Below are 288,358 nucleotides of genomic sequence, written 5' to 3'. Positions count from 1 at the left end.
GTTGTGGCTGTTTTGTTGACATAATGAATGCTTCTAAGTAAATACAATCTTTTTTATTAAAAAAAAACAGCAATTTTTCCTGCATTTGAGACATGTCAGCCTTAGAAAGGCAAAGAAGGAATCAAAGGTAGGATCTGACCATCGACTTATAAAAGCCAGATTGTGTCCAGAGAAGAGTCTTAGCTGGCATTTGAAATACTTGATTCTCTTTTGGTATAGAAGATGTGGCTGAAAGAGGAAAGAAAAGAGTGAATACTTGGTTCATCATGCACCTTCAAGGTTTTGTTTTTTCTTTTTTTTTCATTACTTTAAAAATTGCAATAATACATGATAAGATAACACATAAGTTTGGAGTCTAGAAGGCTTGGAAAGGTATAGTGCAGCCAGGGCGCTGACAGTAGTTGTTGGACTAGAGTCAAGGTTGTGCTGGGAAGTACCTGAGGGTTTGGGGTCTTGAGCACTGAGCGAAGGGAGTCTGTATTTCATCTCGAAAGCTGTGTGAAGGTTGGAGCATTTGTAGCAGGTGAATGCTGTGATCATATTGCACTTTAGAAACAGCTCCATGGCCATAAGGTGGGCTAGGTAACAAGGAGGGGGGGGAACAAGGTGAGCTGGGAGGCTAGTACCAGAGTGCAGAAATCCTGGCAGGACTGGGTGGTGGAGAGAGGAGAGGCCTGCAGATATTGACCCCACTTCCTGTTCATCTAGGAGAGGGAGTGCACTTTGACTGTTATGGGTCATGGCACCTTTCATTGAGGTAAGCAGTTGTGGGAACCTCAGTTTGGAGAGAGATGGCAAGGAGTAATGAGTTCAGTTGAATCCAAAACTGAACTACAAGCCCTCCAAGAAGAGATGTCCAGCAAAAAGTGGGATTTAGAGGCAGGAGGCGAGGTCTGGAGCTAGAGATGATAGAGGGAGTTCTTTTTACGGTAGTGGCAAGTGTTTGTAGGGAGGCCTCCCTCTCTTGCTTGGCGTGTTGAGGTTTACTAACTGATGCTAGGTGCAAGAGTAATTTGTGTCCTTGTAAGTGAAATTTTCTCTTTCATCCCTTTACCAGGCCTGACTGGCTTGATTGTCCATCAAGCCCTTGACTTTAGCCTCAAATGACCAGGCTTGTACTGATGTTATTTTGCAGACTTGGTGAGTTCTGCTTGTTATTTTAAACTGAGCTAGTTAAGAGGGATGTACCTGGAATGGTTGTGAATGTGTTTGATAGCTAGGATGTGTAACTGACAAAATTGATACCATACACGTGTCTGTTAAGGACTGAATATTTGTGTCCCCCAGATTCATGTATATGTTGAAGCCCTAACCCGCTATGTGATGGTATTTGGAGGCAGGACCTTTGGGAGGTAATTAGGCTTAGATGAGATACTGAGGGTGGGACCTCCATAATAAGATCAGTGTCATTATGAGAAAAGGAAGAGAGACCAGAGCTCACTCTCCAGTGTGTGAGGATGCAGCAAAAAGGCGACTGTCTGTCTGCAAGCCAGGAAGAGGGCCCTCATCAGGAACCAAATCTCCTGGCACCTTAATCTTGGACTTCCCAGCCTTCAGAACTGTGAGAAATAAATGTTTGTCATTTAAGCTACCCAATCTATGGTATTTTATTATAGCAGCTTGAGCATATATGTGTGTGTGTGTGTGTGTGTGTGTGTGTGTGTATACTGTACATTTTCTTAAATACAATAAATATATTTAAGAAAATGTAAGATGAACTTCACTTGCTGAGAATGTAAACTAGTTTTGTGTATGTCTACAAAATATTGAATACGGTTAAAAAGGTGTGTTATCTGCACATTTTCCTAAACTTTAATCAGCTAGATCAGGAGAAACACCCAACTTTGATTTTGACAGTTGGCAGGTCCAGAAAGGAGAACCTCAGTGTATTTGGATTTTTCTTCTGGGTTTGTTCTGACTTTGATTTAATAACATGTTATAATGATTAAGTGGTTTTATGGAGACTATTTTACAAATATTTTTGTCAAACTTTATTTAAGACTTCCAAGGTATTTACTTGGGGGTGAACTTTGGAAGTTCAGTCAAACTAACTTTCACAACTCTTCACCTTAAAAAAAAATAAGCAAGGAAACCTGCACCCAGTTATAGTATTTGAAAGAAGAATATTTCAGCTGGTTAATAATGAACAATGTTTAACGCTGAGGTGACATCAGCAGTAGAAACAATTCTTTCCTTGTGCCTTAAGCACAGAGCATGGTTCAACTAGACGTAACCAGGTTGTCTGGCCTTTGACTGCACAAGGGTAATAGGTGGATGATAGTAGCCCAGGTTGATGTATGGAAACTAGGGTGTTCTGACAGTTTTAAAGCTCTTCCTGTTTGTGGGACTAAGAACATTTCCCTTGTGGGCTGAATCTCTCTGGTCCTAAAAGCACACAGATTCCCAGGAACCCTTGCATTGCTAATGGGCAGCTGCACATGTGTGTGGTTCCCAGGTCTTCATCTCCAACTGCTTTGCACACCCTTCCTCTGAAACATTTCCTTCCCTGCCTTAGAGAGGGTGGCCAGGCTCTCCTACTCTCTGTACTAGGATAACTAACTCTTGTTTTCATGTCCACCAGGGATGAGGTTTATCTACCTTCTTTTTTGAGGTTACCAAATGGCCCTCAAGGGCTACTGGTGTTAATTTGCATTTCATTCATTTGTGGCATAAATGAGAGTGTGCCAAGCAGGCCCCAGTGAATGCTTGTTGAATTGCAGGCACAACCGTTACTCCTCTTACTGCTGTGGATTTAGGGTAAGTCCAGTGGGGATGATTAATCATTGTTAGTCTGTGTAACCAGCAATAACACCTCACCTCATCCTTGCCTGCTTAACAGGGTTGGAAGGACAGAGACTAAAATTTTAACTGGTTATCTTAATGGGGCTATGAGTGACTAATTTTTTTTCTTTATTTTTCTGTTTCTCAGATTTTCTACAAGTAGTATGTTACTTTTTGAAATGAGAACTAAAGAGCTGGGGAAGTATTTTGGTTTTTGTACAAAACTGGATCAGTGGTTTTGGTCACAACATCATACATTGCTTGATATCCATGGTGCATCCTTTGTAAGGCAGTTCCTGTCTTTAAACAGAACTGACGTTCCTACTCATTGTTGATATAGTTATAAATACTGGAAGGCTGCAGGAATGTAACTAGGACTGGGGGTTGCAACCCAAATCCAGAATGGGGCAGCTTCCTCTGAATGATAGGGAAGACCCCACCCCTTATAATGGGTATGTTTGGTATGTTTTCATAAACATTTTAAGTGTGATTTGAGAGGTGTTTCTGTTGTATTGATAAGAAGTACTGAAATAAACCTGATTGATAAGAAATACTGAATTAAATAAGTGCTGTACTGGCATGTTTGATTTTTTTTTTGTTTTTTAATTTCACTGTTCAGTTGAACCTTAACCAGCAGTGAGATCTTAAATATTTCTTTAGCAACAAGCTCCCCACATGCCCGGAAAATTAAGAGGGACTCTTTTTCCTCTCCTGATTCTATTGTTCAGCATTTTCTTTCTTTCCACACTGTGCTGTGTTGTCGGGGCACCTGGAGTTCAAGCTTCCTTTCTCCTGGGGCAGGCTGCAATTGGACTGAATTTCACATGTTTTCTAGTTTTAAGGCATTTAGCCAGTTGTTTAAGGAAGGCTGTAATTGCATTCACAGGAGCCTCATTCAATCTTCAGATAAGTGGTGCATGGCACACACTTATTAAGGGCAAAATAACTTCTTAAAAAATTAACTTTCTCTTGCTCATAGAGAACACATTTTCTGAATTAAAAATAACAGACTGGATAGTCTGGGAATTACAAACTTACCAGTAAGCAGTGTTTTTGTATTTGTAAATGACTAACACTTGTATATTAAATAGATACGTAAGAAAAACATGGCTCACAACTTTAAAAACAATCTAAAATCACATTTGTTTTTTTTTTAAAATGGCCAACTGTCCGTTCTTAGAAGATGATTCTACATTCTAGAGAGGTATGTCTAAACAGATACTCTTTCATTTGCTCCTTCTTACAGTGGGCCTTTCAGGGTTCTTCTGCAGTGAAAACTCATAATTACCGACTTAATTACTGACTCTGCATGGATTCATGCTGTAATTCGTAGCATAGTGTGCCGGCTTAAACTGGTGACTGTAAGTCATTTTTGATCTGAATCCTTTTGGTAAGTGGGTGTGCTTAGGTTGTCTTGACTATTTATGCATTTTGTTTGTTTGTTTGTTTGTTTGTTTTTCCCAGCTTGTGCTTAAGTGTATTGTAAAGAAAGGGCAGCATGAGAGGGAACTAAGCTGATGTGTGAAATGTTTACACTATGTTACCAAGCCAAAAAGAGCTGTAGTCAGGGACAGTATGGGTGAAGAGGCCACACTGAATAATAAGAACCCCAATGGTGGTGGTGGTGGGAAGGTGTGAGAGTTTGTGTGTACACCTGTGTGGACAGGTGGCTGGGGGGCCTCTTAGGATAGTCTGACCAGCCATGTTAGGCAAGAACCACTGCTCCTTTTGGTCTGGAAACTAGACTTCTGGTCCTAAGAGGCTTCTGGCTTTCTTAATATCCATATTGGTCAACAAAACTTGAATGTTTTAAAAAATTTTAAAAACTTAATAACTGCCATCCAATTAGATTTCCTCTAGTTTGGGATGTGTATATTTGATTTTTGAAACCTTGATCATGAGACTTTCATTTCTTCTTGTGAAATTTCAGCTTTCTCAGTTCTGGCATGTTTGGCCTGTCCAGATAGTTTTGAATTCTGACCTGGTCGTCTGTCTTGTCAGCCTTCCCTCTGGGCCACAAGTCATTCTTTGATACATGCAGCCCGTCAGCCACTCAGGTTCTTTGAGTCATTAACTGGTGCTGCTCTGTTAGCCTCCCCTTGTCATTCTCCTCCAGTCCTCTTAGTAACCAAGGGTGCGTCAGCCTTTGCAGGCGGCCGGAGGGCAGAGGGTTGGAGTCTGTGCCAAGATACAGAGGAAGCTAATCATACCCGTGACCTCGACCTCATTAACATTGTGCTGGAACCAAAGAGCCAGCATTCCATGGTATTGTTTGACTTTGGATTGTCTCTGCTGATTTACGATCACGAGGTCTATAGTCCTGCCCTCGAAGGGAGGCAGATGTTAGAGCCAGATGAGAATGTGAGACACAATCAGAACTTACTGCCTCCTTTTTTATGTTTTTTAATTTATTATTTATTATTGTTATTATTATTTGAGACGGTGTCTCGCTCTGTCACCCAGGCTGGAGTGCAGTGGTGCCATCTCGGCTCACTGCAAGCCCCGCCTCCCTGGTTACACCATTCTCCTGCCTCAGCCTCCCGAATAGCTGGGACTACAGGCGCCTGCTACCATGCCTGGCTAATTTTTTTGTATTTTTAGTAGAGGTGGGGTTTCACCATGTTAGCCAGGATGGTCTCAATCTCCTGACCTCGTGATCCACCTGCCTCGGCCTCCCAAAATGCTAGGATTACAGGTGTAAGCCACCACGCCCGGCCCTTATTGCCTCCTTTTAACTTCCTAAAAACTGGGCTTTGGGTTGTCAGCTATTCATTGGGTCCTGCTGATGGTGATCTGGCCCCAAGACAAACCAGCACTGACAAGACTTGAGTGAACAGTGTGAGGGAGGAAGGCCTCTGAGAGGCTGGTGCCCGAGTGGGGAGGCTGATGTTCCAGAGTTGTGGGTAGAAGTCCCTACCCCATCAGGAGGGCTTCTCAAGCTTGACTGTGCCCAAGAATTGGCTGGAATCCTGTTAAAATACAGACTCTGATACAGCAGGGCTGGGTAGGGCCTAGGATTCTGTATCTCTAACAAGCTCTCTCCGTGATGCTTCCCCTGCTACTCCCGTGGAGCTCACTTTGAATAGCAAGGCCTCACATTAAACTGGAGCATGAAAGAGACTATGGAATAGGCATCTGGCGGCTGAGAAATGTCAGGGCTGAACCGTGCATGCCAGGAGGGCCTGTGAGGTCTGACTTGAAGTTGGTCACCTGCTACTTAGGGCTGGCCTCTATCAGGATGAGACTGCGAGCCCTCAGCCCTGGCACTTCCATTTGGGCCTTTAATAGCTGTTGGGAGCCACTGTGCAGGGATGCCTTTAATCCTTTAGGGCAGGGAGGTTATGAGCTCTTCCAGTTGAGATATGGTAAAGGTATAGGGGAAGGCTTCCCCCCCTCCCCCCAAGCTAGTTAAAATGATTTCCTCATTACATGTTGGTTATATTCCATAAGTTTAACTAGATTAGGAAGGCTCTAACTTCCTTCCATTAAACCTGCATTTTCCCACATACCCTATAACTTCAAGGTTATGCGATTACAAAGCTTTTAAAAGGTTGCCTATTGTTTCATTTGGAGCATTATTTCTGAAACTTGCCTGACACTCTGCTAAGGTGCTAGCTAGACATATGTGACCAGACCCTACCCGGGGTTTTGGCTTCATAGGTCTGGAGTGGGTCCTGGGAATCTGTGTCTTTTAAACAAAGCTTCTAGGTGGTTCTTATGATCAGGAAGGCTCTAGAAAAACCAATTTAGAGGAGTATCAGTTTAGAAACCTGTCTGTCTGAGCTTGTGATATTGGCCATGTCTGAGGGACACCCTTGCCTGTTTATTTCTTGGCCTCCTAGATACTTGCTTGTGAAGGGCTGTCTTCTGTCCCATTGGATCCACTTCACTTTTTATCTTAATACATGCTTTTGCTTTTACAGAGAGGCTCTTATCTTGGATGGAGCCAAATCAGAGAGGCCTTTGTTAATGGTGTAAGAAGTCAGTTCTGTGAAGCCTTTATTTTTAGGAAGGTTTTACAGACACTGATTATTAAGTGCTCAAAGATACTGGACTACATAAGCTTTGGGCCTCTGTAGAGAAGTCTTTAAGAATGTCTCGATAGTGATTTTCCCACTCTTTCCTACTTTGGTTCAGACACTGGAGATAATGAGCGTTGTTAAGTAATGGATGACCAGAAATGGATGAAGAAGGGGCCCCATCCTCCACAGACCAGCTTGATTCTGATCCAGGTGAATTGGAAGGTTAAGGAGTTTGCCCTTCCACAATTGTATGAAAATTAACCTCTATTCCTAAAGATGCAGGATCCATCTCAGCCTTACCTTAGGGGCAAAGTCAGCTTATGAAACCAATGAAGTAGGAAATGGTCAGTGTGGGGGGATCAGCTGGATATAGAAGTAGCTCCTTACCCGAAAGGTGGAATTCACTTACTGTTGTACTTACAATTCTACCATTAGAGAAATTGGGTGAAGTGTTTCCCTTTAAGCCTCTTATTAGACGTGTAAGCACACAGAGGACAGGCAATGCATTTGTGATTTATACGTTAACAGGAATAACTTAATAGAATGCTTCTCAGGATCAGAGTATGCAAGAGTGGATTCTGATAGGGTGGAGTGTGGGGCACTCTTCAAGGAGGGCAGAGCAGGAGGCAGGGCCACAGACGGCAGCCTCAGGCACCAGGTGTCCAGGCAGCTCAAGAAGAGCACAGGATGCCTGGGAGGGCACTAGGCAGAACTTGTTCCCATTCATTTAATTGGTGTTTGTGTGCGCGTGTGTGTGTGTGTGTGTGTCTGTGTGTGTGATGGGAACTTTAATATAATTTACGATGCATTTGGCACACTTCTAATGTGGCCATTTCACATACTAGTTGTAATGAAAAGCCAGGTGATCTATATATGAAAACTAAGACTAAACACCATAATTGTACCTAGGATTGTTTTGGTTGGTTGGTTGTTTTTTGTTGTTGTTTGTTTGTTTGTTTGTTTTTGAGACGGAGTCTCGCTCTGTCACCCAGGCTGGAGTGCAGTGGCGCGATCTCGGCTCACTGCAAGCTCTGCCTCCCGGGTTCACACCATTCTCCTGCCTCAGCCTCCCAAGTAGCTGGGACTACAGGCGCCCACCACCACACCCGGCTAATTTTTTGTATTTTTTAGTAGAGACGGGGTTTCACCGTGTTAGCCAGGATGGTCTCGATCTCCTGACCTCGTGGTCCGCCCGCCTGGGCCTCCCAAAGTGCTGGAATTACAGGCGTAAGCCACTGTGCCTGGCCGGTTTTGTTTTTTAAAGTCAGTTTGGTTGTGAGAGAGAAGCTAAATCCAAGACTTGGAAAATGATCCATTTTCTGTACCTGCTTAGCAGGTGAGCTTGGCCAGCGGCAGAAACCATCCCTTTTCCCTGGGGGAAGAGGGGGCGGTGGGAGTGTTGGGGGCGTCTTTCCCAGAGGACTTGAAGAGAAGGGCTTGACTCTCCTGAGATTGCATGCCACCTAGGTAATGTGCATTAGTGCATGCTTTCTCTGTCGTATCTGAAAAGAGTCATTACATTTGCAGAGTTCTCAGCCTCTGGCTGGCAAAAAGAAACTGAACTTGGGCATTCTGCTGCCAAAGCCAAAGCTTGTGTAAGTGGTGGAGTATGTTTTGAGAACAGAGTGGGGATGGGTTGGGAGATTCTCTTGTCTCTGCTGTCGGAGTAAACCAGAACCGACAGAGGACTTACACAGAAGCACTCCCGAGGGACCAGAACTCTGGGAATGTCTGTGAAGAACTGACCCACTCCACGGCTCACAGCCATTTCCCGACTCTTCTTCCCCTGGTGTCCCTAGATTGGGCTTAGTGCCCCACATTCTAAGATTCATAAGATGTTCCTCCATGTTCTTGAAATGAAACACACAAAAAATGATTCCATTCTTATCACAAATAAAATGTCTTTGTCCTCAAGGGGGCATGGTACTCAGGAAAGATGGGAACACAGCCTGTGAAAGGCAGAAATTGATAAGAACTGTCTGTTCTGCCTCCCTGACCTTCCTTTGCTGTTAGCTTGCTCTGCGGCCTTGGGCAAATCATTTTGCCTCTTTGGATTGGAAAGGGTGAGGGGATGGAATGCAGGCCTGAAACTCTTATTCCAGGTGAGTCCATATGGCTATGTATTCAGTCATTTATTCAACACATGCTTATTACACCCCTTGGAAAGCTCACAGTCTAGTGGGGAGAGACAGGTGGAAGAGCCATGATCGTTGAGGGCTAGCAGGTGTGGCGGTGTGTTTGGCCATGGAAGGCCTTTGGAGGCGTGGGACCATAGGCACAGGGGCAGGTGGGGAAGCCAGAGAGCTGCAGCATGCAAACACAGTGTGCTGCCCAAACCTGGGGTGGCAGTTGGGTTTTCTGCAGCACTACTTGAGGTGCACTGAGAATACAGTGTCCTCACTGCCCCCATACCACGCATGACTTCCTGTGAGTTCCTGCAGCACAGCCACCCTCACGGTGGCATTGGTGTTGGGGGCAGGCCCTGGGAACTGAGTGGAGCATCATCTCCCTTCATGACCTGAGTGCTATTTTGATGCTTTGGCCTCCCCACCGCCCCCTAACCCCTTTTGTAAAGAAAGCAAGAGCTATAAAAACACAAACAAGAATGTGAGAACTTGTCTGCTGTTTACAGAAATATGCTTTTTTTGGGGGGAGGGGTAATCTTTTTTCTTTTGGTAAGGAGAAGATAGATATTCAAAGAAAGAGGCAGATAAACTGGGCTCTTCTGAATCCTGAATTACTTTATGGCTCCTGGGCCTTGGTGTCTTTGTAACCACAGAGTTCATTTCACTCTCCAGGAAGAAACTTGACCCTCTAATAAAACCACATGGAGCCTTCCAGGGCGACCTCACTGTTTCATTTATGGAGTGGTCAGATTCTGTATCTAGGTGGGAGGAGAAATGTCTAAAAGGAGAAGCATGCATTCTCTTTCCTTGAAGCTCGAGTTCCCTTTGCCTGTCCTAAAACAGATGAGGGCCCAGGAGAAGAGGAAGGGCCTTGCCTGCACTCCCATCTCCACCTCCCTACCCTGAAGGTGGCTCAGTCCCCTACCCCATTGGTCCACAGGACTAGGAATGGTGCCATGCGTAAAAACCAGCTTTGTGTATTTTTTACAACAGAAATGGGCTTCAAAGCACTATGGAGTGTGAGGCCTTGAGCACAGAATTGCTGCTGGGTTAGCAGGCTGGGCCATCTCTGTACTCTGTCCCCCAGGACTTGCCCTTAGCAAGCATCACCGTCACCCAGAGGACTTGTGAAAACACTGAATGTGGGTCCCACCCCAGAGATTCTGAGTCCCTAGGTCTGGGATGGTGGAGACTTTGTGTTTCTGACACGTTCCCAGGTGATGCTGCTGCACTACACGGTGCCACCCAGGCATTTGGTGGGGGTGTGTTGAGGCAGGCAGACTCTGCCCCTGAGGCAGTGGCACTGAGCTGGTGTCTGCCTGGCAGGAACCACCTCATGCTGGAGGAACCTGGGCTTCAGAAGCAGTGGTTCACTGGAGATGCTGGAGGGAGCTCAGCTTCACTTCTGACCATGAGGGTTGTCTTTCTGTCCTCTCACAACCGACCAGGATGTGGCATTTGGGGCAGCTAAGATGGGGTGTCGTTGCCTCCTTCCAGTTTATTCTCCTCTCTGGTGTTGCTGAAAGCTGTCTGAACCATCACAGTCTCCTCTCCTGTGTCAGAGCTTGCATTAGCCTTAAGGTCCAGTCGAAACTCTCCTAAAGCAGCTGCAAGAAGGCCTCTTGTGACCTGAAATGCTTCAGTGGGCACCAACTTCTTTCTTTTGTGAACTGTGTCCTTGCTTCCAGGACCCCCCCGTCTTGCTGTTCCTTTTGCCTGGCATGCTCTTTGCTTGCCCTCTAGTTTGGCCACCTCCTCATTTTAGCCCTCACTTGCTCTGAGGAGCTTCCTTTGATGCCTCTGAAATCAGCTGGTGCCTCTGCAAAGGCTCATATATACCCTTGTATTTTCCTCCCTTCAGCTCCTATCAGCTGCATCAAAGTCGTGAATGCGACCTATTTATTTTTCTTTGTGGACTGTAAGCTCCCTGAGGGCAGGGAACCCATCACATGTTTATGCAGGCATTTCCAGGCATATAGAAGGTACCTGGCATATAGAAGACCTTCCTAATCATTCTGAGGTAGGTACTGCAGGGGAGGAAACTGAAGCACAGGTAGGTTAGCTACCTGGCTGCAGTTACCCTGTCACTGAGTTGTAAACTAGCATTGTCACCTAGGTCTGTTTGATCCAGCCCCTTGGCCAGGTAACACTAGACTTGTTTTCTGCTCTGAGACCAAAGAGCTTAGCCATAGACTGCAGGTTTCTGTTGGAACCATCGAAAGACTGGCTACTCCCGTTAATAATAAAAATGACTTTTTCCAATTGTTTTTCAGGTGAGTTGGGAATCAGACTCTTGAGTTGACAGCTGGCCTATGGTTTCTGCATTTTGTTAAGAAGCACCTCATGCAAGCGAGGGACCTGGGACTGCTCACAGCCAGGTGGGTTGTCCTTATACCTAGATATGACAATGCACTCTGATAACCACCCGATGTTCTCATTCAATAGAAAGAAAATCCTTAAATGTGGGGCAGCATCTTCTCTAAGAAAGGTGTAAATTGGTCCCTGTGGCTGTTGTGAGTGGCCTGATAAAGATGTTTACCTTGCTGGCTTGCTCCTGGGCATGGCTGGCTTTCTCATTACTCAGCCCTCTTTCCTTTGTTTCAACACCCTTTTCTCTTCTGTTTAGGTCAGTGCTTTAGAATTCCTTTTCCTCCTTTAAGATCCAGCCCAAATTTCTTTTTTTCTTTTTTCTTTTTTTTTTTTTTTGAGATGGAGTCTTGCTCTGTAGGCCAGGCTGGAGTGCAGTGGCGTGATCTTGGCTCACTGCAACCTCCATCTCCCAGGATCAAGCCATTCTCCTGCCTCAGCCTCCTGAGTAGCTGGGACTACATGCATGTGCCACCACACACAGCTAATTTTTGTATCTTTAGTAGAGACAAGGTTTCGCCATATTGGCCAAGCTGGTCTTGAACTCCTGACCTCAAGTGATCCGCCTGCGTTGGCCTCCCAAAGTGCTGGGATTACAGGCATAACCCACCACACCTGGCCCCAAATTTCACCTGTTTATCAACTGTCTGAATGAGAGGCTTTTCAGAGTGTAACCTTTTTTTGCTTCGCAGCAAAATGAATGGCCACTTCTCTGTGCTCACACAACACATTGGACTTGTCATGGTGAGCTTTACGTACTTGTTTGTGCACATCTTTTTCCTCTTGTCTGTGAGTTCCTTTTGGTACCATCTCCCACCTAGCATGGTTTCTGGCATGGAGCAGATTTTCAATAAGTGGAAGAACGTTCATCCCAAGTAGCGTAAGTTATGCTAGGTCACAGAGCAGTAATGCACTAAATGGCAACCTGTGGCCATGAGCAGCCAGACCCCTTGGCTTCCCTTGGAGAGACACAGAGTTGTCAACTAGACCCTGGAAGCCCCAGGCAACCCTGCCATTGGCATGCAGACCACCATAGGATTGAGCATTATCTAAACGTAAAGGCAATAGGGAACAAACAGTAGACTTTCCCAATGGGCAACCTGAAGGAGATTAAAATATGCCTCAGTGGCTTGAGCATTTGTTTTAGAACACAGTTTAGGTTTAAATCATTTTGATACGACACTTTTAAATCAGTGCACTTCAGTTTTCCTTACTCTTCTTAGTAAGTTGGGTGCTTTGAGAGGTACCCGGATTGGCTTGAGTTGATCTCGCATTATCCCGTGGGTTGGGAGTAGAAACCCTCAGGGCAGTGGATCACCTGAATGTTGGAGCCAAAATGAGAGTTGAGTCCTTTCAGGAGCTGCCGGGTGGCTGAATTCTCTGATGCCTGGGGTGGCACTTAAATCTAGCCAGACTACTGTCACTAGGAGAATGTGGTCTTGAGGTTTTGCCCCCGCCTTATTCTGCTTTTGCGTTAACACTACACATTGTTCAGCCTTCCAGTTGCCATCCTGGGTGTTTGCAGCACTAAAGCAAAAGAATTTGTCTTCTGGTTTCTGTGTGTGCTTTCCACAACCTAGTAGAGGTTCCCAGACAGTAAGTGCCATGTAAAAGTAGTCACTTCCCCGTGGTTTCTTCTGCTTGGTGCTGAGTCCCAGCTGTACAGCTTCCTGAAGGAGAATTGAATGAAAGACAAGGCAGTAAAGGAACCTTGACTCCCAGCTGACCCTCTTCATGGTCTTCAAGTTTCCCAGGGGTTCGATAGAAGGAGGATTTCAGCTTTGCCCAAGAATGTCTAGTCTCCATGGAATCAGTTCGTCTATCATACTTGAAAAATAAGCTAAGAAAATACATTGAAATGAAAAAGCCCAGATGTTAAAATATGCATGGGTTTTAGCAGTCTTTGGAACTTGAGATGTTACTGAATGTTTGTGTCACACCATCCCTGAAGAAGCTGCCGCAGGGCATTTGTGGGGAGTCTGGTCTCCACACTGCCCCATGCAGGGAGAGTGCCGGCCACTTCCTAGTGAGCTGCAGTTTACCGAGCTTCTAGGAGATATCTGATCCTCAGACCCCCTCTTGTTTTACAATGCAGTTCTGATCATGTTAGGAAAAGCAGCAACCATGATGAAGTAGGTCAAACCCTCAAGTTATTGAGCTGCCCGGCTCCATGTAGGGGCTCACGAGGTGTGTGTTCAGGCTCACTTCACAGAGGTCGCTAGTTGAATCTTGACTACCCCAAGTAGTCCAAGAAGTGGTTTAGTTCCTGAATCTCCTTAAAGCTTCTGAACTTGTCATACGTGTTTTGGACTTGTTAATAAGGTACTGCGTTTTCATTCAGTGAAATGTTTACTATTTCTGAAGATGGGACTGCTAGAGCCTTATCAGTTGAATTTGTATGTCAGGGTGTGTGTGTATTTTTAATACAGCTGCTTTTATAGATTGGCCTTGATCCAAAGACACTGTCCAACATGGGCCCCTTGTGTCCAGGGTTGACATTTGGGAGAAATCAGAGCAAAGGCAACTAGCAGACACAGCAGCTTGTCTCCTGATCTGGGACTCCAGTGACATTAGCATACTGGGCTCTGCATCGCAGTTTCCTTTATTGCTGAAATGCCTGGGAACCAGGTATTAGTACAAAGATTAATACATGGCACATCCTCCCTCAGCCTTTGTGGATTTTTGTTTTTCAGGTGAAGCCTTTATCTTTAGTTGTAGTTCCTTAAAGAGGAAGCAAAGTCTCTGAAACAGCCTTTCAAGTTTCATTGCAAAGCTGCATGCATATATTGACATCTCTGGGAAGAGTTTGCTCTATTCCATTTCCAGAGCACAATCAATGCATAATTTAGGAACCACCATTTACTTGGACTAGGTAGCTTGTCAGCTGTGATTGGGTGACCAGTTTGTCTTACCTACTGTAGGGGTTTTGTTGTTGATTTCAGGAAAACGTACAGGTACTTGTTTCCAGGAAAAGTTGATTTTAAATTGAATATCTTAGACTTTTTCCCTTACAAAAAGATAGGAGGTATTGTTTTATCATTATCATGTCCCCTTTCAGTTAAGAAATGACTGTTTCCTGTTCCTTAGCATCTTCTTAACACTATGGGCCTTTTTAAGAAGGAAGTCCTTTGGATAAGTAGTTAATAGGAGTAATATTTCCAAATAGGCAAAAGACTGAAAAAAGTCCTCATCCATCTTTTTTAATGTTAAAGAGTAAATATTCTGCGTTCTATGATTCCTTTTCCCCCTTTTCCCTATAAATCATTCTTATATTGAGCAATGTCTCAGGCTTCTGAAATCCTGTTTTCTCAGGTTTCTTCTTCAAATCTGGGGAAGACTTGGTTGGCTCCCTTCAGACCTCCTCCATTGATGCTTATCTTTCCTGACTTTATTTCCTAATGGCCAAGCTTCAGGGCTCACCTCGCCTGCATTTCATCTACTTACTTGACATGACTGCAGAGAAGTCCTTCTTCCCTTTATGGCCACAATTTGAAAAAGAAAACAAACAGCTGAAGCTCTCCTTGCAGCCCAGCAGGCTGGGGAAAATAGTTCTCATTCTCCTTGTTCCCGGGTTCAAAGTGCACTTAACATTTTATGGGGGTGACCAGCCCTCCCAAGGTGCTGGTTTGAGTGGGCCTGTGTTTTAGCCTGGTGGACAGTTAACCATGCTGACCTCCTTCTTTTTGCCATTGCCTTTCTGGCTGAGTTGACGCCAATACTCTGAGTGAGAAGGGGCTGCTGCTCCTTTGAGCGGAGCACCAGGGAGGGGTGGGGAAACATCTGATCTTGTTCAAAGGGGATGTCTCTGAAGCATGAAGATTGAACTGATTGTGACCCCACCCTGGGGGAAGGAGACATTCTCTCTGGAGAACAGGCCAGGAGGAAGAAGCCAGCAATTACTAATCCCATTGGCCTGTGGGTGTTCAGGGTCTCATATCCGTTTAAAAGAGAGAGAATTGGGGTAGAAGGTAATAAAGTAGGCCTTAAATTAGAGGAGCAGGGGGTCATTTTATCTAATTTTGTGGTTGTTACTGAGGAATAAAAGGCAGAGGAGATAATTTCATTAGCCCTTTTGAGGTCTTTATCACAGCAAGATGGCATTTTGGGATCAGCAGAGCCACACAGGGCCTGTCCACGTCTCTCCTGGTAAAACGAGAGCTCGATATCCAGTGTGCCAAGGGAGGGGCCGGGAGGCACAGTAACCCTTCAGGGCACTGTGGTCAGGAACAGATGGTGTCTCCTGCCACAGTGAGAGGTTAGTTGCTATAAGTCCTGATGTAGGACTCAGCCAGCTACTCAGGAACATGGCATTCCATCTGAAAATGAAGAAATCCACCAGAGAAATGAGCTCCTGCAGAGTTGGGACTTAGTCTTTTGCTTCTGAGGAAGGCTTGTGGGTCCTCTGCTGTTGACTTGTTTTATTTGCAGCATAGTGGTCATCGGACAAATTCCTTTGAGTTGAGCATTATTCGGAGTGTCAAAGCACATGGTAGAGTTAGCAGAGAGTCAGTCAGAGCTGTGCCTTCTGTCAGGTGAATGCAGTTCTGTTCAGAGTGGAAGTAGCTATCGAGGGCTTCATAAATGCCCTGCTGAGTAGGCAGGTATTTCTGTTCATGTTTGCAGAGAGGGAGTGAGGCAAAGAGAGGTCCTGTGACTTGCCCGAGGTCTCCTTGTAGGGAAGTGGGGAATCTGGATTCTAACTTTGAAATTAAGCTTTCTGTGATCAAAATTAGTAGAAACAGAGGAAAAAGGATGAGGAGGAGAGCAATAAAGGTTTCTTTAAGAGAAAGGAGAGAGAAGTAGTGGTGAGAAACAGTTCTTTGTACTAGCCACCAGCTGGCACCATTCCCCAAAAGCAGCTTGGTTTCTTTCTGTGGGGAGGGAAGCAAAGTGACCAGGGGAGACAGGGAAAGTGAGGGAGGCTGGAGAGGGGAGGATAGAAAGGGCTTTTAGAGTGTCTGACACAGCCCTAGGCAGTTGCTGGTTAACTTCGAGGGCCTGTGCATATCATCTGAAAGGACAAGGCATCCACTGCCTCGTCAGGAGTCTTGCTGGGGCTCAGCCTTTCCCATGTCCGTCTTCATTCACACCCTTACTGTCTCATGTCTGATGGCTTTCTTGTCCTCAGCTTCTCCCTCTCTACTGCATACATTTCTGCTTACTATATTTGTTTTTTGTTGTTGTTGTTTTTTTGAAATGGAGTTTCGCTCTCGTTGCCCAGGCTGGAGTGCAGTGGTGCGATCTCGGCTCACTGCAACCTCTGCCTCCCGGGTTCAAGCAGTTCTCCTGCCTCGGCCACCTGAGTCGCTGGGATTACAGGCGCGTACCACCATGCCCGGCCAATTTTTGTATTTTTAGTAGAGATGGGGTTTCACCATGTTGGCCAGGCTGGTCTCGAACTCCTGACGTCGGGTGATCTTTCTGTCTCGGCCTCCCAAAGTGCTGAGATTACAGGCGTGAACCACCGCGCCAGGCCTGCTTACTGTATTTCAACTTAGCTCTGAAGAAAAAAAAAACTTCTCTTGAGTTGTGCTCATGAAGACCCTACCCACTGTTAAGTACATTTAATCATAGCTTAGGTTCGTATCGTGCTTATACAAATCTGTTCCCCCCATTGATTCAGGAGCTGGTATTTTCCCCTGCCAGTTGATGATGGAGACTGCGGACACCTCCCTTTCAGTTGGATGCGGTGCCCTCAGAAACTCCCAGAAGGCAAGACTCCAGCCAGGGGTTCTCCTGAAATGTCTGAAGGGAATTGCTGGGGGTGGGGCGTGGAGAGGGAAGAATGTGCACTTGATCGCTTAAGGCTTCTCCGTATCCTGTACGTGAATCTTTGCCCTTCTCTACGCGGATGCAAGAGTCCTCTTGCTTTGGCCACGTGCTGCTCCTTTCCTTCAGGACTGTGGCTAATCAGAAGTTGGCTGCACTTCAGTGCCTCTTAAAAGCTTTTTTCCCTGGCTGTGTTCAGGATGTTGAAGTGCAGTGTCAGAAATGATGTGAGTTGATGAAGAAGAAATAAACAAACCCAGGCAGCATGTGAGGAAGGCTTGGCAGCCCTGCTCCTGTTTTTCTTTAGTTTGGATCTGAAGGAACCAGATTTCCTCATTGGAAGGAATGGGGCTATGAGGGTCCCTGTGCCATGGAGCCTGAGATGTGCATGCCAGTGGGCCTTCTGGACTAGGGCACCGGTTAGTTTAATAACTCTGGGATGAAAATGTGTAGTTTATGGTTGGCAGAATGGAGAGAAGTCACCTGGCCGCAACCCGACCTATATGTCTATATGTAAGTGGAGTTAAAATAGCATCTGTTCAGGGAGGCGGAACATTCCAGAATGCTTCAGTCCCCTCTTGGCGCCAATGCAGAGAGTGGAGAATAGGAAAGCTGGGAGAGACTTCACAGAGCTTCTTGTCTAAGCCCCTTAATTTCAGTTTAGGACACTGAATAACTTGGCTAAAGCCCCGTGAGGCCAGGGGCTCTTGTCTGTCTTGTTTGTTCACCTTCATACCTTTGGTGCCTGCATTGTATTAGGTACTTAAACATGCATTTGTTTGGTGAATGAATGACATAAATGAAGATACGACTTCCGACTCCTAATCCAGTGCTCTCTCTGAGATATTTGTAGGCAGAAAAGTCTGTAGAAGTGTTGCCAAATAACTTGTATGTAGTTGAGGCTATCTTGAGATTATATATAGGTTAGAAAATGGAGATGTAGCAAAATCAAACTGGCTCCTTAAAGTTGGTGGTGAAGACAGGCTTGTTCAGGTTTGGGGGTGGGTAGGAGGCAGGACTGCCACTTTGCTCAGCAGATGGGGCTCCTTTCACATTGGATTGTGTGTGAGTGGTGCCCTCTGAAGTTGGACGATGGCCCCAATAGCTCAGCTTCCCCAGAAGAATCAAGATGACTGTGGAAAAAATAGGCTTGAAGTTGCCCCTTTCCTTACCAGCAGCTAGGAGCCTACCCTCGTTTTGCAGCCCAGTCCCCGCCTTTTCAGAGGGATGTGTGACTTGGAGCTCATCAGACTTACCCTCTGTTTGTAGAGGGGTGTGTGTGTGTGTGTGTGTGTGTGTACGTATAGAATGCTGCAGGTGTGACTGGAAGGTCACGTTTGGTCACTGTAGCAACAGGAGTAGGATGAAGTCCTGCACACAGGGTCTCTGCCACTGTCCAACTCCATTTGGAGAATTGCAACTCTGTTGCCATGGGCCCCAACCAAGGAAACCAGGTCTTACAGTGGGCTGCACTTAGAAAACCAGGGTAGTCCTGGCCAGCATGGTGAAACCCCATCTCTACTAAAAATACAATAATTAGCTGGGCGTGGTGGCAGGCACCTGTAATCCCAGCTACTTGGGAGGCTGAGGCAGGAGAATCGCTTGAACCCAGGAGACGAGGTTGCAGTGAGCCGAGATTGCGCCACTGTACTCCAGCCTGGGTGACGAGCGAAACTCCATCTCAAAAAGAAAAAAAAAAAAAGAAAAGAAAACCAGGATGGTAAGCCACACAGCCACTTCTAGGCTGGTAACTCAAAGCATTGCTGTTTGTTTATCTGTCTTATTTAACTTCTTAGTTAATTCACAAACAAGAAGAGATTTACAATTACAAGGGAGTTTTAAAATTTAGAATAGTTATAGGAGGTTAATTCAAGATTAAAAGTTGCTAAAGAGAATTTGCAAAATCAAGAAATGTTATTTAAATTCGCAAACTCTGATCTGCGGAGACTTTATTGCTTGCTGCTTGCTAGGTTTCATCTGCCCACTCTGGGCCCTCCTCCCAGCCTGGCTGAGGATGTGTCTCTTGAAATTGACCTTCAGGCTTTACCACTTGGCCTGCTATCTAGGGGAGAGTGTGCTTCCTCTGGAATCCTTGACAGCTGACCATTTTTGGGTGGAATTTGTGTGCCTCCTCTGGGACAGAGAACACAGTTCCTCCTGGAAATCCCTTTCACTGGTTTCCCTGACTTCTGCCGGTGCCTGCTTTATACAACCCTTCTCATTTCTCTCCAGGGGATGTGTGGCAGACAGCCCATCTCCCGGTGGGTCAAGAGATAAGCTGGAGTCAAACCCTGATTGATGACTACAGAAAGAATCAGTTGGGTTGTGGCTTCTGTTCTGTATTAAAGATCACAGGACTTATTGATCTAAAGCTGGCAGGCTCTCTGCAGGCCAGCAATGAGTTGAGCCAGTTGCCAAAGCAGCAAGAAGAATGACTGTTGTCTAGGCTATTAGAGCTTGAATGAAAAGAGTGTATTTCATCTTGCACAGTGGCATTAATCGTTACTTTGTTATTCTGGGGAAAACCAGGCCTTTAGGAAGTGATTTGGTGGTAGTGTCCTTATAGTCTGGTGTTTGAACTTCTCATGGGGGCTGTTTTTTGGCACTGATATAGTTATCTATGAGCTTGTCCTGTTGTGTGGTGCTAGCGTAGTGCTTTGGAGCAAATGGTAAATGTTTACTTGAACCCAAAATATACTGTGTGCAAAGCCATGCAAATTAGAAACAAATTAAGAATACATATGTGTTAATAAAAAATGGCTTATTTGGAAAATCTAGTTTCATTCATTCATTTACATGTGGGGAAAACTTGATTATTCTCTTCAGGATTCTTGAAAGTATAAACAAAAGTGAGGTGGGAGTGCCCACCTTCCCCAGCTATGAGCCTTAAGCATTTATGGAGGGTATTTTAGAATGCACACTCTTTAGTGCAGAAGAGTTTCAGCATTGCCTGTGGATGAAGGCACACCTTTTGCTTATTTGTATACTTATTGCATGTGACATAGTTTCAATGCAATAGTTCTCTCTCTCTTTCTTTCTCTTTTTAAAGCAATCTATGGGGGTCTATAACCATAGTGGCAGAAAGAAAGTTAATGGAGACTAAACAATAGTGTTCATGTTTACAAAATTAAATGCTGAAACATGATGGAATTCTGTATTAATGGGGTTTCAACTTGCTATAAAATGAAAATAATGTGATGGAGTTCTGTATTCGTAAGATTCCAATCCGCTATAAAAATTAATGTTAATAAGCAAGAAGATTGGTTCATATTCGTGGTTTTCTTCCTGCAAAGTCAAATAGTATACATGCATTTGTTAATGACTCCCTGAATAAGGTCTAAATCACTTAAGTACAGTTTTATATGGAGTGGAAGTATAAGAATCAAAGTTTGTGGTTATTTTGTAAGAATTTGCTTCCATTTTTACAATGCAAGTCAGAGAAATCTTGATGTGTTCCATCTTTTCTTCCATTTGTATCTTCTCTATTTTCCTCTAGATGATTTCCTCCCCTATTACACATGCTGTTTTCCCACAGCCTAGATAAGATCCCCAATCATCACCCCAGTTTCATCCCCCTTCTTTACAAGGCCTGACCCCGTTAAGGGTCTCCAAGTTCTTCCTCCAGCTAGGCAGGCCTCAGTGGTGTCTCAGTCTGTATCTTCTGGTCTTTTCTGGATCCCAGTTGTACCTCACAAGCAGCCCAGCTCACCCTGAATCTAAAGAGCATGCCTTTTCTGTAGCCTAAAAATGTTAATGATTAAATACACAAGGTTAGATTTTGTTTGGTGATAATGCAGCCCCTTTAAATATTTTACCAGTTAAGAAACATTAGAGAGACTTGTCAGGTTCCTTGGAGGAAGAGAATGCTTGGGAGACAGCCCCTCCCAGCTGCATTTTGCCACAGTAAGGAAGGACTGAATTCTGGGCAGAATGTGTGGTGTGTGGTGGGAAGCCCCAGCCTTAAGAGTCAGGCAGGCTCAGGGTCCAGGCCCTGCTCCCCATTCCCAGGCTCTATGACCTCAGGCAAATTATTCTTCTCTCCAGGGCTTAGTCTTCTCATCTGCAAGATGGGGATAATCATGCCTACTTCATAAAATTGTTGGGAGGATTAAATGAGGGAACCTATGTAAGGCATACCTGGAATTTAGTAAGTAGTCATTGGCGCTGCTATCGTAATAGGAGGGAGTCTGCTTTGAGTAATCCAGTGCCTTCTGAAAGTTTCTCCCTAATTGTTGCCCCTCAGCCAAGGTGCTCAGAGCGTTTAGGTAGCTGATGTTGTTTTAGGCATGTAGTGCATGTAAGTGCTGGTGCCACCCTGTCGCTTTTGAAGCCTGCTCCTGAGTGTCCTGGAGCTCCTGTGTCATGTTTGCTCTTCTCCATAGCAGACAGGTGCTGGAAACTGGCATTTACCGGGGCTTCCTATGCTTTTAGAATCAAGGGACTTCTAGAGTGTGTATTTTGAGATGAGTTAAAATTAATAGTCATTTAAAAAATTAAATGAGCCCTGTGGTCAGATTTCTTAGAGAGTATGTGTTTCTCGGGAGGAACACTGACTAGTGAGGACCATTCTTGGTGGCCAGCTGCTTTGTGGGGCAGTTAGATTCTACTTCCTGGACCAACAGCTTAGGGGGAAAGGGGAAGGCAAAGCCAAAAAATTGTGTAAAATGTATTTATGTTTGTCCTGAGAGAATAGCAATGTATCACACACCATTAACAGGCCTGACCTGCTAACAGTTCTGCACTGCAGTTTGCACCAACCCAGCAATGCAGTAATTTATTTCACTGAGGGAATTGTGGTTTTACTTGCCATGTATTGGTGTCATTGAAACCACGTTTTAAGAGGAAAGTAGCAATTAATGTTTAGAAATGGGAAATAGCTTTACAAATTTGTGGTGGAAGAGACCCAATAAAAATGACTATCAGGAGTTTTCCAAAGGTGAACCCAACAGTTTCTAAATGGTGTTTTCTGTCTGGTAGCTTGACAGCTTTTGATTTGTAAGTGTTAACCAAAGCATGACTGCCACAAACAGAGCAGGGTGTGTGAGAGAGAGTATTACTGCAAGGAAGAAAGTAACTCCACCGAGATGCAGGCAGGCATCTGTGCTGACTTAGGAATGGGTGGAGAGGTCTAGAGTGTGTTTGCTCAGATTACACCCTGTCTGTGTCATTGCTGCTGCTGTTCTCCCTCTGCCAGACGACAGCACTGAAAGAGTGGCTGTTACTCTCTAACTTGGGGTTTGCCTGCATCCATGCATAAACATTTCAGCTCATTATCTTAAGAAACGGAGGACCAGAGCATTTGGGAACCACTGAATACTGAATCCTTTAAGGTTTGTTTTCTGTTTGTTTTTATTATGATTGATGAGATTGGGGATTCTAAATTAAAAGTGACTCCTAAGGATTCAGTTAAAGGATGGTGTCATAATGAGAATGATGGTTTTACCTGGGAGGCAGAGGTTGCAGTGAGCCGAGATCGAGCCACTACACTCCAGCCTGGGTGACAGAGCAAGACTCCATCTCCAAAAAAAAAAAAAAAGGAGTTTGAGAATGATGATTTTCTTTTAGTAGGAGAACTCTTTTTAAAAATGAGATATTTCACTGGAGCCACGGCATATGTGCATTTAACTCATAAAAATTAAACTGTACACACATGGTCCGAAAATAGAGAGAAATCACATTGAGAATAGTTTGGAGCTGCTTGGCAGTCGGCTCCATTAGAGCGGGCGCCCCAGCACAGGGTTTCTCAGCCTCGGTGCTCATAGCGTTCTGCGCTGATCATGTGGCATTGTGGGTGCTCTGTTGTCCTGTGCTTCCTATAGTGGATGCCTAGCGGTGTCCCTGGCCTCTGCTGACTAGATGCCAGTAGAACCTTGCTTCCCCATTCGTGACCATGAAAAGTGTCTCTAGACCTTACCAAATAAATGTGCTCTGGAGGTGTGGAAGAGGGCAGAATTGTCTGGGTTGAGAACCATTGCCTTGGCGTGAGACTGATGGGAGGTGCTTTTCAATCTGTTGCTCCCTTAGATGATCACTGTTTGAGGTCCTTGTTGATCATTGTAGATCATCATTCATAGATCATCGTCGCCTTTCTATGATTGAATAAATTTAAAAAAATAAAAAGAACTCAAACAAATTTACGAGAAAAAAACAAACAACCCCACCAAAAAATGGGCGAAGGACATGAACAGACACTTCTCAAAATAAGACATTTATGCAGCCAAAAAACACATGAAAAAATGCTCACCATCACTGGCCATCAGAGAAATGCAAATCAAAACCACAATGAGATACCATCTCACACCAGTTAGAATGGCAATCATTAAAAAGTCAGGAAACAACAGGTGCTGGAGAGGATGTGGAGAAATAGGAACACTTTTACACTGTTGGTGGGACTGTAAACTAGTTCAACCATTGTGGAAGTCAGTGTGGCGATTCCTCAGGGATCTAGAACTAGAAATACCATTTGACCCAGCCATCCCATTACTGGGTATATACCCAAAGGACTATAAATCATGCTGCTATAAAGACACATGCACACGTATGTTTATTGCGGCACTATTCACAATAGCAAAGACTTGGAACCAACCCAAATGTCCAACAATGATAGACTGGATTAAGAAAATGTGGCACATATACACCATGGAATACTATGCAGCCATAAAAAATGATGAGTTCATGTCCTTTGTAGGGACATGGATGAAATTGGAAATCATCATTCTCAGTAAACTATTGCAAGGACAAAAAACCAAACACCGCATGTTCTCACTCATAGGTGGGAATTGAACAATGAGAACACATGGACGGACACAGGAAGGGGATCATTACACTCTGGGGCCTGTTGTGGGGTGGGGGGAGGGGGGAGGGATAGCATTAGGAGATATACCTAATGCTAAATGACGAGTTAATGGGTGCAGCACACCAGCATGGCACATGTATACATATGTAACAAACCTGCACATTGTGCACATGTACCCTAAAACTTAAAGTATAATAATAATAAAATAAATATATATATATATAAATAAAAACTCTGAGGCATAGCGAGTGTAAACTGTAAACTCTAAAGGATGAGTTGGAGATGATGAAAGCATTAGATTTGCTCCTCAAGAGAGAGCAGCCTCATTGAAATATCTTCTAGAAATTTCTAAGGGCCAAAGCCCTATAAAGAAAAGTGATTGGGGCCAGCACCATGGCTCACTCCTGTAATCCCAGCACTTTGGGAGGCCAAGGTGAGTGAATTCCTTGAGGCCTGGAGTTTTAGACCAGCCTGGGCAACATGGAGAAACCCCATTAATAACAAAAAAATACAAGAATTAGCCAGGTGTGGTGGCACACACTTCTAGTCCCAGCTACTTGGGAGACTGAGGTGGGAGGGTCGTTTGAGCCCAGGAGGCAGAGGTTGCAGTAAGCTGAGATTGCACCACTGCACTCCAACCTGGGTGACAGAGCCAGACCTTGCCTCAAAAAAAAAGAAAAGTGATTGGTCTATTGACACAAATCTTGGCCTTGTCAGTTCAGATATTTTTTTGGTGATAGTGGGGCTCATGGCCTATTTCTAAACTCCAAGTCTGTATAATACCATTCTGCTGTGTCCCGTCTGGTTTTGACCGATTTTCTGAAAGGCAGGCATTCTGGTTCTTTCTTCTCAGGCTCCGAGTCCCGAAGCAGGCCTTTTTCAATGTGTATGTTCAAGTCTCAGTGCATGTTACCTTTAGAGTGTTTGAATTTATATACGGTATGGCTGGAAAAGTTTTGGATTTTAAAACAGGGTCCCTCTCCTTGAATCTGGGTGGACTTGTCAATGCCCTGACCAATAGAGATGACGAAAGTACGTGTCACCGGACTGACTTCTAGGGCCAGTCACAGAAAGCCATGCAGTTCCTGTCTTGTTGGAAGGAACACTGCTCTTCAAGCCCTGAGCTCCGCTTCGTAAGTCCAACTCCCCTAAGGCCATCATGGCAGGAGAGGCCATATCTGGGCGCTTCAGTGGATGTTCTTATCTGGACCCAGCCTTCCAGCTATCCCCACTGACATGCAAACCAAGCCTCTAGACCAGCCCGTCCACCGGCCGAATGCTGCCTGTGACCGACCTCTGCCATTGCCACATGGAACAGAAGCACCTCCCAGCTGCTCCTTGCCCAAATTCTTGACCCACAAAATGTGAGACACCATTAAAACTTGTTTCAGATGACCCCTAAAAAATAAAATCAACCTCTTCATCTGGTGCTCTTATAAAAACTTACTACGGAAGCTTCTTGAGAGACAGTTCGTTGGTCTTCCTGAATAATTTTTTTTTTTCTTTTTTGAGACAATGTCTTGCTCTGACACCCAGGCTGGAGTGCAGTGGTGCGATCTTGGCTCACTGCAACCTCTGCCTCCCGGGTTCAATTGATTCTCCTTCAGCCTCCCAAGTAGCTGGAATTACAGGCGCCTGCCACCAAGCCTGGCTAATTTTTGTATTTTTTAGTAGAGATGGGGTCTCACCATGTTGGCCAGGCTGGTCTCAAACTTCCGAACTCAAATGATCCACCTGTCTTGGCCTCCCAAAGTGCTGGGATTACAGGTGTGAGCCACCGCGCCCAGCCCCTGAATTTTTTTAAGGGTCATGATGCCTGGGAATAAGTTTTGCCCCACTCTGCAGACTTTAATGCCTCTTTGGCATAGTCTATCAAACTATTAACAAATATTTTAATTTTAATAAATATTGCTTATGACAACTATTTTTTAAAAAGTGGAGTTGTTCTGTTTAATCTGGAGAGTAGGGTCAGAGTCCTGCCTTCATCCGGCGCCCTCTCCTAAATTATTGCTCTCATACTCTAAGGCAACTCTGTGGATCCTCCCTGAAGTTCACAGCTTGAAAGAGCTTTGCAGTTATTCTTTCAAGATGAGATCGGCTTGTCCTAAATCCAGCCCTGGGGTTGGAAGCACCTTTTAGGGAAGCACCCTAAAAAGTGTGTCTCCTGGAGGTGAACAGTGTTAAAGTATAGGTTGAAAAATTGCACCCATGGGTGCACAGATGGATGTCTGTGTGCCTACAAGCAGGTAGAACAAACTATCCATTAGGCTGAGCTGGTGAGAGTGGAAAAATAAATAATTATTCAAACTTACCTCTTTCTTAGAGAAAACGAATAGCTTTCACATAAGTGTGGAGTTCCTGTTCCTTTTAAGGAACTCTAGGCTGGGCATGGTGGCTCATGCCTGTAATCCCTGCACTTTGGGAGTCCGAGGTGGGTGGATCACCTAAGGTCAGGAGTTTGAGACCAGCCTGGCCAACATGATGAAACCCCGTCTCTACTAAAAATACAAAAAATTATCTGGGCGTGGTGACACGCACCTGTAATCCCAGCTACTCAGGAGGCTGAGGCAGGAGAATCGCCTGAACCTGGGAGGCGGAGGTTGTAGTGAGCGGAGATTGAGCCACTGCACTCCAGCCTGGGCAACAAGAGTAAAACTCCATCTCAAAAAAAAAGAAAAAAAAAAGAGAAACTCTAGAAGTGTCATAATTACTGTCATTAAAAGGGACTTGTGACACTTCAGATTTTGAGGCCTACCTTATGAGTTCTTCCAGAAGCTAGGGTTTGCTTCAAGAAAGTCAGAATTAACAAACCATATGCAGGGATCTTTCTCCTTAATTAGGGCAGGTGGGCTGGATAAGCTGTCTTTTTGCAGATCTCTGCCGAAATGCAAACCAGTCCAGGTTGTCAGGGCTGTGGACATCAGGCGTGTCACTGTTAATGCTGGGGTCATTGAGAAGAGTCAGACTCATATCAGGAACTGTTGACTGAGGTGTTGCAAGGAGAGCAATAGTTCTCTCCTAGCAAAGGCTCTGAAGGGCTGCCAGTGACAATTGCATGTCCTTAGACTTCCTAAATCCCTTCTAGCATCCTTTTCCTTCTCCTCTGGGACACATCAGCACACTGAGCAAGGATTAGGGGAGGTGAGCATTTATTGGCATAGTATTCTGAAATCTGGATATGACTGCCTTGGAATTCTTACTGTAACCTCTTTCGTGACTTTTATGTAAAATGTCTTCCGAAGCAATCCATAGTCGGGGTGGTCAAGAAGAAAACCTGGGAAGAGGATGGACGCGGTGGTTCATGCCTGTAATCCCAGCACTTTGGGAGGGCGAGGCGGCTGGATCACAAGGTCAGCAGATCGAGATCATCCTGGCTAACACGGTGAAACCCCGTCTCTACTAAAAATACAAAAAAATTAGCCGGGTGAGGTGGCGGGCACCAGTAGTCCCAGCTACTCAGGAGGTTGAGGCAGAAGAATGGCGTGAACCCGAAGGCGGAGCTTGCAGTGAGCCGAGATTGCGCCACTGCACTTCAGCCTGGGTGACAGAGTGAGACTTCATCTCAAAAAAAAACCCCCAAAACAACAACAACAACAAAAACCTGGGAAAAGAGGTTGGATTGCCAAGGGAATGGGAGGATGGGGAGGAGAAGAACAGAGGGCAGAAGGAAGGAGGACAAGAGGGAGGAGTGTGGGTGAGCAAGTTGCAGAAGAGAGTGCAACTGTTAGGTAAGCATTCCTGGTCCTGAGAACCTACCTAGCACCAGCTTTGCAAAGGTAACCTCTCTTCTGTGGAGTCATCTGGGTGAGTCACCTGTGACTGCTTTCCAGAACATTGCCCTTATCAGATGGTCGAAAAGAGAGGACAGGCTGAGGAAGGAGTGTGGGTGTTGTATTTTTTGTGTATCCCTCAGTTTGACCTTCTTAGTCATTTATACTTATGGAGCCAAATGAGTGGCTCCCTTATGATAGTATAGGTTCTTACTAGTCCCAGCATGAGGTTTTGAATCAAATTTTGTTTTGTATTTTGGGACAATCTGAGTTCTTTTAGATTAGGCTGAATAAGGGAAAGGGCTTCTCACGATGCTTCTATCAAGAGGCTAGGTTTGTAGATGTCTGGCAGGTCATAAGTTAATTGGAAATCTTGTGCTTAGAGTTTATGAAAGAGCAGATGAAGAATGCCTACCATATATGGATTTGTTTTTAGAAAACAGTTTTCTGTTAGCTATTGAGCCTTGATGACTTTTTAAAAATTTGGATTGTTTTTAGTCTAATTACCAGTTTAAGATTATGTGATTTGATGTAGGAAGAGGGAAGAAATATGTTATGCTGTTATGTATCTTCCCAGTGTCTCTCCTTCCTTTTTTTCATCTTCCTTTGCTTGATAAACAGGTATTTCTTGCATAAATTTTCTTGCTGCCTTTTGATTTCGTCTTCTGTTTACCGTGATGGTTCTCAACTGGGACAGGACTCTCGCTTCTCCCGTCTCCTCTCTCCCTTCCCCACACTCCACACACCAGAGGCTTTTGGCTGTGGGAGGGGGATTGGTTTGCCCAAAGGCTGTCAGGGAATAGAGACCAGGGATCCTAAATGCTTGTACAGACATCAACTCCTGAAATGTTGATACTGCCCCCATTGTAGGTGGAAGTCAAAGTCTCTTCTGCAGTTTATGGTGGAGAGAGTCTTGAACTTTGATTTTAAAATGTGGCTAAGATAAAACAAGCTAGTAGAGTAGTAAAAAGCCCAGGCTTTGGAGCCAGACTGCCTGGGTTTGGAATCAGCCCTAACAATTACCAGCTAGGTGATCTTTGGGAAGTTACTTGAAGTTTCTTTGCTTCAGTTCCTCATCTGTAAATTGGAGCCAGTGTTATCTCATAGGTTTTTGTGAAGATCAACTGGGTTATAACAGAACCTGCCATGTTTGAAGTGTTCAGTAGTTACTTCTTTTTGGTAAAATATAATTTGAAAGGGTCCGAAGTCACTTTTTTTTCTAAATTTTTTAGTCCTTTTTTCTTTTTCTAAACATGAGCTGTATTGATGCTCTTATTTTTATATTTGCAGAGTCAATATGGGTTCCACCATAAGTTTAAGTTCAAATGTAACAAAATGATTTTAGAATGTTTCCTAAAGACTTAACAATAAAATGGGTAGAGTCTGGCATGTAGTAATAGAAACAGTAGGTTTATGTGCCAGATAACTGTGAGAACCACTTGTATCAGTTTGATTTAACACTGCTTTTCTAATTCCAGAGGTGGAGCTTAGAAGTAGATTATTTTTTCTTAAAATGAGTGAGCTTTACCCAGAGGCTCATTGTACAGGTAAAGAACAAGCTTTCTTGCCATCTCCCACCCTTTGGGGACCTAGTGGAAATAAAAGGAGACTCCCAAGCCAGAGAAGGTGGATAGAGTTGTTCTAGTAGCATTTGTCTGTTGGACCTTGCTTGCTAAGGGGCCAGCTATAAATGCCCAGGCAGATCAGGCCAGGCTGCCCCTGGACGCTGAGGGTGACCACATCAGATTCAGGGCAAAGACTGTCTAGCCATATTTCACCCATGAAGCTTTTTAAAACTTGGAGCTAAACCCTTTCATTAACTCGTGTTTCTCATAGCATCGGCGCCAAATTTAACATCAGTGAGCAGGCATTATTTCTAGGGGCCTGTTCATCAGCTGCCGTAGGGTACTCTGGTGACCAAGACAAGACAGTATTGTGATGAAGTGGCATTTGCTTAGGGTGTCCTAAGCCCCAGGGAGTATGTTGACCAGGGCTCTCTTACAGAGATAGCTGTTTATTCCTCCCCATTATCCTTCATATAATCAGTCCTTTGTTGGAGATATTAACCCCCTTCTCCCTTTTTGTACCTGATGAATCTGAGTCAGAAGTTCAACAACTTTACTAAGATCATACAACCAAGTAAGTGGTAGAGCTGGATTTTGGACTGCAGCTCTGCTTGATTGAAAGCCTGTTTTAAATCATCATCCTGGCTGGCTTTTCTTTTAGTATGAAATAGACATGGATAGTCCATTTCAAATGGATTTAAAAATTTGAACCTGAGAGTAATAAACAGTGAAAGTTACAGATAATAGGAGGAGGTTGACCTCATGCAAACAGGAGAAAGTGATAATTAGCATCTATTTTATTCCAGACACTGCCCATTCATTAATACATTTAATCTTCACAACCACCTTATGGGGTATTAGACCTGTTTTACAGATGAGGCAATAGAAGCTCAGTATAAGTGACTTGTGTAAATGATGCAAAGTGACTTGTGTTAATAATGCACTCTACTAGTCGGTGGCAAAGCAGGGATGTGAATCCTTTTCTCACCATACAATGCTGTGAAAAGGCTGGGACGATCTCCTTGCCTGGTCACTTCTGGTTGCCTCTAAGGTATGTGGGATAAGTCTGGATTTATGAACCAAGAAAAATGAGTGCATGTTCCAAGTTTGCCATGATCTTATAGAACCAGCTGCATTTGTTTCTCATCCAAGAAACTTACCTATGTCTTGAGAGAAGCAAGCCCACAACAGAGGTAGAAAGCTGATAAGGGAAGTTGACCTCTAAGCAGTATATTCTGTGGCCTTGGCCTCATTCCTTGGCCTTGCCCCTGCCCCTCAGGAGGCACCTGGAAAAGGGCTTATTGGCATTCTTTGCACTAGCTTCTGTGTACAGCTGCCTGCTCCATGGAACCACCCATCTTCTTGGTGCTTTGTCTACCAGGAGAACTTCAAGATCACCAGCTATGCACGTGGAAGAGCTGGGTGGGGAGGTGAGGCTGGATGAATCTCTACCTTCAAACTATTAGGGGACCATCATTAATGCATTATGAAGCTTGGCTCAGCCTTAATTCATTAGGAAATCACTGTCTCCCCAGCTCATTTGGTGCCAGCCTTAAGGGCACTTTAAATGCAGGATTAAGTGCTGCTGTAAAAGGGAGTCCAGCTCTTTGAAGACTGCGCCTGGCACCAGGCCTCTGGGTTGTCGCTGTTTACTGGAGCTGGTTTCATAGAAGTGATTCTGGGGATTGGGGCAAGGAAAGGCAGCCTTTATGTAGAGGAAGTGTGCCATGGGTAGGTAGTTGACTGCTTATTAGTTTACTCTTTCAGCCAAATTATTTTTGTTGCTGTTAAAAATTAGTTTTAATAATTGCTTTTGGATCAAGCTGTTGAATAACTGAGCCAAGTTTTCATGCCCAATGAACTTTTATAGCAAACTCTCCTCTCTTTATGGGGTTATTTTGAGGATGATATTTGTAAAGCACTTTAAGTGCCTAGGGAAGGCTGTGGATAAATAGTAGTCATATTTTCAGAGTTCTGGAGGAATGACTATACAATGGCATTCCAGTTCTGAAAGATGCAAATCCTACTCTGCTACTACTGATTTGTTTTAATGGCTATTTTCCTATTTTTAATTTTTAAAGGGAAATTTATGCAAAGATCAGGATGATTTTTATATTTTCATTAAAATTTTCAACTAGATTAAAAAACCCTCTTTAATCGGATGGGAGAAGTCTTCACAAAGTCAGTTTGAATAGTAAGTAGGAGATAGTAGGAAAAATGCTCCATTGTCAGCCAACAGCTAACCAAATTAATGTGTAATGGAATGTCATAATCCTTTTCTATAAAGTAATATTTTGTTTCTCTCTTCCTATTCTCTTTTGTCTTTTGGGAGAAGAAACAAATAAATAAAAATAGTTGTTTCGTTGTTTCGGAGAGAAATACACTGTCTAGAAAGGACTGTCTTAAAATGCACTGTGGCTTTTTAACTCATGAAGCTCCTACCATGTGTGCATGCGTTCTCAGAACTCGTCTGTATCACATGTGGGAAAATGGAATTAGAAAGACTTCTCCCTTTGTGGCCTCCGTATATTCTGAGTTTTAACGATAGATTTTCTGTAAAAAAAGTTTGTGCTCCTACATGATCTGCGATACACACAGCAGCTTTCAGAATTCTTAAAAATGTAAATTAGGTGGCAAATTAGACCACTTTCACTCCCTTGCTTAAAATCTTCAGTCTTCTCCTGTCACAGGTAGGATAAAATCCACATTCCTCCCAGACTCCCTAGGCTGGTGTCATCTGGTCCTGCCTGCTTCACCATCCCCCTTAGTAATTGCCTCTGGGCTCCTTCTGCCCCAGCCCTGAAGCCTTTCTGATCCTCAGCCCTCAGGCTTCTCCGGAGGGACTTCCCAGTCTTTTTCCCCAGGATTCTGGCGGGACTTCCTGGGGCCAGGGGCTGAGCTCAGCATCCTCTCCTTAAGCTCTGGAATGTGAATTACTGAGCAGGGAGCCCAGAAACCTCATAGGCCAGGGTCAGAAGATGACACTGAGCCCTGCTGGAGTGCAGAAGCTGACAATGGACAGAGTTCAAAGCCCAGGTGGAGTTCTCCTTTGAGAGCCTTTCTCCTGCCCCTCAGCCCACACTGGTCTTGCCCTGCCCTGGACTGGCCCTGCAGTTGGGCCACAGTTCACAGCAGCCTGTGCTCTGCCTGGGGACGCGTGCTGCACTGAGCTCAGCCTGCTGTCAGCTCTCCCACAGCAGGGCAAGGACTCTTAGCCCTTGCTTAGTGGACACTTATATCATGTTTTGTTTGGTTTTAAAGACCAAACAAAATTGTCTTAGAAGAAGAATTTATACCTCCTTTGTCTGTCTGCTTATAGCAGTTAATGAACTTTTTTTTTCCCTTCTCAGTAACAAAGCAGTGAAAGCCTAACTGAATCAGAGCTGCACCACTCCCTGTGCCTGTGGCTCCTTGAGGAGGACACTTAAATGTTGTGTTAATGCCCGTGCAATGCTTTTTTTTTTTTGCTTATGGTCTAATGACATCTCCTCTTTGCCACATGATATGTGTCAGAATATTGGTTCAGTCCATGCATGTGGCCATTTTTCAAATGGATCAGCAATGATTCAGTAATGCACAGGAGAGGAAGGTGGAGGGTGTGGGAGGGAGGGAGCAAGCGTGGGAGGGAGAGGGGACAGCAACAGCTAGTGTAACTCTTCTTAGCTGCTTTCATTGTTAGAGGCTGGATTTTGAGGAGAGTCTGTACCAGCGGGACTACTGATGGCACACTTTTCCCTGGAGTTTGTTTGGATTCGTAGGCTTTTTGCTTCATATCGTATGTGCTGGTGTCCTGGGTTTTTGAAGCCCATGAAGAGGGCCTTCTGGCCTCTCCTGCTCACCAGGCCATCCTCCCATGCACACCACAGTTCTGGGTCCCCAGCAGGCCCTTGGCTTCCGAGTGGAATCTTGCCAGTATTTGGCTTACTCATCTCCATGGACCGAGTCTCTCCTGGGGGCCCAGTGGCTCCATCTATGGAAAAGTGGAACAAGCCCAAGGCATCTGGATCTTTTCTCTTCTCCCAGACCTTTTCGTGAAGACGTTTCCGTTTAGTAGCCCTTTCCTTCTCAGACAGGAACATGTGCTGAATGCAGAAGGTCCAGCTGGCGGTTCCTGAATGAGGACCCTGCATTCCTGCCTGCCCTTGGTGGGACCCAGAGTCCACCCAAGGGCTCTTTTCCTACAGTGTGGCGTGGGTGTCAGCATTGCTGACTGGGAGGCTGGTGGTCTGCCTGGGGTGGGGTGACTTGAGTGGGGTCTGACTGGAGCTAGCTATGCCCAGCTCATCTCCTGGCAGGCTAGGTAAGTGACTCTAGTCCCCTGGCAGGCTAGGTAGGTGACTCTGATCCCCCGGCAGGTTTAGGTAGGTGATTCCCATTAATGCTGGGAGCTGCTGCCCAGGGCAGGAGTTTCAGCAGCCTGAAGGTCAGGCTGTTTCCATTCGGAGCTTCTGATGTATGACAGAGAATTTTCATCCTATAAATAAAGGATGGCTATTATTCTGTCCACAAAAAGAATTTTTTTTTTTTTTTAGGTACACCAATGACTTTTTTTCTTTCAAAATAAAAGGAGCTTAATTTTCTGGTTTCTTTTCTGTCCAAAAGAGAAAGTGCTTATTGTAGAAAATTCAAAGAATAGGTAAAAGTACAAGTAATTGCAAACCATGTCAAATACCCATTTTCTAGAAATTGTTGTTGCCCATATTTTGATGATCATCATGTACATATACACCCTCAGAACCTTAGGTATGAGATCATATCAGAAAACACTGTTTTCTTTTCTTCACAATGGATTGTGGTAGTCTTTATGTGGCATGAGTTTAGAGACACCTCATTTTTAATATCTGAAGAATATTCCATTGTATAGATGTGCTGTAATTTACTTAAGCAAGCTCTCTCTCTTTTTTTTTTTTTTTTTTTTTTTTTTGAGACTGAGTCTCGCTCTGTTTCCCAGGCTAAAGTGCAGTGGCTCGATCTCGGCTCACCTTAACCTCTGCCTCCCGGGTTCCAGTGATTCTCCTGCCTCAGCCTCCCAAATAGCTGGGATTACAGGCCTGTGCCACCACACCCAGCTAATTTTTGTATTTTTAGTAGGGACAGGGTTTCACCATGTTGGGCAGGCTGGTCTAGAACTCCTGACCTCAGGTGATCTGCCCAAACTGTTGGGATTATAGGCATGAACCACTGTACCTGGCCACAATCTCTTATAGATGGATTTTTCTCCAGTTGTGAATAATGCTCCATTAAACATCTTTGTACTACACTTGTCTAATTATATGATAGTAAGTGGATTAAAACTCCTGAGTCAGAGTATAAACATTTTGGATATTCATGCAGGTTGACAAACTCTTGCAGAAAGGTCATGCCATTTTTTATTATCCCATAAAGAAGGAAAGTCTCTTGCTGACTTTAATGTTATTCTCTAATGTATTTTTTTTTTTTTTTTGAGATGGAGTCTTGCTCTGTCGCCTAGGCTGGAGTGCAGTGGCTCAGTCTTGGCTCACTGCAAGCTCCACCTCCCGGGTTCATGCTATTCTCCTGCTTCAGCCTCCCGAGTAGCTGGGACCACAGGCGCCCGCCACCGCGCCCGGCTAATTTTTTGTATTTTTTGTAGAGATGGGGTTTCACCATGTTAGCCAGGATGGTCTTGAACTCCTGACCTCATGATCCACCTCCCTCGGCCTCCCAAAGTGCTGGGATTACAGGCGTGAGCCACCGTGCCCAGCCTCTCTAATGTATTTTAAGTCACTAAATACCTGAGAGTTTTTAGGCACTTTTTTTTTTTTTTTGCAAATAGAATTTAGATCGCTAATTAGGGAGAAGTTTAATGATGAATGTTGAAGCTTCAGTAGTTAAAAACCAAAACTGTATAGCCTGATTGTATTTCCCCATATATTATTCTAGAATGCAGTTATGTCTTTGCTTGACTTGTATTTTAAATAATTGTCACATGGAGGTTGTGTAAGTAAAACAGTGCCCTTTATTAGTCTCCATTTTGGGCAATCTGTTATGTTCCATATTTTCATATTGCTCCTAAAACTTTGCTAAAGAGAGCTTTTGTCAGTGAAAGTAGCAAATACTGTTTTGTAATTTGATAAGCATTTTAAAAAATAATTCTTATTTGAAGGTATAATCTTCAGGTGAGTATTCTGGCATTCCTGCTAAGGAAGCACTGCTTTCATGACCATCTCTGGTTCCTTTTAGAATGTTTTCTCTGCTCCTTTCAGTCTGTGAGGGTTTTCCCAGATCCATGTGATTAATGACCTGTTGTTCCACCTCTTTGAACTTTATCTCCTTGATCTCATTTGTCCATCCCCTGGTGTCACCTGAAACTTTTTACCAGTTCATTGTTTAATTGCTTATCTTTCTTTTACACTTTCTTGAGTTCATCTAATGGTAAGGATATCACATATCTTCTTAAAAAGCTTTTTAGTGTGTGTTCTTTTACTGCCTAGAGTGATTTCATATTTAACATTCACTTTGTGCTCCCTTTGGGCATTACATAGATCTACCAAAGATAGACTTTGCATGTTCAGACTATTGCAACAACAAGCAAGATGCATAGGTACCTTCGGCTTAGGGGAAAAAAAACCTACCACTTTTCTTTGTAAACTTACTTGGAAATTGAAGCCGTATTTGAAAGATTTTTCAGTGTCTTGTCTTATCAGGTAAAGCCTTCTAGAGGAGATGGACTTTTCATGCTGACTTTTGATTGGAAAGATTGGGGTCAGTAACTACAGGGAAGAGCCAGCTAGTGAAGAGGCTAGTCTAGGATAAAACAGGAATGAGAGGTGGAACCAACTGGATGGGGGTAACTAAGATGCACAAAAAAGACATTTAGGAGGAGGTTCTCAGAGGAAATATGGCAAATTTTGTTTGTAATTAGATCATAACTTATTTTTAAATGTCTTTTATTCATGTCAGAATGGCGAAATACAAACCTATGGTAGAAGATACACTACATTGGCTGGGCGTGGTGGCTCATGCCTGTAATCCCAGCACTTTGGGAGGCCGAAGGGGGTGGATCACTTGAGGTCAGGAGTTCAAGACCAGCCTGGCCAACATGGTGAAACCCCGTCTCTACTAAGAATACAAAAATTAGCCGGAGGTGGTGGCGGGTGCCTGTAATCCCAGCTACTTGGGAGGCTGAGGCAGGAGAATTGCTTGAACCTGGGAGGCAGAGAGGTTGCAGTGAGCTGAGATCATGCCATTACACTCCAGCCTGGGCAACAGGAGGGAAACTCCATGTGAAAAATAAAAAAAGAAGATACACTACATCTTGGGATGTGATTAGTAAAAGAGACAGACTGTGATGGACCATGTTGGGGATGTTGTCTTGTTACACCCAGCACTTAGGCTGCAAGGCAAATCAGAATGCCAGGGACTTGCAAGGGGGGATGGCTTGCCTGTGTATGGCTCATGCCTGTAATCCTAGTACTTTGGGAGGCCAAGGCGGGTGGATCACTTGAGGTCAGGAGTTCAAGACCAGCCTGGCCAACATGGTGAAACCCCGTCTCTACTAAAAATATTTAAAAAGTAGCTGAGCGTGGTGGTTGGCACATGTAATCCCAGCTACTTGTGAGGCTGAGGCAGGAGAATTGCTTGAACCTGGGAGGTGGAGGTTGCAGTGAACCAAGATCACGCCATTGCACTCCAGCCTGGGCGACAGAGCAAGACTGTCAAAAAAATAAAACAAATACATTCTTGCTCAGCTGTCCAGCCAAATGCCAGGGTTTCTGGCTGGAGTTGGCTACTATGTGATAATTCACATTTCACCCCCGCCCACCCTCGGCAAACAGCTGGATTTCCCCAGAGACTGTCTGATCATGGAGAGTTGTATGGAAATGACCCTTTGAGGACACTAAGGTACTGTTTAATAAACTGTTCCATTAGTGCCTTTTAATAACTCTCAGTCTTAAGTGGTATTTAATTACCGACTTTTTGAGCCACTAGGGAACTGTTTAGTAATTACTACTTCATTGCCATTTAATAAATTTCTGTCTTGTACATTAAATAGCACTGAGCACAGTAACTCACTGCCTAATCCCTGGTGGCATAAAAAAGTGAAGGCTGCTTCTAGAGATGCTCATCTGAAACCAGATGGTCGCTTAGGCATTGGGAAAGTAAAGGTGCAATACAAAATTTCAAATATAGAGGCCCTAGACTTTTGGATTTCATGGACCAGTTTTTAAAAAACAAATGTTTAGGGACTGGCATAAGGTTATTTTGTTAAGTTTTGTTCCCCTCAAGAAACCTGACCCAGGAGCACGTTGCCTAAGGCAGAGTGGGCACTTGGTGAGTATCAGTTGAATCAAATTGAGCTCTGCATAGGAGCACAGAATTTTTGTAGGTGACACCTGTTTAATTTTGTTATTGTTTCATCAGTCCTCATATTAGAGAAGTTAATTTTGTAAAATGTGTTATTGAGTGTGGCTGACGAAAGCAATTTCACTTTATATGGGGATCGTGAGGGTTAAATAGCATGTGTGTGAAAGCTTTGGAAGAACCTCACACCAGATTGTAAATGTAAGATGATTAATATTGTCTGCTGACAGTACTATGAAGAGATGATTCATCTTTGGATTATATTAAATTCTGGGGAATTTTAAGATGGAGAGATGATTAATCCAAAAATAATCTGCAGGTTGTTGTGTCTTCATGCTTGAGTGAAATTTTGTGATAGACCAAAGGAGAAAGTGGCTCAGTAAGAATTATTTAATTAAAATTGACACTTTAAGGTAGAAGTGTAAAGGTACTGCCTTATCTTTGATTTCACTTATCTTAGAAGCCTATGTTGTAAGGTGACCTGTGTACATTCTATCCAGTTCAAGGTGGTAACATGGTCATGGGGTTGGTAATAATGACATAAAAGACCCTAAAAATCCTGATGTGTATTTTGAAAGAGGCTGGAAGGGGTGATTGTCAGCCTATGGTGGCACAGAGGAGTCGCCAATGAAACAGATCCCCTGATGCCCCTGTCAGGGCCATGTATTTCCCAGACACAAGTCACCCTGCTCAGAGTCCAGGCAGTGCATCAGTGCTGGTCTTGATCCTGATGCCCACCAGCTTTTGAAGTTGCGTTGATTGCCTGGGTGTCCTATAGAATGTCTGATTTTAGCCACTCAAAGGAGGTAACAATTAATTGTAACACTTTTCATTAAAATGGCCTCCTTAATAATGTTTGAAATATAACGAAAACCCAAGCCAAGCCATGGCTTCTGCACTTGGCTTTCGAAGCCCAGTAACACACACTCAGTCTGCAGTGGGGCTGGACAGCCTTTTCTTATGGGAAGTAATGGAAATCTCCTGTCATATTTTCTGATAAAACAATTTTGAAAGATGAGTTTTTCAGGCACATTATGTTGTACAGGTTCATTCAGCAAATCACTAAAGTGTGAAACTGTGCAAATACATTGCCCAGACATAAAGTTAAGTACATTCTGTTAGAAAATTCACCACGTCTTTAATCCTAGTGCTTTAGTGCTGTGGTTTAAGTAGAAGGGATTTAGAGAGTTCATAAATGCAGGGAATAGAATAAACAAAAGGATTAAAGGAATGTTTTCTGAGCAGCACTGATGTAGAACTTTGTACCTTGTTACTTTCCCCAGAGATACTGTCAACTTTATTTTAAAGCCAGCCGTCAAGAAGCTACAGTGCAGACAGGTACAGTAATAACAAAAATTAAGAAAATGAATTTCAGTTATCAGGGTTTGCATGTAGTGTTGTCATGAATACAAGTTTCTTGGATCACATAGCAATCTATTATTATTCTCTGTTTGAACTTTTCATACAGTTTGGGCTTCTTTATTAGTTTCACAACTAGAAAAAAGAGACTATAGCAGATTGAATTCTCATTTACATTTCTGATTTTGGTTCTTCTTTTTTTGTTTTTTGAGACGGGATCTTGCTCTGTCACCCAGGCTGGAGCACAGGAGTGCAGTGGCATGATCTCAGCTCGCTGCAACCTCCGCCTCCCGGGTTCAAGCCATTCTCCTGCCTCAGCCTCCCGAGTAGCTGGGATTACAGGCGCCCACCACCACGCCCAGCCAATTTTGTATTTTTAGTAGAGATGGGGTTTCGCCATGTTGGCCAGGCTGGTGTCGAACTTCTGACCTCAGGTGATCCGCCTGCCTCGGCCTCCCAAAGTGCTGGGATTACAGGCATGAGCCACCATGCCCGGCCTGACTTTGCTTCTGATATTATATCTATGTGGGACCATTTTATGGTTTTAAGTGGTGGGTATATAGTATTGCTTTAAAATATTTAGTGTTATTATAATTTTACATTCCATGTATCTGCACTAACTGCATTCTACTCATTTTAAATTAATTAATTTTTTAGAGATAGGATCTTGCTATGTTGCCCAGGCAGGTAGGGTCTTGCCGTGTTGCCCAGGCTGGCCTCAAACTCCTGGCTTCAAGCAATCCTTCTGCCTCAGCCTCCCAAAATGTTGGGATTACAGATGTAAGCCACTGCACCTGGCCCACATTCTGCTTCATTTTGAATAGCTCATTTAGTATTTCATCATTGTATGTGTCATAGTGTACTTAGCTAACCCCAAATTAGGGTATTTGAGGTCTTTCCAGTTTGAAGCTGGCATAAATAATGCTGCAAACATCTGTGTGTTTTTTTAAAAATTTTTTTAACTGAAAAAAATTTTTTAGTAGAATAGGGTCTTGCTTGTTTCCCAAGCTGGTCTTGAACTCTTGGGCTCAAGCCATCCTCTCATCTCAGCCTCTCAAAGTGCTGGGAATATAGGCATGGGCCACCATGCCCGGCCAGCAAACATCTTTAAGTAGATTGCTTTTCCCCCTCTCTTGGGGTCCATTCCTGCGGATATATTTCTCCAAAGAGAAGTTTCTGGTAAAGGGTATGGACTCATTCGTAGCTCTCATTCCATGTTGCTAGTTCCCATTTGTTTCAAGAGCCCTCTGAGGACATATAATGAGAAAGAACAAAACAACTGGAAGGAAAAAAGAATCGACTTGGAGGTTTAAACCCTTTTTACTGATGGGGGATAACAGTTTTCAGATATCTGAATTGAGACTTTGCTTGCTGTAGGCTAATCAATAAATGAGAAAATTCAGTGTAGTGGTTAAGAGCACAGGTTGTGACATCCAAGTCAGTTACTTAACCCTGCGGAGCCTCAGTTTCCATCTTGCTAAAATGCATATAATACCTACCTCGGCTAGGTATGGTGGCTCATGCCTGTAATCCCAGCACTTTGGGAGGCCGAGGCAGGTGGATCACGAGGTCAGCAGATCGAGACCATCCTGGCCAACATGGTGAAACCCCGTTTCAGCTAAAAAAAATACAAAAATTAGCTGGGTGTGGTGGCACGCGCCTGTAGTCCCAGCTATTCAGGAGGCTGAGGCAGGAGAATGGCTTGAACCCAGGAGGCGAAGGTTGCAGTGAGCTGAGATCGCACCACTGCACTCTAGCCTGGTGACAGAGCAAGACTCCGTCTCAAACAAAACAAAACAAAACAAAACAAAACAAAACCCTACCTCATTGTGGGTGGTAGTAAGGTTTAAATAAGATAATTGCTATGAAGTGATTAATTGCATGGGCCCGGCTCATAAGGCTCAATAAATGAGAGCTGCCATGATTGGTTCTGACCAGGGCAAGTGGTGTAGACCTCTGGGCTGGGTTGCAGGCAGCATTGGCAGGTTGTTTCCCCAAGGCCTTGGGCTCTAGGTGTCCTGTTGGGTGTATTCACTGAATTCCAGAACTTATCTGCCCAGGATAAGTTCTCAGATTTCTATACGAATTGATGTTGATGGTGAAGGGTCCCTGTGAGTCAGACTCACTCCCCTATGGGAGGTGTTTGTTCTTAAAGAACAAACAAATGAAGACTAAATCTAAATCAATCATGTCTATGTGGTAACCTTATACCATTCTTTTCTGGTGCCATACTTTTTTGTTCGGGTGAAAGAATGGAAAATTTGAGAAGGATATGTTTCTTTCAATCCTGTATTCCTTAGCTTAATAAAATGCCTTTAGTGAAGCTGGTGGATAAGAATTTTAAGTTGTTTCGGTTTTGCAAATACTGCATCTTTCATGTTTCTGTGACATTAACAGAAATCTTTCTATTTTACAAACAGCTAATTTCAAAAAGTCAAAGAAGTTGTCAACATCATTGGGCCTTATTTTTTTTTCTTTTTTCCTTTCTTCATTGCCATCATCATCTCCTTTAACCTTGTGTACACTTTCAGGTTAATGATTTGTCATTCTCTCTCCAGAGTATACATCAGATAAGTATACTCTGCCTTTTCTGGAAATTTCAGTGGAACTTCTTTTCAAAGTAGTACCATATTTCATGAGTTTTTTTGAGAGGAGTAGGGGGAAGTCTAAAGTTGTGTCTGCGTATTTTTTCCACATTAATACAGTTTTTTAAAAGTCTTTAATTTTTTTATTTTAAGGGAAACTTCCCCACACCCATTGACTCCTTCCTACTGACAGCAGCAGTATTTATGATTGTGGAGCAGTGTTTAACTAGGGATGTGGTGACCACAGCTGTGTTTCCAGTGCAGGATGAACACAGGCTCTGAGGGAAATGACTTTCCCATGAAGAGACTGAAAGTTAGAGCAGGAGCATTCCCCCCAGCCTCTCCACCCTCCAAGTCCTCTGGCTTCTCTTCTTTCTGCAGCACGTTTGCAGATGGCCTAATGAGAATGCAGCCAAGGTAGAGGATTTTATCCTGTGTTCAGCCCACCCTAGAGACAGTGCGTGAGAAGCTGGAATGATTTCTTTCCCTTCTAGTGCTGTTGAATTCACTGGTGGTATAAATTTGCTACACAGACATGGTTTATAGTCTTATTAGATTTACTCGTTATTAGTTTGTTCTTAAAGAATAAAAACAGTTCCTTTTGGGGGAGGCTGCCTAACTTACAGGGACCCTTCACCATCAATATTAATTACATACAAACATGAGAATAATTCACATTGCTAGTGAGAACTTCCCCTGGACAGAGGAATTCAGTGAGTGGGCCATGTCTGTACATTCTTGGTACTGTCTGCTCTGGGACCTGCCTTCTCAACTGTGAACATGGCTGAATCATCTCAGCTTAGTAAATCTCAAGGCACACCAAATCATCCCTTCGAGAAAAGATGTTTGTTCTGTTACTTTATCCTCACAGAGAAGTCAAGGGTCCAAATATTTATCATCCTCAGTGACACCTCATTTCTCCTTTCATCACTAGGCCAAATGGTAGGAATTGTTCTACTTTATTGTGTTTTCACAGTTTTTCCTCTGAGGCTTCCCTGCCTGTTGTTACTTGATCTTTTGGACTTGAGTACCCCCAGGGCCTGCAGGGTCACTCTGATGTGGGGTTGGAGCAAATGGCACACATGCTGGTCAAGTGTTGGGCAGATTTAAATCCGATTTTCTTTTACTTTCTAGTGTTTTTGGAGTTTCAGTTAACTTTTTTTTAAACAGCTAATTTGAGTTCAGACACAGGCCAAAATAAAACATTGTCCTGGTCATCTGCTATTTATGTTCCATTGTGGAAAGTGTTTTCTCAGCCAGAACCTTTGACTTTAGTTACCAACTTCCTTCATACTATTTTGTTAGTAGTATCTCTCTGAGGACGTTAAGTATATTGTCTGCTTGTCATTTATTTCTCTGAAAGCTTTATTTATTTATTTTGAGACGGAGTTTCGCTCTTGTTGCCCAGGCTGCAGTGCAATGGCATGATCTTGGCTCACCGCAGCCTCCACCTCCCGGGTTCAAGTGATTCTCCTGTCTCAACCTCCTGAGTAGCTGGGATTACAGGGATGTGCCACCATGCCTGGCTAATTTTGTATTTTTAGTAGAGACAGGGTTTCTCCATGTTGGTCAGGCTGGTCTTGAACTCCTGACCTCAGGTTATCCACCTGCCTCAGCCTCCCAAAGTGCTGGGATTACAGGTGTGAGCCACTGCACATGGCCTCTTGCTGAAAGTTTTATGATTTGATATTTGAAACTCAGAAAGTGGAGGAATTGTCTTTTGAGCCAGGCTGTAATTTTAATTTTTTTTTTAATCACCTGTAACCCCAAACTGAAGAGCTTACTGATAAACTCTTACTTTGAAACTTTGGTGTGGCCATCTATGGGGAGAATAACATGAAATAACAGAGCTTTTGTTAGAATTGGTATCTAGTTTGCTCGCTTGACAACAATATATTTGTAAATTTTTTACTTGAAAGGCTTATCTTGAAGAACCTCATCCTGAAATTTTTAGAACTATTCAGGAACTTAGTAGGTGGAATGCTATCAACTTTAGTCTTTCAAAATAATTTTCACCATGAATAAGCTGTTGTTTGATCTCCCCGGCTTTCTTGGGAAGTAGCTCTTTCTGAAGGGTATATTGCATGTTCATTATTAATCTGAGTGAGAGGTTAGTTGCTATAAAGTTACAAGATTTTCCTGATCACTTAAAATTTTCTTGTAGTCAGAGATTTGACTCTGAATCGTCACTTCAAAAATTTGTCTTTTCAGGTACTATGTAAAGAGAACTCCAGAAACTACCAATAATTTGGGGAATAGTTTGAAAAATCTCAGATTTTAAGGGATGGGAAGCATTCAGAATGGTTGAAGCAGTTGTACATGCTGAAGGCTGTCTCCCATTGTCTGCCATTATCTGTACTAAGTCACAACTAGACAAGATCTCATGGGCTAGGCAGCAAGCCTTTATGTTTTTTATTCACTTAATTGTTGAACTGGCAAGCAGAATCTGTGTGTAGGCATGATAGTCTCTCCATTAATAATGCTCTACCTGGTAGAAGTAGGGGCTGGGTGTAGTGGCTCATGCCTGTAATCCCAGCACTTTGGGAGGCCGAGGTGGATCACCTGAGGTCAGGAGTTCGAGGCCAGCCTGGCCAACATGGTGAAACCCTGTCTCTACTAAAAAAAAAAAAAAATACAAAAAATTAGCCGGGCATGATGGCGGACACTTGTAATCCCAGCTACTTGAGAGGCTGAGGCAGGAGAACTGCTTGAACTTGGAAGGCAGAGGTTGCAGTGAGCCGAGATTGAGCCACTGCACTCCAGCCTGGGCAACAAGAGCAAAACTCTGTCCGCAACCCCCTGTGCTCCCCGCCCAAAAAAAGGGTTTATTCTTCGCTTTCAATCTTGGGAAGTTTTTATATCTAGTAATCATGGTCGTCTCTAACAAAGTACAATTTACATTAATTGAGAAAATAAAACTTTATCCATAACACTTGGGAGGGTAGGGGAATGACGCAGTGTGATAAAACAGTACGGCTGAGCCAAGCAAGGGCTGGAGATGAGTAGGACTGGCTGGGGACATAGGCAGACCAACAAGTGCAGTGAGCGCAGCACTTCCTGTGACCAGTGCTTGAATGCTAGGGATAACTGGACTTGGATTGTCTAAGAAGGCTGTTACTGAAATTACCGTATGTTCAAATTTTGTGAAGTAAATTTGAAGGTGTTGTACAGGTATAATAATGCTTCCTATGAAAACAAGATAATATATCTATACATTTTTACTTTGGAATGCTATTTGAAATATAACATGGAAGAAAATAATTCATGCAGTTATTGACCAATCAGTGGATAGACATATTCATGATTGTCATTGTTCTCATTTGAGAATACTTTGAAAAGCAGCATTCTGGAATGCCTCTAGAATGCTTTCTCTATCAGAAGGAAACATGAGATCTATTTTGTTGGAGTGAATTAAATTTTTATGCTATAAAAAGAATCCCATTGTAAGGTTGTCTTGACCCAGAAGATCCCAAACTTTCTCTGTTCTTGGTCCTCTAAGTGTCTAGTTAATTTTTTCAAAGTAAGTACTTAACAGTTTTGTTTAAGAGTTACATACAAACCACCTAATAGGTACTTCTGTTCTAACAACTTAATGGCCATTTGAAAAAGTAGTATGTATAAATTGAAAGAAAATATGCTTTTCTTTTTATAAGATTTTAGAACTTACTTTGTTCTTGAATAACCACCTTCATTTACTAGTGAGCTGTGTTTCTTTGTTGGATACCTCATGGCTTCGCAAGCCTAGGAGTCAGATTTGACATTCCCACCTTGGTTTCCTGTTCCACATTGATGTTCAAATGTGCTTGGCTTATTATCATAGTAATTGCAAAAACCAGTTTCACAAAGAGATGATGTCATCAAAAGGAATGTAATGCATTTTGTGAATTAACTTGAACTAGTAGTTTGTATAATTCCCACACTTCACCATGCTTTCCTTAAAAAACTGTAGTATCCCTTCATGCTCCTGTGAGTTTGCTGTGGCTCTCCAGATCATCTTGACACATGGGGTGGGAACCCAGGCCTTAACCTATATTTGCTATCTATGACTAAGTCAGGGTTGCCTTAAGGGGTCTTTGTATTAACTGCATTATTCAAAAGTTGGATTCCATTGTTATTTAGTTTGTGGTTGTCAAGTTTTGGTGAGCAACAAAAACATTTCTGGCTCTGCATCCTGGAAATGGATTTATAATGTTTGGGAAGAGGGGTGTGGACCCAGGTGTCTGTATTTTCTAACAAGCTTGCCCAGTGATACCAATGCATATGAAGATACTAATTCAGTGCATATGATGCACTGAATTCCATCACAAATAGCTTGAGTTCAGGGACCATGTTGTTCTTCACTTAAATTCTTTCTTATTCCTGTAACATACCATCATGCACATTTGGTAAGTGTTCATTGAATACTACTGACTTATTTGTTACTTCATTTCTCTTTCCTCCCAACTTTTCTTTTGTTCTGTATCTTAAAAAGAAAAACAAAGAAGGAAGAATTGAAGAATTGGGTCTTAGAGTTTCCTGACTTTCCAAGCTGCTTGTTCACAGTCTTCCATAATCTGCTACGTCAGTTCACCACTCTCCCACACAAACTCTTACGTCATGTTGAATCATTCTACTCTGAGACACACTTTGGTATATTTGTCTTCATTTTTTCTTGCTTCTGTCCCACACAAAGAGACCTTTAAGTTTCCTAAGTGGAAAAAACACTAGGTTTGGGAAAAAATTAGAAAAACTTGTGTTAGTTTCCTAAGTGGAAAAAACTCTGGGGTTGGGAGAAAATTGAAAAAAACTGGAAGAGACTTAGATTATCTTTTCATACAATGCCCCCATTTTAGAGCTCCCTGTGAGGAAACACAGGGAAGAGATGTGATGTCCCAGAGGCCACACAGGAAGTGCAAAGTCTAGCTGGGATTAGACTGCTGCTCTCTTGGCGCCTCGCTCGTGGGCTGTTTCCACTGCACCCCAGCCCCACCAGACCTTACTCTCCTAGGGTGGTGCTGATCATCAGTGATTTTCCTGAGTCCCACAGGTGACTGTGATATGGAAACAATGGCTGAGAACCAGGTTTAGCAATTTGCTTTGCTTACAAAATTATTGTTTGGTGTGTTAAATATTACTTTGCAGTTTAGTCAATAGTAATTGAATTTCTTTTTATGAGGTTAAATTTTTGTTTCATATGAATGTATAGACTGTGCAACATGGGCAACCTAGATCACTTAATTTTTGTTGTTTAATGGGAAGAAGGCAAAAATTTGGGAGCAGAAGAAACTGTCAATATTATTATCAAAGGAAGATTTGTATTTTCTGGATTTTTGCTTATGACTGACAACCTACCAGCATCAGAATGTGGCTTGCTGGGCTTTGGGCAGCATTTCCTTGGTAGATTGCTTTTCTGGGTTCCTAGCTGGGTTCTGGGACCATGGCGGGGAGGTGTCCTGACTTTTGGATAATTCAGACATGGCTATAGGAGACAATTTCAGACAGGCACGTGACACTTTTATCCCTAAGCAGAGTTGGAATGAATAGGTAAGAGTCACAAAGATTGCCAAGGAAGGTCAATCATTTTTACTAGGTTTCTCTTTATCACATTAGGTATGTCTTAGAAAAGGTAAGACAGACTTATGTTAAAGGAAAACTGGGCACTGTGAGACTCATGAAAAATATTCTTGGAACTTTGTGATCCCAGGGCTATTTCATTCAAATGTTCATTGATTCGTTCATGCCTGCATGCTTTACTCTTTTATCAGAAAGGTCGTCCTCTAGGCAGCTGCTTACCTTCTGTAGGATGATGTGAGCTTGTGTTTCCTGCAAGTCCAATCTTTTGGGATGAGGACCCTTTCTCCTTGCATCTTTCTTGAGAAGTTCTTGTAACTGTATATCTTTTCAATTCAATTTCCAAAATTTGTCGGGCTTTAATTGGAGACATTATAATGATATTGTGAAGGAGGAAAATAAATGTATAATTTAGATGTCATGAGGGTTGCTTATAATTTATTATAAACTTTGTCATCTTCGGTCTAGAACAGCTGCAGAGAGGGCTGCTTTTTTTAACTGATGAAAGAATGTTTTGACTTTCATATTTCATAGAATCAAGAACAAATTTAACTTAAATCCACAAATAATATTTGTAATGCTACTTAATACCATTATTGTTCATTTAAACCTCCTTTCTCTTGGACTCCCCTTTACCAGAATGCTTATAGGAAAAAATGCTGTAAGTTTTTGAGTTTCTTTTTTGTTTTTTCCTCATCAGGAATCCCCTCCAAAGAGAGGCAATTTAAGAAAGAAGGAACAGCTGGGTGCTGCAGTGGCTCACACCTATAATTTCAGCACTTTGGGAGGCAAAGGCAGGAGGATTGCTTGAGGCCAGGAGTTCAAGACAGGCCTGGTCAACATAGTGAGACCCTGCCTTTACAAAAAAAATTTTAAAAAATTAGCCACGTGTAGTGGCTTAAGCCTGTAGTCCCAGCTGTTCCGGAGGCTGAGGCGGGAGAATTGCTTGACCCCAGGAGTTCAAGGCTGCAGTAAGCAGTGGTCACGCTGCTGCACTTACCTTGGGTGACAGAGTGAGACCCTGTCTAAAAAAAGGAAAGGAAGAAAGAAGATTCTCCTAGCCTGGTCCTGAACAGCTAGAAACACTTGTCTTGCCTCCCACACTGAGACATTGTTCACCTAGGTGGAAAGGGCTTATAGATTTCTGGTGGCAGAAATCTGTCCACTCACCACATGAGGGTTGCCTTTAAGCACTGACGTGGCTTAAACTGCATTTGACCTGGTGCTTCGGATTCAAGCCAGTATGACTCATTATTTCAGATGTTTGGTTTGTGCTGTTATAGTTGAAGCAATCTGTAAGGAAAATAGAAAAGCCTGTTGTAAAAATATAGTCTGTCTCCAGGAAGGAGAATCCCCACGTCCTGACTGGAGGCGGGATGTCTGCACATGGCTTGTCTAACTTGTTATTTTACCTTAGTTCCTGGTTTGAAGCAGTCCTGAAAACTGTTCATCAGTGCATGTTGAGATGGCATAGCTGATTATTTTCACATTCTTGAGTGTGAATTCGAAACACACAGGGTACAAAGTTTGCTATCTGGTCCCTGAGAGATAGCTAGGCCAGCCAGGCTGGTCCCCAGACTCTATTCTAAGAGCAAGGAAAGAACACAGTGCTAGCACCCACTCAGAAGGCTAGCCACATCAGATGGTTTCTCTCTGAAGTTGAGATGTGACATGCAATTTATATTCTTTCTTTGGTCGTTGGCGGCTATGTCCATTCTATATGTGATTTAGTAATTAGGGACTGTTTGGCTTTCTAGAATCAAACAAAGACTATTATAAAATGTCAAGTTTTTTTACCTTCAACTTTTGCACTGTGTTTTCAAGTAAAACATTCTGCTAACTTGTAAGTTTGTCCCTTTTCTCTTTCTTGTGTCTTGGTTCTTATCCCAGGGGAACACTTAGGAAAAATTATAGAATCCCTACCCAAACAGTGTAGTGAAGGAACTGTTCATGATTTGTAGGGCTCTGGCTATGAACTGACTGCTGTGTGCCAGTTTAAGCTTATAGCCACTATTACTTTATTACAGGATTTTGATTAATTTGTTAGATGGTGGCTGTGTGTCAGCTGCTTGTTTTTAGAGCTTTCACCTGGGTGAATAATAGCTTCTATCTATTATGTATGTGCTAGAAACTTGATTTAACCCTTACAGATACATTAGACAGCGTATATTACAGATACAGTGAATAGCTAATAGTTAATTAATGTGTCCAAGGCCACACAGTTAGCTGACATCCTGCCCAAGTTGAGTCGGAGGATGTCTATACAAAGCTATGCTGCCTCTCCCCCTAAAAATAGGGGAACAGAGTTAACATGCTACATAGGGCCGAATGTCTTTAAGCCTCTCTTCTTGTCTAGTGTTACAGAAATAGCCATTGTTTTAGAGAAGCAGGATTGCATAAAGGCTAAGAGCCAGGATAACTGTCTGGCCCCCATACTTAACTAGCTCTGAAACCTTGGGCAAGCTCCTTAACCTTTTTCTATCTTGGTTTCTCTGTCAGTGCATAAAATAGTACCTGGGCTGGTGAGGCTTAAATGAGTTCCTATCTACGAGTTATTGGAAGAGTGTTCATAACAAGCAGTATGCAAGAGTTTGCTATTTTTGTGTGTGTTACCTTGAAGACGAATAGGAATGAGATATCCTCTCCATCCCCCCTCCTTCTTGCCTCATCAAGCAGGGTTCCCTGGGTCAGCTTGTGGATAGGTTTCAGAGTAGGGAAGGACTGGGGACAGTCATGCCGTCTGGTTTGTGAGTGAGGCCTTCATAGACAATTGGTCCAGCCTTGCTCCTCTAGGCTGTGTATGGAGCTCTCAGGTTCTTCCACACACACTTGGTCCTTCCAGTCTCTGGTCTGGTTACTTCTCAGGTTGCCTCTTCTCCCAAAGAGTGTATCCTTGACCACTACCAGATGTACTATAAATACATCATTGCTTGTTCAAATATTGATTTAGTACGCTCACCTGTTACCCATATGTTTCAACTAGCATGGTCACAATGGTATATCATAAACCATGACCTTCTGGAGACAGGGACCAGGTCTGTGAGGACCTTATGGAGCATTTTTTAAAAGAGCTTTTTGTCATGAAAATGATACTGTTTTTGGAGTGTGAAGGGAGAGGTGCTCGGGAGAGACAGCTGGGGCCTTTAAGTCCCCAGGCTGTCTTCCTCAATCGAAAACAAGAGGTGGAAAGATGTCACCAGGGATCTCAGGACCTTGCACTCTTGACTTTAGCTCTTCTTTTCCTTAATTCCAGGAACCTAGATGTCTTACTTGAGGGCTGTGAAATCTTTCTCCTGATTCCCATGGGGATGAGAAGTGAATCAGGAGTGTCTGATGCAGATACTGTGTCTGCTCCCCGGGAAAAGCACTCACTGTGAGCAGCAGCTGGCATCTCCTTTCGCCCCCCGTGAATGTCAGCACCCGGTAGTGTCCTGGAACTGCTGTGTAGTGACTGCTTCCAACCAGACACCGGGGACAGAGATTATGCGCGAGTTGCCAAAACCAGGCATGGGAGCACCTGTTGGCTTTTGTTTTTAATTGTGATAAAATACACATAACATAAAATGTACATTTCAAGCATACAGTTCATAGTATTGAATGTTTTCACACTGTTGTGCAACCATCACCACCAGCTCCAGAACTCTTTTATCTTGCAAAACTGAAACTCTGTACCCAAGAAACAATAACTCCTCATTCTGAATAATTTTTAAAATTCAGAAAGAGTAATCTGGATGGCCAGGAGTAATTCAGCTGATTGTGTGTGTGTGTGTGTGTATCTGAATTTTTCACTAAGTTGAAGAGTAATGTGTGTGTGTGTGTGTGTGTGTGTGTATCTGAATTTTTCACTAAGTTGAAGAGTAATGTGTGTGTGTGTGTGTGTGTGTGTGTATCTGAATTTTTCACTAAGTTGAAGAGTAATGTGTGTGTGTGTGTGTGTATCTGAATTTTTCACTAAGTTGAAGAGTAATCAGGCAGAACTTAATGTAGATGAAAGTGGAAGTGAAGAAAGCAAAAGATGCTCAAGAAGGGCCAGTCTCGTACATAATTGTGAAACTTTGGTGGAGAGAGAAGGAAAAAGCACCCTGCTTCCCGCACTGGGCAGAGAATTTATGCAGTTTGCACTGAGAAGTAGAAACCACACAGGAGACAAACCCAAATTAGCTCTTACTTTTTGTTACTCTTAGAGCGTCTTCTAGAGGAAAGAATTCCCTCAGTAGAATTTGCTGTGGATCTGCAGAGGCTACCTCTGAAATCTGAGGCATCCATCCCGCACTCCTTTGAGAGAGGTGCTCTCTGTCCTTCCTGAGCGTTTGGGAGAGAATGCCTTGCCGTGTCTGAGTACTTCTGAAGTCTTCCAGAATTTCCTGGCTGGAGTTCTGTTGCCACGCATTTGACTTCTCTTTGACCCCTCATTGTAGGTCCATGTTGCTTGTTAAAGGACTATTGTACTGCCTGTTAATTGAAGACTGTGCTCTTGAGCACTGGGAAAAGACCATCAAATGAAAATGAGTTGAAGGGAACCACGTCTTTCAGACACTCTCCAGATGGAGCAGATAGTGCCCACTTCCCAGCCCTCCTGCGCCAGCTCTGTCTCTAGGAATCAGTTCTCAGACCTGTCAACCACATGTTCATGCCAGTTGTGTGTGCCCAGAAAGAACAATAAGAAAACCTGGTGATTATATGTGCTGCCCTTTATTTTTCTCCTATCCGTGTTCTACATGTGCCTTGTGTTTGCTCTTGCTGCCTCAACTAGTAAGCTTCCTTTCTGTTTCTGCAGCCCCCATGGCACAAGGTCTCCTGGCTTCTCCTCCCCTCCTTTCCCTTGTACCAGAGTTGGTTTTAACAAAGCTAAGTGTTCCACAAGAATGTCTTATTTAATAATTGTCAGAAAGAAAGTGTTCCATAAAGGCAGGAGGGTAGACGCGACAATGTCAAGGATTACAGGACACAAAGGATCACAAACATTTTCTCAGAGTTGGCCTCGGGATTTGCTTTGAATTTTATGTTGTCATCCTCTCTTCCTACCCCCACTTTCTGCCTTGCTTTTCCCAGATGATTTCATTGAAAAGCAATGGCAAATTATGACTCGTCTTTTCTCCTAGAGTCTTACCAGATAGTTTATTCTCAGAGGTAAACATTTTAGTAAGCCTTTTGTTTAGTGACTCATTAATTTGATGAGGAAAATGTCCTAATAAAGATAAAGAAACTAAACGGTTTCAAAAGCTGCAAAGGGAAAAATGTTGCAGGGCACTTGAGGTCAACTGCTTCCCCCGTTCTTTGAATTTCATTTGTTGTTTGGTCATGGGAACAAACATTGGTCATTAGGGGGTTAGGCCCTCGTCTTCATTTTTTTCTGTAAACTTACATGTACACACCAAGTCATTAGCGTTTTACTTCCTGGGAGTTTCTTTCTGTATAGATAGGGACTAAGCCTGAGGAGATTTTACAAAAGTAGGAAGTCAGATTTCCCTCTTCCACCACAAATTAGTGCATTCATTTTGTCACTAGGTTAAATATTTGGCTAACTTTTTATGGCAAAAAAATAGAAATATTTGGCTCAGAAATATTTGTCTAATTTTTACTGGTAAACAGTTTGATTTTCTCAGAAATGTCACAAACCCCCAGGTATAAAGGGTCAAAGATCCCTAAATAGAATCGGAGGCCTTTGAGAGACTAGGAAACATTCTTAGCTATAAACCAGTGGTAACAAAAAACATGATCTGCATTATCCATTTAGAGAACATCTTCTAGAGACGTATTATGACTTTACGCTGTTCTACATTATTTTGGTAAGACTAAATGTTCCAGCATGGATGATACAACTATTTCTAGGTTTCGTATGACTGTTTAGTGAAATATAAATGTATTCTGGGTAAAAGGCCCTTCGTAGCATGAGTACATTGACTTTTATTAAATCCAAGAGTAACATCATAGATGTTTCAAAAAATAAATTGTCCAACAATTTTACACTTAAATTTTAAGAGAGAATTGTATGCCTCTGTGATTCTTCTCAGGAGGAAGACCCAGTTCTAAACTGGAAAAAAAAATTGAATAACATCCCACCACACTATCTTTGGTACAAACTTTACTTATAGTATTTATTAGTTGTTAAAAAAATATGTGAAATCAGAAGGAAAAATGATTTCAATATAGTTAGAAAAAATGAAGAGGCAAGGTAAAGTGACTTTAAAGTTCTAGGTACAGTATAAAGACCTTGATTTCATTTTGCTTATGTTTGTATCTGCTCTCTTGCCAGATACTTGTCAAGGCGGAAAGATAATGACCTGAAAGTAGCTTTTCATTACAACATACCTCTAACACTGTTGCCCGTTTGTTGTTGTTGTTGTTGTTGTTGTTCCTGGCTAGGTCTTCCTGGACCAAAAGGGATGAAAAAGAGCTATCATGAGGAACGAGCTCTAGTAGAGCCATGTGTGTGAAAGTGTGGGTGTTTGTATAATGATGCAAGAGCATTTCGTAGCAGGCAAGTTTCATAATGATATAAATATATTTTAGTTATATGGATATCTAATTACATAGACTAATGAAATGCCGTTTACAAGAGGTGGTCTTACATGTGACACAGGTCATATTCTGAGATGACCACCTGCAGGGGCTAGGTTTAATTTTGGGCCCCTTTTAACTTACAATAATTGTCAAATGAACCAATCCTTGGTGCATCAGGGACTATCTGGATGGCCACCATTCATGCATTTATTCAGTTAACTGTGTTGTGTCCTGCTCTGGACTGGGCATCAGGCGAGGCCTTGAGCATATGAGGTGAACCAGACATAGTGGCCGTCCTCAAGGAGCCAACCCATGGTCTGCTGGAGGAGGCAGACATGAACCAGCACGTATGCTGCTGGGTGGTGAGTGCTGTAGAGAAGTGCACAAGGCTGGCCCTGTAGCAGACATCTCTGCTCACCTATTCATGCGGGTGCAGGTTGAGGAGGGACAGGGAAAGGCGGGCAAGAGTAGACACCATTTGAACTGTCCTCACAGCTTAAGTCCAAATCTAATGCTGTTTTTTTGCAATGACTTTGAATCACACTTCCTATATAAATTAGATGACTTCTAATTTTTTTTTTTTTTTTGAGATGGAGTTAACCCTGTTGCCAGACTGGAGTGCAGTGGTGCGATCTCGGCTCATTGCAGCCTCTGCCTCCCGGGTTCAAGCGATTCTCCTCCTTAGCCTCCCGAGTAGCTGGAATTACAGGCGCGTGCCACCATGCCCAGCTAATTTGTTTTTATTTTGAGTAGAAATGGGGTTTCACTGTGTTAGCCAGGATGGTCTCGATCTCCTGACCTCGTGATCCACCTGCCTCAGCCTCCCAAAGTGCTGGGATTACAGGCGTGAGCCACTGCGCCTGGCCAACTTCTAATTTTTTTTAGAAATGCCTTTATTATTCTCCCACTTTGTATCTCAATGGCAACTGGATGCAATGGAAAGCACAGTCTGGGTCATCCAGGCCTGACTTTGAATCCTGGCTGCCACCTGACAGCCACTTGACCTTTCTGAACTTCATGGAAAAAGGGGATAATAAAACCTGCCACACATTATGGTTGGCAGGATTAAATGAGATATGTAACAATATATATTAGTCCCTCCCCTTTTCTTAGCACATTGAAACAGAATGGCTTGAAAAAGGTAAGTTATTTTGAAAGGGGCTGATGAAACAAGAACACAGGATTCACTATGAATAAGGAGAGTAACTTACATTAGGTACCATTTATTGAGTCAGGCACTGTTTTAAGTGCTCTCTTTGCAGTTACTTATTCCTTCCTCACACTAACAGTGTCAGGGACTGTTATTTTATCTCCACTTTGCAGATGAGAAAATTGAGGCTAGAGAGGTTAAGTAACTTTTATCAACCCTGCCTGGCTGGCCTCAGAGCTCTTAAACATCAGCATGGAGCTTTTGAAGAGGATAACAGCAGTAATGATATCTTAGATTATTTACAGAGCTTCATCCTTTGAAGAACACTTCTATGTACATTGTTAACTTTGTTTCTCATTAAAAAAAATAGGAGATGGCTAGACATTAGATTAGAAAACTAAGGTACCCAGATGGAGGTGTTATTTGCCCAAGGTTACTAAATCAATATGTGGCCTTGTTGGTACAAGAACTTTTTCCACTTGACTCTTGTGAGTGTTTATAGAATGAAAGATAGAAGAGTTCAGAAATTTTTTTAAAGAAATGTTTGCTGTTAAATTTTTTAAGATATAAGCTGGGTGCTGTGTCATGCACCTGTATTCGTAATCACTCGGGAGGCTGAGGCAGGAAGATCACTTGATCCCAGGAGTTGCAGGCAGCAGTGAGCTATGATTGCACCACTGCACTCCAGCCTAGGCCACAAAGCCAGATGCTGTCTCTTAAACAAATTAAAAAACAATATGGAACAGACACAGGAAGTTAGTTTTGTTGCTTAAGGTCTCTGTCAGGCTGTTGGCCAGCTAGAATTAGAAAAGATAGATCCAGCTTCTGAGTGACTCAAGTGAAAGAACTGGAAAAGTACCAATGCATCTATTTTCTTGGCCACTTGGAACCAGGGTACATCCTCATGTCTCCTGCGATTCTGGAACCACCGGAGGGAGGGGCAGAGAACATGAACTGGCCCTGGGACCTCACTTGCCCTTAGCTCAGATTGCTTCCTCCAGAGCCATAAGGCTTCTTTCTGAAGGTGGGCCAGGGAGGCCACAGCCAGAAGGGAGATGATAAGGATTTGCACTGGCTGTGTGGTAGGGACGATAAAGAGGGCTTGGGCCACCTTCAGACCAATGCTAATCGGCGCTTTCTGTAAATTGAAGGCTTAGTGCAATTTTAAAGACAGCAAAAGACACAAGAAACCAAGTAAGATTTGACTGAAAGCCTCTTAGGATTATGTGGTGTTTTGTCCTGTAGCTGGGGATCCAGTTACAGATGCCTGTGATTATGGCCTTTGCAAACAATTGTCAGAGAAATTCATAAGATTTCCAAAGGCTGCAGAAGAGCAGATGTGGAATTAAGTTTCAAGCACAGTTATCCATAATGGCTTACATGTGGGCATAGAGTATTTAGGATTCAAGCCTAAGTCTCCCACTTTGTCCAGGAGGTGTGGGATGCAGAGTCAAAAAGCAGGGCTCAGAGATGTCAGCATTTTCTGGTGGTCTTTTTCTGCTGTATCATTTCTTCGTGGCCTGCAGACCCTTTAAAGTGGTGAAATTCTTCCATAATGGTTAGCTTGCAGTGTCTACCATTGTCATCATTTGTCCTATTTAGTAAGAAGACTCTATTCGGCATCTTTGCCAACAAGCATCAACCATGCCAGCAGACTGGAAAATGTGAGTCTTTGGGACCAACTTTAATTGGCTTTGCAACAGACATTTTAACTTAATATTGCTAGCAAAGTTCAAGGTATTTAGACTTGCCTCGTTTGGTTTCTGTTTTTCTACAATTCATATGGCAAGGACTTTAGATGACTGACTATAAGAAATACCTTCATTTTATTACTAATAATGAAGGAAGAAAATGGAAGGAATAGAAGTAGTTGTAATAATTTAACAGTTGTATGCTACTGAAGCAGCAGCTGCTGAGTTTCTCCACACCTCAAATAAAGAAGTAGCTTACTGAGTTTAAAAATCCAATAAGTATTCATTAGGCAGCAAAAAGAATTAAAAAGACTATTCCAAGTGTTGGTATATATAAAAAGAATATTCTAGTTTTTGTTGTGTGGAAATGCTCCTTTCTAGAACTTCTCAAATAATAATTGCTAGAAAATATAACTTATACTGTATTAAAAAACAAAGGAGCCAAAGTTGAATAGTGGGGCATAATTTAGGGATTGGCTTTTTTTTCCCCCCTATAAAAACCGGGAAGTTTTTGCTGTTGTTTTATTTGAATGTGGAATCTCCTACCTGAGTGGGTGGAGCAGGATTGTGTGTCAGCCTTGCGTAGAATCACTGTTAGGACACTGAAACCATGCCAAGTGGTGGTCTTCGTTACAGACTCTGTTGCCTGAGAGTGTTGAGGTTTTGTGTGCCTGAGACAAAGGGCAGAGGAAGCCGAGGATAAGAAGCCTGTGGTATACCAGCTGTGTGATGACTCAGTGCGCCTGGGCTTCACTTACTGCAGTTATGAAATGAGGACATGACTGTTCCTATATTCTACCCAGTCTTCTGGAAAGCCAGATGGGATAGCATTCCTCCACAAATGAGACAACATGAAAATCAAATGGGGCAGCATGAAAGAATGGCAACAGGCAGTACGTGTGTCCTGTTTGATCACTGTGAAATCATCTCACGTAATCCTCACAGCAGCCTGGTGAGGTGCATTTTGTTGACTCCCATGTTTCGGATGAGGAAAAAAGTTCTTTGAGGTTTGAGTAACTTGCCCGAGGGAAGAGAGAGGAAAGTGGACAGTTACCACCCATGGGAGCTGGGCTCTGCTAAGCAGTGTCTCTTGATTAGTTCATTACATTTCCAAATGGCACATGATGAAGCTGCTACTTAAACCCAAGAATTTGAACTTCAAGGTTGGTGCTGTTCCTCATCCTCAAGCCCTTTAGAGACGTGAACCATGTATTTAAAAAATGACCTTATTACTCCTTCCACATTAAGCTCTGATGTTCCATGACCTTTTAGGCCACTGGGAGGTAGTACGTGAACGGCTTGTGTTGCTTGTTAGTGGCAGGACCTCGGGCAGGCTCCTTTATGCATCCCATCCCCAACCCCAACCCCAACCCAGTCTCCCCATCTGTAAAATGAGGTTAATAGCCTATCTCATAAAATTGTTGTGAGTTTTTCATGAAGACAAATGCTATTAAGTGCCTAGCACAGTGCCCGGCATATAGCCAGGGCTCATTCAATACGTGATGATGGTGATGATGATGATGAGGAGGAGGAGGAGGTGGAGGTTGTTTTAGTGCTCTCAACTAAAACCTTGAGAGCGGGAGGAGGAGCCAAGATGGCTGAATAGGAACAACTCCAGTATGCAGCTCCCAGCATGAGCGACGCAGAAGACGGGTGATTTCTGCATTTCCATCTGAGGTACCGGGTTCATCTCACTAGGGAGTGCCAGACAGTGGGCGCAGGTCAGTGGGTGCACACACTGTGCGTGAGCCGAAGCAGGGCGAGGCATTGCCTCACTCGGGAAGCTCAAGGAGTCAGGGAGTTCCCTTTCCTAGTCAAAGAAAGGGGTGACAGACGGCACCTGGAAAATCGGGTCACTCCCACCTGAATACTGCGCTTTTCCAACGGGCTTAAAAAACAGCGCACCAGGCCGGGCGCGGTGGCTCACGCCTGTAATCCCAGCACTTTGGGAGGCCGAGGCGGGCGGATCACGAGGTCAGGATATCGAGACCATCCCGGCTAAAAACGGTGAAACCCCGTCTCTACTAAAAATACAAAAAATTAGCCGGGCGTAGTGGCGGGCACCTGTAGTCCCAGCTACTTGGGAGGCTGAGGCAGGAGAATGGCGTGAACCCGGGAGGTGGAGCTTGCAATGAGCCGAGATCCCGCCACTGCACTCCAGCCTGGGCGACAGAGCGAGACTCCGTCTCAAAAAAAAAAAAAAAAAAAAAAAAAAAAACACAGCGCACCAGGAGATTATATCCCGCACCTGGCTCAGAGGTTCCTACGCCCACGGAGTCTCGTTGATTGCTAGCACAGCAGTCAGAGATCAAACTGCAAGGCGGCAGCGAGGCTGGGGGAGGGGTGCCCGCCATTGCCCAGGCTTGCTTAGGTAAACAGAGCAGCCAGGAAGCTCCAACAGGGTGGAGCCCACCACAGCTCAAGGAGGCCTGCCTGTCTTTATAGGCTCCACCTCTGGGGGCAGGGCACAGACAAACAAAAAGACAGCAATAACCTCTGCAGACTTAAATGTCCCTGTCTGACAGCTTTGAAGAGAGCAGTGGTTTTCCCAGCATGCAGCTGGAGATCTGAGAACGGGCAGACTGCCTCCTCAAGTGGGTCCCTGACCCCTGACCCCCGAGCATCCTAACTGGGAGGCACCCCCCCAGCAGGGGCAGACTGACACCTCACACGGCCCGGTACTCCAACAGACCTGCAGCTGAGGGTCCTGTCTGTTAGAAGGAAAACTCACAAACAGAAAGGACATCCACACCAAAAACCCATCTGTACATCACCATCATCAAAGACCAAAAGTAGATAAAACCACAAAGATGGGGAAAAAACAGAGCAGAAAAACTGGAAACTCTAAAAAGCAGGGCGCCTCTCCTCCTCCAAAGGAATGCAGTTCCTCACCAGCAACGGAACAAAGCTGGATGGAGAATGACTTTGACGAGCTGAGAGAAGAAGGCTTCAGATGATCAAATTACTCCGAGCTACGGGAGGACATTCAAACCAAAGGCAAAGAAGTTGAAAACTTTGAAAAAAATTTAGAAGAATGTATAACTAGAATAACCAATACAGAGAAGTGCTTAAAGGAGCTGATGGAGCTGAAAACCAAGGCTCGAGAACTACGTGAAGAATGCAGAAGCCTCAGGAGCCGATGCGATCAACTGGAAGAAAGGGTATCAGCGATGGAAGATGAAATAAATGAAATGAAGTGAGAAGGGAAGTTTAGAGAAAAAAGAATAAAAAGAAATGAACAAAGCCTCCAATAAATATGGGACTATGTGAAAAGACCAAATCTACGTCTGATTGGTGTACCTGAAAGTGATGGGGAGAATGGAACCAAGTTGGAAAACACTCTGCAGGATATTATCCAGGAGAACTTCCCCAATCTAGCAAGGCAGGCCAACATTCAGATTCAGGAAATACAGAGAACGCCACAAAGATACTCCTCGAGAAGAGCAACTCCAAGACACATAATTGTCAGATTCACCAAAGTTGAAATGAAGGAAAAAATGTTAAGGGCAGCCAGAGAGAAAGGTTGGGTTACCCTCAAAGGGAAGCCCATCAGACTAACAGCAGATCTCTTGGCAGAAACCCTACAAGCCAGAAGAGAGTGGGGGCCAATATTCAACATTCTTAAAGAAAAGAATTTTCAACCCAGAATTTCATATCCAGCCAAATTAAGCTTCATAAGTGAAGGAGAAATAAAATACTTTACAGACAAGCAAATGCTGAGAGATTTTGTCACCACCAGGCCTGCCCTAAAAGAGCTCCTGAAGGAAGCGCTAAACATGGAAAGGAACAACCAGTACCAGCCGCTGCAAAATCATGCCAAAATGTAAAGACCATCGAGACTAGGAAGAAACTGCATCAACTAACGAGCAAAATCACCAGCTAGCATCTTAATGACAGGATCAAATTCACACATAACAATATTAACTTTAAATGTAAATGGACTAAATGCTCCAATTAAAAGACACAGACTGGCAAATTGGATAAAGAGTCAAGACCCATCAGTGTGCTGTATTCAGGAAACCCATCTCATGTGCAGAGACACACATAGGCTCAAAATAAAAGGATGGAGGAAGATCTACCAAGCAAATGGAAAACAAAAAAAGGCAGGGGTTGCAATCCTAGTCTCTGATAAAACAGACTTTAAAGCAACAAAGATCAAAAGAGACAAGGCCATTACATAATGCTAAAGGGATAAATTCAACAAGAAGAGCTAACTGTCCTAAATATATATGCACCCAATACAGGAGCACCCAGATTCATAAAGCAAGTCCTGAGTGACCTACAAAGACACTTAGACTCCCACACATTAATAATGGGAGACTTCAACAGCCCACTGTCAACATTGGACAGATCAACGAGACAGAAAGTCAACAAGGATACCCAGGAATTGAACTCAGCTCTGCACCAAGCAGACATAATAGACATCTACAGAGCTCTACACCCCAAATCAACAGAATATACATTTTTTTCAGCACCACACCATACCTATTCCAAAATTGACCACATACTTGGAAGTAAAGCTCTCCTCAGCAACTGTAAAAGAACAGGAATTATAACAAACTGTCTCTCAGACCACAGTGCAATCAAACTAGAACTCAGGATTAAGAATCTCACTCAAAACCGCTCAACTACATGGAAACTGAACAACCTGCTCCTGAATGACTACTGGGTACATAACGAAATGAAGGCACAAATAAAGATGTTCTTTGAAACCAACGAGAACAAAGACACAACATACCAGAATCTCTGGGACGCATTCAAAGCAGTGTGTAGAGGGAAATTTATAGCACTAAATGCCCACAAGAGAAAGCAGGAAAGATCCAAAATTGACACCCTAACATCACAATTAAAAGAACTAGAAAAGCAAGAGCAAACACATTCAAAAGCTAGCAGAAGGCAAGAAATAACTAAAATCAGAGCAGAACTGAAGGAAATAGAGACACAAAAAAACCTTCAAAAAATTAATGAATCCAGGAGCTGGTTTTTTGAAAGGATCAACAAAATTGATAAACTGCTAGCAAGACTAATAAAAAAAGAGAGAAGAATCAAATAGATGCAATAAAAAATGATAAAGGGGTATCACCACTGATCCCACAGAAATACAAACTACCATCAGAGAATACTACAAACATCTCTACGCAAATAAACCAGAAAATCTAGAAGTAATGGATAAATTCCTTGACACATACACTCTCCCAAGACTAAACCATGAAGAAGTTGAATCTCTGAATAGACCAATAACAGGATCTGAAATTGTGGCAATAATCAATAGCTTACCAACCAAAAATAGTACAGGACCAGATGGATTCACAGCCGAATTCTACCAGAGGTACAAGGAGGAACTGGTACCACTCCTTCTGAAACTATTCCAATCAATAGAAAAACAGGGAATCCTCCCTAACTCATTTTATGAGGCCAGCATCATCCTGATACCAAAGCCGGGTAGAGGCACAACCAAAAAAGAGAATTTTAGACCAATATCCTTGATGAACATTGATGCAAAAATCCTCAATAAAATACTGGGAAACCGAATCCAACAGCACATCAAAAAGCTTATCCACCATGATCAAGTGGGCTTCATCCCTGGGATGCAAGGCTGGTTCAATATACGCAAATCAATAAATGTAATCCAGCATATAAACAGAACCAAAGACAAAAACCACATGATTATCTCAGTAGATGCAGAAAAGGCCTTTGACAAAATTCAACAACTTCATGCTAAAAACTCTCAATAAATTAGGTATTGATGGGACGTATCTCAAAATAATAAGAGCTATCTATGACAAACCCACAGCCAATATCATACTGAATGTGTAAGAACTGGAAGCATTCCCTTTGAAAACTGGCACAAGACAGGGATGCCCTCTCTCACCACTCCTATTCAATATAGTGTTGGAAGTTCTGGCCAGGGCAATTAGGCAGGGGAAGGAAATAAAGGGTATTCAATTAGGAAAAGAGGAAGTCAAATTGTCCCTGTTTGCAGATGACATGATTGTATATCTAGAAAACCCCATCGTCAATCAATGTACAAAAATCACAAGCATTCTTATACACCAACAACAGACAAACAGAGAGCCAAATCATGAGTGAACTCCCATTCACAATTGCTTCAAAGAGAATAAAATACCTAGGAATCCAACTTAAAAGGGATGGGAAGGACCTCTTCAAGGAGAACTACAAACCACTGCTCAAGGAAATAAAAGAGGATACAAACAAATGGAAGAACATTCTATGCTCACGGGTAGGAAGAATCAATATCGTGAAAATGGCCATACTGCCCAAGGTAATTTGTAGATTCAATGCCATCCCCATCAAGCTACCAATGACTTTCTTCACAGAATTGGAAAAAACTACTTTAAAGTTCATATGGAACCAAAAAAGAGCCCGCATCGCTAAGTCAATCCTAAGCCAAAAGAACAAAGCTGGAGGCATCACACTACCTGACTTCAAACTATACTACAAGGCTACAGTAACCAAAACAGCATGGTACTGGTACCAAAACAGAGATAATAGACCGATGGAACAGAACAGAGCCCTCAGAAAGAACGCCGCATATCTCCAACTATCTGATCTTTGACAAACCTGAGAAAAACAAGCAATGGGGAAAGGATTCCCTATTTAATAAATGGTGCTGGGAAAACTGGCTAGCCATATGTAGAAAGCTGAAACTGGATCCCTTCCTTACACCTTATACAAAAATCAATTCAAGATGAATTAAAGACTTAAACGTTAGACCTAAAACCGTAAAAACCCTAGAAGAAAACCTAGGCATTACCATTCAGGACATAGGCATGGGCAAGGACTTCATGTCTAAAACACCAAAAGCAATGGCAACAAAAGCCAGAATTGACAAATGGGATCTAATTAAACTAAAGAGCTTCTGCACGGCAAAAGAAATTACCATCAGTGTGAACAGGCAACCTACAAAATGGGAGAAAATTTTTGCAACCTACTCATCTGACAAAGGGCTAATATCCAAAATCTACAATGAACTCAAATTTACAAGAAAAAAACAAACAACCCCATCAAAAAGTGGGTGAAGGACATGAACAGACACTTCTCAAAAGAAGACATTTATGCAGCCAAAAAACACATGAAAAAATGCTCACCATCACTGGCCATCAGAGAAATGCAAATCAAAACCACAATGAGATACCATCTCATACCAGTTAGAATGGCAGTCATTAAAAAGTTAGGAAACAACAGGTGCTGGAGAGGATGTGGAGAAATAGGAACACTTTTACACTGTTGGTGGGACTGTAAACTAGTTCAAACATTGTGGAAGTCAGTGTGGCGATTCCTCAAGGATCTAGAACTAGACTAGAAACACCATTTGACCCAGCCATCCCATTACTGGGTATATACCCAAAAGACTATAAATCATGCTGCTATAAAGACACATGCACACGTATGTTTATTGCGGCATTATTCACAATAGCAAAGACTTGGAACCAACCCAAATGTCCAACAATGATAAGACTGGATTAAGAAAATGTGGCACATATACACCATGGAATACTATGCAGCCATAAAAAATGATGAGTTCATGTCCTTTGTAGGGACATGGATGAAATTGGAAATCATCATTCTCAGTAAACTATCGCAAGAACAAAAAACCAAACACCGCATATTCTCACTCATAGGTGGGAATTGAACAATGAGAACACATGGACACAGGAAGGGGAACATCACACTCTGGGGCCTGTTGTGGGGTCGGGGAAGGGGGGAGGGTTAGCACTGGGAGATGTACCTAATGCTAGATGACGAGTTAGTGGGTGCAGCGCACCAGCATGGCACATGTATACATATGTAACTAACCTGCACATTGTGCACATGTACCCTAAAACTTAAAGTATAATAATAATAAATAAATGAAAAACAACAACAACAACAAAAAAAAAACCTTGCGAGCACTAAGAATCTTAGCAGTAACAGAAAATCCTCCTCCTCCTCCACCCTCTCCTGCTCCCCCTCCCTCTCCACTCCCAGTATAGAGAAATGGCCAGACTTTAACAATAGCAAAATCACTAAACTTGGGTCACCTTATTGTAGGTCATGTGAGGGTGTTTTGCTTTGCTTAAGGACAATTTTCATCTGTTTCTTTTGCAGAGTCAGATTCTAAAAGGTGGAGGAAATAACCTACCCCTTGATACTGGGTTCAAGTTAATAATCCCTGTTAGACGGAATGTACCTCCCCAGAAGGGCCTACCTCAACCACAGCTCTTGGTGAATAGATGCTCTCTCTGCCACTGGATTGTAACTTCTAGGAGCAGGGAGCAAGACTTGGTTGGCGTCTCTGAGCCCCCACATTGCTCACCTACGTTGCTGATAGATCACGTGGCCATTGTACTTTGTTACAAGACAGGTAGCTGGGAACAAACATTCTACTGAGAACCTAGAGTTAGAGATGGAGTAGAGTGGAATGTTGTCAAAAACCTTGTACATAGATGATTCCTGGAAGACATTTCCCAGAGAAAACTGACAGCAAAGTCAAGTCATTCATTTCACCCATTGATTTCTTGGTAAAGTACATGTCTCTAGGCAGAGGCTCTCTTGAGATAAGAAGCCCTTGAAATACATATGACCTGTCTCTGTGTGTGTGTGTGTGTGTGTGTGTGTGTGTGTGTGCACATATGCAAGAAAAACAGCCTAAGCCCTTCCTAAACAGGGGTAAATGTGGCTATTTGAAATGGAATTGCCAAAACCTCTGTACCAGAACCTTCCGTCTTGCAAGAGAAGGAAATTAACTAAACCCTGATTGTAGTTTCCCAATTCCAAAACTCCCCAAAACCCCCCTGTGAGAGAGAGCCTGGACCCAGCCTCATTTAGATCCTTTAACTGGCAAAAAGTGGTTCTCACTCCTCCTCTTCCCAGCCCCTGAGGTTATATTTCTTTCAGCTCCCTCATTGCTTTTGAAAATCCTGTAATACTCCTTTTATTCTTCCTGTGATGAGCATCTTGTTTTTGTCAAAAAGATAATGTGCTGGCATTTCCTATCTTTACATTGATCCTCTAAGCAAGTGAAGTACAGAGGACCATGCCAGAAGAGGGAGCATAATTAATACCTTTGTGATTCTGTCCAAGTTCCTAAGAAATGATTAGAACTCAGTTATCCTGGTGTTTGCCAGTTGAGATCAAGCCAACATCTGTACTTGTCTTTCTTTCCCAGAGGGCATGACAAGGAAAGAGAAAGAGAAGAGTTCAAAGAATTAAAAACAGAGTTTTCATTAGGATAACATTTGGGGTCAGGTAAACATCTCTTTCGAGTTTCATTGAAAAATTCCAGGAGGCCAAGGGCAAAAATCTCTGGAAGACTTGTTTCAAGGAGTGTAGCTCAGTGGAAAGTTCACTTTTAAAAAAATTTAAGAAAACTGAATATGATATTGCTTAGGGGAGTCTAAAAAAAAAAAAGCTCAAAGGACATCAGAAAAACAAAATTGTCTTTTTCTCGTTTAGAAAGTGTGGAAGGCCTGGGAAAGATTTTCTCCAGTGACTAGGAAATATTTCTTCATTGTATGTAAGCTACTCTCCTTTTAGGAGCTGTGGAGTCATTTCTTAAGGCTGTGAGCTTGAGTCTTGAATGGACTCAGCTTGGGGAGAGTGCAGTATGACTGTCCGTAGTGAGCCAGGCAAATGGACCCGTGTACGGCAGATAGCCTAGTTCTTGGTCGTTCACTTTTGTGTTGTTCCAGTTGCCAGTTTCAGCGTTTAAATGGCACCTTTTATGTGAGTTGAGCTCTTATTTAACTTAAAAAAAATGTTGAGAGAAACAGCCCCCTTTGACTCTGAAGGAAATAAAATCACAAGTCAAGATACCAATGGGAGATTGTGGAATTTCTGTCCTGGAGATCCTCAGAAGTAGAACATAAAAATTAGGTCACTTAAGTAAGTCTGCTTGGAGGCTGACCAAGATGGCCTTTTGCAGTGTTCCAAGTTTATGAAACAACTCATGTTGATATTCATATACAGTTAGGGCATCAGGACGATCAGTCCTTTGTTACCTTATCCTGTGACTTCTTAAAATGTTTTGACTTCCCTGTGCCTGGAAGGCCTGCGTCTCTCATTTGCACTGTATGATATTGTTGCTTGTGGAAATTTAGGAATGAGTGGGAGGGAGGAAGTAAGAGGGGTTATCCTTTTAGAAAACATTTGATCTTTTCAGAGGATGGCACTGAGAGGACACTTGGCATAGACAGAGCTGACTGGACTGAACCTATTAACAAAATCTCTAAAGAACTGCACTTAGCTTGTGGGTACTTCCTGTAAAGAACTATTGCATTGCCAATGATCAAGTTTGCTGGCTTTAAATGATCTATAAAATGCTAAAAGATTGCTTGGTTCAATGTCACTGGAAGCTATTTCACTTTAAAAAGTTAAGAAGACTGTTGGTATCTATATAACAAATCTGCCTATGTACCCCTGAACCTAAAGTAAAAGTTAAGAAACAAACAAACAAAAAAAGATTGTCAGAAGATTTTAAATTCATCTGGCTCCAGTGGGAGCCTAGAATGACAAAGAATTGAAAAGTCAAAGAAAAGGTTATTAGTGGAATGTCAAACCACAGTGAACATAGTTCTTGGTGACTTGTTGAATTTCCAGTGTCCCTGGGGCCTTCTCTTCTCCTGCAAATTGTATCCAGTTCAGACGCCTACAGCATAGTGGCAAACCAGTTTCCCTCCCTCCACTGCCCTTAAAGAGACACAGCTCATGGTTCATGAGCACCTGTGGGGAGGACTTGTTTTTTTAGGAATGGGAGAAATTTAAGGCTGATAAAGGTGCTCAGCGGACAGGAGAGCAAAAGGTAAAATTGGGAGACTTACCTTTACGTATTTATTTACTTTTTCGTGGGTAATTTATGAAGACTCTAATTTCTTTCATTCATTCTTTTTTGAGTAAAAATTTATCTTTTTTTTTTTTTTGAGATGGAGTCTCGCTCTGTTGCCCAGGCTGGAGTGCAGTGGCGCGATCTCGGCTCACTGCAAGCTCCGCCTCCCGGGCTCACGCCATTCTCCTGCCTCAGCCTCCGGAGTAGCTGGGACTACAGGCACCCACCACCACGCCCGGAGAATTTTTTGTTTTTTTAGTGGAGACGGGGTTTCACCGTGTTAGCCAGGATGGTCTCGATATCCTGACCTCGTGATCCACCCGCCTCGGCCTCCCAAAGTGCTGGGATTACAGGCGTGAGCCACTGCGCCCGGCCAGATTTATCTTACATATTTTGGCTGGGCACAGTGGCTCATCCCTGTAAGATTGCACCAGGCCACTGCGCTCCAGCATAGGTGACAGAGCAAGACCCTGTCTCCAAAAAGAAAGTTTTACAAATTTAAATTAGAAGATTAAATGACCTCTGCGACTCTACTTCTTGAAATTGTCCAGTCTGTGCAGGATGAAGACTTTTCCAGAGACCTAGAAACTAAATTACACTATCTTCCCTTTGTTTTTCTTCTCTTTGTCTTTTGTAGTGTGTGTGTTATTTTCCTGGTCAGGGAAAAATAAAGGAGAGAACTCTTAAGCTATAACATTTTGTTTTAGTGCTGTTTTCTTTGCTTGTTCCATTTTAAAAAGACACATTCATTAAAATAAAACCTATGTTTTTAGTTATTTCTCTCTTTTGACATTTTGTGGAGTTAGTTTTGCCATGTGGGTTTTTCTTTTTTTCTTTTTTTGAGATGGAGTCTCGCTCTGTCACCAGGCTGGAGTGCAGTGGCGCAATCTTGGCTCACTGCAACCTCCGCCTCCCAGGTTCAAGTGATTCTCCTGCCTCAGCCTCCCGAGTAGCTGGGACTACAGGTGCGTGCCACCACGCCCGGCTAATTTTTTTGTATTTTTAGTAGAGACGGGGTTTCACCATATTAGCCAGGATGGTCTCGATCTCCTGACCTTGTGATCCACGCACCTCGGCCTCCCAAAGTGCTGGGATTACATGGGAGGGCCACTGTGCCTGGCCCTCCATGTGGTGGTTTTCAAGGTGTTTGTTTATTTACAGCAAAACCCTTTCTTTCAAATGAAATCTTGTGTTTAACCCTAATATAGGAAACAGATCAAGAGCTGCTGCCCTGTGGGGGTTGCCTGCAGCCTCCTTCTTGCCACGTGGTCCCTGAGGCACAGCTGAGCAGCCTGTTTTATAATCCACTGGCAAGAACACAGGATTAGGAAGCAGTGTCTGTTTAGCGGTCCCTAGCTCTGCCACCAAGACCTTTGGTCACTTTACGTCTCTCGATTCTTTTATGAAATGATGACTTTGGGCCAGAGTCTCTCTGAGGTCCTTCCTGCTCTGACAGCCAGCAGTTCTGAGTCACACAGAGAGACTGAGGTGGTGAGGTGTTTGGTGACGCTCAGCAAGAACAGGTCTGGAGAGAGGAAGAATCACCCTGCTTTAGCATGAATAGCCTTCACTTCATGTAAGCGAAAGCTCAGGAACCAAAACATGCATCAGCAGAATTGCCTCTGAGGACAGTGTTTTCTGAAGGTTTCAGCGAGCCATCTGCAACCTGTTAGCACAGAAAAATCTTGTGGGGAAAAGGACTTCAATCAATTGTAGGTGGTTGTTTACCACTGATTGTTGAATTTGCTGATCAGCAGTGGTTTGGTTAAAACCGTTTTCCCTTACTAGACAAAATTATGTCCCATCACTTTTTTGTTGTTCTTAGTTGGGAAATGCATCTGAGACATAGTTCAAGAATCTGCAGCCAATTAACACATTTGGTTAGAGAATGGAGATGGTGAGGCCAGGGTCAGGGTTCAGTTGGTATGTGGGCCAGTTAGCTGAGCTGGGCCCTCTGGCCAGACTGTACTTTTAACCCCAACCAACTGGCTCTCACATGTGTGCCATGGGTCACAGGGAAGGGTTAGAGGGCATGGAAGGATATCCCAGCTCAGCCTCTCCTCCTGGGGCCAAGCTGGGCCTTTGCCCTGCTGCTGGAGGGCTGGGCCTGGTGTACAGAGGGCACCCTCCCCACGTCTTTAACAGCTAAAGGGAAATGTGAAATACTCCCCACGGACCAGTATCTTCACGCCCACTGTTAGTGGGCCTCTTCAGTCTGAAGACAAAACTTCCTCCTCTAAGTTAGAACAGACATTATGTAAATAATGCTTCATAGTTCTCATCGTGAGCGTACTCTCCTCCTCTTTGGGAATTGGGAGAAGAGCTGGCATTAAAAGAGAAATTTTCTTCTGTTTTGGGTATTTGCTTCTATTGGATTTAGTTACAATTTGTTTCCTATAAAATATAGGAAACACAAGTAGTTTGAAGTAAACGATCTTAGTTAGGCACTTTTGATGAGACAAGTGTTCATTCCTATTATACAAAATTCAAACATTACAGAATTCTAAAACTTACACACTTCTTAATCTATGCACAAACCTACCCCCATGGTAGCCATCAAGATAATCTTGAATCAATTTAAAAATGGACATAAAAATTAGAATTTTAAAACTTGTGATTTATTTTTCCCCCAGAATTATTTGGGTCCAGGGCAATGGCTTCCAAAGTGTTTGTTTCAACAGTGAGTGCTTTCTTCAAAATTTTAAGTCAAATTCTAACATGGGGGGAAAAAAGATGAAAGCAGAGACAGGCTGTGCAGGAGCTCTGCTCACTTCCTCCTCTGCCTAACCAGTGAAACTTACAGGTCCCTCTGTTGAGAGACCCCCTCTGCAGAGATACCTCCAACATGCCCTTCCCTGCTGTTTCAGCGGTTGAGTGTGTTGGCCTCAACTTCCCTGACCAACTCTTCTAAGTGGGGCAGCTGTAGTGACGCTTGTTTCCCTGCCATTCACTTGGGGTGGTTATTTTTAGCTAAGCTATAGTTAGTTGCAAACTTAAAAGCTAACCACCTAAGCCAACCAGTATTTTTTCCTATCTTAAAATTGGACCTTTACATTTAAGTCATCCTTTCAGTTTAGCTCAAATGCCACATTTGTCACTACTTTTTAGTCTGTGCCAAGAAGTTTTTCTCCTCATGGATTGGGTTTAAGGCTGTCACGATAGTGCTTGCACCCACCATGGTAGACAATTCTGTTCATGGATCTTGTAGAAATGAGTTTTTTCCTTGTACTCCCCGTTCCAGGAAATTGAGTTCCTGCCTGTTTTCTCTTCCCCACTAGATAATGAGAAGCAATGCAGTGTTATTTCACACTGTAGGTCTTGGGTGCCCAAGCCTTTTTGGGACCCAAGCTGCACAGCAGGACCAGGCGAGCGAGCATTACGGCCTGAGCTCCACCTTCTGTCAGCTCAGCAGCAGCATTAGATTCTCATAGGAGCACAAACCCTATTGTGAACCGTGCGTGCGAGGAATCTAAGTTGTATGCTCCTTATGAGAATCTAATGCCTGATGATCTAAGGTGGAACAGTTTCATCCCGAAACCATCTCTCCCTTACCCATTGCCCACAGAAAAATTGTATTCCAGGAAACAGGTCCCTGGTGGCAAAAAGGTTGGGGACTGCTGCTGTAGATAATGCAGGATTATCTATTAAACTCCGTATCTGTTAAATAGTATATCTGTTAAACTCTGAACAACTCTTGAGTAACTCCTAGCCCTAAAAAAGAAAAACACAGCCTGGTGTAAATGTTCAATTTTTAGGTCCATGCTGTACCCAAATACTTGTCATTTGGCACTGAAAGTGGTCTTTCACAGTCTTACAATGTCCTCATATATTTAGTTAGTATATATATATGTGTGTGTATATATATATATGTGTGTGTATATATATATATACACACATATATATACACATATATATACACATGTATATACACATACATATATATACACATACATACATATATATATATGTATATAAAATGTACTTTGTAGAATTATTTGGCTAAGCTTTGAAGAGATAGCTCAGATATTTCACATGCCCTAACTCTTTTAATACATACATACCTCTGAGGTAGATGCTATTTTTTCTTTTTACTGTATAGTAGCCAGCTCTTTCCTTAATTACTTCACATGCTTTTCTGGGGGTAATCTCACTCTTTCATATGACTTCAGTCATAGGAAACTTCATAGGTGACTTCAGTCACCTCCTATATGTTTGCAGTTTTCCAAACTATATTGCCTGTGCTACTGGAATCCCCCCTACCTGGTTGCCCAGCTAGGTACTTCAAACCTTAAAAGCTTCAACAGAGCAAAATGTCCTCCCTATCTCGTCTGATCTCCTTTCCCCCCAGCATTTGGTCAAGACATTATCATCTGCCCACGCGTGTATTCATCAACTGATATTTACTGAGAGAGTGCGTTATTTCTCAGGCACTATTACTGGTGTTAGGGATCTACATATCACAGACCAAAACTGATTAAAAGCCTTGTCTGCAGGGAGCTTACATCCTAGTGGATAGACAACTAACTTAAAAATTCAGATCTATTTCTGTACTTACCTAGCTAGACATTTCTGTCTCTGTATATCCACCTTATCCATCCATATGATGGGCTCCAGGCAGTGGTGAGAGCTGTGGACAGGCAGTGCTGGAGGCACAGAGGGGTGTGTTGCACTTTTAGCAAGGGTGGTCAGGGAAGGAGATAACATTTGCATGGAGATTTGAATGAAGCAAGGGATGAGTATGAATATCTGTGATTTGGGGGGGCCTGCCTCACCCTCTGTTAGTCCTTCCCAGTCAAGGACTGTTTTGGTCATTTTTGGATGTCACCCCAAGCCACAGTTTGTAAATGTGAGCCATGAGATGAGTGGATGGACTTGAAACAGGGAGTTAGACAAGCGAATAATTATTAGTATGGTGGATGTGACCCCTACCACTCTCTGAGCTGCGTGAGCTCAGAGAAGGGTGGCACGGAGAGGGCAGAGGCGAGGGTGGGTTCAGAGAAGGCTGCGTGGAAGATGACACTGAAGTTGGGTCTTGAGCAGAGTTTCATGCATGGAGTTGGGAAGGATATAGAGGCAAAATAGTTACAGAGGCAGATGCCCTGGGCCTCAAATCTGAGGTTTGCAGAATGCAGCATCGAGTTCAGGGTCCACACAGGCCAAAAAAAGGAGAGGAGCACAGCACCATGACCTGTGATGGGCAGTGTGCAGCAAACTCCAGGACAGATGAGCTGGGGGTGGGTGTGTTTTAAGAGGACAATTTCCATTTACCTGATTTTGAGTGCTGCCTTTGGAAAAGGAAAGATGCGAGAAGGAACCGGAGGCTTTTCCACCTTCTCTTTCCAGATGCCTCCATGAGAGTGTTCCTTCCCTACATCTCCCTTACTCTGTGTCTTGTCTTCTAGTTTTAATCTTGGCATCTGCTTTTCAGAAACATTGGTCTGTTATTACTTAAAGCTTATGCCTAGATTTGGAATGCAGACCACTAAGAACTGTCAGGCACAGAAAGCGCTTGTCAGCACTTACAGCCCAAGTTATTCACTGCGGCCACCTGTTTGCCTGGCCTATTCCCCAAGTGTGCTGCACTCACCTGTCTGCCTGTAATGCCCTGTGTCTGTGGATCTTAAATAACCTATTCTGGAACAAGTAGGATATTTGATGAGGTTTGCACATTGCTCGTGCTCAACACTATTCACAGTAGTTTCTGTCTTGCAAAATGATCATACGTATATATATATATACGTATATATATATATACTATATATATACGTATATATATATTCAAGGTTAAAAGCAAGACAGTTGAGTAATTGTCATCTGGAGGAGGGTTTCTCAGAATTGCCTATACACATTTGCTCCCCTGTCACTCTCCTTCATCACTCATAGTCTAGGGCTACCCTACAATAGAAGGAGTTCACAGAGGTGGGTCCAGACACTGGTGTTTTGGAAACACACCCACTGGAGGATCCCCCCTGCCTTGGACAGCATCACTGCTACTCTGTGCTCCATTGCTGCCTGCGATTCCTCCTTGCCTCCTGCGCTTTCTTCTCATGCCGGAATTCCTGCTGTCATGTTTGCCTGATGATTTTCTCCACTCTCGTTAACCCAGTATTTCTTTCTTCTACATAGCCTGACTTTTCTAACTACTATCTGTAGGGAATGTTCATAGGGCAATGATCCTTTTGTTTATTCAGTAAACATTTATGAATTGTCTACTCTATGTCATGCCCTATGTTGAGTGCAAGAGATATTGAGAGGAGTAAGCTAGAATTAGTTTTGTTCTCAAGGACCTTGTTGTCCCATAGATTTATAACTAAATATTGGGGAAGAGGTAAGAATTATGTGAATGAACATGGTCCCAGCAGTGTGGGAATAACAATAGCAGTGTTTTGATATGCACACCTGGCATGTTAAAAAGCAGTATAATTGAATATGACTTGTGGCTGGCACGTTATAGGCTATTCTGTTGTACCTAGATATTTAAAAACATACTCTCTAACAGCTTTACGTTGATGGGATAATGTTTGAATCAAGGAGTTTCTCCTTCCTTAAGAGAAGGAATTTTTCCTGATTAGCAACGTTTGGCTTAGAGTCCGCGAGGTCTTTGGAAACTTGAACCTCAGTCTTTCACCACTGTGGTTGAGTGGCAGGGCCGGCGTTGTTGGGGTTCAGGTTCCCAGCGTCTCACATGCGTTTAACACAGTCCAGCCTTTGGCAAGCTGCCACTTTCTGTGCTTGGTAGACGGTTCATGAAACTCGACACTCTCATGTCTTTCCTTGAAAATCTTGCAAGGTTCAGCAATCCTTCAATGGCTGACCCAGTTCTGTTAAACTCCTGTTGTCAGACACAATTGTGAGGTAGTCCTGGACCTGTTGTCAGAGAATGCATTTCAGACTTTAAAAAAAAAGTTACACCAGCCTAGTTCTGGAGCAACGATTAATGCTTTGGCTGCAGAAATGGGGAGTGCTCTTTGTGCATAGTATGTGGCCACAGACTCCCCTTAAAATGTGGACAGACTTCCTCGAGCATTTGTTGTATCAGTAGAGCACAGTAAAGTAGGATTTGGACAATTATTCCTTTAGTTGACTCATGTAAATAAAGCCTTAGAGAGTGTGTCTACTGAAAATATAATGAGCTCTTCCTAGTCAGGTAGAAGGGATGGTTTTGTGAAAGTAGCAGAGCTCTTACTGTATTTTTGTTTTAGCTAATCTTGCTTTGGTATTTGCCTCGGTGCTTCAAGTCTTTGGGGCCCATCCTTGCCCCTGTTCTTAATATGAGGAGATAATACTTAATAAGAATGATGGTTGCAGGCATCTTACGTTGGTTGTTGCAGTATTGCCTAGCTGGAAATACACTGGCCTGCCTGGGGGGTCAGAAGTCCTAGATTGAAGGCCGTATTCTGTCATTTACTAATGGTGTGATTTAGCTTAAGTGGCTCAAATTCTTGGTTTATAAAATGGGGATAGTAAAGATGTCTCTCCCCACCCACACTCCGGCCCCCTTTTAGTAATAGTGCCTATAAAATGAGAAAATGAATTGCAGAGTGTCCTGTGATACACAGTGCTCTGCCATGAAGCTCCCATTCTTGCTGTGGATGGGCATAGACCTCAGGTCTCAGGGAAGGATTGTGAGAGGACAGTTGCTGAGACTTTCCCCCTCTGTGGCCTCTGTGATCCTGACTTACTGTTTCTTAACCCACCCCAGAGGCAACCTGGACCACCTCGGGTCAACTCTGTTTATTACACAGTTCTTTCTTCATTCAGCTGAAATTCACCCCTGTCATTTCCAAGGTAATTTTCACTCCTTGGTTCTAGTTTTACAGAGTAACATGAAACAATTCAAATCAGTGCACTTCAAGTCTTAGCAATCTGTAACTGATAAAAGGGGTCTTACAACTCTGCTTCCTGTTTTTGGCAATTCAATTCAATAAATAAGTGCTGGTGCCCATCACGTGGGGGCCGTGTTCTCTGTGTGGCACTAAAGGCAGCTATTGTTTCTCCTGACATCCGGAAGTGTAACAGAAGGGCATGCAGCCCAAATGGAGATGAATGGGAAGCGAAGACTTTTTAACTCCTTAATGTGCAAAAACACGGTAGTTTTAATTTTATTTACAATGTTTGTTGGAATAAACAGTGCCTACTTTGATTGCACTGTAAGTGGCCAAGCAGATTAATAATATACATATATACAGATAAAGACCAATATTTACATGAACCCATGTGTTTAACAACCAGTAAGTGAATAAAAACCCATATTTGCATTTAGGAAAATGGAAAAAAGGTGACCTGGCAGCGTGAGAATACCATTGTATGTGCTCTAATTGATGTTCTTGTCATCAGCACATCCCATGAGAGGATCCTGAAGTGTCTTCTCAGTGATTAGAGGAAACACACTCTTTACACTGAGTTTTACACGTTGATTATAGTATCCAAGACAAAAATGAACAAATGAAAAAGCAGTACAGCCTTAGCAGTAGGTGCCCCTAGCAGTTCTTGACCCCTGTTACTGACTAGCTGTGTGCCTTTGAGGAAGCCAGCCCTTATTCCTCAGGAATTTGTTTCCCTCATAGTTAAAATGCGGCCAAAATTTTCTCTCCTGCTTGCATTATATAGTTGTTAGGATAAAATGTGATCATGTATACGGATTTGAATATTAACACCACTTCTTGCAAGCCATGTAACTTTTGGTAAGGTTAAGTTTCTTTTTGCCTGCTTCCTCATCCTTAAAATGGGATAATACTGGTAGCTACCTCAGGGGTTTTGTGAAAGCAAATGAGTTAATTCACAAAAATTGTTTTTCAGAAACATTAGTCTCTTATTACTTCATAAACTTTAAGTAGTAACAGACCAATGTTTCTAAAAAACAGATGCCAAGATGAAAACTAGAAATAAAGACACTGTTCTAATACATAGAACAATGCCTGACAGTCCTGATATATTAACTTTTTAGGTGAATGTTTGAAGGTTCTGTGACTTAGTATATTTTTAGTATACTGTATTTTCGAAATAGCATATTTAAAAAAAAAATGAAAATCACACCCTGTAAACTAACCAAACCCAGAACAGAACTGGCATGTTTTTATCTTCCTGACTACTCTGGTGGTTTCACAAGATATTACTTCTTTGTCAGAAAAGCTTAATCATGATACTAAGAACCTATTCCTAAATGACTGTTATTTTCAAAGCTTTGGGTCAAATTAATTGATTCTAGAAAATGCTTTTTACTGTCAGTGTGAATTTGGAAAGCTTTAGGTGGGAACTGGGATACAATTCTGCCTTTTCCGTTACTGTTAGGGTCTTGACTGTCTTAACTGTCCAGAGCTTTGCTTGGTTTATATGTAAAAAAAGGAGATTTTAAAAAATGTTATCTTTGAATTTTGAACAGTACCAAGGTTGAAGTGACTCATTTTGTTGTGACTCATTTAGCTTTTAGAAATAAGGAAATGTTGATCAAGAACTCCATTTATAACAGACCCATTCATAATAATCCTAGTGGCATATTTCGCAGAAGCCATTTCCAGATAAAAATACTGATCATGACTTCCCCTAAAGGGTAAAATAAAATTGTGGGAAATGTTTAGAATTTAGCAAGTAATTAAGTTAACAAAGAACCATTTTTAAAAAGTCATCGTTTCGCCGGGCGCAGTGGCTCACGCCTGTAATCCCAGCACTTTGGGAGGCCGGGGCGGGTGGATCACTTGAGGTCAGGAGTTCAAGACCAGCCTGGCCAACATGCTGAAACCCTGTCTCTACTAAAAATACAAAAATTAGCTGGAGGTGGTGGCACATGCCTGTAATCCCAGCTACTCAGGAGGCTGAGGCAAGAGAATCGCCCAGGAGGTGGAGGTTGCAGTGAGCCAAGATCGTGCCATTGTACTTCAGCCTGGGTGACAGAGGGAGACTCTGTCTCAAAAAAAAAAAAGTCTTAGTTTCCTTAACTGTTATAACAAAGGACTTTATGAATTCAGAATTCTTTTGTATATTTTTATTAAAGTGAAACCCAATGACTGTTGTCCAGTATCTTCAAGTTTATTACTAAACTAAAATGACGTTTTTAGATAGTGGCCTTTGTGCCACTGTTGGCTTTTCAACCTCAGGTACACTTTGGATTAACACTGGTGCTGCTGATATTAAGCTACTTACCTGCATATAAGTGTGGACATTCGTAGCTTGATATTACAGATTTTGATTGTTAGCCCATGGCTGTATTTGAAAATTTGATTATAGAAAATAAGCATGTGGACTTCTTGTTTTCTTGCTTATCAGTGGAATTGAGGCTGTTGAATATTTTCTGTTTAATTTACCTTATGTGGAATTACATATTTATACACCCCAATTACATTTTTAATATCTCATGAACTCAAAATGCTTTTTTTCTAAATATTTACTCGTATACAGTGTTACCTTATAGTCCTAAATAACATAAGCCTAATCATTTTTAAATGAAGAAATTACTTTTAAATGTGCAAAAAGAAAAAGCTAACTGGCTAGTCATCTGCTAGCCAATTTCTTTTAGAGTTTGCATTAAGGAATATGTGGTTTCTATCAGGGGAGGTGATGAATAGGCTTTGTAGAGTGGAAGAGATTCTTTTAAGAGCAAGATTATCTGATAGGAGGAAAAAGGCGTGTTTGGAAACCCTGGATCCTATGGTATTGAGGAAGGTTCTCTACTTCTTTTAACATCAGTTTCCCCATCTGTTAATGGGTATCTTTGTCTAGAAAGGTTGTAATATATTCCTATAACAGTCCCAGGTGCATGACAGATTTTCAACAAATGGTAATTGTGACATTTTATGTTAGAAATTTGTTCCATTTATGTTTAATATTTCAAAGCAATGCTGAAGAGATATTTGAGGATTCTCTGTTTTGTGAATGTATTAGTAGGCTTATAATTTTCTAAAGGTTCCCTAAAGACTTTGAGACCACCAAAAGGAATCCTTGATTTCTAAATAAACTAATCATTAATAAGTTCTTACTTTTCAACTTTTCTTTTTACTATGTTAGGGTTTTTCTAAAAATGGCCCTTTTTCCACTTTCCCAGTCTTGACATCTTTGTGAATTTAGCTTTAGAACATTAACCAGCGTAACTGAAAAGGATATAAAGTGCTGCTAGGATAGTTTTTTCAGTCACAATTTTGTATTTTATTTCTTAATTTGTTTCTGGATTTTTGAGCCTTTTTATGGTCATTCATAAAGTGTCCTCCCGGACACAAGTTGTATTTTTAAGTTGGTCCCCTTGTGAGGGGAAAGGAAACGATGTAATTAGGTACATGTTCACAAGCTGGACATTCCCCCCTGGCCTTTTACTTTTTCTGGTTCATCAGTGGTTTGGACCCTGTGTTCGTGTGTCGGTGTTCCTGGGGGGAGTGGCCGTGTTCTAATGCAAGTTGAGCTGTGTGCTGCCTGGGGACCAATATTTGAATCGTCACATATTTTAATGAGATATAAAATTGCATGCTAAGTCTTCTTTGTGTGTATGTGTTTTTAAAATCTAACTCTTTGTTCAATTTGTTTTTCCAGGTGGCATTTTTCTGAAGTTGTTCATTAAGACTTCCCAGCATTCCTACAGATATAAATAGGTAAGTAAATGAAATCACATGACCTTATTGTTGGTGATTATTTGGAAACAATTTTCCAGCGAATGGCAACTTCTTGAAAAAGATGCAGTGTTTCAAACTTTTGAACCCTGTGTGGTCAGCACTAATTTTTTAAAGGCTAGAAACATCACTTGGATCAGCATACATAAATGTTATAAACAACCCTGTGAAGTTTCTTAAATGATATTGAATTTAATGCTATAATTGCCACACTTCAATTCTGACATGCTTTGTTTGTCACCATTCATACCCAAGTTTCAGAGCTCTTTATAATAGGCATAGCTGAATTTGTCTTTCCTTTCGAGCTTCTCTGTGGACCATTTCATCATTTTTATCATTTCTCTCAGAGAAAGTAGAGATAGCCGATTAAAAATACCCAATTTTATTACTCAGTGATAGCTCATATGGAAGGCTTGTGGGAATAAAAGTTAAAAACAGTTGACTAATAGGTGATTTATGATTAATTCTACAGGTTCTAATTTATAAAGGTCACTTTTTGAAAATATTAGTGACGATAATAGAGGTTGAGTAATCTTGTACAGTACACATTTAAGAAAATCAAGGCAGTACATAGTCAAATAATTGTCCCAAAAGACTTTGATCCAGCCCTGCTTCTCCCAAGGGAGAAGCCTATTCAGCCAGGTCCTCTCAGGTCTTATTATAAACTGGAGGTTCGGCTCAGCCCAAAGAAGCCAGCTCAAGGTATGGATTTGGGACTGACTGACACCCTTTCCAGGAGGGTCTGCCATGTTGAAGGGATTTGCACACAGCATTTTCACAGATACCGTCTCATTTGTAGAAAAGTCTTTTAGCTTGCAGATTCTAGGGAAGGAAAAATTGCTCTTATGTTATGAAATGAACTGGTGACTCCTCAAATGTTAAGTTGTTCTAACAACTTCTACTGCTTAGGTTAGGAAGCTTGAGGTTTTTGTTGTTGTTGTTAAACAGGAATTGTAAATACTTGTGTGTTACGAAATTATTTGAGCAGAATTCCTTCTCATAGGAATGCCAGGGCTGACCTGAGACAGATGGTGTCCTGAGCAGGCTAATCATTGGCACCTTATCAAACTGATAATCTTTTTTTTTTTTTTTTTGAAGTGGAGTCTGGCTCTATCACCCAGGCTGGAGTGCAGTGGTGTGATCTCAGCTCACTGTAACCTCCACCTCCTGGGTTCAAGCGATTCTCCTGGCTCAGCCTCCTGAGTAGAGTAACTGGGACTACAGACATGCACAACTACACCTGGCTAATTTTTGTATTTTTAGTAGAGACGGGGTTTCACCATGTTGGCCAGGCTGGTCTTGAACTCCTGACCTCAAGTGCTCTGCCCACCTCAGCCTCCCAAAGTGCTAGGATTACAGGCGTGAGTCACCATGGTCGGCCCAAACTGATAATCTTTATCTACTCCGTATTTATTTAGTGGAGGTGGGAGAAATTAATTTTCTATTAATAAAGATTATTAATAAAAATATATACCTTTGCCTGTATGTTGAAATTAAAGAACTTATTACATGTGATTTTCTGAACCAGTTGCTCATAAACCTGTTTAAAGTTTGGCTAATAGTACTGCCATGTGCTGTTCAGATGCAAAATTTCAGATGCTTGTCAGCTAGATGACACTGGGGTTGATAGTGAGGTCTGGTTTGTGCTCATAGAGTTCTACAACTGTAGATATTCTCATTGGAGGCAGGCCTGTGCCGGGGAGGGGCATTTATTTCTACTCCCAGGCACTGTCTGCCTGAGTGGAAGCAGGAGCGATTTTCATTTTACCTGTTATTTAAGGAGCTGCATGTGAAAACCCGAGTGAAGAGGCCCTACACTTCTCATGTGTTTCCCAGTAATGGCTTAGTCCCCCCTTTGTGGGTTGTCACCCTGGTCACTGCCAGACTGGCCTGTTTAATCCTGCTCTGGGGAAAAGCCAATTTCATTCTGCCAAAGCCTTCAGGATCCAGGTGGTGTGTTCCCTTGAAATGCCCCTCTCTGAATACTTAACCTAATAAAACCAGCCTTCTCTGTCTTTTTTTTAAAGTTGTGAATTCATCCCATAGAAATACAGTAACACTTTATCAAGTCAGACAAACACAAGAACAGACATTCTGAGTTAATTGTGTCTGAATTGTAGAGCAATCTGATCCTGCTTTCTTTCTTTTTTTTTTTTTTTTGAGGTGGAATCTCACTCTGTCACTCAGGCTGGAGTGCAGTGACATGATCTTGGCTCACTGCAGCCTCCGCCTCCCCAGTTCAAGTAGTTCTTCTGCCTCAGCCTCCCAAGTAGCTGGGATTACAGGCATCTGCCACCATGCCCAGCTAATTTTTGTATTTTTAGCAGAGACTGGGTTTCGCCATGTTGGTGATCTTGCTTTCTGTTATGTAGTCAGTCGCATTATATGAACTTGGTGGAAGGTTTGTTTTGAGCAAAGAGCACAGTTGCAGTCTGGGGTGAGCCTTCATGTCAGGTGGTCCTTGGCAGAGGTTCCGTCTCTGTGGACACAGACCTGGATTGGGACCCTGGCTGTGGTACCAGCAGGCTCTGTGACCTAGGGCACTTTTCATTACCATGTGGAATTCTCATCTCTACTCATGGATAATCCTTTCTTCCCAAAGTGGTGGGAAGATTGACCAACAAAAAGATGGGAATGCGTGTGATACGTAGTAAACAGCAGGTGTTCCTCTGCCTGTTCCCTGGCACTGGGTATCATGGAAAGAGCACAGCATGTGGAGTCTGAGGGGTTGCTCTGCCAGGCTCTTTCTGTGCCTCTTTGGGGGAATCTCTTACCACCTGTGCCTCACTGGCAAAGTGGCAAGGGTAATACCTGCTCAGTTTTGCCTGTCTATTCCATGAGAATTGTGAGAAGGCTTTGAAAAGTGTGAATTTAGGGTGGGTGATTAGCATAAGGGGCCTCTACTAGGCATGCTTTTTAATAATCCAGACTCTCTGGGATTAAATCCCTGCTCTAACCACTTATAATTAGGTGAATGTCCTCGAGCAAATGACTGTCACCCTGTCTCGTTCTCACCTATCTCACCTGATTTCTCTGAGAGTAAATGATGTACTGTTTGAAGACTGGGGCATACAGAACTAGCACCTAATGAATCTCAGTAAACATGCTCGTAAATTCACTAGGACATAAGAAGGGAAGCCGAGAATCAGACATGAAAAAATATCCACAGTTTTAAAACCCCTCATGTTTGAACCGTGTCTTGTTGAGCTGCGTTTTATCATGTTATGCAAGTTTGGACCAGGGAAGATGATCTGAATAAACTGAGGATGACCCCACAAGGTGGGACTCCCTCATGGGCGAACGCAGCACTGGGAGTTGGTCTTCCTGGGTTCTCTTCACAAGTGAACTGGGGACAGGTCTCTTCCCATCTAGGGGAATTCTAGCCGAAGGGGCAAAGTGAAAGCGCTATACCTGCACCATCCGATACGGTAGTCTCCCCGTTAGCATCTCCCCGTGTGGCTGCTGAGCACTTGACATATGACTAGTGCGACTGAGGTACTGAAGTTTTCTTTCTACTTACTTTAAAATTTAGAACTGAGAGTTAATTCAGTTTTTGGAAAATGTTTAAGTATGTTTGGAACAACTTTCATATGTGATTCTACTTTTTCTACTGTAAATTTTATAAATTTTAAACCAGATCAATTATTCCTGATGGAAATTTTGAGCCTTAATTGAAATGTGCAATGAGTGCAAAATACACAAGATTTTGAAGTGTTAAGTATTAGAAAGAAGAATGTACAAATTCCATTAATAATTTTTATGCTGATCACATGTCAAAATAATGTTTTAGATATTTTGAGTTATATGAAATTTATTAAAATTAGTTTATGCTTTTTAATGTTGCTACTAAAAATTTTAATTAATACACATGGCTTACAGTAATATTTTTATTGCACAGTGCTGTTCTAGAGTACCATAAAATTGGATAGTTTCTAATTTATCAAGTAAAATACTATTTTCCTTATTAGTTTTTGAAGATTATGAAAGTGGGTTTTTTCTTTTTTTAAGGTTTTGTTCATAGTCTGACAATTAACAGGTTTGAGAAATGTTTTAAATATTCAGAATTGGGAGGAAAAAAAGAAAAAATGCATAGCAAACAAGTTACGTAAGCCTTGTGTAATACAGCTTAAGGTCTGTTTTTACTTTCCTTGCAGTCCTTTGGCCTCCACTGCCTCATGAAGCTGTCAAGGGGAGCCCTCAGAGCCTTCCCCTCACAACCACTCCCTAGGATATGAAACCAGTGTTTTCAGCTAAATGATCCCCCTCCTTCATGATTGTTGACTTTGACATTTGTTGCAGGTGCCATGTTCCTGGTGTCACATACTGCTATGCCCCGGGAGATCAGTTTAGGAACAGTCATCTAGGACAAAATGACTTTTAATTACCCATGGTGATTCAGCACTGTCTTCTTACCATGGTACCAGAAATATGGAGATATATTGCCAAGGGCATGATTGCTGGCTAGATGCTTAGTTTTCGGCAGCAGTTGTAGGAAACATGAGAAGGTAATATAAGTAAGGTTATCAGTATGTTTGTTTCACATTGATGCCCTAGTGGCACTTATGTGCATTCTGAGAGGCAGTGGGTAGAGTGTTTGATTCAGAATCATACTTGTCTGGGTTTGAGGATAGGCCACATCCCTTATGAGGTGATGGTGGTGAGGATAGCTATTCTCTGTCATTCTGTTCCTCTGTAGTTGGTGCCAATCGACACTGGCCGCTTTTCTTGTTAAAATTCTTTGATTGTGTGTACTCAGTCTGTGATGCCTGTATTCTTTCGTGTAATAACCACAGCAAATACATCGCCATTGTTGTATTTTTCCAGACTGAGCAGATGGGTGGTACAGTTAAAAGCTCTGTCTAGGAATTAAGCAGGATTGATACTTCTATATTAAATAGAAACCATTATCAAATTTTTTGAAGAATCTTTAGCTGAAGAAAGGTGGCTTTTCCTTGCACAGTTTAATTGTTATGATACTGATCTTCTTAAATTCCAATATTAGAGTATAGGATACATTTATACCATCGATTTGGAAGCAGTCAATAGGTATAGGAAGCATTTATTAAGAGAAAGTGTAACAACCTTCTCCCTTTACTCGATGGTAAATTGGACCAAATATAGGGTCCTGGGAGGGGAAAAATGGTAAAGTAGAAATCGACAGTGATATTCAAGATTTAACAAAACAAATCAGAGTAATTAAATGCAGTGAAGACAAAATGGATGTAGTTCTTTTTGTCATTTTCTAATTTTGTTACTTGCATGTTGACAATGTATCTTTTTTCTGATGAGACTTCTAACTAGTCGTATCCCACAGAAGACTTCTGGGGCTTCTCTCCAGCAGGGGTATTCTCTTTCTATGAAAAGTTGCTTCCCTTGATGGACTATAAACTTCACAAGGGCAGGTGTGAGTTTTGTAGTATATCCTCGATGCCCAGTGCAATGTCTGACATTATAGACTATCCAGCACAGTGCCTGATACATATATTTGCTCAGTAAATGTTGGTCAAATTGAAGAGTGAATGGGGGCTTAACTATAACATCCACTTTGTAAGTATTTGGGAGTATGGCCACAAAATAATATAATTTGGGAAGCCACAAAATTTCTTTTAAGCCAAAAAGTAAAGTTGAACATTAAGAAGGCACCACTGGAGCAGCTGACCAGAGGCCAGGAAAGCAGATAGGAAGGCATCACTGGCAAGAAATGATGAGGACTAAAAGGGAAGTTTGGGAGAGTAGGGTGGGCAGGGCTGCAGCCGACTGATGAAACATAGCCTCATGGAGGCAGGTACCCAGGGAGTTAGCTTTGGACAGGAACAGGGCAGCTCTCTGTGGCACAGGAGGTGCACTGCCATAGGTAAGCTGAAAATACAGGGAATAGGCCTTAAGAGAATTCTTATGTTGTGGCTCAGTTCTTTTGAGCAGTGGGAAAAAAAGTCATCTGCTCTGGGGAGAGGAGGTGAAGCCTGGAGGTTTAAGAAGAATGCATGTTTTCCCTCGGTGGAAAAGATCTCTTCTCAGTGTTGATGTGACCGGAGTGCCCATGTTCCGGTAGATTCTGGCCTTCTGTCTGATGGATTATTGCACAAAGAATTCTGGTCCTCTATCCAATCAGATTAGTCCACAGGGATGTTTTGGATCTCCCGTAATAAATGTATAAGCCTGGCACAGACATGCACCTGTAATCCCAGTATTCAGGAGGCTGAGGTGGGAGGATTGCTTGAGCCCAGGAGTTTGAGACCAGCCTGGGCCACATAGCAAGACCTGTCTCTGAAAAGAAAAATGTATAGTTTTGTTGTGATCAGTGGAAGTCCATGAAAAAGGCTATATGCAAATCTCCCAGCAGGTAGATTTGGTTCCAGTTGGTACTCCTGTTGTCATTCCATCTGCATGAAGAATCCTCCTGATCCTTCCTGAGAAAGCTTTTTTATTTTAACAATCCAGTTTTAAAAATTGCTCCCAGAAAGGAAGGTGGTTTAATTGAACTCAGATGAATGAGCGTACACTGGGATCGTGTAGGGGTGTCCCCTTATCATCCCTGTATAACGAATGTATGCTTTTATATGAAGCTTGTTAACATAGGTAAATAATAGCTGTATATATTTTTATTTAGTATTCTTATTTAAAATAATTTCCCATGCCAAACCACAGCAAACCCTGCTTGCCACTAAAGAAGGCAATAGCGTATCCCTGAAGTTCTGAGATGCTGCCCCTGTAAATACCGTGTCTGCTCTTTGAAACGTCATCATGACTCCCTAACTGAAACTGACCTCTACTGAATTAAATATTGATTTAATCTCTATTCTCTTGGATTAATTCAATTCAAATTGCAATAAAGTTTTTGTAATCTTTGCTTTCTTTCATGCTCTGATGCTGGGTGGAACCGTTAGTCATACAATGGTCCTGTCCTTCTAGACACCCCTCGCACTGGCATCCCCAGAGCCACAGGCCAGCCACTTGGCACATGTTACAGAGCCAAGGTAGCAGGCAGCCTCTAAAAATGGGGTTGGCCTCATCTCTGTACCTTATGTTACCATCCCAGAACAATCTGTGAAAAGCTTTTAAGGCTATTTGGCAAGTCCGAATGAACTTGGAAACGTACCTGATTTTGATCCAAATTGTTCTATAACTGTGGCCAAGTGGTGTTAGGAGGTGGACACTTCCTGTTGTTAATTTACATCTCTTTCACGTAATGAAGGCAACTTTGACTCAGGGTCATGTTAGGAATCTAATGTGACTGGTCTGAAAGAGCTGGTCTCCTCTGGCTGCCTTGCCACCACATTCTGCCTCCTTGCTTCATTCTCAGACTACATCTGTGATTCAGTTGAAGTCCGATCCATTTTTCTCCTAGCATTCATGGAGTGACTGTGGATTGGAAAGATACAGTGCAGGGTGGTGGTCAAGTGCTTTCATGGACTTCTCATTCAAGGTCAGGGTCACCAGTTTTGGGCCATTATGTCCCACATCAGGTATATTAAGTCTATTCATCTGGAAACTGGCAGGCATTTTGGTAAAAGAATGGTTGCAGAGAAAGTCATTGGGGCAAACCCCTAGAAGCTATACCTTTCTTTCAGTGCTGTGGTATTCTGTGTTGTATGCTTGCATATTTACATCATCTGCACATCTTAAAGCAAAGGTGGTTTTTCACCTGCCCAAAGGTCACATTCAGTCTTCTCTGGTGACCTTGAACACTGGTATACTCTTGAAGCCAAGCAACAGCCCTTACATATATATTATTATGGCTGGACTAGGATTGCCAGACACATGTCTACATATGTAACAAACCTGCATGTTGTGCACATGTACCCTAGAACTTAAAGTATAAAAAAAAAAAAGGATTGCCAGAAGCTGTTTATGTGTGACCTGTCCCCCCAGTTATCAAAATCACCCAAGTTCATACAGAAATGTATAAGCATGCAGGGAAAAAATCAGTTCCCTTAGGGGTCACCACTGGTAATCTACTGTCCAAGTTCCTAAGAGTATCCCTTTTTGTACATTCTTTTCTTTACATAACTGAGTTCTTACTCTGTATATAACTTTATTTTGTTACTTTTTTGTTTAATATTATAAATATTTCCTCATGTCATTATAAGTTCCTTTTTTAAAGAAATCTTCAGTATTCTGTCTTATGATGTATATCTTAAACCATTTTAACCTGCTTTCTAATTTTGACATTTGAGTTCTGATTTTTTTAAACCATTAAATATCAACCTTGAATATCCTTTTATGGATATTATTATTTAGTTATAAAAAATATTTCCAGGAAAGTTGGGCCCTCATTGGCAGTATAAGAGAGCACCCATTGTATGTCCCCCTAATCAGGAATGAGTTATCAGTTCTTAAGTCTTTGCTAGTTTGTGAGGTGAGAATGGCATCTCATTTTGTTACTGTTTTTATTATTGACCACATCTAATGTTTTCCTAAATAGAATAGTTGTTTGAAGTTTGTCTTTTCTGAATTGTTTGTTCATGTTTGTCCTTTAGGTGAAACTCTCATTTATGATAATAGTGACATTTATGACCTTGGCCCATTTTCCTAGAAAAGTTTATTGGAATGCATAATTTTACATGTATTGTATGCTCTGTAATTGTTAACTCACACAAAAGTGTCCTACGTTTGAGGGGAAGTCAGGTGTGGAAGTATCAAAGAGAACACAGCTCAAAGTTCTCATGTGGCTTCTTGGTTGTGACTGCCCCCATCTGGAAAGTTAGCCCTGCCCAGTGGGTGCCCCTGTCCCACCTCACCCACACCTCATGAGCCCCTCATTGTCACCCTCATCCTGCCCTGGTACTTTTGATTCCACTCTGCCTGTTCAGGGCAGACAGGGTATAACTTCTATTGTCAGAAGAAGAGGAAGAAACAGAACATGTTGGCTCATGGACCCCATGAAGTGCTTCTCACCTGCTTCTCCTCTCCTGATGTTTCTTCTCAGTCTACCTGGCTGACTTCTTTTGCCTGCCCCTTCATCAAGGTCTCTGGGTCATCTTTGGTCCCCTTTTCTCCCTTACCTTTTCGCATCCTCTGGCTTTTCCAGCCCACTCTGTGGCTTCAGCTGCTACTTGCAGGCCAGACCCTCTCCTCCAGGTGCAGACCCATCCAGCCAGCTGCCTGTTGGGGTCTTCCCCTGGTGTCCCACTGACATTTTTAATTTAGCATGCCCCCAAGTGAAACTCTCCTTCTCTCTTGACTGGCCCTGTGGCCTGGGTCCCCACTTCCAGTAGAAAGACCTTTTACCCCATCTACCAGAAATACCTCTTTCCCCCTCTGCCCACATCCCATTGGTTTTATGAATTCCTGTCTGTCCTCCTTCCTCCTTCCATGTTCCTCCTTTCTTAGTCCAGGCTTCACTTCCAGAATGAGTGAATGTCTGTTTTCCCAATTAGAAATAGTCTTACACAATGGATAAACTAGATTTCTCTAAAACAAATGAAAGTTGATATTTTGCAGAGTATGCTACTTTAATGGAATCTATTTTAAATTCTCTGTATGGAGTGAATTCTCACCTATTAATTTACCATTTATAGAAATTAAGTTTTTACCTCCTTGCTTGGTTTAAATCAAAACATGCCTAGAATACTGTCTAATGTATAGTATTCATGTGAGTCCCTGGACAATACTTTCTAGTTAAAGGGCTTTGATTTGAAGACTTGATGTTTTCTTGGGACCTTAATTATTTCCATATTTCAATATGCATTTTTTTGGTTACATTGGAATTATCCTTTATTAGCTAGTTTTTCAGCTTACCTCCCAGGGAACTCAGGCAAGAAATACAAATATTTTCATAAGATTCTTTAAGGGAGTAAAATTAATATTTTTGAGATGAAAATATGATGATTTGTCTCCTAAGGATTCAAAGACTTTATTAATATAGCAAAATATCCTTCCCCAGGGGTAAGTTTTTTTAGGGCTTATTGGAAATATGGTGCTGGGAAGAATAAAAGGAAATTTAATACCATGGAAGTTGGAAATGGCCCCTGAAATCCAATCCGTTTTTAGAACACATATGACACACAATTCCCCAAGATCTGAGACAGCTCAGTTCACTTCCTGAGGCTGTCAGGCTCCTTATGGCTGTGACACGGAAAGTTTCCTCAGCACGAATAAGCCATGGCAGTGTTTTATTTGCTGAAAATCTTTCCTATACCTGATGATGGGGCTGCCCTTGGGTCTGCCTTCCCTTATCTGTATCAAGTGGCTTTAGTCTGGTACTTTTCTTAGGTTGGGTTCCCCAAAAGCAGATTCTGCAGCAGGGATTCAAGTGCAAGTAGGTGACTTGGGAGGTAAACCTGGAAAACGTTGTTAAGGGAATAGGGGTGTGAAATAGGAGAAGAGAGCCAATAAAGAGATGGCATTGCTGCTGTGGGCACCTGAGGCTCCATCTCTAGTGAATTCTATGAGACTTCCATCAGAATTATCCCAGCTGGGCCAGCAAGATCTGGGATATGTCCTCTCCAACTCCTCTCTGTCGTTAACTAACCACTTCTGAGACCAGCACTTAAGGGCCAACTCCTTGTGGGGCCAAAAGAGAGCCCTCAGGTGGAAGTCCTGGGTGCTCGCTGTAAGCGTGTGCAGGAACGGGGGCTTGAGGTGCAGCAGGCGCGCACAGTGTCTGCCCCTTGCACTGTCGTAAGTTTTCAACACTGATAGACAAGTCTGTCTAAGCGAGACACTTCAGTGGTCAGGAAGGAAGCACATGCAGAGATTTCCAGTGGAATGTACTTAAAATAGATCAGCGCCTGATCAATGCTGGAGTAAATGTAAAAGAGGTAAGAATTTGATACCACTGATCCTGAAATGGGGAACGCAGGGAGAATCTTGGAGAGGTGTCTAAATGTTGCTCCCCAAATGACATATTGTGCCTCAACAACAAACACTGACAAACCATTATAATCACAAATGGGACAACTGAATTGTCAGGGCTCCTTGTAGGGTTGAAATTTCCTCAGAGCTAATCAGCCTACAGAATTATAACTAGGTCCACAAGGAAATTACGGTATTTTTTCCATGTAGTCAGATCTGGAAGAAAACAAAAATCTGACGGAAGTCTGTGGCCAGCCAAGTCTGAGCAGAGCTACCTTCATTACTTGGGGAAATTCCTGGGGAAGGAAAGAAGGTGGAATCAGTGCTGTCAGTGGACCTGAAGAATCCTTCTGCGCTGTGTGTTTTCTATTCCTATTTTATTAATGCGGAATCCTTGTTGATACAACCTGGAAAATATATCCTAATACCCTATCAGCTCTTCCATTCTTGTCATGTAGTGGGTGAGGGGATATGATCTGGACACTACAGATATTTAATCACTTAGAGCTATTGTGTGATGCTAGAGCAACAGTACCAAAGTGTCCTTGTCCTTAAAGGCCCCCAACCCAGCCATGAGAGGACAAGCAGAGAAGTCACTGCTGCTGTGGTCAACCAATTATATTGGGGACAGAGGAGGGAACAATTCTGCCAGCTGGAGAAGGCATGCTGGAGCCATGACTTCTCAATTGGGCCTTGAAAATGACTAGCTTTTGCCAAGGGATGAAAGAGGGGAATGGCAGTCCTGGCAGAGACGAGTGTGGGCAAAGGCAAGGAGATGCGGAAGTGCAGAGTGTGGTCAGGAAGTAGTGAGTGGTTTGGGGTGACAGATATATGAGGTGGCGAAGTTGTGAAGGTAGGCAGGAGAGGTCACCTTGTGAAAGTTCTGAAAGCTTTGTCCCTGCTTTTACCATTTCTTCCACACGAATGTCCAAAGGCATGCACCATTTGTGGCGAACCCATTTCTGTTGACTCACATCCAGATTTCCACCAAACATCCTGCCATCGTAGGAACAACTTAGGTGCAGGATGATTAATGGAGCCTGCAGAACTTCTGTGGGGTTCCAAGTCCCAAAGGTGTGGCGTTTGGATAGCGAAACCAACAATTTGTGCTACATGGCTGGTTGGCGATTCTGTATAGCCCGTGACGCTTTGTTGAAGGAGAAATTGACACGCTTTATGCACTTGGACAATATTATACCTGAAATATTTATTGTTTATTTGCCATATATTTTCTATCATTCCAACAAGTCCCAAATGTGCTACATCCCCTGCATCTAGCTAGATTTAATAGTACACAGAATTGATCATGCTTATTTTTCCCTAATTCTTTCCCCCCTGCAGTAGTTCTCTCATAGCATTAGTGTGCTGGTGCCTTTGGCCGTGCCAGAGGAGCATACCTGCTCTTAGAATCCTTCAGTACATGGATTGAGAAAGGAAACAAAGGAATAAGTTGGCATCAGGTTTCCCCCTTATTACGTTAAGCAGCTAAATCCCTTTAGTTGTCTTTGTCTTGTAGAGGCCGGGGCCCTTGGCCCCCAAAGGTTAGCTAAAAATATCACTGACATGGCCAGGCGCGGTGGCTCACGCCTGCAATCCCAGCACTTTGGGAGGCCGAGGCAGGTGGATCACGAGGTCAGGAGATCGAGGCCATCCTGGTTAACACGGTGAAACCCTGTCTCTACTAAAAATACACAAAATTAGCCGGGCATGGTGGTGGGCACCTGTAGTCCCAGCTACTCAGGAGGCTGAGGCAGGAGAATGGCATGAACCTGGGAGGCGGAGCTTGCAGTGAACCAAGATCGCGCCACTGCACTCCAGCCTGGGCAACAGAGCGAGACTCTGTCTCAAAAAAAAAAAAAAAAATCACTGACATGAGGCAGATTGATTAATAGGAGGAAAGGCATACAAATTTATTAAACACGTATACACGAGTGCCTTCAGAATGAAGACCCAAAGATACAGGGGAAATTGCCCATTTTTGTGCATAGGTTCAACAGAGTATGAACAGGCATGTAGATATATGATTTGACAAGAGGGTATGATCTAATGCTAATAGCTTGAGTGGGGAAACCTAGCCTGTCTAGATTCCTCTTGGCCTCTCTGGGCATGCATTCCTTTCTTCTGGGTGTGGGGCAGTACCCTCTCTGCAATGAGGGTCTTAGGACCTACAGTCAAAAAAGGTAGATCAGAAAATTTCTTTAAGGCCAGTTTTTACATAGAATATTTTTAGGTTTCATGGCTGGCTTTTGGGAAAGGGGGTTCTGGCTTCTATAACCCACCTTGGGGAAGTGGGATTCTAGTTTTTGTGGCCTGCCTCAGGAGACTGGGACTGAGACATAGGAGGACAGGAGAAAGAGAATAACTTCATGTTTCTAAGGCTGCTGCTAGGGCTTCGTTTTGGGGTGTTGTTTTCTGAGCCCCAACAGTCTTTTATTTCTGATTGAATAGCTACCTTGTTAGAGGGAAAGACAGCTCAAGGTGGTGTCCAGGGCCTGGAGCCATTTCTCAGGGTGAATTAGGACCAGGAGCTGAAGTGGCCCCCAGATACAAACCTAGGAACCCCCAGGACAGTAGGCCCAATTACCAACTCACCAAGTCTTGGACTGACTGATCTCTTGGCTCTTTAAATTCAAAATTGCCCATAAGATTTGACGTTCAGCCATTCTCAAAAAGGCTCCCCAAATGACTTTGCTATGGAACTCTTCCAAGAAGTTACCTTGTTTATTTCTTAGACCAATGCACTCACAATTCCTTAGAAATTTCTACTTCCTCTTTTATCATTTATGAGGTGTTTTTTCCCACGGAATTCCCCGTTCCTCTAGATTCACTTTTATTCCATCCTTTGAAATTGCAGTTAGGCTTCCAGGAGATGTTTCCCTGATGATTTTACAATGTAAGAAAAGGGTTTAAAAATATTTGACACCCAAGAAGGAATGGTAGGATGTTTTGAGTCCAAGTTAGTAAATTGGCCACTGACTGCTCTGTCTTTTGGTGAATCACCATTGTTTAGTGAATGAGGTAAGAATCACTAATTCTAAGAAGCTGTTTCAGCAGCAAGATAAAAATAAATTCTCTCTATTCCCTTTGTCAGACATTCTGTCCAATATGAGAATAAATACAGAAGTATGGCTGGGCACGGTGACTGACGCCTGTAATCCCAGCACTTTGGGAGGCTGAGATGGGCAGATCACTTGAGATGAGGAGTTCCAGACCAGCCTGGCCAACATGGCAAAACCTCGTGTCTACCAAAAATACAAAAATTAGCCGAGCCTGGTGGTGGGAACCTGTAATCCCAGCCATTCAGGGGGCTGAGGCAAGAGAATTTCTTGAACCCGGGAGGCGGAGATTGCAGTGAGCCGAGATCATGCCACTGCACTCCAGCTTGGGCAACAGAGTGAGAATCCATCTCAAAATAAATAAATAAATAAATAAAAATAAATAAAACAGAAGTAAAGAGGATCCTTTTTCAGTCTTGTGTTCAGCATCCAGTGTCTCCCTGTGCCTTCACTGCATTCCGGCGCTCTCCCTCTCCATGCATAGGGACTATTTTGGAGTTTGGGCCCTGAATTGAGACTGCTCTTGACTGTTCTTGGTCTTGTGAGAGCTCTCTTCATAACGGCCTGAATCCTTGGTTTGAGTTTGCCCTCCTCTCATGAATCTTCACCCACTATTGGGATCATCATGTTCTCATGACTAGAGTATTAGTTCAATGTCTTCCGTGCCATGGCTGTTGAAAGTGGAGAACCTGGTTGTGAAGATGGATGAGCCTTTTCTTTTCAAAGGAGTAGAAAATTGTATGGGAGGCTCCAGATTGGTGGCCAACAGGCAGGTAAGAAGTAGCGTGGTTTGCTAGTGGTCCAGTAGCCTGTGTGCAAGCTTGGCCTCCTGATCCACTATGGGTTATATTATTTATTGTTATTGAATTTCAAACGTGGAATTTATTCAGAGTGAATTGTAACATTTGTTCTGTAGGAATCAAGACTTCTGTCAATGCTCAGAAATACTGTACCTGAAGAAAACAACCCCCAGTTTTTTGCATATAACTTCTAGGAAAGTTTTTCAAGGATCAAGATGATTTTGAGTGGAAGTTTCTTAATGTCTAATTACTGGAGAGCTGCACTGTGGTGACCTTTAGAGTCATAACCCCCACTCAGGAATTACCATATTGTGTGCTACTTCCACATATTGGAAGGTATTTTAGACATGGATGCAACATTTATGGGACATGTATTAAGGCAGCAAGACAAAATATATTCAACTGGAACTGTTCTAAAAATCCAGAACTCATGACCAGACTTTCCAAAATCGTGTTACAGGAAAGTGGTCTTCCTCCGCCTCTATAAACTTACTCCTGATGAAAGAAAATCGAGCAGAATTTATTGTTATTGGAGGGCTACTCAGAGTCTTCAGCATGCCAATGTGTGTTGTGGCTCTTCAAGGGGATACAGGACTCAGTGTCTGTCCTGGGATTGCTTTGATCTCAGAGTACCTATGGCCCTGCCCCAGAACTCCTATAACTCTGACCCAGTTGGGGAGATGCTGACATGTGGTAGGTTAAAAATGGTTGCACATTCTTTTTCACTCTGCCATTAATAACTGGAGTCTTATTTCCCTGCCCCTTGGGTCTGGGCTGGCCTTCTGACTTCCCTTCATGGCTGAAATGTGGCAGAAGTATTGTGTAAGTTCTAGAGTCTCAGCCTCAAAGGGTCTGACTACTTCCACTTTCACCTTCTTGGAACTCTGCTCTGAGACCTCTGTGTAAGTAAGCCAGTCTCGCCCCAGAAGGATAAGGGGCCTGCAGAGGAGAGCCAAGGTTCCCCTGTTGGCAGGCAGCATTCATGACCAGACACGTGAAGGAAGCCTTTGTGGGCCTTCCTGCGCAGCTGACTAGCTGAAAGCCATCGTGAGCCAGCCCAGGAGAAACCAGCAGAGGAACAGCCAGCCGAACCCTGGGATTGTGAGAAATAATCAGGTATTTTAAGCTATGAAATGTTAAGGCACTTTGTTACTCAACAATAGTTAACAGATACAACCAACATAAGCAGTATCACCCAATAGAAATGCTGATATAAGACAGAAAAATACAATTTTCTTATCTAATCTGATACTTTCTAGGAGGCTTTTCTGGTTTAAATCTAAATTTCTGGATAGGAGTTTTCCAGAAACCTGAATCAGGTGAATAGTTAACAAGCACATAATATGTTTGGCACATGAGGAACAGCACAGAAAATGGCATTTAATCCCAGGGTGCGTGATCCAGCATAAGTCTGCCAGTGCTGCCTAGGAAAGGTGAGGGGAGCTGAGGGAGAAGTTCTAGCCCTCATAGCTGCCCCCAGCAACAGCTTTCCAAGGGCTGACAGCTACCTGTGAGGGTGACCAGTGTCACTTAGGGCTCATTCTGACAGCTGAATAAGATTTACACAGACATGGCTGTAGATACGGCCCTTCTGCTCTGTTTGCTGACCAGCTGTGGGATGGGAGACCTTTCCAGTGTTCCTTTCATAGACCAAGTTTAATTATTACTGGCTCCAGGGGCAAATCTGATTAGCAGATGTCACAGGGGGCCTGTTTTCAGCAGGCCTTTGGTGAGATGCAGAAATGTGAGAGGGCTGCTGGTGGGCGCTCCCCACGGAGGCTGGACAGGCAAGTGCTTGGGACTGGGCCTGGGCCAGCACCAGCTCCTTGGATACAACATCCACTACCTTCTCCATGCCCCAAGGCCGGGTGGAGCTCTTTACGTGGAAGTGCAGACTGTAGCTTATGTACCGTAGCTGGGAGGCCTCTGCATCGCCACATCCAGGCCTTAAAACACTCAGAGCCAAGGATCGTGACAGTCATGCTACAGCCGTGCTGGCCAGAGTGAGTTGGGAAGAACCAGAAGGACCTTGCAGTCATGGGAGCTGGAGCTGGAAAAGACCCACTTGGTCATGAAGGCTCTTCCTCCGTCTCGGCCTGATCATTCCCTCGGGATCCTCCCGAGTGCTTTGTAAATCTGTTTCCGAATGACTCAGGCTGGGAGTCTTCCAGCCATTCCCTGGGGAGATGTAGCGGCCTTTCCTGAGGAGGAAATATTTTCTTCACGATGGGTTGGGATATTTTGTTGGTTGGCTCCAGCCCCAACCCTCCTGGCCAGTCTCCCTCAGACCACCCTGAACAGGCCCCCTGTACCTCTGGGTTCCCACAGTGAGACCTACGTCATGCTTCCGCTGAGCGGCAGTTAAACCGAGGAGGCGGGGCCTGCTTCCTAGTCCTGGTGCTTTCTGAAGCAATGACTTTCTCCAGCTGCTTTGTTATCCTGATCCCCTCCTCTGAATTTCTCAATTTTTTTTTTGTCCCTGTTAATATTTCATACGTGTGGAAACTGTGCTGGTACTTCACAGACATTGGAAGGACTGTGTATTCCACCATGAGAAAGGCATTTTCATTGCAAATTATTTTAAAATTTTGGTGAGGTTTTGATAGATTGGATTGACCTTGGTTTCCATGCCACTGCTCAGTGAGTATAAAGAAGTGTAAATGCACTATGGCTCCTCCAGAAGCCCAGAGTAATGATATCAGACGTCATGTGTGCTGGCTGGCACAGCCATGTAAACACTGTGGTCCTAGGACATTGCTTTTGGGGAGTTGATGTAACTCAATGTGTAGTCAGTAAAACAAAGAAAGGAAGGGTTTGTGTGTCTGCCCAGCCCACAGCCATGTTGGGAACATTTAGGAAGCACAAGATCGTGGTTTGTGGGCTCTGCCTCTGTTGTTACTGATGCAGCCGTGAGATGAGGAGCAGGAGTGCCCCGGTGAGCCTCTTAGGGTTCGGGCTGAGTGGCATTTCTAGGCCATAAGATGGAAATTGGAAGGATGGTTTAGATCAGCGCCCTTCTGAGCCTGTTCCACAGAGTGTTCCACTTTCTAGGGACATTTTAGGAGCTACCTGGAGGTGATGGGGGCCAAGGGGACCCTCCTCAACCCCCTACTTTTTTTTTTTTTTTACCAGTACAGTTCTGCTTTCATCTGTTTCCTATGCAGAACTGGGGTTGTTTGTCAGATTCTGTAAACAGTGTTTCATGCTCAAAAAGAAAGTTTGCAAACCACAGGTTCAGAGGACTGACTTCTAATAAAAACAAACAGAGAGAAACCTCTTTAGCCAGGCAACTAATGATTACATTTCTGGGATCTGCATCGATCAATCCACAGACATTTGGAAGCAGCCAAAAGCAAAGCACTAAACAAATAGATGTTTCTGTGTGACCACTATGTCATCAAGAAACTCGTAGTCAATATACACAGAAGACGCAGACTGTGACCTCTAAGTAGCAAGGAGACAGGAGGCCAGTTCTAGTCATATGTGCAGGTGATTCTGCCAGATTGTGGTGTTCTAAGTAAGCACCAGCAAGTCCTGGAGTCGAGGTTACTGAGAATCATGTGATAAAAAATATCATTTATGGAGAGCTTTCCATTTGTTGATCACTGTTTCTAGGATGCATTGCTCATCCTACAAAATGTAGGTTCTATTATTATCCCTGTTTCATGCATGGGGAAGCTGAGTCTTGAGGTTGAGTGGTTTGCCCAAGGATAAAGTAGTGGGGGTGGGGATAGGCCCTCTTGGCTAGAGCCGATGCCCTTGCATACACTGCTGCCGTGTCCCTCTCATGGTTTTAGTGAGTGGAGTGCCTCAGAACGGCTACTTTGAAAAGTGTCTTTCCTGCCAGAGATGCGGCTTTATGATCAATCCACTCAAAAATTGCCCCATATAAAGTTGAAATTTAATGTTGCATGTAAATGATCTTTATCGTAGAAAAGAGAATATAGAGAAAATAAGCCAGCAGTATAATCTTAACAATGTGTGCAAAAACTACGCAGACATGTACAGCCCTGAAAGTGTGCGTTTGTGCTTGGGTTTAATGGCTCACAGACGGTCACTCCAGAGTTTTTAGTGGTACCGTAGAAATTAGAACTCAGTAAGTAACATGACCAAGGTATAGGAGAGCAACTTTTGCACAGGTTTTAAGTTTTAAAGTTTGGGTATTTTTCTCAGATTGTATCTTAGTTTCTTCATTTCAGCCTCTGTATCATGGCCTTAGCTAAAGACTGAGAAGTAAGGATGAGTCTTTTTGAGGGTCTGCCCTTGACTGACTTCATACCCTTCCAAATGTATATGAACCAGTGTCTTATTCTTTATTCTGGCCAATAAGATTGTTCAGGCGAGTGTCTTAGATTCTGCAGAAAGTTATCTTCGGTCAGTTGACTCTGTTGGAACAAAGTAGGTCTCCTAAAGAGTGAATTTAACAGGCACTTAGGTTTGTTTTGATAGGTGCATTTGGAAAAGCTGGGACTGCTTGAGAAACTATTTCACAGCACATCCAGGTGGCTCGAATGATCGGCCTCCACGCATCACACCAAGTCTTTTTAAACAAGATGAACGCTGTAGTGAGTTCGTCTCATGGAGCAAGTGAGGCCCTCAGGGAGAAACATGAACTTATGTGGGTGCTTGGGAAGTATTGAATAATAACTCTTTCAAGCCATGAGGTCCCCATTTGCCTAGCAGACATTTATGAACAGTACCTTGGTGGCTTAAAAATGTTCATTTTCTTTCCCAAGTGCCTAACTCTCTTCCTGAAAGTAGTGTTTTCATTGAAGGCTTGGACCATGCTGGATCTTCACAGAGAAATCCTACTCTTGATTCTATAGCAGACAATGGTGACTTTGCTGAGATAGAGCCTTCGGTGTTGCCTCCTGATGGGGAATGTGTTGGGTAAGGGGGACATGAAGAAGTGGCTAAGTATCAGCCATCTAATACCCTGCAGATCGTATTGGAGCTGGACGTGAAGAAGCGCTCTCTGCGTGGTTTTGGACCAAATGGCTGTGAAAGTGTATGATCCGCCTCACAGTGACAAGCAGCTTGTCAGTGGTTTCCAAAACATCTGTCTCAAAGTGGCGGTTGAAATTCCTACAAGGGAGTGTTTCCATTCATTGTCCATGAGAAATGAGAGAGAGTGGGAGTGAGTGATGCACGATCCAGAGGAAATGCGTGCACTCTCCACTTGGGATTACAATGCAGATGAATTCCATATTTTGGTTAGGGAATTTTTTCTTTTAAAAAAAGAAAAGACAAGAAAGAAAAGCTTGTCGCTGTCCTGGTTACTGAAAAGCAGACTAAAATGGAGTTAAATGCAGGCTGGAACGTTCATTTCAGCTGGATTTTTTTTTCTGTTTTGGGGTGTGTGTGTGTATACGTGTGTGTGTGTGTGTGTAAGAAGATGGCCTGGGACTTCCTGGCACACTTTTCTGCCTTTGGCCCCAGTTTCCCACCAAGGTGGCCTGACCTTGCTGATGAGTCACTTTAAAACTGCTGCGGTCAGCAAGCTGTGGCTCCGTCACTGCATCCGCACAGATCAGCTACTTGAAGATTCAGACAACTGCTACATATACATCCTATTAACAAAAATCACAACAGAGGTTTTCCCAGCTAAAGTTTTACTGTAAAAATGGTAGCCCTATAAGAAAGCCACTATTAGTTTTCATTTAGAGATTTTTTTTTATGTCTACCCCTGTCCCCTACTATGTCAATTCAGGAGTGCTGAAGCCGATTTGCTTTTGTATATTGTGTTCAAAATGTGCTACCTGTAATGATGCAAAACCAAAGACCTGAGCTCTGCTTTACCCTCTGAGGTGTCGTGCAATAGATATTTATTGCAGACCTGCTCTGTGTGCCAGATGCCTGTGCAAGGATGCAGTGTTGCCTGTGGGAGAGACACATGATCCCCTCTTGGAGTTTACTGTCTACAGCAGCTGGGGTGTTGAAGTTCTCACAGGTTGGGGGCTTCAAGTAAGAGGACAAACTATATCTGGAAGACAGCCACGTGGGAAGCTGCCATAACAAGGGACTCTGAATGGGCAGGTCAAGCCATTGCTGTCCTGGCACTGGTGGGTGGTCAGTGATTGTCCTCAGCACTCCCTCAGTGCCCTTCACTAGAGCCAGGGAAGAGTGCTTGCCAGCCTGCCCCTCTCACCTGGGCATATCTGCCACTGGAGGTAGATTGACTTCCACCATTCTGAGTCTCTGCTATCTCCACCTGGAATTGCAAGAGACAATCAAAGGCAAAGTCAGACTCTCCCCTCCACCTCCCGTCCCAAGTCATCTTCTCTGCCTTTAGTTCACGTGCAGCAATGGCATGATGTCTTGCTCTAATCTTCCTATTTTGTCCTTGTCACTATACACACATCTCACCTGTCTCCCTTAGTCCTCCAGCTGTGTGTTCCTGAAGGTGACTTGACTTGCTGAGGAAAGGGTCGCTCTTCAGCCTCACCTTGGTCCCCTGTATCCTGGGGATTTCTGGGACCTGCAGCCCTAGTGGGGCTGCCCTGGGCTTTGCTGGCTCCTGACCTCATCCCTGCAGCCAGAAGGCCAGGCCTGGGGTCTGAGGATTCTCTCAGGGACAAGGCTGAGGGCTTGGCTCTCCTACTGTGCCGCACTCTCTCAGAGGGGCAGTGAGGGAGAATGGCCAGGTGGAGGCCCACCTGGAGCCCAGAGAGCTCTGTGGATGCATGCTGTGCCCCTGCTTGTAGGGACAGAGCCCCAGGGAGATTCCCACTGAAGCAGCCTCGTTGTCTGGGGTGATACCTGAAGTTCGTTGTCTCACTGAGGAAATCAAGGACGTGGACACACAAGGAATGAGGTTAGGAGGAGAAATTTAAAAGGCAGAAGAAAGAGAATGGCTGTCTCTGTTGCAGAGAGAGGGGTCCCAAACAGGTTGCCGATCTGCGGTGAAATGCAAAGGGTTTTATAGATGCCGGGTGAGGAGGTGGTGTCTGGTTTACATAGGGCACAAAAGATTGGTTGGACCAGGTGTGCCATTTGCATAGGGTGCAAATTTCTGGTAGCCCCCCACCATCTTTTATTATGCAGGTAGGTTCTCTGCCTGGCCTGCACCATGCTGCCTATTCCTTTAACACAGCTGCTGGCATTCCCCCATGCAAGCTTCCAGCTTGCCTGTCTTTGCTTGCAGCTCGATTTTTCAGGCTGCTCTTTGTTAGGAAAAAATAATTTCTTGGGCTGCGTTTTGTTAAAAGAGGACTCTTTTACCCTCACTATCTGCCTAAGTAATTTCTTTCTACCTTCCATATCACCATTGGCACTTAAGGAGCATTCACTGAGTGTGAGGCCCTGTAGGGGATGTGAAGGTGAGTCCTGAGGATTTGGACCTCAGGGTGCATGTGCACTGTCTAGTAAGGGAGCAAAGGTGTCCTCTGAAGTCCACCAGGCTGTAGAGAGTACCTATACCATCAAAGTGGCCCAGATAGAGACCAGACCCCTTTCAGTGGGAGAAGCAGTCTGAAAGGCAAGGCTTCCCTGGAAGAGGTGGCCTTGAGCTGTCTCTTGAAGGGCAGGCGAGAGGTGTGCATGTGGAGATGAGGGTGGAAGAGGTGGCATGAGCACGGCGTGGAGGTGGGCTTCAGCAGGAAATCCATTTGGCTGGAACTGCCCAGATCAGGGGGAAGGCTCAGCTCTGTCAGAGCCTCCCAGCCCCCGGGATGCAAGCAGAGCAGCAGAGCTGGAGAAGCCCACTAGGGTGATTCCTGGAAGTCCCAGGAAGCCATTTACAAGCAGCCTTTGCTTGTGGATTCGACAAAGGGGACAAAGGGACAAGGGCGCTTGGATGTGGCAGCTCTGTAAGAGTGGGCTTCTTTGATTGGCCTACTGGTGTGGTCACAGCAGCATTTCCCATTCAGAAACTGGAGCCTCTCAAGGGACCCCACTGGGGAAAGCCAGCCCTGGGGTGATGTGAGGCCTGCTGGAGATCAGAGCTGGCACATAGTGCTGGAGAATTTATTTTTGAAGGATGTGGAAGGAGTTGGACAAAAGCTTAATGACATTAAAAAAAAAAAAAGCTTAATGACAGTGGTCTTTTAAAACAAATCCAAAGGGTCGCAGAGCTATTAAATTCCTGTAATTTAAGGATTCTACAGTTGCAAATGGCTTCCCTTTTGAAATGGACCCTTGTCATAATTCAAACTCTAGGTATTCTAACATTATTTCCACCATAGAAAGATATTTTTTAAAGTGAGATGCTTTTTATAAAAAAAATGTAACTTAACCACTGTGGTTCTGGCTTCTACCATCTTCAGGCTAGGTGGGCACAAGCTAGCGGCTGCCCTCCTCCTAATCAGGTCGCAGGCACTCCAAGGCTGCTTTACTTATGACCATTTTCCTGCCATGCAAGTCTGAACTGAAAGTTCTCTTTTGTGTGGCTTTTGCAGCACAGTATTTTATGGATTTATGTTTTATGTTCTTCCCCCTCTTGAGTGTTATTGGATCCCCAGTCACCGGAAGGCTGAGATCTGTTTTAGTAACTGATTTATCAGGTGGCAGGCTGGTCACACACCTCACTGCAAGAGTTTATGAAAGGGACCCCCACCTCCTTCCCCAAAATCTTTGTGACCAGCTCAGTCATGAGCTCCTGACAGAGTGAACTGGGCCGGGGACTGACTTTGCGTTTTCCACACCAGAGTAAATGTGAAACGGCTTTAGCAAGTGGGCTGTGCGGTTTGAAATATGAACTCTGTAATCTCTTCAGTGGCTCCCACATCCCAGGGCTGCGCTTTGGGTAATTCAGGAGTGGGCAGGAAACTTCAGAGGAAACACTCCTAAGACCATGGGGCCTTGGTCAGTGAGTTCCTATTTTGCTGTCAGTGACTACTTAGAAGATGCTGTCCCCACCTTCGCCCCCTCCCTCTAGTTGCCCAAATGTCTTACCTCCCCCAGCTTCACTCGGGCTAGTGGAGGTCTTCTTAGACTTCTTTCAAGGCGGAGGATTTAGAGTCTGGGGTGAAGTGGCGGTGATGGATGGCTGGGGACGTGGGGCTGCTGACTCAATGGTGATACATCAAGCAGTTAATTAAGGGACAAGTTATCTTCTAAGTGGGAGGTAAAGGATTTTCTGTTCCTTTGTTCTTAATGCTCATATTAATGCCATTTTCCCTCATGGAGACCTCAGGCTGTGCTTAAAACGCTTCCATAATTCCTTTTGGCACTGCTAGAGGTCAGCATTGTCCACTCGTGAAGGACACAGGTAAGTCACAGACATTGGGGCTTCCTGGTTGTTAAAGGCCAAGAATGTGGGATGAAAACCCCCCGTGTCCCCATAGCAAGTTAGGGGTTGCTCAGCAGGGCTGTTTTCATTCAGACAAGCAGCTCATTCCAAACCAGCCCCAGAGAGCCGCTTCAATAAGCCATTGTCTGCCCCAAGGAGGAGGAGCTGTTGTCCAGGGCTGTGGTTAATGCAGTGACATTGGTAGTTGTTCCAACAAGTCAAAGCTGGTTACAGAGAGGCAGCAGTGACAGGATGCTTGAATAAATGCCTTGGACCACAGGTGCCAGGAATTCTCCCACGCATCTCTCCGGCCTCCCATCTCAGAGACCTACCATCACCAGTGTGGGGCCCCTCTCTGCCAGTTCCTGCTGGTGGCCCTATGTGTTCTGAAGGCCATGAATGGGAGGCTATGGTGGTTCCTAAAAAGGATGGCTGAGGCCAGGATCTGAGGCCTGTTGCAATCAGTGACTGATATTTTGGAACCGAAAGGAGGAACTTGCATGAAACCATTGTTTTTGGAAAGATACATCATGTTTTTTCCATCAGTTTTGCAGCATTGGCAGATAAAATGCTGCAGCCCAGACAGACATCATCTCCAGTCCCTTTTTAAGGAAACAAACAAACAAGACAGTGACCCAATTCAGTCCTTTTTCATTTATTATACCAAAGAAAACTGGAAGAGTTCCATTTCGTAGTTCAGTTAACATAAAACATGTCTCTTAGCGTACAGGCAGTGGGTATTGATGGGCATAGTATGTATTTTGTTGATTACATTGCTTAGCACTTTGCTAGTGCAAAAAAAGTCTGTTTTGCCTGAAAGAAAAATTGTGTACGTGTGTGCACTTCTAAAAACTTCCATTGGTAACACACTCTGCCAGTCACCTCTGGAGGCCATTTAGAATTCTTGTAGAGACTCATACAGCCTATATGAAATATTGAGAGAACATTAAATGCTCGACTGTGTGGTCCTAACCAAGCACAGTGGGAGATCAGAGAAGGGAGAGATTTGTGTGGCCAGAATGGAATTTAAAAATATATCTTAATAACTTTGAAGGGAAGCAAATGAAAATGCTAACTTAAAAAAAAAAAAAAAAAAGCAAAAGTCTTGCCTGGTTCATGTAGAAGTTGTTAGTGGGGCAAGAAAAATGCCCAGTGTGGCTTAGCAGGCTATGTGGTTTTAGGACTGCATCCCACCAACTCAGATGCTGATGTGGGCAGCCTGTCCGGAGACCCCACAGACTGCAGAGCCTCATTCCCATCCCTGGGTGATGGTGTGGGGGGTTTGGAAGTCCTCAGTTTCAGTACAAGGTGGGATAGTCTGAGATGATGGAAAAGTCAGTTAACAAACACCTGTTGAGCACCATGTGTAATAATAGCAGTAACCACCTTAACTGAGTGCATACGATATACCGTATGCTAAGCACTTTACCATCTTTTATTTCTCAGAGTAAGTCAGTGAAATAGTAAGCTAAGTGCCACCTCCGACTTCACAGATAAGGAAACAGGCTTCAAGGGTTGTCTTGAGGGGTTCACTTCGTTCACTTAATTCACTTAGTTCCTGCTATAAAAAAATACCTCAGTCTGGGTAATTTTAAAGAACAGACATTTATTTCTCACAGTTCTGGAGTCTGGGAGGTCCAAGACCAAGGTGCCAGCAGTGGTGTCGGGTGAGGGCTGCTATCCGCTTCCAAGATGGCACCTTGCTGTTGTGTCTTCACGTGGCCGAGGGCAGAAGGGTACACAGGCACTCCCTTCAACCCCAAGCCCTTTTGGAAGGATGCTGATCCCATCCGTGAGGGTGGGACTCTCATGACTTAATTACCTCCCAAAGGCCACACCTCTTAATACCATTTTGTGGGGGATTTCAGCATGAATTTTGGTGGGAATCATCATTCAAACCATAGCAGGTGTCAAGTGCCTTGCCTAGGGTCATTATGTCGCCATTGGAGAGCAGAGCTAGGAATTTGAAGTAGGTTGCAGACTATGGCTCATGCTCTTAAGGATTATGCTTTCTGGTGTGTGGTTGGTGCTAGGTCACTGGACAGTACAAAGGATACGTGGTGTGTGGCTGCAGACCTGAGGCAACCTGTGCATCTCAAAGACAATGGGACTATATGAAGGGGCAGCTTATACTGTGGGTGCTCCTGTCCCCACACAGGGATCATATGGAGAAAGTGAAACTGTGCCCGTGCAGGTGTGGCTTCTCACCTTCAGAGTCAGTGGAAAGAATAAGCAGATGCAGGTGATGGTGTCATGGGCAGGTGTTGTTGTTGTTGATTTTGGACACAACTGTAGTCTCTCCTGTGGTATAGTCACACATTCAGGTAGATAGCAGGAATGAGTAAGACAGGATGGTGTGAGGCAATATGAAGTATTGGAGACTGGGACAAACTAGAATACTGTGTTGTGTCTAACAGAGCAGCCACTTCTTACCTCTAATCACCTGTTGTCACGTTGACATGTGGGCCCAGTATTGATAGATGCACTGAGATTTTTCCCCCTAGAAAAGCAAAGAACCTGGCAATTTTACATTTATTCTCCAATCTTTGAATGTTTGCTATTAATTTAAAAAAATGTTTAATGAGCCACCTGTTGTATATAAGGCTTCAGTTTGAAATCTTTGGAGAAGTAGGAGTAGAAATTGAGACATGAACGTTGGAACCCCCAGAATAACAGACTAGGAGCAGCAAGTGTGTCTCACTTTGTCAATCTACATCAGGTGACTGCAGCCCACATCAGCCTTTCATAAGCTTTCGTGTGCCTGTGAATCACCTGGGGATCTTGTTAAAACATAGATCCTGATTCAGGAGTTGCAGATGGCTGAGATGCCGCAGGACTAGGGGCTCTATTGAGAAGATTCTAAGGCAGCCTCTAGGCTGAGTGGGGGAAAGTACTGTGATGAAGTAGTGCCATCTACTGTGAGCAAAGAAAAGGGAAATGGCCTCACACATTCCCCATCCCTGTAGCGCCCCAAGATAGGTAAATCATGCGTTTATGGCCATTTCCAGGTTTCCCCTAAAAGTCAGAATTTGAGCTAGATGAGAAGCTTTCGCATTTTATATCCTTTTAATGCACACTCTTCCACTTAAGATAAACTTGGATGTATACCTCTATCATCTGGGAAGTTGGGATTAGAATATCAAGCTTTCAACTTGGGTGGGATAAAGGGAGAGTTAACTGATTAGCTCTCCCTTCTTTCCGTTACATTTTGAGGGTGAAAAATATGTCTTGCACATGTTAGTGTTCTGTTACTTCCATGTGGCCTTGGCGCCTCTTTAACGTGGGGTCCGTGTGGGAGGAAAGAGTGGGTGCTGAGGAAATTGCTTTGAGCAGAAATCATCTTGTTTCCATTCACTAAGAGCTGTTCTTGGATCTCTTCTCCAGGTCCCTTGCCTGTGTCCAATGCCCTTGGAATTGTATGCCAGGAAACAATATAATCTTTCTAATTGGGCAAAGCGGGAGGAGAGAGACTGGGTGAGCCAGGATGGGCTGGCAATTGACACCTAAAAATAGATCTTTTTTTTCCCACGAATAACCATTTTTGGGGGGCAAGAAGCCTTGCACATTTCTAACCATCTGGGACAAACATCACCTTGGCAGGTCAAGGGAGGCAGCTGATGGGGCCAGGGTGCAGCCAGGTGGGTGGAATGCCAGCCAGAGTGATGTTGCTATGGCAGCTGGGCCCCTCGGAGAAAGCTTCAGTGGCCTCCAGGGAGCAGAGGTGGATCTCAGATCTGGGGCCAGAGCATGTGTGTAGGGAATGAGTGGGAAGAGGACAGTCGTAGAGCAGCGCTTCTTAAACTTTAATGTGCCTGTGAATGTGAAATGCAGATTCCGATTCAGTGGGTCTGGGTTGGGGTCTGAACTTCCACAGTTCTCACAAGCTCCTAGGTGCCACCAACGCTGCTGGTCCAGGGAGCACACTTAGAGGAGCAAGGGGCTGGAGCGCTTCTGTGATCTTCAGGGCTTTAAGGAAGACTGAAGGCGGACACACAAGGAAGTTACCCTGCTCAATTTTTGTTGAATTTGGCTGAAGCTGGAAAAAAGCCAGTGTTTGACAGCTGTTTCTTGTCATATTGTCATCCTATAACGTTTTTGCTGCATGGTGGTGGTGGCACTTATATAAGGACAAGATTACAAGTGTTGTATATTGTGATTTTACTGGTAAAAATGCATATGGCTGGGTAGAATCTGAACATTGTATAATAGACATAATGACTTAATTCAGAAAAACACAGCCCTGAGCTAGCTGATGAATAACTGAGACTGTCCTAAAATAATGGAATAGGCTTTACGAGAATTCTAAGGGCAGAAGAATGGCCCAGATGTGGAAACTGTGAGGTAAAAATCATTTTGGTCATTTAAAATTTTCATGAGGATGTAGGTAGTTTTTCCCTTTGGGGAAGAATAAAACCATTCCCTGAGAGGCCAGAGTTCTTACTGGGCTCTGTGGTCTCTTGGAGAACAAATTAGACAAGGCCATGTTTGGGAGAGAAAAAGGCCAGAACTTGTGTTGGTTCTATGAGTTGTTGAGATTTATCCCAGAGGCAAAGAGTAAGTGACACTCGCCTATTTTCTTGGAGGGCTTTCCTCTGGATGGGTCTTTTTTCTGGGCGCCCGGCCGACTGCTTGCATCTGGACAGTAGGGGCAACAGCCATTTACAGTGCCACGGCCAAGCCCCACTTGGTACGGCATCCTCCCCTCCCCAGCCCCGAAATGAGTTCTGCATCCCATTAGCTGTTTCTGATCCCCCCACTCTCCATGGGATCACGTTCAGCCACTGGGGCCTTTTTGAGACTCTCTTGCATTGGCCTGTTCTTGATATGGGCTCCTGATAAGCGTTAGTTAGCTTTGGTATGGAAGCTGTGACTGGTGGTCTTCATAGAAGAAAGGCCAGGAATACCTCTGCACAGGTGTCCCACACGCCATGTGACTCCCATGTCCCCATGGAGAATGCCTAGGTCCCCGTAGGGCATAAACAGTTATTCTGATGCTCAGAACTCTGAGACTGGGGGGCTCCCACTTGTGATTTTGATACTAACCTATAGATTGTTATGAGTTCGTGTCAGAGTCCGGCACCTGTTGTCATGTGAAATGTTGAGGTCAGGTCTGGGAGGAGCCACAGCCTGCCCTTCCCCAAGGTGTTCCCCCTGCCGTAAGGAAGCTACAGCCATGCGGCAGTGTCGGGGCTAGATAGGAGCTCCAGAGGCGCCCCCAGCCACAGGCTTGGTGGGGAGTGGGTCTCAGCCTCACCCACCTACTGCAGCATCAGCATTGGGGTGGGAGCTGAGCTAGCAGGTGGAGCAGGCTTGGGAGGAGACAGCGCTGGGGGCTGACGGTGAGGGAGGGGCCTTCTCTCTCCTGGCCCCTTTAGTGTCCCCTGGCTGCTCTGGCTTTGTGTGGCTCTGGTGGGAGAGGGGGTCCTAGGTCGTCTTTGCTCTCCTTTATTCCTCCCCTCACACTAGCCATCGTGGACAATCCCCTCTTCCCTTTGGGAGGCACTGAGAGATGAGGCAGGCAGCAGGGGGTGAGATGGGAAGGGAGGCAGCTCCAGATCTGGGGAATCTGAGGGGGGTCTGTCTGTCAGTGTCTGTGTCTGTCCTCCCTGATTTGCTCAGGGAGGAGGTGGGTGGAAGGCCAGGACCCTGCCTACGTGGGCGCTCAGCGTAGTGCCAGTTCAGGACTGTCCGTGCAGCCCCTCGGCAAATGGCCTGCTCTGGCGACACCACTCCTTGATGTCTGACCCTGTGGCGTGGCTTGGGGTTCAGATGAAGCCTCATTTCCTCTTGTGGGATTCAGAGGAAGAAAATGTAATGGAACCAGTTCTAGAACACTAGAAAATGGGCTTTCTCTCCTCCTAAGAAGTCGTTGGGTTTTTTCCGTACATTCCAACAAACTTGTTCAGCTTATGACAAAATGCCATTAAAGCTTTTAAGTTTTTGCCGTCAACTTACAGTAGAGGGCAAAAAATAATATTCTAAGATCTGCAAAGCTGAAGTTGAGGCGGCCGTGTGACTTTGGCAGTGTTTCTCCCCAGGCCTTGCCCCTGCCTCTACCCGCTCCCACACATGTTGGCAGGTCCGGGGAGTTTTGCCAGGACGGCAAGGTGGCTGGAAGTGGAGGAGCTTGCTGTGATTTCATGGCACCATTTGCTGTTGATGGGGCCTCCTGACAAAACACTGCCTGTTTGGGCTGAGAAGGCCCTGGGCCTTCGGTGACGGACTGGAAGCCAAAGCTAAAGCCATTGCTTCCCTCAAGGACCTGGAGCCGCTTCAGTGACATGGGAAGGAGGGAAGATGGGCCCTACGTCTGGAGTTCCACTGTTCTGTTCCTATTTTGCTTTGAGTCAGGAAAAGAAAACCCAGCAGTCACAAGGCACCAGAGTGAGTCAGCGCTGGGGAGGGCGGTGGAGGCCGCGGAATGGGGGAGTCATAGACACGGGTGCTGTGAGGGTCCTGCAGCCGCTCCCTTGCTCACAGCCCTGTCCTTTGTGGGGGAGCCTGCTACGGCCCTGGAAGAGCAGTGCAGCCTGCTCGAGGACACACGGCTGGAGGCAGAGCAGCTCCCTGGACTCCCGGCCATTTCTCCCTCTCGGCGTCATGGTGATTCCCAGGAGGCCTGTGCTTCCTGTCCTCTCTGTGGAGCACACTGCGGGGCCCAGGCCCAGGGGCCGCCTCTCCTGTTCTCTCGACCTACGGCTCCTGAGAGCCCCCTCTGCTGTCCCTCCAGGAGGGACTCCAGGGGACTGTACAGCCAGGTCTCTGGACCCCTGAGAGCCTCCGACATGTACCCTCCTGGGGCAGTGGGTCCAGCCTTGTTGTTGTCATATCCCTCCTCTCCCTGCCCCAGCATCGGTGATTGGATGTGTCTCCTTGCTGGGCCTTCCTGTGGAGCCCTGCTCTCCTGAGTGGTCCGGGAAGGTCGCACGAAGCTCCTCCCTGGAGCATTTGGCATCTCTGCTGGGCTGCAGGAGGGCTCAGGCCTCCACTCCTCTGTTGTACTAATAGCATCTCTGGCATCTTTTTTCTTTCTTAGAGCAATGGTTTAAAACCCGAGGCAGGGCCTGTAGATTTGGAGGGGAGTGGTGGACCTCAGGTTTAAAAAATTCAATAAAACAGCTTCAGTTCTGGGAATGAAAAGCAACAATTTCAGGTGTTGATAAATGCTTGGCAGAGTTCTTTTTCTCTTTTCAGAGCTGATCCTGCAGATGAGGTTTTGGCACATGGCTTATGACTTAGCCCCTACAAGCAGGCAGAAATGTAAATGATGCTTGCTTTTCTTCTGCTTAAAAGGGTGCTCTGACCAGATTATAAACCTTTAGTTCAAGCACTGACATTGTTCTAGCCATAGAGGGCGTTTTTCCCTCTGTCTTTCATTCAAGGTGATAGAAGAGCTGTGCTTATACTTACCTTTTCCATAGCATCCTACACCGCCCATCCCCTACTCTCACAGCGTGAACAGGACTTTTACAAACTAATACTTGTTTATTACCATTTCTTCTCATATGCATTTGTCATAAGTCTTCTAAGGAATTTCACCAGGCAGCACTTTGTTCATATGGTTGGCATTACTCTCATACCTAATAGATAGAACAGAGCTTCATTTCTTTAAAAACATCTTACGGTGAAGGCTCAATGTTCAGTGCTCCTCAGCCTCTATCTTCATATAGTGATGTTTCTCTTTTATTGGGAGCAGTATCAGGAATGGGGGAGATATCTTCTGGAATCTTGGTTTGTGAAAAGCTGACGGCACTGACCTGGACCTAAGGAATTAGTTTTCACCCCCGTAGAGCAGTAAATCCTTAGCATCCTGAGGAGGCAGAGGGTTTGGTCTACTCGGCCACATCGGTAAGGCTGTGAGTGGACTCAGAGAGGGAGAGGAGAGAGGACAAGAGATGGTCCCTGAAGTCAGTGGCCACCGCCCAGTCTGCAGCACGACAGGGTTGTTGGCACCACGGGCCTCACTCGGTGTGTCCCTTTGTCCACGTGCAGCAGGCCCACGTGCTGTCAGCCTGGCTCACCATTGGGGAAAACATTTCTAATCCCTGCCCCTCCCTGATTTTTGCCTCTGACATTACTTGAAAGGCAAGTGAAATGATCATGGTAATAGTAAACTGACCCTAGAATTGTCAGGGTGAAAAGGCTGGTGTTTTGGTTAATAAGATGGAAAAAGTGGCATCTCGGTGGCATTTCTCTAGAACAGCCCCATTTAAATGACGGTGATGGTTTTATTATTCAGTTTTTTAAAAAAGGATTCATAGTATCTCAGTGAAGAACTGCATGTATCAGTTATTAACTGAAACCTAATGATGGTGCTTTAAACAAATTAAAAGTTTTGTTGTTTCCAGGTAACAGAAGAGATCCCGAAGCAGGTGGACTACGGTGTTAGCTTCATGATGTCATCAGGGCCCCAGGCTCTTTCTGTCTTTCTGCTTCATCATCAATAGCACAGGACTTTCATTCCCTAAGTCCCCCATGGCTGTAGGATGACCACAGGAGGCTTTATGGCCACATCTCTTAGCAGGAGAAAAGCCAAGGTCAAAGCTGAGTCAGGGTTAGGTGCAATGGCTCATGTCTGTAGTCCCAGGACTTTAGGAGGCCAAGGCAGGTGGATCGCTTGAGCCCAGGAGTTCGAGATGAGCTTGGGCAACATGGCAAAACCCCATCTCTACTAAAAATACAAAAATTAGGCTGGGCGCAGTGGCTCACACCTGTAATCCCAGCACTTTGGGAGGCTGAGCCGGGTGGATCATTTGAGGTCAGGAATCCGAGACCAGCCTGGCCAACATGGTGAAACCCCATTTCTACTAAAAATACAAAATTAGCTGGGTGTGGTGGCACGTGCCTGTAATTCCAGTTACTCAGGAGGCTGAGGCAGGAGAATCACTTGAACCTGAGAGGTGGAGGTTGCAGTGAGCCAAGATTGTGCCACTGTACTCCAGCCTGGGTGACAGAGTGAGACTCTGTCTCAAAAAAAAAAAAAAATTAGCCGGGCATGGTGGTGCTGCTTGTACTCCCAGCTACACAGGAGGCTGAGGTAGGAGGATCGCTTGAGCCCAGGAGGCAGAGGTTGCAGTGAGCCGAGATCATACCACTTGTGCTCCAGCTTGAGAGACAGATCGAGACCCTGTCTCAAGAAAGAAGCTGAGTCAGATCCCTTTTAAGAGCTTTCACAGAAGTCCATCCCCATCTCATTGGCCACTGTATCTGCAGAGGAGGTTGAGAAATGTAGGCTTTTGAGCCGGGCCCATTGCTACCCCATCAAGTAGGGTTTTATTCAGGGCCAGGACTGAGGTGGGGTGAGTAAGACATTCACCTTTGGTGCATAATTTAAGGGGGCACCAAGAAACTCAATCGTCAAGGTAAAGAATGTTTTATTTCAGTATAGCAGTGCCATAGTGGAACCTGAGGCAAAAAGAAAGGAATGCTGATGCTATCTTTATTTTAAAAATTGATGTTTTGTTCATTGTGAATTTTTTTTTTTTTTTTTTTTGAGATGGAGTTTTGCTCTTGTTGCCCAGCCTGGAGTGAGTGCAGTGGCACGATCTGTGCTCACCACAACCTCTGCCTCGTGGATTCAAGCGATTCTCCTGCCTCAGCCTCCCCAGTAGCTGGGATTACTGGCATGCACCACCATGCCCGGCTAATTTTGTATTTTAAGTAGAGACGGGGTTTCTCCATGTTGATCAGGCTGGTCTCGAACTCCCGACCTCAGGTGATCCGCCTGCCTCAGCCTCCCAAAGTGCTGGGATTATAGGCGTGAGCCACCATGCCCGGCTCATTGTGAATTTTTAAATTTTGATTTTAAGAATATTGTATAATAAAATATTATTTATCATGATTAAACCATTTTGCACCCCCTTAAATTTTGTGCCTCTGCTGAGTCCTACTCTATGCCAGGCCTGGCCATAGGTTCTGTTAATGAAGAAGGGGAGAATGGGTATTGGGTAGGAACCTAGCAGTCTCTGCCAAAGAAATGTTACCCTCTGCTTACTCAAATCCTTGCATTGCTGGTGATGAAATGAGTAAACTTGTAGTTGAAGGGACACCGTTGTCAAGGCAGGGGCTATGGGGCATTCTTTCTGCCACCCAATACCTGATAAGAAACAATCCTAATCCTTCTAGAATAAATGGGCAGTCATATCTTCATATTTGCATATGGAATTCTCTGGCAGGTACAGGTGTTGTTGGTGACCAAGGATGAGTCTGTGTGGTCAGAGTCTTATGATCAGTTTGGGTTCCATGTTATAAAAGTGATTAATAAGGCCTGACCCAATAGGTACAGAGTCAGCAGCCATGGAGCATGGAACTTCTGGGAAGAACCACTGACTCACAAGGCCTTATCAGTTGCTGTAGAACTCAGGGCAAATGACCTCACTCCATGATGGACGCTTTGAGGAAGGGAATAAATGAATAAATACATCATATCTAGGGAGAACTCACTCCCCAGCACCCTGTTCCGTGTGTAGACAAATCTCTTGGGATGACTGTTTATGGTTCAGCCTGATTTCATGTGAACCTTCTTAGTGGTTATGCTTCTACAAGAAGTATTAGAGAAACAGTAGACTAAAGCCACATGTATATGTGAAACCAAAAATGGTTAATTTTCTGTTTTTAAATACTAATGGTATAATTTGATTATTAGAGACATGGGTTAGAATTTTTTCATTATTTTTAACAGTCACTTGGTATTTCAGAGAAACTCATTTTTTAAATTAAAAAATTAAAAATTTAAAAAAATTATTTGCAATTTTGAAAAAATTTTACTGATGATGTTTAGCTATGAATTGGAATGTCCTTGAGTAATTTACTAAAAATAATGTGCCTGATGGATCTTATGGCTTAACTTGGCATGGGCAAAATGGCATTTGCCCAATCTTCTGTTCTGGGAACTAGTTTATTTTCTCTCCCTTCTTCCAGTTTCCACAAATTTGGTCTTGCAGGTAGATTTTATTGTAATTTTTAAAATAAGTTGTAAATCAGTTAATACCTGAAATAAAAAGACAAGTGCTGTTGGAAGAGTTGGTACATTCATGAGCCTGATTTTTGCAAAGATATTAAAAAACATTTTGTGGGTATGATTCACACCCTGATGCTTTTATAAATTCTTGCATTGCACAAATTTATGATTCAGTCTGTCAGATGATTTCCTTCCTTGAGACTCTCTAATATTGCAAAAATTCAGTGATTTGTTTCACAAATTCTTTCATCTGTCTCGTCATGTAATGCTTTCTGTTCTTAAAGCTGTGAGCATTTTCTTTTTTTTTTTTGAGACGGAGTCTCGCTCTGTCGCCCAGGCCGGACTGCGGACTGCAGTGGCGCAATCTCGGCTCACTGCAAGCTCCGCTTCCCGTATGCTACATGCCAGCCTTGCTGCGTGGCCTGGCTCCATCCTGCACCAACCCCCTGTTACTGCTAGGCTGCAAAATGCTTTCCAGGGGCAATGTGTGGCTTCATGCTTCAGGGAAAAGTGTTATACTTTCTCTCTGCTTTTCAACCTTTCACAGGAATACTGTGACAGTAAAGCGAGGTCATCAGTAAGAGTCCTTTTCAGTTCTTATGAAGGCAGTTGCTACAGGATTCCAGGTGTTGGTCTGCGCAAACTTTTAATTCTTATTATTTATTTAGAAATAGGTCCTCACTCTGTTGCTCAGGCTGGAGTGTAGTGGCACAATCATCGCTCACTGCAGCCTTGAACCCCTGGGCTCAAGTGATCCTCCCACCTCAGCCTCCTGTGTAGCTGGGACTACAGGCGCATGCCACCATGTCTGGCTAATTAAATTTTTCTTTTTTTTTTTTTCAGAGACGTGGTCTTGTTATGTTGCCCAGGCTGTTGAACGCCTGGCCTCAAGCAGTCCTCCCGTCTCAGCCTCTCAAAGTGGTGGGATTACAGGCATGAGCTACCATACCTGGGAAAAGTTTTAAAGTATGAAAATACTTGCCTTTGACAGGGCTCTGCCAATTAACATTTGGCTTTCAAAAAACAAGCTGTTTTTATCTGTTAGCATTAGGCTGGTTAAAATAGACGTATCTTGGTTGTTGGTATTTATTAACATCTTTTGAATGTGGATGCTTGTGACTGTCTTGGGTGTTGAAGGGAATGCTCTATATTTATTGATACACTTAAATGGCCATTGCCTCAGTTTCCTATTTGTGAAACATAATAGCACCTACCTGACAGCTGTGAGGGAGTTAAGGGGTGGTGCATTTAGTGGGTACACATACATAACTGTGCCTGCTGCTTTGGTAGGGCCTCTAAATGGCACCATCATTGTTAGTTATTGCTGCAGAAACACATTCTATAACCAGTGTACAAACATGGTAATGAGTTAACATGAATACAATAGAGCAACGGTCCCCAACCTTTTTGGCACCAGGGACCTGTTTCGTGGAAGACAATTTTTCTATGTATGATGGGGTGGGATGGTTTCAGGATGAAACTATCTCAGATCATCAGGTATTAGATTCTCATAAGGAGCATGCAACCTAGATCCTTTGCACACACAGTTCACAATAGGGTTTGTGCTCCTATGAGAATCTAATGCCACTGTTGATATGACAAGAGGCAGAGCTCAGGTGGTAATTCTGGCTTGCCACCACTCACCTCCTGCTGTGCAGCCCAGTTCCTAACAGGCCACAGACCGGTACTGGTTTGTGGCCTGGGGGTTGGGGACCCCTGCGATAAAGGAGTCTTAGAGCATAAAATGGAGAGTGTGTCAGCAGAGTTGAGTTAGAACAATAGAACTTGGAAGCCCATAGCAGGTACAGTTCTGTGACTAAGTGCCCACAAGAAATGCATTGGTTTAAGCATTTCAGTATTGTTTTATGTTACTGGGAGCACAGTTAAGCCAAAGAGAGATCCAATTTTAGACAGATAGTGGTGGTTCAGAGATGGAAAATAGCTGGCAGCTCCAGGTTCAGAAAATCAAGGAGGGTTATCAGAACTGAGAAACGAGAAATAAACAGTAGAGATCAATGACCATTGGATGTTACTCTTAATCGCTTACACTCCTCAGGATTCAGAACGAGAGGTGTTGCTGACTTCATGTTCTTATCCAGGCAGTTCAGTAAATGCCATGTATCTGAATAAATAAAGCTTGGGGTAGGGTGGGGACCAAGATGGGTAGCTAATTTTCCCAGCTGAATGATGTTGTTTAGTCTGTCTTTTGCTGGGACTAGAAACTGTTGTAATATTACAAGTTGAAAATTTCACAATCTTTTTTTTTTCTTTGTGAAGTAAAATCTGAAATCCTTCGTCCCTTGACTTCATTAGAAGTGCAGTGAAACTGGCCTTCTAGATCTGTTTCCAGTCAGAGGACTTTATATACAAAGTTCGTGAACACAAAAGGGTCTGGTGAAATAACGAGATGGGAGGCTGGTCCAAATTTCTGATCCTTTTGAGTTAAAAGTCATTCTGAGCAGTGGCTGTTGACTGTACCACCCAGGGGGCAATCTGCAAGTGCGGTTGTCATTTATTAGCCTTCTTTACTTCTAGGCTCTCAGTGACTTCTCATTTGAACTTTTGGAAAAAAAAAAAAAAAAAAAAAAACTCCTCATCAGCATTAAGAGCTTTCCCGAAGCTTGATCTTCAGAGTCTTGCTTCCTGATTTCCAGACAGAACTGAGTTAAAAACATAGTAACTGGGTTCGTTTGTTTTCCTGTCTCCAAGGCGTTTGGCCCCATGTTAATCTTCCCAGCTGAGGCAGGAGAGGAACACTTAGTCACTCACACTGCTCACTGACATGAGCCAGCAATGGAAATGGTGACTTGACAAAATGCTGGCCGGGGAACTGGAGTTCTCCTTCAAGCAGGACCAAATATTTCCCAAATTAATTCTGACAAAGCGAATTTAACATTCAACCTTCTGGAGTTTCTCAGAATAGTTTAGGGTATTTTAAGTCAACTCTGTATTTGTTGCCTGTTATTCAAATTTCTAACCTCAACTACCTATTGGGTCCTTCCACATTGGCATCAAATAGTTTTCTTTTCCAAGCTGGGCTATGGATGTTTTTATCTTGTGAAAATTCCCCGGGAAAGCGACGCCATGGTGATGTCTTTGATTGGATGTTGGGGTCACATGGAGGGTGCTGTGTAGCCTTCAGGAAAGAATGGAGGTCTGTCTTGTCTTCTTCATTTGGTTTTTGAAGTGCATTCAATTGACAATAACATAATAATAGCATATCATGGTAAAAAATCACTCGCCTCCACTGGGTTTTTGTGTGGACCCAACTTGGGCTCAGAAGATTACAGATGGTTGGGGCACATTGTTGAATGTTAAAGTGTGCAGCCTTAAGCACTAGGCACAAGCCCACTGCTATTCTGGGTTATTTAATTTACTTTGATGAGGAAGGAACGATCTGGTGCATTTGAATGACAGAATAGATAACTGCATATCACTGGGATGTAAGTATAACATGGGTTCAGAAGAAGACCGCAAAGACAGTATTTCAGTAAATATTGCCAGGCTTTGTCTCACAAAGACTTGGTTGTATTTCTGAGTGGCTAATTAGGAGGTGTTTTCAATTTAATGTTGCATTCGCTATGAGTCAGATAGAAAGTCAAGATGATTGTTTTTAACAGCTTATTTCAGACTTCAGCTACCGGAAAAAGTCACTGACTATTTCTAAACCCAAGGAGATTTGAGTGCTGATTGACTCACAGTATTTGTGTTCCAGTGAGTCCGTCCACACCCAGCCTGTATGTGACACACAAACTTGGAGTGTGGGGAGGAGTGGGGAGGCAAGAAAATGGAGTGCTCTGTAGAGTGGTGGCGGGGGCCAGGGCTACAGAGGCCAGCAGAAGAGGCAGAGAGCGGGGCTTTGTTCAGTTTCCTACTGAGGGGCCGGGGAACAGCTAGTGGGAGAGACCCAGGTTTGAAGCCCCTGGCACTGGACTTGGGGAGGCTGGGGTGGCTCTGCTGCCTTCTTCAGCAGGCTCAGATAGGAAGAAGCTGGAAGGCAGCTCTTGACCAGAGAGGAGGCTCTATCTACCGTGCTCACACTTTCCTACTTCCTTGGTGTTGAGCCATATTACTTTTCTTCTTAGCTCCATCACAACTGTCCTCTGCACCTTGCAGTGGCCATTTTCAGCTATTTAGATACTCACCAGCTCTCACTGTGGTATCCTATTCCCAAACGCAGCATGTTTATTTTAACTTGTGTCTTCAAGCAGTTTTTAGAAGGTGCACACTTTTACCTTTTCCTCTTTGTGTCAGGATATTTCTCCTTAGTCTGTATCCGTTTTCGCATTTCATCTCTTTTCTCTTTATTCTCTTTACTCCCCACTTTATCCTCCAAGGGATGAAAACAACTTGATTTTTATCAAGGTGAGTGTTAATAAGTGGCCGTGTGTTTCTAACACACTAGCCTTTGTGCCCTGTACAGACTGCTTAGATGTGAGCTGTGTGGGCATTCGTTCTTATTAATGACCCCATGAATGACCTGCTCAATTCATTTTTCCAAGGTTATGGATCTGTGACTTTTCTTTAACCATTATCATTGCTACCATTTACTGAATGCTTACTCTGTGCATTACAGTGCTTTATGCAAAGCACTTTACATGTATTCTCTCATTTAGTCTTCATCTCTACCCTATAAGATATCCTCATTTTATAGCTGGGGAAATTGAGGCATAGGGAGATTAGTGATTGCCCTGCTTTATTCTGCCAGTGTGTCCTATAGTCAGCATTTGACGCTCATCTCAGTCCCTGGGTCTAAACCACAGCAGTACCTTCTGGAGCAGGATTGTCCCCTGGGAACATTCAGCAGTGTCTAAAGACATTGTTTTTGGCCACGACTGAGAGCGCGCTACTGGCATATAGTGGGAAGAAGCTAGGAATGCTGCTAACCATCCTTCAATTTATAGGACCAGCCCCTGCAACAAAGAATTATTCAGCCCCAAGTGTTAGAAGTACTGAAGTTGAGAAACCCTGTTATATCTAGAAACATTTACCTTTAATACTCAAGGAGTACCAAGTATTAAATATCCACACAATGTTCTGAAGTTTTAATTATTTCAAGAAATATTTATTGTTTGCATAGTTTCAAACATTTAAAAAATACTCAACAGGGAGAAAAATATGTAACTGTTTCCAAAGAGAAAACATTTCATGAGATTCCTAACTTTTGAGATTCTGAGGATGTCTAACAATTTTTTTTTTTTTTTTTTTTTGAGAACAGGGTCACATTCTGTCCCCCAGACTGGAGTGCAGTGGTGCAATCTTGGCTCACTGCAAACTCTGCCTTCTGGGTTCAAGCGATTCTTGTGCCTCAGCCTCCTGAGCAGCTGGGGCTACAGGCGCCCGCCACCACACCTGGCTAATTTTTGTATTTTTAGTGGAGGTGGGGTTTCACCATTTTGTCCAGGCTGATCTTGAACTCCTGGGCTCAAGTGATCCGCCTGCCCTGGCCTCCCAAAGTGCTAGGTTTACAGGCATGAGCCACTGCGCCTGGCCGGATATCTAACAATTCTTATACCTCCATTGTGATATTATTGTTGGAACAGAGCATGACATTTGAATAATTACGCCAGACATTTTTTCTTTGGTTCCCACTTAGAAGCTGTATACACATAAATTCTCTGCTAGATGTCAGTAGGAAATTCTAAAATTGTGAAACTTGGTGTCTTGGGCTTATTGGGTCCCATGAGTGAGTGTGCCCGAAAACCTCACTGAGCAGCCCAAGGGAAAAGGCTGTGAGGCCGAGGAGCATAACCTGGGCGCAAGGTGAGCAAGGCCCGGGTTTTCCTGAGAAGGAGGCTGGGTGTGGGTTCTGTGTGGAGCGAGTCTTGTAGCCTTAATGACAACCTTCTGTTTCTGTGTTCTAGTCATGTGCTCAGCCCCTCTGCTCATCAGGCAAAACCGAGTGTTCCCAGTTGGAGAAGTTTAAGGTCTTCCTGTTTGTCTGAACTCCTGGCAGCGAAAACATAGACATCTGTGCATTGTCCGGCTCGTTTCCTTCCCTCAGCCCCCTGCCCAGCCCCTCCACAGCATCTACACCATTGTATTGTTCACATTCTTCCTTATCTTGACCTTGTACTAACTGCCTGTTTATTGTAATGACTCCTCAGATAAAGTACTGCTTGGGACTTTTTTCTTTTAATTAAATGTTTGGGGTTGAGAAATTGAGAATCTAGTGAAACTGCAGCGCGCAACATTTTGAAGTGTATCTCGGGCCACGGCAAGACTGACTTCAGTTCCTGCTGGACTCATTACTTCTTTTTAGGGGGAAATGTTTGTTTCTCAGGCTGTGACTGTCAATGACGTCCACTGGCCCCTGTGGGCCATTGCCACCCTCATTCTGTCCTCGCCCTTGCCTTCTAGGACCATCCCCCCTCATTCTTCGCCCTTGGCAGGTTATCTCTGTGGCAGGTTGTCTCTTGTCCTCTGTCTCTTTGGCAGATTTCCCCCCTTTGCCTGTCTCAGGCAGATAGCATCCCCAGGGTACATTCTGGTCCTCCCGCCTTCTTCTACCCCCTCACTGTGGGGGAGCTCCATCCTACCCCAGGCTTTCTGTACACTGAGAGCTCCCAAGTCTCCTGAGTGCCTAACATATTTAAAGTAGTTAAGGGTCATTCTAGTTCCTCGTAAACCATTATAAAAAGTTCACAAATAATCCTGTGAGTTAAAAAGTGAATTCGAATGGGTACGAGGGGCTGTGAGAACATAAGGTGAGTTTTAATTCTTCTGTTTGAAATTCATCATACTATATAGCTAGCAGATATGCCTGGGTTAAAAAATCACTCGCCCCTTCATTTTCCATTTTTACTTGCAGAAATACACACACACACACACACACACACACCACAGACACACACACGTGCACACGCCAGAAAAGGGTTATCAGCCACTTCTGTCTTGCTGAGAACATAAGCAGTGTCAGCATGGTCCACCCTTCTTGACTTCTATTAAGAAGTGTTTTTATGCGACCATCTGGGGTTATACAACAGATGCAGAAAAACGTCAACCTTTTCTCCCCCCTCAGCTACAACTCTCCCATTTGAATTAACCGTCTGTTTACTTCCCAGATATCATATCCCTGATAAAACCTTATCTTGGTTTTCTCAAGATTCTCACCCCTCAGTCCTGCCCTACCCACATCAGGGCACTGAGTTCTCAATGACCTAGTTATGGTCTTCAGTGGCTCAGGTCTTTATTATATCTGTGTATTTCCTGATTCCAGTGTTAATAAGTTTCCGGAGGGCAGTAAGAGTATCTTCAGGTCTCCTTCCCTGCCTTCCCTCTCCACCCCCATTGTCCAGTACTTCAACCTTGGACAATTGGTTGTGAACAAGGGTTGGTTCTAGAGGTGTCTGAATTGCCTTACCACTTTAGAACTTCAGTGCTTGGTTCAATAAAAGTTGGCTGTTAGTAATCACAGTGATAAACAAGTGTCAGCAAACGTATATTAACGTGAATTCTTTGGTTTGGGAGGTCAGCAATGTGAGAGACTCCTTTTTAAAATTTTTTTTTTATTTTGAGACAAGAGTCTCACTCTGTCACCCAGGCTGAAGCGCAATGCGTGATCTCGGCTCACTGCAACCTCAGCCTCCTGGGTTTAAGTGATTCTCATGCCTCAGCCTCCTGAGTAGCTGAGACTACAGGTGCCCGCCACCATGCCTGGCTAAATTTTTGTTTTTTTTAGTAGAGACAGGGTTTTGCCATGTTGGTCAGGCTGGTCTCAAACTCCTGAGCTCAGGTGATCCACCCGCCTGGGCCTCCCTAGATTACAGCTGTGAGCCAACATGCCTGGCCAATGTGACTCCTTTTTAAGTGCTTTAGTTTTAGCTGATGTTTAATGAGTATTATTTTCAAGAAGCATGAGTTTTGGTGAGAAGAGAGGAAAAAGCAAATATTCTGGGTTCTGGGAAAAATTATTTTTGCAGAATTGATGCAGCTTTACCTATTACCTCAGAAATCCATCAGGTCTGTTAAGAGCCTGGGCCCTTGGTTTCCTGGGGTGGGAGTAGGGGTCGTATCTGCACACAGCATAGGGTTATTGCTCTCCTCCGCATAGCCAGCCGTAGAAGGTCTGCATTTTCATTCCTGCCCATATCACAAAGGCCTGAGATGGTTCAGCACTTCCTTTTATGAATGCCCATCTCTGCTAAATGGCAGATTGGAGCAAAAGTCAGGAAATTAGGAGGAGTGAAAGTGGACGTGTTTGGGTCATTCTTGTTGTTGACATAGCTTTATTCTCACAACCCAAGCTTTCAGCCCACCTGTCAATTTAGGATGTGCGTGGCTGACTGCCAAGTAATTTATCTTATCAGAACCTCTCACCCCTGACCTTTGCTATTGGTGATTATCATGCTAATCAGCTCAGTTTTACTGAACCTTATAAAATATTGCCTTTAACAGCATGGGAGGCAAAATTTTTTTAAAAAAATTTAAATCTATCCATGGTGTTGTTGATAATGCCAAATAAAATTGCAAATCACTTTAAATTAATGTCATCTCAGTAGCTTAATCACCAGACTATTGGGTTGGAGTATTAGATTTTAAAACATCATTTGAATCATTTAGTTGATAACAAAACAAGACATTTTATTAGATCATTAATAAAAATACTCATCAGAAATTGCCCCTGGATAGATGTAAATCTGCCTTCTAGGGCCATTTATAACTGATGAGAGAATTGTACTGCTTGATTTTAATAATTTACTGAGGAATGGAGGATAAATAGCACACGTTAATTTTATAGGACTGTTTCATACAGTTTATGTTTTGAAATGAAAGGGATATGACTTCTGACTCTTGCCTGAAGCTAAGTCACTTAAAAAGGAGTCTCCCATAGTGCTGGCTTTTCAGCTTTAGAATTCCAATTGATATGTATGTGTTAATCAGTTGGCACCTTTCTTGACATATATAAGAAAGCAAAATAGAAATCCTTTTAAAAACGGTTAAGACTTTGTATTCTGCCATGTCTTTCGGCATACAGCTATCAAATTGTTCGTGATTCCAAGCATTTTAGTTGTCTGAAACAGGAAGGAAAAGTATATAAGAAAGGAACGGTCAGTGATTTTTCAGAACTGAGTAAGGGTCCTTTAATGGCAGGGTCCATCTCTGCGGCCCGGGGCAGGGGGGCCTCATTTGTAGCAGTTAGCAGTTAGCCGAAAGACCGTAGTGGGAAATGCTCTACCGTTTTCCCAAGAGTAGAAGTCAGAGTTAGGTTCTCCCACCCCAGGAAAAAAAACATATGAGCAGAAGAGGGAGCCAGGCCAGCTCCCACCCTTGGCCAGGGCCATTGTGTAGTGCCCACGGGTGTGCCCTGGCCATGGCTGCTCAGCTCTCCATCAGCCACGGCTGTCCGTTGCCATTCCTGGTAACCTGTGGGGTCTCCCCGTCTCCCTTCCAACCAGAGACCTCCCTCTCCAGAGGAGCAGGTCCTATGGAGCCATCTGCTCTAGAAGGAGCCTCTAGTCTGGGAGAAGGTAGAAGAGGTGGTCATATGCTTGAAGTGACTGACTTTTGGAGCTGAAAGTGACAGTGGTGATCTGCAAGTCCAGCGCCTTCACTTTGGGCCTGAGACATTGAAGCCAGAGTAGGCAGTGGAGCTGTGCGAGGTCACACATCCATTAGCCGAGAGCCTGGGTCGGGACCCGTGTTTTCCTGCCTGCCTGCCTAGTGGGTCTTTTTCCCTTGCCTATGACTTTGCCATTGGACAAATTTCCTTCTACAGAGAGTGAGGATGATAATAGAAGGTGCTTTTGTGGCCTTGGGGAGATAAGCGGCAGAAACATAAATGTTGACCTATATGATGGTAATAGTAATGATTCCTACTATGTCTTGGTACCTACGATTATACCTGGCTCTCCGTGCACAGTTTTTGTGTTCCACCCAAAAAGCGTGGCAGCGACTTTCCTTACCCCCACTTTAGAGATGAGGAAACTGTCCTTAGAGAGGTGACGTTTATTGCCCAAAGACACAGAGCTAGTTAATGCTAGAGCGTGGTTTATAGCATTGAAGCAGTTCCAGCTCTGTGTTACATCCTTTCCACCACACAACTCCTTTTACATGGGGAAATTAGTATTTGAAGGAAAGGCTAATTACCTACATGCCAGATGGGCTCCAGAACCGGAAGATCTAAGTGGCAAAAGGAGTGCCTGAGACACAAAGCCAGAAGTGGTCGCATTTATGCCGGGTCAAGGGACGGGGAGGCTGGATCCTGTTGCAGGGGCATAGTCCACATGGATGGAGTGCTGGCCATGTGCTAAGTGCTGTTCTAAGCTTGATACTTACTTTAACTTAATTGATCCTCACAACATCCCTATGCGGTAGGCTATTACTCCATTTTACGGACACAGGAACTGAGGAACACGGGCCCAATTTCACCTAAGGTCACTACTGAGGACCAGGGTTCAGATTAAGTGTCTGCCTCCAGACTGAATCATTCTTACATGGTGCCTTTCTGGATGAGCTCATTGCCCTGGACGGGTGGAGGTGAGGGGTTTTGTCCTGTGTACCCTTCCTGAAGCCTGACAGATCCCGCCCCAGAGGCAGATTCTGGCTGTTGCCATGTTATACTGGAACCCAGAATTATCAGCCACCCACTTGTAGGGTACAGAGAAAAGGAACTGCTCTGCAGTGATCAGGGCTGTGAGAAATGGTTTACTGTGATGAGGTCTGTCCTAACCACCTCAAAGAAGTATCTGTCAGCACCCCAGGGACATGCTCCTTTTTATCACCTAACCAAAATCCAGTCTAGTTTTTCTTCTGTGGATTCCCCCAGGCTCTCTTGCCTCGCGTCTCTCTCTTACGGAGGGCTGTGTGGGTTCTCAGTGGTCATCTTCTCCAGCCTGGCTCATGTTGGGGAGCAAGGTAGCTGGAGCTCCTGGGAGTCCATAGCACTGGGCATAGAATGGGACAGACTTCCCCTGTCCACGTTGCTTAGCAGCCCATACAGGTGAGCACCTGGGGAACAGGGAGTTGGGAAGCATCTCTTATAGAAATGAACCTAAAGCCATTTCTGCCTCAGCCTTTTGCTTTGTTTTTAAGTGGCCTGGTTTCCTCACTGCTTCTGGGACATCCAGCTGAACTTTATCTCTGTTTACTATGCCTCACTATTGTTAGAAGCTACAATAATAAGTCCCTCTTCCCAGAAAGAGGACACTGGATCATATGAACAAGTACAAGAGTTCAGACTTTTTAAAAAGGGGTTTTTCTGTGACCATCTTGAACTTTGAGCGTGCAGTGACTTCATCTAGGCTGCAGCGAGGAACACTCACTGGGCCACCTCCTCCCAGCTGGCACATTCCTGAGTCATTACACCGGCTCAGTCCTGCAGGCCAGGCTGCTGCCCAGAGTTGAAGGATCGTTCTGTATTCAAAAGTACCTATGGCTACTGGCAGCTGCGCGTGGAGCTCACGTTCCCCTGAGGAGTGTGCATCCCTTTGGAAGCTGCACTGAAGCCCATCTGTTTTCAAAGCGTAATATGAATCCTAAATATTTGGGGATTTCCTCTAGTTAATAAATGGAGAAAGTATAAACCTTTCTACAGTTTTGAATGTGGCATTCTCACTAGGGAAAGTTGGAAAACGCTGCGTACCTTGATCCCTGACCGCAGGTGATCTGCCCGCCTCGGCCTCCCAAAGTGTTGGGATTATAGGTGTGAGCCACTGTACCCAGCCTGTTACTTTTCTTAGTTAAAACTCTCTTATTATCCTGAGAAGACACAAGAGGTTCACTTTAAGACTTATATTTTGCCCAGTATCACAGAATTCATTATAAACTTGAGAAACACCTTTCATTTAAAATTCCTATAAAGCAGTGGCATTAAAAGGCAACTCCTGAAATTCAAGTTTTAATTTCATGTAAAACTGAAAATGCTTTTGACCCTATGGTCTGTACAGGCATAGGCATATGGCCCCGGCTTATGGCATCTGGGCTACATCAGATTTTAATGTCTACCTTAGAGGTTGGTTTATTCAGCCCCTCCTGCCTGTCGGACAGACACACAAAGAAAGACTTGCCCCCTAAAGAGCTTTTAGATGAGGACATTTGTAGAAATAGAGGGAAAACAAACATAAAATACGCAAGTGGGCTTTAGAAGAGAAGGAATCATTTAGAAAATAGGACCAGACAAGTGGACCTTCCGTCTCTGGCTATAGATGCTGGTATGGTTTGGCTGTGTCCCCACCCAAATCTCATTTGAATTGTAGCTCCCATAATCCCCACATGTCATGGGAGGGACCCAATGGGAGGTAATTGAATCATGGGGGCGAGTTTTTCCCATGCTGTTCTCATGATAGTCAGTAGTCTCACGAGATCTGATGGTTTTATAAAGGGCAGTTCCCCTGCACATGCTTCCTTGCCTGCTGCCATGTAAGGTGTACCTTTGCTCCTCATTCACCTTCTTCCATGATTGTGAGGTCTCCCCAGCCATGTGGAACTGTGAGTCCATTAAACCTCTTTCCTTTATAAATTACCCAGTTTCGGGTATGTCTTTATTAGCAGCATGAGAACAGACTAATACAGATGCCTCAGGATGGGAGGGTGAAAATGGCCTCTAGAAATGAGTGGCCAGAGGTAGATTAATTGGATACAGGAGGAGTTGGAGTTGGCATCAAGAAAGAAACCTATGACTGGCCAGGATGGGTGTATTAAACAACAAACTTGGCAGTGAGCATGGGGGTCAAAAGAGCTCAGTGGGGGATCCCATGCCCAGAGAAAAAGAGACTTGTTCAGGTGTGTTTGGAGGGAGGGGCTGCGAGGCAGCTGAGAATGTCAACAGTTTCAAGGGGAAAAGAAGCATGTTTAAGAGGGGTCAGGTAAGAATCAGAATGCCTGAAAATCTTATAGGTCTACCTTGTAGGGTCCTTGAGATTCCCTGAGATTTGGGGTGGCCAAGGCCACCTGAGTACCTCCTGAGTGACCAGCCCAACTCTGGAGGAGAGGAGTTTGAGAGAAGCAGAAGCCTGTGTGGCCAACCATGCAGTTTTCTGAACCCATGTCCAGGCCCCTCAGGTGTAGGTGAAGAAAGGTAACAGTAATGAATGGGGAGCCCCATTTTGCCATTCGCAGAATAGAGATTTATGAAAACAGAAGTTAACTTTAGCGTGTGATGCAGAGACCACCCAGGACCCCAGGAAAGACAGGCTCAAGGGCACAAGGTTCTGAGTCAGTCTGCCCTGGCTTCGGGGGCCCCAGTCCCTATCATCCTGTCATCTTGGACATCCAAACTAGCATGGCCTTTTTTAAAAATGGAGAAAAACAACTAAAAATATATTTAATTTAGTAAATATCATGAATGCGCAGATTATAGACATACGCATCAGAATAGACCTTTTAAAAATAGATCTTAAAAATCATCTCAAGTTGCTCCTATACATTCAAAATTGCCCTCTGTGAGAAGCCCCCAGAGCAGGGTTTCTCAACATTGACGATACTGACATTTGGGGCCAGGTAATTTTTGTTTGACAGCGCCCCTGTCCACCAGATACCAGTAGCACACACCCCTACCCCCACAGCTGTGACAGCCCCAAATGCCTTCAGACATTGCCAAACGTCCCCTGCAAAGTTGGTGTGGGGACAGAATTGCCCCTAATTGGGAACCATAGCTTCAGAGTTTTCCCAGAAGTCAGAGATGGGATGGAGAAGAGGAGTCGATCAGAAGTTGAGCCAAGGAAATTGGCAAAAGCAGGAGGTCTTGAGCATGTTTAGACGTACCCTAAAGAATAATAGAATTGTTAGTGCATTTGGGTCCTCTTAAATATAATCAAGATGTCTGTATTTCTGTAGTGAATGTGTTTTACGGGGTGGCCAGAATGAGAGTTTCAAAACCTCCTTTGGTACATTTTTTTTTAAGTCATGCAAAGTCCTGTACTTTTTGTGCCAACACTATCCTTCCAGTTCTTAAGGCTCCTTTTGTCTTCTGAAGAGAAGGACCTGAATGTTTGGGCAGATCGTTTCATGCTGTACGAGGATTATCAGACAACAGATGAGCTGGGAGAACAGCTGGTTTCCCTACAGTCACTGGGCCCTGTGACCTGGGAGGCATCATGAGCTGTGCAGGGGACAGGTGGTCTGGCTGCTGGGTCTGTCCTGACTGAGCCAGGCCACATTCCTCCTGCCTCTGCCCTTCAGCCTCCCCTCCCCAATACCAAGGAACTGACCTTTTCCACGCTGCCTCACAGTGGCCTTTCTGTGAAAGGCTCTCCTAGGAACTTGTTAGAAATGCAGATTCTGGCACCATCCAAAAAGTTTGATTCAGTGGTTGGTTGGGGACCAGGAATGTACTTTTTAAAACAGGTAGCTGTCATTCTCCTCTGGGAGATGGTCCAGGAACCCACACTTTAAGAAGCAACACTCTGGAGGGTCTTTCCAACTCTTGGAAGGCAAAAGCACATACATTCTAATTCTCTTAATCCTCCCATCCTTGCAGAAGAAACGGGGATGGAGGCCATATTGCTGACCCTTGTGGGATTCATGTGTCTGAGGGAGATTGCAAGAGTGAAAACAGAGATCGGCCAAGCATCTACCAGTCTAGCCTTTAGATGTAACTTCCAGTTTCTCTGAAATAGAGGATAGAGAACAAGTTGAAATGAAATCATGAGGAAATCGACAAATCCAGATTGTCAAGTATTTTGTAGGACAACTAGCCCAGTATCTTCAAATAGTCAATGTCGGGGAAAATAATTGGGATGGGGTGGAATAGGTTGGGTGGGAAGACTATTCTTGACTAAAAGAACCTAATCAAATGCAATGCATGAGCTGTGATTGAGTCATGGTTTTAAGAAAACAGCTATTAAAAACAGGGCAGGGGTAGGGAAATTTGAGTAGGAACTAGGCTTTGGATATAAGGGGATTATTGTCCATTCTCTTGGGTGTGCTAATCTTGTTGTGGTTATATAGGAAAATGTTCTTATTTTTAGGAGGTGTATGCTAAAGTATTTAGGGGTGAAGTGTCAGAACATCTGCAACTCATTTTCAGATAGTTCAGAAAATGTGTGAGTGTGTATGCTATAAATTGATGGAACAAATACGGGAAAATGTTAACAAATGTTGAATCTGGGTGTTGGGTATGTGGGTGATCATTGTCTGTTCTTGCCAACTTTATGTTTGAAAACGTTCATAAAAAAGTTGAAAAACAGAACCAGGGTGAGTAAGCAAGGTAGTGTTCTTCAAAACATTGTTTGTCCTGGCATCATTCTTTGGGTGTGCTGTTCCCATCAGGGTGGGGAGTGAGAGCTTTTTGATGCAACCTTGATTGACATCCTTCAGGTTTCCCTCATTCTTTCCAGGTAGATGTGAACTTTGCTCCTGAGTTTCTGTCCGGGTGATCCAGCCGGCGGGCACTGGGTGGTTCTGGCTTCACATACACTTTCTTCCCTGCTGACAGCAGGAAGCTGCCAAAGACAGATCCGGGATCTAAGTGACAAACCCCGGCTCAGCTCTACTGAGGACCTTCACTCTACCTTTTCAAATTAGGGCTCTGGGAAGAATCTGTACATAGGACTGACTCCCACAGACCAGCCATTTTGAAACTCCTCTTTGCTCCCTATTCTCTGGTATTAATGTAGGTTTCTGCAGGATTCTCATTTGTCTTTTTTTTTTTTTTAAGTGAAGAGGCTTTACTTTGCACACCGTTGTGCCAGTCATCATTTTCTGAACATCAGAGGGCTGTCTAGATGATCCACAATCACCTGGGATGTGATAGTAAGGTCAGGTGTTGTCGAGGGGAAACGTATTTAGTGGCCCGTAGAGAAGAAGTCTTTTAGGTAGAATGGCAGCGAGGGCCTAGTTTATGAAATGGGCTTTGTGGAAGCAGGCATTATGGTTAATAGCAACGGATGCCAGGCCGAAGAGGGCTGTGCCTCGTATCCCTGTGGTTAATAAGGTTCTGTCATGAGGATCTCTTTCCCCTTTGATACAGATGTCTCAGCAGGTACCTGCCTTTCAGTGCACCTAGCCAAACTGGGACAGAGCACAAACCACTGCAGAAGCCCCCTGCTGCACTTCCAGATGGTCCCTTGTCCTGCCACCCTGAGAACTTTGCTTGCAGCCTCTGTTAGTCCGTTTTTACACTGCTGATAAAGACATACGTGAGACTGGGTAATTTATAAAGAAAAAGAGGTTTAATGAACTCACAGTTCTGCATGACTGGGGAGGCCTCACAAACATGGCTGAAGGTGAAAGGCATGTCTTACATGGTGGCAGACAAGAGAGAATGAGAACTAAGTGAAAGAGGTTCCCCTTATAAAACCACCAGATCTTGTGAGACTTATTCACTACCATGAGAACAGTATGGGGGATCCGCCCCCATGATTCAATTATCTTCCACCGGGCCCTTCCCATAACACGTGAGAATTATGGGAGCTACAATTCAAGATGAGATTTGGGTGCGGACACAGCTAAACCATATCACCACCCCCAGGAAGCCTCGATTTTAGTCAGCCTTGCGTATCACCACTGTTCCTCTGATAGTAGCAGTTAGCAAACTTACTAGGGAGAACAGAGCATCTTATCCCCCTATTGAAAACAGAAGAATGAAGCCCTTATCCCAGCCAATCTTGTATGGGTGTGAGAATTTGGTGCAGTGAATGAGGAAATGTTTTAGCATAAAGGAGAGGGAACTATATTATTTTTACTTAAGCATGTGGGTCCTTAAGTAATCCTGCCTTCAAATTGTTCTCAGGCATTTTGCTAAGCCCAGATGTCCCATCTTCTCCTGTCCTGAACTTTTACAGCCTTTTTCTTCAGAAGCTGCAAACTAATTGCATTCCTTACTCTGAGTAGAGCTTGCTGGCCAGGGCAGTGGACACTCGAGTAGTCATTAAGATACAAGTCACCCGAGAGGTTGTAGGAGCCCTGCAGTTCTGCAAGAGGACAAATATGAATGTTCTCATTGAAAAATTACATTCAGGCAGGGGTGGTTGCACACGCCTATAATCCTAGCACTTTGGGAGGCCAAGGTGGGTGATCACCTGAGGTCATGAGTTTGAGACCAGCCTGGCCAACATGCTGAAACCCCATCTCTACTAAAAATACAAAAATTTAGCCAGGCATGGTCGTGTGTGCTTGTAATCCCAGCTGCTCTGGATGCTGAGGCAGGAGAGGGGAGGCAGAGAGGTTGCAGTGAGCCGAGATCATGCCACTGCACTCCAGCCTGGGTGACACAGTGAGACCCCATCTAAAAAAAAAAAAAAAAGAAAAGAAAAATTACATTTAACAGAGAAAAGGGATGGGAAAGAGATTGTGCATAACAGTAAAATGGTTTTCTAATCAAATGGGAAGGCTTTATAGCTCTCAACAGGCTGGGCTTGCCACCTGTGGGCCCAAAGTATTTGTGAGCCTGATGGGTACGTGCAGGCTCTCAGGGCCTCCTGGGAGTCCTTGTGGCTCATTTTCTTGTTCTCTTTTAGAATGATCATTTTCATTACAAACAATCTCCTCTAAAGCCCTTAGTAACTTTTTTCTCAAAAGGCTTTCTGTTTGGTACTATCTGGAGGAGGGAGCTGAGAATGAGTGAGTCGGAGTAGGATATACCTTCTGGCTGAATGCTAATTTATCTCCACCAGTTGGATATAAATTATCCAGCTTGTGGAGATAAATTAGCATTCAGCCAGAAGGTATATCCAATATAAAAACACCAGCTGAGTTAGGTAGTGGGGAAACAGGAAGACCAGGACTCTGCCCTTGAAGGCTGCAAGGTAAGTTTAGACATGAATGACTTCGTCCATCTCTAAGTAGCCTGTGCTTAATGTTTTCTGTGTGCAGTGGCCAGGTTTCTGTAATCTGCTGGGCACCTCAGTTGGATCAATAGTTGTCTGAACGGTGTCATCTATGTTACAGGAAAAGCTTCGGAGGGCAGGGAGTTGATATTTGTTGAGCACTTACTCTGCCAGGCACTGTGCTGGGTGCTTCAGTAGGTTCTTGTTCATTCCTTGCAACAATCTGGTGAGGTAGGCTACCCTTACCGGCTCAGACGAGGGAGCTCTGAGAAGTTAGGCATCCATATGGTCAGTGCTGGAGCTGGCTTTGGAACCCATACCTGATGGACTCCCTTCCCTTACCCAGTGCTTGGCACAGCGCTGTGACACACGCACACACACCCTGACAATTAAGTGCATATGTTCCTAGTAGTGCACTAGCTGTGTCCCCAAAATAGCATCTTGTATAGCAACTACCATGATATGAGGATTTTAAAATACATCATGTTTCAAGGGATGGGTAGAGTCACATGCTCACTAGGAAGTCAGCCAGCAGGCAGACAGCTGGTGCAGGGTGTAGAAACGGGCATTTTAAGCTTTGACACTGGGCTTCCTTATTTCTCCGCTTCTCTTCCTCTTCGATAACTCCCTGCCTCACCCCACTCCCAACATGCCAGGGGGCTCTTTGCAGTTCTCATGGAGTTGATTTGACCTCGGTTAATGAGATCTAATCATTCAGAGCAGGGCCATGTGCCCAGATGTGAGCTATGTGATTGTTCCTGGCCTTGGAATGGGGCAGAAAATGGGGCTGCAAACCAGCCCTGCTGGCCCCCATTTCAGGGTCCAGACTCCTCTGAAGAAGGCTTGAGCCACTGGAGCAATGTCTTCTGGTAATGAAGTCATTCCTCCGTGGAGACAGAATGAGGCCTCTGTGAAATGAGAAACAATGGGCATGTTGAGTTCCCGACCTGGGGTGAATCGAAGCTTAGGCAGAGGCACATGGGATGAATTGGGACAATTCAAGGGATGCATTCTTCATAGACAAGGTTCTGTTGTCAACAAGTCCACTCAGTTGTAATGATGCTTAGTTAACGGTCATTAATGTCTTTTAAAAATAATTTCCCCAAGTAAGTCATGAACTCTTAAGGTTTTTTTTTTTTCCCCTCTGAGTTTTAATTAGTGTAAATTATTTTGTCTAAAAATCACCCTGTGAAAAATGGATAAAGTATAGGTATGGGAGCAATGTTTTGTTTATTCTTTTACATGTGATTCTTTCCTATTTACCTATGAAGCAAACACACTTATGTCTCTGCTAGTAATTTAATTTCGAGGAAATAAAAGCGGGGTGTTGCTACTCTCTACTGTTAAGCAAAAGCGCTTGGTCCAAGTTTCTCAAAACTTAGCTCACCTAGTACCAAAACAGCAGGCAAAAAGTCTTGCAAACTTAAAAACAAAACAAAACATCCACTAATAGAGTTGATTGCCAGTCTTGCCTCCTCCTCTCTGGATCCCTGTGCTGTTTGACTTTTTCCAGTAAAAGATGAGGGAGCGGGAGCCCTGTCCTAAAAGTGCAGCAGCAACCAGGACAGTGCCCCCTGGGTTGGGAGCAGGACCTGGCACTGGCCGCCTCCTTCCATGGTGCTCCCTAGAGATAAGGTTAACTGCCACATAGAGTTCTAAGTGCAGTGAGGTCAGGAAGAACTTGAAACAAACGCAGCCAGTGCAACAACCGCCTGGCATGCTAGCCAGGCCCGGGGCTTGCTGGCAGGGTTCTGCGGGCACGGGCCGGACTTGGACGGTGTCGCTGCGCGGCGGGAAGGCGGGGCGGGGCCTGGCGGCGCTGCTAACCGCCCTCCCTCTCCCCTAGGTGAGGCCGCAGGCGGTGCTCTGGGTCCGGGAGCGCTGTCCCCAGCATGAACGCGGCCGGCGGCGGGAGTGAATGACTGCAGCTGCGACTTCCTTCCCGGGCCGCCCGAGCCTCCTTCCCCACCGACTTTCTTGTTTTGATTAACTCCGTGGACTCCTGACTCTTTCTTCGCCCGGAACATCAATATGTGTCATGTCATTGTCACCTGTCGCTCGATGCTCTGGACCTTGCTGAGTATTGTGGTGGCTTTTGCCGAGCTCATTGCCTTCATGAGTGCAGACTGGCTGATCGGGAAAGCGAGGAGCCGCGGCGGCGTGGAGCCGGCGGGCCCGGGCGGGGGCTCCCCGGAGCCCTACCACCCCACCCTGGGCATCTACGCCCGCTGCATCCGGAACCCAGGGGTGCAGCACTTCCAGCGGGACACGCTGTGCGGGCCCTACGCCGAGAGCTTCGGCGAGATCGCCAGCGGCTTCTGGCAGGCCACAGCTATTTTCCTGGCTGTGGGAATCTTTATTCTCTGCATGGTGGCCTTGGTGTCCGTCTTCACCATGTGTGTACAGAGCATCATGAAGAAAAGCATCTTCAATGTCTGTGGGCTGTTGCAAGGAATTGCAGGTAAGAAGGCAGGACCCCGGGCACGGTGGGATGGAGGGATGGAGAGCTGCCGGTGCAGCGCACTCTGGTACTGGGCATTCGCTTCCTGCTAGTTTTGGAGAAGACCACTTTCTGTCTATTCAGGTTTCCTTTGCCCCTTCCGTTCTAGGCGACGTTTGTGTGCTGCTCGCATGGGTCTCTTTCCCCTGTCTTACCCCACAGGAAGACAGGCTTGTTCTCTGGTCTTACGTGGTCCTCCTCATTGCTTATTTCCTCGGGGTCTAAGCTGTTGGTTTTAGTTTGAGTAACTACTCCTGCTTTTTGTTTTTCCCATTAAATTAAAAGCATGCTCTCCACTTCAGTGCAACTCCCTGAGGAATTATGGAGAGCGTGAGTCCCACCTGCAGCAAGCACTTTATGCTAAGAGGAATGTAAGCGGGGGCGCTCATTAAGAAGCAGCAAGCCTGCTTTCCGCATCCACTCTCAGCTCCAGCCCCCAGATGATTTCAGCTTGGGTGGGAAAGACACGGGCTGGGAAGGAATTAGTATCAGCTGCTCTGTGTTTAGTGATGTTCTGGTTTAAATTGTCTGTCTCCTAGAGCCTGACAGAATGTTCTGTGCATTCAGATCAGAAAATGCAAGCGAACTCTTCCATTTTCTGGGAATTTCTCACTAACGAGCTTATTAGAAATGGGTGGAAAGTAAAAGCATGAGCTCTTTACAGTGGTCCCAGGGAGAAGGTTGTGAGCTGCAGGAAAGCATCCACTGCTACCAGTATTTTCGTAGGCTTCCCCGCATGGGTTTGAAAGGTGAGTCCTGAACCAATGGGGTAACAATCTGTCTAGGTTTGATTCAAGGTTCTTGTTCTGGGTGACAGAAATTCACACACAAAAACACATGGCTGAGTTTGAATACATCCCCAAAGAAGTAGAGTAGACTCTTGCTTTGATATTCAGAAAACAAGTGCTTACTTTTTAACCAAGACATTAATCTAGACTCTAACAGGACAAAGTTACCCACCTACAACACTAAATGAAGGGCACAGGTGATTCATCCCTCAGCAAATTCTAGAGCTGTGTGCACAGGATTCTTCAAAATAAAGCTATGCATTGAGCCATATGTCCAGGGCTGTAAAGCAGCAGCCCCCAAACGAATTCACTCTAGCTGGCCTCATAGCAAACTCTTGAGCTCAGCAGGGCTGGCTTCCAAATAAACAGATCAAATGACAGTTTTTTCCCAAACAGCCGATAAGATAAAGTTTACTGTTCCTCAGATCTTAGGAGGCCCCTGTGTAGGGTGGAGGTGGGGGATGGGGAGTAATGGGCCAAGAGAAATGACAGAGGGCCTGCTCCTTAGTTCTGATTTGCTTTCATGGGGGAATACACCATCCAGACACCAGGCCCTTTAAACTTTCTGGCCCAAAGGGACAAGTCTCAGGTCCCTCATCTCTACATCTGCCAGGATCAGCCACACCACAAGTGACTCAGGCACTCATGGAATTTGGGAGACCAGGATTCTGTATTTCAGCATTGCTCCTCATTAGCAGTTTCACTTGAGATAAATGTACCACCCCGGGTCTCAGTGTTCTCCTTCTGAAAAATAGGGAGATTGGAAAATGTGACCTTCCTTTGGACTTTTTAGGCTTAGAGTTTGATTCTGTGAAGCTCCTTGTCCCCTTTTGACTCACTTCTGAAGATGACTCTCCCCTTCAGCTTGGCATCTCACCACCCAGAAATATTAAAGGTGGGTTTCAAGATTGATTCATCATTTTCTTGTCAGAGAAATATCCCTGCTTTATTCTCCTTGGACACACGGTGCCTCAGGGGCATGTGTGTGTGTGTGTGTGTGTGTGTGTGTGTGTGTATGCATGTGTATATCTTAAAACTTTTGCAGGGAAGTATTACTGAAGGCTTTTGAAGAGTCAAACATGTAGCTCAAGGGAAGCCAGCACACACTAATTATTAATCCTGTTGAAGAGCCCTGGTTGACCAGAGAGTAGGATTTCTGTTTAGTTTTCCCTCGCTCTGTTGTATTTGCACATCCTTGATGATTTCATGCCTTTATTATGGGCTTTATTGATTTGCTGGTATGTAGATGAGACTCCTGGTTTGTCATGTAGGAGTGCTTCTTATCCTGAGGAACTTGATGGTGATCTAACTACCTTCGAGCAAACCAGTGGCCATTTACTGGAAGGGGTGGGACATCTTGGGCCATAACACTAAACCTATCTTTGGCAGTCATTCAGAAGCAAAGCATAGGTATCCTTCAAGACTGTTTACATGCAGTTTATAATAAGGCGTTAGTTGAGTGAATTCCATGTCTGAGTGTGGATTAGTCCAACATATTTTGGTACTCTGGTGTGCATCACATTAATGGCAAGGTGTTCATTATTGCACAAAGATTAGTATGGCTCTCAGGTATTATTTGAACACTCCAGTGAGTTTTCTTTTTCTTTTTCTTTTCTTTTTTTTTTTTAAGACAGATTCTCATTCTGTTGCCCAGCTTGGAATGCAATGGCAGGAACTTGGCTCACTGCAACCTCCACCTCCCAGTTTCAAGCGATTCTCCTGCCTCAGCCTCCCAAGTACCTGGGATGACAGGCACCTGCCACCATGCCTGGCTAATTTTTGTATTTTTAGTATTGACAGAATTTCATCATGTTGGCCAGGCTGGTCTCAAACTCCTGACCTCAAGTGATCACCTGCCTCCGCCTCCCAAAGTGCTGGGATTACAGGTGTGAGCCACTGATCCTGGCCTCCAGTGAGTTTTTTCTGACTTTTCTCTCTGCACAAGGTCTCTTGGAGGAAGGTTGAGGAGAAAGAAGTGGGAGCACTGCTGAGGGCTGGTGCTGATCTTCTGCCTCTTTCCAGTCTGGAAGCTTTAACTTCCTCCCTACCCCTGTTACTTATGCAGCATCTCAAAAATTCTGAAATTACTCAGAATTTTAAATTGGCACAAGGCAGAGATTCCTGCATAGTTTGACTGCTGTCTAGGAGCCACTGATCTAAGACTAAGTGCTGAAATACAGGAAAGAACTGGTTTCTTTTCTCCTTCCAGCCTAGCATCACCCCTCAGAGAAAAAATCATAAAAAAGAGGGACTGAGCTATCCTTCTCATGATTCAGTGGGCACTTTCTCCCCTATTGGAGGTCTCATCATGCACATCAAGCCAATGTAAAGGGCAGCTGTGGTTCTTGAATCTGTGGCTGAGGACATTGCCATACTGGCATCTGAAAGGGCTGGCTTGCTTTCTCCCGTTGGCCAATCTGTGATAGCCTCTGGTCAGCCCCAGCCTCAGCAAGGACTTGCTGCAGCTGGGAGCATCTGCCTTTTCTCTCCCTATGCCCCCTCTCCCTCAGCCCTGGATCTCTTCAACACTGAAACAAATGGTGAGAAAGGAGGCTGTTGCCAGAGCAACAAAAGGATTCTTTAGAAATACACTCAGGCTGTGTTTGTTCTTACAACTTACATTTTGGCAAAAATGTGACTGGATGAGAAATGATCGTAAGCATATTCTTTTGCTACACCTAATTTTAAGATATAAATAGGCCACAGGCTTGTGTAGCCTTCACTGTCTATAAAAAAACACAGCATAAATAATCAAAATCTTGATATTCTGAGTTTAGAAACTGGGTGTGAAAGAATCTGCTACTTCAATGGAAATCCCAAACTCTGGGCTAACTTAAGCAGTAATGAAATATAATCATTGCCTGTTATGTGAATCCAGATAGCAGGATCTGCCTTCAGGGCACCATTAGGTGGACACCCGGCTGATACTTTCTAAATACTGTGCACATGTCCTTGACATTCAGCACTCACTCAGTAATGAGGGTTCAGGCCTCACCTGAATGTGCCTGTGAAACACGGACCAATTTGCCTCACTTTTCTGAACCATAGTTTTCTCACTTGTAAAATGGGCATAACAATAGGTTTATACCTCAGGACTGTTCTGAGGATTAAGTTAGATAATATATGAGAAAGGCTTAAGCATAGTGCTTAACACACAGTAAATAATAAATGGTAGCTATAGAATCATTATCAAAGTATTTCTGCTTTCTTGGCAAGTTTTAGTATATTATTTGTTTCCCGGATTTGTTGCATTCTACGGAACAGGGATATCTTGTAGCTTTTAGAATTGACCTTACTCTGTTCCAATCAAACACAAATACAGTGTGTAGGGGCCTTCCCTGTCCTTAAGAGCCTGCCTGTGTTGGAGCTCAGGGTGCACAGCAGTCCTGTGGCTTTGGTGTAACCAGGGGTGTCCTCAGATCATTTTTTTAAAAGGCAGGAGAGAGCAGTCAAATTGACAAGAAAACAGAGCTCCTTCCTCCCCCTCCCCTTCCCCTGACACACACATTTTCCATTCCTTCTCTTTCTGGAGGCAGCTTCTAGCCGTTGAGTGTTGATTGCAGGTGGCTTCTGAGATTCTCCTGGCGGAGTAAATCACAGGTTGATTAGTCTTCATGAGGTGAGAACTTGTCCAAGGACTTGGCAGAGGCAGCAACACACATCAGTTTGCATCCCTCTGGGATTCATTACAAAAGCCGGGTGATCAGCCAGCAGGGTTGGCTTTTTGCCAGCTGTCTTCCTTAGGTTGTGACCTGGATGTAATCCATCGTGAAACCATAGAATGCAAAGATCCAGGTTTTCCATGACAACATCAAGCAGTTTGTTTTTGGAAATGCGTGTAGGGCTCTCTTAGAAGTCCATGGAATCCCCAGTGACTCAGGTTTGGGACCGAAGCCATTAAACTGAGCTCAGGATTTGGCTCACTTGTGCTGGCTGGGCCTATTCCACAGGGACTGCCATAAGCATGAGCCACCGGCCAGCTGCCTGCTATCTTCCAGTCTTCCCTTTATGCTGGGCTGGCTCTCACACTCTACTCCCTCCAGCCCTCTGCCTGCATGGGTCTCAGTCCAGCAGGACAGCCTTAGCAAGCTGCCCCACCAGTCTGACCAGATAGATTGCCCTGGGGCTGAACCCTGCCTCTGCAGGGCTGGGGTGAAGGGTGTGTGGTCGTGGGAATGGCGCTGGCAGTGGCGGTGAAGGGCCTGGTGTATGCAGGCTCAGCCTTCTTGGAAGTGAGCAATGATTGAGGGTGAAAGAGGACAACATGAAAAAAAGCAATAAAAGGAAAAGCAGAGACAGACACGTGGGGGTTTTGCCTTTGCTGCTTATATAATTGCTTTTGTCATAAATCTGATGCATGGAAGTATGGGTGGGCATACGAAATGCAGCTGATCACTCTCCAGGATTTGGTATTCTTACTGCTTTTTACACAGGGTAAAAAATCACCTTAAGCATCAAGGTTATGACCATAGCCCAACCCCATGACTGATCTCATGCCCTACTCATTCACTCTCAGGCCCAAAAGACAAGGTCAGCCACTGAGAGGAGAGAAATCAGAACAGGGGCTTGGGAAGCATAGGGAGATGGACGGAGATGCCTGGCACACATGGAGCCCTGCCTCAGAATTTTTCTCCTGAAAAAGTCACCGGGCTTTCTCTGGGGTGGTGTGACCTTGGTTGCCCACCTTCAGAACACCCTCAAAGAGGCATGGGGAGAGTAGAGGGAACAGCCCTTCCTTTTGTTCCTGGTGAGCACAAGGCCCTGAGGACTTCTGGCTGCCAAAGGGAGGCTCTTGGTTTCTGGCTGTCCAGACAGATGATGCTCCACCAGAAGTCAGGTCCAACAGTTCCGTGTCTGAATCAGTTTTAAAATACCACTGATAGGACACATTTCCTAATTCATCAGCCTTTAGTAGTCCCTTGGTAAAAAGTAAAAAAAATGCAGACATGTTATGAGAAGGTAGGTCAGAATTCAATTTCAGTCCTAGGCACTTGTATTGGATGCCTACTATGTGCAGAGACCTGTAGACGCAGGTCTACAACTTGCTGAGTTCTGCTTCCAGGCTGTATTAGAGAGTCATCATTTCACAAACTGTACCATAGAGAAGCAAAAGAAATATAAAATAAATAATATATAAAGGGAATGAAGAATTCAACCATATCATAAATAAAAAAATGACTGCTGAAAAGCAAGTGGACCAAGCAGGTATTAATTTAGTATCTCTAGAGATGGGGACCTGTGTTTGTTTGTTTGTTTTTGAGATGGAGTTTCGCTCTTATTGCCCAGGCTGGAGTGCAATGGCTCGATTTTGGCTCACTGCAACCTCTGCCTCCCAGGTTCAAGTGATTCTCTTGTCTCAGCCTCCTGAGTAGCTGGGATTACAGGCACCTGCCACTATGCCTGGCTAATTTTTGGTATTTTTAGTAGAGACGGGGTTTCACCACGTTGGCCAGGCTGGTCTCGTACTCCTGACCTCAGGTGATCCACCTGCCTCGGCCTCCCAGAGTGCTGGGATTACAGGCAGAGCCACCGCACCTGGCCAAGACGGGGACCTGTTTTTAAAGAATGAGTTGGAAAGTCTGGAAGGAAATGGCAAACTCTCTTAAAATTCTGATATAGCAGTTGATATGCAAATAAAATGCAAAAGTGGTTTGCCATGGCAACTACTTAATTGTCGACATAAATTATCACAGAGCCATGGATGATCTATATTCAAATTACATTAACAAATAATCATTTAAGCATGGCCCTGAATATTTACATGAGCAGTTCTGGCACTCTGTTGTAGGGGCTTAATGCAAAGGTGGTATTCTTTTAAGCTATAAAGCCACTTCAAAAATAATCTGCATCTTCTATGAAGAACTGTCCTACAGCGCGGTCAGCCACATTTATGAGCTCATTTATGTAGATGGTCTTCCCAGTAGCTTTATTAAATGGCCAGCAACTTTTTTCTTTTAAAGACAGCCACCATTACATATTAAATCTAAAACTACACATGCGGAGAAAATGAAGCCAATATTAAAATGCTTTAAGAATCAGTACAAATACGTGTCCACAACTCTTAAGTAATTTCAACTCAAAATGCAGAGTGGCTGTGTGTTCAGAGTGACAGAGGCCACGTTCAGGGACGTAGTGTTGAAAAGACAGCACCTGGTTTGCTGTAGTAGGAATTATTTAACATTATCTGCACCCAAAGACCTCAGCAGGCAAGAAATTTACTTGTCCTAGAAATTCCATAGCTTTAGTAACTATGTTTTTTAAAAGTGCCTTTTACCTTGTTACACATTACATTTTGCAGTTTATTTTGGTAACTTACTTTGAATTATCAATGTATTTTGGTTATAGTCGAGCAGGAGCTCTGTCTTTCGTGATCCTGCCTGTCTGATGAATAACTTATGGAGAACGTATTTCATAAAGTTCTTTCAGTTGCATGTAAGCCAGTTAACAAACAGCTTCTCACCCCGAATGTGAAGTAAGGCTTCATCACTAACTGATGGGAAGGAATCATCTGGCTAGGTTAGTCTGTTGAGATGTATTTCAACGTTCTAGAGTTAAGGCTTTAAAAACTGCTAGCAGAAGTAATTTGCTTTTAAACAGGAATTACTGCTGAGAAAGAGGGAGGCTTCAACAATGGAGAAACTGCATCTTTCTTCTAGATTGTTTCTCCACATATCCTAAGGGCATCAGACAATTTTTAACTGATGGCCATTAATTTCAAGTAATTATAACAGAAACTTCCTTTGGGGACCTTGGTTGTAAGATCTTTTTATGACAACTATGCTCTGATTGTCTTCTAAAGAATGCTATTTATGTTCATCTGTCATCTTGTCTCCACCCTGGAGAGTGTTTTTCTTGCCAACTATAATATCATGGGAGTATTTTTAGTAGAAAATGGATATCTTACTAGATTTCTCTGGGGAAACAGCAAAAGCATTAATGCAAGCTTCTTTTTTTTTTAATTGACACTTGAAAATAACCAGTTCCTTCCCTTTTTCTCTTGCTTGTCTCTGAAATCTTACTGGTTAAAGCTTCTAAAATTATTGATCATGTACTAAAATAACATGTAGATACCTGCTCTCAAAGATGCTGTAGTCATTCACAAAAACTCTTTTATTGCCAGGAAACCCTTTGACTTCTAGTTCCTGATCTGGCCCCTGGAGCTAAATGAGTTACTAAATGTCGACGTTAAGCCTGGTTTAGCTTGTCCACGAACTCTTGAAACTTTAAAATGAGATGGAGTAAGCCATGTAGGCTCATGCCTGTGGTCCCAGCTACACGGGCAGGAGGATCACTTGAGTTTGGGACTGTAGTGCAATATGATCACGTCTGTGAATAGCAACTGCATGCTAGCCTCGACAACACAGTGAGACCTCATCTCTTCTAACTTAAGTTTGGACCTAGACTCCAAAGAGACTCAGAGCCTCCTTACCATGTATCTTGATACTTGCACAGTAAATAAATAGGCTTCTTAGAAAGGGGTCCGCATCTTAACGCAGGTACCCTCTACACTCCCCCATCTCTTACCCCGCAGAAGGGCCCTCAGCCAGAAGTTGCTTCCTTTGAACGAGTGCTGGTCCACTCTGTGCTAAGGCTTCTCCCATTTCACGGCAAAATCAAGGAAGTTTAGTAAGTGTGGTAACATTTCATCAAGCCGATGTATTCACTTCAAAGAAATGTCATTTATTTTCCAATTACATCCTTCACCCTTCTTGTATTAAAATATTCTTTTATGAAATGATGAGAGGAGATAATAAAGGCTATTTTCAGTGTCTTTATTAGCAAAATAAAAAATGTTGCCCTCCCAACAATCTTTCTGGACTGTAAAGTCCAGAAAGTGTAGGAACCACTGTTTTAGAATATAAGGAAGTCCCACAAGGGTGTGACGTGTCTTTTCAGTTATACCTCTAGTGTTCAGAATGGAACCCACTACGTACATAGTAGATGCTCAGTAAATGTATGTTCGCTGACAGGCACATATCTGTGGAACCACTGATTAGTCTCTTCTAGCCCCAGCTGTAAATTTATAGGTGTTGGAATTTAACGAATGCCATTAAGTCTCAATTCTGATATAGACCCGGCCCTCCTAGACAGTTATGGCATAAGTAACTGATGAGCCATCATCTGAAGAATCACTTCAGAACTGGTCATCACTGAAACCAAATTCTGCTTGGACTTTGAAAAAGTTTTCATTGGAGAACCTTAATGGGCAAAGGTATAGATTAACCAAAAGTGATCATTATTGGGCAAAAATTCTTGATTCATGTTATAACTCCTACTTTGTTATATTACTTTTATTTATTCAGACTCTGAGTGGCTAACTGAAGTTTTGGTACTGAAGATAGCAGCCCATCTGGCATCTGGGGAAGACAAGCAGGATTGAATACCTTTGCTAATTTCATTTGGGCTTGTAGGGTACAGAACCAGAACTCTTCCTGGGTGGAAGGAAGAGATCTTGCCTCCCCCCAACCCTCGGTGTTTACAGTTGTTCTAAGCAAGATTTCACGAGAGCCAGATGCCTGAGATTATGAGCAGCTTCCCCTGCATGCAGACATAGGAATAAGCAGATCCCTCAATGACATGGGTTTAACTAACACCCACTGGATCACGGATAGTGGTGCAAGGATTCAGGGGTAGGAGGCAATCAGGAAAGACAAAGATCATCTAGCTCTATGAATTGAGAAAGGCTGCTTGGGAGGTGAGATGGCTGAACAGTGGCCTGACCTATTGGAGGAGAGATTTGGGACTGAGATGCTCATTGCCCAATTTTGTCTAATTGGCTACAGATGGCTTTCTTGGATGTGTTTTTTTATGGGTGATTTTGTGGATGGCATTATTTTTCTGGATGGATCTGTAATTTCAAATGGTTCCCAAGCATAGAAGATCTGAGCAAAAACTAAGTCGTCAGTTGATTATACTGCCTTTTTTTTTTTTTCCTTTTGGTCCAGTGGGTTTGGTGCTGTTTGCAGTTTTCTGCTCACACAGGTGTTCCACATTCTGTACAAGGTTCACATCATAGTGAGCCTTAAATTGTTCTGACCTGTTCATTAGGCTTCTTTCTAGAAGTTGGTCGGACCAAGGGCAGCCATTCCAAAGTGGCATCTAATGCTTCAGTAAGGTTGGTGACACTCAGATCAAATGGAAGAGAGTGGAGATGGAATTTCTTTATCTTGCTGTTGTTTTGCAATAGGATTAGCAAGTCAACCTGCTTGACAATAGGCTACCTTTATTTTGGTGCAGTCTTCCACTCTCCATAACCCCTCACGGCACTCCTGTGGTTTCTCACTTGATAACAGTTCCTTATCACCTGCTCTCTAATCCTTGTAGATATAACTAAGCAAGCTTTTGAATGCATATCAGTCTCTCCTCTTCAGCTGGACAAATGTTTTTGTCTTGGAAGTTAGTCTCTGGTCTGCAGTAAAACAGCAGTCTAGGATAAGGCTCAGGAAGTGGACTCTGGAGCCAGATTCTCTAATTTGAGTCCCTGTCCTGCCGTTGATTAACTGTGTAACCCTACTTAGCCCTTCCGTGCCTCAGTTTCCTCATATGTCAAATGATATTAGTAGTATCAGCCTCATAGGATTGCTATCAGGACTGCATGAGTTATATTTAAAGTGCTTAACCAGTGCCTAGCACAGAGTGCTCAACAAGCATGAAATGCTCCCATTGTTAGTGTAAGTTATCTTCATGATTATTAAAGGGTTCTAATCATCTTTACAAACTTCCAACTAAAGTATCCATTGTGAATGTATATTATAAATTTGGGGGAGGGTGTTTATAGTTTCATCTCCATTTCATCTTTAGAGTCTATCATTTTTACTATAGAAGACCTTTCCAGAAGGTTCTTCCAAAGAAGTGATGCTTGGAAAGGAAATGGGCATCAGAAATGGCATGTGAAGCTGGTCAACACTGCCATTATGTGTAGAGGACTGCATAAGAGGCACTGAGTGTAGATGGGGATAGGGCTGGAGACATAGAAACTGAGGAATAGGAACACTCTTTACCACTATCAACACGTTTCCAGTGGAATCGTAGTTCAGGCCTCCAGTCTGTCTTGGAACCAGTGCTGTTTTATAATGGGACAAGTGCATCTATGTCACAGTAAGACTTCTGTTTTTTACAGGATAGTTTTCCAGATAGATGGTTATCCACTTTTTATTATTTTTACCCAAGACATTCATTCTAAATTGTATCATGTATGTCTCTTTCTTCTGAAGTAGGGTGTCTCTTGTCTTGGTGAGTAAGGATCAGTACTGCAGAGTGTCTCCAGAGTCCCTGCACATGGGAAGTCTGCAGGTTCACACTGTGGTCTTTGGGAAGAGAATATCTTAATGGCAAATTCAGTGGCGAGGGAACTGGATGTGGTCTGATACATGTGCCCTCCTCAAAGCACAGTCTTCAGACTGTCTGACAGTTTGCCTTAGGATATTGTAAAAGAGAAAATATCTCCACCTAGCAACAGTTGGTGGCCTACAAATAGCTGCTAGGGGCTGCCAGAATGACTTCTGACTATCAGCATGGAAGATGACTTGGGGAAAGATTAAAAACGTAGAAAACAGAGGGAAGCACACAGATGAGCATTAACCACACACAGAGATGCTGCTTATTACTCAGTCACCAGTTGTTGTACACTTGACTGAGACAGATGGCCTGACTTCTAAACATCTACTGGAAACAGAAAAACACACCCCCACCCTGAGAGGTTGATCTGCGATGCTGCCAAGAGGAGTGGGCGTTTTCCTGGGCTGCAGAACAGTTCTGCATCCTCTGCCCATAGTGCTGGTACCTTCGCAGTGGTGTTTTCCGTTCTCCAGGCTCACACTGCTAATATTTACCACCCTGCCTCTTTCACAAGTGGTCGTGGCTCACCTCATTCCCCCACGTATCCTTTGTCTTCTCTCACCTGTCCTTTCCCGTCCTTCTCCCGCGTGCTGCTCCTCTCCTGGCCAGTGCCTGGCCAGCTCTCACAGGTCAGCCGCGGCCTGTCTTGGCAGCTGTCCTTGCTGCAGCCAGGCCAAGCTGGAAACAATTTCAGAGATCTGAGCCTAGACTCAGGCTGGTGTCTAGATACCTGAAAGTGTATTACATTTAATCAACTGACTACTTTTTTCTGTGTGATTTCCTAACAACCAGGTATTTTCTGTAGCCAGGAAGGTTTTCAGTGCAGGCAGTTATGCAAAAGACCAGTCCTGTGGTTTGGTCTGCACATGTGTTTCAGTAGTAACTGTGTAGCTGGCGTTCTGTTGGCCAGAATTGCAAACTGAAGCTTTTCCTCCAACCATTTCAAAAACTTGTCAAGAACTTTCTACAATGGCTTTGTTTAAAAATGTAATATAATCACATCACCTTATCTTTTCATTCATCCATTCAAATCAGTGAATATTTACTAAGCACCTGTTACATGTCAGACCTTGTTCTAGGCAGTTGGGACACAAAGAACAAACTGCATAAAGTTCCCTGTCCTCATGGAGTTTACATTCAAGCTGGCGGGGGTAGACAATAAATAAGATAAGTAAACTATATAGTATGTTAAAAGGTAGTGTGCAGTAGGGTAGAGGAGCCAGGAGAAGGTGTAGCCCGGGTGAGAGAGGCCGGGGTATGCTGGAATAGTGAGAGGGAATGTTGAAGATAGTTAGGGTAGGATTTATTGAAAAGAAGAGATTTAATTAACCACAGCCTTAAAGGAGATAGAGGAGTTAGCCATGTGGGTATCAGGAGAAAACATTCCAGGCAAAGGGAACAGCTAGAATGAAGGCCCACAGGCTTTGCCGATAGAGTAAATTGGGATTTCTGAGAAAGGAGTCAAAGATGATAGCAAGGTCTCTGGCCTGCACATGTCTAAGAATTGAACTCCCATTTGTTGAGATCAGGTGGACAAGGTGAAGAACAGGTTTTGAGTGGGGAATGGAAATCAAGAGTCCTGGTTTGGACATAATTTTCAAGTGCCTTGCTAGAGGCCAAGTAGACAGCTGGATATGCACATCTGGAGTTCAAAACTGGAAATGAAAACTCAGCTTGGGGTAGTACTTAAAGCCATGGGGCCAGCTGTGATCAGGAGGGGAATATAGATAGGGAAGAGGACCAAGGAGTGAGCCCTGGGCACCCTTGTGTTTAGACTGGAAAGGTAAAGGGGGAGCAGCAAAGAACACCAAGAAGGAAAAGCCAGTGAGGCTTCCCATCTGGAGGCAGAGCACTGGCTGATGATCTTAAATTCATATGAGAATAACTGTCCTGTCAGAGTTTTCCTTTATTCTAGTACCATCAGTACTTTGTGAAGCTGTCCCCACTGAAAAGCCTGGAATGCTGTCTAAGCTGTGTCATATGGAACACAGGAAGCAACTTAGTGGCAGGGCAGCCCTTGGGCATTATGCTGTAGTGAGCTGTGCTGGGTCAACAAGGGCTGGGGCTCAGACTTAGCTAGATCCACAGCCCTCTGAGTCACAGGGCAGACCAACACAAAACACTAGAGGGATTTGTTTTTTATTTTTTCAGAAAAATGTTATAAGAGAAATTGATGTTTAATAGTTAGATGGGCTGCTATGTTCCTAAAAGGGCCAATGGCCAGCTATTTCAAAGACAGACAGAATATGAACTCTTGACCTAGTTGTGTGACACACCTAGCAGGTTTATCAGTGAATGTTAAGGCAAAGTTGCAATGTCTCATTAGAATTCGTATCGATTCTAATTAACCTATAACCAAGTTCCTAAAAAGTGTCACGAAGTGTGCTGGGTGTGGGAGATACCAAAGCTTTTCTGCTTCAAGAGGCTGAGTCCCACTAGGATACTGTTGTATCATCAGGGTTGAGAGTAATGCCCTCAGTAAACAGCTATTGAATAAATTTTTAAAAGTGAGAAAGAGCTCAAGAGGGATGTACGTTGGAGGTGGGAACACAACGAGAATAACCCTGTGGCAGGAAGTGGTGACAAACATTTCCCGGGGAGGCAACATTTGCATTGGAATGAGGGAGAGAATGCCCAGATGCGTGAGCGTCCAAGGGGGTCACTGTGAATAACAGGCCCCTGTTCGAGGAATGGTGATGTGTGTAGTGTGACCAGATTGTTGACTATCACCAGCCTCTGAAACCCTACAGCATCCCACTCCTATAACCCAGCCATGGCCATCCATAAATGGTCTGTGAAGGCAAGCATATGGCATGCACTCCGTGGACACGCTTGGGAACTTCCCAAGTGGGGCCCACGTTGATCAGAGGTACTTTACATCTGCTGTCAATTGTCTGCTGTGAACTCTCTCCAGAGACGTTCCGATATTTCATAGCTGTGGAATAAGCTGTTTGATTTCGACTTAGTAAAGGTGCTGAGTGTTGGCCCTCTCAGTGGTGGCCTCTCCACAGATTGCTGGTAGTGGTAACAGGTGACCTTCTTTTGTTTCTGTTCTTAGAATTTCCTTTGCAAGCTGAGGTCTAGTCTTTAATATTTAGTCTGGAAGCCTGTGTGACGGGGAAGTGGGAGTGTGGTGTCTAAAGACTCACTTCTTCAGACAGTTACTCTGTGGAACAAGAGCCAGCCTGTAGTGCTCCCTTTTCAGGCAGGAACAAAGGCCTTTTTCTGTACAAATGGTTGGTGACCCACAAAGACAAGAAACCTTGAGTCCCATCCATTGGCCAGCAGGTGGTGAAGGAGGGTAGTAATCATGACTGATGTGGAGAGGGTGGGTTGGTCAGGGAAAGGCTGTGAAATAACCATGGAGCCTTATCCCACTTCTTCACAAACTGAAATGCTGTGGTTCAGAGTTGGCTCCTCCATTCCTAGCATCCCTCACTGTGAGACTGACATGGTCACCTTCAGACCCAGTGAAATACTCACTGTATGCAGCAACATCTAGCCTTCCCCAAACTGGGGGACTGGCAGGACTATGGAAATGCTTTTCTTCCCACCTAAGGGATTTGATTAAAAGTATTTGATATCCCATTATTTGATTCCAGGGCAGTATTTTAAAAATTTACCTAAGACATAAATTTGTGACTGGTCTGATCACACTCAGTGCAAAATGTTGCTAGGAAATCAGGACTGTGACTTGGCTTTTCCTGGTGTGTTTCCTACGTTTGCATTGGGAACACAGTGATAAAACTGTGTTCCTCTGTGTAGCCTCTGCCCTCACGGAGCCCAGTCTGATTATTTCTGTTAAATGCAAACCACGTATTTAGATTCCCCAAAGAAACTCTGAAGATTCTTGCACGGGTAGATAAAACTTCTGTGAGGAAAATATGAAAATGGCAGTGGGGTGTGGCAGGTGCTGCGCTGGGATGGCTGGTGCCCAGCTGATTGGGAGGGCGAGCACCAGCTATCCCAATACAATACCATGACCATCGGTGAGGTTGTCAAGGCTCTGTCTCCAGCTGGAGGTGGCACCTGTTGGGCAGTCCAAGTGACTGACCATCAGCTTTTCATTTGTTTTTTTCCTCTACAGATAAGGTTGAATCATGTGATCCCCCCATTGCCAGCAGATGCTAACGTCTTCTAACCTCCTTGGTACAATGAGGCTGTTAGAACACGGGGATGAGGATGTTGGAGTCTTTTAAGGTTATGAAAATTGTTACCTTCTAGGGCACCATTCTGTCAAGTTGAGCCATCGCAGAGGTGAGCAGCCCTCCAGGTGACCTATGGCTTCTTTCCATGGTGGCTGCGTTGTCTTTGGTGGCTGGCCAGTGTCATTCTCCCCCCCATTTCTTCTTCCTCCCAGCTGGGCTTGCTGCGACCCAGTCATGAATCAGGTAGAGATGCCAGGCAGAAGAAAATAAATGCCCACAGCCCTAGTCCCTTCCTTCTTCCATTGCCCTTCACAACACACAAACACACCCCCAAAACAACAGTGCAGTGAGGCAAGGTGATGGCAGGGCCCCAGAGACTACCAGAGAGGGTGGCCTCACTTCAGGAACTGCTTTTTTAATAGCTGCAAAGGGAGAGCAGACAGACCATTTTCTGGCTCAGCCGTCATGTGAAACCCAGTCCAAAGCATCCTTTACCTTCCATTTGGCCTCTGGACGTAACCTATGACCAAGCTGATAGTCCCTGAGTGTACTCCAAATTGAGTATCAGAAAAACCATTCCAAGTCTCCAGCAAACTTCGTATCTGTTACTGTATTCTCTTGCCTTTGTCTCATATGCCCATTGAAGAAGTTATTGATTTTAATTGTTTTATTAGTATCAAGCCCATTTGGAATTCAGGGCACAAGATTGCTTTTAAAACCCAGGGCTCACCGGCCTAGAACAGGATACATCAATCACCCAAAGGTCTCTATTTTCTTTCTTGCTGACACATTTCATTCTTATTGACTGGTATCTCAGTTATTTTACTGATTTCCTCCATGGGCACTATGGTTTAGAAATATTTTATTACAAAGCAAACTGCACTGTCAGTAAATTTTTATTAAGGTCCTGCTGTGTGCCCAGCATCATTCTAAGCACAGGCATTAGAGCAGTAAACTAAATACACAAAAATCCCTGCCCTCATGGAGCATAAAGTCAAGGATGGAGATGGATAATCATCAAATGGTAGGTTGAGTCGTATGAAATGACAATTCTTGTAGGTAAACATTATCAACTACTGACAGTTTCTTGTGACTGCTAGGATGAAGTCTGTGCCTGAGGGATGCTTGTCAGGGCCCAGGAACTCCTGCCCAGGCTGCTCTGAAGCTGCTTCAGCCTGAGAGCAGTGGAGAACCAGGGCCAGGCTGGGCTCAGACAGGTAGCTTTGCTTCCCACTGTGGACCTCGTGAGGGGAGGACTACGTGTGGCATTCACCACAGAGGGACACCCAAGTCACTGATCTTGCTGGGATTCCTTTGGTAGAAGAGGCTTTATCTACATACCCAAAGAAATGATAAATAAGATTTTTTAAAAAAATTTATTTTTGCTTACCTGAAGGCCCAGTTTTCTCTTAGACATTAGTCCATTTTACAGGTGAGGGATCATAGAGGGCAGAGCCTGGATTCAAACCCTATTCCATGGCCTCGGCTATGTTAATGATAACTGTGATGGGCACTGGGAGCAGAGGCCCGCCAGTCAGGGCAGAGTGGACAGTGGTGACTTCCTCCACTGCCCCACGGAGCCCTGGGTTAAGGCGCTCTTGTGCTTGTCGGGGCTGGCTGCCCAGGTTGCAGCGTGTGGTTGGCACACTTCACACCCACAGGGCAGATATACCTCACCCGCTTTGTATTACTCTGTCACATGGACTTTCCTGTGGGCTTATAAATATTCAAGCTGAAGCTTTCCACAGGCTCACAAGCATGGCACTCTTATGTGACTTAAACAACAGCAAGAGTCTCCCTGCTTTACTTATTCACAAACTGAGCCAGGAGCAGCCACAAGATTTGAAGATGGCCTGAAGCCCCTCAGCAGTCACACCTGAGCCATTAGAAAAGGGAGCGCCTCAGGGCAATTAATGCTCCTGGCTGGGCTCAGCACGCTGTGGAAAGGAGCCTGATTGCTATCAAAAATAAGGATTGTATTAAGTGATGTAAAACCTGCCTGCTTCCCCAGAGAACCCAAGACAGCCAAATTAAGGTATTTTTTGTGCCTTACAAACTAGGCAGAGCCTGACACAAGGTGGCAGAGCTGGTATGTGACAGCAAACTCCATGCTTTGTCTTCTGTCCCTAATATATTAAAGTGCACATATAATACAAGTGCAATGTGCAGTTAATGTTGAATTGGAACAAAAAATATGAACACTTTGGTCTTTTAAAGGGAAGAGCAGCTAATGCTGCCTCACCTCAGGCCTACACTCAGAGCTTTAGGGCAGAGGCTACAGCACACCCAAAGTGCCTTTGCGTGCCGGGCTGGGGGAGATTGTACAGAAGGCCCATGGAGGGTACACCAGAGTGGCACCTTAGGACCTGGAGGGAGAAGACTATTAACATCCCCATCATACCTTGTGGGGAGGCTTCATAGGGAACAAAGTGGGATGCAGACAAGATTAATTGGGGTTTATCATAGGCCTTAGAAATATTTAAGAATTGGTTAAATCATTTAAGATCTCAGCTGAACAAACCTCTGTTCAGATGGAGAATATTTTTTCAAGAGTACTGAATGTAGCCTGGGGATCTCCTCTCTCCCCAAATTATTATACTTCTCAAAATATGCCCTTAACAATGAGCTGATCTGCTTCTGTGTGAGAGGGGCCTGCCGAGGGCTTTTGACCTGTGTTCAGGCTCATCATCTGTTTCCAGTTTTTGTTACGATGGTAGAACAGACTTCACAATTCACAGCCACCTATGAGTGATGGATTAGTCCATTTTACAGGTGAGGAATCGTATGTCGGTCACTCAGCTCATACAGGGCGGAGCCTGGATTCAAACTCTAAAGTCAGAGCTCTTAACTATTAACAGAATCACCTCTTAATTTGGTGAGTCTCTGCTGTGGTCCACCATATTTCTGGTTTGTGTTCTAGCCTCCTGTCCTCACACTAGACTATGGGGTCTTTTCTGCTACTTGATTTCTACCCTTTCATTGCTGTGGTTCAGGACCTTCCATATTCTAGACGACCAAGAGTCTGCACTGGCTGCCTTAGCCTTGGGGGAACTGGCTGCTGGTCATTTCTAACAGCCTCTCTCCAGCTTCACTTGCTCTTCCCAGCACCAATCACATTTCCTTGCTACAACTCATTGCCTCCCAGGTTCCCACCATTCAGATCTATAGAGAGGGCCGTGGGGTTAGAAAGACTTCCTTGTGAATCACCCCTCTTCAAACAATGAGCATCTGAATTGATTCCCTCTACTCCACCCCTGCTACAAAGTCCCTTGAGGCCATCTGAGAAGAACAATGGGATGGGGTGGAGACACTGAAATCCCAAAATGCCCTGGTAGTGACATGCCAAGCTGGACACCATCACAGGATGAAGACCACTGTGAAAGTTGTGATGTGTAAGTTGAAACACTGTCCCCAATCTTCCTTCACGCCTCATACTGCCATAAAGTCAGTCATGTTTTCTTTGCGGGGAAGTTGCTGTAAATGACTTAGAAGCTTTGGTGGGGTAAACCCAGAGAATTTCAGTTAAGGTAGGTAAAGAAACAGAACTCAGAGCCAAGATGCCAAGATTAATTCACCAGGATAGAATTGATATTCCCCAGTATCTAAAAAGTGGGAACTTTGATTATGATACAGCATTCTTGATTACATAGGTTGAATTTTTCAGAGAAAATGTTTTTGCCCTCCTCCTCCTCTTGCAGTATCTTGCTTTTTTTTTTTTTTTTTTGAGAGGGAGTCTCACTCTTTTGCCAGGCTGGAGTGCAGTGGCCCAATCTTGGCTCACTGCAACCTCCACCTCCCGGGTTCAAGCGATTCTTCTGCCTCAGCCTTCCCAGTAGCCGGGACTACAGGTGTGCCACCACGCCCAGCTAATTTTTGTATTTTTAGTTAGACGGGGTTTCACCATGTTGGCCAGGATGGTCTCACTCTCTTGACCTCGTGATCCACCCACCTCAGCCTCCCAAAGTGCTGGGATTTCAGGTGTGAGCCACTGCACCTGGCCTAAAGAAGATCTGTTACCAAGAAAGTTTTAAAGTTTTGCTGGGTAAAATCTGGGGGGGCCTAGGTTGCCTTTGTCATTTCAGGCCTCTGGCTTTTTTGGGAGGAGCTACTGTCATGTGACTGGCAGCCAGGGTGAGGCACCCACTGCAGGCACAGGGCTGATACCTGAAGGTCAGCAAGCGACTCCTTTTGTGGCTCACCCTAGTCCTAGCTCTGGTGGGACTAGGCAGGAAAAATAACTCAAGTGATGCATTCTGGTTATATAGTGAGCAGTAATGCTGTGAAGAACAGGAAAATAGGTGTTTAAAATGACAAGGTAGTAGGGTCAGCAAAATGGAAGTAAAGCTTATTAGTGTCCACTCTCTTAAAAGTACGCAGACAGAAAGTCCTTACAAAGTTTGCAATTTGTTTGTAAATGTGTATATAAATACAGAAACATCTGGCTTACTTAAAGCACTAACAATCAGGTAAAGACCTGGTCTCCCTCGTGGCCCTTGCTCTTGCATTTAATCAGGTTGACATCAGATGGTTCTGTGTGAATTTCCTTAGACCAGGAGTTGGCAAACTCTTTCTGCAGAAAGCCAGACAGTAAACATTTTAGAGTAAACATTTTAGATTTTGCAGACCATAGCAAAGCAGTCGTAGGCATCCAAAAATGAATGGCCACAGCTGTGTTCCAATAAAACTTTACTTATAAAGTTAACATTTGGCTTGAGGGCCTTAGTTTACCAACATCTGCCTTAGACCAAAAGAGAAATGCTCAGTGCACCAAAAGCCCTGTGGGAATACATAGTAACAAGTTGGCCACTCGTGGTGGAGGCCGAGGTGGGAGGATCACTTGAGCTTAGGAGTTTGAGACCAGCCTGGGCAACATAGCAAGACCTCATCTCTACTTAAAAACTTAGCCAGGTGTGGTGGTGTGTGCCTGTAATCCGAGCTACTTGGGAGGCTGAGACAGGAGGATAGCTTGAGCCCAGGAGTTCAAGTGCAGTGAGCTACAACTGCACCACTGCACTCCTGCCTGGGCAACAGATTGAGACTCTGTCTTAAGAAGAAGAAAAGTACCAATTTGCTTTTCTAGAAGAGAAATTTTTAGTGGATTCACATTCCAACATGTAAAAAAGTGGCTGAAAATATTTCTAATAATGTGATACTTCTTGATCAGGTCAGATTAGTTTGCATGAAACAGTCCCAACACTTTCTATTGCAGAATAGATGCCCTTGCCCAAAGCAAGCAAATCAAGTAACAATTACAACAGATCTGGACAGTTGTAGCACCATGGGGATTTTCTAATCTGTTTTCTCTTTTGTTCTGCAGGTCTATTCCTTATCCTCGGTTTGATACTCTACCCTGCTGGCTGGGGTTGCCAGAAGGCCATAGACTACTGTGGACATTATGCATCTGCCTACAAACCTGGAGACTGCTCCTTGGGCTGGGCCTTTTATACCGCCATTGGGGGCACAGTCCTCACTTTCATCTGTGCTGTCTTCTCTGCACAAGCAGAAATTGCAACCTCTAGTGACAAAGTACAGGAAGAAATTGAAGAGGGGAAAAATCTGATCTGCCTCCTTTAGTTTGGAAGAGACAATGCCATTTTCTCCCTTGAGTAATCTTGTGAAACAGTCCACAGTTTCATCATTTGAGTCAAGTGGAGAACTAACCTTTACCTACCAAAGCCACGTTCCACGGCCCGAGGCTTAAACAGGACCAATGAGAGGCCACATCCAGCTACGCAAAGTTACTGGACATGCGGTCTGCAGTGCACATTATAAGGAATGGAACATGAAAATAGTATATAATCCTAGACCTGGAGTTGCCAAGTTCTGTCAGACTCCATCTCCCCCAGGTTCAATGAAGGATAATAATCTAAATCATTAGGGCAGCAGTTTCTCTGGTAACGGAAGAGACCGTCCGCCAGATCTGCAGGCTGTTTCTGCTCCAACACTGCTTGCTTGTGAGCATCTCTGCCTCAGAATGGGGTTTTGGGTTGGAGTTCTTGTTTTCCTCTGTTCTTTCAAGTTGTCTCCAACGAACAGAAAACTATAAACTTACTGGGGACAGGATGTGTGCTAAAGGGCACAGCAAGACACTGTCTTTTGCTTAGCTGACCAAAGGGGTCAGCAGGGATGGCGTGGAGTCATGCTGTGGAACTTATTCTAGGCTGAATCCTAGGGTAAGGTGGATCAACTGAACTGTCACTCCAGAGATTTTAGAAATTTGAGTAAAGAAACAATAAGGACCTATACAATCATATGAGAACAAAAATATGAAATCTTGCTAGTGAAGACGTATTTTTTCTTCTTCCCAGCAGCCAGGCTAGCACCAGTTCTGGCCCAGTCTCCTCTTCTTCTGGAGATCACATGTTTTTCTTCTAAGGTTAGGATTGTGCTTTGACTGCGAAAGGAAACCTCACTGTTTCCTCCTTCCAGGGACTGAGGTCTCCAAGCTAGCTGTGGCTTATGCAGATGTTCACTGGGAGGACCTGCCAGAATCTCGGCACTTGGGGGGAGACCTTTACTCCCAGTTTGGTGACCATGCTGTAGTCAGCTCTATTTCCAATCCCGACAGTAGCAGAATGGCATTCTACAACAAAAAGAAGCTAGTTATGGGAGTTAAGTTTTTGTAGTTACTGGTGTTGATCCTGAAAGCAGACTGAGATAACATTAAATTGCTGCAACTGAAGAACTGCAGCCAAGACCTTAATTCCAGGAAAGCACAGAGGACAAAGTTAATTCAAAAAGAGGCGCTAGATCAAGGTCACAGCACTGCCTACACCTGTTTACAAAAAGAATCAAATACCACTATGAATAAGGATTCAGGGGTTTTTAATCTACTTTCCATAAATTACCAATATCACTGATTCAGGAAGATAGTATCTCAGAATGACCAGAGCAGCACAGAAACAAGCTACTCTGACATTATGGGAGCTTCAAAATTGTATCATGATACAGAAACACTCCTTAGCACTTTAAGAAAGTGAGATGGAACTGCCAGATTTCTGGAAGGAGAAAAAGTGTAGGTATTTGGGTTCATTAATCTGCTCACTTGAGGACTTTGTTTTGAAAAAGTACCTTCTGTGGACAAGGTATTGTGCTACCAGCTATACAACCCTGACTTCAGAGTTTGCAACCTTGCCCTGAGTGAATCATGTTAAAGCTGTCTGAGTCTAAAGCACCGTATCTTGGTGCAGAACAGATAATTATACAGAGATGGAATGGGACAACCGCAGTTTTACTACATTCTGGTGTTTGGCCTATATGAGAAACCATCTTCTCACAGATTAAGGGCTAAGGGCAAAAGGGGTGGGAGGTGTGGAACTAGCCTTAATGAGTTTCCCATTCCTGAACCAAAATTCAAAGTGAGTGAGATGTAAATCCTGTGATTTTGGTGAAGAAAAAAACGGGTATCTTCATAGCAGCCTAGGAAACCTTAACCATATCTCTAACACCACACAGAAAGAGGCTGGAGGAGCCACTGGACAAAGCTTCTGTCTCTGTGTGTACATTTATAATGTTCTAACCAAGTCTCAAACCTTGATGAAAAACACAAAATTTTTCCATAAACTTATCAGAAGACTCACTTTTCTTTCTTTCTTGGATAGAGAAACCATTTTCTGACACTAGGTTTACAATCTCAGTGTCCTTACAAGTTAAGTCCTAAGCTCACAGGATCCTCCGAGCATGTCCATCACCTGCTCTTTGGCTAAGGTGGCAGTGTACCTCTAGATCAACCTGGGAACAGTCACAAGGGAGTGTGACTTCTTGGCCATAATAAACTCACTCGATAGTGTTTATGTTATTAATCTGAATGCAACAGAAGACAAAAGCACAGGCATGCACACACACAGAACCCCAAACCACTAAAAACTACCTAAACACTGACTTAGTAAATAGTAAAAAGGTAATGTTGGGACTTTTAAACCTTGAATCCATTAGCCAGGCTTGGGATGAAAGGACCATCTAAAATCATGCTAGTCTAAACCATGCTCTTCCACACAGCTGTTTAAAAACCACTGGGTATGAGGAATATGCTAGAAAGAAATGTTAAAAATAGATTGTTGGCTCACACTTATTTTTCTAATAAATAGGACCATTATTACTACCAGGAAAGTCTTATTTATTTTGCCTGAAATTGGCTTAAAGAAAGTCTCATGACGGGATGGGATGGGCTGCGCTTCTCAATGAACTCTGAGGCAGAAATATTTGCCTTGGATTCTGTGGATTCTTTAAACCTGTGTGCTAATAATTCAAACAATGTTGCATTAATTGTATAAGGGTTTTTGTATAGTTTTCAAACATCTGTGGTGTAATGATCTTTGTTAAACATATATTCTGTAAAGTGCCATAGTCTTTTTTTATGTGTAGCATATTTAAAAATATATATGTATATTATACATACACAAGTTTGTGTGAAAGATGTGCAATAACAAAGGTGTATGTATGTTTTGTTGTTTTGTTTTGGAAACTGGACAGGAGTCAAAACAGGGATGTTTGTTTCTGTTTTGGCAAGGAGAGTTCCACATTTTTGCCTTCATGGCTTATTCAGTAACCCATAATTTTAATGCTACACAAATCTTATGTGAAGAAAAGACTGGTATGAAATCATTTTTTCCTGGGTCTAAAATAATCGCTAGTGTTATGTCAAAGTTAAGCCCGCACGCCAGGCCCAGTTAATGCTAGTCTTTCATGTGAAATGTGAAGCTGCCATGTTGCCTTTTCTCTTAGTAGGATAACTAGTAGCTGGTACATAATCACTGAGGAGCTATTTCTTAACATGCTTTTATAGACCATGCTAATGCTAGACCAGTATTTAAGGGCTAATCTCACACCTCCTTAGCTGTAAGAGTCTGGCTTAGAACAGACCTCTCTGTGCAATAACTTGTGGCCACTGGAAATCCCTGGGCCGGCATTTGTATTGGGGTTGCAATGACTCCCAAGGGCCAAAAGAGTTAAAGGCACGACTGGGATTTCTTCTGAGACTGTGGTGAAACTCCTTCCAAGGCTGAGGGGGTCAGTAGGTGCTCTGGAGGGACTCGGCACCACTTGATATTCAACAGCCACTTGAGCCAAATATAAAATTGTATTTACAGCTGATGGACTCAATTTGAGCCTTCAAACTTGTAGTTATCCTATTATATTGTAAACTAATACATTGTCTAGCATTGATTTGGTTCCTGTGCATATGTATTTTCACTATGTGCTCCCCTCCCCAGATCTTAATTAAACCAGATTTTGCAATTCATTCTTATTCTTTCAAGTCTGAGTATACTGGCTTCAATATGATGTGTATAATCTGATCAAGAAAATACCTATCAATCAGTCAACATTTATTTTAAACACTAACTTACATGTAATATTGATGAATGGAAAAAAGATATTCAGGTATTTTAAACTATCCCATTCACTAGTAACATATATGTCCCTACCCTGGGCTATCTTTCTTTAACGTCAAGTATGTATTTCTTCCTTGAAGAAGCATCAACACAATTGTAAATAGGAAAAAACATCTCAAGTATTGTAAACATATATTTTAAAGTAAAGCTATGAAATATGAAAATGCTCCGAAGTATTAAAAAGGGATTTTCAAACATAAATATGTAACAATGACAAGGGGAAAAGTTAACTGAAAGACACATCCTCCTCTTCCAACAACATCCCTAAAAATAAAAGCCAATGATACGGTGCCATTCCACATCCATGTTTCCTGAAGGTAATCCTGGCCATATAAACCCTCATCCAGAAGAGGTGGAATTCTAATTTATAAACTCAAGAATGACACTAAATGCCCTTCTCAACTCTCAACTCTCTGTATCCCATGAAGCATTTATTATTTCATACCAAAAAAAGGCAGTTTCTTCCCCTGATCTAGGGCCTATGACAGTTGAAATTAGATTCATGTTTTGGTTTCTAATAAAAGCTGACAAAGTTACCCATATCAGTTTAAAAAAACCACACACAGTTTTCCAAATAATCATGATTTGAATAACCCAAGAAAAATTAGAAAATTTCCATTGCTTTTTCAGCTGTTATTGTATTCCCCAAAAGTTAATCCACACAGAGAATGGACCCTGGTTGAATTTTAGCAGAAGCTGGGGAATCCTCCCATGTGCTTCCCCCGCTTCCCATCCTTAGTTGTTATCTAGCAATTCTGCTACTAGGTCCACTTTCCACACTGATCTTTCTGGAACATGCTGCATTCAAATTACACCTACACCCCCTTAAAGTTTTTGCTTAACCAAACAACCACTTACAACGGTCCTTACTAACGTGGATATTTTATGTGGATATTATTTCAGTAGTTTCAAACAATCTTTTTCAACTCTCAAACAATGAAGGGTAGGGTATCAAAGCAAACTTTACTCTTCAAAGCAGTAAGAACCAATAACTTTATTTCAGAGGCCCTCACTAGCAGCTGAGTCATTTGGCAGAGCCATCCCACTGCTCCCCCTACTACTATCTTCTTCCTTGCAACTTCCTCTCCTTACCCTGAACAGTTGTGCAAGATAAGTCTTGCAGACAAGAACTGCCAATTTTACTAAGGTACACAGGACACAGATAAAAGCACACAAAAAGAGGAAGTAGTGAAACCAAAACCACATGGGAAAGAAAAGTCAATCAAGTAACACATTGCTATTAGCAGCTTTTTAGCTTTTTCTAGCCAAACATCCTGAAAAATTGAACACCTACAGGTAGGCAGTCCAAATGCCTATGTTTAGGGGAAACCACTATGATTTTATTCACAAGAGACGAAAGCCTGAATTAAGGCAGTGATGGTAAAGGACAGTCAATGGGATGAATTCTATGTTAGGGAAAAAGAATGGGCAGGTGACTGATCAGAAGTGGAGAGGAAGGAGAGGAAAGAGTCTAGGATGACAGCCAGGTATTTAGCGTAGACACTGAGTGGAAGGTGATGTGATCACCAAGATGAAGACTCCAGAAGAAGCAGGGACAATGAAGGTGAGGAGGTTCAGCTTAGGCTGCCAATGTAGAAGTCCTGTGTGCAGCTAGGACTATACTAAGGAGAGAGAGAGATTTGGGAGTCATCAATACACCTGAGAGATGGTAAGTGTCCTTAGTTATTGTGCAACTTCTATGGGCAGATACTATGCTAAATACTTCATAAAATTCATTTATTCATCAAAATCCTATGAGATAGAAACTGTTACTATTGTTTTACAGATAACTGTCACTTAAATAACTGAGGTTAAATAATGTATCCCAGGTTAGAAAGCTAATAAGCGGAAAAGCCAAAGCTCAGATACATGTTTGACACCAAAGGCAACTCACTCAAACTGCTATGTTGTTTCCTTCTACCTGGAATGCACAAGGTGGGAAGGCAGCCAATGCAAACTCCTGGGCAATATCTCTACATTGTAAACACTTAGAATAACTTCCAAATAAAACTCCAAAAGGGCCTCACCATCACAACTGATGAAAACACTGCTTCTTCCTCCCTTTCAGAGAAAACACCTAGTGATTTTTCATAATTTTGAAGATGACACCATATGTCTCAATTTATCAATCATGATTTAGCTCAATCCTGAAAACAGACACAAGAAATTCATTAAGTATGTGACAGTGGGAAAATAAATGATAGGCTTTGACAGTTTTTATTGTTTTCTTAGTATAAATAATCTCTCATTCAGGGTAAGCAACTATTATAATCACATAAGAAGCATATTTAACCTAATAATAAGGATTTGTCCTCGACTAAAGTTTCTCCAAACACACAAACGCCAAAGACCCTTTAGTAAATTTACACTGCTGAAGAATGGGCAGCAGGTACTCACCTTTAGGTGGCAGGTGTTAGCATTTGGTCTGGAGACTTCAAAAATATATGTAAAAATTTTTTTTGTTGATTTTTTTTCTAGTATCTGTTGTCCCTAAAGGATGGACATGAATGACTGGAAATGTGGAAGGATGAAAGGGAAGACAACTGGAACGAGGCGGCATGGTGGGGCAGCCACGCTTGGCAGGAGTCAGGGGACCTGCCTGTTCTCATCATCCCTCTCCAGCCCTTCACCACCACCACTCACTGAGTGACCTTGGGGTAATTTCCTAGAACTCTACAAAAACAGAGCCAACAACAGAAATTATATCACAAGTTTGGTATGAAAATTAAGTGATGTATATAAAGCATTTAGTACAGAACACTGGTATATAATTAAGCCCACAATAAGCTATTATTAGAAAAAAACTAAGAAAATACTACCCACCCAGACTAATATCATTTTAAAATTACATTCTATGAAAGGTAACATAACTTGTCGAAACCAGTGTAATTTTACCTGGAGAGACTCAGTGGATTGGCTACCTGAGGCCACCATTTCTTTTTCCATCCTGTTATAACAGAGCATTCAGCTAATTATCTTTACCTTAGAGCTTTCAGGAAGCAGAAGATTTCTCAGTGGATGCAGGGTACTCAGTTACTCCTATTTAGCAAAAACAAAAACAAACAAACAAACCGGTAGCATTGGGTGAGCACATAAGCCATGTGAAACCAGAATGCTCAGAAAAGAAACCTGATTTGTCAAAATCTATTGGGATAAAAGACTTTTTAGAAAAGGAACATCCAATGCTGGCCAAGGATGTGAAGAAAGAGGCCTTTCCGTACATTGCTGATGGAGTTACATATGGATAAAATTTTTCTGGAGAGCAACTTGGCAAAGCACATGAAAGGTGCTTTAAAAACTATGCATAATACCCTTTAACTCAGCAATCTGTCCTAAAGAAAAAACAAAAGCCCGAGTCCCCAAATTTAGCAACAATATATTCCTTGATAAATTATTTATAACTTTAAAACCCTGAAAATCAGAACCTAAAGGAATAACAAGACTTTATGATACATACATATGATGTTAGCTATATAGCTATACTAAATGTTACAGAAATATATTCAGAGATATTAAAATCTTCAATACATATTTATATCATAACTGAAATAAGATAAACTGTTGTGTTAAGATCCTCCAGTTAAAAGTAATAAGAAACCAATTCAAGATAGTTGAGGGAGAAAAAGCGGTAAGATTATGAGGATAATGGGATAAGGGTGAGAAGTAGGGCTCCATAAAGGAAAAGGAAAGCCACTAAGATCTTTTCTATGTCATTCATTTTACATCTCCTGTTATGTCTGTTTCATTCTTCATTTTCATTGCAGACCAGCTTTCTTGGTGATTCCTTCCTCATGGCAGAAAATGGCTACCTCTTATGTTCCAATTCTGGAACAGTAGAGTTCTAGACATATCTACATTCAGAATAAAAAACTGATAAGCCAGGAATGAGTCCACTATGGCCAGATGACATCCAGTACCAATGTGGACTTTAAGGACCCAAAGAAGTGGGGCTTTTGAGGAGTAGGTAGACATCCCTAAAGGATGTACAAGGATGTACGGGGTCATCTCATTTTTAATATTAGGAAGTTGTCTTCCTAGAAAAATAGAAAGATATAAACCAGATTTTAATAGAAGTTATTCATGGATGTAAAATTATGAGAATTTTGGTTATTTCTTTTGCTTATATTTTCTATAATTTATACTGAAATATACATTAATTTTATAAATTAAAAAAGTTAATTTAAAAAACTAAACTATTGCGCCATTATGACATAAAGCTAAGTGAGGGGAAAATAAGGTTTTTAAAAATCCATATTGCTTATATCTCTTAACTAAACAAAACACATATGCATAGAAAAAGAATGGAAGACAATAAAATATTAGCAGAGGTACCCCAAGATGACAGAATTAAGGATTTATTTTTATTTTCTCATGTATCACTTTCTGAATTTTTAATTGTTCTACAACACATTATGTATTGCTTTTATACTAGAAAAAAAGTGTGAGGGATGCATAGGCCCAGTGGGTTCAGTTTTTGTGCAGGAGACTAGAATACTGTAGATACCACAGTGATCACCAGATAAAAGACACTGATTTTTGGTGTTTTCCCCCATCCCCAAAATACCTGAATACTACTACAAACTGCCAACAGTAACAACTACTACAATCATGATTTATCTTGAGAATCACTGGCATACAAAATATTAAAAGTTGTGGAGGAATTCTAGAATTACATTTAAGTAAGCACTGAAAATAACTAGAATTTAAAAATAAAACTTGTATGGTATTATTCTACAAACTAGAACTGTTTTAATGTATAGAAGATAATATTCACAGTAATCTTATATTACTAGGTGGATGATTAACTATTTTCTGCTCCTATTACAGAAAAGATTAAATGGCTTTTAGTGTTAGGAGGGTTTCAGCTACACCATCAGCCATGTCAAGCCCAGAAAGATATGAACTGAAAAATAAATCAGGATTTGGACAAACACAAAGTTTAACACTCACTACATTGCCACATGATAGTTCCCATGTTCCCTTGCCATTTGAAACACGGCCAGCACTAATGAAAATTCTTTTTTTTTTTTCTTGAGATGGAGTCTCGCTCTGTCGCCCAGGCTGGAGTGCAGTGGAGAGATCTCGGCTCACTGCAAGCTCCGCCTCCCAGGTTCACGTCATTCTCCTGCCTCAGCCTCCCAAGTAGCTGGGACTACAGGCGCCCGCCACCATGCTCAGCTAATTTTTTTTTTGTATTTTTAGTAGAGATGGGGTTTCACCATGTTAGCCAGGATGGTTTCGATCTCCTGACCTCGTGATCCGCCCACCTTGGCCTCCCAAAGTGCTGGGATTACAGGCGTGAGCCACCACACCTGGCCAAAATCCTATACATTAAATGTTTGTCTTACCCAAACCCCAAAGTTAAATTGTAAATATAAAACCCACAGCGGGGGTGAGAAAACTGGAGAACAGTCTTTCTCTATTTTCCTACAATCTTCAAATAAGAGGTATCTGCTTATATAAGACAGGTTAGTGGCAATACCTGGCTTAGAAAGTTTCTAGATTTATTTCTAGCTCTCTACATACTGTGATAAAGTCCTAAAGTTTAAAAATACCCACCAATATTACAGGCATGCTGCTTTATAAAATATGCCCTAAAATTCTAGCCAAAATACTTCACTTTCTGTAATACTTAATATGTGAGATAAAACTTTTTAGCTCAATAAAAAAGTATTTAAAACAACTCATGTTTTAAACACATTAGTCTACTCTAAATAAATGTATACTATTGTACTTTAAAATGTATCAAAGTAAGGTGTTTTCTATTTTTTAACCATCCTCAATTTTTTTAAAATTAACCAATCTTATTTCATCTCTAAAGGGCTTAATCACATGAAATGAACAAATTCCTCTAAACATTTTCCTTAAGGAAAAACTGAAAGGAGATATAGTGAAATGGTATATGACAGCCATGGTAACTCTAAGGTATACATAAGCAGGGGAAAAAATGCTCAAAATGTAACAAATTCTGTATATAAACAGTCATGCCAAACACAGATTTGTACCAATAAGGATACTGAATTAGATGTTAACAACAGTGTTTTCAGAAAAAGATACAGCAATGAGTAAAAAGCACTATGCTATTACAAATGATTTACAGAAACAACTAATTAACCTAACATAAATCCCCTTAAAATGCAAACCATACATAATCTTAACATGAATTACAGAATAAAATATTTTCCTAGTAAATTAGGTGTAAAAATCCAAACTTGCTTTTTTAAATATAACACCCAGAAAATAAAGAATACTGTTCCTTTTTTAACATGTATTTCTCAAAATAAGATTCACCATGAACATTATTTTAGATATTTTTACATCTTCTTTAGCTAACCAAGTGAAAAATCCAATATACACAAATAGGTACTTTCATCAGTACATAAAACAGCAATAGGTAGCAAGGATAGAAATCAGAATACAAGTTCAATTGAATAAATACAATACTAGTACAGAGACACCCATTTTTAACCCACAATGAAAAATCTGAGCCATGAATAGGTTTTCCATTTTGAATCTAACTTCTAGATGATCTGTATTTTGACCTTAAAGGGGCCAAAATATTTAATATGGGTGAAGCTCATGTTCCATTACCTGTAAAGGTCTAATGCAACAGAAAAATGGTCATTTTACATTGGTTAGAATTTTTAACTAGGTCTTTCATATTATTTTGTTTAGCACATGACAGACTTATACACATATTTTAAAAAATCAAACATGGAATTTCTATATACATCAAACCTTTAACAATGTCTGTCTCTGAATTGCTATTATAGTGTTCAAAATTATACAAACAAACATCCAGTAAACAGCATTTTATTTTATGACACTCTGTGTTAATACAATAAATATACAAAACTTCCAACCCACTGAAACATGCAACATTAGAGGGACACATGGAGGGCATTTCTGTAGAACCATGACAGTCACCATGATGGCAGCGCAGTATTAGTTACTGACAAAATATACAAACATCTCTAGATAAATAATCCAAGTCCCAAATTACAAATCACTGAGTAATGACTTTCCGGTGTTCAAACTTTAGTTTGAAATAAAATTGCCATAATTTAATATTACAAAATGATAAATGACACGGATGACTGCTGTGTGAAGACCATTTTATGACTATGATTTCATGACTGTGATTTTAGTACTAAATATAGAACACTTAACAAATGCCAATCTTTTGCTGAGTGAAAATTTAACAATTTACTGAGAGAAAAGTAAATATAAGAATTTAAAGTTCCTTTCATACTTGATCATACTATAAGCATTGCCATCATTTCAATGCACATATATTTTTAAAAAACAATTTTCTCTCTCAAACTCATATTAAATAACTGGATTTTAAAACATTTTCCCCATCCACACAAAAAAAGATATGTGGGTTCTAATTATTCTTTGCTATTTAATAATGCTACCTTTGAAGATTTCTACATAATATAAACATTCCAATTCTGAAGCAAAGTATTTCAGCATTTTTCAAAAGTCTCTAATATATCTTTTGTTTGTAGTGTACAGGAAAAAATGGACTTGGGATATAAGTTAATGGTGAATATAGGTGCACTTGCTGTATTTTGTGGTTAATGTTTTGAATGTATGCAAAATCCACACTCAATAAAGCACACTGATAAAATAGATTTCCAATAAGACTACAGGCTCTGAAAAACAAACTGGCTAAGTTGGTTGAGAACATAGGTAGAAATTATCGCTGATTAGAAATATTTACAAAAAATAGCTTTAAATTCATACGCTGAAGAATAAAAGAAATGTCTTCCAAGTATACCTGATGTCAATAAGATCCCAAATAAATCAAATGTAAACACCATCTGGATGGATCTGTGTTACCTAGTGACATGCAGCGCTGCTTCATGGATAGTGAAAACTTGGCATCCCACCTCTAGCATAAAACTTTTTCTGTAACTACAGGTTTGGGGAGAATGAAAGTGATTTAACTATTTATGCCTATCTGATTTTTTAAAAAATAAGGATTTCCAGCCTCTAATATCACAATCCTTACTTAAAATCTAATTGAATAATCACTATCATTCTGCAATCTTAATTTAGTTAAAGACTTTCAAAACACAGCAGCATGACTTACAGATGTCTTTGAGTCATTTATTTAATCAGTGGTAAAATTGATTCAAAGGTTGAACCCAAGAATACTATAAGAATGAAGTTCTGTGCTGCATAGTAACAATTTTAACGTGATTATCTTAATGCAGTTAACTGTATTTATATTTTCTTGCTTGGTGCAAGTTAAATGCTTTTTTTTTTATTGCTGGAAATTTTAGATATATTCAGTCTGTCTCAAAAAGTGAAAGACAGGTGCATTTAGGGATTCAAGTATGTGAAAAAATGCCAGGGTCTTTTTATGTTTAATGCCACTGGAGATGAAAAGCTAAAAGGAAAATCCCTTAAATACTGTACAATCTTTTTAGACAACAGTTAGGCTAGCCTTTAATACCTCTGTTAAAAATCACACACACACATCCCCAAAAAAGAGCTGCCAGACACAATCTTAGTTGTAACCACAGAATATACCAAAGTTTTCATATAGCAAAATGTTACTATATGACTACCGAAATTTTTTTAAAAAGGAATTATTACCACTACTTTCTACTGCATTAACTACCTTCTCTTTTGGATAATGTACTGCATATTATATAAACTTCTTATATTGCACCCCCAAACTTTTTATTTAAAAGAAATTCTTGCAGAATATCATTTCTGTGATTCCATTAACCCCTGAATCCTACAACCATAAGCAGTACAGAAGCCAAAACACTAATTCTTTTAATATAAGAAATGTGGTGCCCATGCAAATTAGAGATTGTTATCAAAATATCAGCTATTCTAAAAAAAAGAAAAGAAAAAGATGACAAATTTTACATTATCTACTACAAAATGCACATAGGCTCTTCACTGGTGACTGAAACAGCTAAAAAGCAAGCCAATTTAAAATCCCTAAGTCTCTGCTGGCCTATTTCTTTCAATATAAATAGGGAAAAAGGAATGAAACATGGTTTACTTTTCCAATGTGCAATCCTTATCTCTAAAGATTCTTGAAAGAACTACTGCAGTTAGTATTAAATGCGTTTTTAATCATAAGTACCATTATTAATTTTCAGTGGGTCACCACTGAAATAATTCACTGAATGTCATCCCCCAAAAATATGGAGAATATTTATTTAGCATGTAATATTTTTTCTGCAAGGGGCACTGAAATATTAAGAAACTATTAGGTAAAGTAATAAGACAAGGAAGTTTTCCTGGTTTTAGCCCATGCACAAGTGAACAGGAAATATCCATGCTGTCTGTACTGTGTGTTTTGAACATAAAAATATTTGTAGAATACAGTAACTGGAGAAAAAGGTACAGTCAAAAGGTAACAGTGTATTGTTTGAAGATTCTTAAATCTGGTTACCCTTGAAAGCATTCTGAGCTGCACTAGATGCTGCAGTTGAAGCTGCATTTGCAGCTGCGGTCTGGACAGTTTTGTTGGACATCACACCTGTTGCAAACTCCTGTTGGGCCTTCTCAAAACTAGCACCTGTTGTGCGATATAGTCCATGTACCTACAGAGGCACAAAAAAGTGGGAGAAGGTAAGTAGCAACCTACGCATTCATTTCCAGCAGCTCTTAATCTCAACATTAATCAAACATAAAAATACTAGATTGTAGTCATGATTCCTAAGATCAAGAATATTAGCCACCAAACTGACACACAATAATTGTATTTAAACATTTTCTTAATATAGGTTTTCCTTTTCTTCTCCAAGCAGAAGAGATAATTATGCTAATTTAAACCAAAAATAAAGAACTTCTTAGCCAACTTCAAAAAGTTGTATTTTCCTCTGCACCCAATTAGTCAAGTGAAATTATTACAGCATTACAATGAAATGGTTTAAACATAATAACAAGAAACAATACATTAATTTATTACCCCAGACTATTCAGAGAGAACAGTACCTTATCTATTTCCATTTTATCTACATATACACCACAGGCCCTGTTATAATCAAATGAGATCATTTTATCATTTAATGTACCAAGCACTACTTATGTCCTTCAACATATTGCCGCTATGCACTCTGTATACAATTTAACTTTTTGTGTATGGTCAAGTCCTAAAGAATGCACAAAGAAACACTTCTGGGAATTGTTTCTCCATACTGATTAATCACTCAAATCTTGGAATTTATTTTCAGGAGTAGGGTTCAAAAATTTTCTATCAGTATATGTCTTAAAACCTGCATAATTAAACTATGAGTCCATCAATACATAACATCAGCCACTTATTTTAACACAAATTTGAAGAAGGAAATAACAAACATTTATTAATTATATGCCCACAAACTTCGCAGAGTGGGGACAGAAAGATACTGGTAATTACACTGCACTGTGACTGGATCTAAATTAGAAGCTTGACTGGAATGCAATCAAAGCAGGCTTAGGGAAGGGCCAATGCATCCAAGTCAGTATTTTTTCCAAACCTGGATAGGAACTGGTAACTGTGAGGTAAGAAAAAGAATGAGTCAAAGATTCTCAAAGCAAGCTTGCATTTGGGAAAGTAGTTTCAAGAAGACAGAGAAAAGAGAGGATAGGCTGGTTTGGGGAGAAGGCAGATGATAAGTTCTAAACATTTGTTCATTCATTCCAACTCTACTGACAACCTACTCTAGGCCTGCCACAGCAGGCAGGTAAAGGTTTGGTTCAAAGCTTGGGAGAGGAATGGGCTAAAGACATGGACTTGGAAACCAACGGCATATGTTATGGACTGAATGTTTGTGTTCCCCCCAAAATTCTTATGTTAAAATCCCAACCACCAATATGATGGTATTAGCAGGCAGGCCTTTTCGGGGGTGATTTTGCCATGAAGGTGAAGCTTGCATTAATGGAATAAATGCCCTTATAAAAGAGACCCCCAAGGCCCAGTGTGGTGGCACACACCTATGGTCCCAGCCTTCCACTCCAACCTGGGCAATATACGTCTCCAAAAAGAACTTTTTTTTTTTTTTAAAGAGACTCCAGAGATCTCTCTGACAACCTTCCATCACAAAAGGACACAGAAACTGTCTATGAACCAGGAAGTTGGCCCCCCTGAGATACTGAATTTGTCAGTGTCTTTCTTATCTTGGACTTCTCAGCCTCTAGAACTATGAGAAATCATTATCTGTTGTTTAAGCTACCCAATCTATGGTATTTTTGTTATAGCAGCCCAAAGGGACTAAAACAACATATAAATGATAGCTGAAACCTTGGCATTTATGAAACTGTCTATGGAGAACCCAGAGTAGAAAGAGAATAAAATCAAGTATATAACCTAATTAATGCAGAAACAGAAAACCAAATATCACATGTTCTCACTTTTAAGTGGGAGCTAAACATTGGGTATACATGGACATAAAGATGGCAACGATAGATATTGGGGACTTAAAAGATAGGGGAAGGTGGGAGGGGGAGAAGAGTTGAAAAACTACCAATTGGGTACTATGCTCACTACCTGGATGACAGGCTCAACTGTCCCCCAAACCTCAGTATCACATAATATACCCTTGTAACAAACCTGCACATGTATCCCCTGAATCTAAAATAAAACTTGAAATTGTTTTAAAAAGACACTATTTAAGAGGCATCCACAAGAAGAAAGAATGACTGGGAGAGGAAAGGGAAGAACCAGATACAGATACTTCTCACTGATGCCAAGAGAAGAAAGCATGTTAACACATGAAAAGCTGTCAGAAAAACTATCAAGAAAGCAAGTTAATGCATGAAAATCTATCACGGTACAAGACAAAAATAACCCACACAGCCCTGAGTGCTTCTGATACAGTGGTAAAAGCAAACGCCATATTACTACAGATCAAAGTGTCAAATGGTCAGGAAGAAAAAGAGCACTGACAAATACATATACTGGTAAATCCAAAGATTCCTTTCCCCTAGTACCTTAGCACTATCATTAAGTATAAAAGTAATTATTTTTATTCCCTTTTAAAACCAAGTTTTCTATGGAAAATTAAAGATATAGATAAATCACTACTCCTATGTTCCAGACACTTATCTCAAAGTGAGTACAAATGACTGGATCCTAGAAAATGAAGTGTATTATAGAAATCTTATCAACCTTCTTTACTTACTAGACCAAACCAGAGCAATGCAATTGGATTCACTTGTCTGTCTCTTCCCCTCTTCCCCCAAGTTTGTGAGCATGTAATAAATAAATGTTAATTCTTATTTGCTTTATTATTTCCTTTTTCAAACTTGCACTAAATTGAGCAGCTGATACTATGTGTTCATGGGCTTCACAGTTTACTAAAATGTAATTCACAGTCCCACAGAACACAGAAGCAAAATAAAGGTAGGAATAGCCACATTTCTCAATAGTTTGTATCTATATAGACCCAGAGAGCCACCTAGAGGGAAAAGACCACATATATATACAGTGCATAATGCTAAATACTGTATTAAATCCATTATATCCATGTGAAAAAGGGTGGATTCTTGATTTCAGGGCCCCATGAAAGATGACAGGCTAATCATCAGGATGAACATCTTTAAAAGCTTATTACTTCCCTCCAGGGTTTCAGATGGTATCTATTAATAATTCATACTGCTGATATCAGGGACAAGGTTTTGACACCAAGTACTATAATTTTTTTTAAAAAATTACACAACTTGGGGGTGGGGGGCAAGGGGAGGCATAGCGTTAGGAGAAATACCTAATGTAGATAATGGGTTGATGGGTGCAGCAAACCACCATGGCACATGTATACCCATAACAAACCTGCATGTTCTGCACATGTATCCCAGAACATAAAGTATCAAAAAGAAAAAATATTTCAATTTTGATAAAATCTAATTTATCTTTAAAAAAATGCACCAGTTGATGGTTGCTTAAATGGAGCACAATTATCACCAAGTTGCACAGCCTTTTTATCTGTACTGTCACTTTAGAAAATCTCACTGTGTATGTGACCTGAATGCATATTACCTAGTGGAAAATTCCATAAATGCAGAATAGCCTAGAGAATTCAAAAAAAAAATTAAACAACTTAAATACTATCTTTTCTACTTATGAGAACTGCATTACTCCTAAAATAATATTTAGTTCTAGGAAAATCACAGAAAAGGCATTAAATTTGGTATATACTAATTCCACTACTTTCTAGCTGGCTGGCCACCACTCAAAACTTCAAGTCTGCTTCCCATAAAAAAAGAATATTTGTTACACTATCTGCTCCTCTGAGTTTTCCTAAAGATCAAATCAGAATGTATATAAATGAGTTACACTAACATAAGTTAAATTAATTTTTAAGTATCTGCCGAAGTGTCACAGCCAAAATGTAGATGCGGCTCCATAAAGGAGTCCTGCCTCCTTAATGCAGCTTCAGAGACAATACATGCTGTGGTGGTATATGACACAGAAAAACTGTATCGTGTGGGAAGTAAAGAATAATGGCACTTTATTTAAATAACCCAAACATATGTCTTCATTAAAACATATAGAATACCATTTCAAGAAACTGTGCTTTTATTAAGATCCCTGTCATGCCAAAATTATTTCAACTTTTATAAAAGCTGGGAAAATAAAAACAAATGAGTTTTTTAAATATATTTTTTAAATTCTTGTTTTGAGTTTTTAAAAAAGTATGGACGTCTAAGCCTAATATTTTCAGTTTGAAATTTCTGGAAACCCTCTATGAACCCTCCTGCCCACAGATGGGTCAGATATCCCTTTTGTAACCCCTTGAATTGCCAGTCTAGTTTCACCATGTCGAAATCTCACGCACCCTTTAAGCACTATCTCAAATAATGCTCTGTCTGCCATTTTGTGCCTGAACTAGCTATGGCTTTCCCTATTGAGAGTACCGCCAATCCTTTGTACATTTTGGGGAGCATGTATGTACTTTTTCTTTTACAGGGTTTCTGTCCATTTTGTATTATATCCTACATGCTTTTACTTGCCTAAGGGCAAGAACTAATTCTACTCATTGTTACACCCCCTAAAAGACACAGCTTAGTAATCTGCAGTAGAAGCCACTGAATAATTATTATTACTACCTGCTGAGGATTAAATGTTCCAAAATTGTCCTCATTAATAATAATTTTTAGAAGGTACCAAATAAGTGCAATATGGCTTAAGGAGACTATACCTGTGTTACAAAGTAAAATGCTTAGTTTGCAGTCACCTCAGAGGTTAAATGTTTTTAAAGTATACAACTACTTCACACCTGCTAGGATGGCTGGAATGAGAAAAACGGAAAATCACAAGTGTTGGCAAGGATGTAGAGAAAGTGCTGGTGGGAATGTAAAATGATACAGTCCTTCCAGAAAAGAGTTTGGAGGTGCCTCAAAAACCTAAACATAGAATTACTATAAGACTACATAGGAATTCCACATTGGGTATATATGTACACAAGAGAGGTAAAAGCAAAGACTCAAACAGATAACTGTACACCAATGTTCACGGCAGCACTATTCACAATAGCCAAAAGGTGGGAAAATCTCAAATGCCCATCAACAGATAAACAATGTAGTATACAGATACAATGGAATATTATTCAGTCTTAAAAATGAATGCATTTCTGATACATGCTGCAACACGGATGAACCTTGAAAACATTATGGTAATGAAAGAAGCCAAGTACAAAAGGAAAATATTGTATAACTCCATTTATATGAAATATCTAAAATAGGCAATTCATAGCAAATTAGAGGCTGCCAGAGGCTGAGAATAGGGAGGAATAAAATTATTGCTTAATGATTAGAGTTTCTGTTTGGGGTGATGCAAAGTTCTGGAAATAGACATTAGTAATGGTTGTACAACACTGTGAATGTAATTGATGCCACTGAATTGTATACCTAAATGTAATTAAAATGTCAAAGTTTATGTTATACATATTTTGCCACAATTAAAACAAATACAATACACCAAAAGCCATTAAATTGTATACTTTAGGTTTTTTTAAATTATTTTGTATTTTTTAGAGACAAGGTCTCACTCAGTAGCCCAGGCTGGAGTGTAGTGGTATGCAATCATAGCTCACTGCAGCCTCAAACTCCTGGGTTCAAGTGATCCTCCCACCTCAGTCTCTCCAACAGCTAGGACAATAAACTCACACCACCATGCCTGGGCTGTGTTGTTGTTTTTTTTTTTTTTTTTTTGTTTTTTTTTTTTTTTTTTTTTTAATGTCTTGTAAGGGGTTGGAGGGTAGTCTCATTATGTTGCCCAGGCTGATCTCAAACTCCTCGCCTCAAGTCATCTTCTTGCCTCGGCCCCCCAAACCCTCCCAAAGTGCTAGAATTACAGGTGTGAACCACCATGCACAGTCTAAACCGTATATTTTAAATGGGTGAATTGTATGTGAATTATATTTCAATAAAGCTGATAAAAATATGCATATAAAGATGACTTAGATGAAAGTGCCACATGAACAGCATTATAAATACTCACCAATCTACGAAATCTACCAAATTTGAAGATGCCTAAGATAATAATAATTTAGTTATAGTAACCTAGATTTGGGATCTATTAAGTAGCTAGCTTAGTACTTATTGAAAAAGGTAACAAAATTAAAATTGGGGGTAAAGTTTTTTTTTTTTTGGTGAATATACTAAGAGTATCAGCCGAGGACAGAATATAAACAATCTGCTCAAGAGTGCCATTTTTTTCTAGGAATTCAAAAGTATTACTCTATCTGTGTCCCTTAGAAGAAGGTGACAAGTAACTGGATGACTATTTTAATAGACAATGTGAACCATCCAGAATTGATTCCTAGTCAGCAAAGACGACAGTGCTGAATGGTTCTGAGAGAGAAGTAGCATGCCTATTTGTGACTATAGAAAAATAGTACAGTGGAATTATCAGCTTTCTATCCTAGGTCATAAATAAAGTTACAAAGTGGAAGAGACAAGGGGGAGAGGTGAATGATAACAATATTTTCAAGAAAGTATAGATGATAATCCTTGAACTGGGCAGGTCCACTTATAATATGTGATTTTTTTCCAACCAAACTCACATAGAAAATACAGTATTCATGGGATGTAAAACCCAAGTACACAGAAGGCTTTTTGTATACATGGGTTCTGCAGGGCTGACTCCAAGACTTGAGTATGCATAGATTTGGTATATGGATGTGTGGGTTCTGAAACCAATCCCCTGCATATAGAGGGATAACTGTAAGAGTCACTTTTCACCTAAGAAAACTATCACTTTATATATAATAGGATATCTTCACAAAGCATTTACCATAAAACACCAACTAATGAGACTTAATCACAGTGTTCTCTATCATAGACCCAATTCAGCGCTCCCACAAAAATGAGTATCTGCAGAATATATACTGTAGTAAATAAACAAGATTTGAAACACTTCAGAAAACTTGTTTTTTAAAGAGGTAAAATAACTTTTTTCTAAAATTCTTTCAAAATGCAAAAAATTCACTATTAAAAACTACTTAATGTGAACATGACAGTCTATGAACAAATTTCATGGAAGTGATAATCATTCAAAATCAGGTCCCAAAAGGAATACAAATGATATATCATCTATTAATTACTTCCATATTAAGTTATTCTAGCCATACCAATTAACAGAAGGGAAAAGTTTTGGATTCCCTGATCCATAGTCTCCTGTGATGCATTCATTTACTGTTATTTGACACATTTATAACAACTCCCTGCTTGGCCCAAAACCATTACTCAATTCTTTCTGATAGTTCTAATAGAAAGAGGAGCTTTTGTAAAAACACCATTTGGAAATAATCTGAAAGAAAACAAGAAATCTATTTGTGAAAGATAAGGACTAAACTAGACCCTTCTCCATGCAGATGTATAGGAGACATATATTCTTTCAATATTTGAAATGTGGAGTATAAAACAACACTGTGGGGGAAACAAACAGCACAATCTCATACTGGGCCCTGCAGCACCAATGATGACCCACTTCAGTTATGCAAGACAACAGAAAGCCAACGAAATTACCAAAATCCTATTCACTTCAATTAGGATAAATATATAGGACAGAGCACATTTACCTTAAGAGAAGAACAGCTTAATAAAACCCAACAATTCTAGAGTCAAAACCGTGCACAGATTACGGTTAGAGGGCATTAACTGTTCTTGAAAAGCATGACCCCTAGTGGTTATAAATACTGCTACATACCTGCAAAGGATTTTTTGTCATTAAACTGCCAGTTTTGACCAAGTGTGAAACAGAAAATTAAAAAGGAAAAATTAGGTTTTTAAAATTGGATCTTAATTTCTATTACAGCAAGAGAAATGCCTGCTATTAAAATATGAAAGCTGGTGCAAATTATATTTTAGCTTATAGTATCCCTATCGTACTTCATAAAATCATACAGAAAATCATCTCATCTAAACTCCTTATTTCACAGATAAAGAATCTGAGACCCAGAGAAGTTTAGGAACTTGTGAACACATATAAACAGAAGTTCTGGTAACTTCTTTAACTATGAGGTAAAAACAACAACAACAACAAAATATTAGAGTATGCTGCATGATATCCATATCAATACTTTTATTCGAGAAAGTCATATTTCTTTTCAATGCCTGGCATATGAGCACCATTCTATAACTTTTCCTTTGTGTGGTGGATCCTGAAAAACTGTATACCTGGAAAATGGAAAGGAAAAAAACTGCTGGTCAAAGTATTCAGAGTGTGCACAGAGTAGTTCATTATAGAACAGCTACAGAATAAACACTTCCTCCACACCCTGGCTCTATTGATCATCTGTGCCACACATTCCTCAACCACTGCCAGTGATGGTTAAAGTTCCCTTTATACTTCACCCACAGCAGAGTCTTAATTGTTGTGAGTATTCTCCCCAAAGCCCTCTTCTGACTCCATACACTTTCTAGGCTTCATTTACTTCAACAAGTCAATACTTTCCAGTCTAGAAATCCAGCCTAAAGTTCTTCCCTTGCTCCTAACTCATATATACAAAAGCCTACTCAATATTTATATTTTAATGCCCCACCAGTTAATTTAAACTCCCCAAATTCAAGGTCAACGTGGAAAACATCTTGATCCCCAAACCATTTTTCTTGTACTCTCTTCTTGAATGGTCCATCATCTAAAAACCTGGGTGTCATCCTTGAGTCTTATCTTGTCCCCTACTTCCAGGCCCAGTTGGATTAATCCTTACCTGCTCGTTTTCTCTTGACTACATTTTCTTCACATTTCCTCAGTTCAGGCCACCATCATTACTAATCAGCTTCCTAGCCCGTCTCCTAAGTGTTTCCAAGTACGACTGCTCGGCCCCGCAAATCCCAAATGTATTTCAGAATAAATGCTTCTAAAATTCAAATCTAATCAATTCAATTACTCTCCTCCTTAAAACTCTTCTATGGCTCACTACCACTTTTTGGAGAAGATTTAAACTTCTTAACAAGACCCTGTAGGATAAAACTATACTTACGTGTTCAATTTCATCTTCCAATACCAACAACCTACAATTCTCCTAGCCCCAGCTCACACACCATGTTTTATCTCCCATCCATTCTGAGCTACATTTAATTCCCTGAATTTGCCATGTTATTTCCTACAACTAGATGTGAACGTGGTATCCCCACTCTCTGGTACCTCCTTATCCCTCTTATCCTCTTCCCTGTCCCTTATTCTTTTGCTTAGATAACTATAATGATGAGCAGCCATCATTATATCTCAGCTGAGGCAATACTTAAAAAGACCTCCAAAACCTGATAGGTGTCCCTCTGCTCCCTATACTTACCTCTATCATGGCCATTAAATAACTGAATTGGGGGGCCCACCAATTTATTTCTCTTCCTCACCAACAGGTGATCTCTCTGAGCTCATGCACAGCCCAGTGCCTGGCACGTAATATATGCTCAATAACAGCTGTTTAACAAATGAGTGAAAACTGCCACACACCACAAAACCCTCTACTATACTCAAAATGTATTACATTTCTACTTCTATAAAACACCCTCAATAATACATGTGAAATAATAAAGGAATTCTCCAAAGAATGGTGCTGTGATGGTCAGTGTTACATGTTAATTTGGCTAGGCCGCAGTCTCCAATTATTCAATCAAACACTAACCTAGGTGCCGCTGTGAAGGTATCTTGTAGATGTAATCGGCATCTGCCTTCAGTTGACTTTAAGAAGAGTGTTCTAGATTATCTGGGTATGCCCCATCCAATCTGTTGAAAGGCCTTAAGAACACAACTGGAGTTCCTCTGAGGAAGAAGAAATCCCACTTGTGGACCAGAGTTTCAACTTCTGCCTGAGAGTTCCGGCCTGCCCTCTTGATATCAGACTGACCTCACCAGCCAATTCCCCGCAATTAACCTTTTCATTCTTTCTGTTTCTGATAGCATGCTGACTGATAAAGGCATCTACTAAACAAAAGTAGACACTAAACCAGACCCTGAATATAAAATGATAAAAAGGTCAAGATCAGAAAGGAAAACTATTAACTGAGAAGGCCCTATTCTATGCAGTTTACATTCACTGTTTCATTTAATCCTCACACCAACCCTATGAAAGTGGTTACTCTTCCCATTCCTTCTTTTATTCAACAAATATCTGAGTGCCTATCACATGCCAATCACTGCATGTCACTGTTCCAGATGTGAGAATTACAACCTGAAAGCATACAGAACAGGTCTCCACTCTCACGCAGCTTGGAGTACAGTTGAGGACACCAAACCTGAGTGGTTACAGAAGTCTGTCTCAGGTCACAGAGCTGTAAGTGAAGCTGTCAAAATTTCAACCTGAGTTGTATGGTTCCAAAGCAAAACTCTTGCTCTTCTCATCTAATTCCAATGCTAAAAGACTTGTTCACGCGGGGGGTGCTTAACAGCTGCGTACCCAGAATACATGCACCATAAGGCATAAAAACTGGCTTATGCCCAGGTGCCACAGTAAGCAATATAGACAGTTAAGTTTCCCCAAGAAAACAGAGAATGACATGGTCCCTAAGATACAAGGCAACAAAAAACATTCTGGGAGACACAGCAAGATCGGAGCTGGGTCTTGAAAGAATACTAGTAGGTCTTCAAATAGCAGAGAAGACGAATTAATGCACGGATTAAAAAACATCATATAAACAAAATCTGGAACAAAGGAATGTACATGATGTATTTGAAGAAACCGAGCAGTACAGTCTGACAAGAATAGAAAGTGTGAATCATGGAGCTGTGAGACGTCACCATTAGCCCTTCTTCCCACCACCACTATAATCCCAATCTGTGATTCTCCGAGAGGACAAAATGGCATAATACTGGTGAAGTGTTCTGCATAGGGCCCAGAGTATGGCTGAGCAAAATAAAAGTGATTTCATCATTAGGTTATTAAGGCCCATTTGATGGCTTTATGGCATGTAGTGTGTTTTTACAACCTTAGCAATGCTGGTGTTTCTGAATGTAGCCCTTCTTCGCACTGCCACCAAAATGCCGTTCCCAATCCCAGATCCACGTCAAAAATCTGCAGAGTGCCAATTTGTTGGGGTTTTTTTAAGGTTAATATAGGAATTATATATTAAATGGACTGCGAGAAGGATGAGGGAATATAAGTAACCTGTAAAAAGAATTTCTGGATTAGCTGAGGTTGGAAATGGAAAAGATACTAAAAAGGTATCTAAGAAAGTGAATTAAAAAGTAATGGAAGTGGCTGTGCGTGGTGGCTCATGCCTGTAATCCCAGTAGGCAGAACACGAGGTCAGGAGATCAAGAGCATCCTGGCCAACATGGTGAAACCCTGTCTCTACTAAAAATACAAAAATTAGCCAGGCATGGTGGCACATGCCTGTAATCCCAGCTACTCAGGAGGCTGAGGCAGGAGAACTGCTTGAACCAGGGAGTTGGAGGCTGCAGTGAGCAGAGATCACGCCATCACACTCCAGCCTGGTGACAGAGCAAGACTCTATCTCAAAAAAAGAAAAAAAAAAATAGCTGAGTGTGGTGGCGCATGCCTGTAGTCCCAGCTACTTGGGAGGCTGAGTCAGGAGAATCGCTTGAACCCGGGAGGCGGAGGCTGCAGTGAGCCAAGATCGCGCCACTGCACTCCAGCCTGGCGACAGACAGATTCTGTCTCAAAAAAGAAGTAATGGAAGCACTGACAGAAGCAATCACAGCACTGACAAAAATGTTCAATGGAATTACATAAAGTGCTTAGTGCCATCTCATTAGTAGGTATTCAATAAGTGTTTCTTCAAAAAAAAAAGCTTCATTAAGATAAAATCTGTATACTATGCATTTTACCCTTTAAAGTGTACAATTCAATGATTTTTAGTATATTCATAGAGTTGTGACTATAATATCTACACAACCTAATTTTAGAATACTTTCATTACCCTCACTCCCCACCCCACCCATAAGCCACAGGCAAGCTGTAATACATTTTCTGTCTCTATATATTTGCCCATTTTATACATTTCACAATAATGGAATCTATACAATATGTGGTCTTAATAAATGCTTCTTGAATATTACTCAGAACGTTCAAAAGGAACATCTATCACTAAGAAACTGAAGAGTTTATGAGGCATTACTGTGAGAAGATGACATCAATCAACAACTGGAGATGAAAATGACCAATTGAAGATGCAACTAAAGGTTTATGCAATGCATTATCTTTTCCAATTCCAAGATTCTAGGTCATCTAGGTAGAGAAGAAACTGAAATAATAAGGGAAGATGAAATTCCCAAAGAAAATGACTGCATAGCACAAAGAGCCGATTACATTTAAGACCTTAATTTATGAACTGGATGAAGAAATGGAGGAGAAAGAATAGCCAGAGAGTCAAGAGAATTAGAACATCATTGCAAAGTCTTAGCAGAGGAGCCATCTGTGGTGTAGAAAGCTACAGAGGTTAAGGAGGAGGAAAACTGGAAAAGGGATTTAGTAACATTAGAGAGCTGAGTGTCAATGGTATGTGTGTTTGGTGCAGAAGAGAAGTTAAAAATTTCAAATAGAGAAAATATGGAAGAACGGACACAGTCTAACCTTCGTAGGGTTTTGAGAAGGATAAAAGACAAATGTCTGAGTAAAGTACTGAAAGAGTAAAAGTGGTTTTAAATATAAGGTAAAATTATTTCTATGCATTCCTCATACATAGTCTCAAGTAATGAAATGGTAAAAAAAATTATAAGGACTTATTTTCTTTAAAGTGAGACCTATCAAAAAGTCTTTTTCATTTAAAACATAGGTGTTATTCCCAAGGTCTCAATATCATGTTTGAATACATATAAAATATATCAAAATTACATATATCCAAGACAAAATAAAACTTTAAATAAACAAATAAAAACACTAATTTACCTTCCTCTATGTAATGATTTTTTTTTTAAAGCTGTGAAAACAGACATGGGAATTCTACAGGAAGAAGTGTAGCTAAAACAACTGGGCAGTTACAAATCCTAAATGACTCCTAAACCTGATAACTAACTTGAGTAAAGTTTCAAGATACAGACTGGGTGTGGTGGCTCACACCTGTAATCCCGAACTTTGGGAGGCCAAGGCAAGTAGATCACTTGAGGTCAGGAGTTACAGACCAGACTGGCCAACATGGCGAAATCATCTCTACTAAAAATACAAAAAAAATTAGCCAGGTGCCACATCTGTAATCCCGACTACTCAGGAGGCTAAAACATGAGAATTGCTTGAACCCAGGAGGTAGAGGCTGCCGTGAGCCAAGATCACACCACTGCACTCCAGCCTGGGCAACAGAGTGAGATTCTGTCTCAAAAAACCAACAAAAAGTTTCAAGATACAAAATCAACATACAAAAATCAGTAGCATTTCTAAACACCAACAACGTTCAAGCTGAGAACCAAATAAAGAACCCAATCCCATTTACAATAGACACACACACACACACACACACACACACACACTCCTACACACATCCAGAATACATTTAACTAAGAAGGTGAAAGAACTCCATAAGAAGAATTGCAAATCACTGATGAAAGAAATCACACATGACACAAAGAAATGGAAAAACATCCACATTCATGGATTAGAAGAATCAATATTGTTACAATGACCATACTGTCCAAAGCAATATATAGATTCAATACAATCCTATCAAATTACCAACATCATTTTTCACAGAAGTAGAAAATACAATTCTAAAATTCATATGGAACCAAAAAGAGTCTGAATAGCTAAAGCAATCCTAAGCAAAAAGAACAAAGCCAGAGGCATCATATTGCCTGACTTCAAACTATAGTGCACAGTGGCTCACACCTGTAATCCCAGCACTTTGGGAGGCTGAGGCGGGCGGATCACTTGAGGCCAGGAGTTAGAGACCAACCTGGCCAACATGGTGAAATCCCGTCTCTGCTAAAAATACAAAAATCAGCCAGGCATGGTGGTTCACGCTTGTTAGTCCCAACTACTTGGCTGTCTGAGGCATGAGAATCACTTGAACCTGGGGAGGCTGAGGGTGCAGTGAGCCGAGATTGTGCCACTGCACTCCAGCCTGGGCGTCAGAGCAAGATTCTGTCTCAAAAAAGAAAAAAGACTATGGTAAGCAAGCAGCATGGTAACCAGTACAAAAACAGACCAATCGAACAGAGAACCCAGAAATAATGCCACACACCTACAACCAACTGATCTTTAACAAAGCTGACAATAATGAACAATGGGGAAAGGACACCCTATTCAATAAATGGTGCTGGGTAAACTGGCTAGCCACATGCAGAAGAATAAAATTGACCCCTACTTCTCACCACATACAAAAATTAACTCAAGATGGATTGAAGACTTAAATGTAAAACCTCAAACTACAAAAATCCTAGAAGAAAATCTAGGAAATACTCTTCTAGACATTGGCCTAGACAAAGAATTTACTACTAAGACCTCAATAGCAAATGGAACACAAACAAAAATTGACAAATGGGACTTAAAGAGCTTCTGCATAGCAAAAGAAACACTAAACAGGCTGGGCGTGGTGGCTCATGCCTGTAATCCCAGTACTTTGTGAGGGCTGATCATTTGAGGTCTGGAGTTCAAGGCCAGGCTGGCCAACATGGTCAAACTCCATCTCTACTAAACATATAAAAATTAGCCAGGCATGCTGGTGCACACCTGTAATCCTAGCTACTCAAGAGGCTGAGACAGGAAAATTGTGTGAACACGGGAGGTGGAGATTGCAATGAGCTGAGATTGAGCCACTGCACTCCAGCCTGGGTGACAGAGTGAGACTCTCTTTCACAAAAGAGACAGGAAGACAGAAAGAGAGACAGATAGAGGAAAGACAAGAAAGGAAGGAAGGAAGGGAGGAAGGAAGGAAGGAAGGAAGGAAGGAAGGAAGGAAGGAAGGAAGGAAGGAAGGAAGGAAGGAGAAAAGAAACCAAAAGAAAGAAAGAGAGAATAAACAGAGTAAAGAGACAATCTACAGGATGGGAGAAAATATGTGCAAACTATGCATCTGACAAAGGACTAATATCCAGAATGTATAAAGGACTTAAACAAATCAACAAGAAAAAAAAAACCCCATTAAAAAGTAGGCAAAGGATATCAACAGACACTTCTTGAATGAAGACATACAAGCAGCCAACAAATGGAAGAAAACTCAACATCACCAATCAGAGAAATGCAAATCAAAACCACAATAATTCCCATCTCACACCAGTCAAAATGGCTATTATTAAAAACTCAAAAAACAACAGATGTTGGCAAGGATGCAGAGAAAATGGAATGCTTATATACCGTTGACGGGAATATAAATTTGTTCTACTTCTGTGGAAAACAGTATGGAGATTTCTCAAAGAAGTAAAAATAGACCTTCCATTCAACCCAGCAATCACCCTATACTGGGTATCTAACCAAAGGAAAAGAAATCATTTTATCAAAAAGACACCTGCACTCATATGCTTATTGCAGCACTAGTCACAATAGCAAAGTCACAGAATCAACCTAAGCGTCCATCAATAGTAGACTGAATAAAGAAAATGTGATACATATACATCACGAAATACTACACCACCTAAAAAATGAAATTATGTCCTTCGTAGCAACATAGATGCAGCTGCACGCCATTATCCTAAGTGAATTAACACACTAACAGAAAATCAAATACTGCATGTTCTCACTTAGAAGTGGGAGCTAAACAAAGGGTTCACACAGACATAAAGATGGAAACAGACACCGGGGACCCAAAAGGGAGGGAGGGAGAAGAGCAAAGCTTGAAAAACTATCGGGTACTATGTTCACTATTTGGGTGATGGGTTCAATAGAAGCCCAAACCCCAGCATTATGCAACATAACCATGTAACAAACCTGCACATGTTCCCTCTGAATTTATAATAAAAAATTAAAAAACAAAACAAAAACCTAAGAGATATATATGAATAAAATGTACATATCACATAATAATTTTACTTCTATTTATTAACAGGCTAATATCCTTCATATCAAAAAAAAGAAATTTAGAGTATATTTAAAAATCCAAATTTTAAAAATGAGGCTGACTCTTTAACTCATGAAAGCCTTCAGTTAAAATGATTTTAAAATATTCCCTTTTTACTGAAGTTTAAAATGTGATGCAATTTTCTAAAATGTACTTATGCATAACTTTTAATTGTAAAAAGTAATCCTCAGAGAGCAAACTCATACAATAACGATAAAATGGCTTCAGGTTACACCAAATTATAGCAAAATAGGAAAATGAGAACTTTACATCACGTTCACTATAAAAATTTAGACATAAAATTTCACTTACTTTTTTGAACATAACTAGTGAGATGACTGCTGATGCTGTGAAAAGTGCTGCTATGATTATCATCATGATTCCAACAGGAATATTTTGGTTGAGACCAGTAAGGGATGAAATCCAACCACTAAAAAGTAATAAAAAGTGTAATTAGGCAAAAGTTGATGTAAACTTTTTAAAAATAGCATAATATCTAACACATATTCAACACTTATCAGCCAGGCAATATTCAAGTTCTTTATGTGTATTAGTGCATTTAATTCTCACAACCCACCCAATAGGATAGATGCTGTTTTAAATCCCCATTTGACAAATGAGGAACTGAGACATTCAGTAATCTGCCCGAGGTCACACAGCTTATAAATGGCATAGTCTAAATTCAAAAGCAAACCAAACTCCAGAGTCTCAAGTGTTTAATTCCAGACTGTACATTTTTTAAGCTGTACATTTTTTAAGCTTATGAGTTTTGAATTTATTATTACTCTTTTTTTTGAGACAGAAGCTCGCTCTGTTGCCCAGGCTGCAGTATAGTGGCATGATCTCGGCTCATTGTAATCTCCGCCTCCTGGGTTCAAGCGATTCTCCTACCTCAGCCTCCTGAGTAGCTGGGATTACAGGTGCGTGCCACCACGCCTGGCTACTTTTTGTATCTTTAGTAGAGACGGGGTTTCACCATGTTGGTCAGACTGGTCTCGAACTCCTGACCTCGTGATCCACCTGACTCGGCCTCCCAAACTGGGATTATAGCGTGAGCCACTGCACCTGGCCTATTATTACATTTTTTTAAATGTTTATTTTCAATTCTGCTGAATTATGAAAGAAGATATTTATAAACCATATATCCAACAAAGGATTCACATCTAGAATATACATAACTTTCAAAGCTCAACAGAATACAAAAATTAAGAAAATGGATAAAAGACATGCAGAGACATTTTACTAAGAGGACATAAAGACGACAAATAAGCACATGAAAAGATGTTCAAAACCACAATGAGATATCACTACACACCTATTAGGATGGCTAAAATAAAAAGTAATAACCACTAAATGCTGGTGAGGAAGTGGAGACTAAATTGCTCATAATTGTTGGTGGGAGTGTAAAATAGCACAAGCATTCTAGAGAACAGTTTGTCTGTTTCTTTAGAAAACTAAACATGCGGAGAGGAGCCAAGATGGCCGAATAGGAACAGCTCCGGTCTACAGCTCCCAGCGAGAGCGACGCAGAAGACGGGTGATTTCTGCATTTCCATCTGAGGTACCAGGTTCATCTCACTAGGGAGTGCCAGACAGTGGGCACAGGTCAGTGGGTGCGCGCACCGTGCACAAGCCGAAGCAGGGCGAGGCATTGCCTCACTTGGGAAGCGCAAGAGGTCAGGGAGTTCCCTTTCCGAGTCAAAGAAAGGGGTGACAGACGCACCTGGAAAATCGGGTCACTCCCACCCGAATATTGCGCCTTTCGGACCGGCTTAAAAAATGGCGCACCACGAGATTATATCCTGCACCTGGCTCGGAGGGTCCTACGCCCACGGAGTCTCGCTGATTGCTAGCACAGCAATCTGAGATCAAACTGCAAGGCGGCAGCGAGGCTGGGGGAGGGGCGCCCACCATTGCCCAGGCTTGCTTAGGTAAACAAAGCAGCCGGGAAGCTCGAACTGGGTGGAGCCCACCACAGCTCAAGGAGGACTGCCTGCCTCTGAAGGCTCCACCTCTGGGGGCAGGGCACAGACAAACAAAAAGTCAGCAGTAACCTCTGCAGACTTAAATGTCCCTGTCTGACAGCTTTGAAGAGAGCAGTGGTTCTCCCAGCACGCAGCTGGAGATCTGAGAACGGGCAGACTGCCTCCTCAACTGGGTCCCTGACCCCTGACCCCCGAGCAGCCTAACTGGGAGGCACCCCCCAGCAGGGGCACACTGACACCTTACACGACAGGGTATTCCAACAGACCTGCAGCTGAGGGTCCTGTCTGTTAGAAGGAAAACTAACAAACAGAAAGGACATCCACACCAAAAACCCATCTGTACATCACCATCATCAAAGACCAAAAGTAGATAAAACCACAAAGACGGGGAAAAAACAGAACAGAAAAACTGGAAACTCTAAAACGCAGAGCGCCTCTCCTCTACCAAAGGAACGCAGTTCCTCACCAGCAACGGAACAAAGCTGGATGGAGAATGACTTTGACGAGTTGAGAGAAGAAGGCTTCAGACGATCAAATTACTCTGAGCTACGGGAGGACATTCAAACCAAAGGCAAAGAAGTTGAAAACTTTGAAAAAAATTTAGAAGAATGCATAACTAGAATAACCAATACAGAGAAGTGCTTAAAGGAGCTGATGGAGCTGAAAACCAAGGCTCGAGAACTACGTGAAGAATGCAGAAGCCTCAGGAGCCCATGCGATCAACTGGAAGAAAGGGTATCAGCAATGGAAGATGAAATGAATGAAATGAAGCAAGAAGGGAAGTTTAGAGAAAAAAGAATAAAAAGAAATGAGCAAAGCCTCCAAGAAATATGGGACTATGTGAAAAGACCTAATCTACGTCTGATTGGTGTACCTGAAAGTGATGGGGAGAATGGAACCAAGTTGGAAAACACTCTGCAGGATATTATCCAGGAGAACTTCCCCAATCTAGCAAGGCAGGCCAACGCTCAGATTCAGGAAATACAGAGACCACCACAAAGATACTCCTCAAGAAGAGCAACTCCAAGACACATTATTGTCAGATTCACCAAAGTTGAAATGAAGGAAAAAATGTTAAGGGCAGCCAGAGAGAAAGGTCGGGTTACCCTCAAAGGGAAGCCCATCAGACTAACAGCAGATCTGTCGGCAGAAACCCTACAAGCCAGAAGAGAGTGGGGGCCAATATTCAACATTCTTAAAGAAAAGAATTTTCAACCCAGAATTTCATATCCAGCCAAACTAAACTTCATAAGTGAAGGAGAAATAAAATACTTTACAAACAAGCAAATGCTGAGAGATTTTGTCACCACCAGGCCTGCCCTAAAAGAGTTCCTGAAGGAAACGCTAAACATGGAAAAGAACAACCGGTACCAGCCGCTGCAAAATCATGCCAAAATGTAAAGACCATCGAGACTAGGAAGAAACTGCATCAACTAACGAGCAAAATCACCAGCTAACATCATAATGACAGGATCAAATTCACACATAACAATATTAACTTTAAATGTAAATGGACTAAATGCTCCAATTAAAAGACACAGACTGGCAAATTGGATAAAGAGTCAAGACCCATCAGTGTGCTGTATTCAGGAAACCCATCTCATGTGCAGAGACACACATAGGCTCAAAATAAAAGGATGGAGGAAGATCTACCAAGCAAATGGAAAACAAAAAAAGGCAGGGGTTGCAATCCTACTCTCTGATAAAACAGACTTTAAACCAACAAAGATCAAAAGAGACAAAGAAGGCCATTACATAATGGTAAAGGGATCAATTCAACAAGAAGAGCTAACTATCCTAAATATATATGCACCCAATACAGGAGCACCCAGATTCATAAAGCAAGTCCTGAGTGACCTACAAAGAGACTTAGACTCCCACACATTAATAATGGGAGACTTTAACACCCCACTGTCAACATTAGACAGATCAACAAGACAGAAAGTCAATAAGGATACCCAGGAATTGAACTCAGCTCTGCACCAAGCAGACCTAATAGACATCTACAGAACTCTCCACCCCAAATCAACAGAATATACATTTTTTTCAGCACCACACCACACCTATTCCAAAATTGACCACATACTTGGAAGTAAAGCTCTCCTCAGCAAATGTAAAAGAATAGAAATTATAACAAACTATCTCTCAGACCACAGTGCAATCAAACTAGAACTCAGGATTAAGAATCTCACTCAAAACCACTCAACTACATGGAAACTGAACAACCTGCTCCTGAATGACTACTGGATACATAACGAAATGAAGGCAGAAATAAAGATGTTCTTTGAAACCAATGAGAACAAAGACACAGCATACCAGAATCTCTGGGATGCATTCAAAGCAGTGTGTAGAGGGAAATTTATAGCACTAAATGCCCACAAGAGAAAGCAGGAAAGATCCAAAATTGACACCCTAACATCACAATTAAAAGAACTAGAAAAGCAAGGGCAAACACGTTCAAAAGCTAGCAGAAGGCAAGAAATAACTAAAATCAGAGCAGAACTGAAGGAAATAGAGACACAAAAAACCCTTCAAAAAATTAATGAATCCAGGAGCTGGTTTTTTGAAAGGATCAACAAAATTGATAGACCACTAGCAAGACTAATAAAGAAAAAAAGAGAGAAGAATCAAATAGACACAATAAAAAATGATAAAGGGGATATCACCACTGATCCCACAGAAATACAAACTACCATCAGAGAATACTACAAACACCTCTACGCAAATCAACTAGAAAATCTAGAAGAAATGGATAAATTCCTCGACACATACACTCTCCCAAGACTAAACCAGGAAGAAGTTGAATCTCTGAATAGACCAATAACAGGATCTGAAATTGTGGCAATAATCAATATTTTACCAACCAAAAAGAGTCCAGGACCAGATGGATTCACAGCCGAATTCGATCAGAGGTACAAGGAGGAACTGGTACCATTCCTTCTGAAACTATTCCAATCAATAGAAAAAGAGGGAATCCTCCCTAAGTCATTTTATGAGGCCAGCATCATTCTGATACCAAAGCCTGGCAGAGACACAACCAAAAAAGAGAATTTTAGACCAATATCCTTGATGAACATTGACGCAAAAATCCTCAATAAAATACTGGCAAAACGAATCCAGCAGCACATCAAAAAGCTTATCCACCATGATCAAGTGGGCTTCATCCCTGGGATGCAAGGCTGGTTCAATATATGCAAATCAATAAATGTAATCCAGCATATAAACAGAGCCAAAGACAAAAACCACATGATTATCTCAATAGATGCAGAAAAAGCCTTTGACAAAATTCAACAACACTTCATGCTAAAAACTCTCAATAAATTAGGTATTGATGGGACGTATTTCAAAATAATAAGAGCTATCTATGACAACCCCACAGCCAATATCATACTGAATGGGTAAGAACTGGAAGCATTCCCTTTGAAAACTGGCACAAGACAGGGATGCCCTCTCTCACCACTCCTATTCAACATAGTGTTGGAAGTTCTGGCCAGGGCAATTAGGCAGGAGAAGGAAATAAAGGGCATTCAATTAGGAAAAGAGGAAGTCAAATTGTCCCTGTTTGCAGACGACATGATTGTATATCTAGAAAACCCCACTGTCTCAGCCCAAAATCTCCTTAAGCTGAGAAGCAACTTCAGCAAAGTCTCAGGATACAAAATCAATGTGCAAAAATCACAAGCATTCTTATACACCAATAACAGACAGAGAGCCAAATCATGAGTGAACTCCCATTCACAATTGCTTCAAAGAGAATAAAATACCCAGGAATCCAACTTACAAGGGATGTGAAGGACCTCTTCAAGGAGAACTACAAACCACTGCTCAAGGAAATAAAAGAGGATACAAACAAATGGAAGAACATTCCATGCTCATGGGTAGGAAGAATCAATATCGTGAAAATGGCCATACTGCCCAAGGTAATTTACAGATTCAATGCCATCGCCATAAAGCTACCAATGACTTTCTTCACAGAACTGGAAAAAACTACTTTAAAGTTCATATGGAACCAAAAAAGAGCCCGCATCGCCAAGGCTATCCTAAGCCAAAAGAACAAAGCTGGAGGCATCACACTACCTGACTTCAAACTATACTACAAGGCTACAGTAACCAAAACAGCATGGTACTGGTACCAAAACAGAGATATAGATCAATGGAACAGAACAGAGCCCTCAGAAATAACGCCACACATCTACAACTATCTGATCTTTGACAAACCTGAGAAAAACAAGCAATGGGGAAAGGATTCCCTGTTTAATAAATGGTGCTGGGAAAACTGGCTAGCCATATGTAGAAAGCTGAAACTGGATCCCTTCCTTACACCTTATACAAAAATCAATTCAAGATGGATTAAAGACTTAAACGTTAGACCTAAAACCATAAAAACCCTAGAAGAAAACCTGGGCATTACCATTCAGGACATAGGCATGGGCAAGGACTTCATGTCCAAAACACCAAAAGCAATGGCAACAAAAGCCAAAATTGACAAATGGGATCTAATTAAACTAAAGAGCTTCTGCACAGCAAAAGAAACTACCATCACAGTGAACAGGCAACCTACAAAATGGGAGAAAATTTTCGCAACCTACTCGTCTGACAAAGGGCTAATATCCAGAATCTACAATGAACTCAAACAAATTTACAAGAAAAAAACAAACAACCCCATCAAAAAGTGGGCGAAGGACATGAACAGACACTTCTCAAAAGAAGACATTTATGCAGCCAAAAAACACATGAAAAAATGCTCATCAGTGGCCATCAGAGAAATGCAAATCAAAACCACAATGAGATATCATCTCACACCAGTTAGAATGGCGATCATTAAAAAGTCAGGAAACAACAGGTGCTGGAGAGGATGTGGAGAAATAGGAACACTTTTACACTGTTGGTGGGACTGTAAACTAGTTCAACCATTGTGGAAGTCAGTGTGGCGATTCCTCAGGGATCTAGAACTAGAAATACCATTTGACCCAGCCATCCCATTACTGGTATATACCCAAAGGACTATAAATCATGCTGCTATAAAGACACATGCACACGTATGTTTATTGCAGCATTATTCACAATGGCAAAGACTTGGAACCAACCCAAATGTCCAACAATGATAGACTGGATTAAGAAAATGTGGCACATATACACCATGGAATACTATGCAGCCATAAAAAATGATGAGTTCATGTCCTTTGTAGGGACATGGATGAAATTGGAAATCATCATTCTCAGTAAACTATCGCAAGAACAAAAAACCAAACACCGCATATTCTCACTCATAGGTGGGAATTGAACAATGAGATCACATGGACACAGGAAGGGGAATATCACACTCTGGGGACTGTCGTGGGGTGGGGGGAGGGAGGGGGGAGGGATAGCATTGGGAGATATACCTAATGCTAGATGACGAGTTAGTGGGTGCAGCGCACCAGCATGGCACATGTATACATATGTAACTAACCTGCACAATGTGCACATGTACCCTAAAACTTAAAGTATAATAAAAAAAAAAAGAAAAGAAAACTAAATGTGCAACATCCATATAATCCAATAATTACACTCTTGGGCATTTATCCCAGAGAAATGAAAATTATGTTCACACAAAAATCTATTCACAAATTTCATGGCAGCTTTATTTGTAATAGTCCAAAACTGGACACAATACTGATGCCCTTCAACTGGTGAACAGTTAAATAACCTGTGATACATCCATATCATAGAATACTACTCAAAAATAAAAAGGAGGCCAGACATGGTAGCTCACGCTTGTAATCCCAGTATTATGGAAGGCTGAGGCGGGCAGATCACACGAGGCCAGGACTTCAAGACCTGCCTGGGCAACATGGCGAAATCCTGTCTCTACTAAAAATAGAAAAATTAGCTGGGCTGGGTGGCAGGCGCCTGTAATCCCAGCTACTCGGGAGGCTGAGGCATGAGAATCACTTGAACCGAGGAGGTGGAGGCAGTGAGCTGAGATCATGCCACGGCACTCCAGCCTGGGTGATAGGGCGAGACTCTGTCTCAATCAATCAATCAATCAATCAATCAAATTAGAATAAACTACAGATAAACATAACAACCTGGATAAATCTCCAGAAAATAACACTGAGGGGAAAAAAGCCAAAGGTTGTAGACTATGATTCCACATCTATAACCTTCTTGAAATGACAAAACAACAAAAATGAAGAACACATTAGTGATTGCCAGGGGTTAAGGAGTGGGAAAAGGGGAGTTTTGAGAGTGGCTATGAAAAAGCAACATGAGGAATCCTCTGGTGATGAAAATGTGCTTTATCTTTACTATCAATGTCAAGATCTTGGTATTTATATTTTACTATAGTTCTACAAGATTATTACCATTGGGTGAAACAGGATAAAGGGTACCTGAGATTTCTGTGTTATTTATTATGATTGTATGTGAATCTATGATTACCTAAAAGTAAAAAGTTTAACCTAAAAAATCTGAACTACATGAGGGTCTATCTTAAAACAGGTCAATTCTGTATGCACCCTCATTAGCAGACTCTTTTTACGCTATTTAGTCACATACATGCTGTTATGCTCAATTTTAGCATTTTCCCTATGTCTGTGCTAAAAAGCGAAAGAAATTACCTCACTTTCACGAGAATTAAAAAAACCTCGTGCTGTTAAAGTAAGCAGTATATTTTTAATTAAACATTTAAAACATTTCCTTTCCCTAAAATACCAAAAACTAGACACTATTTAAAATAATAATAAAAACTACTTTATCTGAGAACTGATTTTAAATATCTATATAAATTTTCTGCATGTATTTATGCCCATTAGGAGCTCTGCAGAACTGCCAGGAGTTGTCTGCCAATCACTTCTCCACTTCAGTAGCAGAATACTAAATGTAAGTCCTCAACACATTCTAATTAAATGCTAATTTCAATTTTGGTTTAATGTACACAGTGGAACAAAGTTGCATCACACATTCTTCTGACATGTAAGAATACAGCTGAATGCAAGTCAGTATAAAAGAAAGAAGAGAGGAACAGATAATTTTAGAGATGTGTACTCTTCCACCCACCATTTCACTCAAGGAATGTTTGCATCAGAATGTAAAGAGAGACCTAAATCTGCTATTACCTCCTAGCCTGGGTCCAGATAGTCTCCATTTCTGAGGTCCCCCACTGAATGAGCCATGAGAATGATTCGATTGTTTAAAGATATATGTATATAACGTGTGTGCAGTTATTCTACCTTTCAAAGACAAGTGTCCATGTATATTCGTATATAAAAATATATCTGTTTGTATACCTAAAATAGGGCTTTATACATAATAGGTATCCCTTTTCCTTAGAATCCCTGAAGCTCTTTCCTGTCCCTTCCACATTCCTTGGTCCCTCTATCTCTCTGACCACCTCAGTCTCTTTTGCAGTCTTCCTCTTAGCGCCCTTACATACATGTTTTATTTAAACTAGAAAAAATGTGCTGTTTTTATAGATGGGAACATAATCTTCAAAGACACAGGTTTGTCCAAAGTTTATGCCTTATGACATTTTAAAATTGTATTTTTAAAACAATTTTTGCTTTTTATTTAATTTTTCTAATCTGGTTTATCTGTGTTAACTAGATTAGGAAGCCAAAAATTATATTACAATATTAGATTAAAGCTGAAAACTAGTAAAAAAAAAAACTTACCAATTGCCCCAGTTATGAAATCCTGCAGCTTGGAGTACATGTACAGCAAACTGACAAATATAGACGAAGAAGAATACAAAGAATCTAAATGAACTGTCACTCCTTTGAAAAAAAAAAAGAAAGAAAGAAAAAAGGGGGTTAGGGGGAGAGAAAGAAGGGGAAAAACGTCATTTTTCTCATTATCTTTACATTTACCTGCAGAATGACATTCAAACCTTAAAAGCACAAACAAAAAAAAGTGGCAACCACCTGAGGCCTCAAGTTAACAACATTGTAATAACTTATGTGAACTCGTCATGCTAACACTAGATATCGTTATTCTAACCTCACAAGGACAAACTTTCAATTTCCAACTGCACCACAATCCCTCTTGACAAAAAAACTTACTCGTTTTCTTCTTTTATTAAACAGCATCATAGAATTACAATCAACACACAATGAATTGCAAATATTTAAAATATCGCTTTAATAATTTTTGACATATTTATATACTTGATTCCCCAATCACTATGATGAGCATATCCCCAAAGTTTCCTTGAGCCCCTTGGTAGCCCCACCCTACCCACTGTTTTTCTGTTACCATAGTTTGACTATTTTATAGAATTTTATATAAATGGGATCATATATTATGTAGTCTTTTTTCCTTGTCTGGCTTATTTTACTCAGCACAGCTATTCTGAGATTCACCCAGTTTTGTGGCATGTATCAAAAGTTCATTCCTTTTCATTGCTGAGTAGTATTCCACTGTGTAAATATACCACAGTTTATTCATTCACTGTTGGGACAGTTAGGTTGTTTCTAGTTTTTTATTATTATAAATAAAGTTATTATTGTTATTATTCATAATAAAGCTATTATTAATAGTCATGTACAAGTCTTCCCATGAACATATATTTCCTTTTTCTCTTAGGTAAATACCTACAAGTGGGAAGGCTGGAACATATCATAGGTATACGTTTAACTTTTTAAGAAACTGCCAAACTGTTTTACAAACAGGTTGTTCTATTTTTATTTACATTTTCTTTTTTTTTTTTGAGACGGAGTTTTGCTCTTCTTGCCCAAGTTGGAGTGCAATGGCGCAATCTTGGCTCACCACAACCTCTGCCTCCCAGGTTCAAGCGATTCTCCTGTCTCAGCCTCCCGAGTAGTTGGGATTACAGGCATGGGCCACCATGCCCAGCTAATTTTGCATTTTTAGTAGAGAGGGGGTTTCTCCACGTTGGTCAGGTTGGTCTCGAACTCCCAACCTCAGGTGATCTGCCCGCCTCGGCCTCCCAAAGTGCTGGGATTACAGGCATGAGCCACTGTGCCCAGCCTGGTTGTTCTACTTTTCATCCCCACTGGCAGTACATGAGTATTCCAGCTCCTCCACATCTCATTAACACTTGTTACAGTCTTTTTAATTCTAGCTATTGTAATAGCTGTACAGTAATATCTTACATGGTTTTAATTTGCATCTTCCTAATAAGTAATGTTGTTGAGCATCTTTTTATGTGCTTTTTGTCATATATAGATCTTCTTTCATGAACTAATTAAAATATTTTTCTGATGTTGTAATTAGATTGCTTTTTCCTTTATCGTTGAGTTGTGAGAGTTTTTAAAACTATATTCTAGAAATACAAGTCCTCTTTCAGATATATCCTTGACAAAGATTTTCCCTCCGTCTGTTGCTTGTCTTTTCATTCTCTTAAGAGTGTCTTTTGGGAGCTGGTGTAATGGTTCACACCTGTAATCTCAGCTATTTAGACATTGAGGCAAGAGGACTGCTTGAGGCTAGGAGTTTGACATGAGCCTGGGCAACATGGTGACACACCCATCTTTATTTTAAAAAAAAACAAAAAAAAACAAAAGGGAAGAGGAAGAGGAGGAGGAGGAGAAGGAGGAAGAAGAAGAGGAGGAAGAAGAGGAAGAAGTAGTAGTAGCAGTAGTGGAGTAGGGGGAAGGGGGAGGGGGAAAGGAGGAGGGAGGGGGAGGGGGAGAGGAGGGGGAACGGGGAGAAGGGGAGGAGGGGGAAGGAGAGGGGAGGAGGAGAGGAGGGAGGAGGAGAGGACGGGGGAGGAGGGGAGGAGAGGGAGGACAGGGAAAGAGGGGGAAGGAGGGAGGAAGGGGGAAGGAGGCAGGAGGGAGAAGAGGGAGGAGGGAGAAGGGGGAGGAAGGGGTAGGGGAAGGGGGGCAGGGGAGGAGGGAGGGGAAAGAAGGGAGGGGAGGGAGAGGGGGAGGAGGGAGGAGGAAGAAGAAGAAGAAAGTTTCTTTTGAAAAGGAGTTTTGCCTTTTTACGAACTCCAGTGTATTCACGCTTGTTCTTTTATATATCTTGATTTTACTGTTGTTTCTGAGAAATCTGCCAAAGCCAAGAATGCAAAGATTTTTTTTTTCCTGTTTTTTTCTAGGAGTTTTCTATTTTCAGTTTTACATTCAAGTCTATGTTCTTTTTTGAGTTAATTTTTTAAAATATCATATCAAGTATGAAGTTCTTTTTTGCATATGGTTATCCAATTGTTCTAGCAGCATTTCTTAAAAAGACTGTCCTTTCTGCATTACGTTCCCTTTGTACCTTTCTCAAAATTAGTAGTCTGTCTATGGCTGGGTTTATTTCTGGGCTTGCCATTCTCTCCCACTCTTCTATTTGTCTACCTTTTTGTCAATATTATACTATTTTGAAGTTTTCTAGTAAGTCTTCAAATTAGGTGGTGTTAGTCCATCAACTTTATTGTTCTTTTTCAAAGTTGTCTTGACTATTTTAAGGTTTTTACATTTCTACAACCAGTATAAAACATGGCAATGAGTTAACATGAATACATTAAAGCAGTGGTCCCCAACCTTTTTGGCACCAGGGACCTGTTTCGTGGAAGACAATTTTTCTACGTATGGTGGGGTGGGATGGTTTCAGGATCAAACTATCTCAGATCATCAGGTATTAGATTCTCATAAGGAGCATGCAACCTAGATCCTTTGCACACGCAGTTCACAATAGGGTTTGTGCTCCTATGAGAATCTAATGCCACTGTTGATGTGACAGGAGGCAGAGCTCAGGTGGTAATGCTCGCTAGCTGGTGCTCACTTCCTGCTGTGTGGCCCAGTTTCTAACAGGTCACTGGCCAGTACAAGCCCACAGCCCAGGGGTTGGAGACCCCTACTCTAGAATCAGCCATTTCCCCTGAGTCACAAAAGAGCAAATTTTAATGGTTCATTAATAATGTTTTCTATGTCAGTCAGATTTAAACTAAATGGTTCCACATCTTATTGCAGCAGTACTATATTACACCAAAGCTGGTATTAATGACCATACAGCTGAGAAAAAATTATTAATGAAAAATAACCAATATCAAAATCTACAATATAAAATGCTATTTTTATAATACTGAATAGAAATCCTATGTATGACTCATATCTCCAGGGATACTATAGAACACATCACTTTTAATACTAATTTTTCTTTTACTATTTTGAAACAGACACTTCTAAAGTATATTTCTATTTCCCTGTCCCTCTGGCAAAGAATGAAGAATATAACTTAATATTATATTTTTTTCACTTAGAGTTTTTACTATTTTGTGTGCCAAGAAACCAGACTATTAAAATATTTTACATTATAAATATATAAAGTATGTGCTCTAAAAAGGGGCTGAATAATGTCTACAGCCTTCACAACAGCTATGTCCATTACCTTGTTCCAAATTCTTAGACACATTCTAGAAGCTGAAACTGCCTAACTGTAATTTCTAGTTAAGAAATCTATTAGAAGATACTGAATATGTTTTAAAAATTAAGAAGTCCTACTCAAAAACTATTTCTAAAATATTGCTTTCAAATACAAATGGAGGTATGTTAAAACTAGTCCACCTTCCTCTTTCTGTATGTACAGTTAGTACACACAAATGCACAGTTAGTGTACAAAACTGATCAAATGAAAACCTCAAAGTTTACTTTTGTCTAGTTTTATTTTAAATAAAGCTAAATAAAAGATATTAAGCAGGTTAAATATCATTCTCAAAGATTGTATTTATTTCATTTTACCAACTTTTCTATTTCTGAATAAGGAGACAATAAAATTCATTTCATTGCACACTGACCGTTAATACGAATAATTATTTTAAAACACTTCAAAGTTCTCTAAGACATAAACTCCATATCCCAGCACTTACTTAACTACCTAGACTCTTATCTCCAAGAGAGCACAAATCTTCCTTTACCTGAGCTGTCCAAATTACTGCAAATGCAAAATCAGTCAAATTCAAAACAAAATGAAGCAATACAATCATCACGTGAATATCAAGTTCCTTTCAGATGCTTGAGGGAAGGGCAAGGAAAAGCTGAGGAGCTCTGGAATAGCCAGAAGACACCCAGGAGAGCTGTACCTTAGCCAGAATCAGAAAAGGTCCAGGAAAAAAAAAAATACATCATCAGGGGAAGAAGAACTTCTATTGGCATTCAGAAGGTGGGTCTTGCGTGCAGGAAGAGACCAGAAAGCAGACTGTTTAAATCAGCTTGAACATAGCCATTTTAAACCAAAGAACAGAAATATAGATTTAAAAATAAAAACACTATACATTGATTTAACCTATGTGAATTAAATTGTAATCTGCCTCAGTTTACGATAAAGTATTTACGGTATCATGGATATTTATTCATAATAAATCCACCTAAGTAATGTATTTTCTCATCAGAACACATAAATAAAAGCTCTCTACTACTTGCCATCCTGGCTCTTTCAGATCAAAGCCTACTGGAAAACTGAATTTCAAATAAGCAAGTAGTTTTTGGTTTAATGTCTTCCACAGTCAAGCTGCAGCACAATTTTAATAGAAAAGTTCTTCCCTGAAGTATGATAATAAATCTCAGAAAATAAGCTTATTTGATCTTGTAAAGTTTATTTCACATGCCAAATCAATACCAGAGATATTAATTACAACTACCATTTGCTGGGATGGGAAAAGACAAAGTATTTCATTATTTCAAGGGCTAAGATGGGGGGACACAAGTTAACTAAAGCACACCACTAAATGTATTTAACTCTGGCAACTCAACATAGCAGATAAGAGAACATGAATTTACAGATTTGGGTTTGAATCCAGACTCTCCCACTTAAAGTTGTGTAACTTTGGGCAAAGTATTAAGCCTGAGATTTTCCATTTGCAAAATGGGGGTAACAGTGGAACATGCTTTTATATAAATAAAATACTGCAGGTAAAGTGCTTAGCTGGGAATGCATAGGCACACAGAAAGCAACTGATAAACATTACTTGTTGATACCTGTATTACACTCATGTAATACTGTATCAAAATAAACTGTTTTGCTCACAGAAGTAATGTCCTGCTCACAGAAGTGGCATTAGGCTATTGATAAGATACTGAAAATTTCTGGAACATGGTTGCTAACAATCAAGACTACTAGAATCAAGTAATACAAGAAATTATTGATGGTGTACAGGCATTAGAATAAAAAGAAACTGATAGAATTTGGCTGTGTCCCCACTCAAATCTCATCTTGAATTGTAGCTTCCAGAATCCTCACATGTCATGGGAGGGACCTGGTGGCAAGTAACTGAATCATGGGGGCAGGTTTTCCTGTGCTGTTCTCATGAAAGTGAGTAAGTCTCACAAGACTGCATGGTTTTATAAAGGGCAGTTCCCCTGCACACACTCTCTTGCCTGCCACCATGTAAGACATACCTTTGCTCCTCCTTCCCCTTCTGCCATGATTGTGAGGCCTCCCCAGCCATGTGGAACTGTGAGTCCATTAAACATCTTTTTCTTTATAAATTAACCAGTCTTGAGCATTTCTTCATAGCAATATGAAAATGGACTAACACAGAAACCTAAGAAGTACAGGTGCTTTTCTTGTCTTATTTGGGGGCTCCAAAACTGTCTAAACCAGCCCCATATTCCCTCTTTAGTAACTTTATGCTGAAATGAATTCTTTCTCCAGAATAGGGAGTCTATTAGTAGGCTTGAAAGGCAGCACTATGAACTGCCCCTTACCACAACAGTGCAAAAAAAATTTGCATATGTGTTTTTTTGGAAGAAGATTCGAAAATTCTAAATTTATAATAGAGTCTATCTCTTAAAATCTATTAAGAGCTGGGCACAATGGTTGACGCTTGTAATCCTAGAACTTTAGGAGCCAAGGTGGGAGGTTCGCTTGAGCTCAGGAGTTCAAGACCAGCGTGGGGCAATACAGTAAGACCTCATCTCTATTAAAAATAAGAAAAATTAGGTGTAGTGGCACATGCCTGTAGTCCTGCCTATTTGGGAGGCTGAGGCAGGAGGATCATTTGAGCCTGGAAAATAAAGCAGCAATGAACAATGGTTGTGCTACTGTATTCCAGCCTGGGTGACAGAATGAGATCCTATCTCAAAAAAAAAAAAAAAAAAAAAAAAGCAAAACCACTCACTAGTCTGGCTAAAAAAGCACAGGACTGGAATGAAAGAGACTCTGAACTCTCTTCTTCCCACCTATGCTTTGTCAAAAGCACAGGGGTCAATGAAAAAGCTCACATTACATGAAGTTTTAAACCTGAACAATATCAAACCTAGACCACAACCTTGGTGCAAACTCTGAATCCTCTATACTTAACAGACTTAATAATAGCTAATATTTTTTGAACATTATTTGCCAAGCACTATGTCAAACACATGTATTGCCCATTCAAACCTTACAACACCCACGTGAGGCACACTAATATTGACTCCATTTTACGGATAAGCAAACAGATTTAGAGAGGTCAAATAATCCAAATACATAGCTGGTAACAGAAATGCTGCTACTTATCTGTGCATCTATTAAGGTAAAATTCTTTTTTTTTTTTTTTTTTTTTTTTTGAGACAGAGTCTAGCTCTGTTGCCCAGGCTGGAGTGCAGTGGTACGATCTCAGCTCACTGCAAGCTCTGCCTCCAGGGTTCATGCCATTCTCCTGCCTCAGCCTCACGCATAGCTGGGACTACAGGCACCCACCACCACACCCAGCTAATATTTTTGTTTTTGTATTTTTAGTAAAGACAGGGATTCACCGTGTTAGCCAAGATGGTCTCGAACTCCTGACCTCATGATCCGGCTGCCTTGGCCTCCCAAAGTGCTGGGATTACAGGCATGAGCCATGGCACCCAGCCTTAAGCTAAAATTCTTAACCAAGTGATAAAACTACCTCTAAGATAATATTTCAATTCCATCATCTCCAAGAAATTTAATTATCAAGGAATAGAACACCACTAGCTAAAGTATAATAACCCCAAATGCTCAATGCAGTGTTTCTTATATATAGGAGAATATAACAACTAAAATCTCACATTTGAATTGATACTCAATGTAGAAAGCTTAAACAGACAAAATCAGCCAGTAGATAACCATTTTCAAATTACCTTTGAACAAAAAAATTAAATAAAAGGAAAACGGAAATCAACATTGATTAGGTCCTAGGTCACAAATGGACTGTTTCCAAGCTATTACATAGGCTATGCTCTTATAAAACAAAACTCAGCCGGGCGCGGTGGCTCACACCTGTAATCCCAGCACTTTGTGAGGCAGAGGGAGGCAGATCACCTGAGGTCAGGAGTTCGAGACCAGCCTGGCCAACATGGTGAAACTCTGTCTCTACTAAAAATACAAAAATTAACCAGGCATGGTTGTGGACACCTACTCAGGAGGCTGAGACAGGAGAACTGCTTGAACCCAGGAGGCTGAGGTTGCAGTGAGCAGAGATAGAGCCACGGCACCCTAGCTTGGGCAACAGAGAAAGACTCTGTCTCAAAACAAACAAACAAACAAAAAACTCAAACATTTTTCTGCAAATAAGCCTCCATGATACCTATCTGAACAGAGAATACTAAACAGTACAAGTTTGAGTTTTCAAACATCTAGAATACCACATCATGAAACTATTTATCATGCTTTTTTCCTTCTTTTTTTGAGACAAGGTCTTACTATGTCACCCAGTCTAGAGTGCAGCAGCATGATCACAGCTCACTGCAGCCTCAACCTCTTGGGCTCAATCAATCCTCCCACCTCAGCCTCCCGAGTAGCTGGGACTACAGGCACATGCCATGACAACCGACTAATATTTGTACTTTTTGTAGAGATCAGGTTTCACCATGTTGCCCAGCCTGGTCTCGAGCACCAAGCTCAAGCAATCCTCTCCTCTTGGCCTCCCAAAATGCTGGGATTATACACATGAGCCACCACACCCAGTCACCTTTTTGCTTTGAGACAGAGCCTCACTCTGTTGCCCAGGCTGGAGTGCAGTGGCTCAATCTTGGCTCACTGATCTTGGCTCACTCCGCCTCCCAGGTTCAGGCAATTCTCTTGCCTCAGCCTCCCAAACAGCTGGCATTACAGGCACGTGCCACCATGCCTGGCTAATTTTTGTTTTGTTTTGTTTGTAATTTTAGTAGAGACGGGGTTTTGCCACATTGGTCAGGCTGGATTCAAACTCCTGACATCAGGTAATCCGCCTGCCTCGGCCTCCCAAAGTGCTGGGATTACAGGCATGGGCCAGCGTGCCCTGACCCAGCCAGCTTTTTACTAATACCACTTGAAAAGTTTAATATTAATTCTCTTGATGGTCCTATCACTCTTACACTTGAAATTTCCTAACTATTTTAATCATATACTTTGAAACATCATTTTCCCCCCTAAACTCTTCAATAAAGTGTTAACATAACTTCAAACCCTAAATCAACTATCAAAACTTTATAGTGATCCGTTTGAAGACGGCCAAATAGGAACAGCTCTGGTCTGCAGCTCCCAGCATGATCGACACAAAAGACAGATGATTTCTGCATTTCCAACTGATGTACCTGGTTCATCTCACTGGGACTGGTTGGACAGTGGGTGCCACCCACGGAGGGTGAGCCGAAGCAGGGCAGGGTGTCACCTCACCTGGGAAGTGAAAGGGGTCAGGGAATTCCCTTTCCTAGCCAAGGGAAGCCATGAAAGATGGTACCTGGAAAATCGGGACACTTCCACCCTAACACTGTGCTTTTCCAATGGTCTTAGCAAACGGCACACCAGGAGATTATATCCTGTGCCTGGCTCGGAGGGTCCCACGCCCACAGAGCCTTGCTCACTACTAGCACAGCAGTCTGAGATCGAACTGCAAGGTGGCAGCAAGGCTGGGAGAGGGGCGTCCACCACTGCTGAGGCTTGAGTAGGTAAAGAAAGCTGCTGGGAAGCTCGAACTGGGTGGAGCCCACCACAACTCAAGGAGGCCTGCCTGCCTCCGTAGACTCCACCTCTGGGGGCAGGGCATAGCTGAACAAAAGGCAGCAGAAACTTCTGCAGACTTCAATGTCCCTGTCTGACAGCTTTGAAGAGAGTAGTGGTTGTCCTAGCATGGAGTTTGAGATCTGAGGACGGACGGACTGCCTCCTCAAGTGGGTCCCTGACCCCAGAGTAGCCTAACTGGGAGGCACCTCCCAGTAGGGGCCAACAGACACCTCATACGGCCAGGTGCACCTCTGAGACGAAGCTTCCAGAGGAAGGATCAGGCAGCAACATTAGCCGTTCTGCAATATTTGATGTTCTGCAGCCTCCGCTGGTGATACCAAGGCAAACAGTCTGGAGTGGACCTCCAGCAAACTCCAACAGACCTGCAGCTGACAGTCCTGACTGTTAAAAGGAAAACTAACAAACAGAAAGGACATCCACAACAAAATCCCATCTATACATCACCATCATCAAAGACCAAAGGTAGATAAAACCACAAAGATGGGGAGAAACCAAAGCAGAAAAGCTGAAAATTCTAAAAATCAGAGCGCCCCTTCTCCTGAAAAGGAACACAGCTCCTCACCAGCAAGGGAACAAAGCTGAACGGAGAATGACTTTGACGAGTTGAGAGAAGAAGGCTTCAGACGATCCGTAATAACAAACTTCTCCGAGCTAAAGGAGGATGTTCAAACCCATCACGAAGCTAAAAACCTTGAAAAAGGATTAGACGAATGGCTAACTAGAATAAACAGCATAGAGAAGACCTTAAAAGGACCTGATGGAGCTGAAAACCACGGCACGAGAACTATGTGATTCATGCAAAAGCTTCAGTAGCCAATTCGATCAAGTGGAAGAAAGGGTATCAGTGATTGAAGATCAAATGAATGAAATGAAGTGTTGGAGAAAAAAGAGTAAAAAGAAATCAACAAAGCCTCCAAGAAACATGGGACTATGTGAAAAGACCAAATCTATGTCTCATTGGTGTACCTGAAAGTGACGGGGAAAATGGAACCAAGTTGTATAACACTCTAAAGGATATTATCCAGGAAAACTTCCCCAACCTACCAAGGCAGGTCAACATTCAAATTCATGAAATACAGAGAACGCCACACAGATACTACCTGAGAAGAGCAACTCCAAGACACATTATTGTCAGATTCACCAAGGCTGAAATGAAGGAAAAAATGTAAAGGGCAGCCAGAGAGAAAGGTCAGGTTACTCACAAAGGTAAGCCCATCAGACTAACAGCAGATCTCTCGGCAAAAACCCTACAAGCCAGAAGAGAGTAGGGGCCAATATTCAATATTCTTAAAGAAAACAATTTTCAACCCAGAATTTCATATCCAGCCAAACTAAGCTTCATAAGTGAAGGAGAAATAAAATACTTTACAGACAAGCAAATGCTGAGAGATTTTGTCATCACTAGGCCTGCCTTACAAGAGCTCCTGAAGGAAGCACTAAACATGGAAAAAAACAACCAGTACCAGCCACTGCAAAAACATGCCAAATTGTAAAGGCCATCGATGCTAGGAAGAAACTGCATCAATTAACAGGCAAAATAACCAGCGAACATCATAATGACAGGATCAAATTCACACATAACAATATTAACCCTAAATGTAAATGGGCTAAATGCCCCAGTTGAAAGACACAGACTGGCAAATTGGATAAAGATTCAAAACCCATCAGGGTGCTGTATTCAGGAGACCCATCTCACCTGCAGAGACACACATAGGCTCAAAATAAAGGGATGGAGGAAGATCTACCAAGCAAATGGAAAGCAAAAAGAAGCAGGGGTTGCAATCCTAGTCTCTGATAAAATAGACTTCAGATCAACAAAGATCAAAAGAGAGAAAGAAGGCTGTTACATAATGGTAAACAGATCAATTCAACAAGAAGAGCTAACTATCCTAAATATATATGCACTCAATCCAGGAGCACCCAGATTCATAAAGCAAGTCCTTAGAGACCTACAAAGAGACTTAGACTCCCACACAATAATAATGGGAGACTTTAACACCCCACTGTCAACATTAGACAGATCAACAAGACAGAAGGTTAACAAGGATATCCAGGACTTGAACTCAGCTCTGCACCAAGCGGACCTGATAGACACCTACAGAACTGTCCACCCAAAATCAACAGAATATACATTCTTCTCAGCACTACATTGCACATATTCTAAAATTGACCACAGAATTGGAAGTAAAGCACTCCTCAGCAAATGTAAAAGAACAGAAATCACAACAAACTGTCTCTCAGACCACAATGCAATCAAACTGGAACTCAGGATTAAGAATCTCACTCAAAACCGCTCAACTACATGGAAACTGAACAACCTGCTCCTGAATGACTATGGGGTAAAAAACGAAATGAAGGCAGAAATAAAAATGTTCTTTGAAACCAATGAGAACAAAGACACAACGTACCAGAATCCCTAGGACACATTTAAAGCAGTGTGTAGAGGGAAATTTATAGCGCTAAATGCTCACAAGAGAAAGCAGGAAAGATCTAAAATAGACACCCTATCACCACAATTAAAAGAACTAGAGAAGCAAGAGCAAACACATTCAAAAGCTAGCAGAAAGCAAGAAATAACTAAGATCAGAGCAGAACTGAAGGAGATAGAGACATAAAAAACCCTTCAAAAAATCAATGAATCCAGGAGCTGGTTTTTTGAAAAGATCTACAAAATTGACAGACTGCTAGCAAGACTGATAAAGAAGAAAAGAGAGAAGAATCAAATAGATGCAATAAAAAATGATAAAGGGGTATCACCACCGATCCTACAGACATACAAACTACCATCAGAGAATACTATGAACACCTCTACACAAATAAACTGGAAAATCTAGAAAAAACAGATAAATTACTGGATACATACACCCTCCCAAGACTAAACCAGGAAGAAGTTCAATCTCTGAATAGACCAATAACAGGCTCTGAAATTGAGGCAATAATTAATAGCCTACCAACCAAATAAAGTCCAGGACCAGACGGATTCACAGCCGAATTCTATCAGAGGTACAAAGAGGAGCTGGTACCATTCCTTCTGAAACTATTCCAAACAATAGAAAAACAGGAAATCCTCCCTAACTCATTTTATGAGGCCAGCATCATCCTGACACCAAAGCCTGGCAGAGATACACACAAAAAAAGAGAATTTTAGACCAATATCCCTGATGAACATCGATGCAAAAATCCTCAGTAACATACTGACAAACTGAATCCAGCAGCACATCAAAAAGCTTATCCACCATGATCAAGTGGGCTTCATCCCTGGGATGCAAGGCTGGTTCAACATGCGCAAATCAATAAACATAATCCATCACATAAACAGAACCAAAGACAAAAACCACATGATTATCTCAATAGATGCAGAAAAGGCCTTTGACAAAATTCAACAGCGCTTCACGCTAAAAACTCTCAATAAACTAGGTATTGATGGGACATATCTCAAAATAATAAAAGCTATTTATGACAAACCCACAGCCAATATCATACTGAATGGACAAAAACTGGAAGCATTCCCTTTGAAAACCGGCACAAGACAAGGATGCCCTCTCTCACCACTCCTATTCAACATAGTGTTGGAAGTTCTGGCCAGGGCAATCAGGCAAGAGAAAGAAATAACGGGTATTCAATTAGGAAAAGAGGAAGTCAAATTTTGCAGATGACATGATTGTATATTTAGAAAACCCCATCATCTCAGCCCAAAATCTCCTTAAGCTGATAAGCAACTTCAGCAAAGTCTCAGGATACAAAATCAATGTGCAAAAATCACAAGCATTCCTATACACCAATAACAAACAGAGAGCCAAATTGTGAGTGAACTCCCATTCACAACTGCTACAAAGAGAATAAAATACCTAGGAATCCAACTTACAAGGGATGTGAAGGACCCCTTCAAGGAGAACTACAAACCACTGCTCAACGAAATAAAAGAGGGCACAAACAAATGGAAGAATATTCCATGCCCATGTATAGGAAGAATCAATATCGTGAAAATGGCCATACTGCCCAAGGTAATTTATACATTCAATGCCATCCCCATCAAGCTACCAGTGACTTTCTTCACAGAATTGGAAAAAAACTACGGTAAAGTTCATATGGAACCAAAAAAGAGCCTGCATTGCCAAGACAATCCTAAGCAAAAAGAACAAAGCTGGAGGCATCACACTACCTGAGTTCAAACTATACTACAAGGCTACAGTAACCAAACAGCATGGTACTGATACCAAAAGAGATATTTAGACCAATGGAACAGAACAGAGGCCTCAGAAATAACACCACACATATCCAACCATCTGATCTTTGACAAACCTGACAAAAACAAGAAATGGGGAAAGGATTCCCTATTTAATAAATGGTGCTGGGAAAACTGGCTAGCCAGATGTAGAAAGCTGAAACCGGATCCCTTCCTTATACCTTATACAAAAATTAATTCAAGATGGATTAAAGACTTAAATGTTAGACCTAAAATTATAAAAACCCTAGAAGAAAACCTAGGCAATACCATTCAGGACATAGGCATGGGCAAGGATTTCATGACTAAAACACCAAAAGCAGTAGCAACAAAAGCCAAAATAGACAAATGGGATCTAATTAAACTAAAGAGCTTCTGCATGGCAAAAGAAACTACCATCGGAGTCACCAGGCAACTTACAGAATGGGAGAAAATTTTTGCAATTTACCCATCTGACAAAGGGCTAATATCCAGAATCTACAAAAGTCTCAAAACAAATTTACAAGGAAAAAACAACCCCATCAAAAAGTGGGCAAAGGATATGGACAGACACTTTTCAAAAGAAGACATTTATGCAGCCAAAAGATACATGAAAAAATGCTCATCATCACTGGTCATCAGAGAAATGCAAATCAAAACCACAATGAGATACCATCTCACGCCAGTTAGAATGGCAATCATTCAAAAGTCAGGAAACAACAGATGCTGGAGAGGATGTGGAGAAATAAGAAAGCTTTTACACTGTTGATGGGAATGTAAATTAGTTCAACCATTGTGGAAGACAGTGTGGCAATTCCTCAAGGATCTAGAAGTAGAAATACCATTTGACCCAGCCATCCCATTACTGGCTATATACCCAAAGGATTACAAATCATGCTACTATAAAGACACAAGCACACGTATGTTTACTCCGGCACTATTCACAATAGCAAAGACTTGGAACAAACCCAAATGTCCATCAATGATAGACTAGATTAAGAAAATGTGGCACATATACACCATGGAATACTATGCAGCCATAAAAGAGGATGAGTTCATGTCCTTTGCGGGGACATGGATGAAGCTGGAAACTATCATTCTGAGCAAACTATCGCAAGGACAGAAAACCAAACACTGCATGTTCTCACTCATAGGTGGGAACTGAACAATGAGAACCCTTGGACGCAGGGCGGGGAACATCACACAATGAGGGGTTGGGGGCTGGAGGAGGGATAGCATTAGGAGAAATACCTAATGTAAATGATGAGTTGATGGGTGCAGCAAACCAACATGGCACATGTATACTTATGTATCAAACCTGCACGTTGTGCACTTGTACCCTAGAACTTAAAGTATAATAAAAAATTAAAAAAAACCTTCATATTGTAGGTCATGTTAATAAGCCTGCAGGCTGTAATCCTCTGTAAGAAATAAAGCTCTCCTTTTCTATATTTATAGATCTCATGATTTAAGTCAACACTATATATAACTTATATTTACATATGTATGAAATAAGTAAACATGTTTCATCCTGCTCTGTTCTACCTCTAAACTACTCTTAGATACACCATACATGTTTCTGACATACCTACTGTTGCTGTTCTAGAATAATGCTACCATTTATCCATATTTCCTTTTAAAAATCAGATGTGTACAAAATATCCAGCTAATAGAATACACACAGAATCCAGAATCCAGAAATGATTCATCAAAAAGTATTTTTAAAAAGGTAATCTCATTCCTCTTATGTTATTTTTATACTTATTATAAACCTCAAATACTGTAACAGTAACAGGGATTTTCAAACTGGAAGCTAACACTTCCTTCTGCATCACAGTTTTTCAGAAGGAGATATCTGACAGTAGTGATTTACTCTGAAGTGCAAATGATGCCATATAGCACAAGAGGATTATCTTCACAAACAGGTTTACCTTTAAAAAGAAAACTCATAGATGTAAAAACAAAATGTTAAAAAATTTTTTAAAAACCTTATAGATTGTAAAAAGAAAAACTAAAGTGCTTTTAAAACTTCTGAAGAAGGAGGAGGAAAAGGAAGGAAGAAAGAAGGAAGGAAGGGAGGAGAGGGAGGAGGAAGAGGAGGACCACCAAGTAAATGTATCTGTGTCTAAGAAGGAACTTTCCTATATCTCTCAGATGTAGTAGGGGAAGGCTTCAGCTTAGGACGTAGAAAAGTGGAAAAGACCACTGTTTCTAACTCTCATAACAAACATTCATTTGCAAAATCACAGCTTAACACCCATCAAAGGGCAAACAACCCCAAAAATAACTCAAAGAGAGATAAAAGACTAGCACTTGTTTACCTGGAACAGACAAGCAAAAAGGAATTCAGCTAAAGCTTGTGATGCATTGCTCTAAGATGAAAGGTTGGTTAGAGAGAGTACAGAACCCCCAGGAGCCAAAGCTACATGGGTATCATCACTCACTCACAGGCTCTTCTCCACAGATCTCACCAGGTGCTCAGAAGAAAGACAGGAGGCTGGCCTCATTCAGGGTACAGGTCTTGGGGAGGCAAAGAGCAGCCACCAAAACTCCCCTTTAACTCTTCCAAACAAAAGCTTTATGTGGGAGGTAAAATGGGATAGCAAAGCCCATTTTCCTCAGGGCACAGCTAAAGACCCACTGCAGCTGGGGAAAGGGCACAGGAAAAAAAATCCTCTAACCCTGGAGGTGGGACAGGAATATATCTATTACAGAGACCTTAGAGATGGTGGTGGGGCAGGATCACTGAGAAGGGCAGATCTCTCCACTCCAGAGACACAGGCTGCCTAAGGCTGAGGCTGAACCAGAACAAGAATATCCTCCACCCCTAACTCCCCAACATGCCCACCATGCTCCAAGTATAAAGTAACAAGTAACAGCACTCTACTCCTGGGGGAAGAGTGTGCGAAGAGAAGCCCTCTCTGAGGGGCAGGCACAAAGGGGAAACCCGAAGCTAATGGAGCAAACACCAAGAAAAAGCTTCTGGAAAAGCAGGACTCACTCTAAACATAAGGTAACACCAAAGTAATTTGAAGTCTCTGAGGTACTGAGGGCAGTCATGGTGAGCAAAAACCCAAACCCAGATCAATTTCTGACTGAATTACCTGACACCTGCCCCCACCACAGCAGCACACCATCCATACACTAAAAGCCTAGCACAACAGAAAAGCCATGTCCAGTGGGTCTTCAGCTGTGCCCTGAGGAGGATGGGATTTGCTATCCCATCTCACCTCCCACTTAAGGCACAAAACCTATTTATTTCAGTCTCTACCGTCTTCAAAAGATGTCTAGTTTTTAACAAGAAATTATGAGGCATAAAAAGAAACAAGAAAAAAAAGACACACTGTCAAGTATGTAGAGACAAAGCAATCAAGAAAACCATATTCACATATAACTCAGGTGTTGGCATTATCAGACAAAAAATTTAAAATAATTGACTAATATGTTCTTAGACTCTAGTCAAAAAGGTGGCCAACATGCATGAGGAGATGGGGCATCTTAGCATATATATAAGATATAGGAAATTACCAAATGGATATGGTAGAAATGAAAAATATCATAACAGAGATGAAGAGTACCTTTGAGAAGCTCACCAATATACTCAGCAAAACTGAGGGTGGGAGAGAATCAGTGAAACTGAAAATAGAAATTATATATACTGAAATGCAAAAGTAAAAAAGAATGGAAATAAAGAATAGAACATCTAAGAGACATGGGGCAATATCAAAAATTCTAACACATATGTAATAAAAATTACAGAAAGCGACGATAAAGAAGTTACAAAAGAAATATGTAAAGAGACAGTGAATGACTGAGAATTTTCCAAAATTAATGAAGACTCAAAACCAGAGATCCAAGAACATTAGACAACACTAAGGATAAACAGAAACACACACATATACATAACACACATTGCACACACGTACTTTAACACATCATATTCAAACACCCCAAAACAAGAAATACAGAAAAAATATTAAAGACAGCCAGAGAAAACAAGACACACTAAATACAGAAAAATAAGGATAAGAATTATAGTGGACTTCTAGCCAGAATCTTTGCAAGCCAGAACGGATGAAAATGATGTGTTTAAAGTACGAAAGAAAGTAAAAACAATAAAAATACCTGTGAACCCATATTATACTTATTGATAATATCTTTCAAAGATGAACAAAAAATGAAGACTTTTTCAGACAAAAATCAGAGAACTGATTATTAGCAGACCTGTTCTACCAAAAATATTAAAGAAAAATTTTCTGGCAAAAAGATTATGATATGATACAAAAACATGGATCTCCACATATACACCCACACACACAAATGAAAAGTGCTGAAATGGTATTAATAAAGGCCAATGTAAAATTCATTTTTCCTTATATTTAATTCTTTTAAAATTAAAAGCAAATTAAAATTAAAATCTAAAGCAAAAGTAGTGACACATAGAGATAGAAGAAGGATGGTGACCAGAGGCCAGGAAGGGTAGTAGGCAGAAGCCAGGGCACCGGAGAGGTAGAGATGGTTAATGAATACAAAAAAATTATTAGAAAGAATGAGTAACTTAGTATTTGATAGCACGACAGGGTGACTATTGTCAAAATAATTGTAGATTTTAAAATAACTAAAAGAGTATAACTAAATTGTTTGTAACACAAAGGATAAATGCTTGAGGGGATGACTACCCCTTTTTCCATAGTGTAATTATTACACAATGCATGCCTGTATCAAAATATCTCATATATCCTATAAATATACACACCTCCTATGTACCCATTCAAATTAAAAAAATTCTTTAAAGGTAATGTACTGTGTGTTTCTAGCATATATAAAAATAAAATACATTTTAAAACTGTATAAAGGTTGGGAAGGGGGAACTGAGAGTACTCTGCTGGGAGATCCTTACAGTACATATGAAGCAGAATAATATTATTTGAATACAGAGACTATGATTAGAGACATATATTGTAAAAATTAGGGCATCACTAAAAAACAGTTTTAAGAGATATAAATAATGAAGAAATAGGGGAGAAGACAGTCATTAACAGATACTCAACTGATCCAAAAAAAAAAAAAAAAGGCAAAAAGAAAGGAAAAGAAACAAAGAATAGTTGGAATAAACAGAAAATAGATGGTAAAATGACAGATTTTAATCCAAGCAGATAAGTAATTATATTAAATATAAATGGCATAAGCACATTAATTAAAAGAGACTGTCAACTTAATATATAGACTTGTCAACTTCATATATAAAGTAGCTTTTTTGGTTGGCAACCTATAGTTGCGTCTGCAAAAGCATTTTGAACATTTTACAAAATGCTAAAAAAAAAAAAAAGTACAAAAGCATTTTGAATATTTTGAAGCATTTTAGAACATTTTACCCAACAAGAGCAGGCTATATATTCTTTCAAGTGCATGCAGGAGTGTTAATTTTAGAGTTTTAAAATTCCTAGCAATGTTATATCTATATGGTTTCTTATATCTGTATCTGCACTCAATCTGTTATACAATACGTTGTTTTGGTTGAAAATGAAGAAATCTGCTTCACATATGTATATGGTTAGAAAAGGGAGGAACCTAAGCTCTCTGAAAGGAAGGCCCCAAGAGTCCTTAGATCATACTCAGAAAAGCTATTAGGAAATAAGCTGCATACAAAGTTAACAAGCTATTTATCTTCTCCACATTCTCAACACTCAGTGGGCAGAGAACTTTGTAACAAATACTAACTACACTAGTTAAAGAGCTAGTCAAGAAATAAACATTGTTACTAAATATTCCAAAGTCAGTTAACTTACTGTGTGGAAATCACTGATGTACCTGGATTCACTGCAAACTAAATGATAATGTAAATATAATAAAGTAGGAACATAACATCCTAAGCTTCTAGTCTGAAGATCTGGGTTAAAACCTCAGTTCCTAATAATTTGCCCAAAAGACCATAAAGACTAAATAATACAAAGTACTGAACATGATTTGTAGACTCTAAAACAGTATATATTTATATATAAACGTAAGAGAATCTGATAAGCACTAGGTTCTTCTTGTAGTTATATAAAGAATATTACCTTTCCTCATGAAGAGTTTGAGACTTCGCTTTGGGAAAAAAAAATCTCTTTTTCTGGTTATATAAACAGAAAGGATGAACCATAGTTTTTCAATCTTGCCAGAAAATATGGAAAGAATCAGAAGGGAAGGAAGGAGTGTGTATGTGTGTAAAATAAAGCAACAGATCAAAATAAGGCATTTACTGTAGCAATACAGCTGTACAAAAAACAAAATATAATCACGATATACTAGAAAGTGCAGCTGTAAATACTATTTACATAGTAATAAATACTATTTATTTATAAATAAATACTGTATTTATAAATAAATACTGTATTTATAAATAAATACTGTATTTATAAATAAATACTGTATTTATAAATAAATACTGTATTTATAAATAAATACTGTATTTATAAATAAATACTGTATTTATAAATAAATACTGTATTTATAAATAAATACTGTATTTATAAATAAATACTGTATTTATAAATAAATACTGTATTTATAAATAAATACTGTAAATACTATTTACATAGTAATAAATAAAGAACTCCAAATACTAGTCTAACCTAAAATCATTGTTACATGTAACAGAAGGACTGTGGGGAGAAAAGATGCATGTGTGTTGGGGAAAAGGGGCAACATAAGCTTTAGAAAAGCTGAAGCTTTATTCTCCATAGCAGCAAATGAGTACAAGACAACTAAAACTTAAAAATCAAGAAATGGAAATTCACTTCCAGCATGACAGAATGAGGAAGTCAACAAATCCGCTTCTCAAAATACAATAAATATGGATCAAACTCAAAAATAACCATTTCAGTATTCTGTCCAAAGGCACACAACATAACAAACTGAGAAACATCTATTCATGGAAACTACTGAACTCTGGTAAGAACAGCATGAGTCTGTGGCATTCTTGCCTAGAACTGCTCTCATTCCCTGCAACTCTCTTGGAAACGTATTTCAACCAAGGTAGGGCAAATCATAAAAATCAGCACCCTCATTGCAACTCCCAGAAGGAACTCAAAATGACCAAATGGAAAGTATGCCAGAAATGCAGGGTTGGTTTACAAAAGTCAATCAATGTAACTCACCATATTAACAGAGTAAGTGGACAAAGATCACATGATTATCTCCACAGATCATGGCAACAGAAAAGCATCTGGAAAAATCCAACACCATTAATGATAAAAAAAAATTAAAAAAAAAAAAAAAAACCAACTCAACAAACTGGAAACACAAGAGAGGTTCCTGAGACCAACAAAGGGCATCTACAAAAAAAAAAAAATCTACAGTCAATATCATCCTTAATGGTGAATGCTTTCTCTTAAAATTGGGAATAAGGCATGGATGTTACTCCTCCTACTTCTATTCTCACTATCCTAGAAGCTGTAGCCAGTTTAATAAAGCAAAAGGAGGAAAAAAGGAAGGTGGATTGATTAAAGATAACTACTTTGGAAGGAATAAGCAAACATTTTTATTTGCAGAAGACATTATCATAATATATATGGAATCCCAAGGAATCTTGAGCATGCATGTGCACCAGCACATGCACACACACAAACTACTAGAATTAGTGAAGGAGGTTAGCAAGGTAGAATGATACAAGATCAATATATGAAAGACAACTTTATTTCTAACTACTAGCAACAAACAATCCAAAGAGGAAATTAAAATAATTCCACCTAAAATAACATAAAAAGGATAAAATACTTAGTAACAAATTTAACAACAGAAGTATAAGATTTGTGCAATTAAAACTGAAGAACATGGCTGAGAGAAATTATAAAAATATAAATAAATGGAGAGAAATCCATATTCACAAAATCAATGCTGTCAGGGTATTAATTCTCCCCAAACTGGCTTACAGTGTTAACTCAATCCCTATCAAAATCACAGCAGGGTTTTTATTTTTATTTTTTATTTTTTGTAGAAACAGGCTGAGTCCAAAATTTAAATGAAATGCAAAGGACTCTGAATAGCCAAAACAATTCTGAAAAAGAAGAAAGTCGAAAGACTGACTAACTATAAAGCAACATTAACATTAGTCAAGAAAGGCATATTGGTATAAAGATAGGCACATAGTTCAATAGATCAGAACTGAGTCCAAAAATAAATCCTACATCACTGGTCAATGGATTTGCAAGAAAAGTGTCCAAACAATTCAATGGGAAAAGTCCAAAAATAGACCTCTCCATATATGGACAAGTGATTTTTCAACAGAAGTACAAAAAGATAATTTACAAAATATAGTCTTTCTAACAAGTAGTGGAGGAATATTTGGATATCCACAGCAAAAAGATGCATTTAGACCCTTACACAAATAAAGACCAATAACCTTCATACACAAAAAACAAAAATTAACTCAAAATGTATTATACACCTAAACACAAGAGATAAACCACAAACTTCTAGGAGAAAATATAAGAGAAAATCTTTATGGCCATGGGTTATGCAAAAGGATCTTAGACATGATACTAACCAGACAAGACCAAAAAAATAGTTAAATTAGACTCTTAAAATTGAATGTTTTTGTGCTTCTTAAGGCACCACTAAGAAGCCACACACTGGGATAAAATATCTGCAAACTGTTAAACAACAAAACAAAACAACTTATATCTCCAATACAGAACTCTTACAACAAAATATATTTTAAAAATAAACTTAATAGTAAGAAGTCAACAACAGAATTTTTAAAATAGACAATAAACTTGAACAAACATTTCACCAAAAAAGACACACGTCTAATAAGCAAATAAAAAGGTGCTCAAACTTCATCAGTAACTAGGGAAATGCAAATTAAAGCCACAAGATACTACTACATACCCACTAAAATGGCAATAATCAAAAGACAAAAGATGAGAGTTAGTGAGGATGCAGAGAAACTAGAACCCTCAGACGTTGCTGATGGGAATGTGAAATGGTACACCCACTTTAGAAAACAGTTTGGCAGTTTCTTAAAAATTTAGACACGTTTTAAAAAAAAAGTTTCATCCCAGTAAGGCTACTCCTAGGAATATTGTTATGGTAACTCTTAAAAATATATTCAAGAGAAATGAATATATGGCCATAGACAGACTTGTACACGCTGTTACAGTTTGGATTTTTGATCCCCCAAACCTCACACTGAAATCTGATTCCCAATGTTGGAGGTGGGGCCTAGCAGGAGGTGTTTGTGTTATGAGGGTATCACTCATGAATGATCGATCCCTCATGATCCCTCATGAATGGCCTGGTGCAGTACTCATGATAAGGAATAAGTTCTCCATTAGTTTCCAAAAGAGCTGGCTATTAAAAAGAGCATGGCACCTCTCCCCCAACTGGCTTCTTCATTCTCACCACATGATCTCTACTCACATCTGCTCCCGTTTGCTTTCCACCATAAGGAGAAGCAATCTGAGGTCCTCACTAGAAGCAAATGCTGGCACCATTGTTCTTGTACACTCTGCAGAACCACGAGCCAAATAAATCTCTTTTCTTTATAAATTACCCAGCCTCAGGTGTTCCTTTAGAGCAACAAATATGAACTAAGACACATGCATATTCATGGTATTATCCAAAAAGCCAAAAGTTGAAAAGAGCCAAATATCCATTAACTGGTGAATGCATAAATAAAATGTGATGTAACAATACAATGGAATACCATTTAACAATTAAAGAGAAATGAATTACTAACACATTCTGCAGCCCGAATAAACCTCAAAAACGTTATTCTAAGTAAAAGAAAACAGCAAAAGACTAGATGTTCTATGATTCCATTTACATGAAATGCTCAGAAAAGAGAAATTTTTAGACACAGGCAACAGATCAGTGGTTTCCTGGAGCTAGGGGAAAGGAATGAGAATTGTGTGCAAATGAATCCAGGGAAATTTTGGGAAGGATGGAAAAGTTCTAAAACTGATTGTGGTAATGATTGCACAACTCTATTAATTTACTTAAAAATCATTGAATTGGGCAAAAGATATGAACAGACACTTTTCAAAAGACATTTATGCAGCCAACATGAAAAAAAGCTCATCATCACTGGTCATTAGAGAAACGCAAATTAAAACCACAATGAGATACAATCTCATGCCAGTTAAAATGGTGATTATTAAAAGATCAGGAAACAGATGCTGGCAAGGCCATGGAGAAATAGGAACGCTTTTACACTGTTGGGAGTGTAAATTAGTTCAACCATTGTGGAAGACAGTGTGGCAATTCCTCAAGGATCTAGAACCAGAAATACCATTTGATCAGCAATCTCATTACTGGGTATGTACCCAAAGGAATATAAATCATTCTGCCATAAAGACACATGCAAACATATGTTTATTGCAGCACTATTCACAACAGCAAAGACTTGGAACCAACCCAAATGCCCATCAGTGATAGATTGGATAAAGAAAATGTGGCACATATACACCATGGAATACTATGTAGCCATAAAAAAGAAATGAGTTCATGTCCTTTGCAGGGACATGGAGGAATCTGGAAGCCATCATTCTCAGCAGACTAACACAGGAACAGAAAACCAAACACCTCATGTTCTCACTCTAAGTGGGAGTTGAACAATGAGAAGACATGGACACAGGAAGGGGAACATCACAAACCAGGGCCTGTCAGGGGTGGGGGGCAAGGGGAGGGAGGGCATTAGGACAAATACCTAATGCACGCGGGGCTTAAAACCTGGATGATGGGTTGATAGGTGCAGCAAACCACCATGGCACACGTACACCTATGTAATAGACCTGCACATTCTGCGCATGTATCCCAAAACTTAAAGTAAAATAAAATAAAATAAATCATTGAATTTTCCCATAAGAGTGGGTGAATTTTATAGTATATACAATATATCCTAATAAAGCTACTTAAACAAAATCAAGGAATGGCAGTATATGATCATTATTTAAAATATAAAGGTAAATGCCCACATAAGTCAGCGGCAAGAACTGTTGGTAGAAAAGGATTAAAACAGGTCTTTATTTTACCAAAAAAGTATTTGCACAGCTACTTAAAACTGCATATAAAATAACCTGTATACAAAGATGTATCACTTTTATAAATATTAAAATACTTTTAAAAATATTCTCTACAAGCTAAAAAAAGGTTTGGGAGTACAAATATATATGAAAAACTAAAATTATGCTAGAGAATGAGCAAAAATTATCAAAATTCAACCTAATGGTTACCTATGGAGCAGGGAAATGGAAACATACCAGTGCTTCAGCGGTATTGATAATGTTCCATTTCTTAAATTGACCAGTGGGCTCACAGTTCATAGATGACTCATTATTATGCCTTTTAACTTGTGTTTCAGGTATTCTTTGGTATGCATTAAATACATCATAATTAAAAAGTGGGAGAAAGTACTACTTTGAAAATTGTCTTCAAAGCTACAAATAATGGCTCTGTAAAATATAATCTATAAGAAATCACAGTTCACTTATAGATCATAAAATGTAAATGATAAAATCTAAGAGGGTCCAAAAAAAGTTAAAAATTAATTACAGCTACCATTTATTCACCATCTATAATGCAAAACTTGCATACATTATCTCTAATCCTTCTTTCAACTCTACAAATATCCCTCATTTAAACCTAACAAACTGAGGCTCTGAGTTTTACTGCATGTGCTCAGAACCGCACAGCTTTTTAAGTGGGGAAGCCAAGATCACTAAGCATTATGCAAATACTCTTTCTCAGTCTGTTTCTAATAGTTACTCAACAACATTCAACAATAATGCTGCCTTGTTAATAATTACCTAATATTTTGATGTATTTGCATAATGCCTAGTGATTTGTGGAAGTACAAAATTCAGGACCAAGTTGGGGTTTTTTTGTTGTTTTTCTTCTTTTTTTTTGAGGCAGGATCTCACTCTGTCGCCCAGGCTGGAGTGCAGTAGCACGATCTTGGCTCACTGCAACCTCTGCCTCCCGGGTTCAGGCGATTCTCCTGCCTCGAGCTGGGATTACAGAAACATGCCACGATACTCAGCTAATTTTTTGTATTTTTAGTAGAGATGGAGTTTCACCATGTTGGCCAGGCTGTTCTCAAACGCCTGACCTCATGTGATCCGCCAGCCTCTGCCTCCCAAAGTGCTGGGATTACAGGCATGAGCCACCATGCCCAGCCCCAAGTTACAATCTTTGTAAACTACATAAATAACAAAATGACAACTTCATGTTTAATCCTGATACCTAATAAACTTAACTTTTAAAAACACATACATTTGAAACTTCACTATATAATTTTCCTTGAGATTTTTACAATGAGTTTACCTTACGGAGAACAAAGTCCTGTAAATATATCAATATAAGGAAATGCCAAAGATACATAACAGGAAGGTATATTAATGATTATAAATACTTTAATTCAACTTTCCCCATAAAAAGTATTCCTCTCGAGGCTGGGCGCAGTGGCTCATGTCTGTAATCCCAGCACTTTGGGAGGCCGAGGTGGGCAGAGGCCGAGGTGGGCAGAGGCCAAGGTGGGCGGATCACCTGAGGTCAGCAGTTCGAGACCAGCCTGACCAAAATGGTTAAACCCTGTCTCTACTAAAAATACAAAATTAGCCAGGCATGGTGGTGCATGCCTGTAATCCCAGCTACCTGAGAGGCTGAGGCAGGAGAACTGCTTGAACCCAGGAGGCAGAGGTTGCAGTGAACCGAGATCAAGCCATTGCACTCCAGCCTGGGCAACAAGAGCAAAACTCCATCTCAAAAAAAAAAAAAGTATTCCTCTCATTTCTACTCTGCACAGTGAAAACCAGATTATTAATATATTTGTATATACTCTAAAAGACTGAGATGCAGCTAAAAACTCAGCCTAGGGATCAATAATGCCACAAGTAAAAATGTTCCACCAAGCATTTTTATTTCAACTGCCAAAATGGGGGAAAAAAAAAAGATACCAAGTGACTTCAGGAAATAAAAGGCACAAAGCTGGCTTTTAGTCATTTATTTTGGCTACATAAGTAACAGAAGGTTTAAAATCCAAATTCCCTAGTCTCAGGTCACTTTTTTGAAAAGTTTCATAAAGATATCCTCACTCCCACCAGCCAGCATCATCACAGATCGATAACATATTGGTAATGTGATGGAGGTCATTAGGCAGAGGTTAGATGTCCAAAAAAAACAAAACAAAACAAACTAACAAAAAACAGAAAAAGCCTTGTGAGCCATGCTTAGATAACGAAGAAAATAACAGCAATAACTCAGATCATGCAAGGAGTAACTATGTTCCTTTCATTCCTCTCCAACCCATCTCTACAGGAGAAGCTCTCCCCGTTCCTTGGCAACCAATCTCCCATATTTCAATGTATCCAAAGGTTCTTTTCTCCTTTCCCTTCTCCCATCATTTCTTCCCTTCACTCCTCCTCTCATCATTTCTTCTCTTTATGCCATTTCTAAGTAATAATTTACTTCTTCATTGTCTGATACATTTTCTCTCCAAATTCCCTAATGTTCTCCCATCTCCTGTTCTCTTCTGTTTTTCCCTCATCTGTTTACAGATCTGGGTTTCTAACTCTGTGTGTGTGTGTGTGTGTGTGTGTGTGTGTGTGTGCGCGCGCGCGTGTGTTACACATTCTGGTTAACTAAAGAGATTTTAGGTTGCAATGGCAAAACATACTGAACACTTAAATGTGGGCCTCTAATTTCCCTAATATATCCTTTAAACAACACACGCATATATCCTAGTAATGTTACCCCTTATTCACGAGAGTTGAAATGGTTATTCACAAGAATTTACTCAAATAAAAATGAGTTTAAAAAAACTATTAAATATATGAACCCATATAGGACTATCATTTCAATCAGTATTTCCCAATACTTCTTAAAGCAATAGTCCAACAAAGTACTCCACAGAAAAATAATGGTTGCATGGTCAAGTCATAAGGCACAAATCATACTAGGTACTTAAAGAGTGTAAGAAATCCTGAAATGAAGAAACTTGCTTAACCTTATTATCCAGCTGTTCCCAAATTTACTAAGCTTATGAGCTCTTTTTTTCTCCCCCAGCACCTATTAATATCCCACAGAACATGCGCTAAGGAAATGTTAACCCTAACCACTGATTAAAATATACTATGTAAAGCATTATACTTAACCTAGTAGCATAAATCGTTTTTAAAATGGTGCTGCCTTTGAAAAAACCTAAAATGGATTTATAAAGAAAATAATCCAAGTTGCTAGGTGCAAATGGCTCATTTTAAATATTGCATGTATATTTACCTTACTTAGGTTAATTTAAAAAAAAAAAAACCATAAGCACCAATTGGGATTTTGATTTGGGAGGTGGGGTGGGCAAACAGCAAAATTTTCCTTGAAGTATAACATATGGAAGAGAATATTTTATAAATATTAACTTCTAAGACTGTTCTTATTTTTCCATCAATTTTCATGTTTGGTCTTTTATCAAATGGGAGAAAAAAATGGAATTTTATGACTTACAAAATCCAATGAATACACAGGCATGCTATATTGAACTTTCCTGAAGGTATGTTACACAACAATACAAGAATTTTTTAATGAAAATGCATCAATTTTCCCTTTAATGTATACTACGAATTATTTACTTCACAGGTTTTAAAGAGTGTATTTTAAAGTACACACATTTTACCTGAAAGCTCCATAAAGTGGTCTGTACCAACAGACAAATGAACAAGGAGTAAAAAGCAAGAACCACAGGATACTCAATCCAAAATCAACCGCTCTTGCAGAATCAACACAAAACCAAGCCAAGCATCCGAAGATATTTAGAAACAGTGTTACTGCATGGACTGTGGAATCAGAAAACAAAATAGAAAAAGAAAGATTTACATTCAATTTATGAATTCATCCAACAAAAAATTGTAAATAAAAAAATACTTCCTAAGAGCAAATGTATTCTACTCCATGTTTCCATTTATATTTTTCAAAACACTGTTGTATCTTACATATTTGATTTGAAAACAGAGTATACACAGGAAAGCGAGTCTTAATACATGTACTGTTTGGCAAAAATTCTGTTGGCCCTCTCCTCCTCACAGGCAATGATGTAGCTAAACCAGAGGCGCACTACCTTAAGGGCTTCTTCCCGAAAAGGAAACGTGATGTCTCTTGATCTGAAGCCCAAGAAGAAAAGCAGTGTCTGCCAGGAAAAGACCCAGGACTTAGGAGGAAAAACCATATCTTTACAGAATGGGGCTGCAGACTAAACACTGGACTAAAAATACTAATACAGTAGCAATTTCTAGTGACTATATAGTCAATGTATAAGGATTGTTCATTCAACTTCATAGAGCTGTCCATTTGTAAAATCCTGAAAAAAACTTGCGTTTTGGTAGAGGATTAAATTTATTAAGTCCCCTCCTCACTCCCCCACACAACATGATACATTTTAGCTACTGTGGCAGGCTTTTCTTTTGGTTAACACAAATAGATGTTGACAAATTCATCATATGCTGTTAATAATTGCTTTCCCTGACAGACCAAAAACAAAAAATCTGAGTAACATCTAACTATACCATGATCCTAAAGAACTACTTTGACCCATTGTAATTAATAACTGTTTCAAAGGATTTTTTAAAAATTTATTCACAGGCTGAATTTATTATAGTAAGTACATTCTTATATAAGCTAAAATGATGTTTAATGTAAATTATCAAATCAATAAAAATATGCCAACAAATTACTTGAATTAAAATTAACAACTGGGAAAACCTATTGGATCTAGTTTTTTAAATCTCAAACTTTAAGATTTCTTTACAAATCAAATAAGTTAATAATTAATGAAACAGGATACACACACACATTCTGGGATGCCTAAATTTGCTCTTACCTAACCCACCAGATAAGTAAACAAGCTCTAGAGTTTTGTTTTTTGTTTTTTTTTAAAAAGAGCTCCAGATGAAGTCACTTAGGTTGTAGTCATCTAATATTAAGCCAATCACTCAACCTCTGTAAGCTTCAATTTTTCAGCCATAGAAATGCAGGAGCTTTTCCCACTTTAAAATCCCATTCAATTCTATCACAAAAGAGACACTCTCACTCATTACTCTAGTCCCATTAGGATTTTTAACTCTCAGGAATGCTTGCTCATAATAAATTTACTCAAAACCCTTGGCCTCAAAATAAGGGTGGTTGTGTTAAGATCTTAAAAACAGAATTGAAGATTGTGAAATAGAAAATTATTACTCTGCAGCATTAAATAGCATCCAGCTGCCTTAAAAAGTTTTAGACCTTAAGAACATTCTAACTTAAATTTCAATTTTCAAATTAGGTTATTTCCTAATCCACTGAAAGAAAGATAAAATATATGTATAATTACACTTTAAAGTTCATGAAAATTATTCCAAGTATAGATGAAAATACAAAAATTAGCCAGGCGTGATGGCATGTGCCTGTAGTCCCAGCTACTCAGGAGGCTGAGGCACGAGAATCACTTGAACCCGGGAAGCGGAGGTTGCAGTGAACCAAGATCGTGCCATTGCACTCCAGCCTAGGCAACAAAGCAAGACTCTGTCTCAAAATAAAATAAAATGCTAGGACAATTTCTGCCCATTTAAAAAAATAAACATATATAAAATATAAATGCATATATTATATTGATTAAATAAGAGTTGGTTAGCATGTACATATATGGAATCAGACATTTAATATTAAAAATATATACTACTGACACTGAGGATTCAGCAAAAGATATTAGATCAAGAATATCTCGAAAAATACTAATGAAGAGTTAAAAATAGACTATCCATTAGGAAACACTTCTCACATTCCAAAACAACTTGACATACATGAAGAATGCTCCTAAAAGATTTTAAGGAAAATTATCTCATCCATTAAGGGAAGGGTGGTAGTCTCATTAATCATAAAGTAAAAACAAGTAAATTTCCTCCATCAAGAATGTACCCTACAAATTATCCATTAACCCAGATGTTGTGCATGTGAGAACCCTCAATAGCTACCTCCCCTTCTGACAGGGTATCAAAATGAGGCTGAGACTACTGTTTGGAATAAAAATGAAACAGAGAGTAAGTGGGAGGTCTGTGCACACAGAGTAAAACTGTTAACGGCTTGACATTTTGTTTCAGTATTCCATGAGTTATTATACTCAAAGTGATGTAAGCATCAGAGCCCCAAACGTATATTCTAATGTTCCGTTCAACAAAATGTCCTGTATTAATTAAGCACTTTCAATAATAAAAGTATCGCAATTGAAAACAAAAAGTAAACTGTACTCAAAGCTATAAAAAGAACACTTAGTTTATGTAATAATTTTATGCCCTTTTAAAAATAGCTAAAACGCCTACATTTAACAGAATTCTTTTAAATGGCCTTCCTCTGCATAAAATTAGTATGCACTATTTTTTCCAAGCAAATCATGTCTAGATAACATCTTTCAAGGAAAAAGAATCTTATAAAATTTTACCCACATGACAGAGAAGTTGTCTTTTCCTCAAAAGAATGCCAGTTCTCAACATACAAGTTTTTCTCAGCCAAGGACTTACATTGTCACATATAGTACAATTCTGAAGTACCTAAATAGGATATGTTTCACTCTGAAATCATGATTATTAAGCTTTATCTATAGAAAAAGAAGACTGGTTTGCTATACTATCCTTGAAATAAAAATGCGGATTTTGACAACAAAAATACAAATTCTAAGCAAAGATGTAAATTGTTGTATACTCACACATCCACAAGTAGTACATAAGCTTTACTGTCTTTTGGAATTCTACAGGAATGTCTACAGAAAAATCCTGATAGAAACAAGGTCCGACAGGAAAATTGCTAGGAAGAGGTGGCCAATTATTTTTTCTACCTGTAAATTTTTTTTAGAAAAAGAAAAGGTTATTTATATTATAACAAATGTGATATTATTTTTTGTTTCATAATAAAGAAAAACTCTATTATGTTAACAAAAGTTCAGAAAAACTGTAGAACTATATCTTTGTATTCCTAGAACTCTGAAAGACAAGCTTTAGATTTTTAAAAAATTTTCTCAGAATATCATCACCTTAGAGCACATTAGATAGTAAAATAATTTTCCAGTGTCATATCATACCATGTTTAGCAGGAACCATTTATGTACAGAAAAAACAAGAAACAAAAAGAAAGCACATATCCAGTGCTTCTACCCTAAAACAGATTTATTTCACAGTCCAAAGAGTCTGGCTGGCATGAAAGGGCCATCCAGTTTTTAAACTTCAATTTTCTCCTCAGCATCTTAAATCTTCAAATATAATTCTGTTATAATTCCTATCTCAAGTGGAGAAAGACTAGCTTCTAATTTTTTCAAGTTTTCTGTTAAGTCCAAGATTAAACCAATACCAAAGAATCAAATTTAGAATACTCAAAATCTGGGAAAAAATAATATCCAAAAGATACATGTACGAAAACCCTACAACAAAGAAAACATGAAACAGTCATGATAAGGAAGCTGAAGAATTATAGAACCTTTAAAAATGCAGAGAAAAACAAATTCAAACTGTAAAGGGAAAAAAATGTGTCTACATAAAGAAACCAGATTAAAAATAAGACTTGAGAAATGGTGGGGGAAATAAAAAATTAAAATAAAGAAGTCAAAACATGAAAATAGCGGGTAAAAACAGCACCTAAGGCCATTTCCCGATTTTAGATGTTATATCCCACAGTTTTTAAAAATTCAATTTTACCTACTTTTCCCAGACCAGGGTAATTTTTATAGAAAGAACAATAACCTATTTCTGATTCTCCCCAATGAGTCTCCTGTGTTCCATTTATCATACTATTCAAATTTCATATAGTTCATTTCTCATACCAATCTCATACTATTTGAGAAGCGGCAGTGAATACTCGTAAAGAAGAGAGGCTCTGGAACCAGAAGTGGCTAGCCACTTACTGGCAAGGTCGCCTTGGGCAACTTACTCTCTCCTCCGAGCCTTAGTTTCCATATCTGTAAAATGAGAATAAAAACTCTATCACCCCTCACAGGATTGTATTGATGATTTAAGTATGAGTTAAGAGGGGAAAAGTACTAAAATGTGCTAACATACTGCAGTCTAATTGTTAATTTCCTACTCTTTGTTACTGTCTTTACTAACATAACTCTCATAGAAATAGTTTGTATTTGCCAGTGCTAAAGAAATAGGATGGATTTTAGTTACAGGTACTTCAGAAACATTGGTCCCAGTTCAACTTTTAGTTTCTCCTTCTATAGATGCTACCTCTGATGCTGCAAGCAAGAAAATGACCCAGGATAAATGTGTTCTCATGAGGCCCTAGACTTACACATTCTAAGTTAAAAAGAAATAGTTCTGTATATTGTTATTGTTCTAGCTTTGCATTGCATCACTATCCCAGACATCCTAACAATGACTTATCTAGCTCTTTTATCTCTTCTTACTCAGAGACTGCTAGCTTTCCCTAAGAGACTCCTTTGAAGTGCTTTGGCAGGCACAAACTTAATAGAATTCACTGCAACAATTCACCACTTATTTCTTTGGCATCATATGAATACCTTAGGCTTCCAATTTTTCTAACATGATTTGACAAAATACTTGCGAGGACTGGGGCAGATAATCTGAAATTAACCTGAATAAATCAGGTAAAAGTCAAATGTAGGGTACATGCAAATGTACTCATAAAGAGTCCACAGAACCAAGGAGGGCCTAACTGCAGAATCAAAGGCTCCTGGCCTCAGAGTAAGCAAAAATTATCATATTCACATTCATTTTCTGTGTGATGAGGCTAACACTGTTCTAAGCTATCAACAAAAGACTATGCAAATCAGCCAAGATTAGAAGGCTACAGAGTATCAAACAGGCAATCTGCTGTGTCTGATCTCCTTGTTAGAACAGGAAAACAGGGTAGGGTTTTATCCACAGGCCAAATGACCTAGGAGCTAGTATAGACATAATGTAAAGTATTTAAAAGTTATTTTTATTTCAAATTTCTTTGGATACTACCATGTTGACTGAGGTTTTGCATTTCTCGTTCCCGACGATCTAATTCTGCGGCTTTTCTTTCTAGTTCTTCCTGGCGCTTAAGAAGTTCAGCTTGGGCCAATGCATGTTCCTAAATAAAAAATATCAATATGTGAATAGACTGTCAGAAGTATAAAATACTTTAACATTTATATGCTAACTCCTACTTCTCTACTATGAGAGAAACCTAATTCAAACACACTTCCAAAGTACAGGAATTTACTGAAGATCATAGTTACAGAAAATATTATGAGGATATTTGGTCCATTTGGTCTTTGGGTTCCAGAAACTCTCAGTGGGAATGTTGGGTCCATTAGGAGAGGAAAACTTCTCTTAGTAAAAGTAGTCACAATCTTTAGGTAATCTGGAAAATGAAATTAAGATGACCTCTATGCCTAAATGAGTGAAGAACAGAGGCAATGGGAACAGTTGAGGAAAATGAACAATAGAAAAAAGGGCAACTGAATTGGCTCCTATTAATCAGATTAAATGATATATAAGGCCACCAATGCAAGAATATTTTCTAATATCTTAAATGTTATAGGAGAATGAGGTCAAAAGATGTGATTAAGAAATTCTTTATAACTCAATTTGCCCTTACATGCTATCAGGCATCTTATTAATCTCCTTTCTTCTCAGATTTTTGCCATCTTCTACCTCCTAACACTGTTATTTTACCATTGCAACGCTCTCCCAATAATATCTATTATTCCATCATTTTTACCTTAATGGTAGTGTGCATTAAAAAGTGGGACCAAAGGCAATAAAAATTTATCCACTGAGATGATACATAAATTCAATAATTCCTAATAATGGAATAAAGCAAATGGTATAAGCTGACAAAAAGAGGAATGAGTATTTGAAGGGTGACAAGACAGCAAATCCAGACTTGAAAGTGAGTTAAAAATTAAGCAACAGAAATGTAACCATATAAAGATTTATTTTGCTCTGAAAGCAAATGTTATTGATATTATAATGGCCAATATGAATTTATACAACTAACATGAACTAACCTTTGCAATCTGTGTATAAGCTGGATGTTCCTCTGTTGGTTTCATTATTGCTGGTTGTGTATTGGGTACATTAGGCATCTTCACACCGCCTGGTGGAGGCTAGGAGGATTAAGAGAAGGAAAATTATGTAACACAGAGATCCAACTTTAACTTCTTTCAAAAAGTATAACACCAATAAAATGAAAAATCCCAAAATCTGCATCTCTTCATTCCCTGCTCTCTCATAGTCAAGTGTGTGGCAAAGAGCTGCTTAAATTCTCCATCTCCATTTTCTCCAACTCATTCATTTTTCAACTCTACAATCAGACTGCTACTTATAACACTATATGACAAACACTCTCCTCCAGGATACCGTATGTTAATAGAGGCCAGGCATGGTGGCTCATGCCTGTAATCCCAGCACTTTGGGAGGCCAAGGCGTGTAGATCACCTAAGTCAGGAGTTCAAGACCAGCCTGGCCAATATGGTGAAACCCCGTCTCTACTAAAAATACAAAAATTAGCCGGGTGTGGTGGCGGGCACCTGTAATCCCAGCTACTTGGGAGGCTGAGGCAGGAGAATCACTTGAACCGGGGAGGTGGAGGCTGCAGTGAGCCAAGACTGTACCACTGCACTCCAGCCTGGGCAACAGAGCAAGACTCCATCTCAAAAAAAAAAAAAAAGAACTTTTGAGTTTAATAGTAAAATACAGATAGAACCAGACAAAAGAACTACACCAAGGTTTACTGCCAACTCTTCCCTCTTGAGAAAGCTACATGCCAGTGCTCTGAAGAGTATACAGGAAAGTTCTTGGTAGAACCCCACTAAATTTAAAAGAGTAAAAGGGAAGGCGTAAGGAGAGAGAAAATAAATTACCCAACTTCCACTTTGCCAGTGAGGATCAGTAGTGTCTGAAAGCTGCAAGATCAGGAAGTAGACATCTACAAGTCCATCAATGGGGGATTGGTTAAATTACTGTATATACATACAATGCAGCCATGAGAATAAATTAGCGATAGAAGAATGTCTTTTAAAATACTAAATAAAATAAAGCAAGCTGGCCGGGCGCAGTGTCCTATGCTTGTGATCCCAGTACTTTGGGAGGCCGAGGCAAGTGGATCACAAAGTCAGGAGTTCGAGACCAGCCTGGCCAATATGGTGAAACCCCATCTCTCCTAAAAATACAAAAATTAGCCAGGTGTGGCGGCGGGCGCCTGCAGTCCCAGCTACTTGGGAGGCTGAGGCAGAAGAATCGCTTGAACCCGGGAGGCGGAGGTTGCAGTGAGCTAAGATCGCACCACTGCACTCCAGCCTGGGAGACAGAGCAAGACTCCATCTCAAAAAATAATAATAATAATAAAATAAAAATTAAATTAAAAAATAAAGCAAGCTACAGAACAGTCTGTATATGACCTTTTTTTCAACAGACACAGATTTATACATGCCCCCATAAAATATCTGGGAAGTCTCGGCCACCTGATATCAGACGGACTTGCACCTGTTGTTTTATATGCCTCTGTATTATTTGCTTCCCTCGACACATGCACCATATACTACTTTAATAAAAATATATTTTTAAAGTACTCTTTAGAATGACCATAAGAAAAAAACAAAAAACAAGGATGGGAACATGAAAAGAACAATAGAAGCAAAAACAGTAACAGAAAAGAAAAGAAGAAAGGAAAGAAAGAGAAGAGGGAGGGAAGGGGGAGGTCATAAATAAGAAAAATATAAAAAAGAAAGAAGCTGCACAAGGACGTTCAAGGATCTTAAGAACTATTAAAACCAGAAGACACCACCAATATATAGCAGGATTTTACTCTGACACAGCTAACAGCAGCCCTGAAAAGGAAGCCACGCATAACCAAAGATATAACTGTAGTTCAGCTGATTCTAAAATGCATATACAAAAGGCAAGAACCGGCTGGGTGCAGAGGCTCACACTTGTAATCCCAGCACTTTGGGAGGCCAAGGTGGGCAGATCGCCTGAGCTCAGGAGTTCGAGACCACCCTGGGCAACATGGTGAAACCTCGTCTCTACTAAAATACAAAAAATTAGACAGGCATGGTGGTGTGCACCTGTAGTCCCAGCTACTGGAGAGGCTGAGGCATGAGAATCGCTTGAGCCTGGGAGGCAGAGGTTGCAGTGAGCCCAGATTATGCCACTGCACTCCAACTTGGGCTACAGAGTGAGAGTCTATCTCAAAAAAAAAAAAAAGGCAGGAACTAAAAACAGGTCAAACCATTTTGAAGAAAAACAAAGTAGGAAGACCTATGATATCAAGGCTTATTATAGAACCACAGTAATTAAGAGTGTAATACAGATGCAAGGACAGAGAAGTGTACCAATAAACAAAACAGACACAGAAACAAACCCACACAAATGCAGAAACTTGATATCTAACAGAGGTGTCACTACAAAACAGTGAAGAAACAATGTGTTAATCAATAAACGGTGCCTGGATAACTGGTTACTCATATAGGAAAAAAAAACATTTCTTACTTCGCATCATATACAAAGATTAATTCGAGGTAAATTCATGATCTAAAACTGAAAAAGCAAAACTTAAACACTTTCAGGGAAAAATACATGTGAATATTTTTATGAATATTTCTTGAGCTTCTAGAATATGAACTCTAGAAATACTGTGTATTTTGTTTATGACCTATCCCAAGTACCCAAAATAGTCCCTGAAACAGTAGATGCTCAGTAAGTATCTGTCAAATTAAGAATGGAAAACACACACCACACAAAATTGACGAATTTAATTACACTGAAATTTACAAAAAGTAAAAAGTCAAATCATGGACTAGGAAAAGATAGTTGTAATGCATATAACAGAAAATTGCTACCCAGAATATATAAAGAATTGTTACAAATCCATGAAAATACAAACTAATCGAAAAACTAGCAAAAGATCTGAACAAGCAATAGAAAGAGGTCAATAAACATGTGAAAAGAGGTGTAACAGCACTAGTAATCAAGAAGTGCAAAAACAATCATATATCATTTCAAAACCATGAGATAGAAAAACAAACTCTGACAATACCAAAATTGGAATTTACACAATATACACAATGGTGGTGCATATGAAAATTAAAGCACTGATCAAGATAGCATTTCAAGTCAATGGAAATACAAAAGGTTGTCAGCAAATGCTGTTGGGAGAATTATTTAAATTGGGGGAGGAAAAACAAAATCCCTGTATCTCAAAAGAATTCCAAATGGATTAAAAATTGAATGTTAAAAAAAAAACAAAACAAGACAAAAAACAACTATAAAGACACTAAAATACACTCTATAGACTATAGGGCATTATCTGCTCTTGGCGTGAAGAAAAGTCATTCTAAACATTCAGAAAAGATGAGGGGAAAGAAATCATAATGAAAAGGTAATATATTTGACCACATAAAAATTTAGAAATTTGATGATATAAAGCATTCATAATCAAGATTAGATGGCAAAATCTAAATAATAAGCAACATATACAACAATTAGTTAATACATTTCACTAGGTACAAATCAATACAAAATTATCAGATAAACATGTTACTGAAAAAAACTGCATTTTTAAAAACTCTGAACAGGCAGCTTACAAAATACAAAAGAAAAATAAACATACAAAAAATTTCAACCTCATTAGTAATCAAAGAAATGCACATTTTACATAATTATTTTTAAAATGATTATCATAGGATTACCACATTTTGAGAAAGATGTGGTAAAATAGATATTCTCACACACTGAAAAGTGGGATTATACACTAGTACATGTAGCAATCCTGGAGCACAATTTGGCATTATGTTTCAAGAGCCATAGAAGTATTTATACCCTATGTACTATGAATATCTGGTCTTTAAAAATATCCTATGGAAATAATCCAAGATATTTGCAAATGTATGTATGCCAAGAATGCTCACTACAGCTTTATTTACAAAAGCAAAACCCCAAATGTCCAACACAACAGAAGAAATGGTTAAACTGATACAGCTATAGGAAAGTATACAATACAGCTATTTAAAAGTTCTAAAAGAGTGCAATAAGATGAGGAAGCTTGGACAAATAAGTGATTAAAAAAAGTTATGAAACAAAGCTGTATATACAACATGACACGAACTTCCTATTTTAAAATAAGATGAAAATATATCAAAATGTTAATAGGGATTATTTCTGGGCAGTGGGATTAAGAGCATTTTCTTGTATTTTTAAAATCTCCATTACAATCTTTTGTCACTAAAATAATCACAAATTCTCTTTTCCAAATGCTTGTTCCCCCACACCCAGTATCTCTTATTAATGGGCAGAAAAACTAAGGCTAATCAATGCTAACTTCTCCAATTAGAAAAGTATGGTCCTTTAAATGTAAAACCCAAAACTATAAAAACTGTAGAAGAAAACCTAGGCAATACCATTCAGGGTGTAGGCACGGGCAAAGATTTCATGACAAAAACTACAAAAGCAATGCAACAAAAGCAAAAATTGACAAATGAGATCTAATTAAACTAAAGAGCTTCTGCACAGCAAAACAAACTATCAGCAGAGTGAACAGAAAACCTACAAAACGGGAGAAAATTTTTGCAATCTATCCATCTGACAAAAGTCTAATAACCAGAGTCTATAAGGAACTTAAACTTATTTACAAGAAAAAAATGCCATTAAAAAGCAGGCAAAGGACATGAACAGACACTTGTCAAAAGAAGACATTCATGGGGCCAACATATGAAAAAAAAGCTCAACATCACTGATCATTAGAAAAATGCAAATCAAAACCACAATGAGATACCGTCTCACACCAGTCAGAATGGTAACTATTAAAAAGTCAGAAAACAACAGATGCTGGCGAGGTTATGGAGAAAAAGTAATGCTTTTATACTGTTGGTGTGAGTGTCAATTAGTTCAACCACTGTGGAAGACAGTGTGGTGGTTCCTCAAAGATCTAGAGGCAGAAATACGATTTGACCCAGCAATCCCATTACTGTGTAAATACCCAAAGGAATATAAATCATTCTACTACAAAGACACATGCACACCTATGTTTACTGCAGCACTATTCACAATAGCAAAGACATGGAATCAATCTAAATGCCCATCAATCATAGACTGGATAAAGAAAATGTGGTACATATACACCATGGAATACCATGCAGCCATAAAAAGGAATGTGATCATGTCCTTAGCAGGGATATCGATGAAGCTGGAAGCCAGCCTCCTCAGCAAACTAATGCAGGAACAGAAAACCAAACAGCATGTTCCCACTCATAAGTGGGAACTGAACATTGAGAACACATGGACACATGGTGGGGAAAAACACACACTGGGGCCTGTCGGGAGATGGGGATGGGGATTAGGGGTGGGCAAAGGGAGAGCATCAGGAAGAATAGTTAGTGAATGCTGGGTTTAATACTTAGGTGATGGGTTGATCTGTGCAACAAACCACCATGGCACACGTTTGCCTATGTAACAAACCTACACATCCTGCACATGTACCCCAGAACTTAAAAAGTTGGAAAAAAAAAAAAAAGAAAAAGAGTTCCCGGCACCTTAAGTGAGATATAATTCTCACATATATTGTCCCAAGTTCACATGGCATTTAGAACTGCTATCTTGATCAGTAATAAAGATCTTCCCCCAGCAAAAAACCAAAAGCATCGCCCCAAAGCCCTGTCTTCTTGGTGTAATAAGCAGCAACAATAAAACAATGACCAAATACTAATAAAATGTCTGGCAAAGTTAGCCTGGCAGCAGCATATTTCAGGAAAAACACAGAAGAAATTACCCAAGAATGTACCCAGCTGAAACCTTGCTATAAATGCTGTATTACTTTAAATAACCAAGGAAGTATTAAGTATAATAAACTAGTAGATAAGGATGAAGGTAGGGTTAGAGCTGGTAATGCGATATATTTAAGGCCATAGTTGCTTGCAGTATAGCAATGATGAGAAATGTTGGAGAGCCACAAATCTCTAATAGCACTGATATAAATCTAATAGCTATTATCCTGATAATTTCTTCACATCTGTAGATGTTAAAGACCCAGTATTTTCTTCAGCCACAACATAGTGGATTAGCCAACTCAAGCCAAGTAGAATTCTGGAGGACGACCTCTTTTCATCACTACTAAATACCTATTGTGATGATGGTTCCCAGTTCATTTCCAACTTTTCACTCTGGGACAGATGAGCGTGTATGCGTGTGTGTGTGTGTGTGTGTGTGTGTATCTATATGTGTCTCTGTCTCTATCTATATATATATAAATATAAAACAAGCCACTCAAGACTTTCACTTCTTAAAACATAGCAGATCACCCATATGTAGAGATCCCCTTCTAGTACATAATACCTAAAATACTAGACCAAATTTTATTTAAATAATATTGTAAATACACAACTAACGCAACAAGAAATCCTGGGAGGCAAGAAAGCAGGAACTACTAAATCCAAAGAAAGAACAGCCTTGATACCAAACCATTCACCAAATTACTAGTGATCCATCTGCACTAGTAAACTAGAGACAAAGCTTTGGAGCTGGTACAAGGATGGTAAGGGATTGACAAGATCCCTGCATAAAGCCAGGAGTCTCTAAAAAATGACCGTTTCAGTGGATGAGTAAGAAAAAAGCAATTTCACAGAAGAAAAATAAATGATGGGAATACCTCCATGTCTTGTCCTTAATTCTGGATGTAGAAGGGAGGAAAAAAGGGAAATCTTCCCTGAGAATTCCCAGTCATAAACCTACCAATGGCCAGGCATGGTGGCTCACACCTGTAATCTCAGCACTTTGGGAGGCTGAGGTGGAAGGATCACTCAAGGCCAGGAGATTGAGACCAGCCTGGGCAATATAGTGAGACCTCAGCTCTACACCAAAATTTAAAAATTTACCAAGTGTGGTGGCACATGCCTGGAGTCCCAGTTACTTAGGAGGCTGAGGCAGAAGGATAGCTTGAGCCCAGGAGGCAGGTTGTAACGAGCCAAGATCATGCCACTACACTCCAGCCTAGGCAACAGAGCAAGATCCTGTCTCCAAAACAAAACAAAACAAAACAAAAACCAAAAACCTACCAACTTGCAGATCTCAGGTCAGAATTCCACTACCCACATGGACAAGATAATCCAACATCCAATTTTCAGTGAAAAGGATCTCAGGCTGGTAGTGGCCTCAGGCATTTGGCAAAAGTAGAGGAACAAACATTAAAACCAGGTGACATGGGTTTGGCTGTGTCCCCACCCAAATCTCATCTTGAATTGCAGCTCCCATAATTCCCACGTGTCATGGGAGGGGCCTGGTGGGAGGTAACTGAATCATGGGGGTGGGTCTTTCCTATGCTGTTCTCATGACAGTGAATAAATCTCATGATACCTGATGGTTTTATAAAGGGGACTTCCCCTACACATGCTCTCTTGCCTGCCACCAGGTAACACGTGCCTTTGCTTGTCCTTCACCTCCCACCATGATTGTGAGGCCTCCTCAGCCATGTAGAACTGCAAGTCCATTAAAACTCTTTTTCTTTATAAATTACCTGGTCTCGGGTATGTCTTTATTAGCAGCATGAGAACTGACTAATACACCAGGCTTCAAGAAATTAACACAGATAAAGTTCCAAGTAACTTTGGCTTATGATTTAAATCTATGAGGAAACAAACCACAAGGGTCCACAGAAATAGCAAATTACAAAATAAGACCTGAATATATTTGAATTATCAGATACAAAACAGGTGTGTTTAATAAAGAATTAAGAGGGTAATACAAGTTTGACTAACAAGAGACTATCAGAATTGGCCAGCTTCTTAAATGAAATTCTAGAAATGAAAACTATAATAATGACTTTTAAATTATAAATTTAATAGACAAGTTGAACAGCAAACTACACAAAGATGAAATAATAAAGGAATGGAAGTGAATCTAATGACACAGCACAGAGATCCAAAAAATGTAAATATGAGAAATTATAAGACATGATGATTGAGAAGGTCTAACATACAATTAAGAGGTCCAGAGGGGAAAAAAAAAAAAACAGGATAAGGGAGAGTCAATGTTTAAACAGTATATGAAGACACTAATTCTCAGATTCAAAACCCTAAAACACAAGCCAAATTTTAAAAATAGTAACACTCAGATACATCACAATGAAAGAGCAAACCTTAAAAACTGCAAGAAAAAAAAAAGGATAATTCCCACACAAAGGAAGGTCACCTATAAACCACTGTGTATCCTTTCACCTAAGATCCTAAGACTGAGCTAGCTTCTCAACAGCAACAATGCAAGCTCAAGTATAATGTGCTAAATGGCTGAGAGAAAATAACTGATAATGCAGAACTCTAAAACCAGTCAGATCAGCTGTTTGAGAACCAAGATGAAATAATAACAATAAATACTGAAAAAAGTACTACCAATAGACCCTCACTAACAGAACTTCTACTTTAGGGATAACAACAAGAAAAAAATGACAGGAGAAGAAAAATTTGAGATGCAAAAAGGAAGACCTCTCTATCTCACTGGGCACTCCATAGTATATCATCTTCATTTTACATGGACCAAAACTCCAAATACAGAAGGAAAGCCAACCTATTGGCAGGGAAAAAGAAAATACTCTACTGCAACCAAATGTACTACAGTAAGCTCCTCTCCTGACAAACCTAGAACTGTGTCTGCCACTACTTTGGCTGTACCTGGGAAAAACTTGAAGTACTGAGAAAAGCAGAGTGTGCAGAGTTGGAGACAAAGAACAAAACTGGAACAGACCTGGAAGAGAATGAGAGAACTGACCCCGGAGGCAGAATCAAAAACAAAGTCTGGCAGAGCAAGGCTGTATATCCTCATCCCATGGATGGATGAAATTTAACAAACTGGGAATAGACTACATGCTTAAATATCTCTTAGAAAAATAAGGGTTATAATTATTTTATATTTTAACACGAATTACCTTACTACATTTGCCTCTTCAGTTTGGCTAGGACAAACAGATAAAAATTATAGAAAAATATATTGGCTCAAGAGAATTAAGAACATTATAATAATCATGATTATACAATAGTGGATGGACTGCTCTATAATATAGTAAGCTCTCTGCACTGGAAATTCCAAGGGTGATTCATTTTAAATAAACGACTACCCAAGGTCTCTTCAAGGCACAGGAAGTTCATGAGTTGTCTTTGTCATGCATAAGCAAATATATTTTCTCCTTCCAGGTTTTCTTCCATATTCTAAACACCTATTCCAGAAATTTCTTCTTGCTTTCTCCAGCTCTTTCTCTTCCATCTCTAAACCAAAAAACAGCCAAAGTGTATGTAGGGTCTAAAAGAATGTTACTTAATTTATATTCACAGACATCCCGTATCAGAAACCCCAGGTACTTACTGAAAATGCAAACTCTGGGCCCTTCTATGAACCTATTGATTCAGAACCTTAGGGATTAGAAGAGAGAATTTGTACTTTTAACAAACTACCATTTTTAACAAACTCCCCATGGTGATTCTTAGACACCTTAAAATTTGAGAACTCCCCTCTAAGGCAACAAAGTTTACAGCTTCTATAAAACACTGTTTTATTTCTTTCACTTAAACTGCCAAAAGGATCCTGAAACTTTCTGCAGCTTTCACTCACTTTAACAGCCGTTGATTCAGCAAAGAAATGACTGTGGCTATGCTTAACACAGATTCCCTTGTTATTAAGAGTGCTGAAAGTTTACACATACTAATCTCAGAATCAGGACAAACAGACATAACTTTATTAGACTAATCACTTTAAAATAAGGTTTTTGAAGATTAGGATAATTGTCTGGGGAAGGACGTGTGTAATAGGAAAGAAGAAATATACCAGTATGGGAGTTTTCAAATAGATAAAGGAACATAAAAGAACAAATGTGACCATATCCATTCATTCATACATTCATCAAACATTCATTGGTCAACTACAATGGGCCACAAACATATACAGGAATTGGGATACATTAATGAACAAAATAGGCAAACACCCCTACTCCCATAAAGCTACATTCCAGCAACAGAAGATAAACAATACACATATTGAACAAATACATTCTAGAGCATCTTAAAAGGCAATCATTTTACGGGACAACAACAAAAAGACCAGAGTGAAGAGGTCATGAGTACAGGCTGACAGAATAAGTTTATAAAGGTGATTGGGGAAGTCAATATTTGAACAAAGACTTCAAGGAGGTGAGAAAGTAAGTCTTGCAGATTATCTACCTGGGGGGAAGACCATTTTAAGCAGAGGTGACAACCAGTGCAAAGTCAGGAGAATGCATGGAATATGTGAGGAATCAGCGTGCTAGACAGGAATACACAGGGAGAGGGTGCGACAAGATGAAGAACAAAGAATATTAGGGATCAGATTAAAGGCTATTTTAAAGACTCATGGTTTTTACTCTGAAAAAAATTAAAGCAAGTAAAGGGGACTTTCAGTTTCCAGTTTCATGTATAAGGAGTTTAGAATTTACCACTCCACCCTAACAACAAGTGAAAAGATGAACAAACTAAAAAATCAGTAATTCATTCTGGATCGTTAAGAGATGTGAGGACACAGGGCAAATTGCTGACCCATGACTGCAGAAATAGGTCAATACAAGGAGTAACAATTTGCCAGAGCAAAAGCTCTCTAGCAGAAACCACTGCAAGAACCATTACTGGGGTAGAAAAACCTTAACTGTAATTAAGAAATTGTTGGAGGCTCAGCATAGACAACACTGAGAGTTAAAATCTACAGGGGAACCCATTCATGTGGTGAGTCCCCTCGCACTTTTGTTTTATCTCCAGGAACTCAACTCATAGTACATGGAGAAAAAAATCCCCTCCTTCTTCTAACAAGTGGAGTGGGGAAGAACCATTTTTGAAAAACACCAGAGCACTCTGTTCTTAACAAGGCCTCCCCTCAGGAGAAACTATTTAACCAGTGCCTAACCTGTTGGGGCTTATCAGAGCCTAACTCACCTGGGGGAAGGGAAATACCCAACTGCAGCCAACTCTAGCCATTCTGTCCCACCTAAGAAAGAAGAAAACAACTTCGAAACATTTGTGAAGTCCATAGACTCAATAAAAGACTGAGACCTAATCACAGGACTATAGAGTGCTTCTGAACACCTTGCCACCACACAACTAAAGACCTAATTACAGCAATTCCTTTTACCCAGTACATCATGTCAGCCTAGCAAAAAAAAAAAAAAAAAAAACCTGTAAGGCTGGGCACAGTGGCTCACACCTATAATCCCGACACTTTGGGAGGCTGAGGCAAGAGGACTGTTTGAGCCCAGGCGTTTGAGACCAGGCTGGGCAATATAGTGAGACCCCGTCTCTAAAAAAATAAAAAAATTAGCCTTGGTGGCACATGCCTGTAGTCCCATCCACCTGGGAGGTCAAGGCTGCAGTGAAATATTAAATATTTTTAAATATATGTAAGTTCTGTAGAGAGAATGAGAATAATATAGGTCAGAAACTTGGATCCACATAAAGCAAGCATGAGCATACAAGAAATAGACGAAGTTTAAAACCCTTTTTTTTTTTTTTTTTTGAGACAGGGTCTCACTTTGTCACTCAGGTTGGAGTGCAGTAGCATGATCACAGCAAATTGTAGCCTCAAACTCCTGAGCTCAAGCAATCCTTCTGCCTCCTGAGTAGCTAGGACAACAGGCATGCCCACCATCCCTTTTTTTTTTTTTTTTTTTTTTTTTTTTTTGAGACAGAGTCTCACTCTGTCCCCTAGGCACGATCTTGGCTCACTGCAGCCTCCGCCTCCTGGGTTCAAACAATTCTCCTGCCTCAGCCTCCCAAGTAGCTGGGACTACAGGCGCATGCCACCACACCCAGCTAATTTTGTATTTTTGGTAGAGACAGGGTTTCACCATGTTGGCCAGGCTGGTATCAAACTCCTGACCTCAAGTGATTCGCCCGCCTCAGCCTCCCAAAACGCTGGGATTAAAGGCGTGAGCCACTGCACCAGGCTGATGCCTGGCTAATTTTTGTTCTTTGTTTTGTTTTGTTTTGTTTTGTAGAGACAGGATCTCAATGTGATCTCACTACATTGCCTAGGCTGGTTTTGAATCCCTGGCCTCAGGCAATCCTCCCACCTTGGCCTCCCAAAGCTGATTACATGCATGAGACACCACGTCTTATTTTTCTTATTCTCAAATGGTCTAAGAGAAAACAGTTGGTTCAAAATAATAACAGCAACAATGTATTCAATTATGGGTTCTTCTGCAAATATCTTGTGTGTGTATATATATACATATATATGTTTATATATGCTTATATATCAGCGAAATGAATGACAGCAATGATACAAAGATGGGAGGGAGGAATCATATTCTTATTATAAGGCACTCACACTACCTGTGAAACAGTATAGTTATTTGTATGTAGGTCTGGATTTGTTATAAATGTATATTGCAAACTCTAGGGCAACCAGGAAGGAGATAAATTATAATCATATAAAATGTTCTATTAAACTCACCAAGAGGGCTGGGCACAATGGCTCATGCCTGTAATCCCAGCACTTTGGGAGGCCGAGGCAGGCAGATCACTTGAGGCCAGGAGTTTGAGACCAGCATGGCCAACATGGTGAAACCCTGCCTCTACGAAAAATACAAAAATTAGCCAGGTGTGATGGCAGGTGCCTGTAATCGCAGCTACTCAGAAGGCTGAAACAGCTTGAACCTGGAAGGCGGAGGTTGCAGTGAGCTGAGATCGGGGATTGAGCCACTGCACTCCAGCCTGGGTGACAGAGTGAAACAGTCTCAAAATAAAACAAAACAAACCACCAAGAGTAGAAGACAAAAAGAACAAGGGCAACAAACAGAAAACAGCAATCAATATGATATATATTAACCCAACTAAATCAATAATCACTTTGAACATCAACGGTCTCAAGGCACTAATTAAAAGATTATGAGATGATCAAAAAACAAGACCCAACTATATGTTGTCTATAAGAAACCCACTTTAAATATAAATAAACATATGGATTAGAAGTAAACAGAAAAATATACCATGCTAACACTGATAAAAAATTTCAGAAAAAGCAGACTCAAAGCAAAGAAAGTTATTAGAGATAAAGAAGGGCATTAAATAATGACACATGGGTCAATTCTCCAAGACATAGCATTCCTTAATGTACATCCACCTAATGACAGAGCATCAAACTACAAGAGGCAAAAACTAATGGAACTGCAAGGAGAAACAGATGAAACTACTATTATAGTTGTAGACTCAAACACCCCTCAAATCAGAAACGGACCGATCTAGCAGGCAAGAAATCATTAAGAACATAGCTGAATTCAACAATACCATCCGTTGATTGGATATAATTAACACCTATCAACCACTTCATCCAACAGCAGAAACACATTCTTCTCAAGTTCACATGGAACACTCACCAAGACAGAAGACATTCTGTAACATAAAAAACACCTTAACAAATTAAAAAAAAAAAAACAAATATAGTATTTACTCTCAAACAAGGGAATTAAATGAGAAATCAATAACAAGAAGAAAACTGAAACATCCCAAAATATGTGAAGATTAAAAAAGATACTTCTAAATAACACAAGTCAGAGAAGAAATCTCAAGAGAAATTTTAAAGTATTTTGAGCTAAGTGGAAAAAAAAATGTACATCTTATCAAAATTTGTGGGATGCTGTGAAAGCAGGGCTTAGAGGAAAATGTATAGCATTGAGTGCATATATTTGATAAGAAAGATCTAAAATCCATACTCCAAGTTTCCATGTTAGGAAATTAGAAAAAGAAGAGCAAATTAAATCCAAAATAAGCAGAAGGAAAGAAATAAGAGCACAAGTCAACGAAATTAAAAACAGAAAATCAATAGAAAAAAATCAACAAAATGAAAACCTGGCTTTTTCAAAAGATCGATAAACTCAATAAGCCTCTAGCCAGGCTCCCTAAGGAGGAACAAAAGGGAGGACACAAATTACTAATATCAGAAATGAAGGAAGAGACATCCACTAAGGTCCCATAGACATTAAAATGATAACCAAGACATACTATAAATAACTCTATGCCCACAAATCTGATAACCTACAAGAAATGGACCAATGCCTCGGAAAATGCAATTTGTGACAACTCACAGAAGAAGAAACAAGCTATCTAAATAGGCCTCTATTTATTAAAGATATTGCCTCAATAAGTAATAACCTTCCAAAACAGAAGGTAACAGGCCCAGACGGATCCACTGGTGAATTCTACCAATCATTTAAGGTAGAAATTTTACTAATTCCATACAGTCTCAATCGGAGGAAAGAAGCAAAAGAAAGACTTCCTAACTCATCCTATGAGGCTAGAAATACCCTCATATCAAACCAAAGACACTACAAAAAAACTATAGATCAATATTCTCTGATGAACATGGATGCAAAAATCTCCAACAAAATATCAGCAGATTGAATCCAACCATATATGAAACGAATCACATACAAAACCAAGTGGGATTTTCTCCAGGTATCCTAGGCTGGTTCAACATTCAAAATTCAATTAATGTAATTCATTACATCAATAGGCTAAAAAAGAAAAATCATATGACCATATCAGTAGATACAGAAAAAGCATTTCACAAAATCCAACACACATGCATAATAAAACCATTCAGCAAACTAGGAATAGAGGGGAACTTCCTCAATTTGATAAAGAACACCTACAAAAAGCCCAATGCTAACATCAACTTATTGGTGAGAAACTAGAAGCTTTCCAGCTAAGATCAGGAAAAAGGCAAGGATGTCCCCTCTCACCACTCCTTTTCAACATTGTACTAGAAGTCCTAACTAATGTAATAAGACCCAAAAAAAAGGTATGAAGATTAAGAAGAAACAAATAAGACTGTCTTTGTTCACAGATAACAAGATCATCAACATGGAAAATTCAATGGTACTGACAAAAACCTCCTAGAACTAATAAATGATTATACTAAGGTTGCACAACACAAAGTTAATATACAAAAGTCAATCACTTTCATATGTAACAGCAATGAACAAGTCGAATTTCAAATTAAACCCATACCATTTATATAAACATCTCCCAAAGTAAAACAGGCATAAATCTAATGAAATATGTATACATTCTATATGTGAAAAACTACAAAACTGATGAAAGAAATCAAAGAAGAATAAAAGATATTCCATGATCATGGATAGGAAGACTCAACACTGTTAAGATGTCAGGTTTTCCCAACTTGATCTACAGATTCAACGCAATCCCAATCAAAATCCCAGCAAGTTATTTTGTGGACACTGACAAACTAATGTTGAAGTTTATGTGGAAAGGCAAAAAACCCAAAACAGTCAACACAATATGGAAAGAGAAGAATAAAGTTGGAAGATTGACACTACTAGAGTTCACTTACTATAAAGTAACAGTAATCCATACAGTATAGTATTGACAAAAGATTAGAAAAACAGACCAACAGGACAGAATGGAGAGCCCAAAAATAGACCCACATAACTACAGTCAACTGATCTTTGACAACTGAGCAAAGGCAGTACAATGGAACAGTCTTTTCAACAAATGGTGCTAGAGCAAAATTAATTCAAAATGGATCACAGAAGCCAAGCATATGCCTATAGTCCCAGCTACTAGGGAGGCCAAGGCAGAATTCCTTGAGCTTAAGAGTTCAAGACCAGCCTGAGCAACACAGCAAAACCCTGTCACTAAAATAAACAAACAAATATTTAAAAATGGATCATAGGCCTAAATATAAAATGCAAAACAATAAAACTCCTCGAAGATAACACAGGAGAAAACTTAATTGACCTTGGGTATGGTGATGACTTTTTAGATAGAACAACAATGGCATGATCCCTGAAAGAAATAATTGAAAAGCTGGACTTCCTTAAAATTAACACTCTGCAAAAGACAATGTCAAGAGAATGAGAACAGAAACCACAGACTGGGAGAAAATATTCTCATCTGATAAAGAACCGTTATCCAAAAGATACAAGAACCCTTAAAATTCAACAATAACAAACCAATTAAGAAATGGACAGAAGACCTTAACAGAAACTTCATAAAAGAAGATACAAAGATGGCAAGTGAGCACATAAAAAGGTGCTCCACATCATATGTCATCAGGGAAATGCAAACTAAAACAATGACACCACTACACACCAATTAAGATGGCCAAAATCCAAAACACTGATAACACCAAATGTTGGAGAGGATGTAGAGCAACAGAAACTCTCATTCATTGCTGGTTGGAGTGCAAAATAGTACAGACTTTGAAAGATAGTTTGGCAGTTTCTTACAAAACTAAACATACTGTTACCATATGGTCCAGTCAGTCTATTCCTTGGTATTTATCCAAAGGAACTGAAAACTTACATCCATACAAAAAACCCACATACAGTTATTTATAGCAGCTCTATTCATCACTGCCAAAATTTGGTAGTAATTAAGATGTCCTTGAGTTTGTGGATGGCTAAATAAACTGTGGTACATCCAGACAATAGTATGTTATTCAGCATTAAAATGAAATGAGCTAATAAGCCATGAAAAGACAGAGGAACCTTATTATGCATACTACTAAGTGAAAAAAGCCAATCTGAAAGGCTACATTATGTATGATTCCAACTATATGACACTGTAGAAAAGGCAAAACTATGGAGACAGTAAAAAGATTAGTGGTTGCCAAGGTCTGGGAAGGGGCAAAGAGATGAATAAGTACAGCACAGAGGATTTTCAAGGCAATGAAACTATTCGGTATGATGTTATAATAATGGATATAGGTCATTACACATTTGTCCAAACCCACAGAATGTACAACATCAAGAATGAACGCTGGGGCCATGCGCGGTGGCTCACGCCTGTAATCCCAACACTTTGGGAGGTTGAGGCAGGGGGATCACCTGAAGCTAGGAGTTTGAGACCAGCCTGGCCAACATGGTGAAACCCCGTCTCTACTAAAAATACAAAAAAGTAGGCGGGTGTGGTGGCGCAAACCTGTAATCCCAGCTACTCAGGAGGCTGAGGCAGGAGAATCACTTGAACCCAGGAGGTGGAGGTTGCAGTGAGCCAAGATCGCACTCCAGCCTGGGCGACAGAGCAAGACTCTGTCTCAAAAAAAAAAAAAAAAAAAAAAAAAAAATAGTGAACCTTGGGCCAGAAACAGTGACTTATGCCTGTAATCCTAGCATTTTGGGAGGCCAAGGTGGGAAGATTGCTTGAGCCCAGGAGTTTGAGGTCACAGTAAGCTACATTCATGCCACTGCACTGAAGCCTGGGCAACAAAGTGAGACCCTGTCTCAAAAAAAAAAAAAAAAAAAAAAAAAAAGAGGTGAACCCTAGGATAAACTATAGACTTTGGGTGATTATGGTGTGTCAATATAGATTCACCAATTGTTTGATAATGGTGAAGGCATAATGTTTTCAAGGTTCAACTATGTTGTAGTAACTACTTCATTTATTTTTATGCTAGGTTTTATTTATCCATTCATCAGTTGATAGGAACATAGGCTATTTCCAATTTTGGGTTGCATTTGTGTACTGGTTTTGATGTGGACATATGTTTTCACTTCTTTTGGGTATGTACCCAAGAGTGGAATTACAGGGTCATATGGTAACTCCACGTTTAACAAATGTCTAGAGCTAGCAAACTGTTTTCCAAAGCAGCTGCACCATTTTACATTCCCATCAGCAGTGTGTGAAGGTTCCAATTCTCCACATCCTTGCCAATACTCGCTATTGCCTGACTCTTTGATTATAGATATCCTAATGGATGTGAAGTGGTATCCTCCTTGTGGTTTTCATTTGCATCTTGACAGCTAACAATGTTGAACATTTTTTCACCTGCTTATTGGCCATTTATCTTCTAAGGAGAAACATCTGAGTCCATGTGGACTCACCACTCCTGGTCAATTTGTGTATTTTTGGTAGAGATGGGGTTTTGCCATGTTGGTCAGGCTGGTCTTGAACTCCTGACCTCAAATGATCCATCCACCTCAGCTTCCCAAGGTGCTGGGATTACAAACATGAGCCACCACACCCAGCCTGGTTGTCTTTTTAATATTGAACTGTAATAATTTAATATATATTCTGGATACAAGTCTTTTATCAAATATGTGATCTGCAAACATTTTCCCATTCTGTGAGCTGTCTTTTCACTCTCTTGATAGTGCTCTTGGACAAAAAGTTTTAAATTTTGATGTCCAAATTGCCTGTTTTCTCTTTTGTTGTTTGTATTTTTAGTGTCACATCTAAGAAACCATGGCCTAACTAAAGGTCATGAAGATTTACTCTTATGTCTTCTTCTAAGAGTTGTATAGTTTTAGTGCTTACCTTTAGGTCTATGATTGAGTTAATTTTTATGTATGGGATGAGGTAGGAGTCCAACTTCATTCTACTGTATGTGGACATCCAGTTATTCCAGCACCATTTACTGAAAAGATTATTCTTTCCCATTGGATTATCCTGACACTCTTGTCAAAAATCAGTTGATCATAAATTTAAGTGTTTATTTCTGGGCTGTCAGTTCTATTCCACTGATTTGCATGTCTATGCCAGTACCATATTGTCTTGATTACTGTAACTATAACAAAACTTTATCTTAACCTCCTTTCCCTTTCCAGCCCCCATTTCTCTCATCCTCTTCCCTAAAAAAAACTCTCTGCTCTCCACTGCTGCAAAAATCCTATGAAGAGTTGTCTATTTGCGCTTTTCCCAGTTCTTTCTTCTTAAAGATACTTTAGTAAGGCATTTGCTCCCAACACTCAACCAAAACTACACTATTCAAGATAGCTAATGACTTCTACATTGTTAAATTCAATGATAAATTTTCTGTCTTAATTTTATTTGCTCTATCATCAGCATTGATAGTTTATCACTATCTCATTATTGAAACACTTTCTTCACTTGGCTTTCAGAACACTAAGTTGTTTCTTCTCAGTCTCCTTTATTTCTTTTCTCCTCCTGCCCTTCCACCTCCAATATTCGAGTGCACCAGGAGTTTAGGTCTTGCTTCTCTGCAATACATGTTCACTCAATTGATGATTAAATCCAGTCTTATACCTTTAAATACCATCTAAGGGCCAATGATTCCCACATGTATATCTTCCAGCCCAGACCTCTCTGATGAACACCAGATTCATACAATCAACTGCTTACTAAACATGTCTATCTGGATGTCTTGGAAATTGCAAATCCAACATGTCAAAAACTGAACTGAACCTGGTCAGTTTTTGGTTTCCTGCTTCACTAACTTTTTAACTTTATTTTTCTAATGCAGTTTTAGGTTCACAGCAAGATGGAAAGGAAGGTACAGAGATTTTCCATATATCCCTGTCCCAACACATGCACAGTCTCCCCCATTATCAATATCTCCCACCAGAGTGGACATTTGTAACAACTTATGAACCTTCACTGACACATCATCATCACCCAAATCCACAGTTTACATTAGGGTTCACTCTTGGTGTTGTACATTCTATGGGTTTGGACAAATGTATAATGACATGTATCCATCATTATAGTATCATATAGAGTAGTTCTGTCACTCTAAAAATCCTCTATGTTTCAAGGATAGGGAGGGATAGGTATTCTGGGGGTTCTACTTTGACCCTTTTAAATGGGGATAAAGAGACAGATGGAAACACACTTAGTCCTAATATACCATATCTTATTCCCAGTGTGGCAGGTAGACTCTAAAGTGTACCCTAAGGATTCTTACCTCTTGATGTTCACATCTTTTTAATAATGCCCTTCCCTTGAGTGCATACAGCACTTGTGACATGCTTCTAACCAAGAGAATATGGTAAAAATGATGGAATGTCACTCCTTTGATTACGTTACATTATATAAACTCCCTCTTCGCAGACTGGAGTAAGATTCTCTGAAGGCTTGCCAAAATAGGTGGCCATGTTGGAGAGGCCCAGGGGGCAAGAAACTATACAGCCTCTGGAGGCTGTGGACAGCATCTACAATCAATGGTTGGCCTCCAGCTGATAGCCAGCAAAAAGCTAGGACCCTCAGTCATACGACCACCAGGATATAAATTCTGCCAGCAATCTATATAAGCCTGGAAGCAGATTCTTCCCCAATTAAACCTCTAGATGAGAATGCAGCCAAGACAACAGCTTGACCACAGCCTTGTAAGACCCTGAGCAAAGGACCCAGTAAGTAATGCTGTATCTGAACTCCTGAGCCACAGCTAAGTTTATGGTAATTTGTTACACAGCAACAGAAAATGAATATATCCAGTGTGAAGTATTCATCTGGATCCATTGAAGGGGATAAACATACCTAGAGAAGCCAAGCCTTATGATCACCCACAGTCTCTCTTGACTCTATACAATGGGGAGTCAGTCTCAATAGGGTCGGGGGTTCATGAGTTAATTAGACTTTGGCTAGAGCAAATGGCACATTAGAAGATAAGAGTAAAAAGACAGTCTGGAGAAAATAAACTGGTACTCTGTACTTTCTGCTCAATTGTTCTGAAAGCCTAAAAAAATGGTCTACGAAAAAAATTAAAATAAAAACAAAAAGTCTGAAGTCAAACCGTGGATGGTCTCACATGCCAAACTACTGAGTAGGTAATGCATAATCATTTCTAAGGAAGGTAGATGACCTAATCTGACCTCTGCTTTAGGAAAATAAGTCCAGTCACAGTATAAAAAGCGATTTGAAGAGGAAGGCTGGAAGTAGATAACTAGATAGGTCATTCTATTATTTCACATGAGTGCCTGACTTAGGACAGGTAAGAAAGAATGAAAAGAACAGACAGGTAATATCTCCAGCAGGTATAAGTGACAGGATGTGGCAACTGATTAGATGTAGGAAAAGAAGCTGTTAGCGCCAAAGACAAATCGGGTATTTCTAGCCAACGATACTAGGATGTAAGTCAACAGTATCATTAAATGAGACTGGAAACAAAGAGGTTCCAGAAGGGACAGATAATGAGCTCCAAGAATACAAAACAGTGAGAAGCAGAAGGCAAAGAGAAAGAAAAAAGAAGTGCACAGCGAGAGAAAATAAAGACAGGTGTTAAACTATACAGAATGCTTTGGCAGTATTAAAGATGAGTAAACTACTATGTACAATTATATCCAGTCAGCCCCTGCAGCTAGATGCTTTAGTCCTAATTTTCAAGAGATACTAATACTAAATTATTTAACTCAGCTAGGCATGGTGGTTCATGCCTGTAATCCATTTTGGGAGGACAACACAGGAGGATCTCTTGAGTCCAGGAGTTTGAGACCAGCCTGGGCAACAAAGCAAGAACCTGTGTCTATAAAAAGATAAAATTATTTAACTCAACATTTTCCTCCCTGCCTTCATTGTAATATATATATATATAAAAAAAAGATTTTCGAAGAGGTTATATGGTTTGCCTAAAGTTACCAACTGCTTAGTGACAGGGCCTAGGTTAAAATGCAGGTCCTCTTTAGACTCAGTCTACTTCATGTCCTGAATTATGTTAGAGGCAGTACTTCCTTACATAAACCAATTATCCATGTCCCTTTATGGTCAGAGATGACCATCTGGGCATACCCCCTCACACTGTCAGTACCTGGAATTTTCTCTTGTGGTTCTTCTCTCTGCTCTATGTGACAGAAATCATATATGGCATCAACTAGCGAAACAGAAAAAGAACCAGGCAGACAATCCCTAACGAAAAGAAACATGACAGTAAACTAGGCCCCAAGAAATGTCTCTAAGGATTTGTCAGCAGTGCTGCACTTCTCCCACACACAGGTGTCCCTATCCCTTACCTTCAATACCCACCAAAAAAAATTCTGTCTAAAGCCACAAATGCCCTCACCAGTGGCCAAAACTAGTGAGAATCAAGCAGCAATAGGCATTTTCAACTGTTACTTAATTGAAAAGAAAAACATTCCCCATAAACATACATCAATTCTTAAGGATAATTTCTCTATTTATGCATTAGATTTTAGAGGGTAGGCCAGAAAACCTACCTACCATGCACAACATAATTTCAGTAGAAAAATGCATTTTGAATTCAAACAAAAAAAATTATTTCATAACTCAAGACTATCTTCCATTTTTATAGTACATCTCAATTCAGACTAGCCACATTTAAGTGCTCAAGAGGCTTTCATGACACTGTCAATAAAATGACTTAGTCTATATTATAAAGTGTCTTGTTACAACTCCTTTCTCTGAATGTGTAAAATGGTGAATATATAAGTTATAAAATTATGCAGGCCAAGCACTGTAGCTCACACCTAAAATCCCAGCACTTTGGGTGGCCAAGGCAGGAGGATCACTTGAGGCCAGGAGTTTGAGACCAGCCTAGGCAACTTACCAAGACCTCTTCTCTACAGAAAATAATTAGCCACATGTGGTAGAGTATACCTGTAGTCCTAGCTACTTGAAAAGCTGAGGCAGGAGTATCGCTTGAGCTCAGGAGTTTGGGGCTGCAATGAGCAACGACTGTGCCACTGCACTTCAGCCTGGGCAACAGAGTGAGACCCTATCTCTAAATATATATATATGTATATAATTACTCAAGATTTCCATACTGTAGCCTTCCTTAAATAACTTAAGGTTTCCATTCAAACAGAAAAATTAAGTACAGAAGAAAACAATTTTAATAAAAAGAAGAACAGGGCAGGAACTTTCTAAATCTTAGCAAGATTACACACTCAGGCATTCTGCTAGAAGATCTTCCTTCTTGACCTCAAGTAGCTCACCATATCCTGATACAAGAATCAAGAAGCTTCAGTTTCACAAACACTGTCCTATGATAAAAATACGAATACCACCAATTAACTAAAACAGGACCAAGGTCTAATGCTAATATACCACTTAAATCAATTATCTAACTACACCTAATCTCTTTGGAAAATAATCACAGCCACAAAAATGGACAAATTTCTGAAATCACATTATATAATAAACAAAGGAATATTTAATATTTAAACTGTGTTTTCCATCATGTTAACAGTGCAGAGGAAAATGCACCCAATTATCATAAGAATTTTCCTGGTTCTGACACCATATCACTGTTCATCAAATCTAAGGGAAGTGTTTCATTGTAAATTGGCTTCTCACTATTGCCTAGCTCCTTGCTCAAGACTATTCACTTTCAGAAAATCTTTTTGTAACTATAAAGTCTCAACATTTACAATCATGATTTATATTTTGTTTTATTTGTTCTGGATATATCTTCTTTGTGTCTGTGTAATTTTTAATTACACCAATTAGGTGAGAAATCTTTCAAAGACCAGGACTATTTTTTCTATTTCTTAAGCAACTATCTCCAAAGATAGCACTAGCAAAATGAAAAAGGCAAAAGCTTTACAGATAACACGAGTTAATAAGCCAGTTCTGCCACTTACTTGCTAGCTGACCTGTGTCTCAGATCTTTATTAGTAAAACGGAAATTTAAAATATCAATTTTGAATATTATGAGAATTCAATAAGATAATACAGGCAAAGCACATGGCACAAAGTAGACAGCTTGATGAAGAATACTACAACTGATAAGAGTAATCTAAAGCTGCTACTATATAAAAATGCTAAACATATTTCTTGCTAGTAAAGTTTTGCAAACATTTATATAAAAATCTCTTTTCGCTCTCCCTCTCCCTCTCCCTCTCTTTCCACGGTCTCCCTCTCCCTCTCTTTCCACGGTCTCCCTCTCCCTCTCTCTCCCTCTCCCTCTCCCTCTCTTTCCACGGTCTCCCTCTGATGCCAAGCCGAAGCTGGACTGTACTGCTGCCATCTCGGCTCACTGCAACCTCCCTGCCTGATTCTCCTGCCTCAGCCTGCCGAGTGCCTGCGATTGCAGGCGCGCGCCGCCACGCCTGACCAGTTTTTGTATTTTTTTGGTGGAGACGGGGTTTTGCTGTGTTGGCCAGGCTGGTCTCCAGCTCCTAACCGCAAGTGATCCGCCAGCCTCGGCCTTCTGAGGTGCCGGGATTGCAGACAGAGTCTGGTTCACTCAGTGCTCAATGGCGCCCAGGCTGGAGTGCGGTGGCGTGATCTCGGCTCGCTACAACCTCCACCTCCCAGCCGCCTGCCTTGGCCTCCCAAAGTGCCGGGAGTGCAGCCTCTGCCCGGCCGCCACCCCGTGTGGGAAGTGAGGAGCGTCTCTGCCTGGCCACCCATCGTCTGAGAAGTGAAGAGCCCCTCCGCCCGGCAGCCACCCCGTCTGGGAAGTGAGGAGCGTCTCCGCCCTGCAGCCACCCCATCCGGGAGGGAGGTGGGGGTCAGCCCCCGCCAGGCCAGCCGCCCTGTCCGGGAGGGAGGTGGGGGGGTCAGCCCCCCGCCAGGCCAGCCGCCCCGTCCGGGAGGTGAGGGGCGCCTCTGCCCGGCCGCCCCTACTGGGAAGTGAGGAGCCCCTCTGCCCGGCCAGCCGCCCCGTCCGGGAGGGAGGTGGGGGGGTCAGCCCCCCGCCCGGCCAGCTGCCCCGTCCGGGAGGTGAGGGGCGCCTCTGCCCGGCCGCCCCTACTGGGAAGTGAGGAGCCCCTCTGCCCGGCCACCACCCCGTCTGGGAGGTGTACCCAACAGCTCATTGAGAACGGGCCATGATGACAATGGCGGTTTTGTGGAGTGGAAAGGGGGGAAAGGTGGGGAAAAGATTGAGAAATCGGATGGTTGCCATGTCTGTGTAGAAAGAAGTAGACATGGGAGACTTTTCATTTTGTTCTGTACTAAGAAAAATTCTTCTGCCTTGGGATCCTGTTGATCTGTGACCTTACCCCCAACCCTGTGCTCTCTGAAACATGTGCTGTGTCCACTCAGGGTTAAATGGATTAAGGGCGGTGCAAGATGTGCTTTGTTAAACAGATGCTTGAAGGCAGCATGCTCGTTAAGAGTCATCACCACTCCCTAATCTCAAGCACCCAGGGACACAAACACTGCGGAAGGCCGCAGGGTCCTCTGCCTAGGAAAACCAGAGACCTTTGTTCACTTGTTTATCTGCTGACCTTCCCTCCACTATTGTCCTATGACCCTGCCAAATCCCCCTCTGTGAGAAACACCCAAGAATGATCAATAAAAAAAAAAAAAAGAAAAAAAAATCTCTTTTCATTCTTTATCGACAAAGTTTAAAAATGGTCTTGTTCCCATCTCCACCTCCTAGAAATCAAGTTAAAAGAACTACATACAGTGGAATATAATTTGCCAGCTCTTCTTTTTTTCCCTTCAACAACTACTACCAAATTGCACTCTCACATATTCACAGCACTAATTCATTATAAGGTTGAATCATATGAAACCACCATTTTTATATATCAAAACTGGTCAGCTTATTGGCCATTTCACATGTTTTAACCTGTAATTTACATGCTCAAAGAGCACTTTAGTGATCCCAACCTGGAATTAATTTGCTACATATAAGCAAAGGCTGTTAAATGAGGGCTTTGAAATAAAGAGAAATTTAAAAGTTCATTCTTATTTTAATGCTTTTACTTTTGGACTGTTTTTACCAACAATACTATTGATACCAAATGTGTGGGGTTTTTTCCCCCAACACCAACCAATTCCCCAACTCTTTGGACACCATCTAGATGTCCTACAACTCAGTTCAATTCTGATACTACCTACCTGGACTATCACAGATCCCACAGGTTAAGGGCTCATTTCAGACACCAGTCACAAGTCCCAAGTCACCAGTCACAAGTCACAGATTGCCGCCCATACTGACTAACTTTCTATAAACTGGGGGTTTCCATGACCCTCTCCTTGGATTTGATAATTTTCTAGAAGCGCTCTCAGAACTCATGGAAACAGTTTACTTACTATTAGCAGCTTACTAAAGGACACAACTCAGGAACAGCCAAATAGAAGAGATGCACAGGGCAAGGTAACAAAAGTATTGGAGGCAGACCCAAATACAGGAGATGAAATTATTTGCCACAGAAATTCTGGAGATAGTCTCAACAGAATCTACCTCAACAGTTTTCAAATCTAGGTCACAATAAAATCATCAAAAGAACTTTAAAAAAAAAATTGCCCTAACTCTAAGAGATGAGGGCCATAAGGGGTAGTGTAATAAAGTCCCCTAGATGCTTCTCATATACATCTAGAGTAGCAAAACACTGTTTTATGAGGATTTTTTTCATACTTGTACATTTTATAAATCAAAACTAAATTTTGAGGCCAGGCGCCACGGCTCACATCTGTAGTTGCAGCACTTTGGGAGGCTGAGGTGGGAGGATGGATTGAGACCAGGAGTTCAAGACCAGCCTGGGGAACATAGAAGACACTGTCTCTACAATAAATAAATTTTTAAAAGAAAAAAATACTAAATTTTGAGGGGAAAAATATGCTTTCCTAGTCTGGGTAAAGTTCCAGAGGTTCTACTCTGCCAGAACAGAAGGCTAGTACTATTCAGAATAATCTAATTCAAATGACAATCATACAAACATTCATGGTACAGTTCTACACAGTTTCCACGTAAAAAAAAATCACCCCACATTATCAGGCAGACAACATGTATACCAAGAAATATTTCTCTAATTCCTAGTATTTCAAGTAATGTGGAAAAGTTTACATTTTAGAAAGATTATTGTGATTTAATCTGTAAAACATAAAAGAAAATTTGAAGTATTTCACTAGGATCATCATGGTAATCTTCAATTACTACTAATATTTCTACATATTAAAAAAATCCAAGTTTGCTGAATACTAAATAAAACATTAACAATTTGTTTTATTTAAGTGTAAGCAATCCACTAAAAAAGAAATCATAGTTAAAATAGAATTCCTACTGAATTTCAATTTAAACATTTAAAAGCAAGAATAATCTTACTGTTCTAGAATCCGAGAATGGATTATATTCATCAAGTCCTGGTGGAACATTTCTTGTCACTTGTGTAACTGATGGATCCTAGAATAAAATTCAAAGGAGAAAAAAAAGATTACTTATCCTTTAAAAAATAATTTTGATATTTACATACCATTTGCTTTATCTATACTTGTGGTCATGCAGCAAGGCTAACAGAGGAAAATAAAAGAAGGCTCTCAGATTTACTGTCTCATTTCAACAATGGTGAAATTTAAACCCATACAACCTTCACATTCTCAAAGGAAAACAAAAACTGAGTTAGATTCAAATCAGCTGCAAGCTATTACATCAAGATAAAAAGTAGACCACCTCTTAATAGCTGTGTGGAACTGACTACACAAAAGCATCTCAGGTAGACCCACCATCATTTCCTTTGGCCTCGACAAAGAGTTCACGTTCCCCCTTTTTATAACAGCTTCAGTTTGTCCCACTGAAGATTTCATACTGCATTACAAATCAATGTCATACAGCCAACATCTAGAGCATTCAATATTAAGTAACTCTTGTTTTATTCTACTCCAATATCTCTACTGTAGTTTATTTCACCACATGATCATAGACTGTCTTCCCTTTTCCAAGTATAATACATGATCACACCATTCCAATTTTTCAAATCTTTTAATAGTAGGCTTTCATGAAAATAACCAAATCACACAGTGAGAGGGAAAATGGCAGATAGGAGGCAATACTAACTTGCAGCTCCCACTTAATGGACAGAGCAGCACGTGGAGACCTACATCGTGAACCTCTTGCTCCAAAAACTATGCAGGAACATACCAGGAAATCCGAGAGAATCCACAGACCCTTTGAAGAAGGTGGATTGCTGCTGCAGGTTCCTGGGACAGCCGAGGAACGCCGAAGACAAAGGACATAATCTCTTGGGAGCTCTATGGTCCTGCCACCGCCTGATCCTCCTCCTACTACTGCAGCTAATGTGCTCTTAAAAGTGCCACCTCCTGGCTGGAGGCCAACCAACACAAAACCAGCGTACTTAAAAATATCCACTTCACTCTGCTGCTACCTCCACGGGAACAGGTGTTGGTATCCATGGCTGACAGACCTGAAGATGGATCACATCACAGGACTCTTTGCAGACAGTCCCCAGTAACAGCCCAGAGCCCAGTAGCTCCACTGGGTGGCTTGATCCAGAAGAGAAATAACAATCACTGTAGTTCAGCTCTCAGGAAGCCCCATCCGTACAGGAAAGGGAGGAGCACCACATCAAGGGAGCACCCCGTGGGACAAAAGAAACTGAACAGCAGCCCTTGAGTTCCAGATCTTCCCTCTGATATAGTCTACCCAAATAAGAAGAAACAAAAAAAACAATTCCAGTAATATGACAAAACAAGGTTAACACCCCGAAAAGATCACACTAGCTCACCAGCAATGGATCCAAACCAAGACAAAACCTCTAAACTTCCAGAAAAAAAATTCAGAAGGTCAACTTTTAAGCCGATCAAGGAGGCACCAGAGAAAGGTAAAGGCCAACTTAAAGAAATTAAAAAAAAAAAAAAAAGATACAGGATATGAATGGAAAAATTTTCAGTGAAATAGCATAAATAAAAAACAATCGCAACTTCTGGAAACCAAGGACACACTTAGAGAAATGAAAAATGTACTGGAAAGTCTCAGCAATAAAATCGAGCTAGTAGAAGAAAGAACTTCAGAGCTCAAACACAAGGCTTTCGAATTAACCCAATCCAACAAAGACAAAGAAAAAAAGAGTTTTAAAAAATGAAAAAAGTCTCCAACAAGTTTGGGATTATGTTTAACAACCAAACCTAAGAATAATTGTTCTCGAGGAAGAAGAGAAATCTAAAAGTTTGGAAAACATATTTGAAAGAATAATTGAGGAAAACTTCCCCGGCCTTGCTAGAGATCTAGACATCTAAACACAAGAATCTCAAAAAACACCTGAGAAATTCATCATAAAAAGATCATCACCTAGGCACATAGTCATCAGGTTATCTAAAGTCAAGACAAAGGAAAGAATCTAAAGAGCTGTGAGGCAAAAGCATCAGGTAACCTATAAAGAAAAATCTATCAGATTAACAGATTTCTCAGCAGAAATCCTACAGGCTAGAAGAGCTGAGGTCCTACCTTTAATCTCCTTAAAGAAAACAATTATCAGCCAAGAATTCTGTATCCAGCAAAACTAAGCTTTATAAATGAAGGATACATACTTTTTTCCAACAAAGAAATGCTGAGAGAATTTGCCACTACAAAGCCAGCACTACAAAAACTATGAAAACGAGCTCTAAATATTGAAACAAATCCTCAAAATACACTAAAATGGAATCTCCTTAAAGCATAAATCTCACAGGCCCTATAAAACAATACAATGAAAAAAAAAAGAAAAAAGAAAAGGTATTCAGGCAACAAATAGCACAATGAATAGAACAGTACCTCACATCTCAATAATAACGTTGATTGTAAATGGCTTAAATGCTCCACTTAAAGGATACAGAATGGCAGAATGGATAAGAATTTACCAACTATCTGCTGTCTTCAAGAGACTCACCTGACACATAAGTACTCACATAAACTTAAGGTAAAGGCCTAGAAAAAGATATTCTATGCAAATGGACACCAAAAGCAAGCAAGAGTAGTTATTTTTATATCAGACAAAACAAACTTTAAAGCAACAGCACTTAAAAAAGACAAAGAGGGACATCATATGATGATAAAAGGAATAGTCCAACAGGAATATATCAAAATCCTAAATACATATGCACCTAACACTGGAGGTCCCAAATTTATAAAACAAGTACTACTAGACCTAAGAAATGAGATAGACAGCAACACAATAATAGTGGGGGACTTCAATACTCTACTGACAGCACTAGACAGGTCATCAAGACAAAAAGTCAACAAAGAAACAATGGATTTAAACTATACCCTAGGACAACCAGACTTAACAAATATTTACAGAATATTCTACCCAACAACTGCAGAACATACAAGCATACATTCTCTTCATCAGCACATGGAACATTCCCCAAGATAGACCACATCATAGGGACAAAAAAAGTCTCAACAAATATAAGGAAATCAAAATTACATCAAGTACTCTTTCAGACCACAGTGGAATAAAATTGGAAATCAACTCCAAAAGGAACCCTTAAAACCATAAAAATACATGGAAATTAAATAACCTGCTCCTGAATGATGACTGGGTCAACATTAACATCAAGATGGAAATTAAAAAATTATTTGAACTGAACAATAATAGTGACATAACCTATCAAAACCGCTGGGAAATGGCAAAAGTGGTGCTAAAAGGAAAGTTCATAGTATTAAATGCTTACATCAAAAAGTCTGAAACAGCACAAATAGACAATCTAAGGTCACACCTCAAGGAACTAGAGAAACAAGAACAAACCAAACCCAAACCCAGAAGAAGAAAAGAAGTAACCAAGATCAGAGCAGAACTAAATGAAATAGAAACAAACAAATACAAAAGATAAAAGAATCAAAAAGCTGGTTCTTTGAAATGAGAAATAAAACTGATAGACCATTAGCAATATTAACCAAGAAAAAAAGAGAAAAGATCCAAATAAGCATAATTAGAAATGAAACAAGAGACATTACAACCAATACCACAGAAATACAAAGATCATTCAAGGCTACTACAAACACCATTACACAAATAAACTAGAAAACCCAGAGGAGACAGATAAATTCCTGGAAATATACAACCCTTGTAGAATAAGCCAGGAAGAAATACAAACTCTGAACAGACCAGTAACAAGCAGTGAGACTGAAATGGTAATTAAAAAGTTACCAACAAAAAAAAGTCCATGGCCAGATGGATTCACAGCTGAATTCCATCAGACATTCAATGAAGAATTGGTATCAATCCTATTGGCACTATTCCGAAAAACAGAGAGGGAATCCCCCCCTAAATCATTCTATGAAGCCAGTATCACCCTAATACCAAAACCAGGAAAGGACATAACAAAAAAAGAAAACTACAGGCCAATATCCCTGATGAACAGAGATGCAAAAATCCTCAACCAAATACTAGTTAACCAAATTCAACAGCATATCAAAAAGATAATCCACCATAATCAAGTGGTTTCATAAGAGGGATGCAGGCATGGCTTAACATCCACAAGTCAATAAATGTGATACACCACATAAACAGAATTAAAAACAAGAATTACCTGATCATCTCAATAGACAAAAAAAAGCATTTGACAAAATCCAGTATCCCTTTGTGAAAAAGCCTCAGCAAAATCGGCATAAAAGGGACATACCTTAAGGTAATAAAAGCCATCTATGACAAACCTACAGCCAACATTACACTGAACGGGGAAAACTTGAAAGCATTGCCCTTAGGAACTGGAACAAGACAAGGATGCCCACTTTCACCACTTCTATTCTACACCGTACTGGAAGTCCTAGCCAGAGGAATTAGACAAGAAAAAGAAACAAAGGGCATCCAAATTGGTAAAGAGGAAGTCAAACTATTGCTGTTTGCTGATGACATGATCATATACCTAGAAAACCCTCAAGATTCATCCAAAAAGCTCCTAGAACTGGTAAATGAATTCAGCAAAGTTTCAGGAAACTAAAACATTTGTGTACAACATTAATGTACACAAATCAGCAGCCATACTATATACCAAAAGCAACCAATCTAAGAATCAAATCAAGAACTCCACCCCTTTTAAAATAGCTGCAAAAAAAAAAAAAGAAAAAAAACTTGGGAATATACCTAACCAAAGAGGTGAAAGACCTCTACAAGGAAAAGTACAGAACACTGCTGAAAGAAATCATAGATGACACAAACAAATGAAAACACATCCCATGCTCATGGATGGGTAGAATCAATATTGTGAAAATGACCATACTGCCAAAAGCAATCTACAAATTCAATGCAATTAACATCAAAATACCATCATCATTCTTCACAGAACTAGAAAAACAATCCTGAAATTCATATGGAACCAAAAAGGAGCCCACATAGCCAAAGCAAGACTAAGTAAAAAGGACAAAACTGGAGGCATTACATTACCAGACTTCAAACTATACCATAAGGCCATAGTCACCAAAAGATCATGGTACTGGTATAAAAACAGGCACACAGACCAATGGAATGGAATAGAGAACCCAGAAATAAACCCAAATACTTACCGTCAGCTGATCTTCCATAATGCAAACAAAAACATAATGTGGAGAAAGGACACCCTATTCAACAAATGGTGCTGGGATCATTGGCAAGCCACATGTAGAAGAATGAAACCGGATCCTCATCTCTCACCTTATACAAAAATCAACTCAAGATGGATCAAAGACCTAAATCTAAGACCTGAAACCATAAAATTTCTAGAACATAACATTGGAAAAATCTTTCTTGACACTGGCTTAAGGAAAGACTTTATGACCAAGAACCCAAAAGCAAACACAACAACAAAAAAGGATAATAGATGGGACTTAATTAAACTAAAAAGCTTGTGCACAGCAAAAGAAATAATCAGCAAACAGACAACACATAGGGTAGGAGAAAATCTTCACAATCTATACATTTGACAAAGGACTAATACCCAGAGTCTACAAGGAACTCAAACAAATCAGCATGAAAAAAACAATCCCATCAAAAAGTGGGCTAAGGACATGAATAGACAATTATTAAAAGAAGATGTACAAATGGCCCATAAACATATGAAAAATGCTCAACATCACTCATTATCAGGGAAATGCAAAGCAAAACCACAATGTGATACCAACTTACTCCTGCAAAAACAGCCATAATCAAAAAATAATAGATATTTGTGTGGATGTGGTAAAAAGGGAACACTTTTACACTGTTGGTGAAAATGTAAACTAGTACAAACACTATGGAAAACAGGGTGGAAATTCCTTAAAGAACTAAAAGCAGATCTACCATTTGATCCAGCAATCCCACTCCTGGATATCAATCCAAAGGAAAAGAAGTCATTATATGAAAAAGATATTTGCACAGGCATGTTTATAGCAGCACAATTTGCAATTGCAAAAATATGGAACCAGCCTAAATTCATATCAATCAACGAGTGGATACAGAAAATGTGGCGCACACACACACACACACACACACACACACACACACACACACACCATGGAATACTACTCAGCCATGAAAAGGAATGAAATAGTGGCATTTGCAGCAACCTGGATGGAATTGGAGATATTATTCTAAGTGAAGTAACTGAGGACTGGAAAACCAAACATTGTATGTTCTCACAAGTGGGAGTTAAGTTATGAGGACACAAAGGCATAAGAATGATACAATGAACTTCAGGGACTCATGGGAAAGGGTGGGAGTTGGGTGACGGATAAAAGACTACATAATGGGTGCAGTGTACACTGCTCGGGTGACAGGTGCACCAAAATCTCAGAAATCACCAGTGAGAAACTTATTCATGTAACCAAACACCACCTGTTCCCCAAAAACCTACTGAAATTTTTTAAAAACCTGAATCACAAAATTGTAGTATATGTATGTGTGTGTATAAAGTATATACATATAATGAATATCTCAACAAAATCAACTATGTAATTCATGTGAAAAGCATTTATAATGAACATCTCAGCATAATGAACATCAACAAAAGTCAACTACATAATTCACATGAAAAGCATTTTCCAAACTGTCATGTAGGCTAACCTTCGAATTTCTAGTCTCAAACTTTAGTATGCATCAAAATCAAATAAGACACAGAGTGTTGCACCCAACCCCCAGAATTTCTCATTCAGTAGGTCTGGGGTGGGGTCTGAAAACCTGTATTTCTAAAAGGTTCTCAGGTGATACTGCTTCTGCTGGTCTGGAGACTTTTGCTCTTTAGTCTACATGTACCTTCTCCAATTCACCTTCCTCAACACAGCCATTCTTTACCTCTCAAAAATGCAAAGCTATTCTTGCCATTCCCTTCCTCCAACCTCTTTCCTCTGTCCTTTATCCATTTCAGATTTTTAGAGGCTCTACACAAACTATAAAACAAAACACAAATTCCTTAAAATGAGATACAAGGCTTCTAACCATCTAGCCTGCCTATTTTTCCAGCCTTATAAATTCATATGAGAAACATCTTTCTCCCTTAACCAAATGAAACAACCTACTGAATAAGGAGCCTCAAATTTGGCATAAAGCAAGTAGTAAGGATAAATTAAAAGTATGACACAGACAAAACATAAAGGCTTTAGTCTTGCTCAACAGTAAAATGGGAAAGAGGGAATGAAATCACTCCACTTACTTTCCCAGGGTTCCCCTCCAAAATTTACCCAAAAGTGTAAGCAGCAAGAAGATTATCAAGAGAGAAGGCATGTGTCAGTGAGAAAATTGAGAAAATAGAAAGATGTCATTTTAATCAAAATTTTCAACTTAGCATTGCTAAAGTTAACCTAATTTAGAAGTGAGTTTAGGATCAACAAGCACTTTCATCAAATCCAGATGGTCCAGCTGTAGTCTCAATGCCTACCCTCACCATCATCTACAAAACCAGTAACCAGTGAGTCCTCAAATATCAGTTATACTCTTCCTTTGCGTTGCTTCCTCTAGTTAGAATAGTTTTCCCAGCAGGGTCAGCCTAGCAATCTCTTCCTCTTCCTTACAGGCTCAGTCTAAATATTACCTCATATGCTAAGCAATGATCTTTCTGATACCTTCCCTCTACCCAAGTCTCTCCACTCCACGCTCAATGTTCCCACAGCACTTATGAGAGCTCCATCAACATCGATTTCCCTGAACGATGATAATCTTCATGCAAGCCTTTTCTTCCCCCAATTAGACTGTGAACTCTTTGAAACAAGAAACAGTTTTTTTTTTTTGAGACGGAGTCTTGCTGTTGCCCAGGCTGCTGAAGTGCCGTAGCACGATCTCAGCTCACCACAACCTCCACCTCCCCCATTCAAGTGATTCTCCTGCCTCAGTCTCCCAAGTAGCTGGGATTACAAGCATGTGTCACCATGCCTGGCTAATTTTTGTATTTTTAGTAGAGACAGGGTTTCACCATGTTGGCCAGGCTGGCCTTGAACTCCTGGCCTCAAGTGATCCACCTGCCTCGGCCTCCCAAAGTGCTGGGATTACAAGCATGAGCCACCGCTCCCGGCCTTCAAATGTTTTTACTATATCTGTTGTGGTGATCTGTGATCAGTGATCTTTTTTTCTTCTTAATCATACATGCCTGGTGATATTCTGTTTCTTCAACGAGTATTATTACCACCTCTGTGGGGAAATACCCAAAGAGTAATTCTTCAAGATAATAGCAGCAGTAGTAACCAATAAATACTTCTTGAAAAAAAATAAGCATAAAGATAGTTCAAAAAGTGTAAATAAAAAGATGTTTAATCTCATTCATAAAAGAAACACTCATTAAGACTACACTGATTTAATCATTTCTCACCTATCAAATTAGCAAAAAATCTAAAAGTCTGACATACTCTACTGACAAAGCTGTAAGGAAGCAGGCATTCTCATGCATTGCTAATGGGAATAAAGACTGTTACAACCTTTATGGAGGGCAAGTTGGCAATACCTAGCAAAATAACATCTGCATTTATCCTTTGACCCACAGTCTCACTTCTAGGAACCTACTCCAAAGAAATATCAGCAAAATTCTATTTGTAACCACATGGAAGCATCACACTAATTAATCGACTGGAAGCAACCTAAATATATATAAATAGAAGATGACTGAATAAACCATGACAATCTACATGATAAAGTACTATGCAGCTGAGTATCATTATGCAGTTGTAAAATGGTATAAGGAGATATAAAAGTGCTATGGGCTGAGTGAAAAAAGCAAGGTGCAGAGGAGTGTAAACAAATGTTAAGCTTTGGTGCAAAAGGCAGATAAAAATGAATGTGTGTTTATGTTTTTTAAAAGGAAGAGTAATCCAAAAACTAATAAAAATGATAGACTTCGAAGCTAGACTTAATTTTACATTGTTTTATAGCCTCTACTTTGGAACCATGAAATGTTTTCGTAATTACAAAACAAAATTAACTCAAAAAGAAAAAAGGAGGGAGATAGAATGTAGGATCAGAAAGATGAATCCTGCTTAGCCAACATTCACGCTATCAACGTCATTCTCTCAGTGCCACAGAAGTACGAGTCCAACTCTCACTTTACAAATACACACATCTAATTATCTTGAGTGTGCTAAAATTCACCTTAAATACTTTTAAAAGCCAATAAATAAATAAGGTATAACTTAGTTCCAAAGAGACTAAAATCATTCTTCCAATTTTCTACTTTCAACTACAGTGACTAAAGTGCACTTGTTTCCTTCTAGATTCTAGAAATTTAATCCTGGCTAGAAGTTAACAGGCAATTTGATAAAATCATTTTCTCAAGTGAACTGAGTTCACTCTCCTAATGCAGTATTAGATGACAAAGCATTAAAGCATGTACACAATATACCAAGAATGACACTAGATTTAGGAAGGTAAAGAACTGATATCTCTGAATTATTACATAATTAATGTTTCAAATTAGCTTTAGCAACTGTAGTGTTGAGGAAGCCATAGTCTCTAACCTGGGAGAAGACAACAAAACTGAAAAAGAATTAAGTAACGATAAATGATATTGACGCCTACTAAGTATTCAGCATTTACTTTTACATTTACTTTTATTTCCAATCTTTGCTATGATCTTTCCTGGTAGACTGTATCATTCTATTTTTCAGAGAAAGAAGCTGTGGCCTTAAACAAGGTCAGGAAACTTCCTTAAGATCAATTAGTGCATGTCTGAGACAAAAATTAAACTAGGACTTTCCAATTCCTAATTCCTTATTAATAATTCCAAAACTGTGGCAGGAAAATGTTATTCTTCTTCTCCAACATAATCAAAATAAAATTATTTCAACTGATAATTTGGTTTCTTCTTTGGCTGTGGTTCTCAAACTTCAGCACGCATTGCGGTCACCTGGAGGGCTTGTAAAATCCAGATTGCTGAGCGTCACTCTGAACGTACCTTGTTTCTGATTCAGTAGGTCTGGGATGATGCCTGAGAATTTATATTTCTAATAAGGAAAAGATTCTCAGATAGTCTTATTTTGTTGACTTAGAGGATCATACTTGGCTTCTGTATTTTATTAACTTCTAAGTAGCAAGTAAAGATATTCTTCAGAGTTTAATTTAAATATCATGTGGATCTGACTATGCATAGACATTAGAGTTATATCTTTACATCATTAGTTAAGCCAAGGCTACTCTGTCAATACTCTAGTAATGCCACTTAACTTTACAGTGTTACTTCACAGTGTTTACTTCATATTTCACTAAAATATCAATATGGATATGAAAACAAATGTTTTTCCAAACAAGAGAATAAAAGTTTACATCTAGCACAATTAGTTTATATCTTCAATACTAGGTTTCTCTACCAAATTCTCCAGAGGAATGAACCTTCACTGTATTCCAAATGCTCTCCTACACCATGCATTGTATTGGATATTTCTTAATCACTGCCACACATAACCTGAAAGATGCAACCTGGGAGACAGTGCTTTCACCTGCTGGAAATAAGGAGATTGACTCAATCAACTTATATAACTAATCAAGCTCAGTCTCCTGTTTATTTCTCTCTGTACATATGTCATTTTTAAGCTAAATAGTAGTCTAATAACATAAAAATCTACATGGATGATTATTGTACAGCTATACATTATATATACACTTACTATGATATCTGCTAACACAGGCTTGGGTTTCATGATTAGTATCCAAAACCTTCTATGTCCTGGGTACTTGTTCTGTAGCAGAAAAAAGCACTAGTCTAGGAATCAGAAACTGAGCACCTGGTAACGACCAATACTGTGACATCAGGCAAGTCACTCAAACTCTCTCGATTTTCTCATCTTCAAAATTAAGGGGAAATTTGATAATCACAATGGTCACCCATAGTTCAGAAATGTTATGCTACGGATTGCTGGCTGCCTGTATTCAAATTCCAGTTCCATTACTAAGAAGCTATAAACTTTGAACAAGTCACTTCGTATTTCACTGTACCTCAGTTTTTTCATCAGTAAAATGTATCATATAATTCATGAGTTACTACATGTAAAGTGCTTAATATAGTTTCCACACATGGGAAAGACTCAAATAAGTGACAGGTGAGGCTGCTATCATCATTACCACCAACAGTAAGTTAAGGATCAAGCAAAAAAGCTCTCCACCTATGGCTAACTGAGAATTGTAAAAAGTATAGCAAATATTAGGTAATGAATAGGACAAAAAATACCCACCTGTGTTTCCTTAAAATATGTTCTAAGGAAAGCAACCAGAAGCAGTTCTTTGCCCAATCTTTGTGTCACGTGACCCTATTAACTTGGCTACATAACTAAGAATAAGAAACTGGCCTCTGTGCCAAAGGCAACTATCTTTAGAATTGGACACGAGGAAACCTGGCAGGCCCAACAGAAGCAACTCGGTACTGACTAACTGCTAATCAATCCAATCCTATTCCCATTTTTGAGGAGACTGAATATGAGACATAAAATTGGGAACTATAACAGCAGCAGTAGAAGCTGACAACAGCCATGGTAGAAAGAGTGACAAACAGAAGCTAAGTTATAGGAAGGTGGCCAGAAAAGGGAGCAGAGAGCAGCAGGTAAAGCATCTGAGGGGAACAGCAATTACTAGAGTTGCCAATGAGTCACCAAAGCAAAAACAGAGCCAATAAATATGGTTACTGTTATTTTAACTGGTGAGAAATGACTTTGTGTTACAGAAGTTTTCACAATGTCCTGCAGATCATCAGAAGGGCCTCAGCTTTTTTTTTCCTTACCTCCCACATTGTCTAGAGGTTAGGGGAAAAAAAGGAAAAGGGAAGCAAAAAAGAGGAGGGAAGGAAAAGCAAGGAGGAAGCCTTTCCCCCAAGGTAGGGGGGAAAATCTTCTTCATATCTAAGCTTAATCTCCTCCTAACTTTTCTTAGGATCACCCTGTCAATTATCCTTTTCTCTCATATGTTCAACTGCTTCTTCCCAGCAAGATACCTCACATTTCAAGTCTTGATCATCTTTAAAATGCACACAAGCAAAACAAAAAACAAACAAACAAAAAAATCCCTCCTCCACCCCAGAGATCAATCTGCCAGTATTTCTCATGTGTCAATGGCAATGAACTCCTTACTGGTCTTCCCTCCCTATCCTCCGACCCCATGCCAATCTATTCTTCATAATAAGCCAGAATCAGCTTTTCAAAATACAAACCTTTTCATGTCATTCCTACAGATATAATTAATGTGAAGTAGATATATTTGAGGCCTTTGAAATTTTTAAATACTTGGGAATGGGCAATGAAAACTGGCGAAATCATTTATTGAACAGATTGCAATGACAGGTAAATTCTCACCATTAAGTGACTGCTAAGAACTGGAGACAAACTTTAGACCGGCAATAATAAATGACATTCGTTTATCACACACATCCTACAGTGTGCAAAAGCCATCTACTGTTGTAGTAATGCATTTTATAGATGTGCTATACACCTGTGCTACCTGTAAATATGGTAGCCACCAGCCACATGTAGCTCTTAAAATGTAGTCCAATTGAGATGTGCTAAAAGTATAAAATACATTAGATTTTCAATTTCAAAGATTTAGCAAAACAATGTAAAATATCTCTAATTTTTATATATCGGGGGAACCCACCCCCAATATTTCAACGTAAGTTCTATTTTTCATAAGTGTCGGCCGGCTAGAAATAAAGAGAGACAGTATAAAGAGAGGAATTTAACAGCTGGGCCACCAGGGATGACATCACATATCGGTAGGACCGTGATGCCCCCCTGAGCCTCAAAACCAGCAGGTTTTTATTAAGGATTTCAAAAGGGGAGGGGGTGTATGAACAGTCGGGGTCCCTGACTTCCTGCAACATTTATATTGATTAGGTGTTGAAATAAGATTCTTTATATGGAGTAAAATAAAATGTATTACAATTAAGTTCACTTGGTTTTTCCTTTTTTTCTAATATGGCTACTAGAAAATTTTAAATTGCATATGCGGCAGAAATTATATTTCTATTGGACAGTACTGATCCAGGCACTACAACTTATTCAAGACTGGCTCATAGAATAATTTCACTTTTGTCCATTTGGACAAATTCAATTATGTTAGCAAAAAGAAATATGACAAACTAGACTTAAATTTCCTCTAAGTTTTTCAAAATTACAAAGGATGACAAGAGACATGATTAGAATCTTTCCAGTCCAGTATTTTTATATAACACAGTAGCAGATTTTCACCATTAGTTCCTTCACACTTTTTCATGAGATATAAGGTATTATTTTGAATATATTAAACATTTATAAGAAAATGCACATTTATAGTTCTATCAAGGAAGCCAATGGGAAATTGAAGGCTACAGATTCAAAGAGAGAAAGAAAATTCATCTAGGTTAGCATGATACCAGACTCTTAATTATTTCATGTAATCCTCAGAAGAGCTTTATGACTTGGGTTCTGTATCTTTTCTTTCACTGCTGAGAATACTGACTTAGAGATGTTTTAGTAATTTGCCCAAAGTCATATAATAAGTGACATGGTCAGGATTCAAATCCAAATCTAAATCCAAAGACCAAGTTGTTGGAAGAAAATGCAATAAAGAAATTTATGTTCAAAACTATATTTCCTCAGAAGAAAAAGAATAAATATTGTGCTGCTCTATAAAATGTAATTAAAATACTCTTCAATAGCTCTGCTTGGTTCAGTCAAGACTATACACTTACACTAGACAATTTGATTAAACAAGAAATGCCCCAAGCTGAGAGGCCCTCCCCTGAGTTCAATTTTTCCCCTACTCCATAATTCTCAGAGTTACTATAATCATATGAATTTAATAAATACTAACAAATTCACTCACCTGGAAGAGTACTACAGTTTCTAAATGCCCCACTTTTTTTAAAAAGGAGCTAGGAAAAGCCATTAAAAATCTCTCAACAAGACTCTAAGACAAGTGTATTTAGCGAAACTTTTATAACTGTGATACGTGCTTAATAATCACTAGGAATTATTCAATAAATCATGATTTTGAAAAATTCATATCATGGCAAGGGTCGTAACAGTCTTACTCAAATCTAAAAGAAACTCACTTATGTTTATAGACCCAAATCAGTCCTTAGTAAATTAGAAACTTAACTAAAGCAATCATGCCCAAGCCAACTTACCTCCTAAGTAGGCATCTGTTTGATTATCGAGTACACTCTATAGATTCTAGAGAAAGATTTCTTTGGAAACAAACATAATTTGTGAATATAATTTGGTAAAAATTTCCTGCAGATAATTAATAATAAATGTAATGAACCTAAATAATATAGAAAACAAGAAATTCTAGTTTCTTAGCTTACAGCCAAAATGACATTGAGAGGTCTGGTCCTTTTTTTGTTTCATTTTATATTGCCAGCAGCACTTTTAAGCAATTGCTATGAGAAATTATTTCTCACATTATCCTTACCCTTATTGAAGCAATTCCATGAAACAATTTTATTCCAAGTCCTGTCACTCCTGAGTAAACTTAGAAAAATTAACTTCTGTGTCCGAATTTCCCTACCTATAAAATGAGAGAAGTGAAGTATAACAACACATATGCCTTCTGCCTCAGATTCTGCATTTAGGGGAACTGAGGCTCTAAGATAGTTCAGGCCTCATCTTCTCAGGAAGTTCTGTTTCTGCAATATGAAGAACATGTTATTCTTGTTTTGTTAGCATCAAAGCATTTATCACACATTATATCTCCCAACTAAAGTGTGGATTATTTGACATCAGAAAATTCTCTTTATCTTGTATCCCAAGTGACTATCACAGCATCTGATTTTTGGGAGTTTCATATACGTTACTAAATAACCTACTCTTACTCCATCTTCAATGATGATAATCTCTTGGAGACAATTGAGTTTGGTCCACTTTAATCTCCAATGCAGTCACAGTAATTATATAAAATTTTAAATAACCATAAAGACCTATTAAACTGGCAAGCTCTCCATTTTAAATATAATGGTTGATAAAGACTGAGAATATGTTTTGTTTGTTTTTCAAATTATACCATTAGGTCCACTCAAACTCACTAACCAAAATAACAGAAATTAGATGGTCCACTGGCAAAAGAATTAGATACCAAATGTTATCAGATACCATAGAGGTAAAGGCAGTCCTGCTAGTCCAAATTTCACACTCTATTTTGTAGTACCATATCTGAGCTATAGGAACTACATGAAAACATGTTCTGACTGAACTATAGTCAAAAAAAGATAATATGCCTAAAGATAGAGCAGTGGCAAGAAACCAAATTACGTCTTAAAGCAATCAGTAGGGCAAAGAACTGAACATTTAGAGAATATAAACATGTCTTACATGGATAGTAAATCCTTAAGAAAGATTTAAAAAATAGAGGTGTAATTTTATCCCCATGTGGCAACTTTCCTACATAGCAACTTTCCTACAGCTAGGGATGCTTGTTTTAGGTTGAGTTAGTCAGTCTCTGTGGTTTTATATTGGATGTAGCAAGCCTAAGGTAAGTAGCATATTGCAAAAATGCAAATTAATGTATTCCCAAAGCTTGAAAGTAGTAATACATGCTTTTTCTATTTAATATAAACATTTTTAATGGAAATGTTTATAGCTGAATCTCAGGGGAACTTCACCACCACTTAGAGTTCAGTTCATAAGATAAAGTTCTATAAACTATACATACTGCAGGCAAACATTTCTGTGTTCTTAGCCTGGTGTCAGGGAGATAAGAAGAAGGAGTAAGTGAAATTTGCAGAGGTTTGTATTCCACTAGCAGAGGGGAGAAGGTAAGAAGGTGGGCTCTGGAACCACACTGCTTAAGGTTTGCTTCTCTACCTCCTAGCTAGGTGACCACAGGCAAATTAATTTTTCTAACTTCAGTATTTAGTTATTGTTGTTGTTATGTTTCTTATATTAATAGTTCCAGGAGTTTTCCTTTTGAATCAGAAAAAAAGATGGGAATCTTTTTAAATAACAGATAAAGAAAATAAATAATAATGCAAGATTATCTTTTGTTGCAACATGTAATTATTATTTATTTTACCCCAAGTTGCCTGTATTTTCTAAAGCAGGCTCTGATTTTTTATTAACTTTCAAACTTTTTGGTATTAACATAAATAGAAACAAAAACAAGACATGCAAATTACTAGTTGCCTTACCAAGCTCAGGGATTTTAGAAGCTATTATATATCATGACTTGAAGTGAGGATAACAGTAAGAAGAACTCCTTTTATTGTTATGACAAATCACCTTGTGATGTAGGTTTCATACAAATGTTGGAGAGTTGTGCACTTGCTTGGAGATTTTTGAAAAAGACATCTAATTTTTTTTTTTAATATCTGAGCTATTAGTTTTTAAGGTTATGATTACTTTTCAATGTCATGGTAGGCTAGCAGGGGATGAATCCCTGATATCACAAATGAACCTTCCCCCTCTTTGGGTACATTACTGTAGAGAATGCTTGGGTTTGGTGCTACATACTACAATTGTAAGCACTGGCCTGGGAAGCTTAACCACCATTTAGAATTTGTTTATAAGAAAAAGTGCCAAATGGTGGTAAAATTACACCTAGTTTACCAACTCCTGGCCATGACTGGCCAATACTCCTGATGCTCTTTTCCCATTACCTACCACTTTCACTTGACAGTGCTCTCCATATATCCCAAATTATCATATAAGAATTCTAACCACCATTAGAGGATTTCCACAGATTAAATGGCTGCCGTTAGCATGTATATAACACAGCCACAGCTTATTTCTCTTGAAGAAAGTGAGAACTTAAAGTATTTGTTACGTACAGAATGCTTCTACACTATGCATTGTTTTCACTGTGTTTGAGAAGCAAACATCTTTAATAGCTATATATACTAAATTATTTGCATTCAAATGTTTTGTGTTTTCTTCTACTATCAATCAAGTTATAATTATCAATGTATAACTATCACAAATCCCTCCTTCCTAATTTGATTTCAGCAATACTCAAAATGCATAACGCTTTACACTATACGCATATCCTTTGCTTTAAGAGTTTAAGGGGTTCCAGTGTTTCTGCTTAAATGCAAAAATGTATTATTTAATTCAACTGTATTCTGTAAAATAAATGGAAGTATTTCTTTTAAGGAAGCATTTATTTTTTAAAAAAGGAAACATATCAAGTTGGTAATACTGACAATGTGTTCATAATTACATTCTAAAACCAAGTGTAAAACCTGCTATTAAATTTGTTTTTAAGCATTAAAGTATGCAAAGACTTAGAAGCAGTTGCAAAAGTAGCTCTGGCAATTTTAGAAGCCGGACAAGTTAATATATACTCAGAAAACCTGGTGACTACCAGGTATTTGCAAGGCATTTTTGCATGAAATATGAGGGCTTTTTCAGATAAAATATTTCATCTCCTTTGCAAGAACACAGATTAAGAATACTGAGATTTTTGACAAGTGTGCCAAGATCATTCAATGGGGACTGAACAATCTTTTCAACAAATGGTGCTGGAACAACCATTATAACCACATGCAAAACAATAAAGTTGACCTTACGTCATACCAAATACAAAAATTAACTCAAAATGAATCATAGACCTAAATTCAACAGCTAAAACTATAAAACTCTTTGAAGAAAACATAGGGATAAACCTTCTTTACCTCAGATTTGGCAAAGGATTCTTAGATGTGACACTAAAACACCAACAACAAAAAATAGGTAATTTGAACTTAACACAATTAAAAGCTTTTGTGCTTCAAAAGATGTTATCAAGAAAGTAAAAAGACAACCCAGAAAATGGGAAAAAAAGTCACAAATCACATACCTGATAAAGGTATGTATCCAGGATATATAAAAACTCTTATAACTCAATAATAAAAAAGACAAATAACCCAATCTAAGAATAGCCAAAGGATCTGAACAGACATCAAAGAAAATATGCAAATGTCAATAAGCAAATGAGAAGATTCTCAACATCATTAGTTATCAGCAGACTGCAAATCAAAACCACAAGATACCACTTCACCCCCACTAGGATGACTAGAATAAAAAACAGGTAATAGCAAGTGTTAACAAAGATGTAGAGAAATCTACATACCCATACACTGCTAGCAGGAATATAAAATGGTACAGCCACTTTGGAAAAGGGTCTGGAAGCTCCTCCATGATTAAACAGAGTTACCATATGACTAGGCAATTCCACTTGTAGGTATATATCCCCAAAAGAATTTAAAACAGGTGATCAAACAGAACACTTGTACAGGAATGTTTATAGACACATTATCTGTAATAGACAAAAAACAGAAACAACTTAGGTGTCCAGCAATGGATAAAGAAACATTACTAATTCTGAAAAGCACCCAAAGCCAAATGCCAAGGAGAAGGGGATTACTGGATTGCTCTCTGGGTATAGATCTGCAAGCCTTCTGCACAGAAAGGAGAACAGGGTTTTCCACACCAGTCTACACATATGAAGTCAAACGCTGCAGGACATTACAGACTGCCTCAGTAGGAACAACTCAGAGACTTGTTACAAGGTTAAATCTAACCAAACTCCATGTCACCTTTTATATCCCACACCCACTGAAAGTTGGAAAATTCTCCCTTGTGATTTAAAAACATCTTACAATATTTGCAAGTATATTACTCCACTACACCACCAAAAACTGTAGGTCTAAATACAGGCTTAACTCTATCACCCTTTTGGCAAGAAAATGTTACTTTACACTTACGGTTTAGCAATTCTGGTTGAAACAGACAGACTCACTCAGGTCACCCCAAATGCTGGGAGCAGGAGAATATTTTAAAGATATATACAGAAAGAAGAACGCCAGGTTTCACAGAGATTGAAATTCTTCATGACATGGCACATCCCTTCTAGTTAAAAAACACCTCTAATGAAGGACAGGAATTCTTGAAAATGGCCTTCAAAAGCCTAGTGAGATAACTGCTATTCCACTGCTTTGGACAAGTACCTTTGTTAAGATCAGTCAGCTGAGGCCAGGGTGGCAAAAGTCACACCCTAGAGGACATGATCACAAATGTGTAAGCTACCATGAGGGCTGCTCCCTCAGCAGAAGCTGAGGCTCAGAGCATAGCTGGTCTCTGAACATAAAGCATCCTCTCTAGCTGAACTGATCATACTTAATTCCAATATCCAATATGGTCGATATATTAGAACAGAGAAAATGCAGGAATACCTAGTTTCACTGTACTTCACAGATATTGCCTTTTTTAAAAAAATAAATTGAAGGTTTGTGGCAACCCTGCATCAAGCAAGTCTCGCAGCACCATTTTCCCAACAGCATGTGCTCACTTCACATCTCTAGCGTCACACTACGGTAGTATTCGCAATATTGCAAACTTTTTCATTATCATTATGTCTGCTATGGTGATCTGTGATCAGTGATACTTGATGTTACTACTGTAATTGTCTTGGGGTGCCACAAACCATGCCCATAACACTGCAAACTTACTTGATAAATGTTATGTGTCCTGGCCGGGCACGATGACTCACGCTTGTAATCCCAGCACTTTGGGAGGCCAAGGCAGGCAGATCACCTGAGGTCAGGAGTTGGAGACCAGCCTGGCCAACATGGTGAAACCCCGTCTCTACTAAAAATACAAAAAGTAACCAGGTGTGGCGGTGCACGCCTATAGTCCCAGCTACTCGGGAGGCTAAGGCAGGAAAATCGCTTGAACCTGCGTGGTGGAGGTTGCAGTGAGCCGAGATCACGCCACTGCACTCCAGCCTTGGAGACAGAGAGAGACCCTGTCTCAAAAAAAAAAAAAAAATTGTGTGTCCTGACTATTCCACCAACCAGTTGTTCCCATTCTCTGTCCCTCTCCTTGGGTCTCCCTATTCCCTGAGACATTACAATATTGAAATTAGGCATCTCTGTAGGTTATCCAACTTCTGCTTGAATTTCTGCAAGTGCTGGAGAATGCCCTACCAAAAGAGCATTGTCAGGCCATGGTAGCAGATTTTTAAAAGTCTGTTTGGACAAAATTTACCTTTACCTTCAAGTAAACTTTGCCAGTTAACCTTAGATTCTTTTTCTAAAGCAACAAATAACAAGTTTATTCACTTACCTAAGAACACTTTAAGTATCTGATGGGAGCTCTCCTATTTCCCTTTAGCCCTCTGTAGACTAAATCCACTGAGTAATTGAAACTTAAATTGTTCTTCCTAGAACTTGATTCCAGTCCCATGACCATTCTGACTGTCCTCTTTGGGCATATCCTAGTATTTTCAAACCACTCTTTAAATATGCACTTGCAATTGAGAAGAATACCCAGCTATTAGACCAGAACAGAATACTATAGGATTATTAATTTTAAGGAACTGATCACTAATTTCACTAAGCCAATATATATTTTTCAGCAACTATATCACACTGGTGGTTCATATTAAGGAAATAACCAATAAATTATTTGGATCTGCATTTATCACTATTAAATATTAATCATAGTCCAAAAAAAACTTTTGGTAATATCAGCACAAGAACAGTTTACTTTCGAAATTTTCATAATCACCATCATCTCATATGACTGTAAAGCTACAGGGCCAAAATAAAACTGTGTTCAAATCTTAGTTTTGTCACGTGGCACAGCAGCCTCCTATGGCAGCAGCCTTCCCCTGGCCATATGAGATGCTCAACCTAGACAAAAGTTTTCTAAACATCTGAAGAATACCGACCATGGCAACGGACACTTCACCCTAAATGAAGATTGTCTCAAAAAGAATGACAAATGTGGTTTTTAAGGCATGGTTTGAACTCTGGTAAGATTAAAAAGAAACTGTTAAGAGAGTTGTGACAGCCTGGACTAAAGAAACAGTTCAAAATTAATAGAAACTTCTGGGCTCCCAATTTTCAATGGGCAAGAAGCAGGCCAAAAATGCTACTCAGCTGCCAAAAGGGCTCATTCTTATAGAAAAAAATAAATAAAGGACCTCTCAGAGGGTGGAGCCAAAAGCAGAAGAAAATAACAGGTGAAGGAACCAATACGAGGTAGCAGAACTGGGCCCTAATCAAGAAACATTCATTGTCCCCAATGTAGGGGACCCTAACAACACGTGCCTGGCTAGATTTCAGAACTGCTATGCATCAGCAGGTGCTACACGCCTCCCACTCTTTCCCTATTTGAATGGGAGTGTCTAGTGAAGTTATCCTACGACTACCTCGCCATTTTATACTAGGTGTATCTTCAGATCATAGGTCTGTCTCCAGTCAAGAAGTGGAGCCTATTGCTTGCCACTCCTTTTAAAATCTAGGCTGAACTTGTGCCTTGTTTTGACCAACAGAATACAGCAGAAGTAGCATATGATTCAAGAAGCCTTGTAGATTCAGCTCTTGCCCTCTGGGAGCACTGCTGCTACTATGCACAAAGCCCATTTATTACTAGTAGAGAGGCTACATGAAAGACAGCTAATTGCTGTGCCCACTGACATCTCCAGGTAACCAGCAGGCACTTGAGTAAGGATATCTGAAACCATAAACCAGGTGACTGAAGCCACTTTAGTGACTCCAGAAAAGAACATTAAAAAAAAGAAAAAACCTGCCCAGCTAAGTCTAGCGCAATTAACAGAATCGTGAGCAAATAATTGTTATTTTAAGCCATTATATTTTGGGATTGTTACATAGCAACAGATAAGTGAGACAGTGGTAAATAAGATAATGGTGCATCTTACAAAGGATGGCATCTTAAGTTGATGAAATATAACAGCAGCTCAATATGTGCTTTTTAAAAACATTAACATGAGGAAAAATGAGCAGGAATTCATGCAGTTGACATGAACGTAAAATAACACAGGCCCACAAACTGCAACCACTATGTTCCAGATTAATGTTAAAAGACAGTTTTCAAAATGTGACAATCACAAAGGAAATCCTCAGAATACTTTCCTAGTGCTATCCAATCTCCAAACTCAAAATTTTATATCTTTTTTTTGTTTGTTTTTTGGGTTTTTTTTTTTTTTTTTGAGACAGGGTCTCACTCTGTCACCCTCCCGCCTCAGCCTCCCAAGTAGCTTAGATTACAGGTGTGCACCACCACACCCAGCTAACTTTTAAATTTTAGTAGAGATGGAAGTCTCACTATGTTGCCCAGGCTGGTCTCAAACTCTTGGGTTCAAGCAATCCTCCTGCCTTGGCTTCCCAAAGCACTGGGATTACAAGCATGAGCTATCAAGCTCAGCCTCAAAATTTTAAACAGATAAGGGAGGAGTGAAATCAACTTGTAAGTATCATTGTCAAGGTAAATGAAATAAGATGGATAACATTCTTGATGTTACAAAATGAAAACTAAGGTCTGAACGTTTGTTTCCTTAAAAATCACATGCTGAAACCTATCACCAACGTGATGGTATCAGAAGGTGAAGACTTTGTGAGGTGACTAGGTCAGCAGGGCTCTGCTCTCAAGAATGGGATTAATATCCCTATTAAAAAAAGGACCCAGAGGCCAAGTGTGGTGGCATACACCTGTAATCCCAGCACTCTGGAAGGCTGAGGCAGGTGGATCACTTGAGGCCAAGAGTTCAAGGCCAGCCTGGCCAACATAGTGAAACTCCGTCTCTACTAAAAATACAAAAATTAGCTGGGCATGGTGGCATGCACCTATAATCCCAGCTACTCGGGAGGCTGAGGTAGGGGAATCGCTTGAACCCAGGAGATGGAGGTTGCAGTGAGCCGAGATGGCACCCCTGCACTCCAGCCTGGGCGACAGAGCAAGACTCCGTCTCAAAAAAAAAAAAGAAAAGAAAAGAAAAGGGCCCCAAAGAGCTGCCATCCCCTTCTGCCATGTGAGGACACAAAGAAGATGCCATCAATGAGGAAAAGGACTCACCATACACTGAATCTGCTGGGACCTTGATCTTGGACTTCCTAGCCTCCAGAGTTCTGGGCAATAAATTTCTGTTGTTTATAAATTACCCACTGTGAGGTACTATACTTTGTTACAGCAGCCCAAACAGACTAAGACAAATGAATAACACACTTGAATTATGGGTCATTTTCAATTTTAAATTTCAACTCTTACAATGCCACCAGATTACTGTAACTTAAAAGATAACATAAGTGAGAATGCTGAATTTTAGGCCATTTCTAAAAAAAATTTCAATAGACTAAAATTAATTTTTGAGGCCAAAACAAAATGGACACTATGCTCAATTTTAACATGGAGATATTTTATTAGGGAGGAACTACGTGTTGTGAAAAAGCACCAGAATTCAGACAACCTTGGTCTAGTCTAGCAGGTTGATGTAGGCAAAGCACTTAATTATTTTTAGCTTTGATTCCTTGACTATGATCAGTCAAACAGCTACTACCAGCACTCCAGAAGATCCAAAAGTAACATAAATTTCACTAAATTCATAGCTAAGCATATAGAGATTATTAAACAGAACTTTTTTTTTTTTTTTTTTTTTTTTTTGAGATGAGTCTCGCACTGTCGCCCAGGCTGGAGTGCAGTGGTGCCATCTCAGCTCACTGCAACCTCCACCTCCCAGGTTCAAGCAATTCTCCTGCCTCAGCCTCCCAAGTAGCTGGGATTACAGGTGCCCGCCACCACGCCAAGCTAATTTTTTGTGTTTTTGGTAGAGACGGGGTTTCACCATGTTGGCCAGGCTGGTCTCGAACTCCTGACCTCGTGATTCGCCCGCCTCAGCCTCCCAAAGTGCTGGGATTACAGGCGTGAGCCACTGCGCCTGGCCATTAAACAGAATTTCTTAAATTACTATTAATACTAAATATTAGTACCTAATTAAAACCACTATACATTAAGCTCTTACTATATGCTAAATGTATGTTCATCTAATCCTATTTACAATCCTATAGAGAATGTACTATTACCCTATTTTACAAAATAGTAAACTGAGTCTTTCTTTTTTAATACTTCTAGGGTACATGTGCACAACGTACAGGTTACATATGTATACATGTGCCATGTTGGTGTGCTGCACCCATTAACTCGTCATTTACATTAGGTATATCTCCTATCCTTCTCCCCTCCCCCCACCCCATGACAGACCCCGGTGTGTGATGTTCCCCACCCTGTGTCCAAGTGTTCTCATTATTCAATTCCCACCTATGAGTGAGAACACGCGATGAGTAAACTGAGTCTGAAAGAGGTTAAGTAACTTTCCAAGGTCTCACAACCAGTTAGTGTCAAAGCCAGGATCAAGCCCAGATCTTTTCAAATTCTTGAGCCAAAATTTTTTAATCCTATCCTCTGCTGCCTCCCCTCAACTCTAACCTCCAAATACAAAACAAGAATTTTGGTATCAAAATGCAACCAGGGAGCACATACAGTGTCACCAGTAATGGACTAGAAATCAGGAGACCTAAGTTCTAATGCCAATTCTACACTACCTACACATGGGCACAAGACAATGAGCAAGTGTGCCTCTGTGGGCTTTGTTTTTTAATCTATGAGATCTGACTGAATATATTTTAAGAATTTGCCCCCCCAGCTGTGAAATTCTAATTCTCTTCATATTTTAAAAATTAATTTAAATGTTATTTCCATAATGAACTATCTTATTCAATCAATTATCATGTTAATATGCAAAAGCATAAAGCATGAAAATTTTCTGACCACTTACTAATTTCTTCCTTTTATGAACAAACTGCACTTGTTCCGGCACTTAACCATACACTCTTATGCTGACTTGTAAGAGCCTATATTGCTGACCTCTGCTGGTTATTAAACTCTCCCCTTTCATTCATTTTCCAAGCATATTTGTCTCACTGTTAGACTAATAGCCATAAGGACAGAGACACTTCTTCAGTATTTGTTGAATGAATAAACTCAACAGAAAACAAAGGACATACAGCAATTCTTCAATAATTACATGTTGACTATACAGAAAATATTTTTCCCTCTATAGCTTTAAAACCCCATTTTAACAGCTCAAGAGTGGATCCTCAGAAACTTCTATATAATTAATCACCTATTTTCTTTTCGATCACTACAGATTTCCAGTTATTCCAAGTTTCTTGATGCGCAATGAAAGCCATTCAAATTTCATAAAACCATTCACTAAGCCTAGGAAAACCACTAGAATATAAAGCAGGGGCTCAACAAAAAAAAATGAACTGAATCCAGCAAATAGCCTTACAAGAACCAATAAAATCAAGTAAACCACTATGGTTATATTATATAAGGAGAATAGACTCAAACTACTTTCATGATACGGCACAAACGAAGATGCTTGCAGAAGTATTCCTAACATAAAAGTGAAGGAAAAGAAATGCTAAAAAATGAAAAAGGCAATGGAAAACAAATAGGATTTAATGAAAAAGAAATTAGCATAGTTACCAAATGCGAAATATCATATACTTGAAAATAAGAGCTTTATCTTCAAATACTGCAAATAAAAACAGATTTGAAAAATGGGTCGGGCCCAGTGGTTCACGCCTGTAATCCCAGCACTTTGGGAGGCCAAGGCGGGTAGATCACGAGGTCAGGAGATCGAGACCATCCTGGCTAACACGGTGAAACCCCGTCTCTACTAAAAATACAAAAAATCAGCCGGTGGTGGCGGGCGCCTGTAGTCCCAGCTACTTGGGAGTCTGAGGCAGGAGAATGGTGTGAACCCAGGAGGCAGCGCTTGCAGTGAGCAGAGATCGCGCCACTGCACTCCAACCTGGGCGACAGAGGGAGACTCCGTCTCAAAAAAAAAAAGAAAGAAAGAAAGAAAGAAAAACGATCTGCTTGAACGCAGTGGCTCCCGCCCGTAATCCCAGCACTTTGGGAGACTGAGGCAGGTGGATCACGAGGTCAGGAGTTCAAGACCAGCCTGGCCAATACAATGAAACCCTGTCTCTACTAAAAATACAAAGAATTAGCCGGGTGTGGTGGCGGGCACCTGTAATACCAGCTACTAGGGAGGTTGAGGCAGGAGAATCACTTGAACACGGGAGGCAGAGGTTGTGGTGAGTTGAGATCACGCCATTGCACTCCAGCCGGGGCAACAGTGCAAGACTCCGTCTCAAAAAAAAAAAAAAAGTAAAAAAAGAAAAATGATCATAAAGTAACTCAAATGATTCTAGAAACATTTCAGATTTAAGTAGAGTATCAGAAATGTTATTTCAAAAATCACTTTTACATAAATATAAGCAGAAGTAAAAAGACAAAATATAGATATAAAACTATACTTTGTGAGGAGGAGGGGCAGGTGAACATAAATGGAAAAATAAAGGGTCAGATACACTGACAGTGCTATAACAGTCACCAAAAACAGAGAAAGATCATAAGCAGAAATATGTGTACAACCAAGTCTACTTTAGACCTAAATGATCTGTCCCTGATGCATTTTACAAACTTGAATAATCATTGTCCTGGATACATCCACTTATAAAAGAACAAAAAAGATTTATAACGTTATGCCACAATGAATATTTAAAACAACTCCTGGGTTTAGAATTACTACAGCAACTTTATGAATGTCAGAAGAGGAAAAGTGTCATGGCAATATCAGATGTCACAAAAGGACAGTCTGGGCTAAGATGAAGACAATGTTTTGCCCTAACAAGAGAGCCAGTTAATATGAAATGAACCATGAAATGGAATGACCAAGTAGAAAATACACTGCCAAATCGTCAGATGCTGAATAAACAGCGTCAGTGAATTATCTGAATTAGGAAAGGCTAAAAGGTTCTTGATGTTTTATCTTCAAAATATTTTAAAATAACACCCATTTAACAATTTATGAACGGTCTCTTTAGAAAGTCTACCATTTAAGAACTACCTGATTTTCCACAACATGGAAGCAAGTCCAATACTAATTGAAACAAAACTGCCAGGAAAAAAAAAAAAGTCTTAAAATGCAACCATGTCACTGAAAGGTACAGGCCAGTTGTACTGAATTTTAAGTGACATTAGGGACAATGAAACAGTGACTGAGTCTAATTCTACACTGCTACAAAGTGAGTCGAGTTGTCAATAATAATCAGGGTCATTTCATTAAAATAATCCTCCTTGGAATTATCAGGCATTTAATAATCAGAGCAGAAATAGTTTTCCTCTTCCAGGATTCTTAATGAAAGATAAAACCAGGAGTAAAAAGATGTAAACTCAACAAGCCAGAAGTGACACTTGTGTGACCACAAATTAGAGTTCCTGTTTTATTCTGTGTGACTGCAAATTAAAGTTACTACTGCACATGGCCGGGGGGATTGAGAAACAACTTCAACCAACAGTTGGAAACAAATTACACGTGCTAACAGTTACACTCATTAGGAAATTCAGAATACTTTCAAAGAGAGAGTTATTTAGATGTTGCATTCATTTAAACGCAGACGATGAATATCTCAGCCGCCTTCCTTTGCAGGATTCTGTGCCAAGCCCTTCCGAAGCCGGGGTTGATAAGGTCGACTCCAAGAAGAAAAGCAGCTCAAGTAGGAAATGGTATCCTCACATAGCCCAGAGAACCGGTGACGCACTAGGAGCTTGGAAAATATCCCATCGTTTACCTTGCTAGAAGCAGCTGGGTAGGGAAGAGGTCGTCCACGTGCACTATTGTTTTCCAGATATGTTTATTTTTAAGTTTTGCTTTGGTATCAATAACCTCAACCTCAACCTAACAGAAAGAGGGGGGATGGCAGCGCCACTGGTGGTATTTGGGTGCAACACAAGTTTAAAAAATAAAAACATAACCTTTTTTTTTTTAATTGCAGCATACTCGGTGCCCTCACCTCTCTCCTCCTCCACACCTCTGCCATCACCCCACGCAGCTCTCCGCCGCCGCCACCTCGGGTCCCCATGACAACCCCACCCCAGGGCGGGCCCCCCTCCGCCGACTCCCGGCCCTGCCAGCCACACTTGCTTGGCAAGGGGCGACTCTACCTGCCCTCGGCTTTCTCTCCTGAGAGGCGGGCCAGGACCCCTCCGGGCGCGCGGGCCCAGTCCCGGCTGCAGACACGACCCTCACCAGTCGGGGACGTGTGGAAGGGCGACCGGGCACGAGCTGAGGAGGTTCCACCCCCAAGCCCCAAAACCCAAAGGAGTGACACGGGGCCGGGGCGCGACCCCAAATGGAGGACGGCGGCCCCGCGCCCCTCTCTGGGCTGCTAAGGGGAGCCGAGGGGCAGACGCAGTGGGCGCGAAGGAACTCGTCCGTTTTCACAAACAACGACGCGTCGCGGCGGCAGGAGATGCTGGGGCCGAAGCTCACCTTGAAGGGATTGTTGAGATCCGGGTCGGCAAACGGGTTACTGTCGAAATCCGACATCTCTCTGGCTCTCGGCGTCACCCACCCGACCCAGGCGCAGAGAGAGAGACGAGGCGAGGCCGCCGCCCCCCTGCGCGCTCACGTCGCCGCCGCCGAGCAGATCCGGGTGCAGCTCGCGGGCCACCCAGCCGGCCGCGCCACTGAGCATGCCCGGTGCGGCGGGCTCCTGGCCGCGGCGCAGCTCGCGTTCGCCATCCCGTTCCTCCGGGCCCGGATCCCACGCTCCGGGCTTTAGCTGCGACCGAGTAGGCAGTCGGGGCGAAGGAAACGGGAACTGAAAGCGATGAAAAGCGTTCCACACGCCACGAGCCCGCGGGATCCTCGGAGAGTATGGAACCCTTCCCCTCCGCTCTCAGCCGGAGGCCAGCTGCGTCCAGCCGGGCTCGGTCTTCTGAACACCGATTTCAAATCAGGTCCTCGGGGCCCAGCGTCACTTAGGGAAGTGGTGGCATTTTGTGGTAAGGACGCACACTTGTCAGGTTGGGGGAGGCAGCCTGAGTCGTGGGCCGCGCACCCCGGGAGCAGTGCCGTTAGACCGTGGGACGCGGGCACTGGAGAGGCTACTGCACCGCCCTCCGCAAATTACCTCCCCGGGGCGGGGGCGCGGCCGCTGCTAAGGATTTTTGCATACCCCTGACCCCACCTGAGAATCCCGGCCTCCCATCTTCCGGTCTCTCTGACTCTAGGTTGCTGCTAAATCACGGAGAGCAGCCTTGGCGCTGCCGGTCCCAACTTGATCCAAGGAGCCTTGAGAAGGAGATGAGATTCAGTACCAGGGGCCGGCCGTGGCTCCCATCCTCCGGAATCTGCAAAATGGCTACTTCTTCAGAAATAATGGGGAGAGGGATGGCAAGAGGCCAGAGATCAAGGCCCTCGAGTATTAACTTGAGCATTTGGGCACAAAATAGACACTTTTGGATTTTCCCGTCTTTTCCAACACCAAGGATGAGATTATCAAAAGATGTGTTAAATTAATTTGTACCGGCCGGGCGCGGTGGCTTACGCCTGTAATCCCAACACTTTGGGAGGCCGAGGCGGGCGAATCACAAGGTCATGAGTTCGAAACCAGCCTGGCCAATATGGTGAAACCCCCGTCTCTACTAAAAATACAGAAATTAGCCGGGAGTGGTGGCGTACGCCTGTAGTCCCAGCTACTCTGGAGGCTAAGGCAGGAGAATCGCTTGAATCCGGGAGGTGGAGGTCGCAGTGAGCCGAGACCGGGCCACTGCACTCCAGCCTGGGAGACAGAGCGAGACTCTGTCTCAAGAAAAAAAAAAAATCAATTTGTACCATTCCTTGCCCCACCCTGCCGAACTTATTGAAAGAGCATCGCTTTCCTCACTTTTCTCCTCTAACAGAAAAGCACTTAGATGAAGCTACAGGGAGCCAGAATTCTTTTGACTTGGTGGGTACCGGAGGATTGGAAGAATCTAGATTGAGTATTCCTTGGCCTTTGGGGAGCTTGCTCTATGCAAAGTCACCCAGGAAATGATACTCCCCCCACTGTGAAACACTAGCTAGAGATGATAGACAAAAAGCACATTTGTTGTAATCTCCCTTTGACGGGATTCAGGTTGGGATAGATGTCGAAGCAGCTGCTTCTAGGTAGTCAACGAAGATGTCAACTAGTAAATGACAACAGACAAGGATGAGCACAGCAGAGCTGTACGATTCTAGATATCAAAAAGAGCAAGCAGTCTGTTGTACTCACCATCGCATCCTCAGCAGCTGCCCAGTGCCCGGTTTTAACTTAGTGCTCAGTGTATGTGTCAGGTTTGAATCCCAATTCTGATACTACCTGTGCTACTCTCTTCACCTCTCTGAGTCTGTAAAGGATTATTTAAGAATTAAATGAAACAACATACAGAAAAGTGTCCTGCATGTATATTTAGTGCCTAACAAATATTGGTTGAACGTCGAAAGTGGCAAGGAGGCTCAGTATGTTCTTATACGCTTTGCCTCCCTTCTCCTGAGCAAGCATGTCCTTGCCCAGCTCATCTGCTTCTCTCACCACTTTTGCCCTCACTCCCTCCACCTGTCCTCCAAATGACTCAAAATAATCTGCACTATTTATTATGCATCTACTATGTTCCAAGACAATGAGGGTCAGCTGAGCCCGCATTGCAGGATGGAAATTTCCAACTATGTTCTGTTTACAGCTAATGATATTTGCACCTAATGCAAAGGTTTACAGACTTTACTGTTATAGAATCATTTGGAATACCTGTTGAAGATGCAGACACCCACCTTACCATACCTCCTATTGCTAAGATTACGCTTGAAAGGATCTGAGGTAGGGGCTCTGGATCTGCATTTTTTATTTTTTACATCTCTATACATTATTTTACATAAATGTATAAATGGAGTCATGACATACATATTGAATTTTTCACTTACAAAAATTTTTATTCCGTGTATTCCCTCTTCTCTTCCCCTACATTAACAACCTAGTACATTTCTTTAAATATTCTTGTAATAGTGTATATCTGCACTTACATAAAATAACATGTAATTGTATAAAAACAATACATATTCATGCAGATATGCATACACTCTAATACTGAGCTTTGGCATTGTCTTGAAAAAGTTAGATCATATGTATATTTTTCTGCAGCTGTTTTTCTCAATACGTATGGCAGAATTTCTCAGCAAGATGTGCATTGTCAGAGAGACAGTCTTAAGGTTTCTTCCCCTAGTATGCCACATAAATATTATCACTTTTTATGTGTAGCATGCCTATAGAGTGAAAAGGGAAGCATGGCCTAATGGAAACCATATATCTGATTCATTATTCTTAACAACTGCAAAAATCAGCATATGTAAAGGATCTCAGGTGATTTTTTTTTTTTTTTTTTTTGAGACCGAGTCTTACTCTGTCACCCAGGCTGGAGTGCAGTGGCACAATCGTGGCTCACTACAACCTCCACCTCCCTTGTTTAAGCAATTCTCCTGCCTCAGCCTCCCGAGTAGCTGGGATTACAGGCATGCACCACCACACCCGGCTAATTTTTGTATTTTTAGTAGAGATAGGGTTTCACTTTGTTTGCCAGGCTGGTCTCGAACTCCTGACCTCAAATGATCCAGGCCACCTCTGCCTCCCAAAGTGCTGGGATTACAGGCATGAGCCACCATGCTTGGCCAACCTGAGATGACTTTGGTGGTGGCTGATCACACTTTTGGGAACACTGATATGAGGACATGCAGACATATGGTCCATGGGTGAGGGTCTTAATCTGTTTGTGTTGCTATAAAGGAATACGGGAGGCTGGATAATGTATGAAGAAAAGAGGATTATTTGACTCATGGTTCTGCAGGCTGTCAGCTTCAGATGAGGGCCTTATGCTGCTTCCACTCATGCAGAAGGCAAAGGGGAGACTTCGTGCAGAGATCACATGGCTACAGTGCAAGATGGGGCATCAGGGGAGAGAAAGGGAGAAGCTGACTCTCGGTTCTTTTGAACAACCTGTTCTCAAGGATGAGAACTCACTCTCAGGAGAATAGCACCAAGCCATTTGTGAGGAATTCATCCATATGGCCCAAACACCTCCCACCAGGCCCCAACTCCAGCACTGGGACTCATATTTCAACATGACACTTTGCAGGTCCAAAGCCATACCCAAACCATAGCAGGGAGCTTATTAATTCATTAGCCTCCATGAAATTTAGAATTATAGAATGTGCGAGCTGAGAAGGAACCTCAGCCTCTCTCATGATTGAAGAAACTGGAGTTTGGACAGGTTAAGTAATTTGTCTCAGACACCAAGGAAGTGAATGGGGAAACAGGGAACAGAACTCAGGTCTCTTGACTAATGTTTTAGACATTAAATAAATAGGTTATTAAATGAATAGAATTATTCTATATGAATAATTTCATATAGAAGGAAGAAATGCTATGTGCAAGGTAGAGAGAAATTATACAAGAAGCCTCATTTGGTGCAGGAGTTCATTTTACGGAAGGTACCTCCTAAATTTGGTAGAACAAAGACTCAAAACCAGTCTATGCCCTCTCTCCTGCAAACCAACCGTTTGATCTTGAACATATCAACTCACCTTTCTAACCAGAGTTTCTACTCTAGTACATCATTCAAGTATTTCTTGAGCAACTAAAACAGTGATGTTGTGGATAAAGCAGTAAACCAGGTATAAAGCGTAAGGCCTGCTCCAGAAAACTTCCTAAAAGGCCTAGAACATGGCTAAAGGATATCTCAGATCCTTTGGACAGTTCTAACGTTCTATTAATCTGGGACAGTGGCTCACTCCTCCCTAACCCTGTTTCTTTTCCCCTCAGAGTGTGCCTCCCATCATCATCATGCTGCTTCTCCTCAGACTGACACTTTTAATTGGTGAACCTATTGAGCAGGGTCTAGAGTCTGAATTCCTTGTTTTCTAAACTGCCTAGCTTATAGCTGGGGAATGCTAGGAAAATGCCAAGTTAGATATTTACGTTTCTTGCCTCAAAAGGTTCACTGGATTCTGGGTTCACTGATGGATTAGAACTGAAATCCATCATCTCTTACAGTGGGTCTAGTCTCCAGATTTGCTGCTGTGTCTGCTGATACCCTCGACGCCCCAGCACCAGCCTATCTGGCTCCCTATTCTGCCACTGGCTACATTTTCAGGCAATAACAGAGGAGGTGCAGGCATTGTGTGGTAGGCCAAATAATCCTCCCCTCCCCCAAAGATGTCCATGCTATAATCCCTAGAATCTGTAAATATGTTACCTTACATGGCAAAAGAGACTTTGCAGGTGTAATTAAGGTTAAGAACCTTGAGAGGAGGGGATTATCCTGGATTATTCAAGTAGGCCCAATGTAATCACGAGTCCTTGAAAGTGGAAGAGGAAAGCAGAAGAGTTGCTGACTTTGATGATTGAGGAAGGGGTTCTTAAACTAGGGCATGTGAGTGGCTTCTGAAGCTGGAAAGAACCCTCAGCTGACAGCCACCAAGGAAACAGAGATTTCAGTCTTACAGACTCAAGGAACTACATTCTACCAATGATCAATGTACAAGGAAATAGATTTTCCCTCGAGCCTCCAGAAAGGAACCTAGCCTTGCTGACACTTTGATTTTAGACTGGTGAAATTCATGCTGAACTTATGACCTACAGAGTTGTAAAATAAATAAATAAATTTCTTGATTGTGCAGATTATTTTGTTAAAAAAAGAAAAAAACCAAATTTTTGTATTAAGATGCTAAATTGGTAGTAATTTGTTTCAGCAGACAGAAAATCTAATACAGATGCTTCTTGATTTACAATGAGGCTATACCCTGATAATCCCCATCGTAAGGTGAAAATGCATTTAATACCCCCAATAAACCCATTGTAAAGTCGAAAAATCATAAATCAAACCACTGCAAGTCAGGGACCACCTGTCCACACCACTGTGGTGTGGAAAGTAGAAGAAAGAAAAGGGACGTACACTCAGTTTCCTGGTGTGCCAGGAAACTTCCAAGCAGCA

At 41.1% G+C, this 288,358-nt stretch overlaps 2 protein-coding genes and 1 long non-coding RNA gene across 11 annotated transcripts in view, besides 33 other annotated features; 2 read left to right on the top strand and 1 right to left on the bottom strand.

The window, feature by feature from the left end:
* The window catches only part of LHFPL2 (LHFPL tetraspan subfamily member 2), a 163,543-nt gene extending 5,202 nt beyond the window's left edge, over positions 1 to 158,341 (top strand). The window contains exons 2-6 of one of the 6 annotated variants that reach the window (XR_007058567.1): positions 11,203 to 11,307; positions 78,700 to 78,758; positions 133,173 to 133,787; positions 149,040 to 149,209; positions 152,246 to 152,491. Coding sequence is in view for 5 of the 6 variants with exons in the window: in XM_047416606.1 (XP_047272562.1) it covers positions 133,358 to 133,787; positions 154,418 to 154,674 (687 nt within the window). In the remaining variant the exon portion in view is untranslated. Of the gene's footprint in view, positions 1 to 11,202; positions 11,308 to 38,801; positions 38,857 to 78,699; positions 78,759 to 92,664; positions 94,546 to 133,172; positions 133,788 to 149,039; positions 149,210 to 152,245; positions 152,492 to 154,417 lie in introns of those variants that run through there. The other 5 variants (XM_047416606.1, XM_024454321.2, NM_005779.3 and 2 more) reach the window with 5 other exon arrangements.
* Positions 9,724 to 10,223: an enhancer, noted in NCBI's record as "H3K4me1 hESC enhancer chr5:77929171-77929670 (GRCh37/hg19 assembly coordinates)". NCBI's record gives its function as "activates a minimal SCP1, AML or CMV promoter by ChIP-STARR-seq in primed H9 embryonic stem cells {active_cell/tissue: H9 hESC(primed)}" and the evidence as "EXISTENCE:reporter gene assay evidence [ECO:0000049][PMID:30033119]".
* Positions 10,224 to 10,725: an enhancer, noted in NCBI's record as "H3K4me1 hESC enhancer chr5:77928669-77929170 (GRCh37/hg19 assembly coordinates)". NCBI's record gives its function as "activates a minimal SCP1, AML or CMV promoter by ChIP-STARR-seq in primed H9 embryonic stem cells {active_cell/tissue: H9 hESC(primed)}" and the evidence as "EXISTENCE:reporter gene assay evidence [ECO:0000049][PMID:30033119]".
* Positions 17,009 to 17,208: a silencer, noted in NCBI's record as "fragment chr5:77922186-77922385 (GRCh37/hg19 assembly coordinates)". NCBI's record gives its function as "represses an EF-1alpha promoter that drives an FKBP-Casp9 reporter gene in an ReSE screen in K562 erythroleukemia cells {active_cell/tissue: K562}" and the evidence as "EXISTENCE:reporter gene assay evidence [ECO:0000049][PMID:32094911]".
* Positions 26,516 to 27,715: an enhancer, noted in NCBI's record as "CDK7 strongly-dependent group 2 enhancer chr5:77911679-77912878 (GRCh37/hg19 assembly coordinates)". NCBI's record gives its function as "activates an origin of replication core promoter dependent on BRD2, BRD4, P300/CBP, MED14 and CDK7 cofactors, with strong dependence on CDK7, by STARR-seq in HCT116 cells {active_cell/tissue: HCT116}" and the evidence as "EXISTENCE:reporter gene assay evidence [ECO:0000049][PMID:35650434]".
* Positions 46,201 to 46,405: a silencer, noted in NCBI's record as "fragment chr5:77892989-77893193 (GRCh37/hg19 assembly coordinates)". NCBI's record gives its function as "represses an EF-1alpha promoter that drives an FKBP-Casp9 reporter gene in an ReSE screen in K562 erythroleukemia cells {active_cell/tissue: K562}" and the evidence as "EXISTENCE:reporter gene assay evidence [ECO:0000049][PMID:32094911]".
* Positions 46,201 to 46,545: a biological region, named in NCBI's record as "Sharpr-MPRA regulatory region 10457".
* Positions 46,251 to 46,545: an enhancer, noted in NCBI's record as "tiled region #10457; HepG2 Activating DNase matched - State 5:Enh, and K562 Activating non-DNase unmatched - State 6:EnhF". NCBI's record gives its function as "activates a minimal TATA promoter and a strong SV40 promoter by Sharpr-MPRA in HepG2 cells, with weaker activity in K562 cells {active_cell/tissue: HepG2 | K562}" and the evidence as "EXISTENCE:reporter gene assay evidence [ECO:0000049][PMID:27701403]".
* Positions 70,089 to 70,138: an enhancer, noted in NCBI's record as "active region_22713". NCBI's record gives its function as "activates an Ori minimal core promoter by ATAC-STARR-seq in GM12878 lymphoblastoid cells {active_cell/tissue: GM12878}" and the evidence as "EXISTENCE:reporter gene assay evidence [ECO:0000049][PMID:35858748]".
* Positions 94,002 to 94,051: an enhancer, noted in NCBI's record as "active region_22712". NCBI's record gives its function as "activates an Ori minimal core promoter by ATAC-STARR-seq in GM12878 lymphoblastoid cells {active_cell/tissue: GM12878}" and the evidence as "EXISTENCE:reporter gene assay evidence [ECO:0000049][PMID:35858748]".
* Positions 94,152 to 94,201: an enhancer, noted in NCBI's record as "active region_22711". NCBI's record gives its function as "activates an Ori minimal core promoter by ATAC-STARR-seq in GM12878 lymphoblastoid cells {active_cell/tissue: GM12878}" and the evidence as "EXISTENCE:reporter gene assay evidence [ECO:0000049][PMID:35858748]".
* Positions 96,420 to 96,579: an enhancer, noted in NCBI's record as "active region_22710". NCBI's record gives its function as "activates an Ori minimal core promoter by ATAC-STARR-seq in GM12878 lymphoblastoid cells {active_cell/tissue: GM12878}" and the evidence as "EXISTENCE:reporter gene assay evidence [ECO:0000049][PMID:35858748]".
* Positions 99,288 to 100,105: an enhancer, noted in NCBI's record as "H3K27ac-H3K4me1 hESC enhancer chr5:77839289-77840106 (GRCh37/hg19 assembly coordinates)". NCBI's record gives its function as "activates a minimal SCP1, AML or CMV promoter by ChIP-STARR-seq in primed H9 embryonic stem cells {active_cell/tissue: H9 hESC(primed)}" and the evidence as "EXISTENCE:reporter gene assay evidence [ECO:0000049][PMID:30033119]".
* Positions 100,106 to 100,925: an enhancer, noted in NCBI's record as "OCT4-H3K27ac-H3K4me1 hESC enhancer chr5:77838469-77839288 (GRCh37/hg19 assembly coordinates)". NCBI's record gives its function as "activates a minimal SCP1, AML or CMV promoter by ChIP-STARR-seq in primed H9 embryonic stem cells {active_cell/tissue: H9 hESC(primed)}" and the evidence as "EXISTENCE:reporter gene assay evidence [ECO:0000049][PMID:30033119]".
* Positions 110,112 to 110,611: an enhancer, noted in NCBI's record as "H3K4me1 hESC enhancer chr5:77828783-77829282 (GRCh37/hg19 assembly coordinates)". NCBI's record gives its function as "activates a minimal SCP1, AML or CMV promoter by ChIP-STARR-seq in naive H9 embryonic stem cells {active_cell/tissue: H9 hESC(naive)}" and the evidence as "EXISTENCE:reporter gene assay evidence [ECO:0000049][PMID:30033119]".
* Positions 121,711 to 122,005: a silencer, noted in NCBI's record as "tiled region #4833; HepG2 Repressive DNase unmatched - State 7:EnhWF". NCBI's record gives its function as "represses a minimal TATA promoter and a strong SV40 promoter by Sharpr-MPRA in HepG2 cells {active_cell/tissue: HepG2}" and the evidence as "EXISTENCE:reporter gene assay evidence [ECO:0000049][PMID:27701403]".
* Positions 132,832 to 133,453: an enhancer, noted in NCBI's record as "H3K27ac-H3K4me1 hESC enhancer chr5:77805941-77806562 (GRCh37/hg19 assembly coordinates)". NCBI's record gives its function as "activates a minimal SCP1, AML or CMV promoter by ChIP-STARR-seq in naive H9 embryonic stem cells {active_cell/tissue: H9 hESC(naive)}" and the evidence as "EXISTENCE:reporter gene assay evidence [ECO:0000049][PMID:30033119]".
* Positions 133,170 to 133,219: a silencer, noted in NCBI's record as "silent region_16122". NCBI's record gives its function as "represses an Ori minimal core promoter by ATAC-STARR-seq in GM12878 lymphoblastoid cells {active_cell/tissue: GM12878}" and the evidence as "EXISTENCE:reporter gene assay evidence [ECO:0000049][PMID:35858748]".
* Positions 133,500 to 133,589: a silencer, noted in NCBI's record as "silent region_16121". NCBI's record gives its function as "represses an Ori minimal core promoter by ATAC-STARR-seq in GM12878 lymphoblastoid cells {active_cell/tissue: GM12878}" and the evidence as "EXISTENCE:reporter gene assay evidence [ECO:0000049][PMID:35858748]".
* Positions 138,193 to 138,701: an enhancer, noted in NCBI's record as "H3K27ac-H3K4me1 hESC enhancer chr5:77800693-77801201 (GRCh37/hg19 assembly coordinates)". NCBI's record gives its function as "activates a minimal SCP1, AML or CMV promoter by ChIP-STARR-seq in naive H9 embryonic stem cells {active_cell/tissue: H9 hESC(naive)}" and the evidence as "EXISTENCE:reporter gene assay evidence [ECO:0000049][PMID:30033119]".
* Positions 143,811 to 144,105: a silencer, noted in NCBI's record as "tiled region #4849; HepG2 Repressive non-DNase unmatched - State 15:Elon". NCBI's record gives its function as "represses a minimal TATA promoter and a strong SV40 promoter by Sharpr-MPRA in HepG2 cells {active_cell/tissue: HepG2}" and the evidence as "EXISTENCE:reporter gene assay evidence [ECO:0000049][PMID:27701403]".
* Positions 145,341 to 145,520: an enhancer, noted in NCBI's record as "active region_22709". NCBI's record gives its function as "activates an Ori minimal core promoter by ATAC-STARR-seq in GM12878 lymphoblastoid cells {active_cell/tissue: GM12878}" and the evidence as "EXISTENCE:reporter gene assay evidence [ECO:0000049][PMID:35858748]".
* Positions 150,692 to 151,195: an enhancer, noted in NCBI's record as "H3K4me1 hESC enhancer chr5:77788199-77788702 (GRCh37/hg19 assembly coordinates)". NCBI's record gives its function as "activates a minimal SCP1, AML or CMV promoter by ChIP-STARR-seq in naive H9 embryonic stem cells {active_cell/tissue: H9 hESC(naive)}" and the evidence as "EXISTENCE:reporter gene assay evidence [ECO:0000049][PMID:30033119]".
* A 4,490-nt stretch (positions 158,342 to 162,831) lies between the features above and the next one.
* Positions 162,832 to 282,954, bottom strand: SCAMP1 (secretory carrier membrane protein 1). 4 transcript variants are annotated; one of them, NM_004866.6, is made up of 9 exons: positions 282,843 to 282,954; positions 254,657 to 254,734; positions 227,953 to 228,051; positions 226,922 to 227,030; positions 224,668 to 224,796; positions 221,611 to 221,770; positions 193,537 to 193,638; positions 184,209 to 184,326; positions 162,832 to 168,067 (listed from the first exon to the last, which is right to left on the bottom strand). In NM_004866.6, exons 1-9 carry the CDS (start codon positions 282,897 to 282,899, stop codon positions 167,903 to 167,905), a joined length of 1,017 nt encoding a protein of 338 aa, NP_004857.4. In that variant the 5' UTR covers positions 282,900 to 282,954; the 3' UTR covers positions 162,832 to 167,902. The 4 variants fall into 4 exon arrangements, 3 of the variants coding, with proteins under 3 accessions (NP_004857.4, XP_011542029.1, NP_001277158.1); NR_110885.2 differs by lacking the exon at positions 221,611 to 221,770; XM_011543727.4 differs by lacking the exon at positions 193,537 to 193,638.
* Positions 185,631 to 186,240: an enhancer, noted in NCBI's record as "NANOG-H3K27ac-H3K4me1 hESC enhancer chr5:77753154-77753763 (GRCh37/hg19 assembly coordinates)". NCBI's record gives its function as "activates a minimal SCP1, AML or CMV promoter by ChIP-STARR-seq in naive and primed H9 embryonic stem cells {active_cell/tissue: H9 hESC(naive and primed)}" and the evidence as "EXISTENCE:reporter gene assay evidence [ECO:0000049][PMID:30033119]".
* Positions 243,799 to 243,999: a silencer, noted in NCBI's record as "peak5302 fragment used in MPRA reporter construct". NCBI's record gives its function as "represses an SCP1 promoter by STARR-seq MPRAs in K562 erythroleukemia cells {active_cell/tissue: K562}" and the evidence as "EXISTENCE:reporter gene assay evidence [ECO:0000049][PMID:32103011]".
* Positions 251,442 to 252,020: an enhancer, noted in NCBI's record as "H3K27ac hESC enhancer chr5:77687375-77687953 (GRCh37/hg19 assembly coordinates)". NCBI's record gives its function as "activates a minimal SCP1, AML or CMV promoter by ChIP-STARR-seq in naive H9 embryonic stem cells {active_cell/tissue: H9 hESC(naive)}" and the evidence as "EXISTENCE:reporter gene assay evidence [ECO:0000049][PMID:30033119]".
* Positions 282,195 to 282,314: an enhancer, noted in NCBI's record as "active region_22708". NCBI's record gives its function as "activates an Ori minimal core promoter by ATAC-STARR-seq in GM12878 lymphoblastoid cells {active_cell/tissue: GM12878}" and the evidence as "EXISTENCE:reporter gene assay evidence [ECO:0000049][PMID:35858748]".
* Positions 282,405 to 282,524: a silencer, noted in NCBI's record as "silent region_16120". NCBI's record gives its function as "represses an Ori minimal core promoter by ATAC-STARR-seq in GM12878 lymphoblastoid cells {active_cell/tissue: GM12878}" and the evidence as "EXISTENCE:reporter gene assay evidence [ECO:0000049][PMID:35858748]".
* Positions 282,709 to 283,305: an enhancer, noted in NCBI's record as "NANOG-H3K27ac-H3K4me1 hESC enhancer chr5:77656090-77656686 (GRCh37/hg19 assembly coordinates)". NCBI's record gives its function as "activates a minimal SCP1, AML or CMV promoter by ChIP-STARR-seq in naive H9 embryonic stem cells {active_cell/tissue: H9 hESC(naive)}" and the evidence as "EXISTENCE:reporter gene assay evidence [ECO:0000049][PMID:30033119]".
* Positions 282,709 to 283,384: a biological region, named in NCBI's record as "NANOG-H3K27ac-H3K4me1 hESC enhancer GRCh37_chr5:77656090-77656686".
* Positions 282,955 to 283,044: a silencer, noted in NCBI's record as "silent region_16119". NCBI's record gives its function as "represses an Ori minimal core promoter by ATAC-STARR-seq in GM12878 lymphoblastoid cells {active_cell/tissue: GM12878}" and the evidence as "EXISTENCE:reporter gene assay evidence [ECO:0000049][PMID:35858748]".
* SCAMP1-AS1 (SCAMP1 antisense RNA 1) lies at positions 283,030 to 284,807 on the top strand. Its single transcript, NR_105014.1, has 2 exons — positions 283,030 to 283,357; positions 283,586 to 284,807. It is a non-coding gene; the product is annotated as an SCAMP1 antisense RNA 1 (long non-coding RNA).
* Positions 283,225 to 283,384: an enhancer, noted in NCBI's record as "active region_22707". NCBI's record gives its function as "activates an Ori minimal core promoter by ATAC-STARR-seq in GM12878 lymphoblastoid cells {active_cell/tissue: GM12878}" and the evidence as "EXISTENCE:reporter gene assay evidence [ECO:0000049][PMID:35858748]".
* Positions 283,306 to 283,902: an enhancer, noted in NCBI's record as "NANOG-H3K27ac-H3K4me1 hESC enhancer chr5:77655493-77656089 (GRCh37/hg19 assembly coordinates)". NCBI's record gives its function as "activates a minimal SCP1, AML or CMV promoter by ChIP-STARR-seq in primed H9 embryonic stem cells {active_cell/tissue: H9 hESC(primed)}" and the evidence as "EXISTENCE:reporter gene assay evidence [ECO:0000049][PMID:30033119]".
* Positions 283,415 to 283,504: an enhancer, noted in NCBI's record as "active region_22706". NCBI's record gives its function as "activates an Ori minimal core promoter by ATAC-STARR-seq in GM12878 lymphoblastoid cells {active_cell/tissue: GM12878}" and the evidence as "EXISTENCE:reporter gene assay evidence [ECO:0000049][PMID:35858748]".
* Positions 284,808 to 288,358: the final 3,551 nt, after the last annotated feature.

Source organism: Homo sapiens, chromosome 5, assembly GCF_000001405.40.
Source record: "Homo sapiens chromosome 5, GRCh38.p14 Primary Assembly".
In the NCBI taxonomy this organism is placed as follows: Eukaryota; Metazoa; Chordata; class Mammalia; order Primates; family Hominidae; genus Homo; species Homo sapiens.
The sequence above is the reverse complement of the archived record's forward strand: the minus strand, read 5'-3'. Positions and strand labels throughout refer to the sequence as shown.

What these genes read in the sequence shown, in the direction of transcription:
- SCAMP1 (NM_004866.6), bottom strand. Translation starts at nt 282,899, where the DNA reads ATGTCGGATTTCGACAGTAACCCGTTTGCCGACCCGGATCTCAACAAT. An exon ending in ATCTCAACAATCCCTTCAAG is followed by an intron (nt 254,735 to 282,842) that starts GTGAGCTTCGGC and finishes ATTTTATTCTAG; the next exon opens with GATCCATCAGTTACACAAGT. An exon ending in TATGTACTACTTGTGGATGT is followed by an intron (nt 221,771 to 224,667) that starts GTGAGTATACAA and finishes CTGATTCCACAG; the next exon opens with TCCATGCAGTAACACTGTTT.